Consider the following 245984-nt stretch of genomic DNA (forward strand, 5'->3'; position numbering starts at 1 on the left):
TAGTACACCAGGTGTGCATATATACGCTTATGAATGAATTGCAGGGCAGCACAGAGCAGCATGGGGATGTAAAAGGCTGAAATATTGGCCTTTTAACTCAAGAATTTATATTCTTAAATGATGACAGAATTTAATACCAATGTCCAGCAGGTTAAATGTATCAAGACCTTTTACCTTCTAATGGTGAAAGGTCAACTTCACCAATAAGTGATAACACTGTCATTAATTTTACAATAAACAAATTATTTATTTTAAGCTTGTCCCACATGACACAACAAGATAAAATGTTCCTGTGTTCATTATGAGGTAAAGGACATGACGTTTTACTTTACTCTTTTAGTTTACTTTTTAGTTTCTGGAGAAACCAACCTTGCAGATTGCAAGGCAGGCAAAAACTTAATAAAAACCTCCCCTTCTCTGGGGTTTAAAAACACTTTAAAATAGATAGCTGTGCAGCAGATTTAACCCTCAGGGAGGAGCTGAGAAAGACTGTTGTTCCCAAACAAACTCAGCTATTTAACGCTCATTCTCACAGCTCTGTGATCTCTATTCAGAATTATAAATTGTATCTCTGTGTGTGTCCCTCACATCACAATGTCATGTTTAAAGCATAGATTCTGTAAGGGGGGGGGGCCCAAGGACAGACCACTCACACAAATATTGCATCACCCGCAATGTTGTAACACACCTTCTAGGTGTTTTTGTTGAGGATGCTGTTTTAGTCTGAAACCCGAGGTCATGCAGGGTCAAGCAGAATATTCTGTTATCCAGTCATTTGCATTATACGTCATTATCTCATTCACTTACACTAAGAGAGAGCCTGCTGTTATTCCTTCCTTCCCGTCTTTCCCTCTGTGTAACCGCACACTTTAAGCAGTTAACGGTCGCTGTAAGTGTGTGTGTATTTGTGTGCACATACACATGTGTTTAATATAAACAGACTTAGAGACATCCATCTGTCAACACAAAAACCTTGTCTGCACAGAGGCAAACTGTAAATTATGCTCACACATATAATTTGTTGTTCTGTGTGTGTGTGTGTGTGTTGACGTCTTCACACTGTCTTGCTGATTGCCAAGACAGAGGTAATGGTTTGTAACTGGGTGTCAGGATTACTAAGCCCACCAGCTATTCTCGCCGTAATGAGAAATCATTAGCTGAATCTCTTCGATGACATTTCCAGAGGCTTCCCTTGCTAAGGACACAATTTTTGTGTTTGTTGTTAAATATCACCTTGCAAGCACACAGACACACACAGAAAGTCAGACCAGTATGGTTTCCTGTCACAAGCTATCAGGTGTTCACACATGTGGAGATATAGGGAAGAGTCGGGTGCATACCTGGCCCTCTCCCCGCAGGTTAGCCGTCAATCAGCATGTCACCACTCACAGCGGCTGCCCTTGCCACTGTTGAGTAAACTCTCAGTCACTACAGTGGCATCATGTACCAACAAAAAGTAGTCACCTACAACTATTTTATTTTATTTTATTTTAGCAGTTCAAAAAATGTATGGGGTCGCTATCTGTATCTATACCTGTCAATTGAAAACCATTTGTTTTTGTACTCAGTAATAATAATAATAATAATAATAATAATAATAATAATAATAATAATAATAATAATAAAAAGAAGAAGAAGAAGAAGAAGACGAATTTTACATTGATAGTTTTAGTAGTATAGTAGCGGTGATAATTTATAAGTCATTAGGATTGCATAACCGCGGATATGTGTTACCTGTCAGTGGTCTCTGGGCCACTGTCTGTTCGATTGAAGTTTTTTCAGTTCACACTTGGCCTGAAGCCATAGAGAAGAAGTTAAAAGGTCAGAGACGTAGAGAAGACGACACTGTTATCTGTCATACTTCCAAGCTGAAGTATACTTGGTGGGAAAATAGAAGAATAACTGCCTGAAGAGTCACTTAATTATCACATACCTGCCTTCTCATTTTCCCTCTTACTGATTTTAGTCCACTTATCATCAGTCATGTATACATTTGGCACTTTCTGTTGTTTGTTTTACTGTTTCTTCAACTGTGTGCATTTTAGAATCTAAGTCTTGTGAATTGGTTTATACAAATTCCTTCATACTGTGAAACTGACTGTGAGGATAGTATTTTTCATCATGCTTATGTGTTTTACTAATTATTTAATGTTAACTTGCACCCCATAAAACCTAAATGGGGGAGTTTAGGTATAAACTGTTACCCTCACTCTAACACATATGTATAGGCACACAGTTATTGCCAGGATCTGTATGAAATAATGCATGCTTTCGGCTATCTTCCTCCATTGGCTTGCTATGAAACTATCTGATACTCGGTCTCAACCTGCCCCTGTGATCTTGTTTTCTTATGTTGGGAAAAAAAAGTGGAATGAGAGACAGAAAAACACATATCTAAACTATAATAAAGGAACAAAACACTTATGAGCATGTGTTGGCACACAGTAAATGCATGAATGCATGTGTGTGTGTCCACATGCTTCTCAGAGTGTGAACAGGGTGGGGGTACCCAGCAGCATCACAGAGAGCCAGAAGCCATTTCTTGTGCTTGACAGAGCTGTCAGAATGCATCGGCATGTCCCCGCTCTTTTAGGAGCACAGGGCATGTACTCCTCCATCAGAGTATGGAAGGATGAGACCTAGAAGGAGTCTTCATCCATGAGGATTCTGAACAAAGAAAGGTGCGGTAGACGTGCAAACATACAGAATCTGACAGAGCCAGTCAGTGGACAGAGATGCAGTCAGAAGCCTCTGAGCTATTCCTTCTGCTGGTCACGCTAATGCACCTCAGATTCAAACACAAGGTCATAAAACCTCAGAAAAAATTCTAAAGTTTGGTACCTCAAACAATGACAATAAAAACACTGTTCATGCCTGATGTTTTCTCCCTGAACTTTCTACTGACACCGACACACATGCTTAAAGAGTCAAATCCATCTTTGCTCGAGGCTACTCTCATTCTCTGCTATGTGCTGAGACAAGAGCAGACCTGCCTGTCATATCCAACCCCAAATTAAAGTAGGAAAAAATGCCCTCAACTGCCAGTTAACTTGATATGTGTTTATGTATAAGTAACTGTAAAGAACAGCTTGTTTATATTTGTTAGTGTTTACAGTCAGTTGATCTTTTTTCTACATGAAAACAACATTTTTGTAAAGTTCAGACAGCGGCTCATACACAGTATTATATAACAACAAGTCAACCCAGTGCCAAAGGGTCACATTCATTAAGCGCGCCTTATAACTTTACATTCCTTGAAGTTCAATCACTTTCCATAAGAGTGACATATAAAACCCATAACTCTTACAAAGACTGACTACATGTGATTTATTGCAGGTTTTTGAAGACACAATCAATTAGCTTGTTGTGCTTTCATCATGTGCTCATGTTTGTTGTGAACAATGATGTGTGTGCTCTTTCATTCTTCCTTGATAACAAGATGTGATAAGAGATAAGGCTCATACCAGGTTAGAAGATGGAAGAGATGTTTTATAGCACAGTGTAAGTAACACCAACATACATGGTGTTCCTGGTTATTCAAAACCACAAAGCAGCTTGAAGAATAAATCGTCGGTGAGTGGTCCTATAAAATGGGAAGTTGTAACACAAACTGAACTTTGAACTAGAACTTGTGAAGTGTGAACTTGCACAACACTGATAGGGATCTCCTGTTCTGCTCCACCACAAGTTCAGCAGTCCAATGTCGTTGCTGAATTCCTGTTGATTTGCCACTCCTGAACCATCACTGATGGCGTGTCACAACACACTATAATCTGATTCCTTCAAAATAGCTGATGTAAACATAAAACAGTGCATGGCAGGTTGCCCTGGCAGCTTCAGTGTTGTGAGTGCACTTACAAGCTTCCCTCAGACGGACGGAGCAGTTGGCCCACACTTTGATCGTCCACTGCTAACGCCTTGTCTGTTTGTTTACTGTACGATGAGATAAGCAAAACCCAAAACATGATGAAGGCCCAGCATGCTCATCCTTTTCACTGGAATGCCACTCAGGTTCTCAGAAAGACAGACGAGCAGTGGAGCAGGTTGGCATGTTTGATGCACAGACACCCGATGAGTTGGACTGCCAAGGCTAAAAGTATAATTCTGTGTCGTTTCATCAATGAAAAAACATGTTTTGCAAAGTTTTTGTTCTACTGTAAATAATACACAGGTAGAAGTACCTCAAGCAAATCTTACAATACACCTGCACATAACATTATCACTGTTTCTGTGATTAACAAAAACAATATAGCCTAATGCAATGTTGACTTTTAACTTCTGACTTGTCCTTATGCATTAATTATTGATTTCAACAATGACTTTTAATAGTTACAGGTCATGTCTGTTCTGATGGGCTCAAAATTATGGCTCATCATAATTTTATAGGTAACTAAACATGATATACTTCTTTGGAATACAAATGGTTAATACAAATGTATCCTGTCCTGTACAGATTTTTGACCATTTTCCAGACTATGTCCACTTTTTCCTTGGTGATTATGCTCATTTATGATTTAAAAAAAATGTTTAAAAAAACAACTTTACGTAGAGGGAGAGCAGGAGCAGAGCAGCAGAGGAGCTTGTGTAAATCCTTCCAGCATAAACACAGACACTCACACACCCACATGCTCTCACAAATGCACCGCACAATCCTGTATCTTTTGTTGCTTTTTTTTTTTATTTTTAAATTGTGCGTTCCTGCATCTCGCCTGGTGTATTTACAGAAAGCGTAACAAGGCCATTGGAGCCAATTATACAAAGAACGGTCTCCAAACCCATCGTTCAGGCGGAGGAATCACAGAAATATTTATCCTGTTTAAAAGTTTAGGAAGGAGAGAAAGGGCCTTGGCACTAAACCCTTTAGTGAGGCAAGGGGAATGAAAACCTCCAGTGTAAAAGGACCTATTAGTCTCAGGACATGGGCATTAGCATGATAGTAGACTTATCCTCAGGGTTGAAGGGGAGGGACGCTGTCTCTGCGCTTTCAGCTAGAAAGGAGGGGGTTCCTATACATAGACACACACACATACACAGAAGCTCAGGGAAATGCAAAGTGGGGCCCTATACAGAGTATGAGGCACACCAGCGACCCAGTAAATAAGGAGGAGGAGGAGGCGGGGAGGAGAGAAGGCGGGTCGGTGAGTGAGGGAGGGCGATGAAGAGAGAGAAGAATTAAACTCACTCACAACAGACCAAGAAGAAGAGAACCATTAAAACATATAAGGAGCAATTTGTAAAACTGCAAAGGACAACAAAGCTGTGGAAGCATGAAAAGGGAGTTTATACCTTTTTTTGTTCGTCAGTCTTTGTTGTGCTTTCACAGGTGAACAGTATCACATGACAACCCACTGTAATAGACAGCCTGGATTTTAGACTGCCAACAGATCCCAAAGATGCTTTTTTGTGCACTGAAGAAGAAAAAAATGAAAGAATAAAGGGAAGGACAGATAACAGGCAAATAAGAAAAGGCTGGGAGGTTTAACCTGCGCAGAACAAGCTGACCAACACTTCACGGCAAGTTTAGGGGGGGGAAATCAGACATCACTTTTCCATACACACAAAAACAAACACAGTCACACAAACACAAGCTCCATCATGTGCAGTCATAATCATGCAAATGTGAGCGTGGGTGTGTGGGCGGCAGATGAAGGGAGTTTCCTCCGTCTGGGGTCACAGAGGCCAGTTATGTACAAAGCATTTGTTGATGTAGTGTAAAGATGGAGGACACACAAGCAACTCATGCAGCAAGAGGGCAACAAGTGGAGAGAATGAACCTCATTGTATGACCGTTACAGAGATGCCGAGCATGCTGGGGTGGTTTGGTGGGAGGGGAGGCAGGAGGGAGGGTGGCGTGTATAAAACTAAACAACAAACCTCAAAGTGCACGCTGGCATTGAACTGTGCAGTGATAAAACAATCAGTATGCAGAGGCAGCAGGGAGCGAAGGTTATAGAGAGGAGACACCTCCAGTGAGTCTCTGAAAATATGATAAATGGGCTGCTTAATGACAGCATTCAGAGTTTTGAGACAAGGCAAGACATTGAAGGATTAGACTGCGAGAGTCAATATTAGTGTTGGTGGCATTAGGAAAGACCATGTCTGGTCAAACAGAGCTGGAAATAAAGCGTTTCCAGCTGATGTCAGTGTTTGAACAATGATTTTAATCATTTGCACAGAGATGAGGTCTTTGGTAAGAGCTGCTGAATGGAAGAAGTCTACTGAATGGACCACAGGGGTTAAAAAAACTGAAAAGATATCCTGCTGACGTAGAATCTATTTTCCTTAGTTGAAACTCTAAAGTTATCATAGTTGCATAGTGGCTGTTTTAAAAAAATGCACAATAAAAGAAACATAAACACAGATAGACAAAACATGCACAAAATAGTGAAATAAAAATTATTCATTCATTCATTCATTCATTCAAAAATTATTCATTCATTCAAATATGAGAACTGAAACAGTATAATGAATAAAATCTATAAAGGATGATGGGTTTGAGTCTTGATTTAAAATCTAGATGTGAGTTAATATTGCAGAGGTCAGGAGAGTAATAGTATAATTATTAGCGGTGTAACAGCCATTTAACTGATGGCTGCTGCACTGTTCTCTGTGTATCTGGTGCTCAGCATCAAAATTGAACCATTGTCATCATTGGTTCTACTCAAAGTCAGTTACTTCCTGTACAGCAAATTATGTTTCCATGTGCCAAAAAGGTATCTACTAATGAGCACAGAGGATTTTATACAGGTCTTTTTCTCATTTTTTCTTCAGCAGTGAGAGGCTGAATCTACAGCTGCCTTAACCATGTAGGAGGACACAGTCAGCGGGGAAGCCACAAGCTTTCACATGGGCTGTTTTGTCACTGATGCTCTGAGTGTCCTGTGCAATGCAACCTGGTACATAGGAAATACAGTAACAACTCAGAAAACACGGCTTACTCTTAAAAAAACAGCAACAACAGAAGAATTGAATTCTTCAGTTAAGACTACACTGACAAGCACAAATGAAAAGGTGACATACCATGTTGTCCAATTCTGGTCATAAATCATATCATATATAGAGATGGCCATCCTCCTAGAGTCCCTTCATCCCAATGACAACAAAGTTGGCGTGTTGGTCTGGATATTATAACAGAAAGTGTTGATTAGATGACCCAACAAGCACTGAGATGACATCCAATCTGATGCAGTTAGAGAGCAAAACCAAGAGGTAGCAGTCAAGTTTTCTCTGGACAGTTTTTTCCACCTCTTCACCACTGTTCAATAAAGCTGGATGAGCCTGTTTAAATGATTATAAGCTGTGTTACAGTGATTCAAAAATCTTAAGGCAAGACACAATTCATACTTAACTGATTGTACAGTTCAGACAGCGAATTCCTTTACAGCTGCAGCATAATATGAAAACATCCTCAACCAAATGAGAAAGCGTGATGAGATGAATGTACAGCATTCACATCAGACTGCACGTGGATACAATGCACTCGTGTAGCCCAGCAGAGAGAATGACATGGCAAGTGTGGAAACATTTGATTCCATGACAGGCAATTCAGGGCTCTTATTATGTGACATCATAGAAGTGATTTGAATGACGTCTTAAAATGTATGGTCAGCAGCTGTCAGCTAAGTGACAGTGAGAGTTAGCTGGAGGCTCTGCTAAGAAAAAAACAGTGAAATGAAAACAAATGTCAAGTATACTTACATTGCAACTTAAAACGAAGACCTTGTTTTTCAAGGGGAATTTTGGGTCTCATGTTTCTACAGTTTATCCAAATGATGAGCAGGTCTCCCTGCTACAGCATGAGCCAAAGGTCGTAACTGTGAATTCAAAACAGCCCCACTCTAACTGGCAGGACAGTTGCTACTGCAGCCCTACAGGTAAATGAGCCAGAACAGCCCATCAGCATATGTCAGATAACATGCAAATTGAAACCATAGAAAAGATCACATTGATAATATGTGAGTATGTAAAAGAAAGTGTGGGCTGTTCCTCAGAATAACGGTTCTACAAGTGTTTGCATATATGCACTACAAGACAATACAAAACTGGAAACATACAGTTACATGGAGAGAGAGAGAGAGAGAGAGAGAGAGAGAGAGAGTGCGTGTGTGTGTGTGTGTGTGCAGAGGTATCCCTATAAGACAGAGGGAATATGCTTGGCCCGCCTACAGCTGTGATGAATGGGTCTGAGGCTTTGTACCACAATGCCCCTCACTTCATTACTGTCACATGGAACAGATGGTGCCTTTCACCTCAGCATCATGCATACGTACATGCACGCACACACACACACACACACTTTCTCTTTCTGGGGATGCCGTCGTTATGTGATGTGCGTGTGCACACAAATGCACGAGCAGGGGACAAGCAGGCTTAATGAATTCTACACCACATGCAGTTTCTGCGCTCAGCTGAGGCATTAATTTACAGATCTGAAGAGCAACCAAATAAAAAATTAGATCATGAGTAGGAAATGTTAAACAAACCAAAGAGGGGCTAATTGAATGAAGCGGGAAATAAACAAAGAACTGTGTTCCAGCTTCCAAACGGAAAATTGTTTTGATACTTGGGAATTTTAATTTGCCAGCACAGCACCACCAAATCCCAAGATGTTTGAGGGGAAAACAACGATGTGTTTGCGTGTGTGCATATGTGTGTTTGTGCACAGGGGACATAGGGACGCAGCAGGTTACACACACCCTCTTCGTTTTCTCAACTGGTGTTCAGCTCAATCTTGGACCAAGTTAAAAAGTTTGAGCAAGCGCTTTTTTTTATTATGCATGCTAACACATTTACTAAACCAAACAGAAAATATGCCAAGAATGACATTTAATATTGCATTTGTTTTCACAGTTAAGTAGGATCAGCTGCTCGCAGATTATGAGCTGAGAATAAAAATCTTCTTCATTCACCCTGCAGCATGTTAAGCCTGTGGATGTGTGTCACATTTGTGAAGGCCCACTGACCCACTGATCCCTCCAGACACGAGCCACATTTCTCCATCAAACCAGGCTGTTATGCTTCCACATCTTCTACAGGGGTCAAAAACTAACAACTTGAGGATCCCCGGAGCATGAATGTGGAAAGGAAGTGGAGCAAGGGTGATGAGATGTGGGGCGGAGAAGTGTGAAGAAGTAGGGTGGCAGTGGGTGGCCTCTGGTGATATGATTGTATGTACAGTAAGTTTTACTCTCTGTGTCTACCACTGTTTGCTAACAGCCTCGTTTCACCATCTTCCATTTATCTTAGTCCGCTCCTCACTCTTCATCTGTCTTCTGGTCCAAACTGTGTCTCACCTGTCCCAAGAAAATGAAAGAGAAAACTGGACAAACACTCTGAGGAGCAAAGTTCACAGGGTGAACACTCTGCTTTAAAGACCCACCTGCCAATGGCTGTAAACACTATCTCTTACCTGAGCCTGCACACACACACACACACACAGACACACGTCTTGGCTCCACTATCTAACTGAAAATCAGAGCCTACTGATACAGGGACAGAGACCACACGCCGCACAGTGCTCGGTCCAACCTCTATCTCTACATGGAGCGAGTCCAGTCTACATGGTCCCTGTATTATCTTATTGGTTTAACATTAAGCAAACTGTGGCAGCACACCAGACCACCAGCCATTGGTTCCTCTTTGCTTTATCATATTTCTGTTTGCTCTCCTGTCCTTCTGCTATCTTTAAGGGAGCTATTAAAGTTGCATCTCTGTTATTTACAAGTGAGCCAAGATTCTGTCTGTCAGGAGGAGAATTATCATAAAGTAAGAGATTTCATGATTTAAAGCTCATTTAACTCCTTTATTTCAAACAGGCACACATCACTTTCTGTGTATACCTGAATGAATGGACTTCTTTTTTGGAATATTAGTGGAGTAACGGGTCCCAGTGGGCAGCAGATGCAGGACAACCTCCCTGTTGTGTAACAATAGCTCCAAATCCATGCTGTCCATCCATCTGTATTTGTCCAATACTGTAAAGAATCCCTGCAGGAAAACCAACTGGCATTCTTTTGTTGTCTATTGTGATGAAACTATCACAGGAATGGATCACTGTGAAGACAATCCAACCTAATTCTCTGATGCCAAACCATAAAAGAAGGCCAGGAATGGACTGTGATTGATCAGGGAACAAATGAAGCAGATTCTCTCCGCCTGGCTTCCTCTGCACATGCTAGCATCTGAATAGCTAACTTAGTTAATTTCCAGGGCCTGTGGCTTTATCCCTGTCAGAGTCTGATGGAGTGGTCGGCTTCAGTAGGTGGCTCTCGTAATGACAGGGGGGGTGCAAACATGCTACCGCTGCTGGTGTAGGTCTGTGTTGCTGTGTTTAAGGTGAATGTGGACCCCCCAGAAGAGGTGAAAGCACATCACACATTCCTGAGTCTACAAGGAGATTACTTATCAGTGCAGTGGCACTGGACGTCTTCAGGTCAAACACACAAACGTATGCACCAACAACCCTGTAATCTTCTGTAGATTGAACTAAGAAGACATTGCCTCAACATACAGAGCAAGGCAGATCACCATCTCAACATTTAAATCATTGGATATGTCACATGATTATAGCTGAATGATGTGATGAACCTGTCACAGCATGAAAAAATAGTACATGCTTCTGGGCTCCTTTGAGGCATCACACACTCACAACGCCTGCACAAGTTTTATGAGCTAATTAGTCTAAAACAGTGGAGCACTGATTTTGCTCTCTTTGGTGGCAACTGGCAGTAATAGGTTATCACAGGTGTGATTGCGAACCTCTGAACACTGGCTATGCCTGCGGATTGTTACCAAAACTCCACTGGGCGATAGAAGATGAATCCCTGCATGCAGTGTTTGATTTGTGTGGGAATGTCACCTCAGGTGTCCATTTCTTTACACTGGCCTTTCATATAATTTCATCAGTGGGTCATAAAGACACCACTGTGTTACATCAGCTGGTGAGAGACAGTGTCCTGACTTCTGTTTTATTGAGGTTGCCACTCTAAAATGAAAAAAATATTCTAAATTTTTTATTGATGTTGGTAGCAATGCCATATGATAGTCTGCATACTTTACCTTTCATCTAAAACTTCCTGGGCATCAGTATATGAGAGGAGAGGAAGAACAAATGTAGATGAAGGTATGGCGGGAAGAAGGAGGTTATCCTTTATTGCCCACAGGGCTCTGGTAGCGGACCCACTTGTGTGCAGTTAAAAAACAAGGCGCTCCACACCTGCTGGGATGTTGACTTAAAATCTTTATCACCAATATCTAATCGCAGAGCTTCTCTTCCTGATAAATGGACTCATGTTGGAATTTTCCCCCTCTAACTAAAAGACATGCTAAACCCAGGTGTGTGTGTGGTGTGTGTGTGGTGTGTGTGTGTGTGTGTGTGTGTGTGTGTGTGTGTGTGTGTGTGTGTGTGTGTAAAGGATATGCAAGGACCTGTGCATTTATTCACTTATGGTTAACGTGGTTAATGCTTAAGCAGCTGTAGGTGTGTGTCACTGATGCCTTTGTGTTGTGTTTACTTGTGAATCCTCTATAGCTGAGGAGGCTGTGAACCTTGGCAGGACATAAAGGACAGGGTTAGAATCAAGTTGTAATATAACAATCCTCTATTGGTGGTGAACAAAGCAGACCTGTTGCTACATGTCTTCAAAAATTAACTGAATACCCAACAGACTAAAATAATGATGGTGTTTATGCTTATTATAAGGTGGATAATTAAAATGAATGAATGTGGTGAGTCATTTTTTCTCTCTCTTTGTAATTCTCCAAGAACTCACTCAGACATTCCTCGTATTGAGTGAAAAGCAGAAAAGAAAATCAAGTCATGTTCAAAGCCGAAAGTTGGCTGACGGTTTCTTTAGATCAATAACAATGATAGGGCGCTCTGTCTGTGTGATGTGAGATGTAAGATCTTACGCACTTTAAAGTGTTAGGATTACAGTCTTTGCTTAAGTTAATCCCAGGAGTCAAATGACAAGAGCTGCCCGTCCTGTTCATTCACAATGCCGCCATGGGCCAAAAACTGTTACCGGCAGGAACAAAAACACAGTGGAGAGAGCTCATACTGGCTCTGAGGTCTATCACTAGAAACCGTTTGTGTTTCTATGTGTTGTACAACAACAAGCTTTAAGACAAAAACTGTTTCCATGATAATAAATCATATGTGTATAACATATATACAGGCATGTATACAGACCATAAATCCAACCTCTTGTCATCATGGTGACAGTTTATCAGTCAATAGATCAGTAGGAACAATAAATGTAACAATAGAATAAGCTCTTGGTAAGATATCACTAGAAACCAGCATCAATGGAAGAGATGCCCGGCCAGTGGTTATTTTTAACCAGTGCACACCTGTGGCTACAGCTGCCCACTGGCACAAGGTGGCGACACACAGTCCGTCTTTTCAGTCAAATTGTACCTCTAAGGTTAAACCATTAGCCTCTGTGTGCAGGTACAGGCAAACTGGTCAGGTCTGAGGAGTGACAGTAATTGTGATGTGTTATGTCTGCACCACAGGAGCAACATGATGTGGTTCAAAGTCCTCAGGACAACCTGAAGGTGTGTGTGTGTGTCAGTGGTCTGATCCTGTAAACAGTCACACTGTCAGTAGAACTAAAGTCTCACCACACCCAGAGGTGCATGTTATAGCGGTTCAAAGACAATGTGAATAGACTCAATGCACCGAAACACACAAAATACACAGGATGATAGATGCACACACAAGGGCAATATGTGATGTCTGAAGCAAGTGAGTGAAATATAACACAGCACTGCTACTTACTAAATCACTGCTTAATAGATGACTGAAGCATATGAAGCTGAGGTTCTGGAATTGTTCCTTGAAGATGTTACGTTGCTCCTCCAAGCTTCATCAGAGGAGCTGTTGAGGAGACGCAGCAGAGGGTCTTCAAGTAGTCTAGTCCAGTTGCTCTTCTTCATGCACTTTAATGAAACATGACCTGGATGACTGAAAATCTTCATCAACGTACTTACTTCACTTACCTCAATTTTGACTTTTAAATATAAATGAGGATAAAATAGTTCACCTTTTTTACACCGCATGTATCTATCTGAAAATACTACTGAGGATGTTATTCTGCATTCAGAAGACATTTTGATGAAAAATTATGATCTCTGCTAACATTGGTGATTATTACAGGCATTGACACTAGATCATACAAACATTGATTTCTGTAAATCAAAGGCAAACTTATTCCAATGTAAGAATGTCACTGTGTACAGAGAGGTATTACACAAAATCCTAAAAAAGTAAAGTATCAACAATGTGTATTGCTGATCTTAGAGAAGCAAAGCTATGTATTGTGCCTGACACTGACACTTCATCCCTTATCTGCAGGCTTATTACCCAACTAATCATTCATTTTATTATAGGCCTGTGGAAAATAAATAACTCTCCCACAAATTACCACTTTACATTGTTTGACAGAAATGTATCTTTGATGAGTTTACGGTGCTCTTTAATTGCAGTGCACATGTGACACTTTGGCCTCATTACCTGTACTTAAGTAGGTTTAACTTGCTTACCTGAAAGAAATGGAATAAGGGAGAATCTAAAAATAAACTGAACTGTATGAAGCAAGCCACCCATAAAATGGCAGGTGAGCACACACACATCTAAAAGCTGGTCAGCAGATAGGAGCTGTCACTGAACAATGGAAGTAAGGTCATAGCTCTAACTGCAGAGGTGCACAGTGGGAGCAGCAGACACACACTGATAGCAGAAAATGAGAGACAGAGGGGAGCAGAGACCTCCTACAAACGAGGCCACACAGGTTCAGCCACATTTTACTAATTTATCTGACTGGCTTTAACTGTGAACTGACCCTTTGCTCTCTGCTGGAAGATTGTTTGATTTCACCCAGCACACAAAATGTTTCAGTTCCCTGGCATCAGTGAATAAGTCTAAAATGGGATTACACAGTGACTTGTCTATGTCTCAGTCATCCACTCTATTCTGGACCCTGTCTCACAGGTCTATAAAGCCACGCTGATGAGCCTGACTGGCCCTGGCTTTTAGGGCCAGTAATAATCTCTCTTTAGGAGGCTGAGAGGGTGAAGTGAGCCATAAGAACCCTCTCTGTCAGCTTTAACCTGCCAGCAGAAAGAAAAAGTCATAATTATAGTACTCTCTCTAGCTGGATTTAAATAAAGCTTTCTGGCTGGACCCCTATAGACACACACTTTCCATTGCTCACACATACACACACGCACACACACACTTCAATAAAGAGGCACTAATCAATCAGGGGTACCCCTTCCACGGCTTCATTGGAGCCGCTGTCTGAAAGAGGGACTGACAGCCCTCAACCTCCCAGCATTGTCTGATGAGACTGATTAGGCTTCTGACGGGCTACCTCAGCCACCAGCTAGAAAAGCACGAAGGTTAAAGGGTCTTCATTTGAAATCGACAAGCACTGAAAAGTTCTAGACACCTGCTTTTTAAAGTGATGCTTGTCTCTGCGGTTCTATCCTCCTTTTTTGTTATTTGCAATTTGAGGGCAGAGGGAGAGAGTTGTTTGAGAGAGTAAAAAGGGGTGAGTGGGGTGCTGTGTGTGTGTGTGTGTGTGCATGAGAGTGCATGTGTGTGTGGCTTAAGTTTTAAAGGGGGGAGCTTGGCTGAGCGCCCAAGGCTGGAACAAAGAGGGGACACTCTTTACATGCATAGCCAGACAGAGTAAACTGGCCAGCAGCGCTGCCAGCAAATACAAGGCACAAAAACAGACTTAGAGGACGGAAAGAAGGAGGGAAAAAATGAAATATCACAGCAACCCAGCCATCAGCATGCTCCACCTCCAAAACTTTTCATCCTTCATGTTTGGATAAAATGAGAAATGTACTGGGTGGCATGCTTATAAGGCATTAAAAAGCACAAGCTGCTTAGATTTTATTGTGTTTGCATTCAATATGGAGCTGTGTGGCCATGGATAAACGGAAGCTATCCCTTTGCAAACAGCCACAGGATGAACAAATACAGGCAATTAGTGCAGCACAGCAACAGGGAGACAGGTGGACTGAGGAGAGGAGAGGAGAGGAGAGGAGAGGAGAGGAGAGGAGAGGAGAGGAGAGGAGAGGAGAGGAGAGGAGCTTAACTCTTTAAACAAATTAAACATAGTAAGGGGCACTGATACATAATAATAGATTTTTATGTGCCAGTCATGAGTTTTACCTCTGCTGAGTAACCTCTGAAATGCCCAAATTAAAAAATTCCACTGTGCCACAACACCTTTTTTATGAAGGATTGCTTTTTAACAAGGAGGTGCGGTGGATTCTCTTTCTTTTATTCTCTCTTTTAGAATCAGCATAAAGCTCTGCAGCGATTATGCACTTTAAAAAAAGGAGAGCCACTCCATCAATGAGGGACAATAGTATATTCTGACAAATAAAAAAAAGGTCTGAGGGCGTTACACCACCCTGCCATCCACAGGTTCCCCTCCATACAGCCTCTGCTGGTGACTGGTAAATGCCACTTTCAATCTTATCCCTTTTCTTGCCTCTTTCCTTTTCACTCCTACTATTCCTTGCCCTCAATGGGTGTGTTAAGTATTGTGCATTTTGATGGGGGCGGTGAGTCAGTCAGGATCATCAAAAGCAGGCCAAGCCTTTGGCCAGATCAAAATAATTAACTGGAGAGGTCACAAGCTAATGAAATGAAATGGAGGGCTGAAAGGAGCCCCCTAAATGGTGCGCACTAATCCTCCCTCTACCTTGTTTTAGGGGAGGGGGCAGGACTCTAAGCCTGGGCATCTCTGCTGATAATAGTGTGAGGGGTGCAGGGAGGACCTGGGACTATAGATTAAAATGTGAATGTATGTATATGTGTGTGTGTGTGTGTGTGTGTGTGTGTGTGTGTGTGTGTGTGTGTGTGTGTGGGTGTGTGTGGGTGTGTGTGTGTGTGTGTATTCATGGAACATTTGAGAAGAAGAAAAAAAGTGAACTGGTAAAAACTAGCCTAATTAGAACAAAAATAAAACACGTTACTGTCATATTATGCTTATTATTGCATTTAGTAGTAGGTTAACATTGTGCCAGCTAAAATAAGGGCCTCTCATCATAGTAGATCCTGCATTTAATATTTCATGTAATACACAGACAGCATTTTTTTAAAAATACTGGCTGTATAAATCATTTTCCAAGAAGACAAACCCATGTTTCACAGTCTTAAATCTATAAAGGTATGTGTACTAGTTATACAATGAAGTACTTGCAGTGTAATCTAAAGTGTTATCAGGATAGATAATATCCAAATATAGATGGTAAGTCATATTAAAATATGGAATTAAGGCCATAAAACCAGACAAATAGACAAATCAGACAAAAACCTAACTGTGTTTTAACATTACTGAACCACCTGTAGTTCATCTCCTTTCATCCTAATCCTGCATGTGCTTTCATGTTTCTATTCAGAGTCCTCACACACAAGCCATTCATGACCAGGAGCAAGTGTACACTATGCTCCGACACCATAAAGAAGGTGCATCTATTGTGTCAAGCAGAGATATTCACGAGACATATAAAGGAAAATATCTAAGTGTCCTACTGTCTGTCTGAATCCAACAATAGAAGAATGAAGCATGTGATCTAAAGGCTGAGGGCAAGACATGTCAGAGACTGATGAAGCCGTGTTGTGTCACTGTGAACGAGATCTCCAGGGGCAGGCTCCAACCTGCTGAGGACCCTGGGACATGACTGTGTGTGTATGAGTGAGTGTTTGTGTGTGCAGGGAGGGGACAGAAGTTGTTTAAAGAAGAGAGTTTAAAAAAGTGTTTTTCTAAGGTTTGAGGTGCAACCTTTGACATGCAGACAATCACATAACCCACATGCACACAAATACTAAGACACTACAACATATTGTTAAGTGAAGGAATGCACCTGATCTGAGCCGAAGCATTGACAAAAGCTCTTTAAACACACACACACACACACAAAGACATAGGCACATGGCAAGCCCACACATAACATGTTTTCTGACAGTTGTGGAAAAGCTGTGATGACTTAACATCTCAAGTCAGCACAGAACACAACAGTATGGGCTCAGCAGCAGCACGGGAGACTTGTGACACAGAAGTTTTGGCACATCTTAGCACAGTGACACTATAAAATTATAACCGAGCAAAAAAAAAAGGCTACAAGTGCAGTTCATGGTGAAGAAGTGGGCTGAGCCTGGCAGATGACCTCCAACCAGGAAGTAAAGGTCACCACACAGACCAGTGTCAAGATCCATGACATGATCCTTACTAACATTAGAAATAGACTCATGCACTTTTCCACAACAGAGTCCTGAAACTTAGTGGACCTGATGAGATTGTAGTGCTACAAGATTGAACACAACATATCAATGGACACACATTTTACACACTGTTGTCTCCAGCGACATCAAGTTTATCCCACACTTTAAGTTTATCACTCTATGCCACAGCACAGTAGCAGCACCTGATCAGAGTTCCCTCATCTACCCTCAGCATCAGACCCAGCTCTGCTCGTCTTTTCCAATCAGCCCATACAAATAAAAAGAAAAAACCTTCTCCCTCTCAACCCTTACACAAGCAGCCCACTCCAGGCTGCAGGCTGCAGTCTCTCAGAACCATCATTACAGTCATTAGGCAAGAATAAGCTCTGTATCACAGGAGTCCACCAGCATCCAGTTTAACCCAGCACAATTAGCACATCCGTTGGAGTAGAATTACCCTGTAAAATGAGAATGCTCTGGACAAAAGAGGCAGGAGAGTTGGGGTTGGAAAAAAAGAGGGTAAGTGTGAGGGAGAGGGGGAGAGTGGAGGAGAGGAGGAATAAGGGAGGACAGGGAGAGATTAAAATTGTTTGAATTGAGTCCACGCTCGCCCCATTCATTTGGTATTCTGCTCAAATCAGGGCTTTTGTTCGGCCTGGCGTAAAGTAGTGTCAATCATCTCGACCCGGTTTTGTAGAATGGGGAAATTTATTATGAATTTGCTCCTGCAAATAATGAGGACTACCCCCTGCCTGCTCTCCCCTTTTCCCTCCTACTCCCCCCCCCCCCCCCCCCCCCCCCAAGCTACCTCTCCTCTCTCCACCCCATATCAATGCTGCAGAATAGGCAATAGAGAGTGAAGTTAGCAATCTCAGGGCCACTCGCACTCTGGACCCACATCAAAGTGACAGAGACGTCCAATCAGATTTGTCTTACAGGCATTACATGATGAATATGGTGCGGCCGTAGCACAAAAGCGCCTTTGTGTCTCCTCCAAGCAGAGACTATTCACAGCTCGCCACAGCCAGCCAGAGTGGAAGTAAATGGCCAAAAGGGCCCAAGCCAAAAAAAAAGCACCCAAACTTGTGCAGCACAATGGCCCATGCAAATCACAGCCCCGCCACCTCCACCCAACCACACATCCCCACCTCTTCCATCCCTCCAACCTTCAGGCCTGAGCTTGGTTCTTCCTCCACTGGGTCGTCTGAAGTTTAGGGCCTATTCACTCACATACAGAGGTGTCAGTTAAATGTGCTGAGCTGCGTGCATTCAAGCTCCGTTTTTTATTGTTCAGTTGAAGAGAAAAAGATTTCTTTCATTTGAAAGACAGAAGAAAAACACGAGTCGAATGACTGACTTTTTTGTCAGAAAGTGAAAGTTACTTGGCATCTGAGCCAGATGCACATTTGGGAAGAGTGAGGGAGGAGGATCTCCTACACTCGAGTGAAGCTACTTCTGTGGTATTATAAATTGAGAGAATTCAGACAATGAAGTGTGATGGGGCCATTTTGGCAGAGAAAATGATTTTACTGGGCTGTACAAGCAGGATTCGAACTGGAACACATCTTCAGCAGATATTCAAACACTTTTCCAACTTCCCTCTCGGTCTGCATTCCACTGCCAGGCAGAGGAATTTTTCTCCTCATGGAGGTGGAAGGTTTGGGATCATTTTTATGACCTGATGCCCCTTGTGGACACCATAGGTGCTAAATATCTGAGCATCTATAGAGGATGAACTACAGACAGATCAGTCAGGTGGGAAATCCCAGCATTGTATCACATTAGAGGCTTTCAGCTGCAGAAGTGAGCTCTAAATTTTAAGTATCTGTTGCTCCACAATATAGGATGTTTACAGTATTTATTTCTGTAAAACGGGTAGCACAATAAAAACGTGGTGTTTGTGCATTTTGCATATAACATTACAATGCTAAGGAGAACTCCGTATATATTAAATTACTTATTGTAAAAGCGAACTAGAAACTTAATTGTGGCCCTGTACCTCACTGTGTCCACAGCCAGGGTCAAACATTGTGTAAATGACTCCACTCCATTTCAGTTCAGCATGTTTTCTGTCTGTGTTAAATATAAACGACGCATCTATGACTCTGCTTAAACATTAACACCTCTGTAAGCATTGCTCAAGGTTGCACACCATCTATTCATCTGTCTACATCAATGTCCACATTTAATCAGATCATCCTTTTTTTTGTCTGACACTATATGTGTTATTATATGGTGTCTCTCAGAGGTTTTGTATGATCTTTCCTAAAATGCAAATATAAACAGACTAATGGTGCAGTTGCTGTATCTGTCAAATTATTTGTAATGGACTGTGTGCTGTATGTTGTCACTTGAGATATATATGGTAACTGTGAGGTATTAAAGAATCTGAGGTGTGTGTTTTTGTAGTCTAAGTTCAAGCATATCCTTTTCAAATGCACCTGTTGCTTTGTATTGCTCTGACTGGACAACCCACACACTCATGATCTGTTCTTCAGTCTCCTCTTTGGCTGCAGTGACTTCAGCAGTTGCATTCCTTTCTTCCACCAGCCAATTAAAAATAGTATCTTTAATTATTTTAATGAATAAAAAAAATTATAAGACCACCATAAAATTTTAGGTAGCACTGAAGGGTTCGTGTTTGTCCTGAGGTGAAAATGTGGTAAAGACAACAGTTTTGTAAATAGCGGCAGTTAGACTGTAATCATGTAAAATTCGCCTGCCTCTACAATAATTTATGTTGTGGGATATACACTGAGAAACGGTATCTCTTTTTTGCCCACGGGGTCAAAACATAAAAGCAATTAAGTTTGGAGACCCAGCGCGCAATTTACGCACGCATCAGATCATCTCCTGGTCTCCAAACTGAACTAAAAAAATCTGATATCTGTCTTCAGAGCGACAGATGACCCATCATTACTCTACTCTTGGACAATTTAGCCCTATATTACTGGCGCTTTTGGCGTTTCCATGGTTTACGCATACATCATGGCTTTGCTGGAGAAAATGCTTTCATAAATGAGCCGCATGTGATTGATATTCAGCAGTGACTACGCCAAAATTAACATCACCCCTATGTATTGTCAAAGTGAAAATGACCCATGGACAAAATGACATGAATAAATCTACTCTCACCCCTGCTCCTCCCTGTATGGCAAGGGAGAAAATTGCATATCCATCTTAGCAGGACAAGAGACAAGCGCTTATTTTCACTTAGAGCCCTGGCCTCTGCCTGACACTGAAGGACATTAGAAACACCATTTCAGCCGAATAATAATAGATCAGCGGGGCATTTAGCACCCAACATTCATTTGTCTTTCTGAGTTTCGGTGACGTAGGAGGTTATAACGCGCAACGTAATTAATGTCATTTATCACTTGTTTGATTTTGTCACTGCCTCTGCCGGCAGGGCGCACATACGCGAGCCATTAACCAATAGGAGCGCCGGGAGCCTTTGTCACCGAGTACAGGCACGTGGCTCACACCTGCCTGCAGGCGGCACCGAGTGTGTGCGTGGAAACGTGCGCGTGCGTGCGTGAGTTTATGTGTAAAAAAAAAAAAACATCACATCTTTCAGTCTGCTCCTTGAGTCCAGGAGTAGACTTTATATTGTGTTGTCACTTTTCCTCATCTTCTCCTTCTTTTTTGATTTTCATTCTAAAATACCAGGTGCAGCTAAGAGCAGCTTTAATCAGCCTCTCTTGTTTCCATGTTCCACTCCCACAGAGAGCACCAGGTGAAATTAAACTCGTTATTTCCCGTTCTGCCTCGCCGAATTTGGCATCAGTGTTTATTTACAATAGAAGATCTTCCATAATTCGCATAATGAGGCGCAAAGGCGCACACAATAGTGCTCACAATGGGGTGTTGTGCTCCTCATTTTGAAGGAGATGGGCTTTTTGATTGGCCTGTGTGCGCCATGAAAAACACAGTTGGGGATACAACTAGTCTACAACCCCAGGTTTTATTTAGATTGATCTGAAACGGGCAATAAGAATTTTGACCCTTTTCATTGTCTTGCTGACTTTCCCCAGGCTGTATTTCAAAGTGTCTATACCCTTTGAGTGAAGTGAATTGCTCCCCCCTCCTTCTCTCCCTCTGCTCCAGGCGCTATGGGCTATTGGGTAAAGGCAGAGTATGCAAAAGAGACAATGCAATGCATGAAACGTAATATTAATCTCCCCGCCCTGAATGCAGACAAAGCGCTGTAGAAGGTGCACGTCTATAATGGTTATTGAGTGCTCACCCAGCTGCGCAATTTTCCCCCGTGTGCCCAACCAAGTCGGGAAAAGGTCATGTAGGGGCTTTGAATAGAAGTAAAGCTCCCCTAGTTTGCTCAATTACCGCCACCACTAACACCAGCCCCTGCTTCTCCTACACACACACAGTAGACATCAGCTGAAGAACCAAACAAATGCAAAAACGTATAATATAAATAGAGATCTTTATTTATAAAACTTGTTTTACACAAAATATATCTGTTAAAATCAAATATTTACATTTTAGGCTACTGGAAGTTGAGAACAAGTGCATACAATATTAAATGTCTCGTTACCACCTATTAAAAAACTACAATCTGTCACAGGTAGTAGCCTTGATATTGATATTGCTGTCCAGTCACACAACTCATACATGCGGACTCACTGCCTCTCTGACAGTCAATTCTCAAAACACTGTCAGAAAAGTGGCAGTGAACGTTGATCAAGAACGTTGTTTGACTCAATGTACAAAAATACATCTTCGTGTTAAAACAGTTGGTTGTATGATACAGTTTCTTTTTATAAAAGGGAGGAAATGTCCATCACAAAGTCTGTTGACGCATCATCTGTGTTGCATCTTCCTACAGACGTGGCAGCTGAGGAAGGCAGTCCTGGTCTGTGGAAACGCTCATCAAACAAACCCTGTGGAATACAGCAGCGTCTCCGCAGAGCCTGCCGTGTCACTTATTAATTGCACTTAATCAAACATTTTTAACTCCACGCGTCAACCTGTCACTGAGTCCAACTCCCTCCTTCTTGTGGAGACTTCTTGGGGGGGGGGGGCTATTTACGCACTATGCAACATGATGCTCCCTCTCTCTCACGCGCAAACTCTCACTATTGCTCTGCCCCTGTAGAAGTAACCTGGTGAGGGAGGGAGGCGACAGACCACTTTGAAGCACGTAGGGCAAGACTGATCTGATGCCTTTATCAAGTTTTTGTCAGCAGTTCTGAAAGAAGTCAGCCGCTTTTACGCACAGGTGCCGCTCTGTTGTTTGGATGCTGACAGCCTCAGTACCTGTCAAACCAAGTAGTGAAGTCCAACAGCTCCTGTTCCTCTGAGCTCAGTGGCTCATAGCTGCCTTCATCTGATGAGTAGGTGGAGTGAGGGGACTCTGGGTCTGCAGAGTAACTGTTGGAGAGTGTTGGGGATGGCAGCCCGCACTGAAAAGCAGCCGAAACAGCGTCATGTTCATCAAGAAGTTGTTGTAAAGCCCTGATGTACTCCACCGCTGACCTCAGGGTCTCGACTTTGCTCATTTTCTTGTTGGCGGCTCCGTTCGGCACGTGCTGACGCAGCGTCTGGAACCCCATGTTGACTTGCTTGACCCGGTTCCTCTCTCTTTCGTTGCGCCTGGCCACAGCCACAGGCTGCTGCTGGGGGATAGAGTAACCTAGACCGTTGAAGCTCAGGCGCCGCTTGCAGCGCAGAAGCTCCGGCGAGCTGGAGCGCTGTCTCTTCAGCACCTTGGTTTTGCTTTGGAAGCCAGCAGCGCTGGCTGTGTTGGGGTGCGCAGCGGGGACTGTGCAGTCCTGGGCCGGGCCATGCAGCGTGATGCTGGCGCGTCTTTCATTAAGTCCAAAGGTGAATGCAGTCTGCGTGGTGGTGATGGTCGCAGTTTCCATCTCGCTGACAGTTCTTCTAAAGTGATGGATGCAGAGAGCGAGTGCAGCCTCAGACAGAGGGACGAGAAGAGAAGGATGAACAGGAAGGGTTGGCAGTGTACAGCTCTCGTGTCCTTCGCGTGGGGACCGTGTGGCTAACTCTAGTCCAAGTCTCTCTTGACTGCTTACTCCACGAGCCGATCTGACCCAAACTTTGGCAGCACTCCTCTTTTTCAACACGCGCCCCAACACACACCCCACCCACCCCTTTTTGGAGACGCACGCTTCGTCGCGAGGCCCCGCCCCCGCTGTGTGATTCTTCTGCACGCCGACTCCCCCGGGCCAGGCGCGTGGCTCCGGGAGCTCAATAAACAATCCCGAGCTTTCACTGCGCCGGGAGCACGCGCTGGGCTCATTTACATTCCAATGTCTCTAACTTGAAGGCCTATTGGTCGATTCAAACGGCCTGCAACCGTGCGAAAAAAAAGAAAGAAAGGAGAAAAAAGACAGCGAAAGAAGGAAAAAAAAGAGGAGAGAATGAAAAAGTGAATGTGCTTCTTTGAAATGCCTTTTGAATTTGACAATGTACCCCTGGCAAGTCTTCAAATTATCAGTCTTCCCCCCTTGGCCATCTTTCTCCTTCAGCTCTTTACACCCACAAATACCAAGGACGCTCCCTGCTGTATCCAGGCTACAGTTTTACAGAGCAAAATACACTGCGAGCGTGTCCCTGAGCACAATAACTTGCAATTATACAGCTCGCGTAGGGGCGCAGTTCATGCAAAGTAAACACCATGTTTATGACATCTCTCCTCAAGGCTCTGCATTCCCACTTCACACCAGGTTATCTCTTGTTTAATCTTTTATATGATCGACCAGTCGGCTTCACGGACGCAGATTTCAGCACCACATCTGACTGGACAGCTGGACGGCACAAGTATGGACAGCGTATGTGTGTGTTGCAGACTTTTTTGTTTCCATCAATCAAACCGTTTTTGTTTTATTAGACTTTTCGTACTTTCAGCTCCATCACGGATCTTAGAAATCGCGTACACATCTCCTCACCCGCAAACTGTCAGAAAGAAGTCAGAAAATAAGCGCCATCGGCCCTGTAACAGAAAATTAGACAGTTGCGACCTCTGGCGGTAGAAAGTAGCAATTACTTCCAATTGACCTCATGCGGTTTTACACCTGTTGTGTTTTGTCTAACCGAAAGTGAGATGGGGAATTCCATCATATTTGCTCATTTTCAGCCCCCACACAGCAAGACACTAAGAGAGAGAGAGACTAAAAACACACAAGAACAAGGAAACTGTTAGAGATTACCATCAAATCTCTAACAAACACACAGCAATAGCACCAAGAAGACCAGGCACACTATAACTAAGTTTTGCCCCCCTCTTCACATCTTAATAAAAAGTATGTGTTTGCTCAAACCATAACCAAGGGATAGAATTGTTATATGACACAGATGAGGTGCAAAACCTGCCTGCTGCCTTTATCTCTTTACTCTTTGATTGTTATTGAGACAGAACTACAATAACCTGTTCCTTTGTATGGCAATCCCCACTTTCAGCTGTCGAGGATTTCCCCCTCTCCTTCCGCCTGTCCTTCATCTATCAACAGCAGGGGGCGCTAAGTGAAAACACACGTTAATATCGTATGAGCCGGTCAGCACATTGGGAATATGTTTGAATGGGACCTGGCCTTGTGCAACATCTGAGTCCAGACAACGTCATACTATGTGCTGCATTGTTGTTTTTATGTACAATCATCAATACATTTAAACACTCACAGGATTGACTTGTTGTGTTTTCATCTTTAGGTGATTGTTACTGTATCAAGCAGTATATTTTCATTTTTAATGACATATTTGTTTCAGTATGACTATGACAATCCTTGCAGGTTGTTATTAGCTATCAGGCTCCTCTTCTGCACCCAGTTTTTTGTTTGGGAGGCACCAGCTCTAAAGTCGGGCAGCTTGGTGCTTGTTCTGATGGTTTAAGACTATAATAAAGTTTATAAACCATAACATCAAAACACCACGTTGTTCAAAGGAAAGTGTCAGACTGCTATTAGTTGACAACAATGAGAATCCCGTCCACAAATGGGAAGTCTGTGGTTGGTGAAACAAATCTGAAACAGAGCAGAAAAACAAAGTACAGCCTGTCCAAGACTTTGTATAGAACTAAAACATAAAACATATATTATTTACACCCCAGTCTCGCCCTTACACAAAAAAAACACCTTCCAGTCAGGTAAGGGCGTGGTTGATTATGACCAGACTATCCGTAACTGCTCACCAGTGGCGCAACACTCATCATTTGCCATTTTTCAACAGTGCCTCATCAGAGCTCCTTTATGAGACACAGGGAGCACAAGACAGAACAAGTGTGTGTGTGTGTGTGTGTGTGGGAGACTGGAAGAGAGATAAAGACTGTGAGATAAAAGTAGCAAAATGTTACTCCTATTGTGCCTGCTACATCACAGGTTTGTCTTCCAAGGACTTGTACACTGTGTCTTCACAGCATGCTTCTGTTACCTGGCTTTACATTAACATTTTTAATATTGCTCTTGCACTATGAATAAATTGGTGAAATAGGATGTGAATCTTCTTTGTGGTCTTTCAATGACCACTTTAGATCCTTCCTCAATGGCTGCAGGCAGACGTGATTTTATTTTTTTTCTACAGGGGCCGTCCGGAAGGAGAGCAAAGTGCTTCCAATGTGCAGGAAAAGGGAAGTGCTCCATCAGTACATGTTTCGCTTCCCTATTTCTGACACATGCTGGGGTACATATGTGTCAGCCATATCCCTTACTATTGTGCCTGAAACACTTACGGAGACTGAGGTGGGGACATGGCCTGACAAAAGCGTCATCTACCTGAGGTGAAATGTAAATAAAGAGAAGTAGTGACTTTGAGCATGCACGGTCATGATCACAATTGAAAAAGGTAAGTAGTGAAACTAGGTACAAAGAAGAAAATGTTAAAGACCCTTGAAGAGGAGTAAAACTAATATTTCACAGTTTTTTGCACAGTAAAGTAATAAAATACCGAATAGAAAGAGGAAACAAACAAGAACAGTAGCAGTTGTTTTAGTCATACTGACTCCCACAAACTGGTTAAAAATACTCTTTCTCAGTCATGACAGCGACTTGAAGACATGAAGTCAACACCTGCAGGAAATCTGATACTAAAAGTGGCACAAAAACACAAAAATACACACTGTGGGGCATTCACTGGTAGGGGATCTATTGGTCTAAATATACTGGAACTGGGTGGTTTCGTGTGATGGTAAAAGTACATTTTAAAAGTCAGAACAGGTGGAGGCAGACTACATGGGACCTTAAATCTTCTCTGCTTCACACTTGTATTGTGCAACCAAGTCAAAGCAGTGACATGGCTGAAGTCATTTAGCTGGATTTTTTGTTGTCTTTGTTTTCAGGAGGTGAATTACCGTAATCCCTCCAATAAAGGTGTGAAACTTTTACTCACTGTTTGGATCTAGAATGCTAGAGATGGCTGCTTATAGTAAACCTGAACATACTACAAATCACTTGCACATGGGCTCAATGTTTAGTGATTATCTCACAGTGAAGCTGCCATTACGACAAATGTAGTCCTATATAATTCAGCATCACATGTCATGAAAATGTGATGATATTGAAATACAACTTTGCAGCTGATGACTCTGGCCTGGTTCAACCGGTTTCTAACAATGCAAAACAAGCAGCAGGCTTGGCAGCACTGACCAAGAAAAAACAAGTTCAAGTTTACAAGAATATTCAGTCTGTCAGAGTTTGTGCTTAGCGTAAGCAAACAATCAGTTAATATTGTTTCGAATTTGTAAAAGCTCACCGTGTAGACCAACAGGTTCAGTGTGGATAATTTTGCATGTTAAGGTTTAAAGCATAGTTATCTAACTAACCAACTACAGCAGGGAAGCTATAGCAAGGCCTTGCTTCAATCGTCTCTACGTATGATGACCTGGATGACTGAGAATCTTCAGAGAATCTTCAGAGAATCTTCATCAACATCATCACTATCCAATGACCCATTTCAGTTTTACATGATATCAGATATGTTGGGACAACATACACAGCTGTGTTTATTCAAATTAGGAGAATTATCTGGTTTTAGAAAAAAAAAATCACCAAACATGAGGGGTACTAAAAATGGTAATCTAAAATGTAACTAAAGCTCTAAGACAAGTCATGTGACTATATTTGTCCCTTAAGTAAAATCAATGGAAACCCCAAATCTAATGTGGTAGCCTACTCCAATGTAAAAGAAAAGATTACCATGGAAGTTTCGTTCAGTTTCTGATAAAGGGTCTGATGCAGCTGGGCTGTAGACACCTGACGTCACATTGTGTTTTGTGTGTGGAAAAAAGCAGTGATGCAATTGAAATGAATGATGAAACACAATCCTCGAATCTACTTTCACTTTCTATGCCTATCCAAAAGAAATCTCCAACCGAGCGCAGTTCGATTGCCTTTTTAATGCGTTGTGTATTACGGTAGAGTCTTCCTACTCCTTAAATCGAACTCGCCCACTTCCGTTACAGAGTTTTGCCCTCCCACCGAGGAGGAGACTTTAATAACACCTCATGTGATGTGATCTGTCCGATCTCCGCTCCGCTCAGAGAAACGGAGACTGCGCGAAGACAAGCAACTACACTGAGCCATGCAAAGGTAGGAGCAGCGTGGCAGCCCTGCACACATTGAGACATGACTTTCACTGTGCTGGCTGTAGATTGTTGTTAGTTATTTGTTTCCTGCTGCCTGCGCTACACAAGCAGCACAATTATAGACAGAGCACATAAGGAGTCGTGTCTTTTTAAAAGTCTACAGGACAAAAACACAGCACTGTGGGCCTTTGGCCAGAGCACTGTGTGTGTGTGTGTGTGTGTGGGTATGTGGTAAAGTTGCTTGTTTCCTCTTTCTTCCGGTGTGTGAAGCTTTTCATGACAAAACAAACTAACCTTGATCCATCATGCTCTCATATTTCTCTCAGCCCTCCAAAGCCCCAGTTTGCCAGCTGGCTGATAGAGCAGGTGGAGACGGGCCAGTATGCCGGCCTGTGCTATGTGGGCACAGGACAGACCAAGTTCAGAGTCCCATGGAAGCACAACTCCAGAAAGGATTGCAATGATGAGGACAGTAAAATATTCCGGGTAGGTCAACTAAAAGTTTTATCTGATCAAATGTTGACTTTTGTACTTTACCTATATGAAAAGTGTGTTTGTGCCACAGCAGGAAGTTTCTGAAGAAAATGGAAACTCCCAAGTTATTCCTTCACTTCATTATTGTAAGACTGCTGATGTTGGGGGAGTGCCAGGTGTTAGCATGCCAGCTCTTGTGGTAATGCTTCCCTTTTTAAGTTGTAGCAGCGAAAAAGTTACAAGATAAAAAGTTAAAAAGTTCCAGTCTAAAGAATTCGTAATAACAAAGGTGGAGGAGGTTGCAGGAAATGTAATTTTCTTCCATGTGAGACCTTTGTTGGGCTTTTGGTAATAGAAACCTTACTACATAATTTATTATAGTAACATAATTACTTCTGTAGTAATGTTTGGAACCAGAAGAGGGGGGTGATAATTGTCCCCTTATGATGTCAAAATGGGTGTATTGCCCCAGGCTGTAAATAAAGGATGCTAATTCATTCAGCTGTTATAAAGAGAGAATTATTTGTAGCCTAACTTTTTGTTCCAGGTAGTAATTTATGCTCTGAAGCTACATTTTCTGCGCTGTAAAGCTATTTTAATTTTCATTTGTTTATGGGCTGCAGCCCACCTGTGACCCTGTACAGGTCAAGTGGGCTCAGAAAATGGGATAGATGGATTTGTTTGTGATTTTGTGTGTCCCTTTTCAGTGTGTAATATGAACATATTAATGTTAAGAAGGTAGGAAATTTGAAGTGTTATAAAAATAAATGACCTATATTATAAGTTCCACCTTTAGCTAAAACACTAACCGTCAATCTGTTTTGTTTTTTTGATCCACAGGCATGGGCTGTGGCAAGTGGAAAGATCAATGAGTTCCCTAATGACAAGGCGAGGTGGAAAACCAACTTCCGCTGCGCTCTAAACAACCTCTCTGTACGCTTCAAGATGGTCCGAGATAACTCCAAGAACTCTGACGACCCTCATAAAATCTATGAGATTATCAACACTGACAGTAAGATGGCTATCGCTTCATCCTGGCTTTCTGAGGGGGCGGACCAATTTGAATTAAAAGGCAAACTAATGAAAATCTGTTCCATTTACTGCAGATAAGCAAGCAGCTCTGCACAGTCAGGGCTCCCAGGAGGATTCTAATATGATTCCTATTCCTGGACTACCTTACTTCCCTTCCAATGAGGTGCAGTATTGCCTGGAGTACACCACTGACGCATAATTTCTTTGTTTCCCTTTAATACCTTTTACTAATTTTTTTTTCCTCAAACAGCCCAATCTAATTAACAATTTAAGGGACATGAATCTTGACAACCAAACAACAGGTACAATGTGAGCACAAAGGGTAATAGTACAGTCTTAGAATATAAAATATCCCCATCCCTGATTTATGGTGTATATATTATTTTGTTGAAAACAGAGGAACATCAATGGCCGGAGAGCTATGTTCAGCCAAATCCAGCTGTCCCAGAAGGCTACCCTGCTGTAGCCGAGAACCTCCCACAGCTTTTACCAGAGCAGTCAGCCTACTACACTGGTATGTTCAGTTCAGTTAAATAAGATATAAGATTAATTTACCCAGATGGAATTCTTTCCTAGAGAAAAAAAATGTTTGATGTCTTTACAGCAACGCCTGTTCCAGTCCTCAGCCCACCTCAGCCTCCAAGTATGTACGACCTGGAGATCTCCATCCATTACAGGAAAAAAGAAATGCTGAAGCTCACGCTGTCTGCAAACCGTCTCCAGCTGCACTACCACCATGAGGCCCCTGAGTTTAACGCGTATCATATCTGCTTTCCCTCTACTGAGGGTCTTCTGGATCACAAACAGGTACATCAGTGCACTAACTGGACATGTGGTGATACATAGAGCTCCTTTCACTTGCTCAGTTCTGTTCTGTGTATTTTCTGTTCTACGGAAAAGTAACAATGGTGCATGTGAAGGTGTGGCACTTTTGAGGGTGGACTTCAGTCAAAATCTGAACATACTTACTACTGCTTTTTCTAATCGCATTGTTCTTCACACCAGATTGATTACACCAACCGTATACTGAGCAGCATCCAGAAAGGTCTACTCCTGGAAGTACGAGACACTGGGATCTATGCCTGGAGGCAGGATAGATGCCACGTGTTTGCCAGTACTAGTGACCCCAGTGTGGCTCATCCAAACCCAACAAAGTTGCCACAGAACACCACTGTGGAGCTCCTGAATTTTGATAAGTATGTGAATGGTGAGTGTGGCTTTCTTACTCTTACTCCTTTATATGTATTACACTACCACCTGCATTAAGTTTACTCTGAAATAAATGATTGCCTGCATGTCTGTTCCAGAGCTGAAGCAGTTCAAGGAAAACAATGGTCGATCACCTGAATATACCATAAACATGTGCTTTGGAGAGAAATTTCCTGATGGAAAACCCTTAGAGAAGAAGCTAATTGTAGTGAAGGTAGCTGTCGTCCTTTTTTCTACATATAGCATTAAGGGTTAGCTCCTGCCACTTATTCAACATTCGTGTGTTGTTAATCATCTTTGTCTTCATGCAGGTGGTGCCTCTCATCTGTCGACATTTTCATGAGATGGCCCAGATGGAGGGGGCTTCATCATTGCACAGTACTAATGTCAGCCTGCAGATCTCACACAACAGCCTCATCGATCTGATAAACTCCGTCTTTGCTCCACCAACCACAGAAGTGCCAATGGCTGCTGCTGAACATTTCCTCTGACCTCTCACTATGGAGTGATGCACCACATCCTTCTCTGATCTACCCCAAGCTGGAAAATAGCCAATCAAGTGACTTGTTGAATGTCTTATAGTAGGTAAAGCAGGATTGAACAGGTTAAAGATTGGCTGCCCAGAATATGCTATTATTGATCCACTGTAACTTCACTGTCCTGCTTTTCTTTAAACTTTATGTTCACATTAGTCACATAGTGACGTTTGTTTTTACACTACGCTGTGTATGAATCAGCTGTTAAATACTGACCTCGCTTAAACGTTGCTTAAGAACAAACTATTATACGATATCCACATGAGTATGTATAACTTTCTGACATTAATTTTGTAAACTTAGATTCATGCCTATTGATCAAATATTTAAATGTAAATATATATATGAGAGTTTGGTAATAAGTTGGGTATATATTATCCTGGTAGTGTTGGACTTTATGAATAAACTTAAGTGGAATTATTTTTGCTTATCTTCAATGGTGTTTCCATTCTTTACCACTGTGCTGAGAAGTAGTATACAGAGATCAATTTTAAATAACATCTGTAGTCAAACATTTCTTTGAACTATCACCGACAAACACAGATACCTAAGATAAGGCTATTTTCAGTCTGCAGTAGCTCATTTTGAGCCATGTGAGGTGATCATGGGGAGAGAGAAAGGGAAGGGAATGTAGGGTCAGCTGGGATAGAACACAGTTTGGGCAAATACATGAATTAAACTGAGACAAACCCCGGTTTGTCAACAGTAGTTTATTTTTTGGGTTTCCTCTTAGAGACGTCTGGCCTGTTTGTTCAAGTAAATACAGAAAAAAAACACTTTGAGCACCTCTCGTTTTAGGTTCTTCCATTTCACATCCTTGGCTCCAATAAAGCCCACTTTAACATCATGACAACACACAAGGCATCTCCAACTCAACTACATGGTCTTTACAGCCGGCAAACTAACTAGAAAACAAAGAGTGAACAAGCAGGAAGTAGTTTGAAGATTGTTAGAGAAGGCAAAGCAGTTACCTAGTGTAAAGACTATAACATTGACTTCAATAACATATTTGGCAGAAGATAAAATGTTCCCAACTGAATGCATGTGTTTGCTTATATTGGAGAATGTCATGGCTAATAACATGTACAGTATATGGCATATTACCTGACCTCACTAAGCCATTATATTATCCCAATGAAGTTACCTTAATATTAATCAACTTTACATACAAAACACACCTTGGAAGTTAAAATGAAATTCGACCCTGTCAGTAATAATAATAATCAGTTGCTTATTTGATGACCAGTCTTGCTTCAAAGTAAAATCTGTGGCATTATAATCTCCACTGACTAAAACAGAATAAATATCATGTATTCAGGAAAAATGCTGCACATTATGCATTTTACTCCTGTCACAAAAAAACTTCCATTTTCTATACTGGTGTTACGAGTTGAAATAAGAATACTAATTTTTTAGGGAAAATAATTGATCTCACTGAATAGAATTAGTTCACACTCCATTATTCACTTCCACCTCCAGAGCTAGAATTCACATCTAACATGCTGGACTAGTGTGAGCCCAATAGGCAAGGATGTTAAGAGTTGTAGAAGACCGAAAACAAAAGGCTTTCAAACACAAAACATAAACCCAATTTATGTAAGTCATATGCAACAGGCAACACAGATGAAAGGAACATACAGGTGGATATATCAAATCTATATTATTTACATCCAAATCTAAAAGTGATCCTTTACTCATAAAGTTTCTACAAAAATTGCATAATAGTGTCTCTTTCAATGTGACAAACCCTTTAAATATGCATACCCTGCATACTTTCCCCACATACGTTTTGCCACTGATAAATACCCCTTCCATCCCACTAATCCAAAAGAAAAAAAAAATCCATAGAAAAGTCCACTCCACACTGCATGTTTCCAGTGATATGCATGTGGAGAAATCTACCTGGTTTATTCCTGTAATGAGGTGTCTTTGAGATTTGCCTCTTTAAGGCATAGCCTCAAAGTCTCCCATCAAGTTTCTGAGCTGTACTACACAAAAAGACCAGTTCTTGGCAGTGACAGTACGAGCAGAAGACACCAGCTGGTGCAGTTCAAGTCATCAATATTTGGAACATTCTTTGTAATGTGCGAATTCCTGCCTTCATAATACTTTAATATCTTAAAAGTACTATGAAGGTAGAAATTCACACATTACAAACAATGTTCCACCTCAAACCTGGGAGAAAAAGTAATCCTAATGTTGGCACTGGGTGGGTTACAGATTGAGATTACACCCAGTAGAAGGATAAAGTAAAACATAGTTGTATGGAAGAGTGTTTTCTGTGGGTTTGACTGTCCTTGCCTGTAGTTCCTGCCTCCTCATATATTGTCAAGTCTTCATTGCCTCATTCTGTGTCTCTGACACTTTACCCAAGTTCTCTTCTTTTTTATGTTTCCTAGCATGTTTGTATTTGTCCACATATGCCTTGACCAGATTTCCCACTTTGACTGGGTTGATTTCCCCGCTCTTGCTGTGGCACACCTGATGACCAGGAACACAATATTATTACATACGATCCAAGGACAACTTAAGATTAGGAGAAATGTCTGAGTGACTCATCTGTATTACTGAGGGGCTTCATGTTGTTGGTAAAAAAAAAAAAAAAAAGGATACCTGTGATGTGATTTTTTTAAACCCACCTTCTGGACGGCTTTGCGTAGAATTTCCTTATATTCATCTTTGTTGATGTCTCTCCTTTGGTAAAAAGGCTTGATAGCAAGCTTCACCTCCTCTATAGCTCGCTCCTGCATATGCAGCTTTTTCAAATACTGTTGGTAAAAAAAAATGTCATTTACACACTTTGAAAGAAAGCTGAAACTATATCAATCATGTATTGTATGTATAAGATGTGTAATTTCAAAATTTAAAAATCACTATTATTTTACCTTATCTTTCCCTGACGAATCTCCTTCTTCTGACTCTCCTTGTGCAGTGGTTGATAACTCCCCAGGATGGAATCCATCTACTTTAGAGGATGTACTAGCCTGACCATGAAGACCCTTCAGGGAGGGGTCACCAAGGGGTCCAGGGATGTCTCGCTACAGCCAAGAAGGGTTAAACATCAACAAGCGTCCAAAGACCAATAGATAACACATGTGACAAAACGTCAGGCAGGTCATTTAGACAGTATGGTTATAAAATTTGCAAAGAGAGTTTGCACTCATAGTCTTTATATATACGCTGTATGCTGGTGTGCATGATTTATAATAAAGTCCAATGTGATATAATGCAGGGTTAGTTCACAATTGTTGGGGACATTGCTGGGCCAACAGTTCTACTTTCGTTTAGCCTGAAATCTGCCAGTATCAGTTTCAGTTTCTGTCATGTGGCATACAACACACAGAACTGCTCTGCATGGATAAACATTGCCCCCTCCTTGTCATTATAGACATTACATGCTCTTAAAAACCAAGTTAATGATGCTCAATGTTACCTGACTACAGGTCTGGCCTGCAAAAGAAGGTCTGCGAGCCCCTTCCTGCTTCAGCTTCAATTTATACAGTGCCAACTCTGCATAAAAAAATATGAATGCGTGTAAGCACATGAACTTTGATCTGTTAGATGCAAACAATCCAGTAAATCATAACACTCACTGCTTGCAGATTTCTCTGGCTGAGGCCCCTCATGCTCCTGTATATTCCAGGTCACCCTCTTCACTTGAGTTTTGGATTTTGCCCCAGCTAAAGTTGAAACCGTCTCTGGCTCTTCCTGTCCCTCCAATAGATCCTGTTTAACAGCGGCCTCAATCCCCTCTGTGAGTTTGGACTTCTCATAATCTAGGTTGTCCAGCATCACATCAACATTAAAGTCATCTTCCGAGTCTGAGGGAGGCTCCTGTTTTATAGAGACAGTGTTCTGTTTGAGAGAGGCCACTGATGCAGGATGAGCCTCAGAGACTGTGTCTTGGAGGCTGTCTGTTGTGACAGCAGTGGTCACTGTGGAAAATGAGGTGACAAGGGGTACGTGGGATACCTCTAAAGGGCTTGGCTCAGATTTAAATATGGTGACTTCACTACTTTCAGTCTTAATGGAGACTTTGATGTCTTCATCTTTGTTTAGGCTTACTGCCAAAGAGGGATCGTCTGTTTCTTCCTTTTTTATTGGTTTAATAATGGGAGAATCTTCAAACATATCAAGGGTTTGTTTTTCTTTTTTAATTTCTTTCTTTAATTTCTCCTTTGCTATTTCTGTTACTGTGTGCTGGCTCCCCTCTTCTTCCTTTTTGACTTTAGAGGTGAGAAAAGAAGAGAGCAGCTCCTGTTTTTTTACTTTAGCGACTGCCTCTGGGGTTAAACTTCGAGTAATATCAGTCTCTTTTTTCTTGTTCTGTAACCTCTTTGTGTCCTTGGAGGAAACACCTGACCCTGAAGTTTTTTGTGAACTTTTAGAAAACCTGTCTTCTTTCATTCTCTCTCTTGAGCTGGATCTAGACTTGTGTCTGCTTTTGTCTTTAGATTGTGACTCTACTTTGTCTCTGTGAGAGAGCGATAAATGTGGTGGTTTGGTTTGGTCTCTTTTCCTTTCCCTGGACCTGGACCGTGATTTTGAGCAAGATGAATCCCGCTTGCGGTCCTTTGATCTAGATCTGGTTCTGGACCTGGAGCGTGACTTGGACTGAGATTTTGAGTGAGACCGTCCATGTCTCTTGTCCTTGGACACTAGCTTTCTTTCCTTGTCTCTCGCTCTGTCATCACTTCTCTCAATGCTCCTTCTTTTATTGTTCTTCCTCCTTGTTCGCTCTCTGCTGCTAGATCTGGAACCAGACCTAAAACATTCACAATGACAGACAAAATTCTTAACTGATAAAATCTCGTAATTACTGCATACCGTTACAGAATTCATTTGAGAAAATGTTGCATATTCACCTAGATCGCCGCTTCCTTTTCCCGCCTTTGGATTGTGACCTGGGCCTTCGTCTGTGAGTTCTGTCAGGTGAACTGGACAGAGAGCTGTCTGAGGTTGAATTTGCCCTCCTTTGCCTCTCTCTGGACGACGATCGCCTGGAACTTCTTTCTTTGTCTCTCTTGTCCTTTTCTTTCTGGCCTGAAGTGTGGTAATCTCCCCTGCCTCTGTCTTTCTCCGAATTGCTAGATTGTTGCTCCGTCAAAGCTTTGGAGGTTTTCTTCTTTTGGCCCAAATCTCTTAATGGCGATTTGGGGCAGGATGCGGACTCTGACTTTGATTCTATTATTTGTTTCTTCATACTGCTAGCAGAGCTAGATGGTGATGGGTCGTCCTTATAATTGCAGAAAGATCTGTTGGGTGTTCTAGAACAGTGGCCACCCTCTTCTGCTTGAAACTTTCTCTTAGTCTTTGAGGGATCCAGGCTGAGATTCAAACTATTTCCTAACCTGTCATCACTCCTTTCAGACTCCTCTGTGTCATCTAAATCTGACTCCTTCTTAACTTTAACATCATGTAATAAAGTTTGTTTCTCAATCTTTATGTCCACTCCGCTAGAATCCTTTTCAACCTTTACATAGCGCTCTGAGCATTTTGCCTCCTGTGCCTCCTGTTTAATTTCCTGTGTTTCAGTTTTCAACTGAACCACATTCAAGCCCTCTGTGCCTTGTGAACTAGGAGGCTTTCTCTCATGTTTGTCATGTTGAGAGCTGCTTTCGAGGCTTGTCCTTTCAGCTTCCTCATCTGAGCTGCTTGAATCGGACAGAGTAGGATTAAAGGGATCATACATGTTATTACTGTCTTGCTCCTTACTGGCTAGTGAACGTGATGTCAGCAGCATTTGTTTATTCCTGTGCAACTGTCTCTTTCTTGCTTCGTCCTCCTTTTCTTTCCAGCGTTTCTGCATGCTGCCTTCACTGACAGAGGATGATGCAATGCTTAGCCGCCTCGAATGCCACGAGTTCCCACTGGAGTTGATGCGGAAGCTCACAGCTGATGAAGATGACGAACACTGTGGCTGACTAGCAGGGGAGCTACTAGAGGAGGAAGAAGAAGAGGCAAATGAAGTGGAGAAAGCTGCTGATGAGTTTGGTCTATCAGGCCTGGGCCTCTGGGCTTGACCGTTACCCTGGCCCTTTTGCTTGTCCACACTTTGTTGCCGTCCTCTGCCCCCAGAAAGGGTGTTGATGCCCATATTAGGCAAGCTGTAACTACTACCTCTTCTATTATTGCTATTTCTATTACTGCCACCTTGACTAGCGTCATTATTTGTGACACTGTCAATGTCCCTTTTCACTTTTGGTATCCTAGGAAGCACTGATACATCAACCCACATGGGCTTTGTAGGTGCTTTTATAGGTTGGGTTTGCACTGAAGCCAGACCCATCCTCTTGGAACTCAAGTCTGGGGTTTGGTGGACAAATATGGAAGCAGTGTCCTTTAGGACTCCAATGCCATTAGCTCCCCGGTGACCAAGAGAGGGGTTGGGCCTGTGTGGACGAGAAGGCAGCAGACTTGGACGCTCTCTAGGTAGCACATCCGAATGGGGAGACAGTTGGAAATGGCTGGCTGAAGAGTCCATGAAGGGTGGTGCATGAGATGAGCTCTGGGACAAAAGTCTGTTTCTAGAGCTGTGGGAGGATCCTGCAAGATCATTGTAGTGAAAAGATATGGTACTGTCTCCTGGGCTAGGGGACATCCCTGGGCTGTTGAGTGAGCTGCCATCTCCTGAGCTTGTGCTTGTGTTGGTGCCTGCCATTAGCACAGATGGTGTCACTGTAACTGAAGAAATGTACACAGACGAAGCATAGATACAGAAGTTGAGTATTTCAGGTTTTTAGTAGTTTGTTGGCCTTTTGTATTGCCATACTGATACAATTGTCAGCATGGCAGAAATGCATCTGTTTCAATAGAAATCTCAAACAGACTTACTTGGCTTTGTAGCCTTGAGTGAACCATCTCGATTAATAACAACATCAGAGCTGTCCATCATGAGGATACTCTGTCCTGACAGGATGCTGCCAAGCAAATCTGGTATGGGGGCTGACTCCACAACACCATTTGCATGGGGGACATCCATTCCCCTGCTGGTATAGCAGAACAAACTTTTAATAACATTCAAGTGTTTAAGTTTTACCTCACAGGTGTAATATTTCAGAGTAGCACACACAATAAGTCACCTTCACACATTAAAATGTAAATGTTCTCAATACTATATCCTACACAGCAGGAAAAAACAAGACATTACCTAGAAAGGCTTGCAGTAACTGGCCGAGCAACAGGTTGGTGAGAGCGAAGGGCAGACTGAGAAATCCCTCGTCTCTTGGCTTCCAACTGTGACGTAGCATGGGCTTGCTGGTCATCATCTACACTGTTCAAGGTGCAGTAAAATTTATTTCATAATTAATGCCGGATTTATAAACAGTTAAATACAAACAATCGGAACAAACTGGTTCATAAGTTACACACTATATATATATCATGTTCTGTGTCAGATTACGGTAATTAAACCTGCATCATTTCACATTCCAGAAGATGCTCCAATAAAAGTACAATAAAAAATAAAAAAAATAACCAGGGTGAAAATCATCCAAATTTTTTTCATGCACTGACGATCTACTATCAGTGCAGTCATAGTTAATTTTAGCTTTATTACAAAAAGCAATGTCCAACCCACATCCATATTGCACAGCACACACTACGCCTCCACAAAACATTTTAAGCTTACCGATCCACAAATGGATCCAAGTCAAATGGGTCTCCATAGATAGAGAGTGATGCAGCTCCTATATCAGCACGCATGTTGCTTAATGTGTGCTCTGCTGGCCGGTACACTGTAGGAAGCGAGGAGCTTTTCTTGCCCTTTACTATTCCAAGATTATTAGCTATGCGGCTTCGAGGAGTGGCTGTCTTTTTCAATATCTAGTGGAAAAATCACAGACATAGAATTAGTCAACAAGATCTACTGCAAGAAAATTTGTGTTAGAAGCAAATAATGAAGAGTTGAAATCAATTTATTAAAATCTCAAATACTGATGAAAAACACACCATCTTTTTCCTGGATTTAGTCCTTCTTACTTTCCGTTTCTTCCTCCTTACTCCTGTACTTGCCCCATTACCTGTTTTGCCGTTCGCAGAAGATGTCTTTTTACGTTTCACCTTTCTGCGCCTACCTATTTAATCAATTATAAAAAGACCAACTTAAAAAAACACATCACCATTTATGCTTGTGTTCATGCTAACCCTTCTTTGAAATTTCCTGTGTGTATCTTTACATACCAGTCTTTCGTCTACGACTAGTTGGGATGCGAGGTATGAAATCCCGTACATACACTGCTGTGTTAAGCCCAGCAACCACAGCGTTAATAGTTTCATCGAGCCAAGTGGACTGCATCATGTATGTGGGAGCCAACTAGTGAGAGAAAGTTTGCATTACTCCACTGATACGCTTTAACAAACTGTGCAGACACAAATCTGTAAACATATACTGTTCCTTAACACAAACATTCAAGTTAGCAGTTCAACAGAACAAATTGAATATTTTCTATCATCCAGGTCACGGTAAAAATAAAGTCCCATGGGAGTTTTTGAAATATCTCAAGAAAGTCCAGCCAACCTAATCTTAGTTCTTAAATATTGCAAAACAAATTTCAAACACACATGCTGATAGTAATGTTAATAAACAATGTTAATAAGCAATAAAGACACATTAGGGGAAAAACTAGTATACAAATCAACATTCATCTCCAAAATGCAACCTTGCATATGTGTTCTGAAGGTGAGTTCAAAAATTAGCCAAGACAGAAACATCACGCCTCATGCCAAACCTGTGATGTGCGTGCCTGTGTGATGCGATGGCGGTTGACATTAGCCCGGACCCTCTCACTCTGCTGGGTACGGGCAATGGCTCTAGTGGGACCTGCACCATGGGGCTGTGATCTACGGGTGGCAGAACGGGCAGTAGAAGGTACGTTGTCTGTATCGCTAACTTCCTCAGCTGACCTTCCTGAGAGAGCAAAAATTACACAAGACATCAAATTAAAAAATGCTCAAACACAATACACAAAAATGTGTAAGACTAAATGTCTGTCATTTAGAGTTAAGACCTTTCCCAGTGTTACTATGTTCAAAATAATTAAAATGGCAAATGACTGAAAAGCTCACTTGATTGGTGACTGTTGGGTTCACACTCAGGACAAAACCATTCCTCTACAGGAACAGAGTGCAGAGGTGGTGTAAGGCATTCCATGTGATACCTATTGGAGAAAAATGCTTAACAACTGACAGGTTTTCAGGCAGTGTATACATTCTTTCAACATACTAATAAAGTACAATCTCACCCTGCATCACAGCCATCACAGAGCAAGAGGCGGTCCTCCCGGTCACTACCCCCACACACTTCACAGTTGGTCTGCTCCAGGTCCAAATCTACAGTTTCCTCTTGACCTTCCTTTACAGGCTTTTGCACTGTTATCTAAATTAAGCAAATGCACAAAAATCAACTAGTAAATGTGGTAAACAAAAGTGTTAATGCAAGAATAAATATACTTACTATTTTCTTCACTTTGCCTCCATAGCTTTTCCTTAGGTATACGCTGTTAAAGGTAAGACGGTCTACAGGACATGAGTTTGCATTCTAAACGGTGGAGAACAAACATGTTACCACACAGCAATACATTCTCTCTGCCACTGGTGGTTAAAACACAGAAAAAAAAAATCAAGAAAATGATCACCAGAAGGATTTACCTCATCAATCAAAATTCAGACCCACCTTGGCCCATTCAAGGATGCAGTCAAAACAGAAGTAGTGTTCACAGTTCTCTGGCGTTGCAACAGGTTGGCTGTTGAATGAGTTCAGGCAGATAGGACACTTCTCTGAGTCCTCATCTGAGCTCATCCCTGCAAGGTCCGCAGAGGTTCCTACACATGCTTCGTCCTCTGCCTTTACGTCTTCCTCCTCTTCCTCATCTAATAATGTGTAGAAATTTACCAAAAACTTTACCAAAAAGGAACTCTGTGCACCAGCCACTTTATCCTGTGCATTCTCTTGCACCTTAGTCATGTCATACCAGTCTCATATAAGCTGCTATAACTTAAACTATTCCTGGACTGTTTACATTATGCCAACTGCACTGTCTTGCACTATACATCTTTTGCACTCTTACTGCATTGTATTTTGTGCCTTGTATTTTGTGTGTGCCTCGTAGGTACATTTTTTTACACTTTATATTTATCTTTAGTTTTTAGTTATATGTTATATGTTGCGGAGTGAAGAGTAACGCAATTTCGATTCTCTGTTTGTCCAGCACATATAGCAGATTTGACAATAAAGCTGACTTTGACTTGACTTTTTTTTTTTAATCAATTTTGCACTGTACAAAGTGTATCCGTCTTAGGTCAAAACAAAAAAGTCTGCCTAATTACATAGCTCCTTGTTCAAAGAATCAAATGAGTTCTTCCTACCATCCTCCTCTTCATTCCCTTCTTCTTCCTCCTCCTCCTCTTCATCCTCTCCATCATCATCTTCTCCTTCTTGACCACTATCAGATTCACCCTCCTCAGACTCCTCTTCAATGTCATCTGAGTCATCTAGACAGGAATATACATATGAATCTGAAAGTAGCTGTGATAGTTCTCGTATGACTGTATGTAATTGTGTCAAACAACACATATTTGACCATTAGTCTTTACTGAAGAAAAGTTACCTGAGATGGCCCACAATGCAGCTCTTTTTCCTTTGCTGTGGGATGTACTGCGGTTGATCGGCTCCTCTTGGCTGTCATCTTCATCCATGGCTGACCATTAGAACATCAGCAGAGAAACGTCTCCAGCAGTTTTTCTCTAAAATAATACTAAGTATATAAATATAAATATAACAGCATGCAAGTAGTGTTTAAAGGCAGGCGATGTCTGATCCTTTGAGCTTCAGGGATTGTAACAACTATGTTTTGCTGATTGATGATAACTAAAGGTTGCCGGTAACAAGTAAGCCATCCCGAGTCGCTGTTTAAAAGACTGCATAGACCCTAGTCCTTCAGTAGAGCGGGGACATAGGATCCAAGCAACTACAGTGAATTACAAAGCCTACCCATGTGACACTGGAGCGTATGCTCCCGCAGTCTTACTTTGCCAAATTTGGCAACTTATCTTCAGCATTTTGGAAACAAATAAGTAGTAAGTAGTAAGTAGTAGTAAGAACTGTCCCCTGGCTAGCTAACCAACATAAGCTCGTGCACTGTGCAGGGGCTCCATTTGTAAACAAAGAAGAACACTCAGCAGCAAACAGAGCTTCCTCTATACCCTAAATGAAATATGCAGACAGCGACAAAGTACAAGCATTATTCACGCACACTCTAATAAGATTAATAAAGTATTTTTCAACGCCACTCGTTCTAAACAAATGACGCTGGCTACTAACATTAGCCTCTGTGTAGCCTGTTAGCTAGCTTCAGAATAGCTAAAATTAGCGTCAACTACAACCTCGTTTAGGCTGTCTGACAAAATCACTGTGTGTGGGAGTGTAGTTAAAAGAATATCTACTCCAATCCTTCCAACTACTGTGTGCTGTTCAAAAACTTGACAATATTCAAACCTACCCTATTCAAAAGTGTGAGGTATGTTTGGAGTGATTTGAAGTCTCCACGGTTGTTGATGAGTGACACCACCGGCTGGCTACAGACGGAAATGGCCGAGTGCAGATGAAAGTGACTCTTAAAGAGACAGTGCTGATTTATTTGAGATCAGCCACAGCACACAGCATGTGTGTGTCAATTATGTCTGTTGTATGTTTGTCCAGTCAAACCGAGTCAAAAAAAGAGGACAAATAATGTTTATTCTCATTCGAAGCAGTACAAACGCACACAAAATTATGTTTTTATTTCCTGAGTTTGATTGTTGAATCTGAAGGATTATAAAATGTTGAAGAATCTTAAAAAAAGACTAGAAAATGGCATTTCCTGAAGAAAATGCAAGTTTGATTGCTGCAGCTGAAGCATTGCTTTGAATGCTGATGTGAAGGATTGAGTTTTGTATGCCTCTGTGTATGCCTCTGTGTGTCAGCCTGTCACCATGGTAACAGCAGAGGAGACCTCAAAAACCACTCCAACTTTGAGAGCCTGGCGTGCGGAAACGATTCAGAATTAGAAAATTCTGAATACAAGTTTGATAGAGCAGTATCTAATGTGCGTTTTAAGACTAAAATGGAGTCTGTAGCTTGAAATTTGTAGGAGAAGATACATTTGGCAGATGACGCTGAAATTGCTTAATATTTGAAAAACTATAATTTTTTGAAAAAAACTACTACTACTAGGCTGACGCTAGTCAGCTAACAGAAGCTAATCTGGCCTCATTATAATAAGGGTTAATGCCAGCAGGTTTTGAGGCCTCCATGATGCTTCTCTGGTGATTCTGCTGACGACTGGAGAGAGCAGACTGGCCCAGCGGCAGTTCACAACAACTCACCTCAACACACAAACCTGAACATATGAATGTGCTTGTAGTCCCAGGTGTCGGTGTCAAATCACATCATCACGTCACATCACATCCCCCTGCTCTACTGTCGTGTTGCTCACTGTCCCTGCTAACAGCGGCAACAACAGGCCGAGTAATCGTGGCTGTGCCTGCATTAGGTCGTCCTACGCTTACAGGGGGATCTTACCTGTCTTTGGTCAACAGCCTGCCATGCTTGACCCTTTGTGAAGCCCAATTGAACAGGTTTTAGTTTCTCAGATGAGGACAGTAGAGCTCTGAGATGCAACCTAATTGATGCAAAATGTACACTGATGGGACTGCCTCATTCAGTGTTAGGTGAATGTGAGAGAATGTGAATGTGTTGTGGTCAGGATTGTGGTGTCTTAGTGTGATCGTCACTTCTGGCCTCTGTGTCTCTCTGTCCACTCCAGTTTTCAGATCTAACTCTCTCAGCTTTGTCTGAAATGAAAATCAGACAAAAGTCTAAGGTTGTTGTGGCCGAGTGGTTAAGGCGATGGACTAGAAATCCATTGGGGTCTCCCCGCGCAGGTTCGAATCCTGCCAACAACGGCAGCTTTTACCTTAGTAAGACAGAAGTTATCGTTCATCTGGCAAAAACAAATACAGATGTGGGCTCTGTCCGAAATCACTCCCTAATCACTATATATGGCCCTATGTAGCGCTGTCTGAATTTCTTAGCGAGAAATTGTAGCCCACATATAGGGCCCTTAATGTATCTCACAATGCAATGCATCATGAAAAGTTGTGTCCATCCGATTTTCGCTAGAATTAGCTTTTATCTTAGTAAGACAGAAGTTATCAGGCTCTTTGTTCATCGTTATCTGACAAAAACAAATACAGATGTGGGCTGTCTCCGAAATCACTCCCTAATCACAATATATGGCCCTTTATACTACCTCAGCTATTTTATAGTGCTGTCCCAATTCTTAGTATGAAATTGTAGACCGCATATAGGGGACTTAATGTATCCCACAATGCAATGCATCATGAAAAGTTGTGTTCGTCCAATATAGCACACAATCTCTACTTTCTGCTGACAGCTTTTAAGAGTCTGTCTGCAAAACAGCGTCAACAGTTTAATATAGAAATTGCTTGCTTGGATTTCACAGACGAAAGTCACCCTGTGTCACTCTCATACTTCTACATAGACAACAGGTTAATGAGTTTAACTCTTTGAGGTTCCACAGAGCTGGTTGCTATGACAGTTGTCAGATGTAGTCAGTTACCAGGTGGGAATCAGAAAAGTGAGACAGTCTACTCAGCTGTTGCTTCCCACTGTGATTACTGTTGTGTCTGTGATCACTGACCTCCACGTGCTTTGCATGTATGAGGCCCCGGGTTCAATCCCCGGCATCTCCAGCTGACCTTATGCCGAAATCCTGTTTCACTCCTGCTGCACAAATACACACACATTTTTACATTTAAATAACATGAGGAATGGCTTCTGACAGCATGTCACCTTTGATCTGAATGACATTTAGACATTTTTGAAAAAACTCTTTCAAAGACTACAAGCTAACTCTGCTAAAGTCACTTTAATACAAACACTCTGATGTTGTTAGTGATGGCTGTTTTCCTCTGACTGTCTGTTTAGTTCAGTGATGTGAAGAGCTGATGGACAAAGTGTCCACCTCCATCTGAAGGACCAGGGACTCATCAATGTGCACATTTATTCAGAGAAGAGAGAAGCTTTGAAGCAGTCCTGACGTCTGTCCTCTTAGAGTTTCTGCATGAACACACTGTGGCACCAGCACTCTTAAAAATTCTCAGATTTTGAACTCCTCCTCCATCATGGTTGGAGTTTTACATTCAAAACAATCATCTCATACAGTGAGTGTGTGACTCACATCATTTTAACATTCACTGAAACATCCATTGTTTCCTCTGTAGAAACATCTGCATGTCACCTAATCATGTCTACATCCATGAAGAAGAAAGCAGCAGTGGAACAATAAAGTTTACAGTTTATAATGTTTATTCTAATTCTATTTCATTTTGTTGTTATTGTGAAACCCTTTAATGCCTGACCCCCAAGCAAGCACTTTAGGCAACAGTGGCAAGGAAAAACTCCCTTCTAACAGAAAGAAACCTTGAACAGGACCAGGCTCATGTGTGTGTGTGTGTGGGGGGGGGGGGGGGGGGGGGGGTTCTGCTGACGGCTGGAGAGAGCAGACTGGCCCAGAGGCAGTTCACAACAACTCACCTCAACACACAAACCTGAACTGTACTGAACATGTGCTTGTAGTCCCAGGTGTCAGTGTCAAATAACATCATCTGTCTTGTTGCTCACTGTCCCTGCTAACAGCGGCAACAACAGGTCGAGTAATCGTGGCTGTGCCTGCATTAGGTTGTCCTACGCTTACAGGGGGATCTTACCCGTCTTTGGTTAACAGTCTGCCATGCTTGACCCTTTGTGAAGCCCAATTGAACAGGTTTTAGTTTCTCAGATGAGGACAGTAGAGCTCTGAGATGCAACCTGATTGATGCAAAATGTACACTGATGGGACTGCCTCACTCAGCGTTAGGTGAATGTGAGGCTGTTGTGGTCAGGATTGTGGTGTCTTAGTGTGATCATTACTTCGGGCCTCTGTGTCTCTCTTTCCACTCCAGTTTTCAGCTCTATCTCTCTCAGCTTTGTCGGAAATGAAAATCAGAAGAAAATGCAAGGTTGTTGAAATTTTAAAGTTGTTGTGGCCGAGTGGTTAAGGCGATGGACTAGAAATCCATTGGGGTCTCCCCGCGCAGGTTCGAATCCTGCCAACAACGGCAGCTTTTACCTTAGTAAGACAGAAGTTATCGTTCATCTGGCAAAAACAAATACAGATGTGGGCTCTGTCCGAAATCACTCCCTAATCACTATATATGGCCCTATGTAGCGCTGTCTGAATTTCTTAGCGAGAAATTGTAGCCCACATATAGGGCCCTTAATGTATCTCACAATGCAATGCATCATGAAAAGTTGTGTCCATCCGATTTTCGCTAGAATTAGCACTATGTGCCTTCATGCATTGCACAGACTGGTGAAAAGAACATGAACGGAACGGTTTGCATTTGGGTTCTTCAGCTCTTTGCTTTTCATGACCACTATACTTCACACTTAACGATAAAGCATGTACTCAACTAAAAAGAACCCACTTTACAAGCACACAATCTCTACTTTCTGCTGACAGCTTCCAAGAGTCTGTCTGCAAAACAGCGTCAACAGTTTAATATAAAATTGCTTGCTTGGATTTCACAGACAAAAGTCACCCTGTGTCACTCTCATACTTCTACATAGACAACAGGTTAATGAGTTTAACTCTTTGAGGTTCCACAGAGGTGGTTGCTATGACAGTTGTCAGATGTAGTCAGTTACCAGGTGGGAATCAGAAAAGTGTGACACAGTTTACCCAGCTGTTGCGTCCTGCTGTGATTACTGTTGTGTCTGTGATCACTGACCTCCACAACATTACACAGGGGGATGTAGCTCAGTGGTAGAGCGCATGCTTTGCATGTATGAGGCCCCGGGTTCAATCCCCGGCATCTCCAGCTGACCTTATGCCACTGCAAGATTATTACAACAAACAAAGCAGTCTGAATATGGACGATAACAGGTTAAGGAGACTATTGTTCTGTTATTGTTTTTTATCACTTTACATTGATAAAAAAACATCCTTTTCCTTATTTTTCTTTTACTTCCCTCTTTCTCTTATGTTTATTATATCAATCATGTCAGATACAGAAGCCTCTATCCATCTCCATGTATCCATCCATCCATAAATGTACATAAAAAACAAGCACCTGAGCTCCTGCAGTGCTGCACTTAAAAGGCGGTAAGAGGCAGTTCACAACAACTCACCTCAACACACAAACCTGAACATATGAATGTGCTTGTAGTCCCAGGTGTCAGTGTCAAATCACATCCTTACGTCACATCACATCCCCCTGCTCTACTGTCTTGTTGCTCATTGTCCCTGCTAACAGCGGCAACAACAGGCCAAGTAATCGTGGCTGTGCCTGCATTAGGTCGACCTAAGCTTACAGGGGGAGTATGGAACGGCTTTTATAGGGGGATCTTTCCCGTCTTTGGTTAACAATCTGCCATGCTTGACCCTTGTGAAGCCCAATTGAACAGGTTTTAGTTTCTCAGATGAGGACAGTAGAGCTCTGAGATGCAACCTGATTGATGCCTGCCTTTGTCTGAAGTGAAAATCATAAGAAATTTTAAAGTTGTTGTGGCCGAGTGGTTAAGGCGATGGACTAGAAATCCATTGGGGTCTCCCCGCGCAGGTTCGAATCCTGCCAACAACGGCAGCTTTTATCTTAGTAAGACAGAAGTTATCAGGCTCTTTGTTCATCATTATCTGCCAAAAACAAATACAGATGTGGGCTGTGTCTGAAATCACTCCCTAATCACTATATATGGCCCTATGTAGTGCTGTCTGAATTCTTAGTGAGAAATTGTAGCCCACATATAGGGCCCTTAATGTATCCCACAATGCAATGCATCATGAAAAGTTGTGTCCGTCCGATATTCGCTAGAATTAGCAATATGTGCCGTCATGCATTGCACAGACTGGTGAAAAGAACGTCCATCCATAAATGTACATATAAAACAAGCACTAAAGCACTACAAACAATTTGTTTAGTAAAATAGTTTGTTATGGTTAATGGTTCAGCTGTGACTTGTTTGCATCACAGGGCAATTGTGTTGTAATAGAATGGGGTCTACAACCTGGATAGTTAACAGGCCACACATGTCTCAACACAAAATCCCCTGTCGCCCCCTAGTGACAACTTCATAACACCATCTGTTACATAATAGAATGTAATCCCGATTTACTTCATGTCATGGGGTTATGTGTATCCAGGCTATGAATTATAAAAGGACTTTGACCCTTAAAACATGGTCAGAAGCAAACTGAAAAACAAAAGATATGTGTTGATAAAATGTCAGAAAAGAACACAATGTTCCAAGTGAGTTCTGGGAGACATAAAATAACATTATAAAAAATAAAATGTGAACTGTTGTGTTAATTCTAACACTGTTTTCACACATAGATTTTATTTAATACAATATAATGGGTGATCTTTAACTAAGGCTAAACATGTATATTTAAATGATGGTTTAAAAATGACATGATGTCAGGGAGTCCTCAACTCTCACTCCGTAAATAATTGAGCGTTCATCATCGCCCTCCTCCTCTTCCTCCTCCTCCTCCTCCTCCTCCTCGTCATCATCAGATCACACTGTCATGCAGCATCCTTGGTACGTGCACAGCCACACTCTGCTCATGGCAACACTGTACACAAGTAAGCCGAGTTCAACCACTTCACACTGTAGGGGTAGAAGCGTTCTTTGTCAAAGCGCCTTAAAGTGCACTTCAGTCACCTCCAGTGGCAGCTGGCGTCTATTTATGGGCAAAGAAATCCATGTCGCATTGATGTTTGCAATAAATAATCAACCAGGACAGGAAACTGTTAACAAGATAATGGTTCATTCCTAATGTACGACGTGCAGAACTGAACGCGCCGCACCCCAACTATAACTCTAAAAATCAACCTAACATGCTGCTCAAACAAAGCCCGCCCTCCCGGGCTCCTCATTTGCCATTTAGTCACGATAGGCGGGACATTTAACTCTACCTCGGTATCCCATTGGCTGCGCTTCATGACAATTTCGTTCTCATTTGCATAACCAGGTCGGGTTGCAGATGCAGGGGAGTGGGCAGGGTAGGGGCAAGTGAACTGAACTTCTCCGTCGGTGTAGGCTACACTATATTCTAACATGCACCTAACTTTAACCATACACAGTTTTCTTCTAGGAAAAAAAAACTACTGACATGTTTTGGATATGTGGTAGACAGGAATGTATGAGCGAAACTGAAAGACTGCTGCTTTATAAAAATATCCGTAAAAGAAAACTTGGGACTGGTAAGTAGCGCCCTTTATCTGCCACCGTGCTTTATTCTGTCAATATGGGTTTTGTTTGTGGTATAGAGGCCCTATGCATTCTGTTTTTGCTGTAAATTGTCTGTTTTTCTGTTGTACTCATCTCTTATTTTGGAACTTTATATGTTATTTGAAAGAAAAAAAACATTTAAGGTATGTGCTGGTGGTCTAATCCATACATTACAGACAGGAAGCCAACTGTGGTTATTCTGTGATAATGTGTCAGTGTTGGAACAGGGGTTAATTTCTGAAATCTGTACATTTCATTAATTGTCATATCCTTATATGCTGTATAGATGCAGTGAATGGTCCGTTTGTGTTAAGTGTTTAATGTTTTGTTTAATTACACAGCACTTCTCTGTGTTACTCTACAGATTGTGCGTGCTTTAAGGTTGTCAGTATCTAAAAGCAGGTAAGCCACTGACTAACGCACATTGTGCCAGTTGCCAGTTCCACTGTGCGTGTGACAGCGGCTAACCTGGTTTTGGGAATACCTCTCTTTTTGTTTGGGCTCGTCCACCAAGACCAGCCACAGCCGGACCAGACAGACACCCAACCACATGCAGGCCCTGGTCTTGTCCCTGTGACAGGCCTTCCTCAGCATGACTGCCCTCCCAGTGGTCTCCATGTGTACTGTAGCCCACTTCCTACTATGTTCTCATACTACCTTATTTAGGAGCAGTAGCTTTTTGCATTGCCTCCTATGGAGCTGACCTCTCTAATGACATCAGAGAGTTGGTGAGTGTTTTGTTTCAGTTTCTATTTCATCTAGGTGTGCTGAGCTCATCTTCATGTTGACTGGTTGCACAGTTTAAGGTTCTTGAAGAGGGCCCTCCAGCTAAAATACAGCAGCACGAACTTGAGATTTATATAAGACTTCCGTATTAATTGCATATTTACCACATGTACAATGTGTATTCACAGAAAGTGTTTGTAGAGATAAGTAAAGTTTATATTTACACCATCTGTGACATCATCTTTCTGTCATTATTTGCCGTGCGAGTCATTCCTTTCTCACAGTAAGAATGTATCATTCCCATCAGAGCACAATGACTCATAGTGACACAAATGTAGATAAGTGCAGTGTGTCAGAATCATTAGCTTGTAGTGCCATTCATCATCATAATGCAGACGTGCAGATGCTCACTCCCATCCACATCAAGCAAGTAGCTTTCTTTCCCTGTGTCTCTAATAAATATGTATTGTTTTGTTCTAGATCTGAAAATTGTCAGATGTTAAGCTTTGTTCCAAAGTAGATAGGTTGTATGAGCCAAAATAATTCCGTCAGCGTGGCATCCTGAAAACATCATCATAATCTGTTAATGTGCCCTTATGAAGATTGGAGTCCTCTGGGTTTAGATGTGTAATCAGTGAGGCTGGATAAGTTGCATGTGGAGTGTCTGGATAAAGCAAAAATCGGTCTGTAATAATGCAGGGATATTTATAAATAAAGGGGCAATTAGATAAGTGTGTTTTCTGATAATAAATATGATCAAAGTGAATATATCAATACGTGGGAAGACTGAGTTCAGCCAGGGGTGCATGTGTAGTACCACTGTTGTCCACAGGTAGGTGTAAGTGTTACAGACCAGACTTCAGACTCATCCAGACAGTGAGACCCAAACAAGGATTTGAAGCTAATCTAACCCTGCAAAGCCAGACATGTCTAAATCTTCTCAGTATAATCCAATTCTGAATAATTAATCATAATATCGCAACAGACAGCCTCCTGTAGCACTTCTTAATTCTAACACATGGTCAGAAGTTAACAATGCTGGCATTAAAATATTGTTTGTTTTTGTTTTACCTGCCAAATGTGAGTAGATTGGAGTATTTATAGATGTCCACGGGGTTTCTGTGTGGGGTTAAGCAGAGCGCAGAGCTCACGTCACTCAGTGTGTGTGACAGCCAGCATATTTACTCTCCAGGGTAAACAAACAGGAAAGGGGTGGAGGACAAAAGTGTTGCGCACAAGCTGCATGTTTATGCATGCTTATCCTATACGAGGATTATTTCGATCACATATTCTGACATATCAACTTGTACCTTATATAGCATTCATGGACTCAAAGGTGATAAAACAACATACAACATTTAAAAAAACTTAGTGACAGCAAGAACATGATAAAAGAGTGTGGCAGTCAGCTGTCTTAAATGTTAATAAGTCCACAATGTTGCAGTGCCTATACCTTCTTGTAGATGTGCTATTATGATCCATAACAGCAGCAGCAGCTGTGGGCTGTGGTGTCGGGATGTTTGCCACATTTCCCACTGCAAGGATGCACTTTGTGAACTTATAATCAGCCACCTGTCACTACCAGCTTTAAATGCAGATTAATGGTTGTGTGGCATCACAGAGCCACAAGCAATGAGGAAAGCATGCATATTTCAATACCCATAATAAATTCATAATGCATTTCACATATGAGCTTCATGCCACTGTAATTTTTAGCAAGTGTACTCTTGTGAGTTAATTATTTACTGGAGTGTCATTCACTGCATAGCTCCCAGTTACTGTAACAGTGGTATGAGTGTATTAAGAAAAACAAATCAACAAACAAGTATCTAAAACACAATGCACATTTTTATTATATTTAAATACATAGTAATAATTTCTCTAGGTCAAAGGATCCTAAATTATTTTACATTTCATACAGATACTTTGCAGTGTTTACAGTAGCAAAACTCTGTAAATATATTTGTCTTATGTACATACATTATGTATATCATGGTAGATTGAATAATGAATAAAAGTGTTACATTGGGTTAAATAAGAGATGACGGTGTCAGAACAGTGAACAACTTTCCCTTGGCCCTGCGGTCCATGTTTTATCTCCATGACGATTCTCGGGATGTCAGGACTGCAAGACACACAGAAATAAGTGGGGATGATGATCCCTTTGTTTTGGAAAGAAAACACTTTTTTAAGCTAAATAACAACACCAGAGACCAGGCTCAAATACAGGAGGGACACAAGACTCGCCCAACCCACAGAGTCTGTGGACTATTACTCAAGTCTTGTTGTCAGAGTAGCAAATTGGAACAGAAGTAGTATCTATAACAAGCACTCGTGCTGTCATGTTTCCAAAGCAAGGAGAATTTCTATAACCCCACAAAGAAAACAGTGCACGGCAGGCGGTCAGACACACGTTACTTTGACCTGTCTGTGAATAGAACAAATGTTGCGTGCTACAGTACAGTAAATATTGATTTAGGTGGTTTAGCGGGTCATTTATGAATAACAGTGATGAGGATGGCCTACACAGCACTGCTTCCCCTTGCATGACTAATATTTCTAATTAGGTAAGTAAGCTTATCTCAAATCTCCGGTGCACAGAGGCACAATGCAAGTTATGACAGGTCAAATGTTTGGTGTGAAGACAGCAGAAGAACTAGTCACAATCCATCCCTGTGGAGCATGTAAGAAAAGCGTCTTAACAAACCACAGGCTTGTGGCTCTACTTCTGAAATGTATCCGTTCTCTTAATGTGAAGCTTTGGGCTCAGATTTGCAAAAGCCCCATAGCTCCCAAAATAAGTTGTGCCGCCTTCAAGCAGAGCAATGAGCAAGCAGAAAGATACATTTCTCTGTAGGCACACAAGGGCCAGTGCTTCACACAGGAAGAGAATGGGACAGTGCAATACATTTTGCAGAGCCCTTCCATGAAAGGCTCTTGCTCTTTGGAAGTCAAGAGTCACCAAAGTACAAGGCATTGTATAGATACACCATCCCCCCCATATATAAGTAGTATCCATACATAGAAGGCAAACTAAAATGGCATTTGTTTTATATCATATAAAAACACGTGATCAAGAAGTCTGCCACAGTAATTCCCAGTGTGATCAATGCCTAACATAAGAGATACACTGAAAAGCAGCAAGTCGATTATTGACACAAGAGAGGAAAGGCCACTCTGTATTACAGAGAGGGAGGACCAGAAGCAAATCCCCAGATGCTGTAAAGAATGGCACAAGCATCTAGTGTTAGTCCAGAAGCAACGAGTGAGAGAGGAAGAAGACGGGGAGTAGAGAGAACATAACGTGATAAATATACCCAGAGACTTAAAGCATCCAGGGAAATGTGAGAAAAATGGAAGGAGGAGAATGGAGGATTAGATCAACTGTAAAAAGCCAGGAGCAGGAGATGAGAGTTAGGGACAGGAGAAAAGTCTTTCAGCCTTTAAAGGTTGCTGAGAAGTAGAAGGGACCTCCACCATACAGATGCTTCCACTACCCAACACCAAAAACAGCAGCCGTAGCTTTACACCCAATTACACCCAAGCTGGGGGGAGGGGGGGGGGGGCTCTGGGACCAGAAGGATGGCCAAAGCAGGGCAGGATGGACTTGGGAAGCAGCAGGGTCTCACACATACACACCCTCAGGGTTGAGACTGGACACAAGAGGGTTTTGCAGGTTGCGTGGATGTCCCAGGAACTGCTTGGCAGTAGGGCGTGGCGGGGATTCCACTGGAGTCACACTGCGGACTGCAGGAAAAAAAAAAATATTTTTAGAGTATAAGCCATCAGTCTTCACACAACCAGTACTAGTGTTTATTTTTGGTTCCGTACTTCCATTCATGTATCCATCTTGCAGAAACTGTGCCAGTTCTAACTGCTCCAGTTGATCCTGAAGCTCTGTGTGTGAGTGGGAGTGCGCTGGCAGGACACCTGTCTGTTGGATAAACTGCTGCAGGTTACACTGCCGCAGCTCCTTATTCAGCTCCTCCAGCTCGTCCTGTTTGGCCTGAGATGGAAGAGAACACATATCAGCAAGGAAAGCAGGGGATGGCTTAAAGCCCCAAACTGACTTAAATATATCTGTTAGACACAGATATGACTGTGTGTGTGATCTTAATGCCAATTTGATTGTCTCGATAAGCAACATTTTCTTTCATTCACCACATGGGGGCAGCATGGTCTGCAAGTCCAATGTCAACGATGGACACTTGGCTTTCAGGTCATTGCCACTTTCACAATGAATCATCTAAGCCTCTAGACTGCAAAAAGCATTTCCATCAGATGTGAGCAGGCTGAGGAAATGTTGGAAACACGACAATGCTCATTTTCAAATTAACTGATAGGAGAGATATTCATCAGCTGCAACATACACATGTCCATTTCAATAATGGTCATATCCTTATATGCTGTATAGATGCAGTGAATGGTCCATACACAGATTTAAAACCCCGATGTACACAAACAGGCCAATCAATCAGTCTTAATCGACCCTTTGTGCTTAATCAGCGTGTCTGCACACAGTACAGAGAGCAGCAGCAGTATGTTATGTATGTGTGTGTGTGTGTCTATATACATGTGGGTAATTGACGTTGGACTGACACAGACCGCTTAGGCAGTTCACACCTGCAGGTCTGCCTCCATTAGCCTGATGACAGAAACGCTGTGCTCATCACCACCAACACTTCAAACACCCGGCTGGCTGCCTTGACCCACAGGCTGACTGATGACTGACACAGACTCCTTCCCCTTACTAAGGACTGAGCTTTACTATGCTGTCATTTTGAGTGTTAACATTTCATTTACAGGAAGTCAACTTTTTTTATTTCCTCCATGCAATTATTGTCTGGGTGGCAAAATGCCTTGGGGTTATGTTTTATATTATAAGCTCTTACATGTATGTATTTCACGCTGGCATGTATAATAAAAAAAAAAAACAATACCGCTGTTCTGCAGCAGGGGATTATGGGGCAACAGTGGCGCAAAGGGATAGCAGGGTTGTCCAATAACCGGAAGGTTGGTGGTTCAATCCCAACTCCTCCCTAGTCACTGTTGTGTGTTCTTCACTTCACCCTAGCCTGTGGCGCGCCTTGCTAGTCATTGTATGACACTGCTTGTGCAGCAGCCGTAACGAATTAATACAGTATCTAAAATAAAAAAAAAAATAAAAAAATAACCTCAAAAATACTTGGTTGATTACTGTTATTGTCTATGGTACACAATCCCTGCTTGTTCCATCAACAAAGCACAAAATCTGTTGGGTTCACCCTCAGTGTCAGACACATTCCCGTAAGGACAACTGGCTGAACATCCAATGAGCTTATCATTACGTTTTAATCAGTCTTACAGCCAGTTTGCTAGTACCTAGGGGTCTACTGGATTAGGTAGGGGCCTTCCCTGATGGAACTGAACTGCTGAATTACAGTGTAATTCTATTTCAGTGTAACAAAAAATAACCTGCCACTCTATCATGCAGGGGGACTTTAATGTTCATTAGTCCTCTGAATGAAACTAGGTCCATGAAAATGACACCAGAGTCTTAGGTTTCATGAGGATTATGAGGAAACTCAAGTTTCACTTCAAACTGGGCTAGGCTTTTATTGATACAACCGCATCTATGACAACCACCAAAAGTAAACAATGATACCACAAACTCCAATTTGTTGAGGTCAAGTAGATCCAATAAAAGCAGTTCAAAGCAGTCCTTTTAATCTTTGTATACACTGTACAACAATATGTCCGTATCTAAACACCATTAGTGACATGTTAAAAAAAAACAAGGCTTACAAGGTGATACCTGCCAAACCAGTTTAGCTAGTCTGTAAATAGCTTGTCAGGAAATAAAACATATTTAAACATGGTAGGAATAGGAGAATACAACATTAATGTCATTGTAAGAATTTAAAATATTTAAGAATATATAAAAATGTCACAATAAAGCATGTTTCTTTTTAATTCATTTTCTTTGTTTCTACTGCATTCTGCAGGTAGGAGAGGGATACAGTTCACACTAAGGCAAAAGAGGGTGTATACTGCACCCCTCAAATGAGAACACAAGCGCTTATGTGGATTTAAAGTCCTTTTTCCAAAACTGTGACCTCTCTCCTTACCTGCAACAGAGACTCTGTCTTCCCCAGAGCCTTGTCAATGTCAGACAGCTGCTCCTCCATCTCTGTCCCGTGCCTCTCTTGGCTCCGTAGCTCAACCTTCACAACATCAAGCGACTCCTCGGGCCCATTGGCTTTCCGTTCTGCCTGGCTCTCCCGCTGGATCTCTTGCTCTAGCTGAGTAGAGCGAACAGAGAACTCATGGAGCTGCCGCCCACAGTCATCTAGCTTGGCGTGGAGATCCCCCAGCTTCCTCCTCATTACCCGCTCCCTTTCTACCTCTGCTTGAAGTTCCTCTTCCCAGTACTGCTCATGGGCAAGCTCAGCCTGGTTCCTTCGTAAAGCTTGCTCCAAGCTGTCTATTTCTTCTTGCAAGCGAGTGTCAGAAACAGGTGAAGGACATGGAGATGGATATGGACGCTCCCAGGAATGTGACTCCCTCTCCAAAGCTTCCAGCTGGGCTTCAATGGCCCTCAGTCTCTCTTGCTGCTGGAGAACTTTTCTAAATACCTCCTCTTTTGCAGGACCTACAGGAGGTGAGGGAGAAGGGGACAGCACATGAGGGGATACAGGGCTCGGTGAAGGGGAAGGGGAGGCTTGTTGCTCTGGAGAGTCCCGAGGAGACCTCTTAAACTGTTTGGCCTTTGTTTTAGGGGATGTGCTCGGCCCCAAGTTAAAGGTGAGGGCTTTCTTAGGCTGGCTACGTTTCGAAGGCTCTAGCTCAGGCTGCTTGGGTAGCGGAAGTGGAGTTGTTCTGTCTTGTTTTAAGCTGGGTCCATCGCTGCTACTGGGGCCTGTACGGCGCAGGAAGAACTGAACTTCACTGCCATGTTGGCCTAACTTCGCCAGAGACTCCAGAGGTTTCTCTGTGGCCAGCAGCTGTCTTTCTGTATCCCTTAGACGCTGGATTAGAACGTACCGGCCTGTCTGACCTGTAGACAAACACACATATACACATAGTGAGTATATATATATATAGATATATATATATATTAATCCATGTTCCCAGACATGCGTCCATGTCTCAAAAATTGCATATTAGTTAAGTATTAACTGAAGTATTTGTCACTTCTCAAAGACCTATTTCCCCTTCACTGTAAACAGTGATTCTGCGCAGATTCTACACAAGTGACACAGACTGAACAAAGGACATCAGAGGCAATATGATGTCGGTACCTCTAAATCTCTGCTTCTGATGATAGGAATAAAAGGCAGTTGCGTAAGCCTCACACAACAAGTGAAAAACGTTCAAATACACTGAAGTTTCCACAAGGACCACAAAATTAGGACAAACCCTCCCTTATGACTTGGCAGTCAGCTCACTCACGGAAGAAGGAGAGTGCTAAATCAGGAGTTATGTTGTTCAATGCTGCTACAGCATATGGCTTTAAGAAAAGCCGGAGGATACAGGCACAGAGAGCCAGCTCAAATCCAAACTGACTTACTGGCAATCCAGCAGCGCTCAATTTGGGTCAAGGGAGAACATACAGGTGAAGGCAGAGCAGGAAAGGGCTGCCGCAACTTTGCCATGTTTTAGTACACAGTTTTGAGTTAATGAAAATACTGTCGGCCAATAAGTTAGGACTTTTAAATACATGATTAGAGATTTAGTCTTATTTACTCACCTATGGCCTGTGCCAGAGCAATGACAACATCCTGGCAGGATGTCTCCTCAGAAAGGCCGCATACCACCCGCACCACTCCATCCACCCACACTTTAAGCTCCATCTCGGACCACGCAGGGCCGGGTGAGGGGTAAATGGTCTATGAGTCAGATCACTTCAGCTCGGCTTGACTCAGCTTACGGCTGCATGGCTCTGTAAAAGATGAACGGGATAGGCAGAGGTAAGAGGTGTGTTAATATGGTTGATAATCAATTCAGAAATGATACACACGATCTCTATGAAAGAACGTTTGTGCATGAAGAAACAATGGTGTTATATTTTGTGTGTGTGACTTCACTCAGTTGTAGATCATGATGTAATCTTACTCTAACATTACAAAACTTGATAGTATGTCAACTATATGCATTGACAGCTGTCATGTATACAGGGTCCACCATTATTCACAGTGTTGAAAAAATATCAGTTTATACACCAAACGTTAATGACAACGTTAATGTCAAAAATAAGCTTCATTGAATTGTACATTTCAAGACCATCAGCTGATGGGTAAAGCATTGTAGTGTTTTGTTAAATTCCTAGTGGTTAGTTAAGAGCCCCAGCAGTATCTTGCGGACCTGGGAGCATAAATGCCAATCTGTAACCCAATTAAACGCTCTGCTGCCCTCCTTCAAAGCCGTTATGATAGCTTATTGCCGAGGGGAACAGACAGAGAAAGTGGAGCAACTCAAGTGCGTCTATGTTGGGAAGAGGATGTTTGTGGGAATGGAAATACATAGAAACACAACAGCAGAGAGACAGAACAACTGTGTGCATGTTTGTCAAATCTGACCGGGCTCAGCAGGACCAGAACTGGGTTTTATCAAACTTCACAGAGCAGATAACAGCAGGTAGTCTTACACTATTTTGCAGTAGGTATGAGCTCAACAAATATCATTAAGTTCAAGCCCTCCTCCCTCAAGTCTGTACTTTTACAGCTGAACTTCAAAACAAGGTAATAAAATACTGTAGTGCACATATAAAGTGAACCGCCTCAGGCATAGGAAGATTTATCTGTAGAACTTGGCACGGTAAATGAAATTTTGTAGCCTAGGTGAGTAAAAGACAACTCTCCACCCAGAGACAGACAGATGGTGTTCTCGTTCTGTTTGTCTCTCCAGTTCTCAATGGGAGGTGTTTAATTCTGAGCCCCACCATTATCTTGCCCTTCATTCAGTGCAGGGCTGTGCTCCACTGGCTGACTATAGAGAGCTGCTTTGGAGGAATGCACTGACTTCATCTGCCAGCCGGAAGAATTCCTGCTTTTCTTAACAAAGCCCTCACCACACCCCTGCTCTGCTGCTGCTGACCTGGCTGCCCCACATGACCATTACTTCTCTGCTGTTTAGATGCCAAACACAAACTCTACTGACAAGCAACAGCTAGTCTGATGTGGCAACAACATGGCAGAACAGCACATGACACCACATACAGAGGGACTGATGGCAGAGCAGACACTGACCAAACATACACAATTACCTCATAGGAAACAAGGAAAAGATTGTGATGGATGATCACATGTAGTAAAAATTATTTTCAGTGACCTGAGAGAGGTGATTTCATCGAGAGAAGAAATAGAGTAGAGCAGAGTGTGCTTATCAAAATGAAAAAGCAGAGAAGTCCATATTTTGTCTTGAGAGTACATTGTGTTGCAAGACATAACTAAGACAGTAGATAATAATTTACCTGTGAGGCATTAAAAAACACAGAAGTAAAGAGGAAGTCACATTTTAATTCTTTTGGCCTAGTGAGGAGAACCTACCTTTTAGGCCTAAACCAATATTTCCTTTATGCAAAACCATATTCATACCATGAAATAACACTGTTTGTTTGTTTTCTGAGAGAGGTTACAGTCCTGACATTGTCTGTCAAATGCACACATGCACAAACAAAAAAAACAGGGTCTACCTAACTGGACTGTAATGTCATTTACAATGAGCTTAAAGAGAGTGTCTAACCTAATTCTAATTTCTATATCAGTCCAAGATGTTCATGTACCATAACAATCCCATTAAAAGAGAACACACAAACATCTCCCAGCTAAGAATGTCACTCTCCCATGATGCTTAGCTCTTGTACCTCCTGGCTGGTGAAATGTGATAATCTGCACTAACAGGAAACAAACAGGCCTGTGCCTCTCAGGTTGCTCTATTCTTTTTATCACAGGCACAACAACACTGAGAACCAGTCATCCACAGGAGCACAGCTCCATAGTCCTGTGTTAAGTCTCATGGAAATACAGATGAGTGAGAGGTACCTTTTTGAAAAATAGAAAAATGACCCTTACTGTAATGGTCCAGAATCCAAGCAGTCTATCAAACAAAACACACACCATCACTAACGCAAGATGAGCAAAATGTTTGGTTTCTGAGTCAACATACAGATGTTGTCCACAAACACAGACTGCAGACCTCTTTGCTCAAGTCACTGCACATACACGCCCATTTTCTATTCCAGGCCACTGAAGTTCTCCAAAACTCATAATTTCACCCACATGACAACACTCCACACCTCCCAACTCCACCCCCTTACCACAAGTCGCCCCCACCCAGCCCCCGACAAAGGATAAAACAAAAAAAAAGACAGCTCAAGCCCACCTCTACTTTCACCACACCCTGTACACCAAGACAAACAACACACAGTTTCAGTTGAAACTCTGACCTCTGGCCTGTCACATAATATCTCCGGTAGAAATGAGGGCACTGCACAATCAGCAATCAAGTCTCTCAAAACAAAAACACATCCATACCCATAAAGACACACTTGAGGAGCTTGTCTTCTGAATTTAATAAAGAAAACGACTAGTCAGACTATGTGATGAAAGTAAGAGAAAGACAGGAAGAAGACTGACAGTGAGAAAACAAAAAAGGCAGAGAATAAATAAGAAAAAAATGCTGACAGATAAAGGAGAACAAGTGGTAGAGCAGTGATTGGAGCCATGTGCCATCCCCTACCTCCCTTCTCATCATCACTCACCCATCTAACTAACCCGCTTTGTGTCTTTCATCACCCTGTCTGTGCCTTTGTCTGTCTCTCTTCAATAACAGCCTCCCAGTTCCTCTGTGAATTCAACTCAAGGCAGAAGCCGTTAGCGTCACAAGCCGGCAGACACACGGGGCATGATTTGGCTCGTCCGAGTGCCACTTGCATGCGCAACAGGGCTAAGCTGGGAATTGAGTGGCTTTTTGGACAAAGCTGGGCGACAACAAAACGCTTTTATTGACTAAAAATACATGACAGCTCATGAGAACACTTGATAGACCCTCTTACTGGATGTCCACTTTGTGGTGTGATATTTTCAGTTTAAAAATAACCACAAGAATTTATCTCAGGCAAGATATACACACACTCTCCAACTATTTTTATTTCCTTCTTACACATGCAGAAATGCATGTCCAGGCAAAAATACACACCCTTAACCTTCACTTTGCTTTCTGATGGTTTGAACGATTAATATCTGTTAGTCATACATAATATTGAGAAACATGCAGGTGCAAAAGCTTTTCAGAAAGGAATTTCAAGCAAAGTTATTATTGCCTTAGGCTACAGGAAGAGCATGCTTACTGTGTGTCTGTGTGTAAGTGTGTGTACAGCTCCCTGAGGAATGGTAGTGCAATGGTCAAAGATTGTGTATGCATGTATGCCCATGTACAATTATGTATGTGTGCGTGTGTGTGTGTGTGTTTCCAAGCACACATTTAGGCCTATCTTCATGAGAGGTGGCTCCAGCTCAGAGTAATTACTGTGCTATCTCTGCAGCAGCAGCAGTCTGAGGAACAATGGCAAGAGTAAAAGGACAGTATACATCACACACTGTCTCAGATCTCAGCAACAGATGGAAACACAAACACAACAAGTGTAGACAAATAGTTATCCCTATCAGCATCCACAGAGAAAATAAGACCCTGGTCCAGGCTGGTTTAAGTGCACATAATAGGATAAATATTGCTGTTGGAGGACAATGAACAGTGCTGAGAGAAGCTGTGCCCTCTGTGCCACTCTGCTCCAGGTTGGCAGAGAGATGCACTCAAAGAGCCAGTAACACGCTGGCACCAAACAGCCTGGTCTCATCTGTACTGTAGAGACACTATTGTTGTTCTAGTTCCACACTCAGCAGACAGTGTTGCCTCTTCTGTAACCCCTGGCAGCACTGAGTTCTCTGCCACGCCAGGCTGTACTGCCATTCTGGCGTGTCCACTGATAAAACTATTAAAAATGGGAAACAAATGTTTTTGTTTGTCCTCCCTCACCTCCCCCCTTTGCATTCCTTATTCCACTTCCTCCTCCTTTATCCTACACTGTTTCAGTTTATCAAGGGAGCACAATCAGTGTAAAAAAAAAAAAGCAAAGACAGAAAATCGCTGTGGCATGACCACGTCATAATAATTGTTCACAATGGTAGAAAATCTTACTTTTGATGTTCCTCAACAATAAGAAGGATTTCTCTTTGATGAATCACACAGGTATTCTCTGTCACATCTACTTTACGCAGCCTCTTGCTATACCTTAGGTTGTGACAATGCTTAAATTAGAACAGAGGTTTCCTGATGGTGCTGTGAGTTTTCATAAAACTATATTATGTCTAATTTCACAAAATCAGGACATAAAGTATTCCCCAAAATAAAAGTTGCCTCTAGGACTGAATTGTGCTAATCCCTGTATAAAACATCTGTGCAACCTAGGATCAACTTAGTCCTCAGGCACATTCAGAAGACATTTGGGAAAATACTTTACATTACATAATAGCACTGACAGACCTAGCTTCATGTATTTTTCCTCTCATGATTTTATCTCTGACAGAGCTTACAGATCTGTCATGAAGAAAGCAACATCTTCAAATTCTGTAAGATTCACTGGTAGCGCTCAAAACACCATCAACTCCCATGCAGGAGTCATCATCAGTAGCGCTCCAGTGCACTCAGAAACTAGATCTAAGATAAAAAGTTCTTCCACTGGACAACATTAAAACTTGATAACCTTCCATGGAAGACATCATCTGCTAGATGACAGTTTGTCAGGAAGGTGTTAACAACACATCAAACACTAGTGTGTTCACTTTTTTTGATCAAAACTTCTGTAGCTCTGCTTGTGCACTGTTAGGCATCAGTGCAGTCTTATGTATAAAATTCAAAATGACTGTGACTGTGATGTGTCTTCCTCACAGCAGAAGGCCAGGCTGCAACAGGCTCTTCAGATACACTGCTTGTTAATTAGACTGAACGGTTGCCTGGTTCTCTGTTAACAGGGCTACATTGAAGCTTTAGCACACCTGATGAATAATGCATTTGTTCACAGCACATTAATTTGGCAAATATTTCTCAGAACAAAGTCCAAATGCTTGTTACCGACTAGCTCTTTGAAAATGTCCCCCCGTCAGACGGTGTCTCTACTCTATTGACATGCTAATGACTCAGCGCAAAAAGAATCAGAAACGGCACTAATAAGCTTTAGTTGTCATACGTTCATACAGGGAGCTGTCTCTGCAGCCTTCAGCTACTATAATGATTGGCTCGTCCAAGTGTGAAATTTCAATGGGAGTAGATCAGTGGTTCATTAATACGGGGTCACCTCTGCCTCCAAATCAAAGCCTAACATGAACAGAGATACACAGCATTGACAACAAAGTTATAAGCACATATCCCAGATGTGCTGGAGTTAGTAACCTCTTATAAGTTAGATCATATGTGCTGCTGTTGTACAGGCTGTGTAAATGCATGCAATTGATGATTGGTGAGAGTTTAGGTTAAAGTCAAAAACTCCCTCACCTGTGGCTGTCACTACCACTGTAGTCACACTTTGTAAAACAGCATTTAGTGTGAAATCCCAGTCATCATGAATCACCAGCAGCACTCACACAGACAGATGGCAACTTGGCCTGAACCACAAGACAGAGGGAAAGCGAGGAGATGTGACAGAGAAAATATATATATATATATATATATATATATATATATATATATATATATATATATATATATATATATAGATAGATATAGATATAGATAGATATATTTCATTTCAATTCTTGAGAATACATACAAAATAAAAAAGAGGCAGTGTTTATATCGTTCTGCTTTGGAAATATAAAGCATCTCTGGCACGCTTCTGAGTTTTGTTAAAAAGTAATAGGGTATACCCATGAGGTCATGTGGCCACAATAGTTTATACAGTCCAAACCACATTAAAACACTACTATATTATTAATCTCACCCAGTGAAAGACTTACTCATACCTGATTTGGCTGTCATCATTCATTTGTTTGCTTCAACCCCGGAAACTGTGCAGAGGTGAGTACATTAGAGAGGAGGAATTTGTTTGCGCTGACTCATGGATCCACCCACTGAGCCAGCAGCTAATGGTGAGAATGATAATAAAGCACTGCACATAGCTTATAGAAGGCAGGGCAGAACAGAGCTGGCCTCCACTGAGAGCTCAGCTCTAGGATGAGAGGTTTGGCTGCCTGCAGGCTGAGCCCTGAGAGCACAGGAGTTTGTATTGTTAGGTGAGTCGGCGAAGAAGGGTTTTCAGACTGCTGATGGGCACCCATGTGTAATTATATACTCCTAATCTGACTCAGCAGTGCTTGCCAGGGAAGGAGGACATCACTCTGTTCCCAGCCAACTTGTACTGGATAAAACTCACATAACTCATATATAGGCCGTACAGCGAGTAGATGCATGCAAAAAGCAATATATTCAGTTAGCATGCTGGCAAAATAATATGTTACAAGGCGGTAAAAATAGAAGGCAGACTGGCTGACTCAAATAAAATTAACATGTAGCTGTAAAATTGAACCCCCTAATTTAAAGGATGCAATTTGCACAGTACATGAGTGGAAAATTTGTAGTCTTAAATTTACCAACATATCTTATTTATAGTTTTGTTTTTTTCCCCAGGTGTATGTGTGGGTGCTCCACTCTCACTTCCTGCATGAATGCATGCATGTGTCATTGAGGAGTCAGGAATGCCATGGTCTGCAGTGCCACTGGTTTAAGGCTAAACTCATGAGTAATTTAATGGTCGCTTCCATGTCTGTTGATATCAATTATTTACCCCTTTTTTGCTTTTCATGTTGTTTTTTTGTTTTTGTCATCTAAAATTCTCTAGCCCAGTCTGAAGTAAGAACTTTATTAACTTTGAAGAATACGTTTATTAGGGCCAAAGCATTCAAGTCTATAAATATTTTAAATTAAACACGCAATAATTTGATTTTACATATACAGGTGGTAAGCTTTGAGTATAAAGGTAACAGAAGGTAATGGAAGGCTAAATTGCTGGCGTTTGCAATACATGATGCAATACACTCTTCCCAGTCCTTTTCTTAGCTGAAGGGATTATTGCCATTAGCTTGCCTAGGGGAAAAATATGAATCTCAGGTCTCAATCTACACACAGCACCATCTATTTTAGGTAAGAGAGTTATTAATCCCAGACAGAGCAGGTGCACATTCTTGTGCACGGATGGAGTGGTGATATTACAAGAAAAACACATGACTTCAACAAAAAAAACAAGAACCTGTCTGTTGAATCCTTGTTTTGACAGATAAGAAGTGAAGAATTCCACCCAGCTTCCTCCCAAGACATCAATCTGAGGTCACGAACATTAGACACGCAGTTCACAAATGACTACTATGGCTAATTAAATCCATTCACTGCTGGTTTCGATTAGATTCGCCTTTGAAACTCTAAGCTAGAGGTTCCTGACAGTGACAAACCTGCCAGAGTTCAAAACAAAAGCCATCAGCTGTACGGATTAATATGTTAGTCTGCTAATGTCATTCTGCTATGCAAAACATCTCTTGTTACACATTCCCAATATTTACCTAGGGAGTTCCAACATACCTTGCCCTTAGAGACAGGGATACAGGTAAACACAGCACTTGGAGACAATTTTGATTATAAAAGGTGCTATATAAATAAAATTGAACTGAACTGAACTGAACTGAAACACCTCAGTGAAGTGAGACAGCCAGCACGTGTAGACCTTCAAGAAACTTATCACAAGTTTGTCAGATAAGAAGATCTGCCTTAGTTACTATAAAGATGATTCACTTCACAAAAATGTTACTTGTGTGTGCTTAGATAAGGTTTCCGGGGGATTTGAACAGACAAGCCCTCTGGTATTTACAATATGTCATGAAACTACCAACAGTGTTCATCTGAATGGTGAGCCTTGCAGTCATCCACCAAATAAACAACTTATAGGTCAACATTTAGAACAGAGACTGAAAAAGAGCTAACAGGCCTCCTGTAAAAATAGACAGCGAGAACAAACATATCTAGGGAGTTCTACCAAAGGTGGTCAGGCAGAGTGCATCTTTTCCCCACTGGCATCAAAGAGATATTTTTTAACAATTTAAAAAAGCAGCCAACAGTAAACAATTCAAAATGTCCCACAGTCAACCAACAACTCAAACTTGTGGTTGGGGTGAAGGGTGTTTGGGCAGGAGAATAATCCACCGTCACACGGCAAGTTGTGTTTGACACCTGAGAATTAGATACCTTACTTTCCTTCATTTAGCAAAACAAGCTCTAAATCCATCCATCTTTTTTCTGAACCCATTTGTTCTGCTCAGGGTCAAGGGGGGTTGAGGAGGGGGCCTAGCCCAGCTTTTAACAGAGAAGAGGCACGGTCCACACCCTGGACAGGTCAACAGTCCATCGCAGGGCTGAGCCCTAAACCTCATGGATTATTATCATAATTAATTATGTAAAAACTGTTTGCTGCAACGACTTGTTGTCCTAATGATGGCAGCTCTGGCTAAGATACGTGCCTAAAATTATAAAGCTAAAATATTGTAGTATTAATAATATCATAAAATAAATAGTAATAAAAAATTTAAATATAAACAAGTAAACAACAAGGTTTTAAATCTGATGGGAAACTTGACGTTTGGTTGTGAAAGCTGACAGTTTCTGGTAGCCCCCCATTAGTGATACCCACTCCTAACTTCATCCACTTAGAACACACAGAAACTAAAGGTTGTGCTCTTGCCTCACATGGCCTGAATGGGCGCCTCAATAGATCAGATTTATAGTTTGAGGAGGAGGTGTCACACGTGTCTCTCTTTCCCTGTCATTACTCTCAGAAGGAGTAACGATCACGCCTATCAGAACAGTATGGATGGAGGATGTGCTGACAATCAAGATGACTGAGGGAAAAGGTAGGAGGGCCGGATGCAGATTTATAGTCGATTCCCAGTATCCTCCGAGCACCTTTGGGATCAAGATTGTATATCTGTGTGAGGATCCCCTTTGCTTCCAGGAAACTGCCTTTCAGCTCTCCCACACAAGATCACCCTGGTGATTTGGCATGGATACGCATGCATACATATACTGACAAGGACGCCACCCCTGAGTTTACATATGAGAGATATGTTGGCTACCCTCTGGGAGCAACAAATAGAAAAAGGGGGAGGGGGCTTAGTGTAGAAGAGACCGGGCAAGATGGCACAAAGGCACAAGGTGCTTGTAAAAGTAAGAATATTCAACACTGGGCAAAGAGACACAAACACTATATCTGAGATACGTCACAATTAATCTGACCAAACTATGACACGGAAGAGTCACTGTTTGAGGTTTTCACTGAGCCAACACACCCAGGCAACTCAGTAAACCTACATTTTGGAGCAGCGCCCAGAAGTCAAGTCAAACATTGCATCTAAAACCGCAAAGAAGAGGGTAATCTGACACAGAGAATATGGCTTATCTGTTTGTCTCTATGGATGGAAAAAAGTGTCCGCTTTGGTTTTTTTGTCAGCACGATATGGGAAACATGGTAGACTAAACAGTACAAGTAATAAGGATTCACCAGTGAAAGAGAAATGTGTGTGGCAGCTTCAGAGAGATGTGTAAAAAACATACAGCCACAGGATAATGTATTCTTTTAATAAGACCATACTATTCTAATTATAATAATACCAAAGAGACACATTAAAATTACATACTAGTGTCAATTACATATATAGAATTGTTGCAACCCTGATTAAGGCCCAGCCTTACTGCATATATGTGAGTTTCCGCTCATCACTGTGTTTCTGTACAGCACAAGTTTCCATACCCTGAGAAGCATTTGTAATGTGCTTGATCAAACACATCTACAGCAAATGACAGGTCTATCGCCAAGCCTCTCAGCGTGAGGGACGGGTCTGTCAGATCCACCTGCCTCTTTGCTCTCCTATCTGTTGATTTAGTATCTGTGAACCCTGAGGCAGACATTTTCTCTCTCTTGTTGGCGTCTTGACCCCCCTCCTGGCCCTGTCCAGGTCCCTTGGCTGAGGCACCATGTTATTTACTGCCCAGAGAGCTCTGTGTGCAAAGACTCAACACAGCATGGCTGGTTGAACAAGGGAACAACCTGCTGCTTACGTGCACACACACAAACATCTACAGATGCACGCACATGCAATCACATGACCATCCCAAGAGGCAGGGATGTTTACCACGCTACAATCACTTCACATGGTAGAACTGAGAGCAATGGACAGAGAGACAAACAGACACAGACATCCATATCCCTGGCAACAGTAACCTGCCACTAGTTTGAAAGTCTTACGACAGAACAGGAAATGTGGTGCTGTGGGTTTGATGATTTCGCACAGAAAGCACCCTTGAAGGCTGACAGGACACGACAGCATTCACTCAGGTGAACTTTACGGTCAGCTGGATTTACTTGGTAACAAGTCCTTAGGTGGACTTAAGCCCTGCATGGACATTCTGAGAGGGGATGGGTTAATGTAACCTCTGACATACACATGTTGGATAAATGAAGAGGTACTCAGACTAAGGATACAAGTGCTGCTCAAATGACCTCAAACTATTTCAACAGCATTCCCTAAGAAAAAGGACAACTGGAGACAAAAACAAGTACAATGCCAAGCAGTTGGCAACAAACTGCTCCCTGAGGGATTTGTCTCTCAAACTTCCAGCTGGGATCAAAAGACTTTCATACATTTTCAGGTGCTACTAAAAAGGTACATGTCTGAAAGATCTAAAAACAGAACCGCAGTGAAATTCCTTCTCCAAATCCCCTCCTTCCTCTCAGTAATTATAGCCTCTCAGCTGACAAACTACAGGTCTGTTGTGTTTGTCTCTGCCTCCTCAGATAAAACAGGTGAAGAAAGGCTGTGTGTGCTGGGCTGGCCGCCAGTCTCTTACTGGTTCTCCAAGCCAAGTACATATTACCCTTTCTGGTACAAGAACACTGAAGTAGGTAGTCTGAAAGAACTGTCCCAATTTAAAAAATGTTCTGCAAAGAAGAAAAATATGTTCTTTGCATCACTGAGATGTGTAACCTTGTACAAGGGGCGGAGTACAGCATCCTACGCAAGAACAACAGAATGTTCCTTTTTATGAAATCCTCTGGGAAAAAGTTTGCCATAGTAAACCTCAGTGACGATGATTTATTTAGAGGAGTACAGATGATTTGATAAATTGAAAACTGGGTTGACTTTGGATTTAAAACAGGGAAAGCAGGAGGAAGAGGGAGCCGGGTGTGAGGGATGCAAGGAGGACTGGATCAATCTTTTATCACTGCAGTGTGCTTTCATCCCTAATGGATACGACATGAGCAGAGCACAGCACTGCCTTCCGTCACATTGCACAGGCAGGGGAAGGACGCACGGAATGTACAAGAGAGAGCAAGAGTGGTGGAGAGAGGACATGAATGATCACATGAGGAAAAAGAGATGGAGAGAAAGTGATTCAAACCTTCCCAAAAATAATCACGACCCCAAACGTGTAAACATATTATTTCACCAATATTTTGTCATAGCGTTTCCAATTACCTCCGGCCCTGAGTGCATCTGCAGGAGAAGGGAGAAACTGCTGATAAGAACGGCGAGAAATTAAGTCACTCCGCAGCATGAAGAACGACTTAGAAAGTTCCCATCAAGAATCCCAAGAGATATCTTTTTCTGTGCACGGGCAGGCTTGCTTTTCCTTGCTATGCAAGCTGAGTGATAGACAGACACACAGCCAGAGATAGACAGACTATTCTAGAAGTGGTGAGGAGTCCATCTGTGTATTCAAGCAGTGAAAGAGCAGTAAAAATAACATCGCAGAGAACAAGGCACAACCACTCTCAGAGGACACTCTGCTCATTCCATGCTAAACAGGCTCATTCATGTGATAGAAAATAAGAAATATCTAGGTAGTGAGGAAGACACAAAGGGGAGGGAGAAAAGAAGTGGTATTCAAACAAGGCTGGGAAAGTTTTATTATGTATTCCCGCAACTTGAACATTGCTGGTTTTCACTCCAGGTGTAATATTTATGTGAACACTTAGCAGGATCAACTTTACTCTCTCTATTCTCTTTGTCAAGCATATATGGGCAAGCTCCTACATTCTACTGAAGGTAAATGAATATTATACCTGGTAAACATGGTAGTCTGTGGCCAGCAGAGCAAGTATTAGCAACAAATACTGTTAAAAAAGTCAGTGGGACTTTGACATGGAAGAAGCTAAAACTAGTTAAAGCAATGACATATGCTTGAGTCAGACTTTTCCAGTTGGGTCTCTTCCCTACAGTCATCTATTATGCTGACATTATCTCTCTGGAAGCAAGTTCACAGCGAGAAACACACAAACATAGATAACACATGAGGTTTAGCTGTGCAACTCTCACAGCCAGGGAAAAAAATAATCACCTCTTGGGGAGGGGGGGTGGGCAGGTGGAGGTTTCCAATCGATGACCCTGATTGGATAACAAACACAGCCTTCTAATGAGCTCCACTGTCTGACACACACCACGCTGGGGATTTTTAAATAAGATGCAACCCATGCATAACGATGAGTTAGTGTTTGGCCTGGCAGAGTGAGCATAAGCCTTGCATGGTATTGGTATTTGAGATGTGCAGCATGTTAATGGTTAAATGTGGTAGGAACATGCAGCAAGTAAAATGAACTCTGCCCATGTTCTCCATAAATTAATGTTTAATCCTACAAGGGTAAAAGGAGCAGCCTGTGTGACAGGAGACCTGTGTAAGAGATCACCCCTACTTCTCACATACTTGTCACTCAGTAACTGTTTGCACACACAAAACAACACATATAGAGGCTAGCTCTCTAATCACAGAGGGAGAAGCACCGAAAAAAGGAAAAACAGAAGTGCACAAAGAGTGAAGTTTAACCCAAACAGGTTTGAGTCCTTTTGTGCCATATAAGCATTTTTGGGTCTAGAGTCAACAGGTACATGTAAAGACATGGTTTAACTGCTAGAATAACATAATATATCCTTTGATTCCCTACCACTCACAAAATTATACACAGAAAAATCACACCTTTTTATGTGCATGCTGGAACAAACACCAAAACTACGGATTAGCTGACTTCAGAGAAACTTCTTGACTCTGGAATTCAAACAGTCAAGGATTTAACCCAAAGAAGCTGTTACACTCACCGAGAGGGGACAGGTCTTTTGCTTCTTGTTATTGATTTTCCCTTTATGTTTTAATTCTCCAATTCCCTCTGCCTCACTCTGGGAAATCCTTTACTTCTGACAAGGCAGCAAAGCCGGTTGTGCTGCTTGTCTGTGAGGCAGGTCTGTATGTGTGTGTGAGCAGCGTGCGAGTCCAGTGGAGGTCAGGAGCAGTCAGATGTGGTCATGAAGAGATTTAAAGGCTGTCGCGACTTCTCCTCCGCTCAATCCAGCTGCCTTTTTGTTGCTGCCTGCTTCACATATGCTCTTCTACTGGGTGTCTTCACCACAGCCAAGATCTGAGAGACTGCTGGAGTTCTCTCTCTCTCTCTCTCTCTGTCCACACCCCTCCTCCTCCTGCCTGCTGCTCTCACCCACACAGAAACACACCCTCCTAGTCACTCCTTTCTCTCTCTCTCTCCCCACCCTTTCTTGCTTGGCTGACAGCTAGATACCTCCCTTTTTCCAGGTAGATTAGTCTTTTTTTTTTTTTTTGCTCCGCTGTTTCTCAAATGACACAAAGGACTGCTTGTAAGAAATCTTTCATGAGAGCCGTATCAACTCAGAACTCTTTGCATGCGTGTGCATTTTGCATATCTGTCTCTACTATTTGTAAGAATCAATAACCCGAGGCATTAGACAGCCACACTCTGGCCTCCAGTAACATGAACAGCTGATTACGCAAATTAGCCTGTCAGGTGATTCTCTCTTCCTTTTCCTGGAATGAGGTCATAGTCCAGCAGACCAGGTGCTTCTGACAAGTGTATGTGTCTGTGTTTGCGTTAGCCAACGCCCTGTGGGTACTAAAATCGGACCACTCTAATAAATAGTGTACCCATCAACAAAACAAAACCCTAATAAACTGCAACAATAAATATATTTAAAAAAGCAGTCACTAAGTCCTGTACTGTGCTCCTATCTCCACAGCACCCTCCCACACACACAAAGAGCCAAGACATGCGTGACCAATGGATCAGGCAAAAATGTGTGGGAGCCCCTAAGCATGAGCTGGTCCCCTCTCTACCCACCACCAAACCCTAATAACCATATCTTGTTCTTTTATTGTTACTTTATTTTCATTTTCATTTAGATTAAAAACACACATGCAGGGAATGACTGCCTCAGACATCCCTATGGTGAGCTTGTAACTAATATATTAGTATGTATATAAATATCATAAATATTGCCATGTGACAGAAACCATCACTCAACCAAGGTCCCATTAATCTTTCTGGTGTTTGCTTTTGTGACCATGGCATGGAATAAAATATCTTCGTTACATTACATTAACAGTTATTTTTGGTGCCACTGCATCAGCCTTATTTTCAGGCTCAGGATTTGCAGCTTGGAATATTAGAATATATACACTTAAAAACTGCAATATCAGGAAATATGAAAAAGAATATTTTACATCCTCGCTGCATGAGACCATTGTAGTTATAGAACAGTGATCCAGCAGTAGCAGGCCATCAGCGATACCTTTTTCCAATTAAACATCAGATTGTATTCTGGACAAGCTAATGAGAACATGCAGCCACACTCCCTAATAACCAGTGTGCACATTGTATAAAGCAGATGTTCCAAAAATAGATGTCTGGGATTAATTGCATTAATTTGATGAATTAAATCATGCAAACAAAAGACCACTGTGAAGAACGCTGTAGCTTTTAGCTAGGCTGAGTCACACAGGCCCACCGAGAGTCAGTCCACATCAGTGTGAGCTGTTCCACTGTTCTGTCTATAAAGCAAAGCTTTTGGCACATCTAAAAGCTGTGTTGTCTAACAAATCACTTAAACCACACTCTTGAACAAAGGTGGGGGCAGAGCCTCCTGAGGCAGCGCTTAGGTACTAAAGGCCACAGTGAGAAAAGGCTGAGGTGCCAAGGAGGAGTGAAATTTTTAAGGCAGTACAGAAGTAACTACACTTTATGGATCCTGACAGGCTATTACCCTTCAGAGGGATCATATGCTTGTCCATGCTCAGACCCATGTGGAGGGTGAATTTAAGGGTGAGACTGTTGTATTGTGATGTGGAGGATTATCAGTCCAAAGCCTCCCAGACTTTGCTGACACCTTCCAGGCATTCCTCAGGGCACCTCCCACTGCTGTGCCCCCCTCCCTTATCCAACCCTCCCCTGTCAAACCCCACATATCATCCCTCTTTTCTGTGTGACTCAAACATTCTTGCAACCCCCTTCGCTTCTCCTCCTGCAGCCCTCCCTCTGCATTCAGCAAAGAAGCTGAAGAAAACTTTCAGGAGCAAAGCTTACCTAGTTTGTACTTTTTAATCTTTACCCAAAGTACAAAAACTGAGAAATCACTCAACCCTTTAATCAGTGCAGCTAGTTGACTGCTTTCTGTCACCACCGACAACTAAGTTAATACCCCAACAAGTGAGTGGGTATAAATCTGTCTAGAGAGTTTTGAGCCAGCGTATAACTCTGCTCAGGGGAGACAAGGAGATGGCTCAGAAACTGAAAAATAAGACTGGTCGGGTCTGGCAACCCTTCAATTGGTAATGTAGAGGGGAGCAGAGAGGGGAATTCATGCTGATAGCGTCTTTGTTGGCTATTATTCACCAAGAATAAGTAGCGTTAAGTTGCTGCTCAGACTCGCCCCTTCTCATCCTCCCTGCAAAACCCCCCACCCCTTCCTCTCTTTATTTATTCAGCCTTTCACTAAAAACAGCATTCAACAGGTGGCAAACAGGTCGGACGCAGGATAGGTTAAGAACACACTACAATAGCTCCTTTTTTTAAACGTCCAAACAAGTTACAAAATCCTGAACTCTTGTTGACATCGGTTTCCATACTCATGGCAAGAAATGCAAGGTAGTAATGCTCTGTTTGTGCCAAACATGCCTAAGTATAGCTTTGCTTTGTCATTATGGTCAGGCCAATGCATTCTAGCTATGTCTTCTGTATCATTATGACAGGCAAGATGGCTTTCACCAATGAAGGTAATTGCCCTGTTGAGATGTAAATATAGCATATCCTGCATCAAGAACTGACAAAGACCTTTGTTTTCTTCCCAGAATTTTGGCCAAGAAGGTGATTCATGGTTTGAAAGTATGTGCATGTCACTGTGTTATCACTACAAAAACACACGTTCAGAACAAAAAGATGGCAATGGAGTACAAAGCAAACCTGGCAACATGAGACATCAAGTGGATATATACATAGTTCAAAGACAAACTTTGTATTCATATAAACACAAGATAGGATAAGACATAAGCCACACACACAGTCACACACAAATATAACAAAACAGTTTTTTCCTTTTTTACCCTCGCTGAACACTCAATTCACACCACTCTAATGAAGCACCAGAGAATCTCTGTTGCCTTTAGCAGCTTCCAAGCTGTGAGGACTCTGGCACCCTTTTCTCCATCATCTCTTTACCTCCCTCTGTATACAGAACCAGTCCAGACTGGCTCCGCAACAAACTGACCACCATTCAAAAACACTGCTACCTCTCACATGGCCTCATGATGCATTTTTGAGGGGCTGTATGAAAACCTTTTTTTTCAGAAATGAGATAAATTTTGGACTGAGACCATAAGCTGCAGCATTGTCCTTCAATACTTTTAGGTGGTTGTAACAAATGAAGCTACCTCAACATGTTTTACCATCTTCCTTCATCCTCTCTACCAAAGCCAGTGTTTTTTCACCCTGCTTATAAATGTAAAGTTTCTCTTCATCTCTTGAGATAAAGCTGTACCATTAGTGTCACACTGTGCTGCATTGTGGTGTTCCTATCAGTAAATGGAAATAGGCTACAGCCAGCCTAAACAGCATTGGGCTGTCATAGGGCCCTTAACTTTACACACACAAGTTAGATGGGATCTTCATGGCAGGGCTAGTAGCCACTTTCATTCCTCACTGCAAAAAGTACCCGCTATAGTAAGAACAGCAAGTGGGCCAAGGGAACAAAGGAAAGTCAAAGTTAAGTCAACAAGATGTTTCTGCCAGCCTCAAGTCCTAGCTAAGCTGAGGATTTCTCGGGACAAAAGGGAGACCCCACACACAAACTACAACTATGGGCAATGCATACCATTCACCCTGAGAGCAAGACATCCAAGAGAAATTGGGACAAAATGAGATATTGGCCTGTGGGGGGAGGAGTTTTTCCTGCTGATTTGAGGATGAACTCAGGAACAACAAAAGCCCAGCAGCGAGGGCCACTAGATGAACAGGAAATCCAGGTTAGAGGGACAGGGGAGCTATCAGGTGGGTGCAGGTCAGGGTTCAGAGGTGAACAAAAGCTCTGTAAGCCTCAGACAGAGTGAGGGAGAGGCCCCCCCGGAACACAGTCACCAACGCCCGTCTATCTGTCTACACCTTTCTCTACAACCTCCAACAGTTTGGTGGCCTAAATGTTTTCTTACATCTGTTTACTGAGTCTAAATGCTTTTCCATATGTCTTCCACATACAACAAGATGTCACCTTCAATTTTCTGTCCCTTTGTTCTTAGTATTGTTTATAATACTGGTCCATTCCACAGAGCGTCTAGGGAAAAGAGCTATCCAAACACCTGCAAGAACAACAGCATTTAAAAGCTTTCACTGCACCAGGCCTGTCATCTCTTACCTTCTGTGGCTTTTCTGGATCAAAGGGAAGCTGTAGCTGTGTTACAGCAAGAAAGTCTTTTGTAGTTACAATCATGCACTATAAGCACATACACAAATAGAAATGAATGCACACGTACGCACACGCAAAGACCTGATGACACCGGTGCATAATGGAGCTGGATCTCTCTAATCATACCATTTTAACAACAGACATTTGAGCATGATGATTGGGATGAATGCAAAACTGATTCAACAGAACTTCAAGTGCGGACACTTAAAGACCTGTTGAATTTTAACGAGGCCGGTGAGACTGCCATCACCATCTTTGCTCAGGTTGTAGAGCTACCAGAGTATGTGCTGGAGTGGGCATGTGCGTGAGACCAAATTAATGACATATGTGTGTGTATGTATCAGTGGATATGCCAGATTACTAATCACCGCTTAGACAAAGACCATATGTGTGCACGTCTGTGGCATCTCTCCCACATCTCTCTCACACACTCGCCTCCATGTCTGCGTAAAACCCTAGCAGCAGGAATGCTAGGATTGTCGGGTCAGCAGTGGTGACATCATGGCAGCCAGTCAGAGGCAACAACAAGGCCTCAGCACCAGTTTCCTCCTGGTTGCATCAGCAATGCAATACCAGGCAATGGGATCAATGACACCCACTCCAGCCCTGCTCTCTGTTCACTTTATGAGTCTTCAAACACTCAGTTCAGACAAGCTACTGATATGATACACCTTAAAACATCATATTCACATAACATTGGTTTACTGTCGACATGACCCCACTGTGCAGAGTAAAATCAAACCTACTCGCCTGTCAGTATCAATATACGTGAAATCCTTAATGGCCCACTTCCTGACCAAACCACAAGTTGGCAAAATTATTTGAAGAAGCACTGATGAATGAGCTTATGTAACACATGGGCTTCAGAGTTATCTAGACTCTTCACCTACTTGAGGTCTAAGGACAATGGTCTGGCATAAATGGTTTGTTTTAAAAACAGAGCATAGCTTGAGCAAACCTTGCTTTCCTCATTAAACATGCAGTTGTTATATAATCACAAACTTGACAGATCAACTTGCATAACTGCATTATTCTTACCACAGGCAGTCATTTTTGGAAATTTGTCTTCCATGTGTCCCTCGTCCACATAAGTGTCAGCAAACAGATGCTAGTGTGTGTTTGTGTGTGCATGTGGAGAGGATCCTCCGGGTCATCAGATAAAGTGCACCTGAGGGAGGGGCAGGGAGCCAGTTTTCAATGTTTCCATAGTAACCAAACACAGACACGACCACCTGGTTGGTGTAGTCCCAGAAGGGGAGCTCAAAGGGCACCACTTCAGGATGGTAACCGTGCCAGAAAATCCTCTCAAAGTGGTCCAGTTCCTAAACACAACCCTTATTGTGTCTGTGCTATGATGAGTGGAACAGAGATCATGCACAGCTGTTGGCCCTTTCATGGAAAATAAAAACTAACTAAGCCTTACTGTACAGTTCTCATTACAAGGAAAGAAGAGGAATAACTGCAGCATTACAACTAATCTTGTCGATGGTATATCGTTCACATGGTTTGTTTGTTAGGACATTTTTATAGCCATGCTAAATATTGTTACTGTAGTGCCATACAATAACCAAGGGCCAACTACCAAGACTGCTGGATCCTGACTCCACAAACTCCATCCACATGACTCCTACTTAAAAACACACCAACTTGAAAGACGTCACTTAAAAGTAAATCACTCCTCAGGCAGTGCAATTGTGTAATTTGGAAATGATTACTGCTGAAATATGAAATATGGTGCTTGTCTACAGCTCTTGGCTCGTGAACTCAGAGATGAGGAGGTTTGTTTTTTCAAAACAGTGCAGTTAAGACATTAAAAATCCAAACTCTGACAGGGCATAAAACGTTCTGGCAAGCTTAAATTTTTTTTTTTTTTTTTTTTGTAAGTTTGCGATTGTTCAGTTTGGTTTGGGTTGGAACAGGCTGGCTTCAAATTGGCAAGATTGTGCAGACCCAAAGCTGCAAATACAAACCTTGCTACATCCATATTTATATAGAGTCTTTGACCATAAAGAACAGGTACCATTTGTCCCCCACATAATGACAGCACACAGCTGCACTTGCACAGAAAAATATGTCTCACTATCATCGTATTACAGTGCTAGACAAGCATTTTCACATGTCAAATGATGTTACCATGGTAACCAATGCTACCAATAACAGCTCTGTCAATTGCTTACATTAACTTTACATATGTGTTAACAATTTCTAACTGTTCCTGTTTGCTTTCACTAAAACAAGTTCAGCCATGTGTTCAGCTAGAAAACACACAGTAAGTAGAAACTTAAAAAACACTTACATCTCAACAAACAAGGCCATTTATTTCACTTACCTCCTGTCGTCTAATGGCCTCTGTGACTGCCTGCCTGATGAAAAAGGAGAAGAGTGAGAGGAGGAAGAGCGAGACAACCCTGTCACTGTCTGTGTGTGTCGTGCTCACAGGCTACCTGATCCGACACAGCCTGTGGAAGAGACAGAGCGACAGAGAGGGAGGGAGAGAGGGAGAGAGAGAGAGCCACTCAGAGCAGAGCAAGGCGGGGGGGCTGGGCTGGGCTGCAGAGAAAAGTGAAGTGGTGCCGCTATTCCCCATCACCCGGGAAACCAACACTCTTTCAAAGAAAATCGGCCAATGGCATACACCGGCAATTGTGTTCAGACAAAAAGTCACATGACTGTCCAAACACCACTCCCTGTGAGAAAAAAGTAGTTTGGGGTGGAGGGTCGATAAAGAAAGAGGCAAGGGCAGAGGAAGAGAGAAAAACAAAATAAGTGTAGTAGATAGTGATCCACAATTAGGGAAGAGTCACACACACAGAACCTAAGTAACAGAACAAAATATCTCTGCCTGAACTTTCTCACAATCCCATCTTCACGACAAATTGGCTGGCTTGCTGCTATTTCAGTTAGCGTAGAAGACCAACACAGCACAATGGGACAATAATGGAACAGCTCCGTCACTAGCTGGCACACTCAAAGGTTTCCTGTGTCTACGCCAACACTATAAAACATTCATTTACTCTCTACCTTGTATTACACCCATACAAGTCAGTTTTTACTGAATAATCTCTGGAATTAGACACTTTGCAGTTCTTAAAACATAAAGCACTGGCAATGTTGACATTACAATCAAGACTATCAACAACATAACTGATCACAATAAGGATGTTTGTCAAATCAAATATTTGAAAGATAGCATTCAAGTTTAAGAATCAGAATCTTTCTTAAAGCACTCTAAACCTACTTGAAATGAAAAGGCAGCTTTTTGGTCATGCTAGTTTCTAGCTTTTAATACATTATATAATTCATAACAAGGACCTTTATCTTCTTGTCACAAGGCATCTTATCCATTATTTTTAATTGCAAATGCAGCAGACCAAGGTGGTAATGTAGACTGGATCTACATTACAGTTGAAAAATCAGATCGATTGCTTGTGACAATTATAAAAATGTCAGATTTGAAATGGCTCCTCCATAAAGGTGGAACACACTACAGAGATTGTGCCAATTTTGTCTTGTGAAAGAGGAGATTAAGACTCATTGAATGACCACACTGAAATTTGAAATTTGCACACATAAAGACAGGGGCAAAGGAGCACAGACCCAGCTTATCCATGTGCAGAAAAGTAGTTTGTCGTCTTGGAGGTAAAGTGTGTCACTGTCAATTAAATGCTCCATCTTTCCATCTCTCATGACAGGACCCTAAGATACACTACCCAAGATATTTTATTTATGGCAGCACCTCTCTTACAACCCAAGGAGAGGCTGACCGTCATCCCAAATACTTCACACCCCCGCCTATGAGCAACCCCAGAGCACAGCAGATGTGTGAGTCCAGTGAAGCTAGCAGAGCTACATCATCTGCAAAAAGCACTGATGCAGAAATCCCTTTTAAGGTTGATGAATTTGATCCAGTACAGGCAGATGACTGTAGAGAGACCTGGAAATGAATTTGAAAAGGAGAAATTACTTCCTTATTTTATCCTGATCCTTTAGCTGGATCTTCTCAGTGTGTGAACTAATAGCTCTGCAGCATAAATAGGCAACTGTTATTCCTAAATGAAATGAAGACTGCTACACTCTGTATCCTAAGTCTCAAGTGAACAACATCCCAAACTAACTTTGATTTCAGCAACACTTTAAACTCTAAAACATAAAATAAAAATCTTTTACTACGCCCTTTGGCATCAGCCCAGGGAACAAAATAAATTCTGGGTTTCCAGCCCAGATTTCTAACAGAATTGTGAGGCATTGCAGTCTGTGAGTGTTAGCCCAATGGTTTATTACTGAGACAGAAATGTTCTCAGAAACGTATTGTACACTTGAACGCAATCATCTGCTTGTAATACATTGTCTCAGTCGCACAAAATTACCCTTCTTAAGCTGTGACAGACAGGTCTCATTCTCAGAAAAGCATTTACCAAGTGAAAATGGGCCCAATTACCTCTATACAGCATAAATTGTTCTAAGATACAGGAGATGAGCCTCAACAAAAGAAGGTCACAGAGCCAACAGTGGACACCAACACGTGGACAGCAGTGACAAGTCTAAGCCTAAGCTATTGATTTTGTTTTAAAAAAAAAAAAAAGGTAATGGACAGGACTACCTGAGGCTTAACAAGCATGTATCAGCTTGTCAGCAGATAATGGGAGCACAGTGGCTGCAAAGTTACCACAGAATCTCTGGATACTCTTGCCGATAGAACATGCAACCTGGAGATTAGACTTAACTATAAGATGACAACAAAATCAGTTTCCCAAGATTGCAGAATATTAAATCAGTATCTATCTATTAGGGATGTCCCGATCAGGTTTTTTTGCCCTCGAGTCCGAGTCCGAGTCATTTGATTTTGAGTATCTGCCGATACCGAGTCCCGATCCAATCCTAGCAAAACGTGTGTGCGTGTGTGTGTGTGTGTGTGTGTCCAGACCACCACGCTAAAATATTTTACACACGCAGCGGCTCATCGAGGTCTCGAACCAGGACCTCTCATGCCAATAGCGACTGTCATACCCCTACACTACAGGACACAGAGGCACCCTGCACAGAAGGGGTTAACTTTGAGAGTCCTAATAAATATATATTCGAGTCCTGATCGGGAGGTAATGTCCGATTCCGATCGAGTTTGAAATCACGTAATCGGGCCCGATTTCCGATCACGTGATTGGATCGGGACATCCCTACTATCTATCTATCTAACTATGTATCTATCTATCTATCTTTCCTAGGAAGACTATGCAAAACCACAATGGCTTCCATTTTTCAAAACAAACAGTACATAAAATATGTATGAAGTGCCACAACAACAAGGGTGAGCTCTTCCCTTACAGTAAATCAGTTATGAGAGAAAGATAAAGAAAAAGGAAGAAACCAACATAATATTAAATACAAGGAAGTAAGAGAAGAAGTGGAGGAAGTAAAACAAGAATAGGAAGAGAGATATGTCCTAAAAAGGTGGAACATTAGAGCAACTTGGCAAACAAGCAGGGGAATATATTTAGGTTAAACAAACACATAAGCCCTTTTGTAAATATGCATTCAGAAAATGCGTGTTAAATAAGAGGAAGAAATACATGAGCTAAGTCGAAACAGTACATCAGCTGATCCGTGAATCAACAATGCAGACACTTGTGAACATCTATTGTTTTCTCTCATGTGACGAATTTTCGATACTCAGCTACAGGAAGACAGAGTGACATCATGGTATTGGCAATAACTTTGACATTAAAAACTAAATTTGATATCATGTTAGAATCAACCACGTTTTTTCTTTTCATGCCCACTTTGACATAGTTTGCTGTAATGCTCCTAAAAGCCTGTTGCACTCTTCAAAAAAAGAGCTGCTGAGATTAATCATGTATGCGATGACTGATGAGAAGAAGACACTCTAACCACAAGTTAGAAGAAGTTATCTTTCCAGTGTGAGAGATTCTGTCCACCCAGCTTCACTTCTATCACCCTGCAGATTTCACCACAGCAGAGTTGTACAATAACAACAAAGTAAACAAAAAAATTTGACTGCTTGCATTAGAGAATATTGTAATCTTCAGTCACACAGCATTAATGCAGTGTGACTGTATAATGAGAGCCCTAGAAATTACATTTAAAGCTGCAAATGTTTAGAAATAGAATCTGCATTTTCTAACAAGTTTCACATTTCTCTATTATTTACAATTGATACACATGGATAATGATTCTACCTTTAAGAACCTAAGTGTGATATTTTAATATCATAATATCATAATAAAGCATATTTATCATTTTAACAGTGATTTCGAAAATGCAAATGCAAATGTTACATGATTAGTTAGTATATATATATATATAAACAAGCGTATCACGGTTATCGATTTTTAAGATTTGGCAGTTGCGGAATTATCATCACAGAGAGAATTAATCTCTCTTTGATAAAGATCATAAGAACAGCAAAACAAAACTAAAAACAATCCAGTTAAACAGCAGCGTCTTTTTCTAACTTATAGACACCACAGCGTGTAAAGTTTACTGTCCCTGTTTGTCGTTAGCTTGTTTTCATCCCGCAGGTGCTCGGAGCTCACTTGCCAACACTTGTTGCATCTTTTGCCAGCGTTCAAACCCACTTCAGTTTAACACTTTTCAAACAAAACATAAAGTACACAGCACAAATAACTTACAAACGACTTAGTAGTTGCCTGCAATCCGTTGTATAATCGATTGCTTCATTCTCTAGCTGCACCCCCGTAGTCAGAAGCCCGCTAGTGTCCAGCGAGCCCTCCCGGAAATACAAACAATAAGCAGTTTCCGGTAAGCCTTTCAAAATAAAATCCGACAATTACCTTTAAATGAGGTAAGGGAAAAAACAATATACCAGAAGATGCAAGCTACAAGCATTTATAAATTAAGCCAATACTTTCATTTTAAAGCTAGTTAACCGGTGTCAATACTTAGTTTTATACACACACACAACATAATGGCAGCAGGCCAACTTAGGTTCTACATATTTTATAGTGCAAGAAAATCTAAGGACATGGTTGCAGATAGATTACACAGGGTGACAATATTGGATTATATGTAACTAATTGCAATTTTCATTGAGTTTGATTCCAGAGGGATCAAACTTTGAAAATCACTTCTAGGCTTTACAGACTAAATCAGATTTTATCCTAGATTGAGGCAGTTGCTATCATTTATGAGGGCCGAGAGAAGAGTTAATTCTGAGAAATTAAAGTTTGTTTTAAGCTATGGTGAGAAAGAAATGATTAAAAGCAGAAGGTTTGAAGTTAATTACTTTTACAATAACATTTTCATCACATGAAAAAGGCCAAAATAACCCACCACTGAGCACAAATTGTATAGTCTTTATAAAACCTTCAATATGATTTTTATTTATTTATTTATTCTTAATGGTGGGTCAAACTTATGTAGAACAATAAAAAAGAGTGTGGGAAAAGAGTGTAGGAATTTATTTCCCTGTCACAACAAAATCCTGTAAAAAGTCTTGTCAGACCCCATATAAAGATAATTCAAAGAACTGAAAACACTATTTTCAATGCTACTTCAGATGTTTTTACATTACATTTACCTACTAAATCCTGTTTATGGAGTGACATGTGGCTTCCCAACAAATCCAGCACACAAATCACAACACTTGAAGAACTTTGTTTGTGAAAAAAATTTTGTTCCAGAGGAATTTCTTCTTCTTCGTTTTCTTCTTGTACAGCAGCTAAACCCCATTGCCTCTCACTGCTCATACTTATTAAACACATGACCTTGAACAGAGTGAGCAGGGAAAAAAATGCTTCTGACCTCCACCATATCAATTCAGCACCTGGAAATAATGAGTCAGATTCTGAATATATTTTCCTCCAGCAAGTGACACAAACTAGAATAATGCTGATGGTACTACTAACACAAAACTAGTTTCTATGCATTAAATGTATTCCTTTGATGTACCCGTTCATCACCTGATGTGACACAAAGACTAATTAAACTTAACTGTAAATAGTAATTCAGATCTTATTTACCATTATGTACTGTGTGGCTGAATTTAGTTGTAAAAGTGTCAACAGAAATTGACTTATGAGGTCTAAATATCTTTGCAGTGAATGGAATGTTCCTTCTAGCCGTATCCTGTGGTACAGTACAAACAGCGTCTCCTGGGCCTGTCTGAACTCATACTGTTGGTATTTCCAGTTACACCTGACAGAAAAGGTGACCCGTCTCAAGTCAAAACAAGATGATGGTATGACGATAAAACAATATCGAGTTCTGTCCATAGTTTCTCTGCATTTTATCCACACCTGTCCTGTTTGCTGCACACATGATCAAGAATTTAACTGAGTAATAATAACTAGATCTGGAATTTATTTCAGCGGTATTCATGGCATGTGCTGACAGTTTTCTTCACTTCAGTATGAGAGAAATGTAAACAGTTTGTTGATATGAGTGTATTCATTTTTGTAAAGGAAGCAGCTCATTAAATGTCACCTCATCTGTAATAGCAGGGGGAGTGAAGGAAAGCAACTCACAGGTCAGATGAGTTCAAGTTCAAAGTGATCCCTTTGAGAATGTAAAGGGTGGAGTAGGTGGGCAACTCACTTTCCCACCATAAAAGGTGTCTCCCTCACATTCTCCTCCATCATCATCTTAAGATGATATTGGGGGGGGCAGTATGAGTCCTTGTGTGCAGAGAAACACCTGATAGGCACCAAAGCAATCCCACGGATGAAGCAGATGTGTGAAAATGAAGGAAGGTGGAATAGCCACGTGATGGAAACTGTTACTAAAAGATAACAGATGCACTAACATGTTATTTAACAGGTGTTGCTATAGGCTCTGGTATGTGTAAACACATCATCCATTACTGTGTCAGCATCTTAATACAACACTGTGAGGAGTATTAGCAACACTATCAAGGATTAAACTGACTCATTTATTTACATTCTGTTTCTGAGGAAACGACAAAGAAAATTATACTAAAGGGAAATAGTGCATGTATAAGTGTGTTTTGGCTTGTGTGTGAGAGAGAGGTATTCAATTGAAAGTTTAGTGACCTGCTGGTTCCACCTTAAAATGCAGACAGGTTCAATAATAACCTGCCTCAACATTATCCTTAAGAACTGATTAGGTTTTAGACCTCTCTCTCTCTCTCTCTCATGTCCTCATTGACACAAATATAGTTCTGTAAGTGTGTCTCCAGGCTAATGAGTCGGAGATTGTCCTTCACAGTGAAATGAATGGGTAATTTTCCCACCCCTCTTGGAAAACAATGGGGTATGTCACAGTTACAACATATAAACTCTAAATAGACTTGATCTGTTCCACTCCATTACTCAGGCTGTGTCTCAGTAATACATCCTCAAATACTTTCCATTGTATTAGTATTGTACAAGGACTAATGCTGGGGAGCATCATATTCATAAATGTATATATTACACACAGTCACTTTAATCACACTGTGGCCTCAGATGGGACCAAACAGGCAAATAAAGCACTCAAACGTGTCTTTAAAAGTGGTAAGTGGATGTTGTGGATGAAGGCAACGGATGTATGATTTTATGTTTACAGATAGTGCCCCTAGGTGACAATATGAAACTATTACAACACCAGGACAACAACCATGGGTAACAGTAGGTAACTTCTGCATGTTTAATACAAGAGACGCGAAAACAGTTTTATTATTTTTTTATTATTTTTTTTACTCAAGGTGCATACTTTTTAGTGGAAAGGTGATGTTTTGCTAAGAACACACTCTAATACAAAGAAAGATCTTAAAATGTGTGCATAAAACAAGGAGAATGATTCCCTTGATTCCTGCAGGCCCACCAAGGCTGCCTGGTGTCAAACAGGGTGTGAGCTCCCTCTGCAGGGCCGGAGTGTGTGCACCACACACTCCGGCCCTGCAGAGGGAGCTCACACCCTGTTTGTGCACCACACACTCCGGCCCTGCAGAGGGAGCTCACACCCTGTTTGGTGATGTTTCTGTAGAGCTGCCAAGGCTGTGTGAGGGCGAGTAATCACTGATCTGGTGGGGAGTTTGGACATCTCATGCTTGTGACACGGCTGTATGTTAGGTAAATCCATCTCCACACTAAAAAATATACAGCACAGAACATCTAGTTTTAATATAACATTTTTAATATAACATTACTTATATAATATTGAAAGCATTCCAAATTCCAAATGATTATGTCATGAAGAAACATCCATCTATCTTCTGAACTTGCTTTGTGCTGTAGTAGTGGACAGGTCATCGCAGGCACACATACACAGACAAACGACCGTTCACACTCACACTCACACCTACGGGCAAGTAGAGTCACCTAATAAGCATGTCTTTAAAATGTGGGAGAAGGCCTGAGAAAAACACACATGGAGGCACAGGGAGAATATGCAAATTACCAGGAACCTTCTTGCTGTAAGGCGACAGCGCTAAGCACTGCACCACCGTGCCGCCCCATCAAGAAACATTAAAAGCTAAAATGCAGTAAAATTAATCATGATTATGCAATTTAAAAAAAATTAATAATGCCATACCCTGAGTCCAAGAGCTCTTCACCTAGAAGATTTCTTGGAGGTGGGCGCGGTATGTGTATGGACTTGGGCAACTGATGCACATTAATCCTCGTCTGTTGGTCCCTCTGGAGTGCTCTTTCTGCTGCAGATGTACTTGTACTTGTAGAGGCAGACGCTCTTCTGGGTGATTGTTTTGAGTTGGCCTGGCTGAGACGAAGCCTACGGATCCCTGAGAGCTTCCGACTACCAGCAGCTGCTGTGGCACTGGGAGGGGGTAAAGGAGACAGGGTGGTATCTGGGGACAGGGAGAGTCGAGCTAAGGCTTCTCTGTGATGCATGTCTGAAAACAAACACAAGTGGTTAGTTTAAACCAGACACTGCCATGACTGCATTCTATAATCAGAGGACTTTCATTCACAAACCTGGGGAAAGCGAATGGAAACAGGAATCTGGCGAAGAAGTATCTATGCTGTCACATTGTTTCTCTTCCTTGTGCTCTTCCTCCTCATTATCATCATCACTGCCGCCACTCCTCATAATGCCGAAACCTTCCTCTTCTTCCTCATCCACGTCTTCTTCATCACTGTGCTGAATAGTCAGGACTTGTGGTAATCTTTCCCTCTCTATGGCTTCAAGATGCCTGAAAAAAGAATGTTGTAAGATATTCATTCATCTAAAAAGTCTTCATACAATTTTGTGTGTTTGCAGTTTGAGGTTTATGTTCAGCATTTTTTACTTGCTGTGCTGCTCCCTCCAAGCTCTGAGTTCAGCAAACACGTCGACACGATCTCCAAGATCAGGCTCTTCGAGGTCATAGGGGTGCTCTGGTACATGAATGGGTCGTTCGCATGGGTTGAAAGTAGATTTTGAGGGTGCTGTCTATTAAACAGAAGAGACACCGAATTAGAGGTAGGAGGTTAGCTAACTAAAGGGTTAAAAAGAGACCTAAAAGCAAGCAAAGAGCCTCAATGAACAAGAAGGAAAATGTAGGAGGAGGCCACACAGTGACAGCAGTGAGGTGGATATACAGTATACCAGTTTGACAGAGTTCACGATGAGGCAGTGAGAACCCCACCTGTCAAGTCAAGCCACTGGCCTTCATGCACCTACCTGTGTACTCTCCTCACTGTGCTTGCCCTCTCAGGTTTCTGTCCTCTTGCTATATAAAAATTAGCTGCTTCTATTTATACTGACGTGACATTAAAGAGAGTGGCTGCTGGAGTCTGTCAAAGGCCATAAGAGTGACTGTTTCTCTCGGCTGATGCTAAAATCTTTTCTGGGACGACGAGCTGAAATTGATAAGACTGCTAGGAATACAAATGATTTTTTCCCAAAACATTTTACCCACTCACCCTTAACTTTTCTCGCCTTGCTCGAATAGCCTGGACTGGGTTTCCACAGAACAGAATCTTACCAGCTCCTTTAAAAATCAACAGACAAAAAGTGTTTTTAGAGTCCTCTTGGTGGCACTGCTGAGTAAAAATCAATCAGTGGAGAAATACCAATCAATGTTGTAAGTACCGGTATATTGCACTAGAACTAAGTGAAAAGAGATCAAGAAAAGTCTCTAACCGTGAGTCAGAGCACTGGTTTCTGATTCTACTACTGCTAGATCAGACTCTGCTGAACCAGGTCTGGATTCAGGAGGGGAGAGAACTCTGGTTGCTGACATGGGTCTGAGGCCAGTGTTTGGTCTGGAGTCTGCCGATAACAAGGGCCTGACACAGAAGAGGCTGGAGGCTGGCCGTCTGGCAATGCTGGGTCTGCTGCAGGAACTTGCGCTGTCTGCTGAATAGAGAAATGAGTTTTCCATTAGATATACATTGCATCCGGAAAGTATTCACAGCCCTTTACTTTTTCCACATTTTGTCATGTTACAGCCCTTTTTCCAAATTGTATTAAATTACCTCAAAATTCTACACACAATACCCCATTAGGACAGTGTTACAAAATTTTTTTTTGACATTTTTGAATTTATTCAAAATAGAAACCTAAGAAATCACATTTACATAAGTATTCACAGCCTTTGCTTAATACTTTGTTGATCCACCTTTGGCAGCAATAACAGCCTCAAGTCTTTTTGAATATGATGCCACAAGCTTAGCACACCTATCTTTAGGCAGTTTTGCCCATTCTTCTTTGCAGTAATTCTCAAGATTCATCAGGTTGGATGGGAGACGTCTGTGCACAGCCATTTTCAGGTTTCTCCAAAGAAATCGGATTCAATCAGATTCAAGTCTGGACTCTGGCTGGGCCACTCCAGGACATTCACAGAGTGGTTCTGAAGCCAATCCTTTGAGATCTTGGCTGTGTGCTTCGGGTCGTTGTCTTGCTGAAAAATGAACCTTCGCCCCAGTCTGAGGTCATAGGTGCTCTGGAGCAGGTTTTCATCCAGGATATCTCTGTATATTGCTAAATTAATTTTTCCTCCTCTCCTGACTAGTCTGCCAGTTCCTGCTGCTGAAAAACATCCCCATAGCATGATGCTGCCACCACTTTGCTCCACTGTAGGGATGGTATTGGCCTGGCGATGAGCGGTGCCTGGTTCCAAACATGACGCCTGGCATTCACACCAAAGAGTTTAATCTTTGTCTCATCAGACCAGAGAATTTTGTTTCTCTGCTCTGAGAGTCATTTAGGTGCCTTTTGGCAAATTCCAGATGGGCTGCCATGTTTGTTTTACTAAGGAGTGGCTTTCGTCTGGCCACCATACAGGCCTGATTGATGGATTGCTGCAGAGATGGGTGTCCTTCTAGAAGGCTGTCCTCTCTCCACAGAAGAACGCTGGAGCTCTGACAGAGTGACCATCGGGTTCTTGGTCACCTCCCTGACTACGGCCCTTCTCCCCCGATCACTCAGTTTAGATGGCCAGCCAGCTCTAGGAAGAGTCCTGGTGAGTCCAAACGTCTTCCATTTATGAATAATGGAGGCCACTGTGCTCATTGGGACCTTCAAAGCAGCAGAAATATTTCTGTATCCTTCCCCAGATTTGTGCCTCAAGACAATCCTGTCTTGCAGGTCTATAGACAATTCCTTTGACTTAATGCTTGGTGTTTGTGCTCTGCACGGTCAACTGTGGGACCTTAAATAGACAGGTGTGTGCCTTTCCAAATCATGTCCAATCAACTTAATTTACTGCAGGTGGACTCCAATTAAGCTGTAGAAACATCTCAAGGATGATCGGTGGAAAAAAGAATGCAGCTGAGCTCAATTTGAGCTTCATTGCAAAGGCTGTGAATACGTATGTAAATGTGATTTCCTAGTTTTCTATTTTTAATAAATTCAAAAAATGTAAAAAAAAAAAAAAAAAAAAAACTTTTTCCACATTGTCATAATGGTGTATTGTGTGTAGAATTTTGAGGTAAGAGATTAATTTAATACAATTTGGAATGAGGCTGTAACATGACAAAATGTGGAAAAAGTAAAGCGCTGTGAATACTTTCCGGATGCACTGTACACTGAAAGGCCCATGTGGACTAATTCAAGACAACATACGCACCATCTTCAAGATCAGCCTGAGAGACGGTGCAGGCTTGGAGCATGTCCCAGTGATCATCGAAGGTGATACAGCAGCTCAGCTTGTCCTCCTCCACCTTCACATCATCTAGGTAACGCAACTGAGGGACCAGCTCCCTTACTGCTGCCCGATAACTGTACTCTGCTATCTGGGTAGAGGAGAGGAAACGGACAAAGACAAGAATCAATGGACAGGAGAAAAAAAGAAAGGAAATACATAGAGTATAACAAGATGGGAAAGTCACCAGAAACAGTGACTTCAACATATGATCCACTGCTGTGCTAGCAGACATCTGAGCAGTTTCTTTGCTCAGACTGTGGGATTCCTGAATTCATCCTCAATACTTGTATTGATAATAATGCTGTGTTGCATAATTATAATTATATTGCATCTTGAATCTTTATAAGTATGTGGCCTCTTTGTGCACTACATGTATCCATCCATCCATCTTCTAAATCCACTTTGTCCTGTAGGGCCGTTATGTCTGCACTCTTCAGTTTTAGCTAGCCATTATGGTGTCTTTTACTTTTAGTTTTTATCTATCTTTATTACAACATTTTAATAAATAAAAAATGCATTTTTAATTGATCTGTGGAACTTTGTTTTTAAATGGAGGGCATAATGCATAAATCAATGCAATTTGATGACTAGTGCTACTAAAGTTTTACACTCAAGTTTAGATTTATATCAGCACAGAAGCAGAAAGAGAAGCAGAGCAAGCCAAGCACTGGGCTACTGAGCAATCAAATTAGAGCTCAGCACTCTTGGCCTTCACCAAACCGCACAGATGCAATGAATGAAAAAAACAAGTGAGAGGCTGGCAAGGAGGAAATAAAACAGAAAAGAGAAGGAGAATGAGGTCTAAATGAGAGGAAGTGAGCGGATGTGTGTGAGAGATGGAGAGAGAGAGAGAGAGGACTGATAGTTTGGCAAGAGAGTAAACCCAAGAACCCCTCAGTCACTACAAAGCGCAGGCCTAATGCATATTCAGCTCAGCATCTCCCCTCATTGCCCCAGTTTCCTAATTAATGCTCTGCTGGTGGGTGTAAATAAACACATTCACAGTGGCCAAAAAAACTCACTGTGGTGGAAATGCAGCTTCTACTGTGCACCCAGCTACTCTCAGTATCAGTGGATTGGCCTGTGGTGAGCTTCTTTATGCTCTGGACATTTACATCAAATTAATAATACATTGGCTTGTGTTCAAAAAGATCAAATATGCACTGTAATGTAATAATAAAACATTATGTCTGTGTCATGATGTCTCCACCGAGCAGTGTGTCATTTATGATGTGGCTGCCTGCCAGAGTCCTGTCTGCTGTATTGAAGATCCAGACTCAGAACAGTGAGATGACACAGATACTCTCATGTCTCTAATTACATTTTCATGATTATCTGACAACACCATGTAGGCTGACAGCCTGCTAGCACAGGAGAGACATCACTGAATGATCAGAACCACAAGTTGCATTTGCAAGTTGGCTTTTACAACATCGGCTGAATACAACACTTCCTTTTCAGGAACTCTGCCCAGCTCCTTGCTCAAGCTTTATTCAGCTCCAACCGTTCTCTGTTTTGCTTTATCTTTTGCCAAACTACTGTCAGCCTAAGCCTTGCAGCACTTGGTCGTCGTCGCTTCGGGCTGCATTGTTCCAACATGTTTAAAAGTCGTGCTCAAAGCATGTTGACCTAACAAGTAACACTGGTTAAATCCCTAAAGATAAATATGTACACAGAACATGCATCTTCATCAAGTGCTCTCCTTGTATCAATACACCATTACCCTACCCATACAGTGGGGAAAAAAAGTATTTAGTCAGCCACCAATTGTGCAAGTTCTCCCACTTAAAAAGATGAGAGAGGCCTGTAATTTTCATCATATGTATACCTGAACTATGAGAGACAAAATAAGAAAAGAAAATGTAGAAAATCACATTGTAGGATTTTTAATGAATTAATTGGTAAATTCCTCAGTAAAAGAAGTATTTGGTCACCTACAAACAAGCAAGATTTCTGGCTCTCACAGACCTGTAACTTTTTCTTTAAGAGGCTCCTCTGTCCTCCACTCGTTACCTGTATTAATGGCATCTGTTTGGAGTCGTTATCAGTATAAAAGACACCTGTCCACAACCTCAAACAGTCACACTCCAAACTCCACTATGGCCAAGACCAAAGAGCTGTCAAAGGACACCAGAAACAAAATTGTAGACCTGCACCAGGCTGGGAAGACTGAATCTGCAATAGGTAAGGAGCTTGGTGTGAAGAAATCAACTGTGGGAGCAATTATTAGAAAATGGAAGACATACAAGACCACTGATAATCTCCCTCGATCTGGGGCTCCACGCAAGATCTCACCCCGTGGGGTCAAAATGATCACCAGAACTGTGAGCAAATATCCCAGAACCACACGGGGGGACGTAGTGAATGACCTCCTGAGAGCTGGGACCAAAGTAAAAAAAGCTACCATCAGTAACACACTGCGCCGCCAGGGACTCAAATCCAGCAGTGCCAGACGTGTCCCCCTGCTTAAACCAGTACATATCCAGGCCCGTTTGAAGTTTGCTAGAGAGCATTTGGATGATCCAGAAGAGGATTGGGAGAATGTCATATGGTCAGATGAAACCAAAATAGAACTTTTTGGTAAAAACTCAACTTGTCGTGTTTGGAGGAGAAAGAATGCTGAGTTGCATCCGAAGAACACCATACCTACTGTGAAGCATGGGGGTGGAAACATCATGCTTTGGGGCTGTTTTTCTGCAAAGGGACCTGGACGACTGATCCGTGTAAATGAAAGAATGAATGGGGCCATGTATCGTGAGATTTTGAGTGAAAACCTCCTTCCATCAGCAAGAGCATTGAAGATGAAACGTGGCTGGGTCTTTCAACATGACAATGATCCCAAACACACCGCCCGGGCAACAAAGGAGTGGCTTCGTAAGAAGCATTTCAAGGTCCTGGAGTGGCCTAGCCAGTCTCCAGATCTCAACCCCATAGAAAATCTTTGGAGGGAGTTGAAAGTCCGTGTTACCCAGCGTCAGCCCCAAAACATTACTGCTCTAGAGGAGATCTGCATGGAGGAATGGGCCAAAATACCAGCAAAAGTGTGTGAAAACCTTGTGAAGACTTACAGAAAACGTTTGACCTCTGTCATTGCCAACAAAGGGTATATAACAAAGTATTGAGATGACATTTTGTTATTGACCAAATACTTATTTTCCACCATAATTTGCAAATAAATTCTTTAAAATTCCTACAATGTGATTTTCTGGATTTTTGTTTCTCATTTTGTCTCTCATAGTTGAGGTATACCTGTGATGAAAATTACAGGGCTCTCTCATCTTTTTAAATAGGAGAACTTGCACAATTGGTGGCTGACTAAATACTTTTTTTCCCCACTGTATGTGAGACAGCTGCCTGGAATTTACTAATGATCATTACATTTTACATGTTTACCAGGTGATCAGTGTAAAGTTTTTGTGTTTTTAAAGGAAAGGCATTTCCCTACCTGTGTGGAAGTGGGATTTGGACGCAAACACACAGGGTTTCCTTCCAAGGTCAATCTCTGGAGTTTGCTACATAAACCCAGATATTGAACCTGGACCAAGTTATCCACATTGTTCCCTTCCAGATCTAACAGCAGCAGGTTTTCCAGCATGCCAACCTGACTCAGGTCGGACACGTTGTTATAGGCCACATACAGCTCCTGCAAACAAGGCCAGAAATCAGAAGATAATAGAGTGAGGTGTTCAGAGAGACATATATATGGCAAATGTGAATTTTTCACTATTTTTTGTATAAAGATCCAATTGATTTGCTGATCATGAGTGTGCTACATCAAATGCAAGTCAAGCAAGAAAATTTATATTTTTTAGACTTTTTAAACAGTCTCCTCTAAGCCACCGGACGGCCATAAGAGACAACCTTAAGACAGGAAAACGTAGAAATCCCATCAAGATCTTGCAGACAGCAATGAGATATCCATAGCACCTGCAGGTGGGAGAAGGCGGTTCCCAGGTCTCTAGGGAAACAAAATAGTACAAACTTGCTTACACAACCCTGTGAATCATGGGAAAGGCTATCCTGTTACTTGGCTATTGAAGCTACCGAGATACTGCTTTCTATTTCCAAAAAGCACTCTGCTCCTCTGCTGTCCACATGTCTCTGAAGCAAACCTCGACTGAGACCCTTCCAGAAGAGTCTCAGACAGTGTATCTCTGACCCTGTTACACCCTCTCAGATGCAGTTCCCATAGCCCAGAGCAGGAAATTCTATCAGAGGCAGTGCACGTCCGGCTGGGTCTGATCTGCTGCTCTCAGGGAGGAGCAGACAGCTCCCTATCTTTCTGTTTGTACTTATTTACCCCTCAGCAGAAATGTTTTTTTTCCACCTGTCCTGCTATGAGGCTATGTGTGTATGCATGTATTTTATCATGAACGGTCATTGCTTTTTTCAGTCTGCTTTTTAAGACACAGCAGTAGCTTTATTCAGCCTGATAGGACAAACTGTGGATATTTCCTGCCTTTTTTCCAGGAACATCCAAATGGATAAATTTGAAAGCTGATACCTGTGTGTCATATGGTAAGGCAGGTGGTTGGACCTGTTTTCATCCTTCTAGCTATCTAAGACTGTCCATGACACTGCAGCATGCATCTTCCATACATATATATTGTATTATGTGTGCCAGTTAGAAGGCACAGCTGAGACCTACAGAGTGACTACTGTACATTCCTGTACATCTGCCAAGAGGGAGTGTTTTATCCCTATCCGTTAGAGGTGAAAGTGCAGATGTCTTCAAGGAGAAACATAGGTGTGTTTGCATTTTTTTAAGTACATGAAACAAGTCATATACTGACAAAAACCCACATATATGCATTTGACTTCATGTTTGGTTCTGGCATTTTCAGCTTCATGGAAAACTATGATATTCCATTAAGTAATCTGATTTCACGATAAGGAAGAAAATACAAATGTTGTCTAACTTACCTTACTGACATGATCACGCTGTTATTCATTTTCAGTTGCACTAACCTGGGCAAGTAAGCACCTACAAGATGATCAGATAAACAAAACAAATGATCTTTCTTTCATGGAACATTGATGAGGAACAATATCAGCCATTTTCATTTTGCCTGTCTGTCTGTCTGTCTGTCTGTACATGTGTATGTCATCATAATAAAATGTGTTCCTGGAGACAGTGTGAAGTGTCAACACCCACAAAGGCAAGTTTTACATTTGCAGGTGCTTTGTCTTTTTTCAGCATCTCCAGTACCTATATATGTAAAGTCACAAAACTTCACAGATGTGTAACTGATCAAAGTGCCAGAGTTCAAACACGGGAGTGGTCTGACAATAAAGACTGTCAGAACTAAGGGGGGGCAGCAATGGGCTGTTAAAGAAGATAACCGGGAAGGAGGTCTTCAGTTTAGTTTGGTTTCCATCTAGTCACCTAGTATGCTTGTTTACACATTCATTTATTTACATGTCCTAATTAGTAAAAAAGGAAAAGGGCCTAGAGTGGCTTGTTAAGCATGACTCACATGTACAGACAGTGTTCTGTCATGCCTGCACTCGTTGTGCAATCTAGGATTTTCTCAGGACAAAGGTAAGCACAGTGAACTTGTTCCTCCAACATTATCATCTCAGTCATCTGGCATAGTACTGGCTTGCTTGTCAGGAAATCAGGCACGCTTGTTTGGATCTTTATCAGTCTTTCTCTTTTAAATTCATAATTAAATCTGTTATCTGTAATAAGTATACAAACAGTTTACCTGAGTAATGTAAAGTATTATATTTTAGTGCATAATACCTTGATTTTCTCTATATCTTACCAAAGTTGGCCAGTGTGTTTTCTTGGGTGTCTATGCAGACCTCCAGTGAAGTCACATGAGAGAGGTCTGGAGTACCACACAGCAATTTCTGAGGGATGCAAAATAACAGAATACCAGCTGACACGCTGACCTTGTAACTTGTAACTTTCTTTGACATGGTTACATCTTTCGTAGAGAAGATTGAAGCAAGGCGTCTGGACTTGTAGAGTTTTCTTGAAGACGTTTCGCTGCGCATCCAAGCAGCTTCATCGGCTTCTTCTAGAAAACTCTACCAGTCCAGACGCCTTGCTTCAATCTTCTATACGTATTATGACCTGGATGACTGAGAATCTTCACCAACATGGTTACATCCGTTAAAACAATTCGTTCTGTGATGTGACATTATTTTGTCACCTTAAAAACAAAAAACTCTGCATAACCTTTTGTCATTTACTGTTTATAGGAGTTAAATAAGTGTAAGAGGGCATGTTTAGAAGATGCATACATAAGATGTTAAACCTCATACAGATGTAAACATGTGCAGTTCAATTCCTCAGCCCTAATCTTCAGAACCACTGCTGTAATCCACATGAGAAGGCACAGTGACTGTATTCTTACAGCCCTTCTGCAAATTTACCAGCTTCTCTTGAGAGAGGTAAAGCTCCACTGTTGTGTCAGAGTCCTCACAGGGTTTAGTGGCAGGAGTTGGGTTGATGTTGCTTGAACCACTCAGCTCCGTCACCAGGACCCGTGCTGTACCAGGCCGGACCTCCTGGGGCACAGACCCATGACAGCAACTCATCTCTAAAACAAACAATCACATTTTTCGGTTGGAAAACGAAGAAAAAACATTGAGACGTAGCTTAGCCATAGCGTCAAATAAGCTAAACAAAGCCAGTATTGACCGTGGTTAATGCAGACAAAATACGTAACACTAATTAATATTCCACTCTAAACTAGTTCTAACAAAACGTGCCTTAAGTGGCATATTATAGTTTTGCTGAATATTTGTTTTACCTGTTTCAGAACAGTCCATTCAACATAGAATAACTACTACAAAGTGAGATCCAACAAGCAAAAGTTTGCATAGCAACCGCAGGGGACTTCCTGGATACGGCACAGACCGGCCATTAGCACCCTGGGATATGTAGTTTTCACGACAATTGGCGTTGATCACGTACACGTACCTATTTCCGCCCGGTGCTGCATTCATATGCTGGTTGCAAATTGCAATTGTGATAATTAAAACAAATATGTCTGAAATAACCAATACTTTTCTTGATAGTTGTTTATCTAAATAACACAGAGCTGCATTTGAGGCAGTGCAGGTACGAGGAGGCCACTTGGAAAGGAGACTCTTTTTTATATTTGCACATTAAGTTCAGAGTTAAAATGAAAACATACTAGTACTAAGTTAAAAAGAATCTGTAGAATTATATAATGTGCTCAGCCTTTAGCAATCTGTGATCTAGGTTCCCATTCATTGGACTATTATTGACACTTTTCACCAATAAACCATTTAAGCATTTAATTAAAAATACGCTTTATATCTTGAGTAATCTTTTTTAAGTTACCTACATAATAATATTAATATTCACACAAACGGTTTTTTTAAACTGTAGTATAATTTAATGTTGGATGGTGTTTTGATGTGTTTCTTATTGCTCCTAAATTGTTACAGGTTTGTTAGCTTCGTATTTTAACTTTTAAATGCTGTATTTTGTAGTTGAATGGGATGAGGGGGCATGAACACCTCGGAGTTGTCGTATTTCCGACAGTCCGGGAATGCAACAGTAACATGCATGGTAACCGGGGCGGTTCTATGTTTGATAGAGCTGGGCGTGGGCTCTCCACTCCTCATCCCCTCTGCTCTCTGTGGAAGCACATTGTTCAACGCGGGCTCATTATATCCAGGACCAATGAATGCCTGTGTACATTTCAGCTGCTGAAGAATTAAACCACTTTCTAACAGAGAATAGGACGCAGATAGCTGAAGTCGTCCGGGAGGAGAAGACGAGGAACATTTTGTTTTCTTCTTCTTCTACAGCTGAGAGCCAACAGAATTGAAAGATTTTTTTTCTTCCTCTCCCGGTAGACGAAACGTCGCTCTCTTGTCGCTAATTAGACCTCTGCTTGTCGTAAGTATGCAGCGCACATTCCTGTGTCAGAAATATGTCGGCAGTGACTGTTTTATTTGTCCTCTTTTATATGATTTTCAATGTGGTGGACACCGCTGGGGGACTGCGGTCCACAGTTGTTAGCTAGCTATCATTACATTTTTAATTCACGCCCCGCCAAGCCTATATATCCAGCTCAACAACACATGCTCTTAAACCCTGCCTGCATAAAATGTAGATTTGCGTAGACATCAGTTTCCTAAAACGACTAGCTATTTTACTAAGCAGTCTTAAGTTCGGGTTTAAAACTTGGTTATGAATGGATGACACCGCGGATTTCCCCCTGATCTCACTTTGACAGAGAAAGCGAAGGTATAAATGGACAAAGCGACAAAGAGAACACTTTCTCTGTCCTGCATATGTGTCCAGTGTATAGACAGAATCAATTATGAGGTTGCTGGTGCCGACAGTGGCCACACAGACAAGTAGGGTGACGCCCCGTCACACTGAGTGAAAACTGAATGTATCACTGCGGAAGTGAGATTCCATTACAAGACGTCTACAGAGATGACAAGGGATCATTTCTGCTCTAAATATCTGTTAACACTGTTTATTGAGCTGAAAGACGGGGACACTAATTTAATTTTAGACGTCTCTTAAAAGTAGTAACTGTTCATCCACCTCAAGCTTACTTAAATCCATGTCAGGCCTCATTGTAGCCATCAGTCAAAGTCAATATTTGTGCTGGCATTTGGCAGATAATTTTAATACATGTTTTTCAATCACCACTGCTGCTGAAATAAGGATTTAACATGGAGAACATGTAGAAATGTCAGGGTATGCTGGCAGTGGTGCTGGCTTTGTTTAGTATTGAAATATTAATATTATGGCAACAGTACACACGTAAGAAGACAGAATAATAACAGATGGTTAAAAAGTTATTGTATCATGAAAAGACAAGGTGACTTGTTTTCAGTCTGGGAAATCTTCAGTTGCCACCATAGTCTGTCTTCATCACACCCAAAACACACCTAAAGCTGTCATGGCACCTCACAAGAGTTTAAACATTCGATTGTATTAATAAGGTATCTGTCCTCTGAATTTGTCTTTAGCATTCAGAGTTGAGTCAAGTATGCAGGCAGCTGGAAAACAGCTGGAGGTGGTCCAGTGGTGGAGGTGTGATGTTAATGTGTTGTCCCACTGAACAGCTGTAGCCTGGATTCTGCCATGCTGCGTGCCAAAATAAGTGTGACTCTGCTGCTTTCATTGCTTTGATAATGCATATATATGAGGCTGAAGATGGTTGGTTTGCCTTTTGTGTATGGTTTTAAGATTCTGAGTCATACTCTTGGTGTGATTGATTTATTGTATTAATAATTTAAATGAGGTTGAGAGGCATGTTTTTTTTTCTTTGGAAACCTAAGGTTGACCAGCAACCTTCTTTACTCTCACAGTGTCTCAACAACCTAAAATAGCAAGACAAGATTCATCCATTTCTCCAGTTGGGGGGAAAAAATGACCACTTCTGACTTTGAGGGTGTTTTGTGTCTCATGGTAAGCCTCATGGCTCCTCAGACTGGCAGGCCTTTGTGTGGAGGTCAGATGGCCTTTTCATCTCTACTGCTGCCTCCACCGTCTCACCCTGCCCGACAAGCTAAAAGGATGACCCAGTAGGGAAAAGGTCACTTGCTTTCCAGTACCCGTAAGAGCAGCTTGTTAACACACACACACACACACACACTATATAAAATATTGTGAGAAAGCAATTTGAAGTAAGCTTTAGAAAAAACTATAGTTTCATTCATATTTTGGCATTTTGGCCTCTAGCTTCAGAGGAGGATAGTCCTGCTTTTCAAATAGTTGCAGTCAACTACATTAATCCTAGAAGTAACAAACTTCAGTTAAATCCTCACTTGGCTTAGGAGAGCAGAATAGTGATTCTTCAGCTGCTGGTCAACACCTATGTTTGGATGCTGTTTAGGGGGATGATGTCATTGGACAGCAGTGGGAGGTTGTGGTGGGCTATGGAGTCTTCAGAATGGGTCTTGGAGTCTCAGTGTTCGACTGTGATACCTCCCTAGAGAGGGTCTCCTTACCATCATTGCTCCATTAAAAATCTATTATCTCTGCAGTGGGCTTGTGGCTCTGCCAGTATGGATTCTTTAACCAATTAAGCACTTAAATGGAGAACAGAATGCATGTTGAGGATGATGGTTGTTCATTCACCATACTTCTTTGCACCATGCGTATTCAAATAATAAAAATTATTTCCAGGTATTGCAAAAGCTTGCAAAGTTTACAGACTTTATAATAGAGCCAACAGTTTCAGCTGGACAAAGAGTTAAGCTTGGACAGTTTTTATTATTAATATCTTTGTATAGTTTCCAACAGGTCAATGCTTTATACCTGTGTTTGTTATGCTCTTTCCCTCCCTCGCCGTTAGCTACTCTTCTTCTACCACCCCTATTGCTCCTCTTTGCTTGCACCCTCCGTAAGCTGTCATGTAAGATTATCCTCTCCATCCATGCAAGGCTCTAAGGTTTCAAAACGAACTGTTAATTTCCCAGGCTGGAGGTGGTGTGCTATAAATAACCTTAAACGCAAACATGCTGTGTAGTAGTCCTTGATCAGATAGGGGTGCAGCTCTAGACAGATTTCGGGGACTTTGGAGTGGAATAGTTCACCAGACAACACTAACTATTACACAAGCAAATCAGGACTGCAGAGTATACGGCTAAAAGGACAGGTTACCCATCTGTGTGTACAGAACAGAAACACATAAAAAAGTCCTTAGCTTGTCCCTAACTACACGTGGATGAAATATGTAAAACAGACTGATGCATAAACTGATGATTGTGACCTCCAGAGCTTGTGTCCTCATCCCTCTTCTCGATCTACACAAAGACCAGCCCAGTATGACCCCCTCCTGTCAACAAGTGGCTCTCAGAACACGCCAGCGTCTCTATCAATGATTAATTTTGCTATTCATCTCCATATGTATGTGTGGATTATTAATCAGACACTGACATGGCCCAGTTTAAGAGAAGATGGCAGGGCTGTTTGCTTTCCTTTCTCTTGTCTCCCGGTAGCGGGCGTGGATGTGTTCAATTTGCATTTTAGGCTATAAATTTCAGTATTTTGGCAGGTGTACACTTGAGATGTAAGAGGAAATGCTGTCACTGTTACAGTTTGAAAAGCTGCGTATATGTGTGAGGGTGTAGATTAGGGTTGGGCGATATTGGCAAAAAAAATAATCACGATTAATTGTGGCATTTAGCCGATAACGATTAATTTGACGATTAATTGATGACAATTGCATGTTTTTGACTCTAAATTGGCACAGTGTTCTAGCATGATACCGACAAATCATCAGTCAAGTTAACTACTTCATTCTAACAGGTTAAGCTGGTGATTAGGCACCAACCAGCCATGGAAATATGTATTGATAATATTGAGGCACAAACTGCTTCAAAATAATAATGAAGCAAACATTTAAAGTAACTTTGTGCTTCAAATGTTTTTATCTTAAGGTCACAAAGCATGTCAACATTAAAATTAAACAGACAAATAGACAAATAAGTTCAGAAAAGTCACATCAGTGATTATGTCAAGTTAAAAAATGTGTCTGCGCAAATGAACCTGTGACTGGAATATGTCACACACTAGAGCATGTTTTCACTCAGACTGTAGAACAGCAGCAGAAAAAACAAACAAATAAACAAACCGGACAATTTCACATTTAAATGTGTGTCTGTGAAAATCAACCTGCGTTACGTTCTTCCAGCGCTGAGTTTGGTCGTAAGCAGCACGATGACTAAACGTATCGCGGATTCTCGGCCGAGTGGAATTCTTTCCAATATCTGCTGGAGGAGACTTCGCTGTTGTAATGTTTCCTATGTTGCTATGGAGTCCGTAAATAAAGATCGGAGTTCATTCATTTGATACGAGGAAAAATTCAGTTACTATAGCAACAACCAACGCTACACGCGTCACCTAATGCATGTCGCGGCACTATATACAGCTGTAGTGTAGTGTAGTGTTGTGTCCTCGTTGCGCTTTCTTCGTGCTCGGGCTTATGGTGACAGACGTTGAATTTATGTTAGGAACGTGCTGCTCCGCATTATTTAACTGAACACCACTGCCTTCCGCCATTATTGTTATTGTGGACTCACATGTGCGCGGGTGATGGTGAGACTACGCCGCACACAAAAATGCGTCATCATGACGAGGCACTAATCGCCGTAATCGATAAGTGGCAAATATTAATCGATGACAGTTTTTCTGACGATTAATTGCACACGACACGATTTTGCACAAGCCTAGTTCATATCTCCGCTAAGGTTTAAATCAGGTCAGCTAAGCATGCTAATGGATGGTGATGAAAATAATTGTAGATTAATGCAGGATGGCACTCTCAGGTGTCGAAATAAATTTGGAAAAAAATCCACTGTTGTTAATCTGCTCACCCTTTTCCAGTACACTATACCTGAAGTAGTTGGTGATGTTAGCTGTAGTTGGCTTTTAGTGACCAAGGTGTGCCTGCCTGCCCTGCCCTCTCTTGCACAAGTCTCTCTTCTTCGCACAGCTGCTGTTTATTTAGTTAGAGGATGCTCTGAGGAGCGAGGTTGGCTCTGCGTCTCCACCACAGTCTCTGTACTCCTGCCAGGGCAAGCTGCACTGTGTACCAGGTTGATTTATTTACAGTGAGGGAAAAGGAAGCTAAATGTTTGGCCACCAGATTGAGGGGTCAGTATAATTCTCTTCCTGTTGTGCTTCAGAATTATAGCAGTGAGTGTGTTTTTACAAGGACATCATTGTTGATAGTAGTGGTATCACTACTATCAGAGCTACCTTTTCCCATTTAACCAAGCTGTGGATTATAGGATCAAGGATGTGATACAGGAACACATGTGTGTGTCTTTGTGATTGAATGAGAGCAGAAAAATGTTTCCTCACTTAAAATCCCTGCTTTTCTGTCAGTCATTAACATTATTCCAGTTAAAGTCTTTCTAATTTTAGTCTGCCCCCACAACTCAGACAGAAATAACACAAACAGGATTTTTTTTTTTTACAGAGGTTCATGCCACGTCTATTAATATACCGCCACACCCAGATACAATACAGTAGGAGGATGTTTATGTCTCACTATCTGCAACTACATCAGGCTTTATACCTTTCTTTTGATGCTCTGTGTTGTCCTTTTTATTAAGCTGTCCAGAGGCGGTGTTCATGTCATGTCTGTCTCCTCATGTACGAGGTTAAGATTTGCTCCAGCTGTGTGTTCTCTCTTGGGAGTTTAAAGCACAAGAGAGAGGGTGTGTGTGTGTGTTTTCTGCTCAAAGCACTCATGTTTAGCACTCTTCACTGAGTGAGGTGTTTGTGTAGCAGATATAACACAGAGTGCATTTTGTGTTGAGAGGTGGCATTTGGTCCCCAGAGGAAGGTAAAATAGTGTACACTGTGTGACCTGTGCTGCTCATGAAATCCAAATGGACTGATTACACACTGTAGCAGGTGGTGCAGGTTAATGATTTTCTTCTTTAGCCCCTCTTAAGGAACATTCTGCAAAGTGTGACGCTGTTGATGCTGAAAGAGTTTACTATAAATGGCTTTTTTCTGAACTGAGACACTTTTGAGGAAGAGAGAATTCCAAGGCTGCACTGGGTGTTTGTTGGTGGTAAAAGAACTTAACATATGGCAAATGATGCGGAAACTTTGTTCATCTTACAAAGATATTAAATTCTTCTGTCAAACCGACAGTGAAGCTAAGCTGCCACTTTGAGCTGTTACAATTACATGCATTCTCAGTTATTTTCCTCTGAGCTCTTTTTGTGAAAGGTGACGTTACTGTAGCATCACCCAATCACTCATTATCCCTATGATGTCACACTAACTTTGTAATCACTGAGGATTGCTGTGGTTGCTATGGGTCTCCATCCGACCATACTTGTGGTTAGCCACAGATTTGTACTTGACTTAAGCTTACAAAATCTTTACAACAGATCCGTGCACCTCTAAACATGACTCATTATGCTTGGTGTCAGGTCATTTTCAGGTTGTCGATTGACTGAGTCACACTTTGCCAACGAGCGCAGTGGAAACACCCATATGACTACTTTCTTTTTTACTCAACATGCCCGGAATTTCACTGATTAGCAGTGTGTGGCATTGGCGGACCTGTGTGTATTTGTATTAGCTTGTGTCTCTGCGTGGATACAGAGTTCTGTACGTGTCTGGATCCAGCAGAATCTTAGGCTGATGCTCTAATAGCATAATTGACACAAACTTTTCAAGATCTTTAATTGCCAGCCCTCTAGGCTCATAGCTCAGTTGTTATGTTACCCATCCAATAACATGCTTTGATTAATAGCCGCTGCATCCCTGTTATGTAGATCCTCTCAACCTTTTAGAATTATATTATTCAACAGATTTTGTCCCTCCATTTTTAGCATTGGTAACCATGGGGTCAAAGGTGGACATTAGTAATGTAAGCCTAAGTGATGATTATCTGTCTCCCAGTGTCATACTCCTCTTTTCTCTCTCTCACTGCCTCCCTAGCTCTCCCTCTCATGCACACACACTCTGCTGCTAACACACTGAGCGGGAGAGGATTGGAACATTGAGTACCTTCAGCACATTTTTCACATTCCCCTTTGAGGGTCTCAACCTCAGCACCCACTGCACATACACACACAAACCATTAATGTTTCTCACCAGTGGGTAGTAAAGGTATTGTCATATGTTGTCTCTGTACCACAGGTTGTGGACCACATCATGGCCGTCCAGTGGTTTGAGGATAGTTTCTCAGAACTCTGTGTTATGTTTTGTCAGCATACTAACCTGCACCTTTTTGCTCCCTCCCCTCTCTCGTCTTTCCAGCAGTGGTGTGTGTGTGCGTGGTGAACAGCAGCGGCAAAGATGACGGAGTATAAGCTGGTGGTGGTAGGAGCTGGAGGCGTGGGCAAGAGTGCACTCACCATCCAGCTCATCCAGAACCACTTTGTGGATGAATATGACCCCACCATAGAGGTATGACTCTATTCTTCATGCATTATTCCTCTGAGAGTCATTTGGAGATGATCATATTGGTAAAAAATGAACTCTTTTCCAATGTGTTGTGGTTGTTTTGCTGTTACACTTAAATGGTAGAGGTGCAACAAGCACAGCAGTCACTGCTGAAGAATATTTTGTGGACCCTTTTGAGATGATAGCTCAGTCTAAACCAGGTTAAATTAATTAACTGAATGCTGTGGCAGTCCTCCAAATGTTGAGGACCATAAGAAAAAAATCCTAATTTTGCTTTAAGGAGAGAAATTTACTTCACCTCCTTGCACTATGTTTTTGATAAGACACTGAAAGACATTGCATTGAAAAGAGGGAAGCCAGTGTGAATATTTCTCCCTTGTCCCTCTTTTTCTCCCTCTCTATCGCCACTCTTTCCCTCTCTTTCTCACCACGCCTGCCTCTGGCCAGACAATGTCCTTTTTGTGTATTTGCATTCCTGGCCCCTATGCTCTAACAAACAAAGGGACAGCACTCCATGTTTTTGTGACTGCATGTTAAAAGGCTAAACATTGGCTCCGATACCCTGCTCCTCTGATCTCTTCATTTGACCTGAAAGTGGGCGGGGAATTAATAGCAGAAGTTAAACAGGGTTGGTCCCTTTTATGTTCAACATCTGTGTCCTTGTAAGTATACATGCTGCTTATCTATGAGTAGCCAACATTTACAGTGTGTTGTCACACTGTGATGTCACGTGTTTGTTTCTGAAGAGCTGTTGGGAGGCTCGGTGGGCCGGCTCCGTCCCCCTGTCACTCAAAGCAGTAACACCCATAATTATGCATATTTTACACTCAGAATATAAACAAAACAAGTGAGTGAACACTTTTTTGCAACAGGCTGTAAACATGTTTATTTCTGTTGTAAAGTTGGCCATTTTAATATGGGTCTAATGAGATTGACTTTTGGAGCTAGCCCCTAGCAACTGCAGCGTTGACAGCAATTTTTAACACTTCCGACTTCACGTCTGAGCAGTGATATGACACTAGTTACCTCAGTCTCACCTAAATTGTCACTGTTTGTGTCTTTAACGCCTCTCTTTTTTTCTTTTTTTTGCAGGATTCGTACAGGAAGCAAGTGGTGATTGACGGGGAGACATGCCTGCTGGACATCCTGGACACTGCAGGTCAGGAGGAGTACAGCGCCATGAGAGATCAGTACATGAGAACAGGGGAAGGCTTCCTTTGTGTCTTCGCCATCAACAACACCAAGTCTTTCGAGGACATACATCAGTACAGGTGTGTTTAAGATTGAGGCAAAGAAACAGATCAGTGCCATCACAAACCATAACCTGTATGTATTGTGGACTGTGTTGTTGTATGTGTGTGTTGCCAAAATACAGACCAATTTGGGGTGAATTCAGACAAAAGGTGTCTGCTCTCTTTTCATCTTCCCTGCATGTGTATTTGTATATGCAGTGTGTGTTACAGGGACTCCCATGAGGTCTAAAGAGAGAGAGGTGTGTATATGTGTGTGTGTGCCAGCTCTCTGCAGTACTTGGGTGATGTCATGCTGTAGCATTTAACACGGCTAAAGAAAGCTTAGCCCCCAACTGGAGGCTTACAGCTCGATGCCAATGAAATCGATCCTGACTCAATTAGAGGAGCAGGGAGAGGTAGCGCTCCCAAGGACAGGGAAGGAGAAAGGGAGGGGAAAGAGTTTCAGCTGGAGATGACAGTGTTCTTTACCACATTTTGTCTTTCTCATCACATTAGACACTCTTCTGTCTCACATGTGACAAGTAAAAGAGGCTAAATATTAACTATGCCTACAGTGTTGACAACCCTACAGTGTTGTAGGGTTGTCAAGTGTGCATACATTCATCTGGCTTGTTGCCATTGCGTTGCAGCCCTTTTTTGGGCCCATCTTTAACATTACTGGTGTTTTGTGCAACTTGTGAAAGCATGCATGGATCTTGGGGGTGGTGCTGCATAGGTGGAGTTATTTTACAGATGTCATACAGGCAGTCATAATCAATGGAATTGTTAAAAAACGTTTTCAAATTTGACACCTACTGGCGCTGCATTGCATGTGTTACTGATTAAGATGTTATGGGGTTTTTTTTGCTGGCACTTTTCATCAGTTTTTTAGCTGAAATAAGTACCTGATCAGCACATAACATGTCTGCTGTCACAAAACTCAGAGCTAGTGTGCTCATAAACTCTATCAGCAGTGTTCACTGCAGATGGGCTGAGCTGATGGTAGTGGAGGCATCCTGCTGCACTGGGGCTGACAGAGGAGGAGGGCTGAGCTGATAGAGAGGTCTGACCCACTCCTCTCACTCAGTCCCCCCTGGCTGTATGGCGTTTGGCACTTGCTGCTGTAGTGATGAGGTAATGCTGTTTGCCGCCTGCCTGTTGTCCATCCCTCCCCCTCCCTCTCTTCCTCTCCGCCTCCCTCCTTCAGCAGTGCAGCACAGCCCAGCACCGGCAAGCTCTGGCTCTTCCTCTGGGTCCTAGAGTTCCCAGGGTGGTTGGTTCTCCAGTGGTGGAGCTGCTGTTGTTTGTGAAGCTGGGAGGATCTCAGACCAGAGACACCACCCCGTCTGTGTCTGAATGAAGTGCTTGGATGTACTGGGGGAAAAAGGCAAAGTTTAAAATGCATTTTTTTGCCTTACTATTTACAGAGAACAAATTAAACGTGTGAAGGACTCAGATGATGTTCCCATGGTGCTTGTGGGAAACAAGTGTGACCTCCCAGCACGCACAGTGGACACAAGGCAAGCTCAAGAACTAGCCCGTTCTTACGGCATCCCTTACATTGAGACCTCTGCCAAAACACGACAGGTAGGCATTGAAAATACATCAAACACCTGCATGCTTCAATGTCCACATAAGATCTTTCTGTCCCTCTTTCTATGGTAAATTTACCTTCCACTTTATATCCTAATTATTTCCTCACATCACTGCAATCTACAAAACTCAGATTTAAGCTTCAAGTCCTCTCATGCTGCATAATGTAATCCTCAACTTATGGGATCAATTAAGGCTGTATTACATTTTCCACAAGCATATATATTCTTATATTAGGAGCAGTGCATGGCCTGCGGTATGATGTGAAATGTGTTGCTGGGAACATTTTATTATGCCGCAGGCAATGACTCATCGCCAGGTTACCTTGGCTTGAGAACAGAACTACAGTATTTGAGAGGCCTTGTAAGGACTAGTGGCTGCAGAGCTCCCACTGTCTGTGACTCACTGTCACACATTATGTAGGTACATGTAGGCTCACATTCATTAGCGAACCTATAGAATGTCTGTCACTCAAAGAAAAATGCAAAGAATTAAGCAATGAGTTCTTTTTAATCATCATGATTTCTCGATTAGTGTTTTCTCACATGATCAGCATTGCCATGGTGATGTTAAGGCACATACACCTGAGAGGTTTACCTTTAGGTATAATCGGTGCATCCAGTGTACTCCACTTATTGACCACTGTAGCTCTACAGATTCTTTTGGTAACCTTTCTGTGTGTGTGTGTCTACAGGGAGTAGAGGATGCCTTCTACACACTGGTGAGGGAGATCAGACAGCATAAACTGAGGAAGCTGAATCCACCCGACGAGAGTGGCCAGGACTGTATGAGCTGTCGCTGTGTGGTATCGTGATGCAGGTGAGGAGTGATTTACCAAATGGGTCTGTAATGCTGTAATGTCTGGAGTTTGTGTACCAAGACACTAACATCTATCTTGTGGGTTATTTTGTTTTCAGCTTACCATTGCACCTTGAGGAGAAATGCTACAGCCCGAAATGGCAGCATGGACTTGAAGACAGAAAGATAAAACAACACGATGATGAAATTCAGACTTTTTGAAAAAGAAGATGATTGAAGCAAAAGCTTTCAGTGAAACCACCAGGGCTGACTGAACCATGAACTTTTATGGAAAAGAGGATTTTGGACTTTTGCCTAAACGGCTAGCTGATCTAGCCTGGTCCAGTCCCTTCTTTTTTTGTTGGCTCACATCAACAACGTGAGCAACACCACTAATGACTCTTTGTCAACTCCAGTGTGATCTCGCTGGGTAGCTCCACATTTTCCCTGCTAACTTATTGTTTTCAGTCTCAACACTGGTCATAAAGGGGGCTGTCTCTCACCTCCTCTTTATCTTGAAAGCCTAATGCCACTCCCCCTGCTTACCAGCTGGAAGGACTGACTGTTTTAAAATGGAAAAGGACTGTAATGGACATTTATCCCACATAAATAACTCATCTCCCCCCTTCCCTCTACCTGCCTTTGGTTTCCTTTGACTGGCTGTGTAGTCCCTTTGTTATACTGGAGTCAAGGTATGGAGGCTGATATGGGAAGATTGTAATTTCCTTTTGTTTAACAATTAGCCTAGCTGTAAAAAAAGTTGTTTTTGATATTGAACATTTTGTTGTGATTAGAAAAATCTGAAAGTCACTGAGCACTATAAGTGAGCGAAGGCTGCATATGGCGTGTGACGTTTATATTGACCTGCCTGGGGTAGCTGAAGTTCCTTTTTTGGAATAGATATGTTGAACTGGGATTATATAGACGATAAATTTCCAGACTGCAGCTGCCTTTGCTCTTTACTGATGTTTCCTTGCGAGTTGTCTTTGTGGATTAATAATGATAGTAATGGATAGAGTACGTAGGTTGTGGTGCAATAGAGGTCTTTACTTTTCAAATCAGACAAAGTATTGGGAATAAACCATCTGTCATGGCTACTTATTTTTCTGTTTTACTTTTAGTATAAGGAGAGGTACCGCGCATGAAAATGTAGTAGTTGTCATCTTTGCAGTTGCTAAAGCAGAGGAATCTGGCTGTAGAATGGGCTGAATTTCAGCAACTGTATGTGTGTACAACTGTTGTTTACTACAAGGTGATAATGGCTATTTTTAGATTGTGAGAATCACTCCTTGTGAATAATAAGGCTCAGGAATCAGGGTCCAGGAAAATCTCATCTCGCAGTCCTGGAAACCAGACTAAGGGATGTTAGTTTTAAAGAGTGTAACGCACAAAGTCCTGCCTCAGAGTCAAACGTCAGATTTTCCACACACATACTATCCTCAGTTGCTCCTCTTTCTCTGCCACTTCAGCTCTTCAAAGAATCAATAATAAGACAGGTGCTAGTCACGTCTTTTTACTGTGTATGTGCGACTGTTGTGTGTAACAGGTGATGGATAGCGGGTTATGGGAGTGCATTGCTTTGTTTCTTAACACAGACAGGCTTGTGCTCTCAGTAACTATTAATTTGCTGCCTAAAATAAATGACTGATCTATGTTTACTTTGCCTTCTTTTAGCTAGTTTGTACCTCACATATGGAGCGAGATGACTCTCTTCTGTTTGCTGTATTGTTGGTTATGTTCCAATATGTGTGCAACAAAAAAAAACATATAAAAGTGTGTTGACAAGCGCTGTACAGAATTAGAAAGACAAGTCTCTGAAAACACTACACTGATTTTTGGCTTTTTCTGCCATAGAAAGCCCATAATAAGCCAAGTTGTCTTAATCAAATATTCATACAATGTTCATTCCCTTTCCACTGAAACCTGAAATGGTAACCTGCAATCCTTAAAGATGCATCACATATTACTTGTAGTTGGTTGAATGGGTGGTGTATATAGGCGTAGTTCTACACACTACAGGCGGACTTTGGCAACATGCATGGAAGTTTCAGACGTCTTCTGTGAAAGATGTTCAATATATTATTTTGCCAATTTTTCAACAGAAACAGCATTTTCTTTTAGGCCTAAACAATATTGTACTGCTGAATAACACATAATGGCTCACAGTCTAGTTACTGTGTGGATGATGGTGGTCAAGTTGTTCATTTCTATGCTTGGAGGAAAGATGAAATGTGAATGTTTGAGTCTTTTAGGTATTGTTTAAAAGAAAGTCTTGTGTCTGTTACTAAAATCATGCAGGGGATGATCCTTGGCACCATCTTTGGCTGTGTTGTCCCCATTATTTTTGTTTGTTTTTAACCCAATGTACTGAAACATTTTGATGGGGGGGGTGGAGAGTGTAGATTTTGTTACATGTTTAACTGCAGTGCTGATGGAATGCTTGTCCTCTCCCTGTCAGTCTGTAATCCTATGACGATATCAGAAAATTCCAGAAATCTATGCATTCAAATTCCCATTTCATTAGAATAGCAGCACCATGTTGTCGCAATACTCCAGCCAGCAAGTCACCAGTATACATGTTTGGGGGTGGGGATGTGGACCTGGACCTGGCAAGCATGACAAAGGCTGTACGGACCATTGGGGGTTTTGCACAAGGCTACAGTGGGCGCGAGGGCTTTATTTTGCCTCTTGCAAACTGTGGAATGAAAATGTCAACTGTTTAGCTATTTAAGGTGTATTTACTCTTTGAAAATGTGGCAGATGTATTGCAGGACAGGAATAAAGATGTCAAGATGAAACTTAGTCTCTCAAACCATTGAATTTGCTCCCACCTACAGGCTGGTTTGTGTATCATGTTTGAGAAGAGGCTGGGAAAATGCTGATTTTCCAAAACATAAGGAAAAAATTAGAATAGTTTAACTACATAAAAAAATATTCTTAACTAATATTTGATATATTTCCTGCTTTGGTGGTGCAATATTCATTTACAAGCATCATGCAACAAGGAAAGTAGAGCTCTGGTTCAAAGGACAGTCATAAATCCTGTGTTTACAGCAAAGTGTTATGGTCAGCTGTGTCACACACAAATCATTTCAGGTTGTGTAAATAAACAGGACAGACATTTTGTTTTTTTAAAACTAAAAGAAGCAAATTTCTACTAAATGGGGCAGGCAAAGAGTTCAGGTCTGGAGGAAGTAAACAAAATACATATTTTCTAATGGTCTCTGACTAAACATTAGTTCTAAAATGTTACATTTGAAGTACATTTACAAGCTCTTTGGATTTTGTAACTGCTGTTATTATGATTTTCATGTTAACTACACAATAACCCTGACTTGAATGAATGGCCTGACAGTTTCTGTAGGTCAATTTAATAATTACCAAAAACATTTGTACAATAGTAGTTTAGGGTTAGAGACGGTACATAGTCCTGTCTTGTTTGTTAGCCTGCGTACTGCTGATAAGGTCATATCATTTGCATAATTGTGAAGTTGTGCACTGCCTGGGCTCCAAAGATCATAAAAGGCAGGAGCTTTCCCAGAGAACAATCAGAACACTGAGGGTTGGAAAGTGTTGATGATCGAAAAGCTACAAACGTCTCCGTCTTTCCAGAGGAACCTTAAACATGACATACTCCGTGGATACTATTAGGAAAATGCTTCCTAAGGTAAAGATAAGAATTTAATGTTTGTATTTTCACTGGATCAAACATGAACAACAATCAGTGTCTTGATTCATTCTTCTCCGTTTTGAAGGCATATCTCCGCAAGCATGTAGCCCATGAAATACATACTGCTCTAACTTACTTCAAAGACCTTGTGCCAATGATGGATAAATACGGTAAGAGTAAAAATAAAAACTTCATCATGTAGAAAACATTAGTCAACACTCTAAATGATTCGGTCATTGTTGTATTTTGTACAGTTTACAGTGATGGAACCATAAAGAATATGATGAGTCTATCTGGAACCATTCCTGTCAAGATTAAAGGTAGATGGCGAGAATCTGATCATAAATAAAATTCAAAGAGTTTTTCTGAATTTATTGATATAATAAAAAAATCTTTTTATACTAGATGCTATCTACAAAACACCTATATGCCTGTGGATTGAGGAGAACTACCCTCTAACTGCTCCCATCTGCTATGTCAGACCCACACATGAGATGATGGTGCTCAGAGGAAAGTATGTTTCCACTAATGGTGAAGTCCTGCTGCCTTACCTAGAAGAATGGAGGAATGTAAGGATTAAAACATCACCGTGTTTTCTGCATGTTTATCAGACAGGAAGTGATGCCTGTTGATGTTTCCTGGCAGTGACAAATCATTTTAAATGTTCTCCTCTCAGGCTGAGTGTGACCTGGTGAGCCTGCTGCAAGTGATGACTGTCGTGTTTGAAGAGATCCCTCCTCTGTGTATGAAGCCTGCTGCTGAACCTGAACAGGCGTCTTGTAAGTAACAATCTCACAAACAAAAAACATCTTTGACCCAGATATCAGCTGACTCTGATAAGACAAAAGTCATATGTGAAGTGAAGCAAAGCGCGGGTTGAAAGTACTTTTCCCTGTCAACAATATTGCAATATTTCCTTTTATAGGTTGGCTGCAGTTCCAAAAACAGTCAGGTGCAGATGGGAGTTCCTATCTGTCTTTAGTCAAAGATGGTCAACCTATCCTGCAAGGAAATGAAACCAACTGTTAGTCTTGTGTGAAATGTATGTAAAGAACTGCTAGCGTGTTGTATAAGATGTTATCCATTGATTGAGCATTAATTGATTAATACTGAAGTCAAACGTGCTGTTTTTTGTTTGTTTTGTTTAAAATACAGAGTAAACAGTGGACAAATACTGCACTTATATATATATAATACTATACTATAATACTATATAATACTACTTCATACCAGTGCTTGTGTGTTGTGTGTTTACAGACATGTTTTACAATCAGCTCATTAAACTGTGTAACCGCTCTGATCAGGACTTTTGACCACAGAGGACACACACATTAGAGTTTGGTGTATTCTAAAAGAATGTGGCTTGTTGTTGATTGATATGTCAGTTGTAAGTTTTTATTGTTTGTTTTGTAAAAAGCTTTGTATGTATGAAAAGTTAAATGTGAAGAGGGGCGGTTTTATATTGTCATTGTAAATAAATACACTACTTAGTAGATATGTTTGCTTAGTGTAAGAACTACTTTTAATAGAATTTGTTTGTTAGTAACTTGATCAAATGATGGCTCCTTCAACATATGTATGTAGCCTATGAATGAAAGGCAACTACAGCTAATAAATATAAAGGTTAACAAATTATTGTCTCTTTAATAATATGACAAAATTTGCCGATGTAAAGTTGTGTAGCAATGAGATGCAAATAGGCCTATGCGACTTTTGTAGTCCCTTTTCAGAACGTTGTAGTTTCACCCTGACTGCTCACGTCACAAACATCCGACGTCGCATAGGTGACGTAGCAAAGTGACGGCGCGGCTGCTGCCTTTTTCCTGTTTCTCCTTTTCGTCTTCATTTGACCTAATGTCCACTGAGGTCAATATTAGTAGATGGGAATGGATCAGGCTGGTATTTCACAATTAATACCAAGCGCTGGTGTTGAGTGACACTGTTGCGCATGCGTGGTACAGCCAGGAGTTGCGTTTACGTGCGTTGTAATTTGCGCATAACTGCGCTGCGCCGGCCGTTCAGCAGCGTTTCCACGAACCAAAACAGCAGAACAGGTGAAGCTGTGTCAGATGCGCTGGTTCGGATTTGGCTTCAACGCGTTTGGACAGATATGTGTCCAGGAGGAAGCAGAAAGTAGCAGCAATGCTGCCAATGAAGTGAAAGTTATCTCTCCCACAGAGCTGAGCAGCCATGGGGACAGAAGTGGCTGCCGCGGGAGGATCTGTCGAATCAGAGCGAGTTGGAGCAGTAGAGCATGCTTACATTTGGACGGTAAGTGGATTAAACTATGTAAAAACCTTCTCTGTTCTTTGTCTTTAATTGTGTTTGTACCCATTAACTGGTGTGCTGCTGTGCCCTGTCTGTCAGAGGAGAGCTGTGCGTGTTTGGCAGGTTTCGCCACATTCATCTCCAGTGAGTTCCGAGGCTGCAAAGATGCATTCATCACTGAATCATTCCTGACCCTCGCCTTCCCGGACAGGGTGGAATCCTGGGATCTCCAGAAGAAAGAGAAGACACCATCCTGGACCATGGAAATAAAAACCCAATCAGAGAGCTCTGGTAATCCTCACAGATAGGAACCCTCTGTAGTAACATGTTCCACCACAGAATCTTAATAGTACACTTTTTGCTGCAGATGTCAATTTACCATTGGTCCCAGGAGGTTATGTGGCCTTAAAACCTCCCATCTATCACTCCTTGTCACCTCGACTGAAAGCAAAGAGCTTGGCGCTGGGTGCAGAGCACAGCATCCTTCTTACCGCCACCGGAGTTGTGTTCACTTGGGGAATGGGCAGGTGCACTCTTATGCAGTTTTTAAGATGAGCTGTGAGGCACCCTTGTGCATACCTTAAGCTCTTGTGTGTGTTCCCATCACAGCCATGGTCAGCTGGGGCATGGAGACCTCACCTCTGAAGAGGAGCCTAGAGCAGTGGAGGCACTGTGGGGGATGCCCATGAGCTCTGTGGCTTCAGGAGGGTGGCACTCTGTCTGCATCAGTGGTAAGTGTCCAATAAGATATAAGGGCTACATTCACAAAAAATAATATGTCTCAAAGGACAGTTTCTACACAGATGGGGGTGACCTGTATGTGTGGGGTTGGAATGAGCGAGGCCAGCTTGGACTTCCTTCACGAGGACTGAGGAAAACAGCACAACAACAACAACAGAACAGCAGCCAACAAGCAGGTTTGTCATTATACTTTAGGGTTATAAGTTAATCATGACACAGCAGTGTTCAGGGGTTTATGTGGCACATATAGGCATTTTCCCAGCACCATAAACAATGCTGTGTTTCACACTATATTGTCCGTTAATATTCGCTGAAACCATTTAGAAAGTGAAGTCTTGCTTACAGTCGATTTATTGTATTGATCAGGAGCGTCGTGCCAAGAAGCCAGCACATCTTCTTGTGAAGGTCTACAGGAGGAACAGAAACATGAAGAGGTATTTATATCCATCCAGGCATTCCCAGCCCTGTTAGATGTTGCTCCATCCTGTGAAATCCAGACAGTCAGCTGTGGCTCCAGACACACTGCTGCAGTAACAAGTAAGACATTTTTCTTAAATTGCCCATATTTTGGCTAATCGGTGTCAGTCACCTCAAATGCTCTTATTTCAGCCGTAGGTGACCTCTACACTTGGGGATGGGGTAAGTCAATAAATAGTATTAGCGGTAAAAACTCGGATTAATGTAAATATACATACTGTTTAAATACTTGCCTTTTACTTGTGTTTCAGGGGATTACGGCCAACTTGGACACCAAACATTAGCCAGTTTAGACGAACCCCAGCGAGTAGAGTTTTTCAAGACTGAGCAGATGCGTGTGGTTGACGTAGTATGTGGGACATGGAACACATTTGCTGCTGCTGTCAAGGAGGAAGTAGCTTGCACTTAAAAATATTCACTTCTCCTCCACATAAACATGGACAGTGAACCTTGGACAACAGGCCAGGCAGTATAACAATCCAAAATATACATGGACATTTTGGATTACATATTTGTGTAACATTACTCGTTCGTAATAAAAAAAAATGTGTTTTTTTTTTTGGAAAGGTGTTTAATTTGTATTTTTTACAGATGCTAAAAAGGGGTTTAAACTTCACAAGAGATACATAAAACAGTTAAGGCAGTAAAATCCACAGCTAAATATAATTTAAGGCAAGTATGTAAAATTCTTGTGAATGAAAATTGAGACACTGAAATATAAAGATTAAAGGGGCGACGTATCCACAGCCCACCAGGGGTCTTCACAGCACAATCTTGAAAGAACTATGGAGAAATCAAATCATAAAAAAGTTAGAGTGTACATAATTGTGCAGTGAAACACAACACATACTGGTGAAGACTGTAATCACCTGACAAAATCGGGTGATCTTGAGATGACGTGCTGAAACTCAGAGAGGTTCACAGTTCCATCTTTGTCAATGTCAGACTCTTCCAGAATCTAAAAACATGCAAAAGAAACAAGCCCCCCAGCATATCAATATCCTGTTGATATAGAGTTTGGATCACCCCAGACATGCACATACTCTAATTTGTTTCAACTGTTAAAGAAAGCTCAGATGACTTCTGATTTTGTCAGTACTGTGGCTCTCTGTGACAAATATAAACCTGTCCTTTCTCTAAATGGCAGCTTGTAATAAATACTATACTGTTCCACACCTGTTAATCTGAAAGGGAGTAAAGAAAAAATGCCTTAGAACTCACATTGTTAATCAGTTGTCTCATTTCATCAGGGGTAAGCTGTGTGTCATCTGTCTCACCAGTCAGGCAGTTAACCAGTTTCTCCAGATCGCCACGGTCAAGGGTTCCATCATCATCAAAGTCTGAAGTATATCAAACTTGTTTAATAAACTTACAAGACACACAGTTAACAAGCTCTTGCTTTATGAACTTATTTACCAAATATACGGAAGGCATAGTGGGATTTGATTTCCAGAGTAGCAGAGTCACTGAAGGCACTCAAAAGATCCAGGAAGTCTTCAAAGGTGAGGCTTCCATCTTTCTGCTCAGATGTTGAGAAGACATAGCAGATTCTCTTCCTGAAAGGGTTGGACTGTAGCAAGAGTACAAGGGTCAGAACAGCTTACCAGCTCCTCTCTAACTGTACTGTAAAATGTTTACCTTAAGCTCAGGCAGGGTAAGAATCCTGGCCATGGGTACCCTGGTATTCAGATTAAGGTCTCTCTCCTCTCTCGTGAGAAGTTCAGTGAATCTCTTGTGAGCACTGAAAAACAAAGGTTAGAGTGTAATATTTAATATAAAAAGCAGTGATTAAAGACTGGTTTCTGTCTTTTTGTAAGTTGTACTAATGCCTAAAACTTGTCACTTACAGAAGAATTTCTTGTTTTGTCAGGAAGGTCAGCTCCTATAATTATATGAAAACATCATTAGCAAGGCAATACGTTTATACCAACCCAAGCTAGCTCCTAAAACAACACCAGCTTTCATTATTTTTATACACACGATGCTTTCAAAGAAGTCCACATCCGACTTAGGTAATACAAGTTTAACCAGCGTTAACGAACGGTTCTTCTAATGACAAGGCCGCCATAGTTTTATTTTGTAGGAAACTTTACGCTAAAATAGCAATTACGATGTTCTTCGGGGCGTAAAATCGATTCTCAACTTTGCCACTCGCTTAACGTCCGACTCGACGCTGTTAGAAACTTGTCTTTCCGCACTTACTTGGTATTCTGACAACAGGTCCTTTCCAAGCTGACTCGCAGTCGCTCCCATGTCGAACTTTCTGATTTTAAAAAACGTATTTTTCTTGTAAATAGTTGCCCCCGAACTAGTATACTGCTGAAATGTTTTGCATGGCTTACTTCCGGTTTCTGACGTGCGCGTTCCCTTTGGGTTTCTATAGTGACGTCGTACAAACAGTACTGCAAGCGATACAGGTGATAATAATGCTGCGGTGGGTTTTAAGAGGTTACAGCCTGATGGTGAAGCTCTAATATGAAAATAGTACAGTCAGAGATAATATTTAAATACATTCTCACTATTCATGTTTTCAGCCTATTTAAAAAAGTCGTCTAACATGCTCACCAAAAGGTCCCAGAGGGTTACCTATCACTGCCACCCGAGTGTGCATGATATCAATAAACAAAATTTAATGAGTCAGTTTCTACTGAGATAATTATTTACTACTTCAAATGTGGTGTGCCTATAATCATTGTTTATTAGAAGTATAATAGTCCAGAATTAGGACTGATAAACATGTTCCAGCTAAAAAATATTTCTCAGATCTGAGAAGCAGATCTTTATGATAGAGTTTCAAAACACCATTATACAGAAAGTGCAAGGTTTGCCACTACTGTTAAAGCATGTTTAACCCTTTTAATTTACCTGCAATATTTGACAAAACGCCTGTCAAAGGCATACCCAAATTAAACTACAAGCTGTTTGTCAGCCCTTAGGAGTATTGTGAAGGTAACACTCTGAAATTCTTATTTTAGCTGTGTGATTTACTGTAATTGCAAATGGTAAACAGCGAGAGAAGTCTAAACACAGAGAAATAAAAAGATTTTGTAGCTCACCTAATTTTTTTTTTGTAACCGGAGCATGGAGATGTTGATTAAATGACAATAAAGTGAAACAGGCTGAAGTCTTACCTATTCCCAGTTAAAATTAGATACTAATTGTACAAGAAATTACCATTTTGAACAGGTTTTTCTGTAGGTATTCCCAGGTGCTCTTTAAAAAGTGGCACCACTTTTTATTTATGTTTCTATGTTTCACTTTGGCACCAAAGTGAGTACATTGTACAGACACCTCATCTCTGTGCCAGAGATAACACAGACTCACTGATTTTGCACAAGGTTTAGGTTTTTAACTCTTAAACTGCACACTTGTTCTTGTATATCATATCATACCAAATTGCAGTGAAAAATCCCAGCTTGGGATGAATAAAGTATTTTCTATTCTATTCTATTCTATTCTATTCTATTCTATTCTATTCTATTCTATTCTATTCTATTCTATAACTCTAGAATGCTTCAACATACAGACATCAATGAGAACTCTAATGAAAGGTGACACTTCAGATTCAGATTCACTATTAGCATTATTGAAATAATGTTAGTGAAGCAAAAACACATTGAATGCTCATTATTCTATTGAAACTGAAATTGTGCATCAAAAGAAAGAGTCAGAACAAGAGATATGGTCAAAAACAACACCTTTATCTAAACAAATACCCAAACTACTTACAGCAAACTGTTTACATATTTACAATTCCACAGGTTTCACAGTCACATGTTGTTCTCAGTATGCCACTGTGCTTTGTAACAGTCACGGGCTGCTACAAAGCACAGTGAAATATTACAGCTAGAACACTTGATGGGTGTCTTAGTGTGACACTTCCTGCACCTCAGCCTACCAACTGTACTGTCACCAGAGATGCCGACTGGCTTGTGATGTGCTGCACTGGGAGTAGGAGGCTGCTCTGCTGTGCTCTGATGTGTGGAGCCCACCTCTAACAGCTCCTCAACGAGTGTCTCCCTGAAAGCCTTTTGATGCATTGGATCCTCACCATTTGCCCTTGCATGCTCTTTATGGAGGAGGAATGCATTGACTATAGCAATGTCCAAAAAATGATAAAAGAATGTCTTGTACCATTTCTTTGTTTTATGCAAGACTTGGCGATGAGAGCGTCCGAGAGGTCCACCCACACACCTGAATAAATGACAAACACACAAATACGTTAGAAAAAACAAACAAATCACATTTCAAACTCATTTGCATAAACCCGCTTGTCCTGCAGTGCAGGGTCACGAGGGGCTGGAGCCTATCCCAGCTAGCTTTGGGTGAGAGGCGGGGTACACCAGTTTTTTTGTTTTTTTTTTGGTTTCTACATCTGTCTCTCTAGCTGCCAAATGTTCCATATGTTCACCAGGCAGTTGCCAATGTTGTCTGTCAGCTCCTGCTGTTTGGTGCTGAGTAGGTAAAAAGGGGGGGGGGGGGGGGTTTAGAGCCAAGTCTCTGAAAGCAGCCACCTCCTGTGGTTCAAAATAACTCGATGAAATCAGCAAGAGTAAATGAAAACTGTAAAGTGGTACACTGTTATTTTAAAAAAATGTCTACCATAGCTGCTTGATGTGAGCGACCATTAGGTAAAAAATAAACTTAGCCTGTCAAACTTTGAGAATTGTTTCATCATGTTCAGTCAGATATGACATAAATAGTAGTGTTTTAATGGTACACTCCTTTTACCAAGGAGAAAGTGCTTCATTTTATAATTCAAAGGTAATTGACACTGAGTGAGAGAGAGCTCATTGTCCCAAACAGTACCATACTGTATGGTGGATAGGACAAGTCTAGTAATCCAGATGTGTACAGCATAACTGCAAGCCTAAAACATACATGCAGACTGCATAAGAGATTGTATAAACAAATGATATACATTTACAGACAGGAACTGTGACGGTATTGTTACATCACTTTTTATGTGCTTTAAACTCTTAAATGGAAATATTATAGCTCAAGAAATATCCAAGTCTACAGCAGTAATAAAATAATTTATTCTAAATCCATATCTTCGCTGTTTGGTCACGAGGGATGGTGTAGTCGGCCATGTTGGGAAGACCAGAAAGCACACAGCAGCTCAGAGCGTAGCGGCCGCCGTCCATGTCGCGGGCCTGAGACCACTCATTCGTCTTACTGTCATAGTATTCAACATCAGAGATGTCGAGGCCAGTGAAGCCCCCGACAACAAAGAGCCGGTCCTCAACTACTTCGATGCCAAAGCTGCTGCGGGGGGTCATCATGGAGGAAACGTTGCACCAGGTGTTGGTGTGAGGGGTGTAGACCTCAGCGGTCTTCAGATAGTCTGTTCCATCGAAGCCACCAACCTTTGGAGTCGAAGATGAGAAGAAGATGCATCACTTACCAATTCAATTGTCACATAAAAAACTAGCCGCTTTAAACTGCTGATGAAAGCTGGTCACACATTTCTTTCATGCACTTACTGCATAAACATGGTTGTCGTATGCAATGACTCCTACTCCACTGCGCCGGCTGCTCATGGGAGAGATCAGGGTCCACTGGTTGGTCTCTGGGTTGTAGCACTCTGCTGTTTGCAGTTCCTCATTCCCGTCATATCCACCACATATGTAGATCTGAATACAAAAAGGGGGGTGGGGGGTGGGGGGGACAATAAGAAATTGTCATTTTTGTTGGCTCAAACTGGCAGCAGTGTTTTGTAAACAAATCTTTCTGTTCTATGTTATGTTCCATTGCGTTCCACCCACCTTGCCGTTGAGTGCTGTGCAGCTGGCGTCGCTCCGCCGCTCATGCATGGGTGCAATTTCAAGCCACTGGTTGGTTTCTGGCTGGTAGAACTCAGCACTGCTGAGACTTGTGTGCCCATCATAGCCTCCCATGGCGTAGATACACCCGTTCAGCACAGTCACGCTCACATTACCACGCCGATAGTGCATCGGTGCCACCTCTTGCCATGTCCGTGTGCTCAGGTCAAACTTGCGCAAACTATTGGTGTCTACCAACATCTGGTCAATGCCACCAACACAGTAGACATACCCACCGAGGTAGGCTGCACCATGAAACGCACAAGGACGCTCAGAAAGATTTGTTATGTCCATCCAGTGATTTGCACGGACGTCATATGCCTCTATTACATTAGTTAGATTTGTGCTGCTGTTCAAGCCTCCAATGACCAATAGGATGGCAGAAGGCAGACGAGGCCGACCGAGGATTCTGTCTTTGCATTGGATGACCTCAGAGACCATGGCCTGGCACCTCAAGTTGTCCGTCACCAGCTTATTGGACAGCACATGACTCTGTATGTACTCTGTAGGCATCATGCTCAGCCTGACCTACAACAATACAGAGAATAAAGAGGATATAACTTAACAGTCTGTGTCAGAATAAATAAAAATACATTAAAAAAAAGAACATCACAATAAATATTATCAGCTTATTGATCGTCTGAGTTGCATTAACCTGCACACAAAGCTTATGCAAATAGACAGCATTACATGTATATGTTCCTTATGTACTTGTACTAATAATAATAAATTATTATAAATGCTTGTGCCAGTGCCCAGCTTTAATCGGAGGTTTAGTAACTTATGTTTCGTTTTCTTATATTTTCATTTTTTGCACACCACAAATGCTTGGTAAGGTTTTGGAAAAGATGATGATTTGCATAAATTCTCCTCCATTTTCAGAGTTACCCAGAAGACCAGGTAGTCTGTGTTGCTTTCTAATTATCACTCATCAGAATAGATGATATTGCACCTTCTGGCCTATAAAAGGGTAAAGGATGGCTGTACTGGCCATCATCATGACATGGAGCACATCTAATAACTGATAACCCCTCTATTGGGCTGAGGTTGGCTTCAGCCACTGTCTTGAAATAGATTAACCTATAAAGTGAAAATTATAATGTATAATATAAGTATACAAGTATATAAGTACCTCTGACAAGAGAAAAGCTGCGTATCCTTCTCGTTCCTCAGGTTCATGTGTGATCCACCGAATGATGGCCTCAAACACAGCTGCCTCCTGTCTCACATTGAGCTCGTCACTGCTGATGATGTCACTGACATCCTGGGCTGAGAGCTGCAGGAACTCTTCACCGAAAACCACTTCCTCAAAGTGACTGAGGACATAGTGGAAAGCCTTGAGGTGCAGTTCAGGGACGTGGTAGTTTTTTGTGAACTGCCAGATGCCAACGCAGTTGTCTGGGCAGAGCAGCTTTTCAAAAAAGTCGCAGCATATTTGCACCAGCTTCACTATATTGAGGTAATCAGCTGCCATGAAAAGCCTCAGTGCATTGGACTCTGTCACGTTAACAGAGCCGGTGTATGCAAACTCAATAATGAGCTCCATCATGTCTGAGGATAAGTCAGGGATACTGAAGACATTCTTGTCAAGTTCAGACGAGCATGTGAAGAGAGCTCTGAAAGACACAGAAAAATTTCCACAACATTATACACCACTTTTATGCATTTCAGTTTTTAAAACAGATTAGTAGTAGTAGTAGTAACTGACTATAGTCACTGGTGTATTTATGGGTAACTTTACTCAACAGTCTAGTTAAACGTCTAAATCTGACCGTTGTAACATTATGTAATTCACTTATGACTTCTAAACTATACATCAAGTTTAAGATAACATACGTTTGAGCCAATAATAGAGGGAGAAATCACTATTCGATGCTTTAATGTCAACATGTCAAACCTGGGGCCAGCAGATTAACCCCGGATTTATACCAAACGCAATAACTGCCGCGCAGCGTCAAGCGCTGTGAAACGCTTCCATTATAGTCAATGAGAGCGCGTTTTTTGAAGCGTCCCAGAAGCGCTGCTGCGCACTGCTCCGCGAGTGATACGCTATTTTGGAGCTGTGTCGCGCCCAAGACGCGTCTATTTGCACCAACTACATCGATAACACAGGAAGTCAGTCACCAGAATAAAAGAGTTTCCGGTGGATTTTCAAAATAAAACGCTATCTGGTTGTTTTTATCATGTTAAAATATTAAGGACTGCTGCTGCTTTCTTTATGAGGTCAGGCTGACAACATTTTCCCCAGCAGTTGACTAGTCATCAATCAACAATATTAGCAAACACACTGAAACACTGTAAGCTATAAAAACAAGTTGCAGTGAATAATCTCCAACACTCACATCATAAACTACAACAAATCCTTGTTTTTGTCTCCCTGTGTAAAGGTTACTGACACATTTATTTAAAATTGAGATAATCAGTTCACCTGAAGTAAGGGGTGCAGTTCACCATGATGACTTTGTGGACCGTAAAGTCAACATCCTCCACCTTGATGACAGCATCACAGAAAAGCCCCTGCTCGAGGAGATTCTTGTAAACTAATTCCTCGTCTTTTTGAATCATGTTGACTTTGCAGACTTTATATTGTCTCTGTGTTTCTTGCCTGTCTCCTCTCACAGAAGTTCAAAGACACACTGTCAATGGAACCTTTGTCATCAAAGCACTTCACATCGCCACAGAGACCACTATGTACATGTTTACATTTAAAAACTACTCATCCTGGCATTGCATTTGTGTTTTTAGTTAGTAATTTATTTTTTAGTAATTTTTAAATATTGCCCACCACTACTATGACAACAACTACAACTCCAATACATCCCTATAGCCTTCCATCCTCTTTCATAACATGGCTGTATTATTAGTAATCCATGGCTGAGCTGTTGCATTTGATTTTTCGGTGTGCCAAACAAAGTTATTCTCCGTAAAGGGGGGTTGTTGAAAACAGGCCAGGGGTCACCAGGTCTTTCTAAAATTTTCAAATGCCACAAAAGGCCAAAACAAAAACTGGTGGGCCAAATTTGGCCTGCAGGCCCACCAGTTGAGCAGTCCTGCTGTAGAAGCCCTGGCACAGCTGTTAACAGTGACGAGCTGTGTGTATCTCAGAGTGCAGTAGGCCAATTGCACAATAGTGTCAATCAGACCACAAACACGAATCTTGTAAATTACAATAATCTGTTCTATCTCAAAATTCCAACTAATTGAATACTGATAAAACATTTCTTTGACCAACCTGACTTGCACTATGTTTTTGGTCCCCTCACCTACAAGTGATAACAAGAGTTAACAAAGCAGTGATGCTAATTTGATTTATTGTATTATTTTGACACTGACACTGAGGTAAGATGAACATTTTTCCGACCCGTGCATCTTAATAGGCCTATACACACACATACGCCTTATGTGTCATTCAGGAGCAATCATGACTTGTTACTTCAAAGTGATTTGACAGTGCTTTATCATTTCATTTCATTTGTAACATTAAAATGAAGCTCTTAGTGCAAGTTCAATCAGGAAGACTATCCTCACATTTTTATCATTCTTCCAACCGCCTCTCCCTTTGCATCCTCCTCACACCTTATCTCTCCTTCTCCCTCACCCCTTTTCTCTCTCTCTGCCTCCCACTTTAATCAGGTGGTTAATATAGAGAAACTCCCCCTCCAATCAGCGGAGCTGTCCCTCTCCTGTCCAATCACAGCTTAGCAAAAAATTATTTAAAAGTTTTCCGTCTCCTCTCCAGCTGTCTTTCAGATCGATTTCGGCAACCCTCCTCCACCCCAAGCTCCACCAGTTCCGCAACAGCCCAAGGCCTCTTATCCCCTGCTCTCCAGCACCTTCACCACCACCAGGTCTAGACCCGGAGGGATTCCTGTTTAAGCGGCCTCATCTCCTGTCCTTTTCTTCCCTTTTGGATATTGGTCATGACGTCGGGGTCTAGAACACCAAAGCACATTTCATTCATTCATTGTACTTCAATAAATATTTTTCTCATCTCATCATCTTTGTCTCTCCTGATTGAAATAGATTTGAAGATTCAAGCCACTCAAAACGGAGCATGATAACATTGTACTAACACATATATAGAACACCTAAAGAAAACAGCTACACAGATATGTACAAATACATACAAATAGGCATGCAAACATGCACATTAGTGCAATAAAATTGTAACATTGTAGTACATCTGAAACAGGAACATCAGAAGGAACACCTGTAAAACAAAACAGCTCCAATTTAACCAAACCAAACCAAACCAAAGTGGTAATGATAATTCAAAATTAACTGATCATGCTTGAGGTGATTTCTGAGACAAACATTTATTATGACTGGAAATGGCCTTTAAACTTCAAACAGATGTTTCTGTTTGCAGTGGGACGCTTGCTCTATTTTTCGAGGAAAGCGGGGAGGTAAAAGGTAAAAAAGAAACTGTCAATTTATTCTTTGATTTTTTTCTGTGGTCTCCTTATCTCTGGGTATCCTCTGAACGAAAAGGTCTTCCTGTGCATAGACCACAAAGTCACACCAGTCAAGTCCACAAATCAACATTTGACCCTGGATCTACCAAAATTAAGGATGAGATTTCCTTAGTGTTTCTGTGCCATCATGGATCTTGTATGGGCAATCTACATAACTTGTCACATTTGAGCATTTAACCTCTACAAGGCCAAACGCTGATCCCCCGTGGATCAAACACAATGCCATCAGGTGAAGAGCCCATCCATGGTGCATCGGGATGGATAAGGAAACCACACAGATAGTGGTTAACCTCCATTAGTCTGCAGTATTCCTCCACTGCAGCAGGTTCCTTGTACAGCCCACACTTCTGTCTCTCCCCTGTAATGACAGACCTCCCTAAATTTGGTAGAAGTGACACTTAACTCATGGCAGGAACTCTGCTGTTTGGTACAGTATTCAATGGTATGTGCTTGTTGGAAGGATGTTTGCAAGGTGCTCATGTGCAATTGCTAATGCTCAGTAAAGACAAAAGACACCTGAGAGGGTGCCAGTCTATAATTAGAAAGAGGCAGCTGTGGTCCAAATCCAGTTTGGACATTTTTTGATTGATTGACAGATAAAATGCATATAATATATAAGATGAAAAACATTTAGCCTTTCATTTAGCAGATTAGTGTTTTATTATCTTACTGATGTTATTAACTTATTCTATTCAACAATACTAACCTGATGCCCTCTCCCACTCTTCTTTCTTTTGGTCTTGCTGAGCGAATGACCATGTCATTTACCAGACCAGGTTAACACCCTGCAATATTTCTTTTTTACTTTACCCAATCTACAGGGGGGGATAATATTCTGAGATTAAAGTAACAAAAAAAACAGAACAGAACCCTTAGATATTATCTGACATTAGGCTGTAAATTCGCAAATCTGGAGAGACGTTGCTTGCTAAGACCCTGACAGGAGGGTCACGAGATCATTTCCAAAAATCGAATTAAACTTGAACAATTTCATGAAGGTTTTACTTAAATTAAAGTAAGTACAGAAACAGAAACGCTGCCATCCAAAAGAAAGATATTTGTGTTATGAGTTATTTATATATGAATGCTCCCTGTACTTACCAATGATAAGGCAACACTAATTCAAAGGGTCCTGTAAAATGAACATTAGTAAACACTGTACTTTGTGTGCCACTTGTTATTCTGCAGTTTAACCTCTCCACATTTCTTTCCCTCACGTTAGGTTTCATAAGATGAATCTGTAGTCAACCGGGTAATGTAAATAATATTTCATATGTCATTCCCAGAGGTGGGTTAGTGACTTATGGCATAAACATTGGAATATCACAAGAGACTCTTCAGGAAGTTTTTATCTTTATATAATATGCACCATCACAATGCTTAATGACATAGGTATTACCTTTGATTGTTGTGGCTGCAAATACCACCACCTAGTGTTGGGTAACTAGTAACAAGTAACTAAACACTGTATATCTGTGGATGCTCTCATTCATCCAGGTCATAGTCATTTCCAAGAGTTTAAATCGAGGCAACTGGACTCGAGGGTTGTTTTTTGAAGACGTTTCGTCACTCCCCCAAGTGGCTTCTTCAGTTTGGATGAGACCAAACAGCCATACAAGCTACAGACACTCGCCGATGCGGCCTTAAGGCTCCGTGCGCGCTCCCGTGACGATCACTTTTTGGCACAGCACCGGCTCTGTGTATTGATAAGGACATAGCTGTGCCTAAGCAGTTTTACGGCCATAATCACAGCACAGCTAAACTCTGTAAAGCGGTCTGAGTCAGTGGTCAGGACCAGGTGTCAGGATAGCCGAGTGGCGGCGGTGACTCCGGTGAACCGGTAGGAGGAGTCTGTTTTCCGCCTTCCGTGTTTCCCCACTTCTCCTCCACACTCCTAATTGCACCGCACGGTGATAACTTTGTGCACGTTTGTGTGCCTCGCCCTCCTTTCTCATTAATATTTGGGGGAAAGGAGACTGCTGTGCAGCATTTAGCCCATTCCGTGGTTCCCTGACAAGCCCACCCTTCTAACACAGCGATATCTGGGAGTATTCCACGGCTTCATCCATGCATTGGAGTCCTGGGCCCCGGCGCACCGGGTCCGGCTCCAGCCATGTCGGCCTGGAATGCAGCGACTGGCGGCGGTGACAGAGCGGGAGGCGAACCGGCAGGTAATTAGACACCACTAAGCGAGTTTATTGCTGTTTGACGTTAACACAGGATGGCTACAGGCATCGATATTGATCAGAAACAGAGCAGTGTAGCCGTGTTTTTGGCCGTTTCTCACCGACTGCCTGTACGTTTGCGCTATTCCAAAACTAGGTCAGTAGATCAGTAGAGCAAGCTCGCCCTCTAACTCTACGCCATTTATGTAACACTGCACGTTGTTTTTCAAACCCTCTGTGTACTGCACGGAATAATATTGATTATGTACATTCCTCGTCGACCAGAATAATATCACCTACATTTAAACTGTATGTTTCACGCCTGCTGGTGTTGACCTAAACGACCAGACACCGAAATGTGGGCTCAGCAGTGCGGCAAGGCCTGTTTACCAGCGTAATGGTCTTAACGGAGACGAGTCTATTAAAAGGTGATTTTATAACCTAGGACAGCTTGTGGCGGTGGATATGGTGAGACTTCGATAGACAGTGTTATCCGAGAAAAGTGCTGCTCAACTAGCATAAATGTTTGTTGCTGTTTGGGCCTCACTATGGTCGCTAGCCTCAGCTCAGCCGTCTGCTGCTAGCCGGGACGGATGTAGCAGCATTACTGTATGTAATCTGTACTCTTTAACCAGCGCTTACACTCTGCATTAGGATTCAGCATCCCTCTATTTTGAACTAAAGTAAAGGCAGTAGTGCTGTTATAAAGCGAGACAGACTGACCTCAGAATTCCCCTAACACATGAAATCATGTAAGCCTGGCACACACACATATATTAACAATGTCTTATAATAAATGTCAAGATATTCTTCCTGCCTAAAAAGGTAATATATTGCATCTCAGATCAATAAAAATTCTTGTGTCAAACAGGATCTAAACTTTTGTTAAATGGTTATTGTGTAATATTACGGTAAACAAATAAACACTATAAATAAATAATGTAAAGTTTATGAAAGGTGTATAGTTTTGTATGAGAATACATGTTTTGTTGGTTTTGTGCGTGATTTGGTTGTAAGACGTTTGCATTATTAAGTTATCCATAAAAAATAATATAGTGCATGGAAATAACTTGACATCTTATTTAATTTAAACACATGATTAGAAAAAATGTTTATTTATCAGGGGTTAAGAATCAGAATCAGAAATACTTTATTAATCCCAGAGGGGCTTACAGTCAGGCTGCTTTTAAATGTGTATGGTCAGGCCATGTAAACTACAGCCAGTTTTGGGTGGTAGTTCTTTGACTTAGGATCAAATACAGTATTAATAATAACTCATCAATATTAGCAAAAGTGTCTTATTTTATTACATTTATCAGTACTGTCTGCATGTATTATTCTTTCTGAGCCAGGTAGTTATGGCACCAAATGTGTGCAAGGCTTAGCTGGCACAGGGGAACTGTATGCAAGAGGAATGAAAGAAATATGTGCAGAAAAAGAAAAACTGCTCTGACTTCACTGCATCTCCCTTAACTAAGATAGTGGGGCACTGTAACTACTGTGCATGCCACATAGCTGATCAATTGCCTCTCTGTTACCAGCTGGAAATCAATTTATTCAGTATTTACTGAAGTTTAGAGCAACCACTATAACAACTTCCCTGCTGTCTGCTGCTTATTAACATTATATACTACAGCCTGGGTTCTATGAGTAAGGCTGCAGGTATTCGAGTGATGCATTTACAACAGTGGGAGTGACACACCAGAAAGAAAACAAAATGCAGATTCATATGCTTGAGTTGGAAAAGTAAGCAAAAGCACCAATACATGCCACTTTTAGTGTCAAAGGGATGTTTTTTTTAGCCTTTTCCATTTTTTCTGAACATGTTGCTGTTGCCCTGGTTTCTGCTATCGTTTCCACTGTTCCCTTCTGAGTGTTTTTCAAATGAATGAAATTCTGTCAATCCATCCCATATGAGTCCCATATAAGTGCAGCAGATGCTCAGGTAGGTATTGTGTGAAGGAACAAAGTGAACATATGGGTTTGGGGGGGGGGGGGGGGGGCGGTAGCGGCGGCACAGTGGTGTGCATTGGATCTGATTTCTAACAGATCTTGAAAGGGAGTGCAGCATTAAAAGTCACACCACTGGTGTGACTGTGTGTCACAGGGTCTATGGAACATAGGTATAAGTAAGGAGGCAGTAGGTTTAGTCTCTCAACAGTTCCACTGCAGCAGTTTTAGTCTCTAACACATTTAGATACATTAAATTGAATACACCATGTCTTTGGGTAAATACCTGTATGTCTCTATATTCAGGCACTTTTGACCATAGGATGCAAGTTTAAAAACATTTTGATCAAGTCTTCATCTCTCAGTTTTAGTGATCATGTGCATGTGACCAGGTGCTGTCTGATTTATAGCCTAAAAATCAGTAAATCGTGGGATATCTTAATGTACTTGCAAATGAAATCAAGTCCACACCATTTATGACTGCATTTCTGTGTGTTGTGTGTGGCAGAGGATGTGCTGGTTGAGGAAAAACAAAGCAGTTCTGTGTCTCTGCCGGTCATGATGACCCCATCCTCAGCTTCTGGTATGTCCTTGAGCATGGACATGCCTCGAAAGCGCAAGGGCAGCATGGACAACCAGTAAGTATGAGAGCAACTGCAGTAGTTTAGCCTAGCAAAACTCTAACTAAGCACAACCTCATCACCTGTGTTGATACTCGCTGTTATTGATGGTCATTTTCTTTCCTAGGGATTCAAAATCAACTTCAGTCAATGATGCAGATATGGAAGATGACCAAATCAGGTACTGTGTGCCAGGCTGATTCTGTTGTTTTTTTTTATTATTATATCTTTCTTACTGTTAATAAATCCCATAAATCATAATCTATTTTGCACATCAACAGAGCTCCTTAACAAAAATGCCTAGTCTTGCATTGCTTCAACTTCTCAACACTTGTTATTCTACAGGTCAGATGAAGAGGACCAACATGTCAAAATTAAATGCTTCAGGTATTTTTTTTTATTTGTAAATCACTCCCATGTTTTTGTAACATTATCGTCCACTTGTCGGTTTAGAATATTGCTGCATGCCACTGAAGGTCTGGAAAAGTCAAAGCAGAAACATCACTGAAAGATCACACTTATGTCTTTGCAGGGAACCACACAGCCAAATTGAGAAGAGAAGACGGGACAAAATGAACAATCTTATTGACAAGCTATCTGCCATGATTCCAACCTGTAACCCCATGTCCCGAAAGCTGGACAAGCTCACTGTGCTCAGAATGGCTGTGCAACACCTCAAATCTCTCAAAGGTTTGGCTCTGTGTTATTTTATTTGATTGTGAGTATATTTTTTCCCACTGTGAATTGGTGATAAATGAACTCCTCTATATGTAGTATTCAAGTTGTAATCTTTGTGCTCTTTGTGTAGCCAGTCTGTTAGAAAGCATGCGAGCAGAGCAGTGAAATTTTTCTGCTTCTTGCTTACAGCTTCTTGCTGTTGTGTTCATTATTTTCAGGTTCAGCCAGCTCTTTCTCTGAAGCAAACTACAAACCGTCATTCCTTCCTGATGAGGAGCTTAAACACCTTGTTCTCAAGGTAAACAAACTCATTCCTATCTTAGTAACAACCCTAGGCATGTCCTAAATGTCCCATTACAGGGATGCAAAATGGACTAATAATGGCATTATAATAGACACATAATATTTATCAAATACTTTAAGGTCTCTTACTTTTTCCCTCTCCCTGTGTTCTCCCTGTTGTTTTTTTTGTTGTGCAGGCTGCAGATGGATTCCTGTTTGTTGTGGGCTGTGATCGAGGAAAAATAGTTTTTGTCTCAGAGTCGGTCACGAAGATATTAAATTATAGCCGGGTAACACTTAACGTTTGTTGCTCTCACACACCAGAGGGGCTATATTGTCTTTGCACTAATATCACTAGATCAGAATCCACATGAGTAGTTGGTAAGATGCAGACACAGTTTGTTGTATTACACTTTTGAAATTCAAAATAAATCACTTTTTATACAAAACTATTTAACTACAATAGTGTTTCTGCAAATGAGACGCTTGTTGTCTTCATGGATTGTTTGTGATTTATTGTTAGAAAAAGAGGGTTATTGACTCTTAATTAGACTGTGCTTCACACAGGCTCTAGTGTGCCTCCTGGGGCAACAGTCCACTTTGTTAAAAGTCTTGTCAGCAGGAAATACTCTACATGGTTTGGTGTTTCTTTTATCAGCAGAGTAGTCTTGTTTAGGTCACTTTGATAAGCTGTTTGTTTTCCTCCAGGCGGAGCTGATTGGGCAGAGCCTGTTTGATTACATACACCCTAAGGACATGGGAAAAGTGAAGGAGCAGCTGTCGGCATCTGAGTTATATCCTCGGGAACGGCTAATAGATGCTAAAAGTAAAGCGGCTATATATGTCTCTGTGTGTCTGACTCTTTGTGTAAAAGTAAATTAAACATCTTTTCCTGTCTTTAGCCGGTCTACAGGTCCAAGCCGACCTCCCAGTCAGTGCAGCACGATTGTGTTCAGGTGCACGACGTTCTTTCTTCTGCCGAATGAAGTACAACAAAATATCTGTCAAAATTGAAGAGAAGGAGTCGCACGCCAACACCTCCAAAAAGAAAGGTATGGATATTGTACAGCAGGTTGTGTACATGCAGGTTTGAATTTGTCATTGATTTCTTTGGAAGTGCAAATGAACTACTTTTGTTTGTGCCTGCATTCAGAGTCGCAGAAATACTGCACAGTCCACTGTACAGGCTACATGCGCAGCTGGCCTACAAGTCAGATGGGAGCCGAGGGGGAGGGGGAAGCAGACAAGCAGGATAGCTCCCACTTCAGCTGCCTAGTAGCAGTGGGACGTGTCCACTCCCACTCGTCTCCCCAGGTCAATGGAGAAGTCCGGGTCAAACCCACAGAGTTCGTCACACGCTATGCCATGGATGGCAAATTCACTTTTGTTGATCAAAGGTAGAATTTTATTTCAATAAAGGGGTGGTGGAGGGATTGTGTGTATTTTCCTTTTTTTGTGACCATTCAGTTTAGAAATCCGCATGGGCCTTGCATAGTGAGCAGATAATGCTTGTCACATCACAGTAGATGTAACTGGGAATTATTTCATTCTCTTGCCCAGAGCGACAACTATCCTTGGTTATCTACCCCAAGAATTGCTGGGGACATCATGCTATGAGTACTTCCATCAGGACGACCTACCACATTTAGCAGATAGACATCGAAAAGGTAAATCACATATTAACTTTCCTTATTATATACACGGGCCAAAAATCATCCAGTGAACATTTTCTCTGCCAGAAAAAGTTTCCTTTTACGTATGCAGGCTACCTGTTCTGAGTGCTTTCTTCATCTCCTCCTCTCACCGTCTTCCTCCCACAGTGCTGCGGAGTAAAGAGAAAATAGAGACAAACTGCTACAAGTTCAAAACAAAATATGGCTCGTTTGTCACTCTGCAAAGTCAGTGGTTTAGTTTTGTAAATCCCTGGACCAAAGAAGTAGAATACATAGTGTCAACTAACACCGTCATATCGTGAGTATTATGCTTCAGTGCTTATATGTATTTATTTATTATATATTTGCATTATGCTAATCTGTTTTCTCATCCCATTACCAGCCATGATCACAGTCGGACAAGTCGATCAGGAAACAAGTCTGAACAGTCTAGTAATTCCAAGGCTTCAGAAGGTCAGCTTAAATTAAAACCATTTTTTACCATGTTTAACAAAGTCAGATTGTGGAAGTGGCGGTCAGTTGTATTTTATCTTTTTTTTTTCCTTTTAGAAGATTGCAAAAAGTCACTTCCCATTATACCAGGCATCTCCACCACACCTGGAACTATGATATATGCTGGAAGCATTGGGACCCAGATTGCTAATGAGCTGCTGGATTTCAACAGGTGTGGGATTACAACCACACAGAGTGTTCTCTACACTTTGTGAAACAAGCAGTAATATTACAGCTACAGCTGTAGAGGCTAGTTGGTGCAGTTTGATGTTGACCTGTGTGGTTTTCTTTAGGTTGAACTCGTCACCTTCCAGTGGTACCGTCAGCCCGTTCAGTCTGCCGCAGGATAAGTCTCCACAAACTCACAATCAGATGAGCAACAATGTAAGTAGTGTCTTCATTTTTTTTTTTGGTCTTGCCCTTCTTATTAAACTTGTGCTGCTAGGGTTACAATGTGCTCCTGTTTTGGTCCCTAGGTGCCAAATGGAGAAACACCTGACATGGAGATGCCAGGGAAGTCCATCTCTGAGGATGAGCCCCAAGGAGCTGCATTCTCAGGAGGAGAAGCACTGATGGGTGGGCTGTCTGATCATGTTCATATGTTATTAGGCTGTTATGTTTATCTTTCTTTAATTATAACGGCATATTTTTTCGCCTCAGGAGAGAATTCCCAGCTGGATTTGGACAGTGTGGTCGGACCAGGCCTTAGTAGTCTTAGCAACGATGAAGCAGCCATTTCAGTGATCATGAGCCTCCTGGAAACTGACACAAATTTGGGCGAGGCTGTGGACTTTGAAGAGATGCACTGGTCTTTATAGACTCTGTATTTCAGTGTGACATGCTGGAGGACACTTGGACCATCATTTTGATGATGGCAACGACTCCTTAATGCTTACTCCAAGAAGCATTGTTCTTTTTTTTAAGATTTTAATTTATTAGTTACCCTTTTCTACACATTTCTATAAGCTGTTTGGGTGGCTGCTCTAACAGGAGCTGGCTCGAAGACCATAAGGAACACCTGCTTTCCCTCTTCAGAAAGAGGATGTGTCTCTGAAGCCTTACTGAGGTCTGCCTGCCCCAAAACACTGTTCCTCACCACGTTCCTCCAACTTGCTGTCGGCCTCATAAGGCTGAAGAACACATCGTATGACAGTGCTATGATGTACATCATGATGGCTCAGAATTCCTTCTTCTGTTTCTCTCCTCCACCTATATTCGTCCAGAGGTTGGGAGCGACGATGCAAAAAAAATTGCACTGAAATGATATCATGGTTTTTAGGTACTGTATGTTGAATTAAAATGCAAGGACGATACCTTGACAACCTGCCCCATCTCTGCAACTGCTCAGGATTCAAACCGTGTGTATCCACGGCAGACCACATTTCCATACCTTCTACTCACTTTGAGTCGCCTGACAGAGCGGCACACAGATTTTCTCTTGTCAGTATCTTAACCTTTTCACTGGAAACAGTCTTATATCCTCTTCTCTTGTTCACTGGGATACTGTGTGGAGTGGGTATCATTGTGAACGCCATGTCTTCAGGCCATACATGTCTTAAAGGGATAGTTTTCATAGGAAGTCCTGAGTGCTATTTGTTCTAGGTTGATAATTAGCAGTTCTATCTACCTTCATACATTATTGGCAGAGCTGCCAGCGCTGTTGGTTCAATATTTACTAAGTCCTGTGGGTTTGTCAACACTACAGTACAACCTCATACAAAGCAAAGCAGCACTTTATGAGGTGCTGAAAATGAGAATTGGTAGCAAAGGCTGAAAAGCAAACCTATTTCACATCTGTGACATTTAATCAAGTGATAACTCAGGGAGTTATCCAGTTTAAGGTTTTACACACTTCCCTGCATACTGTACATTGGTATGTGGCATATTGAGTCAGTGTTAAATCCATCTTCTGAGTTTTGCAGATAAGCCATACCTTGAGCTTTTTTCATGTACTGTGGATGCACTGACAGTCTTTCACAAGACATGATGACGTGCTTGATGAAGGCATGACAGCATGACGATCATGATTACATTTATTAAGGGATTGTGCTATGCAGAACTATCATTCCATGTTCCTTTATTGTTTTTTCTTTGTAGTTGTCATGTGCACAACTCTTTACCATATAAGAACTTTTGTTGACTTGTAGTGAGAACTCAAAGAGTCACTGAGCATTGTGGATGTTGTTGCCAATTACCTCTTCTAACGTTTCAACTTGCCCATGCTTACTATTGCACATTTTAGCTTTTACAAAAAAAAAAAAAAGAAAAGTAGACAGCCACTATACAATAATCTGTTTGTTAGTGATCCACAGCTCGTCTGTTTTATTTTTTATTTTTAATGGATTTACCAAAGTACGCAGTGGAATTAAAAACAAGATTAGCAGCTAGTCTTTCTGATGCCAGGTAAAATATAGAAAATGTGTTTTTGCTCATAATTTAGGAAAAAATAAGTTTTTATGAGATGTAAGCTGGTTCTTTCTCAATATCTAGTGAATTAAAAACGATTTAAGCAAATTAGAAGAAACTACCAAAACCTGAACAGTTATGATTTGGTACATGGTGCATTTACTCTGGGCCTATTTTATACCTTGGTGACTGGTGTTGTCACACCTATAAGGTTCATTTTAGTATGACGTACACTGGGTCTCGTAGGAGGTGCAATGAAAAAGCTAAATCAAGTGAATTATTTTTGTGGCGTATCTGTATGTAACCCTCAGTAATGAGTATGTGAACCACTCACACACCTTTCCTTCATGTGGAGCAGTGTAGATTTTATACCACTGTTCGTATTTGTGTCTGCCCATGATTTTCTTGAGGACTGTTAATGATTTTCTTTCAGTAAGAACTGTTGTCTCAAGGATGGAAAAGGTTGTGAATCATGAAGAATACTGTCTTTTCTCCAATGCTTGAATTATGAGGAGCCAGTTGGTGGAGGAGCTGAACTCACAAGGACCCTCCTGTGTGTGTCTGAAGTGCCTTTGGACATTGTTGCTCGGACACACAATGAAACTGTGTGGCTTTTGGAGACCCGCATTTCCACAGGGCACCTCTACAGACTTGAAAGGAGGGCTAAACTATAATTGGATCAACTTACTCGGGCACATGCAGCTGGAAATAGATACTTGTTTAGAAACAAAAAGCTGTACATGTTGGCTTCAGTACTCACTACCTAACCAACAAGCAGAGCTACGGAGCCCTGCCACCGACACAGGGTGGTCCTTTTTTCCCCCGTTGGTCTTGCCCAGTCATTGCACTGTTATGGCTGTCATTTCCCAGAAAGCTAAAATACTGCTCTCACAGCTTATTGGTGGCGACTGAGTGATAACCTTTTTTTAAAGGTCACGTATTTTGCTTCTGTCTCCATTTGAAATAAAATAGTTTTTGTAAGCTAGGGAACATTATGTTTTAATTTCATGCTTGTGTTTATGTTTAGTTGTGTGTTGGTTGGGTTTTAGTTTTTATAAACTGTTGCATTGTAAGACACAGACAGCAGTGCGCCCCAGGAAGGACCTTAAATTCAGGATCATTATTTGGCAACTGGTTGTTTGTTACTGCCTCTAATGTACCACTTTCTGCCACTTTTTGGGGGGGTCTCCAGAGGAAACAATTTGTGTATTTGTCAATTGCATTATTGCTGCTACTATCAACATGTCTGGGCCGTCTTCCCAGGGTATTATGTTGTCAATAAATATTAGTTTACTAAACCCTGAACAGAACCTTTGGAAGTGTTTTCAAATCCAAATTAAAAATGTTTCATCAAGCTTAGATTCAGGGTCTGAGTAATTACATTTGCTTTCTACTACCTTTCTCCCCCCCCACCCACCCTTTTAGAGGAGATTAGCTCGGAGTAATTTGTCAAATGTGATAAGGCAGTGGTTGGTGTAATTAAGAAAGGATGGCATGAGCTGGGATTTGCTGTGTATATAAAGTCAGTGATAAAGGAGGAGCTGTTGCTCCTTTACAGAATGGGCCAAGCTGCTACTCTGCCTTGTAGGAGAGGAGAGTCTTATGTGACAGAGCTATATGAGTGGTTCAGGTAAGACTTTTATTGACTTTTCCACAGGAACAACAGTGTGTATTGAGCTATATGAAGTCTGCTAGCAATGTAAATGGAATAAGAAAGGGAGTGGGGTGGTTACATTTGAGCTGTTTGAAGTTTCAAGCTATACAGTCACAGACAGTCCAGTCTTTAAGCTGTGCATACATTTTGTTCTATATACATCTGCAAAGCATCTCCACATTTTTATTATTGTTTTCAGCTTCACTCTATGTAGGCTTAAAATCATCGAATTATCTCAGCACTCGTGTCGCAGGGTGTAAACCAGCTTTCAAACGCATGTAATCTCCACAGATTGGGAATGGGTTGACCTTAATTCTCCCACGACATGGTCTCTCCTCCTTCACTGCCTCCTTGCTTGTTTGTTTTACACCTGGGACTGATATTCATTTTTTGTTTGTGATAGGAAGTTTATAAATGAGTGTCCCAGTGGGCTAATCACTCTTCATGAGTTTAAAAGGCATTTCTGTGATGGCACTGTGGGCAGTGAGTCTGCTGAGTATGCAGAGCAGATTTTCCGCACTTTGGACAATAATGGGGTAAGAAAATCACAGAATATTCTTTCACCACAACTCTAAAAAAAAAAGTATGCATGCACAATAATGGGTTTTGTGCAGATATGCCATGGCATTTGAGGAAAAGTATTAACATCACCTTTTTCTGGGCCAGGGCTAATATTTCCCTTATAGACATATATGGGACAATACTGATTAAGAAAATGATATCATTATGAAATGAAATGTACTCCTTTCCAGGACGGCGTGGTTGATTTTAGAGAATATGTCATGGCTATCAGCATGCTTATTGAAGGCTCAGCTGTGGAGAAGCTGCGCTGGTCATTCAAGCTCTATGACAAAGACAGAGATGGCGCTATTACAAAGGAGGAAATGCTAGAGATAATGCAGGTGTGTGTGCTCAGCTGTGTCATAAAAAAAATCAGAATGGGAGATATGGGAGGTCTCAGTTTAACTGGTGTCTGTGTGTGTTCATATTCACAGGCTGTTTATAAGATGAATGTAGCTGCAGCTTTAACCAAACCCAACCCGCTTACAGCTGAAGATTGTACCAACAGGATATTTGTGAGATTAGATAAGGACAATAACGGTGAGGAAATTATTTTTGCTGTTTGCTTCAAATTGTAGTACAGTGTTCCTTTTACATGGAGTGTGTCATTTTTCCTGACTTTATAGGGATAAAACCCCTTTTACCATAGAGGTCCCTGTGCTGGGAGCACACCAGCATCTGTAAGAAAAACACAACCAAGTGCCATGTTGTGATAAGTTCAGAGAATGACACCTTTACTGACAAGGCTGTACAATACTACTGCTTTGTATCTGCACATAAGAGGGCAAATAACAGAAACTATTATAGGTCTAAAGCTACCTAAGATAGGGGGAAGATTTATACAGATAATGTAAGTGTCGCTCAAGGAGCCAAGGAGAATCCAGTGATATTAATAAGAGTCTGTCTGCTGCTCTTCGTCTGTAATTACCGCCCGTTCCTGTTTGTCTGCAGCCATCATCAGTCTGGAGGAGTTTATAGAGGGAGCGCTGGATGATGACTGGATCAGAGAGATGCTGGAATGTGACCCCAGCACTGTGAAGGTGGAGCGGCCCCAGAAGAGAGATACAACTTTGGGGATGCACGGCTAATCTGAAGTGGGATATATTGTGCTCACTCCAAAAACAAGAACAAAAAAAAAACTCCAGGAATCCAACTGTGTCTAATTGTAGCTTTTAGCACACTTGAAAATGTATCTAGATTTTAAAGACTTAACTTTATTGGGTTGACACATAGGCGTGGACAAAATCTGAACCGTTCGGTACAGTGTCACAGTTCAGGGCGTATGTTTCCATACACTTTGTCATGTTAAATGAAGAGAGCAGGATATCAGAAAGGTGAGAAAACAACAGTATTGATAAGTGACATCTCATACCAAGTCCTGTCACTCATACACTGTTGTTGGAGTGATCCATATTGGTGGTGGGGGGTGGGGGGCTCTCCTGAGGCTGTGACAAAGCACAACATGTCTGTCATTATTACACAACAAGATCTTCTATTAAACCTTTTATGTTCATATTTAGTAACAGTAGTTTCTTCACTAAGGTTGCCACAGCCCTTTGTGCTACAATATGAGTGGCTGCAGTTTCAAAGACCTGACCTGGTGGTAGTATTTGCAGCCACAACAATCAAGTTAATACCTATGTTATTAACCCTCATGTGTTGTTCGGGACATTTTTGTCCTCTGAGAGAAATTTTTCTGTTTATTTTGGCCATAACTTTGTCAATATGTAACAAATTGAATCATTTTTCCTCAACAAGCTTAATTTTACATAAATTTTTGGTTTGAAATTTTTTCATAGGTCAACAGTACATGGTGGGCAAATTTTACCCCCTAATGTGTTGTTCGGGACAAAAACATCCCCTAACTTTAACGGTTTTAAAAATATATTAGATAAATATTTTTTTGAAATTTTTTTGCGTAGACCTTTTAATTAAATTCAGTTCTAATCAACAGTAGTGAAAAAATCATTTTCCCCCAGGATTTTAACCCTTTAAACACCAATTTTATAAGTGGTGGTGCTGAAAATTGAAAAAAAAACACAAAATGGCTCATTTTTAATAGAAAAGGTGAATGTGGACTGGATTCTTTTTAACCTTTATTACAGTCTTGGTCATGTCAAACATCAGTAAAGTGAGTAAGTGTGTTTATAATGTAAGTCTATGGGACAAAATGTGAGAAAAAAAGAAAATCCAGTGCTGTGCAAAAACTAATAATGCAATAAAGTCAATTTTTTACTGATGTTTGACATGACCAAGACTGTAATAAAGGTTAAAAAGAATCCAGTCCACATTCACCTTTTCTATTAAAAATGAGCCATTTTGTGTGTTTTTTTTTTTTTCAATTTTCAGCACCACCCCTTATAAAATTGGTGACTAAAGGGTTAAAATCCTGGGGGAAAATGATTTTTTCACTACTGTTGATTAGAACTGAAGTTAATTAAAAGGTCTATGCAAAAAAAATTCAAAAAAATATTTATCTAATATATTTTTAAAACCGTTAAAGTTAGGGGACGTTTTTGTCCCCGAACAACACATTAGGGTAGTGTTTGCGAACAGTCCATGAGGGTTAAGCATTGTGAAGGTGCATATTAGATACAAATAAAAACTTCCTCTTCTTGGGATATTCCCATGTTTATGCCAAAAGTCACCAACCCACTTCTGAGAATGACGTATGAAATATTATTTACATTACCCGGTTGACTACAGATTCATCTTTAGATTATGAAACCTAATGTGAGGGAAAGAAATGTGGAGAGGTTAAACTGCAGAATAACAAGTGGCACACAGAGCACAGTGTTTACTAATGTTAATTTTACAGGAAACTTTGAATTAGTGATGCCTTTTCATATCTATCTAATATCTTTCTTTTGGATGGCAGCATTTCTGTTGCTTTAATTGTACTTTAATTAAAGATTAAATTCAGGTAAAATTAATTAATTTAAATTTAATTCCCATATTTTTAGGTTACCACATACAATTTATTATAAAAATCAATCAATCAATCATTTTTTTAACGATTTCTGTAAATCATCTCGCGACCCTCCTGAAGGGTCTCACGACTCCCCGAGGGGCCTCGACCCCCGAATTGGGAACACCTCTAGTAGAGGGCCTCTATACTGACACATCCACTAGATGTCGCTTGTGCTTGGTTAAAGTAGAGCTGGTCACTTTAGAAACTTTAATGCTGCCTTCTTGTCCCGGTAAAAAAATGAAAAAAACAACACGTAGTTTCCTGCAGGGGCCCAGATCCTCAGTGTGTATCCCGGGATCTTAACAGATGATGATTGTTGAGTCTGTTCATTCTTAGTTACATAAAAACTTGGAGGAAACCTACAGATGAGGCGCACGGTTGGACTTAACAACAAACCCGTTTTTTGCTATGCTACAGTGAACGCACCAGTTCTCCCATTTTATAAGAAATTCCTGCTCCCGGGCCAATCCAGGCCGGAGCGGGGCGGGATTTTCCAGCCGTGACGTCCCAAGTTTTCCAGCGGGTCTGTCACTCCATCATGGCGTAGCGATGTGGACGCACAGCGGGTAGATCTGGTGGGCACGGAGAAGTTCTGAGAACAAACCCTGTGGACTTTTTACACTCGCCTCAGAAGAACTAAACTAACGGGGATACCGACATTTGATCCAGCGGAGTTTGGGTAAGTGAGGCCGGTGATGTTTTGATTTATCTTTAACGGAATAAAGCTGCTGCTGTGGCTCGCGCAGCTGAACGTGCACATTATCTAAATGTAGTAACAATTTAAACTTTTTAGCGGTTTTTCAAAGGTGTTATCGATAAAACCTTAAAGTCCCTACAGCTTTAGTAATTACTCTTCAATAGCGACATCCCACTACAAGTTACGGCACCATGTTGGGTGAACTTTGATTTTCTTCTATTGTCGGACAGCTAATAAGAAAAGTTAATCGGCCACAGATTTCTGGAAAGCTACATGTACCTGCTCATTTAGCGCGATGTCTCCGTAGGTGGTGTTATTGTTTCCAGTTGTAGCAGTAGCTTTAAAATCTGGCAGCTACTGAGACCTGAGACGTCTGTGATTGTGCCACATCTCCGCAGTCAGTCAGCAGCTGTAGGTGTTTGTGTCGGTGCCTGAGGCCACATCTTTAGCATAAACTCAACGTGCAGGAAACTAAATGTTAACGGAAGTGGAGACGGGCCATATATATATATACAAGTGTTTAGACTGTGTAAAAGTCACAATTTGATTTTAAAGTCAGAGTAACTTATCTGTGTGATGGATATTTGTTTTTTTAATGTTATCAATAAGTGTTTCGATAACATTAGAAACATACTGTACGCTGAGGATGTACCCTCTCACTCACAGCGGAGCTGTGACCCCCTGTGATGTCTGTCTTCACTGAGTGATGTGAATGCGAACACATTATAATGCAGCCTAACGTGTTGTCACAACAAAGCTGCAAAAAGCACCACAATGCTGTAACATGTAGAGCATCGTAACTCTTTAATGTAGCCAGCTTTGCTTATGTCTCTTATTGAAGAGGACACATGATTCAGAGCTGTATGTCTGAGACCTTTGATTCTAAGAAGAAAGTTGGGCGTCTGGGAAAAAGTCTGAACTTAAATACATTTACTACCCGTCCCCTGATCACTGATTCTAAGTTCTGGTACTGGCCCTGTTATCAATCGTGTACTGGTCCAGATAGTTTTGAGTGTTTTTTTGGTTTTACAGCTATGAAACTTGATCAGCTGTGGCATTACCCCCAATCTGACCTCTAAAACAATGTGGTCTCCATTTTCACATGCCTCTCAAAGCAACAGAATTAATCATAAAGACCAGATGCTTTCAGCACAATTACTTCTTGACAATACTACTACTAGAGAGATTTATTTTGAGGATCCTTTTTCTTGACTTAAGAATCATTTTTTTTCTTTTTCTTATTGGATATTGTTGTTTTTATGGAAACAATTCCCATGAGAGGATTTTACTTTGAAAGAATGCTAAAACATCTGTATGTAAACCTGCAGGATACCTAAACCCGTAGCACGTGCACTATTCACTGACACATTTCATTGCATTTCAATGAACTTTTTAGGGCACAAGTTGTTGCATTCCAAAAAGAATGTGTTGTGCTGTCCAATATAGAATCAATGCTCTGCATACACAAGCTACAAGCATCAGATTTTATCACATGACAGCTTTGTTCAGCTGTGTTTACATTGCATCATGCATTGCATGGATGCCTTTTTATTTTTATTTCTGGCCAGTCTAATGATAGAGAAAGGGCCCCTTACACTGCACTGAAGTCTCATTTTCAAACCAGCCATTTTATTTGGTGGTATAAAATTAGTGATGATGTATTCTGCCTGCTCACCCAGGTTAGAAATAGCTGCAGGTTATTTCAGAGCAGCGTCCTAGAGGCGGCGGGTGAACACCCCCCAACTGTGTCTACACCCAGTGAATCATTTGAGACTTCTTACCGCACTACTTCATTTCATGCATCCTTAAACTCAGAGTCAATAACACTGAGCTTGTCTTAAGATTAAATCACAGCAGACAGTTCGTACATTCTAGTTTTTGCCATCTTAGGTGTGGTACCTCGCTCCTCAGACACCTCATTCACTTCTAAAGAATCCTGTTGCTGAATAGACTGATGTGTTTGAGAGGGTTGGACAGCATGAGCTTTGCAAGCTCGAGGTTAGTGTTTTTCATGGAAAAACTTTGAGAAGGTTAAAAATGAGTCCAGGCCAAAACATAGAAAGTGTTACTATAGGAAGAGACATGCATCCTGTTTTGTCATGTCAATGGAAACATGAAGTTTCCTGGATAAAAACAGAAGAAGTAAAGCAAACAGCTGTGTGATTGATGTCTGGTTTGTAAATTCCTTTCCACCATAGCAACTCACCTCAGCTCAGGCTGTTAATGTCAGTTGCTTTGCAGCTGTAAACTCTCTCTCTCTCCCCGTAGAGACTAGTGACCCTCAGGCCTGTAGTTTGTTTACTGTTTCCTGTGCGTGCACAGAAGCACAGCTTGGTGGTCTTTCAGGATGGACAAATTACAAGATGTCTTTTTTTTATACCAGGAATACTTGAGCTAACTGTAGTGTGTTCACAGAGGATGGGTTAAAATGGCTCTCTTTGCCTAAGGGGACCATAGCTGAAGGATTTGAAAAGCAATGGATGGATTATATGGCTGTTTTCACCAAAGGGCAAGACTGCTTTCTGAATGCATTATTTTCTTTTGGTTAGTTTTGAGTCTGAGAGGAGTGTGCAGGCAGGTGTTGTTGTGAGCACCGTGTGTACTATAACACTGTGATGCAGTTTTTCTCTCTTTGTGTTCCTATGACTCTCAGTCAAAATACCCCACTATGAAGGACAATAGCCTTCTCTGTGTGTCTTATGGTTCGTGTAAGTGGTCTATAGAGAAAGACAGACAGTGAGACTTTGTTTTTGAGCAGGGAGCCTGCTTTTGAGATATCTCCTTTGATAGCAAGCATGCACGTGTGAACAGCGAGCATTACAGGTGCAGCTTTCTTTAAATCAACTCAGAAAAGACACTGGAGCTTGTTTGTCTATTACAGAAAAACACATGTCATTTTGAATGGTGACGTGTGTTTAGTTTTGCAGTTGTACCTTTGTAATAAATTCATAACTCACAAAGCTAAAAGACATTTTGTTTCAAAGCCTTTGTGCCTATGCTGTTTTTGTAAAACAGTTACCTTGTGAGCTGCTTGCTAGACGACTCTTGTGTTTACACAAGGCCACAGCAGCTTCCCAGGACTCAAGGACAGAGTGCACTTGTCTGTAATTACGCTTTTGGACTGTCCATCCTGGATACAGGCTGAAGAAGACAGAATGCACCGACATGTTTCTTTACACTTGTTTAGCGCTGCCTGACACATGGACAGCAGCTTTCAGAGCAGCATGTCTGGTCTTGACCTGGTTTGTTTGAAGTATGTTTGCTGAAAGCCATGTGTTAACCTTCCCCCTATTTGCTTTTCTGCTCTGAGGGGGAAAAAACTGACTCAGTTTTTAAGGGGATGCCCTACAGGCATTCATTCCAGTTTGAGTCATCCTGATGCAAACTAGCTGTAGTTCCTGGAGTGCAGTGAAAGGCATTCAGGCTGTGCTGTCAATTGAAGGCAACTCTACCTGCTTGTGTTTCTTGAAGACCTTTTTTCCTCTACTGGTGGGAGCCGCATGCCTTTCTCAATGTATATGAATTAGAGTTAATCTATTTGTCAAAACATTGTGTATTATCGGGTTAGACTCTGTTTTCTGCTCTGCCTTTTTCTGAATGTCATGGCATGCCTGTGTCTGTTTTGCAGAAAAGTGGGACAAGCAGCTTCTGTAGGCAGCCTTAAAGACACATTTTACCCATACTCAGAATTGTACTGTTAGAAACCGCTCAGCAGTTTAATGTGAAGCAACGGCATGCTGGCTCCTCTCATATCCTGTCAACCTGATGACGAATCCTATGTTTTAGGGCATGCTTATTTTACACATAATGGAAACTGTGACCACAGAAATGCTGAAATAACAGTGCTAGGTCTGTGGGTGGTTGCTATAAAGTTTGAAAAGGGTGCCATGTCCCAGCGTCAGGCACTCTTAGGATTTGAGGCAGCTGATTAAAGGAAGAGGCATGTCTGTATTAGCAGCAAATAAATGCCTCTATGTGCATGTTTAAATGTGCATGAATATGCAGTAGAAAAGGGGGGCCGCAGTGCTGTTTGGGCTGATGTCCAAGGCTGGGACACTAAAATGTATCAGCTCCAAACAAAGTGTCCAGTGTCTTACTGGCAAGGCGTTCATGGGGCCAATATTTTAAGTAAATGGCCTAATTGATATTCTGAAATGCGTTTTTCATTACTGTGCTCCAGTCCTGTCCTGCAGGGAGCACAGAAGAAAATAGAACAGCTCAACAATGCATATATCATCTTCTTTCACTTGTTTTTGTTAAAGCTGCCACAGAACAGAGCTGTAGTTATCATACAGCAGCCAAACATGTTTCTTCAATCCTTTTAGGGTTAAGAAGATGCATGCAGTTGCAGCCTAATTCATGGAAACATTTTTGTTTAATGTCAGTGTTAGTGCTGTGACTGAAAGCTGTTTTTTTAATATGGTTATGTCACTCCTTAAAGGTTTATCAGCGAGTGAGTAAAGATGATGTCTGATGCCAGCGACATGTTGGCCGCAGCCCTGGAGCAGATGGATGGCATTATAGCAGGTAAAGTTCCCAACATCTTACCTTGACTTTTAGTATTTGAATCAGACATGTTGTGATTTCTTTGTCTACAGCTGTGTCCAAGCATAAAGCAACATAGTCTCTGTTCCAGGTTGAGTCAACATTGATAAGGCTTATCTGGTGTCTTGTTATGGTTTGTTGCACAGCTGACATTTCAGATACATGTCATGTGATGTCTGGCATTGGGGGGTTTTGGCATTTATTCTGTGCCATATTAGACCAACTGGCTTTAAGTCATGTTCATCCAGTTACTGTGTAGTTGCATTATTACAAATACCACCTTGTCTTTTACATGATTAACAATTTAATCAGCAGTTAACAGGAAAAATGTGATTGAATTTTGTCCAGCCTGAATTGCTTGTAACAGATTAAAAGCCTTGTTCCCTGAAATATAAATTCATATCTCTTGTTTGCTTTAGGCTCCAAAGCGCTGGACTATTCCAATGGTTTGTTTGACTGCCAGTCGCCTACATCCCCTTTCATGGGTAGTTTACGAGCGCTTCACCTTTTAGAAGACCTGAGGAGCGTCCTGGAGATGATGGACACAGAGGAAAGGGAGAGTCTACGCTGCCAGATCCCCGACTCCACAGCCGACAACCTGGTTGAGTGGCTCCATGGTCATTTGGTGAGAACCTCACATGAAAGGAAAAAAAGCCTAACATGGTTGTGCCAGTTAAAACTGGGCCTGTTTTGATGATCATAAAATGTAGTCAGGCTGCCTTTGTTTGCTCTCAGTCAGTATAGTGTAGACTCAGGTCAGATCACTTTCACTGCTAATGTCACATAACTGGTTTATCTAGACATTTTACACAAAAGATGTCAAATATATCTTTATGTTATGAAGGCTTCAGGTTACTTTTAGAGATGAGATCAGTATGTTGTTGTCAGTATGTATGTAATCGTGCAAGAATTGTATTTATGGTGGGTTTCTCTTTGTGCTACTGTGTATGCCAAACTGTCCTGTGTGCAGTATACAGCTGACTTGTTTTGCTAAGTAAAAACATGATTGGCATGTTCGACTGTGAATGCACGATGAAGACAGTGGTGCAGCTAATGTGCAGCACCCTGACTTCCTGGGAATCAGAGTGTTACTTGGGAGAGTGATGGGCTGCAGGCCAGAGTGAGTTTTTGTGTAATGCTGTAACTCACTCTTTGTACAGCAGTCTGAATGTGAGCCATGTAAGGTTCTGTTTGTGCAGGGTGAAGCAGTGTGGCCTCAAATATACTGAAGTGAAGAAGTTAATCTAAAATAATTATAAGACAATAGGACTGTAAAGGTTTTTGTTAAAACATCTTCTTCTCTGTCCCATCCATACTTCTTTCACTGCAGTCAAATGGGCACATCTCTCTGGGTAGTGGTGACCACTACCAGGAAAGGCTTACCCGATTAGAGAGTGATAAAGAGTCTCTGGTTCTTCAGGTAATTTTACCAGTGCCCATCATTTTAAGATCGATATCCATGCCAGATAGACACAACAGAGTAACGGTGTCTTGTTTCTTTGCAGGTGAGTGTGCTCACAGACCAGGTGGAGGCTCAGGGAGAGAAGATTCGTGATCTGGACTTGTGTTTGGATGAGCACAGAGAGAAACTCAACGCCACTGAGGAAATGCTACAACAGGTGTGTATGTGTAAGGTCAAAGTGTTTTCAGCCAACCAGCAGTGAAAGCTGTTGTACTGTTTGTTTTTCCTAGAAGACCTGAGTTCACAGACTCTTCTTGTCAGTAAACCTGTACTGATAAATACAAATATATTTAAGTTTGCTGCCCTGTCTGCTCTGCAAGTTTATTAAATGAATCCCCTTGTACATCTGTGCATTTATTAAAAAATTGTTTACATGCAAAGAATATTCTGCTTTTAATGGTTATTCAGACAAAAGACAAGATACATATCCTCTTAAATTCCAAACATCTTTTCTAGAAAATGTTGTATTTGCAATACAGCAAATATTAACATAATGCAACTTGTATTATATAATAGTTAACATGTATAAGCTTCAATGTTGTCTACATAGCAGACACAACATTGTTTATATTGTCATCATTTGTCATTGCAGGAGCTTCTGTGCAGATCTTCTCTGGAGACGCAGAAACTTGAACTGATGTCTGAAGTGTCCAACCTCAAGTTGAAGCTGAACAACATGGAAAAGGAGAGACTGGACTTTGATGACAGATTTAGGGACAGTGAGGTATGTGAGCTAATCATTAGAACAGGAATCGTCTTTGTTTCTGCCTGTTTCCCTTCTGTCCCCCCACCCCCTCACCTAACACACACACCCTACAACAAATGCTCATTCATGCTGTCTAACACCTGTGTGAGAGAGAGTGTCATTACATTGTCAGTCTCAAAGCAGTTGTGTGTTAAGCTGCTGTAAAAGATTTGTCACATCTGAAGGAAGTGTTAGTGCTGCTGTAATATTAGCCTGTCGTTGTATTTGTAAATAAAAAATAAAACCATCAGTATATACAGTGATGTATCTTGGATAGGTTTTTCCACCCTCTGGTTAAAGGCTTTGTAAAGATACCAGCTGTTTGTTTACTAGAGACGAGGAGATATGTGCTCCCAGATGAACCATGCTGAATGCTCGAAAAGCTTTCAAGCACGTCATGTTGTTGTTGTAGCAGTGTGGCCGTCTCTTCCACCTCACTGGAACAAAAAGCTGCTGTCCATGTTCCGCCTCACAGCACATAAATCACTTCTTCTCCACAAAGCAGCTTCCACTCATTTTATCTCTGCTGCTGCTTTGAAGCCTTGCTCTGTAAGGAATTCCTCCCAAACTAGAATTTCTAGAGTGGTTGTATGCAGTTTGTTTTAGCTGTACGGAGCTAAACACATTTGCTCATATGAATGGTCTATTAAGTATAAAAAAACTGCGCTGTTTTTTGCTTTAAGTCTTAACTTGCAACAACCATAGAGCATTCATAGCCACTGGGAAGGACATTGAAATTGTTAGTTGTCTTTAGTGCCAGTTGTGTAAACCTGCTTTCACACTTTAATGCTCCTCATTTAAACAGTGTTTTATCTTTGGTCATTTATCAGTGAGTTTGAACAGTCTGAGGGGAAAGACAAAGAAAATCACCACCACAACATCAGTGTCACGATGTGTTTGTAACACATTTAATCGTGTTTTAAGATGTGTAAAATGTGCACTATATTCAATGTACATAATATCCACTTTTATTCTTTCAGGATTTGATCCTTGAAATTAATGAACTGCGGTACAGACTAACAGACCTGGAGAGTGAAAAATTACAGTATGAAAAGAAACTTAAATCCACAAAGGTGAGTTGTCACAGACTTTTTTGTTGGTGTAGTTTGCCAGTAAGTTGTGTTATTTTTTTTATTTTGAAATTGCTCAAAGATTCTGGTGGATGGTTTAAAAGCTTTGAATTTAGATTTTTTGTGACACTTTCCTTTTTCCTGGGATGCTCGTCTCAACTTGTTGAACACTGCAGTGTGCTTTATAATTAAAATATCTTTGCTTGAATCTCAGATATTCAACCTTCTTCTCGACTTCTTCATTTTACATCTTCTTGCTTCTCTATTTTCTTTTTCTTGGTTTGCCTCTCTACTGCTAGTCACTTATGGCTAAGGTTTCTAGCCAGAAAATCAAACTGGGCCAGATGCAGTATGAGAAACAGAGGAAGGAGTACAAACTCCAGGCTATGAAGGTTGGCTTTTCTCAGGATGATTGTTGTGCTTGGTGTATGATTATGGTTTTTACCTCTCCCTTTGGCTCCTCTTGTGTTTTTTCTGTTAATTTTAAAGGCAAAAACATAACCAAGTCTGTTTAGCTGACATTTTCCTTTTTTTGCTACTTATGCCAAATGATGTCATTTTTGCACACAGTGAAATCCCTAACTTTTCTTCTAACACAGTAAAATGTAGGAAGTGAAGTGCATTCAAAAATACTACTTCTTACAGCCTGCATCTAGTTTTAGCAAACACACACATTTTTTTGACCACAGGTATGCTTTAATTTGGAGTTTCTGTGGAGAGCTGGCAGAGCTCTGCCTTTCTGTGTTTTCTTTCTTTACACTTGTTACTTGATTTCCTCTTTTCTGCCTGTCTCCATGCTTGATATTCCTGCTCTGGTCACTCAAACGTGTTGTTTTTATAGTATATGTGTTATTACCTCAGCCCTCCCAGACATTGTTTACCACCTACCTCACACATGTTGCCCTTTGAGCAGGTGTGGCTTATGTGCCTGTATGCCACGTCAGCGTCTGTGAACCTTGTGTTGTGGTTTGCTTGTGGTTGTCGAGTTAGGGAGGTGTTGTGTGTTGGGTGGAAGAAAGGTTCTCACTGTTGTCCTCTGTTGGACAGGAGGAGCTTGCCATGCTGAGGAGGCAGCTGGAGGGCAAAGACGGAGAGATGAGGAGGCTTCAGGATGACACAAGCTTCAAAGCTATCGCCTCGAGCAGCACAGATCCCTCAGAGAAAGGTGTGGAAGCCAGTCAAGTTGCTGATCTTCAGCATGCAGGAACATTTATGAAATATAAATGAGTAGTCATACAATCAGCAACAGTTTGGGTTAAAGTTTTACCTCCAGCTTTTTTCATAATGTTTTGTCTTGTTTAGTCTCTCATCCAGATGAAACTCTTAGAAAGAGGCTGAAAGAAAAACGTAAGGGGGGTTCTCATGCTTGTGTTTTATATTGCTCTTATTGCACCCACCTCAATCCCTGTTTGCATGAACGAGCATGAGCCATTTGCACTCTGCTTGTCCGTTATAACCCTTTGGAGTGCTAATAATACCCGACCACAGAGCACCACACCACATTTAAACGTTTTTTTTTTTTGAGCCAATTCAAGGTCCTCCATATCCCTGTCACTGTGTTTTAATGCCCAACCTAAAACAGCAACCAGAACTGTTTACTTTGTGTTTTCAGCAGGAATGAGGAATGAACTGTTGTTTGTCATAACCATTCAGACTGCTCACTCATCCTTCTGACTCATGTCCTTCAACAATAATCACCTCCTGTACCCCTCCTCAAAGTCCTCTAAACATTCCCTGGTTCACACATACAGCCTGTGTGCACCCTGCTAACATGTATTATTGTTTCCCTGTTCCATGTTGTGTGGCGGTATCTTTGTTGTGAGCACAGTCTTCATAGTTTATCAGATGTAGAGTAGATATTCACATGTATAGGATCATTTCATTTCTTATACGCAGCACACACTTCCTCAGCATACACTCTGTTTGTACTCCATATAATCTACAATAAATATAAACCAAATATACCAATAAGATCTTATTTTCAGTATCTCAGGCATCTTTAAGCAAGTTAAACATTGAGGAGAGTTTGTTTCTGAACTAGCAAAGACTTAAATAACTGAGGATTGTTAATGCTGTTGATTGACCTCTCACAGAGCCTTATGTGCCTCATGTTAACATTTCTAGCACAGTTAACTATGTTGAAGGTCTGCTCACACAAGGATATTGTTTCAGTTTGAACAACCGATTAAAAAAAATACATCAGTAATTCTGCACCCTGTGTATTGCTGTTGATTATCTGTCCCTTTAAACACTCCAGTTCTTTGCCTGAAGTTATGTTCTGTCCTCGCTTAGATGTGGAAGTGCAGAGAATGAAAAAGGCAGTTGAGTCATTGATGGCAGCGAATGAAGAAAAGGTACAGCTGCTCTTTATTTTTCTTCACTCCAAGCAATCCAACCCTCTGCCTCAAAAAATGTCCTCTTTTTATGTTTTAATTGTATTTTTCTTTGCAGGATCGTAAGATTGAAGAGCTAAAGCAGTCGCTTCTGCGTTACAAGAAAGTTCAAGACATGGTGATGTCGGTGCAAGGAAAGAAAGGTTACCATTGCTCCTACAGAGTTAAATCTTAAATATGGTTGTTTGTGTTTTGTGTGAGCTAATATGAACAGTATTCATTAGATTTTTTTTATTGTTGTCTTGTAAAATCTGACCCCTGATGCAGTTGGTATGATGATTTTAAATTTTGCATGCCATGCCAAGTCATTGCAACTACTTTATTCTCCACTTCAGAAAAAACAAAAGACAACGAGCATGTGGAGAGTCCGGGTGATGGATCCATTGCTTTTGTTTCTGCCAATTTAATGTCTCTGGAGACAGAAAATATAGATGTTGAAGACATGAAAAGAAGAAGCCCGGATGAGGTTTGTACATCAGACGTGGTGTGGCAAGTGCTAAAGTAAAGACAGGATATCTTTTGTAAAAAGATATTTCCTCATTTATTGGTCATGAATACTAGACAAAGACAAACATGTATTCCCCTCAAGCAACTTCACATCTCATTACAGTTTGCAGTAAAACACTCTCATAAATACTTCACATTAATCTCACACTTTCTTAATGAGCGATGAAGAGCTTGACAGCCAATTAATTAAATAACATCAGGACAAATTTAGACTGCGTGAGTTCATATGTTGTGGTTTTTTTGCATTTTCAAAACCCCCTTTTTTATTTGTCATGTTAGCTGGTGAGCCCTAATGGAGAGATTGAAGAGCCTTCGCCCACACCGAGCCCTTCTGATCCAGAGCGAGTATCGGAGTCCTCACCAACAGATGTAGAAAGGTATCTTACATTCACTGTTTTACTCCAAATCAGCCGCCTGACCTGTAACTGATCTGTACAAGGTTCATGTGGGAAGAGAGCATAAATGTATGTTTGTGCTTTCTGTCCTTAGTCACAGCTTCATCAGTCACCTCCACATATGATGACACTGACTGGTTCATATGTATTTGTCTGGGGTGAATCATGGATGCATGTGCTGTTTAACCCCATGACATTGTTTCCTGTCATACTCCAGTGCAAATAGAATACAATAGTACCTTTTCATCAATATAAGGCATTGTATTGTGCACTCAAGTGACAGGAATTCAGACCACTTGGACTGCTCATCAGGAACTGTTACCACTAAAAATATTTGAGATCCTACATTTTTAGAAGCTTTAACATTTGGTTACAGAATTTTGCTGAGCTGAAAAATACACGTTTTCATTTAATTTTTATTTTAATTGGTAAATGCACACTTCAACATGTTGTAGGAAATAATACACATTACAATCATATTAATAAATACTGCTTTTTTGTTGTGTACGCAGGCTAACACATGTTTTGTCCATTAGCTGCAGTCATTAGTCAGAGGGAGGAAGTATTGCAACCAAGAACTTACACATAAGGAGAATATGTGTACCAGCAGCTCATCATCATATCCTGTCACCTCACCTTCCCATGTGAGACCAGCTCACACTGCCATGAGTAAAGTCTTCTTATCTGTTATTTCAGCAGCCAGGATACTGCCAAGACTGTGAGCCAGGAAAACCTAGATGGGAGTAATAATGAGAAGGTGAAAGATTATAGAGATTATATGCCTCCACACCACCACAGCTGTGGCTGGGAGAATTAGGTTTTCAAGAGTAATATTTTTGCTCCCTCAGAGTACCAGTGAAGACATCAATAAAGTGTGTGAAAAGCCTCCCGTGGCTCCCTCTGCCACCCTGCCTGCCACCACAGAGGACAGCTTTGGCTCTAGAAAGGCTCGTTCATCCTTTGGAAAGGGCTTCTTTAAGGTCCGCGGTGGCAAGAAGACAAACAGTACCCCTAACCTAGGTGAGAAAAAAATATGGCGTGATGTGGCACTTTATTGTGTGTGACAATAAGCTTGTACCTGAAATTGTTTACAAGAGGGTGAGACTTTCTTATAGGTTTTTCCTTCTTTTATGGACAACTTTATATTTTCCCAAGCCACACCCATGGAATATACTGTATGGACCAGGACCATAATTTGCAGCCCACACAAACTGTGGTTCTCCATTTAATTGTGGAAGTCTGTTTTTGTGCCGCTGTGTGCCCGCTGTATGTCCTGTGTATGTGTACCATATACATGTATGTCGGTGTTCCACCTCTCCATTTCTGTTATTATTTCAATCCTGATTTCTGCCCTCTTGTCTTGTTCTTTTTCTGTTGGACCCTGTCGTGTGTTGTGTGTGCTTTGTAACACATGAAGACCGCAGCAGGAGTGCGAGTGCGCCTATGCTAGGTACAGTATAGACTGCAAATCATAGCAGGGATGCAGTAGTTCTCCAAAGAAAACAAAGGAAACTACTGTCCTGCATCGTTGTACACCCGTCTTTTCTCATTGCATCCATACAGCTCGCGTCTTTTTAGAGTTTCTCATTAGCTTTAACATCTGCATCACTACTCTTTGTTCCCTTTTTGTTGTCTGTTCAACGTGTAGTCCATTGTGGATGCTGATTTGCCTGTGTGCCTGCATGTATTTGCTTAAACTTTTCTCAAAGCCCTTCAGGTCCAGAGTCATGGATCTCAAAAGTCACCCACTAAAAATCTAAAACAAAACTAATTAATGTTTTTTTTATTATTATTATTATACAGACATCAGCATGTCTGATGCATGCAAAGCTTTTAGTGCCCACGGTGACCTCCCAGTCTGTCTAGGAGTTGTCATGTGTCTGTCACAGTTTTTTTCTGGATCTCTTTACTCCGCTGATCAGTGTGTATCTGCAACACTGATGATGTTCTGTGGGCATTTCTTCATATAGCTGAAACTGAACGGCAGGGCACTGACCACCTGGATCTGGCTGGGCTGCCACAGAGGTCATCTAACAGTGACAGCACACACACTCTGCCCACCACACCAGAAAGCAGGAAAAAATCTAAAGGAATAAAGAAACTGTTTGGAAAGTAAGTATTGAATAAAATATATTTTACTTGTGTAAACATTTTGACATTGTGACACACAGACTGGAATGTTTGTTTGTTTTTTAAGGCTTAAAAGGAGCCAGTCTACCACTTTTAACCTGGACGACAACCTACCAGAGGGTGAGTTCAAGCGGGGAGGAGTCCGTGCCACAGCAGGACCCAGATTGGGCTGGTCTCGTGACCTCCAACGAGTCAACAAGTGAGTCTGTGTATTCAGCTTGAATAATGAAAGGCAGTATGGAGTTTTCTTGTTTTGACTCTTTTGTACAATGAAATTCAAAAATAATGAAAGGAGTTCAACAAAGCAATCTTTGTTAAATGAACAAAGAAATAAAAATGCATCTAGTGTATCAGCAGTGGGCATGCCTGCATGCTTATGGAAGTATTTTTTCCCTTTTCTTTTTTCTGTAGTGACGTGGACGCTCCCTTTGCACGCTGGTCAAAGGATCAGGTTTGTGAGTGGCTGCAGGAGCAGGGTCTTGGCCTTTATGTAAACATGGCTCGTGTGTGGATCTCCTCTGGACAGACACTGCTACAGGCTTCCCAGCAGGACCTGGAGCGGGTGAGACAAGGCAGAAAAATTTAATAAGTGAACTAACGCTGCCAGACATGCAAAGTGTTCGTGTCCTGGACTCACTCTTCAGCACCTGGGGGTTGTGAAATTCTCACTTGTCTTCTTGTGGTTGTTTAGGAGCTGGGCATCAAACACCCGCTGCACAGAAAGAAGCTTCAGCTGGCTCTGCAGGCTCTTGGCTCAGAGGAGGAGGATAATAAAGGAAAGCTGGACTATAATTGGGTAACAAGTGAGTACCAGCTGCCAGTCAAAGATAGAATGTGAAAACACACACACTTTTCTACAAGCTGATTTTGTTGTTACTGTGGAACTCATATTTGACTGTTCTCATCAGGATGGCTGGATGACATCGGTCTGCCTCAGTATAAAACCCAGTTTGATGAAGGGAGGGTTGATGGTCGCATGCTGCACTACATGACAGTGGTGAGTGTTGAAAACTCCAGATTCCTGTAGATATCATCACACGTTTTTTAACGAGCTCCTCTAGAGATGACCTGGTTTCACTGCGATGCCTCTGCCACTTTAATTTTATTGTAATAACGCTTTGATTGTTTTATCCCTCAGGATGACCTGCTCTCTCTGAAGGTCGGAAGTGTTCTGCATCACCTCAGCATTAAGAGAGCCATTCAAGTTCTCCGACTCAACAACTACGAGCCAAATTGTTTGCGTCGTAGGCCATCAGACGAGGTGCCATCATTTTAACAGAAAAATGATTATACAGCTTGTTTGTTATACTGTTTGACCCACAGTTTTACAACACAGGCTCACACAGTTGTGTGTAAACTTATCTGTACCTCTTTGTGTCACAGAACAACATTACCCCTGCAGAGATTTCACAGTGGACCAACCACAGGGTGATGGAGTGGCTGCGGTCTGTGGACCTCGCAGAATACGCTCCCAACCTGAGAGGCAGCGGCGTGCATGGAGGCTTAATGGTGAGAGCATACATGTCCAGTTCCCAGCAGAAACGTACTCTCAGGTGTATCCAGTCCCTCAACAGTACTTTGGCTTCTTGCTCAGGTGCTGGAACCACGGTTCAATGTGGAAACCATGGCTTTGCTGCTGAATATCCCACCCAACAAGACTCTGTTGCGTCGCCATCTCGCCACGCATTTCAACCTGCTGATTGGTTCAGAGGCTCAGCAGCTCAAACAGGAGTGTCTGGAAAACCCAGACTACACTTTGCTTACTGCAACCACCAAGGTCAAGGTAGTGCATGAGTCCCAAACTCCTTAGATACAGTACTCTGTAGCTGTTGGCTGCACTGAATGAGAAACTTTTGTGTGCTTCTCAACATGTACTTAAAGGTTGCAAAACTATATCCTCTTCTGTAAAAAAAAAAACATGAAAAAGTATGTTTTGTTTATAAATATACAGAAACTCTGTTTATATTGGGCATCAGTTTTAGCCATCCAGTTTCCTGCAGCCGTAGTTCCCCTCATACATTTTCAGGTTTCGATATTCTCCCACAATAAGCACACTGCTGTTATTGTACGCTGGTGATGTCCCATAGAAACAGTTATTGTAGGATGTTTTGTTCTGAGGGTTCTGTGGTAGTCAAATTTGGCTTTGCAAACTGTGCAGTAAACCTCGCCCAGTTTTATCCACATAAGCACGGGAAATAGACCAAATGCAGCTGTGCATTAGGTTTTCACATACTGTCATACTGTGTGTTTGCTTGTGTACTAATCTGTCCTTGTGTTGTGCCAGCCAAAGAAACTGTCATTCGGTAACTTTGGTAGTCTAAGGAAGAAAAAGCAGGACGAGAATGAAGAGTATGTGTGTCCAATGGATGTGGAGATGCCAAAGGGAAGAAGCTTCCAAAAAGGCTTCGAGCTTCAAATCTATGAAGACGACCTTGACAGACTAGAGCAGGTCAGCTTGTTCTTCAATGGAATGATCCTCCTATACATGAATATACCTACATACATTACTAAAATGTGCAGGACATGTGCCTCTTGAGTCAGCTACAGTTTTTGTGTTCTGTTGTGGGTCGTTTTATTGAGTAAATGTCTCTTCACAGATGGAAGACTCTGAGGGAACTGTGAGACAGATTGGAGCCTTCTCTGAGGGGATCCAGAATCTGACGGTAACAATCAAAGTAGCATATCATTGACAGTATAATAGATTATTGATTCTAGGGCTCTTGTTGTAATGACATTTTTCCTGTGCTGTCTTTTAACAGAGCATGCTTAAAGACGACGAGTTCTTCAAAGAGATTTCACATTCACCAAACCCCAGCTTAACAGACGACGACTCCAACGCCTGAGCCTGTCATATCAGACCTGATCCTGCTGCGAATGAAACTCTGTGCCAACTCCTCTCCACTTGCACACAGACTCGTTTCAACAAAACCCAGAGAACGATCCAACATATCTTAGTAGTGTTACATTCAAAGAAGAGCCAAAAGTATTACAGCGTCTGTCTTTATGTCCGATTTAAATCACGCCTGCAGTCCAGTGACCACTATTTACTCCTGAACTCTACTACTGTGGGAACATTTTAAACACCAGCTGGATTCTGGAGGTATTTTGTACTCATAACATTCTGTGTATGGCAGAGCTGACGTGTCAACCAGCAGAAGAATGCCAATATAGATTTAATATATGTTTTAATGGCCTTCTGACTGTAGAGATATTGGAAGAGATTTCATAGAAGTAGAAGACTTCATAGAAGTCATACGTTAAGAGCACGTTCCCATGTTTCACATGATGACTCCAAACAGCTGCTATGTCTTATAATGGTCTTATATTTTATCTTTTTTTTTCTAAAGAGTTCCAGTAGTACTCATGCATTTGCACATATACAGTACAAAGCCTAATGAATATCACTGCATGGTATTGAAATCTCACTTCATATAAGAGCTTGTCATTTGTGTTTTTTTTACCATAAAATGTTTTAAAATGGAAACCTGTTGGAGTTATTATTCTTCTGATGAATGAGACATGTTTTTTTTTAACTTATCCACATTGTGACCATCAATAAAATACATTTTCTCAAAAAGAAGAAGTCCACTGTCTGAGAGCTATGAAGAAAGAGTAAAAATATGATTAACATGCCCATTGAGTTGAATTCTTTAAGTGCAGATGGAGGCAGTGAGTGATGATGCAAATTTGACAGTAATTACAACTCAAAGTTTTGTAAGATAAGATTTCCTGTAGGGAAATTAAGTTGTTACAGCAGCAGAGCAAAAAAAACAAGACAAATACATCACACTCAGAGCATTGACATTGTCTTCAAATTTTAGCACTCAAGTTTAAAAACAAAAAAACAATTCTAGAGAGAAGACATTATACATCGTTTTATAAATGATGTGAGTACGAACTGACCTAAAAAAATAAGACACATGAAGCAAAAATGTCCACAAAATTAGTAATAGAGTTAACCAGACATACATTAAACACTCCAGGAAAACACGATTGTGGTTTGTGCTGTGTTAAAACATGTTACTTGTGTGGAAGTAGACAAACACAATTGAAACAGTTGAGTGTGTGCAAAATGGATCCTGAGACAAAGCGCCCTCTGTCGGCCACGCTGGGAGCTGAACCCCAGAGTTTTGTCCTCGTCCAGATATTCTTGCCCAGCCCCTGCAGGATACAAAATACTGGGTGGAGACAGGACCTTCTGCCAAACAAACATATGAGTGGCTTCTCTACTGTAGTCTGAGCTAAAGGAGTGGAGAGTTTTGACTGGCATCATGGCTGCAAGGTGTGTAGTTGTGTTTCTGTAAAGTTTGACCCCTGTGTAGCACAGCTCAGATTTATGCCTGTCATGATGTAATAATGTTAATGTTATTTGGTAGATTGGTTAATCTGTTTGAATGTGTCGTGTGAGGTGCAGGTTCTGTGGATTGCTGCTCTGTGCGGGGTTTCTCGGTGGACTGGATGCATCAAGGTAAAGTGGAATACATAAAATCTTCATGATGTTACCAGTGTGTGAATCAGTGTTTGTCATATTTGCTCTGCCTGTTTGTTTCTATAACAGACCAGCTGTAAACCAGGAACTGTCCAATATTTTCAATGAGCTGTGGAGTTTGGATGTGAATCGTATGAAACCTGGGGTCGACTACACAATCTCTGTTCAGGTAAAGATTCCTTCCTACCTCAAACAGCACTTGTGTGCTGTTTTTACAGAGGTACATTCTGTGACTCTGTTGCAGGGTAGAGCAGGTTTTGTGAACCAGGGAAGCCATGTTGTTCAGGATCACGCCTCCCAGCCTCTATTCTCCAGCGTTAATGAGAACAAACTGAAGAACACAACCACTTTCTCTTGTAAGTGTCTCTGGAGCAGACTGAAAAACATTTTCCCTTTGAAACTAAGCATTCAGGTTGTTTGCATTGACTTCACTTTACATAAATGGGACTTCTGTGCTTTTTAGGCTTCATGGCACTCCTTGACAACTATGAGCGGTCTACAGGCGTGACAGAACGAGTCACAACAGAGGAGCTGACTGAGGTTAATCTCTTCCTGGATGCCATCTTAGAGACACAAGTCATGAAGGTACATTTGACATGTCACACCTAATTGCACTGTATATGGTCTAGTGCATATGCAGCTTTATGTAGAGTGTAGAGTTAGTTTCCGCATTATAATAACAACTTTGTGCCATCACATTGTACAGGATGAGGTGGGTTAAAAGAATGGATGGATAGATAGTTTTGTGATTAAGCGTACTTCTATAGTACATTTCCCACCACTCAACATACATTCTAAGTTGTTTTGTTCCCCGCTGTTATTTTTGGGGCTGCAGCTGAACTCCAGAGGGAGGTTTTTCCCCCCTTTCTTCCTGTTGTACTTTTGCACTGAACACATCACTTCACAATGTTAGACAGAGAAAAAAAAACGGAAACATCTGCATGCAGCTGTGGAATGCTGCACTGGCTTTTTTTTCAGGGTCTCCCCGAGGAGGATCAGTGCAAGAATGTGGACATGGAGAACTTGTTGAATTTTTCATGTTATTATAAACAGAGTAATCTTCAATGTGCCCTTCACTCATCTTATTCATCAGATCTGTTGTTGGAATGAGACAATCCACAGCTGGGTTTGCATGAATAAATCTCATGGTGTTTTCACAGCGGGCTCACATGTACCTGGTGAGCAAAGGACAGTCCAGCTCCGACCTCAGGCTGTTTAAAAATCAGCTCAACCTCATCTGGTTCCACCTGTACCACAGGCAGAGAAACTCTGGGTGAGACGCCATAACATCCTGACTGTTGAACTCAACAGTAAGTGTTTGTGAGTCAAGTGAATTAGTGTCATTTTCTTCCGCCAAATTAAATCACCAGGCTGGACTCCTGTGGATTTGAACACGTGTTTGTTGGTGAGATGAAAGCCGGAACAGAAATCATAGGCTTTCACAACTGGCTCCAGTTCTACCTGCAAGAAAAAAACAGACACTTGGACTACAAAGGCTACAAGGCCAGGGAGTACGATTTAGTGAGTGTCATCAGTCAAAGGAGATGCATTTGAGGCTGTGTCAATTCTCAGTTAACTTTCATGTATTGTCTGCAGCCTGATCATGACGACCACGTTCTGAACCTCCAGTTCAGCTGGCATGGTCTGGTGAAGCCTGTCGGCGGCGCCTTCATTGGGACCAGCCCTGAGTTTGAGATGGCCCTCTTCACCATCATCTTCCTAATAAACACAGAGAGAAGCACCACAGTGCTGGTGAACATCGACCAGTGTCAGATGGAGCTGGTGGTCATCAGACACGGTCGCTCCCTCGGGACAGCATACCCCAAACTGCTCAGCAGCAACAGCAGACATGTCAGACAGCAGTCACACTGATGGGGAGGTTTTGTCATTGTACTCAGTGTCATAAGGCACAGACCTGTTTGATGTAGTAATTGATCAAACTATCAAAGAGTTGTTTTCATGCAGTTTTCAAAATAAAGAAAATTGGTTTAAATCAATTGTTATCATCTTTGAAATCACTAATAATCTGTGTGATGAAAATGATGTCTGTGTGCCCCAATATGTTTTGAATTATTATTATATCATTGGCCATAAGGGGTACTGAAATGTCATGTATGAAAATAAGTTTTAATTGTGAGGAAATATTTTTACTTCATCACAATAAAGGCAGTATAATACTACGACCTGTCCATACACCATTATAAAAGTATTTATAAGAAATTAACAAGAAAGCTGGCAGCTAACTGAACATTTTACTTATAAAGGAGGCTCGCAAAAATATGAAAATTAAAAACTACGGCAACCGGAACGCTCCACATGTTTCCCCGCACGGACATTTTATTGTGGAGCACACAGGAGAAACGCGTGCTGCAGGCACTTCCGACTCTGCACAAAAACACTGACAGCATTATCGAGTTTTATGTGTTTACTGCTCCACAGTCGGGTTAAGCATGGAGGTCCTCGGAGGAACCTTTTGTGACATGACGCCTCAGGAGCTGGCGGCTCCTGTCAGCACTGTAGAGGTGAGTTTGAAGAAATGAGGACTGAAAGTTTCGCACCACGAGAGCAGAAAAGAAGCTAGCATGGTGGCTATTAGCGCGACGATTTACAGTACAGGTTCCTATGACCTCAATTTGAAACTCATTCTGTGAAGTTTGAGTGCTGTCATGACAGAAAATATTCAAATATATGTATTCACTTGCTTAGGACTATGCTCAGAACGAACTATTTTAACTATTTAAACGACACCTGCAAAAGAAAACGTGTAAAGTGTCACTGATTTTAACAACAAACTGACGTGTGGTTTTAATGTTTTTTACAGGAAAAATGGAAATTGCTACCGGCTTTCCTGAAGGTAACAAAAACACTTAGCTTCCAAGCTTTTAGTAATTTCATATATTATATAACTATAAATGTAACTGCATTCACTGCCTGGTATTAAACATCACATTAATGACATAAATATAAATACTGCCATATGGCATTTTTGTTCATTGAATTCTTGCAGTTATTTTACTTATCAGTTAATTTGTCAATTAACTTTTTGTTATTCTTGTCAATATAGTCAATAACATGTAGGAAATGTGTGTGTTCTGAAATGTTTTGGCTGACAGTTCATATGTTCTGTGTTTTGTAGGTGAAAGGTTTGGTAAAGCAACACATCGACTCATTCAACTATTTCATCAATGTGGAGGTAAAATGTGACCGCACATGTGCAGTTTGTACACGGCTCAGTTGCATTTTGATAAAATTGCAAATTGCTGTGTTTTTCAGATTAAAAAAATTATGAAAGCAAATGAGAAAATCACCAGCGATGCTGATCCAATGTGGTACCTGAAGTGAGTTCACACTCACTGTGTCTCCTACAGATTAACACTGTTTACACATGAAGAGCAAATCTAAATGTGTTTTCTTTGCAGATACCTCAACATCTATGTTGGCATGCCAGATGTTGAAGAAAGCTTCAACGTAAGCAGACCAGTGTCTCCTCATGAGGTGAGCTCTGTCAAAGCAGGTGCAGTCTGAAAATCAATTAGGAAACAACAAAACATTGTTCCAGCTTGTGAGAATTTTCTCTGTTTTATTTTATTGTAAATTAAATATCCTGACAGTCAACAGGCAGTCAAAAGACAGAAAACAGCTTTACAGATGATGTTACTCATCCTTTATTTCTACAGTGTCGTCTCAGAGATATGACCTACTCAGCGCCCATCACAGTGGACATAGAGTACACTCGTGGCAGTCAGAGAATCATTCGCAATGCGCTGCCCATTGGAAGGTAACTCTTTCAGCTCTCCAGTGTTGTTTCTTGTGAAGGTTTCTAAGTATTCTCCAGATTTCATAACAGTTCACTTGTAACAATACAGTTCTTTATGAAACACAGAATGACGTTTGGTAACAGTTGTGCCTGCATGTTGGTGATATTATTAACACCTCTGCTCTTGTCAGGATGCCAATCATGCTGCGAAGCTCTAACTGTGTTCTCACAGGAAAGACTCCCATGGAGTTTTCAAAACTCAATGAATGTCCGCTAGACCCAGGTCTGTCCTCATACTGCAGCTGCCTTAAAATTGATCAAACACATGTTTTTATGAGTGTAATTGTATTTTTTATTTTTATCATAGGTGGGTATTTCATCGTCAAAGGTCAGGAGAAAGTCATCCTTATCCAAGAACAGCTGTCTAAGAATCGAATCATTGTGGAGCAGGACAGGAAGGGTGCAGTGGGAGCCTCAGTCACCAGGTACTGTATCAACATTTCCACTGTTCTCACAGAGTGGATCATGCACACCATTAACTAGGGCTAACTGCACAATGACAGGTCAGGTTTGAGCAGGTCTCCTCACTTTCCCCCCACTTGTCTGTTTTTTTTTACTCACCCTCATAATCTGAGCTTCTTGTGTCTTGTTTCAATAGCAGGAAAGGCAATTTTAACTTTTAAAGGTTTCACTGATCCTCCCCTAAAATGTGCCCGTTTCTTTTCTTCTCTTTTTATCCTTTTTATTTCAGCTCCACTCACGAGAAGAAGAGCAGAACTAATATGATTGTCAAACAGGGCCGATTCTACCTGAGACATAACACACTGTCAGAAGATGCTCCCATCGCCATTATATTCAAGGTATGAGACAAGCTGTGAACAAGCGTGTCCACCAGATGGTGCTACAACACAGCTTCAGGATTTTTTTTGTAATTGCATATTGTGCAGTCTGGGACTAGACTTGTATTTTATTCAAATGTTATATGTTAAAGTTTGTGTTTTAATGCCTCCTGCCTGTTGTAGGAGGCTTAGTTCATGTTAATGAGTCAGATTGAAATTGATGTTTTGCCCTTTGCTTGCAATGAAAATGTCATTAGGACATCTGGTATCATGAACTTGTCATTATCCTCAGTTTGACACGCTCACTCTTGTTTGCTGTGCACTTTTATATCCCGGGTCTCTCCCTGTGTTTGACGGTGCCTGCAAAGTCAACCTCAGATCCATTGTGGGACATACAGACCAGTTCCCACAGCTCCACATTTCCATAAGCAAATGTCAGACAACCTTATGACTCCCAGTTCACCTCTCCCTCACTGTAAACACGTTTTGATTCCTTATGTCTGCTTGGCTCAGCTCTTCTTCTTACCAGCTGTCAAATGTGTTACACAGGCTGAAAATTATCTTTTAAATTACACTTTAATGCAGACATTACACCATCTTGTGAAGTTTCCTCAGATCACATGAGTATCCATGTTGTCCATGCAGGGTATGGGTGTAGAGAGTGACCAGGAGATAGTGCAGATGATCGGTACAGAGGAGCACGTTATGGCCAGCTTTGCCCCGAGCCTGGAAGAGTGCCAGAAAGCCCAGATCTTCACACAGACTCAGGTACCGAAGAAATGTGCACAAATCTTAACACACAAAACCCAACGCTGATTTGAATACATGCTCTAAAAATGAAAATGTGATAATGTCAACATTACAGCAGTAATCATCACTGTAAACACACTTTTGTTTGTAAGTGTTCACTGTCTTAGTCTTAATACAAATGCTATTATCTAAAGTATGTATATAAACGAGGAGGGGGCTTTTAAAGTTTGAGAAAATAAAAACTAAATGTCTCATTTTTTGGTTTATGTGAAATGTGTGATCAACGTTTGTTAGAACTTAATCCATATACTGTCAACAGAAACAGTTCAGCGAGTTTGGCCCTGCACTCATGAACTTTCTTGCCATAGTTGAAAACGGTCAGTGTGAAGATGCTGCAGCTGGTTAGCTTAGCACTAAAGCTATAAAATGTTAGCCTCTCTCTATCAAGCCATCAAAAAAACACATCCACTTGCAATACTGTTGTCTATTAAGCTCACTAATTGGAGTCAGCTGGTCACTGGGCAACCTTGTGGTGACAGCAACACTCAGGATGTAACACACCCTGATAGAACCACATCTTGTTGTTTTTGTCTGTTGGTTTAAGCAAACTGGAGACTTTAGTACGATTTTGTTTACATTGTTTAGGCTGAGCTAAGCTATCTGCCATATTTAGGCTACAGTGGTTTACAGATTTTATAATCTTTATGTAAGCATTACATGAGACTACGTTTTGTAAAAGTAGTTGTTCATAGTAATTACTGGACAGAGATTTGCAGCTAGAAGTCTATAAACAACAGCAGTGAATTCATTAAATTATCAGCCAGCACTAATGTCACCCGTTATATTTGTCCTCAGAGGATGTTATTGTTGAAACACAGAAGGAAGCGGGTGCTGTCTGTTGTCAGAAGGTATTTCCTTTGTTGCTCTGTGATCAGATGACTAAGGTTTTGTCTTACCAGCCAGTTAAGTAACACTCTTCATGTGTTATTCAGGAGGCCCACGTGTTTTCTTTGACATCTACAGATGAATGCAATCGGCCAATTTGTTTTTCATAAAGATTATGTTGTTAGAGGAACCACTGATGCATTGATGAGGCCATATTTGCTTCCTAGCAACCAGTCACCGCAGCTCTCGTGTTCCTCTGTCTGCCAGCCTCCATGATGTCTTTTCATGGTATTCATTGGCTCATTGTATTGTGCACAATGAGGCCTAAATCTATATAATTAAAGGAAGATAAGGCTTAAGAAACATTGTTATCAGATTATGATAAGTAATCGGCCTGAAGCAAATTTCAGGATCATTTAGACACCATAATCTGAAAACAGGTGTTTTTTTTATTATTTCTGTGATGTATATTTTTCTGTGAATGAGTCTATCATTTATTTAGGTATATTTTCGCGCAGCTGTCCTTTAGTGTTTATGTGGACATATTTATATTTTTGCACTGTGGTTGGCAGACTGGGTGGTCCTGCGCAAAGTCTTCATCCTCATTAACCTTTGACCTTCCTATAGCTGTATAGAGGGGTCTAGCTGAACACTGTTTCAGGTGTGTGTGTGTGTGTGTGTGAGCACACACATGGTGATGCGTGCGTTATGCCCTTTAAGGTTCACTTGACCTACCACAAGCCTGATGCATCTGCTTCATTCAACATCAGTCTCATTGTGTAAATGCAGAAGGTGATGGATGCCTTTTTACTGGTGACCAGAATGGAAACACAGTTTCAACAAATGTGCCTGTAGCATTGATTATTGATCATTTAGGTTTCAGTCAAACTAGCCTGTGGTGGGATGTCTTAGTTTTTCAGCAAGAACTGAAGAACTAAGACATAAAGAGAATAGTCTTTGTCCCTAATCCAACTTGAAAGGTTTGAAACATGATTCCACTTGTAGGTGTAGAAATGTAGCAAATGTTCTTTTTATGCTCTTTATACCCAAATGTTGCCCTGATTTCAGGGTTTGAATGTTGTTAAACTACTTATAATTAAAGTATATTAAAGTCTTTAAATGTGGGTATAAAATCAGGTCTTTAAATGTGGGTATAAAATCAGGTCAGTTTTTGAAATGATTCAGAGGATCATATCTGACCTCGGCTGTATCTGCTGCTCTGTGTTTCAGGCTCTGAGGTATCTTGGGAATAAAGTGCGGAGACAGCGCATGTGGGGCGGCCCCAAGAAGACCAAGATGGAGGAAGCCAGAGAGCTGCTGGCATCCCTTATTCTCACACATGTTCCCGTATGTTTACACACAATACGGTTGTTATAACCTATAAGTTTACTCCACAGAAAAAAATATGATCGTGGATTTTTTCTGCAGGTCAAAGAGTTTAACTTTCGGGCCAAGTGTATTTACTTGGCTGTGATGGTTCGAAGAGTGATTCTGGCTCAGGGGGACAACAAGGTGGACGACAGAGATTACTATGGCAACAAACGACTTGAATTGGCTGGACAGGTAAAGCCCTACACACCTGTGGATGCATTGGCTGCTTCTGAAATGTTTAATCTTCCATTCAGTTTTTATTACAAAAACACCAGCCTCCTTGTGATCAGCAGCAAACCGTTAATGAGCAGAGTTCCTATTGATCTGGTTCAGCTTAAAGGTGTTTACTGCCTTTACTTAACCCACCAGAAAACAAAACATCTTGATTCTTGGTAATAATACGTCTGTAGAAATACACCAGTTGTGCTCACACACTTCAGTGTGAATGGATCATAGTGCCTCACCGGCTGACGGTGGCAGCTCGGGCCCCGATCTCTCACCTGCATCTTTGTTCCTGCCACCTTCATTTAATAAGACTCTCATTATTTTCCCTCAGCTTTGTTTTCTCCTGTTTTGTTGTCACCTCCCCTCCCACCTCCCCTCCCTGCATTTCAGCCGGGCTTTGTCAGGAGAGAGATATGCGGTAGCACCAAAATCCCGAGGCTGTGGAAGCATGGGGATTTTTCAGCACCGTGACAATAGAAACGCTGCCTTGACTGGAGCGATTGAGCTAATCCGCCGGCCCGGCTCTGATAATGTAATTACTGCTGTCTTAAGGCCTTTAATTTCCCCCCCAACCTGCTCTGTATAAGGAGCAGGAGATGTGGTGGGGGGGAGTGCTCAGAACGTTCTTTCAATAGGGGGCTTACACACTAACAACGCCAGCAATCTCCTCACTCTCCAATTATGGTTCCCTGACATTCAACTAATTGGCCTGGCTGCGCAACGGAAGCTTAATTTCTTTATTAATTTCAAGCAGCGCTGCCTGTTTGTTTTGATGTATGCTAATGCTCAGGGAGGGCGGGGGGCTGTGAGAGAGGTTGCCTCCTGTAGGCCTGTAGGCAGGGGAGGACAGGGACCTGGGACAGAGGCCAGGTCAGGCTTATTTGTAAGCTGGTACACCTGGTTATTAAATCTGACAGTAAACGCAGCTCAGTGCTGATTAGAGACATGAACAGATGAACAGCAGCATGCCAGGAGACCTGAGAGCCAGACTGTGTGAAGACACAATAACATCCAGTTTGAAGACTTGACAGCTCAATAATAACATTGAAAAAGTTCTCGCTGATGTGTGTGTGTTTTCTAGCTCCTGTCTCTGCTGTTTGAAGATCTATTCAAGAAGTTTAACTCTGAACTGAAGAAAATTGCTGATCAGATTATCCCGAAGCAAAGAGCAGCTCAGTTTGATGTGGTCAAGCACATGCGGCAGGATCAGATCACCAATGGCATGGTCAATGCCATATCCACGGTGAGTCGACCTCTGAGGACGCAGAAGTATTCTGTATCGACAAAGACGTTTGCAATGAACCTGACTAAATAACCTATTTTGGACATACTATATATGAAGTATAAAGATTTCATCAAATCTGAATTCAATTAGTCCGCTCTTTGAAATGCACCGCAGCAGTTCTTAGTTACAGCTCTGTGCTGGTACAGTAGTATCATGTTATTAGGTGTGGTAATTTTGAAGAATAAAAAAAAAATTTTTATGATATGATAATTAATGAATTAGGTGAAAGAACAGTGAATACAGATGTCATATTTTGTCCCCTTGCTGTCGACAGGGTAACTGGTCTCTGAAGAGATTCAAGATGGACCGCCAGGGCGTCACCCAGGTCCTGTCTCGTCTCTCCTATATTTCAGCTCTGGGCATGATGACCAGAATCTCCTCCCAGTTTGAGAAGACCAGGAAGGTCAGCGGGCCACGCTCCCTGCAGCCATCGCAGTGGGGCATGCTCTGTCCATCCGACACCCCTGAGGGAGAGGTGAGTGAAGTGCAGCAGCCACACCTGACCTGGTCTGAAGGTCACACAAAGTGCACGACTAGAAATTTAGCTGTTGTGCAGCTGATGCATGTCCATTAAATTTTTTCTTTGTTCTTGTGCATTTCATCGTGGGTAATACGGGGTTAAATTTGTGGATTCACAGGCCTGTGGTCTGGTGAAGAACTTGGCTCTGATGACACACATCACCACTGACATGGAGGATGGTCCCATCATCAAACTTGCCTTCAACCTCGGCGTAGAGGACGTTAACCTACTGTGTGGAGAGGAGCTCTCCTACCCAAGCGTCTTCCTCGTCTTCCTCAATGGTAAATCTCCTCTGCTGCAGTAAACACATACACACACGGATGCTGCTGCCTCAGATCACATGAAAAGGAAGTCTAATCCTTCCTTAAATACATTGCTTGTGAACATGAAGAGAAAATATTCTGTTTAGTTTACAGAAGGCAATTTTGCGTTTTGCAGGGAGGCTGATAAGGCATTAATTTCATGGCAGCAGTAGGTATTATTCTTGAGTGAAAACTTGGCCCCTTAATTACTGTATATGTTTGTCCCACCTCTGATAACTGTCAAATTATATTAGCTGCCATACCATTTAATTAGTTGGTAGCAGCAGGTGTCAAAGCCCTTCAGAGTGTGTTCAGTGCACATGTGCCCTCACACAGAGGCAGAGCACAGTGTCTCCTCTGTTCTCCAGTCATTTGTCTGTCAGACCTGATATGAACAAACCCCTGCAGGCAGTTTTAGCTCAGCTTTCTGCAGTCGTCGAGGTTTAGAAAACACTGCTGTGTATCAGAATGTCCCGATTCGCTTTGTGGAAGTTAATAAGTTAAAATTCAGAAATTAACTGTGAGACTTAAACGAAAAATGTATCATGAGGCTAAATAAAAAGCAGTGATTGATATGTTCACATGAGGTCTTGTTACATGCATGTGCAGCTGTTTGAGTGATTATGCAAAAAATTTGAAGGCATGTTACACCTGTGAGAGATGTAGGAGGAAACCACAAACGCACCTGTCTGTCTGCATTACTCCCACAGGAAACATTCTTGGTGTGATTAGAGACCATTATAAGCTGGTCAATACTTTCAGACTGATGCGCAGAGCAGGTTTCATCAATGAGTTTGTGTCCATCTCCACCAACCTCACCGACCGCTGCGTCTACATCTCATCTGACGGAGGACGACTCTGCAGGTGGGAAAACTAGAAAGACAAAAACAAAAGTCAAAGTAAATTTGTATAATATGTAACACACGGAGGATGTTGTCCAATACATCAAGGCACCTTTGACTTAAATGTAAAATTGTTCAGGTTTGGTTCTGTGTTTTTCTGTGCAGGCCGTACATTATTGTGAAGAAAGGACTGCCGATGGTGAAAAACAAACACATTGAAGATCTGTCTCAGGGCTACAGGTGGGAATGAAGTTGTGATAATCACTTAGAACAACTGCACGATACAGTAGATTTTTATTTTTTTTTTACATGTAAGACACAAGATAAAAATAAAATAAAATATTTTTACCACTTGAAAATGGACATTGCTATTTTTGTCTTTGTAAGTCCAGCCAGCAATCTTTCCTGAAACTTTTTTAAATTCAGAACCTTTGAGGATTTCCTGCATGAAGGCCTGGTGGAGTATCTGGACGTCAACGAGGAGAATGACTGTCAGGTCGCCCTTTATGAACACATGATTACCAAGTGAGTGGCACAGCTGACATTAAAAAAAGAAAAAAAATGTTGCTGGTTGACAACCTTTTTTTTTTTTTCTAGAGACACAACACACTTGGAGATCGAGCCTTTCACACTGCTTGGAGTGTGTGCTGGCCTCATTCCCTACCCCCACCACAACCAGTCGCCCAGGAACACATACCAGTGTGCTATGGGCAAGCAAGCCATGGGTAAGACTGAACAGATTACAGTACACGTATGTGTGCTCACACACACTACAACACTTACAGTCATTTAATCCTGCATGAAAACTGTTCTTAAGCATCCAAAATGTGCTGGTTCAGAGTTTAAAGTGTTATTTGCACAAGTTAAATTCGAACAAAAGGACATTAGAATAACAAACAGCAGAGATACAAGCAGCCTGAAACTCTGCTCCTGCTCGGCTTCTTGTCTCAATACATTTGTATGTGTGATTGTGTGTTTGTCTTATGTGTGTGTCTGTCAGGGTGTGTATTCGCATGGACATCAAACATGGGGCGCTTGCGTAGGTTCTCTATTGTGCTGTGTGTGCGGAGGCCCTTTCCCTGCCAGTCACCCAGAGTGTCATTAGCAATTCATTGTGTCTGCTCTGGCTGTGCTCAGGGGGTCAGTGTGCTCAGCTGCAAAAGACCACAGAGTGTGCACCCGTAGCTCCTTGGTAACCAAAACTTCCCCAAACGGCCCGGCTAATATTCGTAAGCGCCGCGGTCACCCCCCCAACCCACCACCCCCTGCTTTACCTCCGTCCATCCCTTCCTCCCCTCTCCCCCTTTTACAAAAACACAGACTGGAACTATATTTGGCCCAATATCCTCTGCCTTGTCTGTTTTGTGTGGATGGCCCTATACATGTGCAAATCTGGTTGTGTGGCCTGGGCCTATTATCACAGGCTCTGTGCTTGTAGCCTGATTGTGGAGTAATAGCATCTGACAAATGTCAAGGCTTCCAGGGAGGCCAGGCTACTTGCTATAACTCAGCCGTTCCTCCACAGTGCTAACCAGACCAGAGGATTTAACACCTACAACCAGTTTAACTACACCTAAAAAATATGTGTACAATGCAACACTGTAAATATTGTTACACACGTACATGAAAAATGAAGTTTTCTAAAATACTCTCTTTTTGTCCCATCTCTCCAGGAACTATTGGCTACAATCAGAGGAACCGGATCGACACTCTGATGTACTTGTTGGCATATCCACAGCGTCCAATGGTCAAAACAAAAACCATTGAGCTGATTGACTTTGAGAAGCTCCCAGCTGGTCAGAACGCCACAGTGGCTGTGATGAGCTACAGCGGCTACGACATTGAGGACGCTCTGATCCTCAACAAAGCCTCCCTTGACAGAGGTCAGACCTGCCGGTCTTAAAATGCAGTCATCAGAGAAGAAATCCTCAATAGTTTATCAAATTGGACCTTTGGGTGTCTGACGCTGAATATGTTTCCCTCCAGGATTTGGCCGCTGCCTTGTCTATAAAAATGCAAAGTGCACACTGCGGCGTTACACTAATCAGACCTTCGACAAGGTGATGGGTCCCATGCTGGATGCCACCACACGGAAACCTATCTGGAGGCACAGCATCCTGGATGCTGACGGTATCTGCTCCCCCGGTGAGTGTCAGCAGGACTGGAACAGGGACCAGCATGCTTTGCGGCTCCAATTAAAAGCATTGCAGTTTGAAGTTTGATTCAGGATTCTGGTTTTACTGTGTTACATAATGAGCTGCAGTTACTTTATATAAACATGGAAGGTGTAGATGTTAAAACACCATGGTAAACATGAATTCAGAGTTTTGAAAGGTGAAAGGAGAAACTGATATCTGCTGAACCCAAAACCTTCATTACTATGAATGATTTGGTGACATGAATGCCCCAAATATGTAACTGAGGATAGGGCTCCAGACTTAAGGTCTAAAAAAGTAAAGAGCTCAGTGTATGGGCTGGTTCGCACTCACACTTTCTGATGTGTGGCTCAGGTGAGCGGGTGGAGAACAAGCAGGTGTTGGTGAACAAATCTATGCCGACTGTCACCCAGACACCACTGGAGGGCAGTACCCAGCCAGGCCAGCCCCAGTACAGAGATGTGCCCATCAGGTGAGTCTAACACACACACACCCACCACAGCATCATCACTGTGACCTCAGAGTCTTTAAACTGCCTCTGTTCAGTTTCTGTGTGTAGAATAGAGAAATAAGATGCAGCACTTACAGCCATGTTGGTTGTGTTCTTCTTGTTTTCAGCTATAAGGGTTCCACAGACTCGTACATTGAAAAGGTCATGATCTCGTCCAACGCTGAGGATGCTTTCCTCATCAAGATCCTCCTCAGGCAGACCAGGAGACCAGAAATAGGCGACAAATTCAGCAGTCGACATGGACAGAAAGGTGCCAACCTCAGCGCGCTCACACCGCACACAGCTCAAAGCTGCGACCATCACGCACTGATATTCACGGCTGTGAAGCTGAATCTGTAGCAAATGTTTGTAAATGAATGAACAAAAATCGTTGGATGTCTCAGTGCAGGAGCATTTGTTGAGTCAAGTCCTGGTGGCTGTTGCTCCGTCACTGCCCCCCGTTCTCATCTTTCAAGGGCTCTTTTCAATTAATTGGCTCTTTGTCCTGTGCCAGACTATGCAAATTTATTACACCCCAGCAGTATTCTGCTGCTACTGGGGAAAAAGTGTTTACAACCTCTATTGTTTTGCAGCACCTCCCCTATAGAGGGCTTGTATGATGTTTTAATCAAAAAGCTAACTGGCGCCATGCATAATTTACTCTCTTCATTAACGCGGTGGGCACTGGGCGGTCAGCTCAGGATGGGACAATGTCCTCTGTCTCAGATAGTGACGAAGAGAGAGGGGTCGCCGTGGGGTTAGCTGGAGGAGATCTGTGTGGAAACGCCCAGATGTGCAGTGGCTGCAGGTTTTAATCACTGCTTTTTGAACTTACTTTAAGGTGCCCACAGGTTCTTTAAAGGAGAGAGAAGCTCTCTTAAACTATTTTTTGTTGCTTTACTGATGTTTATATTTTATATTTTAACTGAGGCCTAAATTATTTAATTAGAAGTGAATTTGGCTGCAGTGATAAGTTTCCCTACTACTCATGACTACTCTCATAAGTCCTGGTCAGCAGAGCAGAATAAGTTAATTATTTACCGGTCACACACACACACACACACAGCTGTGGAGGTGGGGGTGTTGTCAGTAGTAGGGGCCCATTGTGCGAGCTGCCTCTGTGGAGCTGTATGAGCTGTGATGGAGGGCTCTGGACCCTTGCTGTTGTCTTGCCTTTCTCTGCTGATTTCATGCCTCTTTTATCATTCACTTTCACACAAAACAAACAACACTGAGGATGTCTGCTGCTGGGACTAGTGTCTCTCTCTCCCTCTCTCTCTCTCTCTCTCTCTGGTTCTTTCTGTCTGACTTCTCCACCATGTTCCACTTCTTTCCTTCTCTTTCACCCTGATATTCAAACCTGTTTCTTTCTGGCTTTTCTTTCTTTTTACTTTCCACTGGCCCTGCCTTTCTCTCGCCTTTCCTCTTTTCTTTTCATCCTCTTCCTGCTGTTGGATGACTTTCCAGTAAATCTCTGCACTTGTTCCCAGTCAACATCCTGTTGCAACATCCTGTAAGGCATCAGCAGTCTGCCGTGTCGCGGACTGGTCGCCTAATAGTGAATTTTTCCCACGTGCACTGGTTCATTTTCTCCTCTCCAGTTGATCCCTCTACTTCCTCGGAGTTGAACTGAAAGTCATGGGTGTGTAATCCTGGTCCCCTGTCCAGCTAAGCACCTTTCCTCACTTCCTGCTCTCCTTCTCTTCACTTCTTCACTTTTTTCATTTGCAAATGGGCCTACAATCTGTTTACCCTGGCCAGGGAAGAGTGCTTCGGCCCCTCGGCAAACATTTGCACTCACACTTAAACTCCTGGCTACCAGGGGGCTTGTCCCCCACATCATGTGAGTCAAAAGAGGACCCTGTCTGTCCACATGAGTGTGAAAATGTCCTGCTCTGCCAGAGGTCCACACAGAGCCTCCGAGCACAAACACAGACAACAAAACTGTTTTACTAGAAGATTGTTGGTGTTTTAGCCCTCATTGCTTAGATAGGTTAGAGGACCAATCCTTAAGATATGGTTGGTGTTTGCTTACACTTTTATTATTTTTAACATTAAATATTTTTGTCTGCAAAATATGACAAAGGCAAATTCTGAGCCCAAAGTAATTAATTATTAATTAAAGTGAGTAATTATCTGCATTTTTTAGAAATTTACACACATTGCATTTTAGTTACCAAAAGTGGAGTTTACTGCCAGCTCTGCACTTTGACATCACTTAGATTTTTTTTTCTTCTGTGTCTGTATTTCAGGTGTTTGTGGTCTCATCGTCCCTCAGGAGGACATGCCGTTCTGCGACACTGGCATCTGTCCAGACATCATCATGAACCCTCATGGATATCCTTCCAGAATGACGGTACAACACACTGCAGGCCCACACTGCAGGCTGTCATCTACAGATTATTGTCTCAATAAATCATTCAATTTTCAAAAAAAAAATATAAAAGTTCCTCTCAAACAGGCTGACACATTCAGAATAAGGCTGCAGTCAGGTTTGTTTTCTCAAAGAAAAGGAGAATCTGTTTTACTGTGTGTGTGTTTTTGTCTGAAAATCCAGTTGATTATCAAAAGCTTACAAACATTCATTTTTTGCTGTTAATGAATCGACTAATAATTTCAGCTTTTATTTTGCTTGTGACGTTTATCACAGAGGTTACATTTTCTTTTGTTTTGAATTCCGAGTCCTGTCGCCAGTTTGTGATTTTTGGCTGTGATCTCTGTCTGAATCACCTCAGCTGCTGTGTTGACTGACGCTCTTCATAAGTTTGTGTCGGCTCTTCTGGGACAAAACCCTCATTATCCCCGCTCCTCTTCTCTCCGGGTTATCATTGGCTTCCAGAGCACACGTCTATTGACGCTGTTAAGCAGCAATCTTACTGTTCACAAACAGATATTTGTTGCTGCGGAGACGGCTGCCAGCGAAGCCGCTGGCTGTAGCAGTTGTGTGTGAAAGTTTTATCAAACATGCCCAGTACATCTGAACTGTAGGATGGTGCTGAATGTGAATGACATGAGACTTGGCTCAGTAAAAAGCCATAAAAACCTGAAGGATCTTTACAGCTGAAGTTGTCGGTGCCAGTGTGTTTGCTAGCAGCGGTTGCCGTGGAAAAGACTCAGAAATGTTTGGCTCGGGAGGATGTTTCTGTGGCCTAAGAGTGATATGAGAGTAGGTGTTTCCTTTTATGTGACGGGGTCAGGGGGTCCTCTGAGTGTGACCTCAGTGGAATTGTTGAAATCAGTCATCCTTAGACTGCTATCCCGACCCTGTGGCATACATGTTTAATCTAATCTCACCCACAATGTTAACAGTTGTTGCCGGGAGAGCGGTGTGTAAATCACTAAAGATTTGTGTTATGAGCAGAGCTGCTGTTCTGTTTCTGGACTTCATCAGGTGGGAAAGCTGATCGAGCTGCTGGCCGGGAAGGCGGGAGTCCTGGACGGACGGTTCCACTATGGTACGGCCTTCGGAGGCAGTAAGGTGAAGGACGTGTGTGAGGATCTCATCCGATATGGATACAACTATCAGGGCAAAGACTACGTCACCTCAGGAATCACTGGGTAATACAACATTTTAGCCAGACATTCATCCATTTATGCTCTTAACAGCTTTCATTTTTTGTGCTAAAAAAAATTATCCTGCATGTTGTAGATGTGGTTGTAGTTGACCTCTTTAATAGTACAAAAGTTTCCACAGTGAAGATTTTGGTCATGTGAGGAACCTGTGACATCTAGAACTACAAATGTCACCACAATTGTCTTTTTGGCTTTTTTTAAAACAACAAACACAGGATGTAAGATGTCTTATGAGAATGTGAGGACACCTGACCTGTTCAGTCATCCGTCATTTTGCTTGATAGTCTTATGTGTCCAAACTGTTTTCCCCAGAGAACCCCTTGAGGCGTACATCTACTTTGGACCGGTGTACTATCAGAAACTGAAGCACATGGTTCTTGACAAGATGCACGCCAGAGCCCGAGGCCCCAGAGCCGTTCTCACCAGGTGAGAAGTCTGACAGTGTTTTTGTCTCAAACAGCAATACGAGCTGTGTTTATTCCCTTTATATAATCTGAATCGACCTTCACTGTGAACAGGCAGCCTACAGAAGGTCGCTCCAGAGACGGAGGTCTGCGTCTAGGTGAGATGGAACGAGACTGTCTGATAGGCTATGGAGCGAGCATGCTGCTGCTGGAACGTCTCATGATCTCCAGTGACGCCTTCGAGGTGGACGTGTGTGGACTGTGTGGTCTGCTGGGATATTCAGGGTGGTAAGTGTTGTTGGGCCATTAAAAATAATGAACTTTAAATCATCAAATGATTTCATTGTTTCTGATAACCTTCTTTTGCCTCCTCTCACCACTCAGGTGTCACTACTGCAAATCCTCTTGCCACGTTTCCTCCCTGCGTATCCCGTACGCCTGCAAGCTGCTGTTCCAGGAGATGCAGTCCATGAATATCGTGCCTCGACTTAAACTGTCACGCTACAACGAGTGAGCAGCACAGGGACAGACACACACAAGTCTGTGTGAGTGAACGCTTTAGAGTCAGAGATATACGTTAAAAATCTGAGAAACATTTCATTTTCAAGAGATATATGAGCTCTGAGGGGAAAAAAAACGGAAGTGAATGATCACAGAAACACAGTGAGGTTTATTTCCTGTTTGTTATTTATGTTGATATTTTCTTTTTGTATGTGTACATAATAAACACAAAAACATTTCAGCTACAGTGTGTTCTCACATTTGTTTCCACAGTTTTGAAAAGAAAACCAATATTTTTGAGACCTGAAACTTCAACTGGCCTCGATGTGCTGTTTTCATCTAGCATTTTCACAGTGAATCAAAAGATTAATATTTGAGGCCCTAGTACACTGACTTATGATATGATATGGCGCAGCAGTGGCGCAGCGGTATAGCAGGGTTGTCCCGTAACCGGAAGGTTGGTGGTTCGATCCCAACTCCTCCCTAGTCACTGTTGTGTGGGGCAAGACACTTTACCTGCATAGCCTCCAGTGTACTCACTGGTGTATGGCGCTCTTTGCTGGGCTGCCTTGAGCAATTTCCCCATTGTGGGACTAATAAAGGTTTCAATTATTATTATTATTATTATGTACAACCCACAAATCCAACATTTAATGTTTAACAGTACCTGTAAAGTTACTGTGTTGTAATGAAAATAATGTCAAAAATGAAAATGTCTGACTGACAACAGGTCTGTTGTGTATTATGAATTCTATGGCAGCAAGATAATTATAATTGTTCAGAGCTGTGATCAATCATTTCCCTCCATCAATCTGATCAATGGAAAAATCAAGACACCTCAAAGCCTAAAATTGAGTCCTGCTCCTCTGTTGTTGACTGGAAAATAATTAGGTAACATGAGGAGTAAGCATGAACATTTCCTGAAGCCTGTGAATGTTGCAGGTAGTTTCTCATGACATCATCATGTTGTCTTTTATTATAAACTGACTGCATCAATCAGTTTTGTTCGTGGTGTTTTTCAATGTATTTTCAGCGTTAACTGACAGCTGAGGAGCACCATCATGTTTATTGTGACGATCGGTCAGTGTATAGAAACACATGCAGCCTAGCGGCCTACTTGAGGTCAGCAGGAAGACAAAGCTGCTCCAAGTCGTGGTTTTTGCATTCAACTGAAGCCTTTTAATGCCACCAATGTGTCGTATGTATGTAGCGTAACCATACCCCCCACTCGCACATACACACACAACTCAATTGGAGCCTTTTCACTGAACAAAAGCAGAACACATCCGATTGTGCGGGCCAAGTGTGTGAGAATAGGAAGGATGGAAGAGGCTCTTTTGGTTGCTGCACCTGTCCTTTTTTATGAGGCTGTAATAAGCAGATAACAGTGAAAAAAGATGTCTGCTGAGTGGGACTCCACCTTCTGCTTATTAGAGTGAAATTAATTAGATCCTCCTCTGAGGTCACGGCTGTGCATAAACCCTTTTGCATGTTGAGTCATTAATGTGCTGTTTGTGAAGCCTTGGACGCATGAAACATTATTTCCTGTTTGTTCTGACCTTTCACTCATTCCAGCAGGTTCTTTCTCTTAACAAAACATGACCCTGCGCACAGTGTCTCATGTGATGTAGCTGCCACCCTGTCCCGGCCATGCTCCCAGGTGGCTGCATGCTGAGTGTTGGTTGAGTGTCGGCAGTGGTGCCTACGCCTGCGCATTGGAAGAGAAAGTCCTCCTTTGCTGTCCATGGTGTGGTGAGTAATTCAGCCATAATCCGCCTTTCTCCTCTCCCCTCTTCTATTCCCTCTCCTCTCCCCCTCTCCTGCGGTTCCATTCATATTCTAATCACAGCTTTCCCTTCTCCAGCTCTCAGGCACTCCATCAGAGCCCTCCCAGCCTCGGGCTTTGCACTTTTACTTCCCCCCCTTTGTGACCGTTCCCTCTTCTCAGAGGCACACCAAAAATAAGGTTGCCACGCAAAAAAAGAGGTGAAAACTCCACCAAGAAAATGTACACTTGTTCAGTTTTTTAACATGTTTGGTTGCTTGATGAGCACATCATGTAAAAAAAAAACAAGTTATCAACAGTGGTGGTTTATTGGTGGATGGAAGTGTGATGCAGCCACAAATGCAGCAACAAGTGTCTATGGATGTGAAAAGAGAGTTATAAACAGGAGAAGGAAGGGAAGGCAGGAGTGGCGGCTGTGTAGGGATGTATGTTTATTTGGAGCTTGGGGGTGTATAAAAACGTATTAAATGCCATAATGGAAGACGGGGAGATCCACAGTGTTAGGACTTCGTAGATCTAAGCCTCTTTTTTTTCGTTGGGAGGGAGCTTTTCTTATTCAAAACAGCCCCACAAAAGACTTCCAGTGAGCCTTGCCACATCCCCATCTGACTTGGGGCCATTCATCAGCCTTCCAAGCCTATCAATGACATGTCCCCATCAGGGCTCCTATAAAATCAGCCCCTTTCCCATGAAACATCAGCAAACATTTTGACGGGTCTGGCTTTCCCCCCGCTGGATTTCTGGAGTCTCTACCCCCCTCTTTTCCACCCCTATTCCCACCTCCTCCTCCTCCTCCTCCTCCTCCTCCTCCTCCTCTCCTCCGCCAACACCACCCCTCTCTGGGCGAAGCTCAGATCCTCAACATCTCCTGACGGCCAGTGGTCACGGAAACGCAGAGCAAGACAAGGGGAGAGCTGCTGAGGAGGGGGAAACGTGCACTAAGCCATTTTCTTGGAGGACCCAGTGTCGTTGATGGGAAGAGGATGCATTGCGGGCTGCTGGAGGAGCCTGATATGGATTCCACAGGTCAGTCCTGCTAAACTCTGCTATGCTGGGAAATGTGTTGTATGAGCTGCTGCTGCGGCCGCTGCACTCCTGTAAGTCTGAAACTTTCTCTGTAGTCACTCAGAAGGACCGTCTGGATGCTCAGCTTTAGATTTTAGATTTCTGATGTTATTTATGAGAGTGATTGAGCACTTTTAGGAGAAGAGCTGATTTAATGATTATTTAAAATGCAGGAAATAGACTTTAAATTTTTCAACTCTGGGTTGACTGACCTGCTTCTTAGGTGCTTTTCAAAAAACCTTTTTTTCTGGTAAACTGTTGATCATTTGAAGAGAAGAAATAAAACCAGGATGGTGCACCTGCTCATTTCAGCCTAATTATAGGGGGAAAGGAGAATTAAATCATTTAACTTTTAAACTGATTTTTACTGATCATTTAGGCGAGTTATTTAAAACACACAACACACAATGTGTTTTTGTGTGTTGTGTGTTTTTTAATTTATAATTTAGATTTAATTGTCATTCAGTGTATTTCTTGTTGTAGTTTAGTCCTGAATCTGTGTTGATAAATGAGTGAACATCCGTTTCACTTGTTGACCAAATTTAATCCAATTATTTAGATCCCCTAACTTATCTGTTCTGGTGGCAAATGAAGCTTGAGATCTGAGCCTCTGTGGAGCATTAGCTCCACCTCGGTGGATTCACTTTTTTCAGGGTTTGTATTTATTTCTTTTTTAAGTAGAAACAAGCAATAACTGACAGGGAAATGATAAGTAGGTGGCTCTCAATGACACTGGTGGGGTTTATTTTAAAATTCAAGTGCTGATTTTAATTGAGAAAAATCCTAATTTCATGTTGCATGGTGGAGTTTAGTGTAGTTAAGAGAAAAGTTAAAAGATGAAAAGAAAGAAAGGTGAAAAGAAACTTTTCATGATAAAAGTTGTGACATTCTCTTGTGTTCAGAGTGCCGTCAATTTTCTGACATTTCTCTCAGCACGTGCTGAACATCGAAGTGTAGATTCTTTATCGAATGTAAACTTCTAAAAACTTTTGAGTATCTGTGACCTCCACTGGAGGAGCGGTCCCTCCTCCTCCTCCTCCTCCTCCCCCTCTGAGGGCTGCACCAACAGGTCGTCCTGCCAACAGTCTGTCCCAGCAACAGCTGCTATCATGAAAGTTGTCACTTTACTGAAAAACATGTAAAGTTGTCTTGGTTTTAAATGTCATAAGTTAGCAGTTGAATTTGACATTTTATTTCACTAGAGCTGCTCATTTCACATTTAGTTTGGGTCATAGTTTAATTGTCATTAATTTCTCCACTGATAAATAAAAGTCGTGGCTCATGGTCTTAGAAAACTCAGAAAATACTTTTGTTTACTTGCTCAAATCAGAATGTATATTTACTATATAAATATATACTCCTCATTGCATTTATTTGATGAACAAGTAAAACAAATATAAAATTGGTTTCAGGCTGTTTCTGCATCAAAGACCTGCAGCTCCTAGCCCACAGAAAGCACACCAGTTGAGCTATTTCGAAGTAGAAATTAAAATGGGACAATGGCCTCTATTCCAGCAGACTGCTTCAGTAATGTGCACAGGCTCTTTTGGGCGAGTGTGGATGCTTGTAGTCTCCCGGGAACAATGCTGGATTCCTGCCGTCTTGGTGAAAACATCTCAAATAGAGCCGTGGCTGCACTGCTGCCCGTACAATCGATTGTTGTCAGCTCGCCCTGTCACATTAGTGACATTTAAAGTGCCCTGTATAGGCAGTCATTTGCACTGTTTATGTAAATATGGGCTTTGATTCATTCTGATAATGAAAAAGTAAACAGTTAAAATTAGTTAAAGAAAAAAAGCACTTTAAAGTGAAACTTCGGCCTCAAGGCAAAATGTGTATTTTTTTTTTAAATAATATAAATACCTTAATAAAAGCTGTTATCTGCAGGTGTAACCTTTGGCCCTTCGTGTGTCTTTTTAGAGAGCTGGATTGAAAGATGCCTCAATGAAAGTGAGAGCAAGCGCTACTCCAGTCACACGTCTCTGGGGAACATGTCCAACGATGAGCGTAAGCAGGACCATTACCTATTAACTGTGGCTTTAAATCTTACAGTTTAGACACAAAATGTCATGTAATCATACATGTGTTGAAGAGACTCACATGATAGAGAGTGTCACTTTGTCTCCACATGTGTTTATAGATGAAGAAAAAGAAAATAACAGGGCCTCTAAACCACATTCGACACCGGCTACTCTGGAATGGTAAGTCATTAAAAACATTTGTTTTCCTTCATTTTATCCTGTGACATCATTAAAAATTAATCTGAAGCACTGAGGCTTCCAGTCAACACAAACATAACACAAACAGTAGAATTTTATTATTATTATTATTAGTGTCCCAAATGTGATCACCTTCATCATTTAAACACACTGATGAACACTGACTTCTCTGTGTGTAGAATTATTGTTTAAATATTAAACATATTTACACAAGAGAACACATCTGAAAATATTGAATATTTGAACCAAAACTTACTAATAACAATTGTCCTTGTAAAATTGTTATTGATAAGTAAATTATTGATTAACAATGCACTAAAAGAAGTTGAAATTAATTCTCAGAAAACAATTGAAATTTTTTTCCTATCATACATTTGCTCTTGCTGTACTGTTTCTATAGAAATGTTATAATTTGATGTCCATATTCATATTGATATTTAATACAGATTTTTTCAGTATTTTTTTTAATTCAGATTTTTTTTAGATTGCAATAAAAGTATATTGACCTCTATTTTACAACCATACTGATTGTTTTTATATAATTTTCAGTTTAATCAGAAAAACTGTGATCACATGTTTGAAACGTATTAATGCAGCTGAAAGTTCAGAATAATAATACAAAACATGTTCTAAAATGAAACGTCATCATGCAGGTGAGGTAAGGAAGGTCAAATTGACTTCTTAGTAATCCATCTGCTGTTTCCAAGAGTTTAAATCGAGGCAACTGGACTCAAGGATTGTTTTTTGAAGACGTTTCGCCACTCCCCCAAGTGGCTTCTTCAGTTCTGCTTGAGTCCAGTTGCCTCGATTTAAAATCTTGGAAATGACTATGACCTGGATGAATGAGAGCATCCACAGATAAATCCATCTGCTGCTGATTCAGAATCTGCTGTGATAATTCTTTGTGAGTTGTTCCACATTTTTGGAAAACTGTAGTTTCCATAATGTATCATTCATTTTTACAGGCTGTTGTTGTACATAATTTAATAAGCATACACTGAAGATATTATAGGTGTATTGTAATAACAACGTTCAATCCTCTTAAATTACATAAATTACAAACCTTTTGTAATGTGTGTGTGCTGCAAAAAAACTTGTAAAATCATGGACAAACAAATATAGAACGGATGACCATGGTGTACCTCAAAGCTCCATTTTGGGTCCACTCTGTTTGTTACATGTAAAAAATGTCACAGCATTATATTATTTTCAAAAGATGTGACGGAATAGTCCATAAAATTCTGAAGTACAATGTAAAGGTTTAGTTTAGGACGAGGCACGATTGGGGAATTGAATCATTCAAGTTAATCTAATATGATTTAGGTTGAGTGTTGATATGTATATATAAAAGACTGCTTTATGGAGAAAAATACCCCCCAATGGTCAGCAAAAAACAATCTGAAAGTACAGAATAATAATTAAATAATGATGTCCACTGCTACTCAGATGATGATCAGGCAATATAAGGGGAAAAATACTCTACTTATGAGAGTAGCTGCTGTCAGCTGCTTGTAATCGTGTATGTTAGGGATGTTTCAGATCCTCGTAGGAATGTACCTACATCACATTTTCATGTCATCCCTGATCTTCATTCACAGGCTGGAAGAAAACTACGAGATAGCCGAAGGTGTGTGTATCCCTCGAAGTGCCCTCTACATGCATTACCTTGACTTCAGTGAGAAGCACGACACACAACCTGTGAATGCAGCCAGCTTTGGAAAGGTGAGCGTCAAACTTCAGTGACACCGTCTGACCCTTTACACCTACACCTGCAGAACCCAGAATGACCCATACTTTTCAGTTTTTAGGCTTTCGGTACACATTTAAACATGAAACTCTTCAAAGGGAATCACACACAAAACAGTAGTGGGATGTTGTATCCATAATCTCATCCTCTCAATCAGCATTAGCTGGACCATTTCATGCCTGGGTTGTTTTTTTTTAAAGTGCAGCTCTGGCTGCTGTGTTGAAGCGCTGCAGTCGCTCACTGAACACATAATCTAGAGCCAAAGGAGATGTGCTTTCATCTGTTCCCACAACCCCAACAAGTTCCTCAGCTTTTCTACCCCCAGCCATCCCCTGTACCCTGGACTCCGGCCCCAACCCCCAACCCGGACCCAAACCCCCCTCCTCCCTCCTGTCCCTCCACAGCTCCTGTCGGAAGATATTGAAAAAGAGAAGGGGCCTGGATTAATGTGTAATTAAAGGAAATTTGGAAGGGTGAGATGTTGCGGAATGTTAGATCAGTGGCTGGAGCAGTGTGGGGTGTCCTTTAGGAAGGCTTCATTGATTCAGGACAAAAAAACGAGAGAGGGCCCGGACTGCCTCCCTGTCTGCTCATTTATCAAGCGGGGCCTGACAGAAACTTCACAGCTTGGCCTCTTTTTTCATCCCACACAATGGAGAGCTACACTGTTTGCTAAAGTTTCTGCACCGGGAGCCGGACCGAGGAGCCAATCTCTTTGGACAAAAAGAGAGAGGGAGAGGGAGAGGGAGAATGACTGTTGATAAAGAAAAAAGGAAAAGTAATACCGCTGGATGTCATAAATGGATGGTTCTCAAAGCTTTTCGTCTTCACGGCCCTCCCTGTGGATACAAACTTTATTAAACAGCTTCTCACAAAGAGATAAAGATGCTGAGAGCAGAGCAGGGTTATCTCATGTAAACTGCATTCACATAAACTGTTTCCTTCTGTACAGTATTTTGCCCTAACTTCCTTAATTTTGGAAAAATTGGCATGAAATGCTGATATGAATATACATTTCAGCAATTAACAATAAAATCCATGTCTGCATGCTGACAGCTTCTCATTTCTACTATAAACAGATCATAAGACAACAGTTTCCAGCACTCACAACCAGAAGACTGGGGACACGAGGGCAGTCTAAGTAAGTGGGTCACACTGCATTGTTTTATCTGTGTTATCAAAGACTTTTTAACTGTAATTACAGCATAATACATTGTTTTGCAAATTAAATAACAAAATCAGAAGAGCGCATGTATGCCTGTTTTATTGAATTTTTACCAAAAGCATTGTAAAAGATTCATATAGGCCTTAATAGTCTTTCTTCATGCGCTCTCCATCTCTGCTCAGGTATCACTACTATGGCATCGCGGTGAAGGAGACCTCCCAGTACTACGATGTGATGTACTCTAAGAAGGGAGCGGCGTGGGTGAACGAGACGGGAAAGAAGGAGGTCACGAAGCAGACAGTGGCGTATTCACCGCGCTCCAAACTGGGGACGCTCCTGCCAGAATTTCCAAATGTCAAAGACCTAAATTTGCCTGCCAGCCTTCCAGAAGAGAGGGTAAACAGCAGTTTTAAAAGTCCATCTTTACAACCCCTCCTCCCTCTTCACCTCTCCTCACCATCATCTCGCCATCTCTGCGCCCCCCTCTGGCTCTTTTATCTGCTCTGGGACCTTCACTGGGTTCGCGTTTAGAGGAGGACCTTAAGGATTTATATGCTGGCTCCTCACTAACTCTTAATCTTTTGGGGGAGATAATAAGATCTAGCAGTGGACAAAGGACGGGCACTAGCTGTCCGGCTTTTAAAAAGGGGGCCATGATTTTAAATGGTTTGTGTTTTGCTGATCTCTAAAGCTCATTTTATATTACTCCAGCTCCAGTCTGGACCTGTAACATGTGTTTACTGGTTCAGATTTATTTTCTTGTTTTTGCAACACTCCTCTCCCCAGAAAACGAAGAAAAGTTTGTGATGTAATTAGATTAATACTGTGTTTGTTGCCCACAGGTGTCGACCTTCATCATGATGTACAGAACGCACTGTCAGAGGATACTAGACACTGTTATACGAGCCAACTTTGACGAGGCAGGTTTTCTTCTGTTTTGTTTCTGCTTCATCAGAATAAGTATCTGTGGGTGAATATCTTGTTAAAATGGGAACACCACTGTGTGTGCAGGTCCAGAGCTTCCTGCTGCACTTCTGGCAGGGCATGCCGCCCCACATGCTCCCTGTCCTCGGCTCCCCCACAGTGGTGAACATAGTTGGTGTGTGTGACTCCATCCTCTACAAGGCCATCTCTGGGGTGCTGATGCCCACCGTCCTGCAAGCTCTGCCTGATAGGTCAGCACATGATGTGACCTTCACTCCTAATACATGTTAAATCATCTGCTGTTGCTAGTCTGCTTACTGCTCTTTGAACTATTCTTTCTTCTGTGCTGGTCCGTGTCATGGCCAAAAAGCCGCCAGCACATCAAGTTTGTTCATTTGAAGTGACCGTTTTCTATCAGCTTTTCTCTGCACAGCAGTGGTTTACAGTAATGTTTGGAGAGTTTACAGTCTGTCAAGTTAAATTTTGAGTCTGACCACTGCTTCTTAGATGTGTTTCCTCTGTTTTAACATGCATATTACTACCAAGGTTTAGCTATCTGTGAGAATCATGACAAACTTGTTTGGTATACTTTATAATTTTTAGTTTTCTCATCATCTGTCATGTCTCACAAGCTGTTCACACAGAACATTAAGAGGACAGTAGTGTATCTGTAGCAGTCCTCTCCAGACTTTTCTGCATTTATAGACAAAGTAATTTACTTGTTGTGTGAGAGAACAGATTAGACTATAGAGATTGATGAGAGTTTATTAATCTGTTCTCTTGTTCTCATCTCAACAGTTTGACTCAGGTTATTCGTAAATTTGCCAAACAGCTTGATGAGTGGCTTAAAATAGCACTTCATGACCTCCCTGAAAACCTGAGAAATATCAAATTTGAATGTAAGTATTCAGTACAGCAGATGTGTGTGTGTGTATATATATTTCGTACATTTTTTACCTTCTTTTTCTTTTGCTTTTTTATTTCCAGTATCAAGGAGATTTTCACAGATTTTAAAGCGGCAAACGTCATTGAACCATCTCTGTCAGGTGCTTATCATCTCTGACTGTTTTTAATAAAATCTAAATGAAAAAAGATAAGAGACACACTCCGGGTACATCATATTGTGGATTTATCTGTCCCCAGGCCTCACGGACTGTGATAAACAGCGCCGACATCACCTTTCAAATGCTGGAGGACTGGAGGAATGTGGACTTGAACAGCATCACTAAGCAGACACTTTACACCATGGAGGACTCGCAGGAGGAGCACAGGCAGCTCATTATCCACCGTGAGTCCGATCCCACTCAGCTTCCACGTAAACACGACACGCTGAGGGACAATCATTCCCACGACCAGCAGAGTCAATGCATTAATGATGGAGACCAAAAGGTTAAACAAGTTCTCTCTGCTCTGAAACACCCTGCGGAGCATCTCCAATTCAACCCCTCTGAATCAATCTTGACAGGATCAGAGGTCACAGATACGAGGCTGCTTCAAAATGTTTGTTTTCTTTAGTCAAGTGTTGGTAAAACAGTGACGTTCTCCTGTCACAGTGTACCAGGAGTTTGACCGACTACTGGAGGAGCAGTCTCCAATCGAGGCTTACATTGAATGGCTGGACTCAATGGTGGACCGCTGCGTCGTCAAGGTCAGACACTTTTTTTTAATCATTAACCTCTCTAAACTCTGAGTCAGCACATGTGTGTTTAGTCCAAGCTGAACATTTTGGAGTGTTTGCAGAACTTTGATAAGTCCCCTTTCAAAGACACCTGTGGCTCTTGCGGCCACTCGTCTCACACAGTGCACATCCTTCTTACACAGGGGCACTTACGTTGCAATCCTCCCAGTTAATGATGTCTTCAAGCTTTCCATTTGCTTCTATTATGTGCCAGATATGGGCTTGTAAAATTTGGTTGCCCCAGCAACGTCTTGGACCGCCCAGACAATAGTTCAATAGGAAAGGCGTGTCCCTGGGGGCAAATTAAATAGTTGACTTGTTGACATGTTTTTCGTTCCTGAGGGTTAAGCTCCAATACGGACCTGGGGGTTAATTCTACCCCAGCATCCTCCCCCCCTTCTTCTTTTCTCATGGAAATGTTCTCTCTAGGTGGCGGGGAAGAGGCCTGGGTGCCTGAAGAAGGTGGCCCAACAGTTCCTGCTGATGTGGTCATGTTTTGGTACCAGAGTCATCCGGGATATGACCCTCCACAGTGCACCCAGCTTCGGTGAGCTGCTACTGCTTTGTCGTCATTCCTGCATGACTGTGTGCTTTGTCAATTTAGAATATTGACCCTGCGTGTCATCTAAACACAACTAATACTGGTGCATTTAAATAAAATGATGCGATATGTGCAAGGTAAAAAATCCCAAACTATGATGTGTGACTAAAATAAGGACAGTCAAACATCCCATACTAGCGTCCTTTGGGTCTGTCTGTGAATATAATAGCTGGTTGCAGTGTTTTGATAAAGCAGGTCTCTGTGCACAAACAGCTAATTAACAAAAGCTGCCCCTCCCCTCTCTCCAGCGTCTTTTCCATTTTACGACCAGTCAGTATTACACCCTGCACCCCTGAATAGCCGCAAGTGTTTATTATGCGCACGGCGGCCACAGCGAGCGGCACAATGACACAATTGTGACACTCCCTCACATGCCACGGTCTCATCTTCCGTGCGACCCCGGGGGGTCAGCTGACATACTTCTGGCACTGAGTCGGTACACGGAAAAACAGGCATGCTGGCTTTTTTTTTTAAGTAACAGCGGCCCTCCTGTCAGTCTGCAGGATGTGATGTCATCACACGCTTTAACGGCCATAAAGGAAAAGACACTTGTTGTGGTTCATTTGTTCATCACTTTTTCAAAAAACCATTTTTTTTCCATATTTTATGAAACAGATAACATGTTATCTTGCTTGTTTGTCTGCAGGCTCCTTCCACCTGATCCATCTCATGTTTGATGATTATGTTCTTTACCTGCTGGAGTCTCTGCACTGCCAGGAGAGAGCCAACGACCTCATGAGGGCCATGAAAGGAGAGGGCAGCACAGGTGAGACAGCTACCTGCAGCTCCAGGTGTCTTTTTTGTGACTAGGAAATTATTGTGATATATCTCTTTAATAGCTCCATATCTACTGCTGCTATACTATAATTTACAATATTACGGTGTATGTACTTAAAAAGAAAAACAAACAATGATCACAGTATATTGCATCCTCACATCGCAGCCTTTAAGAACATAATAAGTTGCTCGATCAGTTCAGGCATCACTTGAAATTTCCAATAACTGTGTTAGTGGGTCATTAGTTTATGTTTCAATAAATATTAGGATGGCAAGCAGCAGACTCACCAGCTCATCACTTAGGAGGATTTTCTGGAGTCCTTTAGATCAGTCTGATAAATCAGGAAAACTGGGACCTGTGTGTTGGTCTGTTTAATCTAAGATCCCGATAAAGCGAGTGAAAAAGAAAAAGAGTCAGCAGTTCATGTAGTGTTTATATTTATATATTATATAATGATTTTTCAGCACATAAACTTCAGCTTAGATTTGCTTGCTAAACACCAAACCTTCACTCTTTTCTGTAACCTAATAATATTTTGTTTTCTGACACTTTCAGCAGAGAGAGAGGAGGAATTTACACTGACAGAAACCACCCCCACCTCCCCGTCTCCGGGTTCCTACTCTCCTGCCCGGTCAGTCCATTCTGTGGGCGTCTCGTCAGCCAGCTCCCCTATAGCCGCCGTGTCCCCAGAGTACAGTGGAGTCGCTGCTACCACAGGTAAGATGTGACGTACACACAGAGAGCTTAAACAAGCAGAGCTCAACACATAGTTCCTCTGCGCCAAAACATTTGTCTCTGTGTCCGTCTATGTGTCTACCAGGCGGTGTTCAGTCATATACCTGGTCCCTTACATACACAGTGACAACAGCAGGCGGCTCCACCCCAGAGGCTGGGCAGCAGCTATCCTGTATGAGGAACAGCGCTCCGGTCCCACCTCCATCTTCAGCCCACAGAATGCCAGTCTACACCCACCGGGAGGAGCACGGGTAATTATCACTATTCAACAGCGACAGTTGTTTTTACGCGCTTGTTTTGTCACACATGTAATGTACTTTGGCTTATAGGTATACTGGAAGCTACAACTATGGTAGCTATGCCAACCAGCATCCTCATTCCATCCAGAGCCAGTACCCAGGTCTGGCTCATGAGCCAGCAATTCCAGCCCCCCTCCACTACTCCGCCTACCACCGCTCATCTGCACAGGTCAGTCCCAGTTAGACCCAGTTATTTATTTATTTTAAATGTCATTTAAGTAACACATTTTCAAAAATCTCTTAATCATACAGTATGTCACCTGTGTGTAGCTCAGTACGTGGTAAAATATATGAACATAGGTTAAAAGGACTTTTATCTGTGTCAGACATTAAATTTAATATCATAACAAACATGTAGATAAGCAGTGTCTGCATCTAGAGTGCAGAGCTGTGATTATTAGAACAATCTACACTGCAGTAAATAAAGACTGTAGCCTTTTGTGCTTAGAAGAAATATACAAAGACACAACAAACAGGCTGTTCATGGGATGGGAAGCGTTCCTTGGTATAGGACATGTGAATATGAATACAAACATCTGAAGACTGAATTAAATGTGAGGAAAAAAAGGTTATTTAGTGGTGTGAGTTTACTCTTTTGGTGGTAATATCCTGTCAAGGGTCCTCCAGCCTCCGCTGCCTTTATGGTGGGAGGGGATCAGCTGGGCCTCAGCCTCTCCACACAGCGGAAGCAGACAGTGAAAGGTGGCTCGGCTGGGGCCAAGAGAGGGGCCCTGCTCTGTTGCTCCTCTTTCCAGCTCTCAATAGTCTCTTCATATGTTTGAGCCAGTGGCCGCAGAGCAGGGCAAGGGGGCGTTTATTAAAATATTGTTATTCAATGGTCTCTTTTCTGCTTGTGAACAAGAGGCAGCTGAGCCGTCTGTTCTGCGCTGACTGTCTTTTTCCATGCCGTGATCCCTCATAATGGAGTCGACTGTCGTGTTTATATTTAGTGAGAAAAGGGAAAAGGGTCCTGCTTCCACTTTTTTTTTTAGATTCGTCTGAGCTTAAATTCGGCACAATGCCTGCACTTTGTCAGCGTGAGAGTTTGGAGCTGAAAGAAACAGAAAACTTTGTCCGATTCACATCTGTCTGAAATATTCAGACAGCAAACAGATTCAGTCAGAGCTGTTTGTGATCAGTCACTACAGGCAACACAAACAACACAGGAAAAAAACATTTTTTTGGATATAATATCTTAATTTCTTAAGTGGATTAATTTTCTATTTTGACCACTATGGTACAATTTCCCCTAACAGGAAATTACCCTGGGCAGGGTCAGCACTGCATGCCTAATACAGCATCAAATATGATATCAGCAGCGCCAGAGCTACGACTGTGAGCACTGAGGTCATGTCCTCTGTGCAGCAGTTCATTCAGTGATGCCGTGATTCTTTCATAAGAGGCCAAAAAGGTGGAAAATAGAGAATGTTCTGGTTCATAGTAGAGATGTTATTTCCAAACAGTCAGTGTACACCTTTTTTATTTGATAGTTGAGTCATTAGCAGTTTAATGAGCATTATTGTCAGTGGCAGTGCTGATCTCTTCTCCTCTCCTCTCCGTAGTACCAGCTCAACAGCCAGATGTCTCGGATGGAGCCCTGTTTAATGGGCAGCACTCCTCGGTTGCACCCCACACCTGTCACTCCCCGGTGGCCGGATGTGTCACCTGCTAACACCTGTTACACCAGCCCACCTATGCATTCCTCCCGCTATGCCACCTCCGGGGACATGTACTCTCCACTGGGCCCACGCAGAAACTCAGAGTACGAACATTCGCAGCATTTTCCCGGCTTCGCCTACATCAACGGAGAGGCCACCACGGGCTGGGCCAAATAGCCTTTACATGTCACTTTGGATGTCTGCGTACAAACTCCAGGTCCATCGAATGGGTGGATGCAAAGTCTCTGAACACTTCCAATCAAGAGCATCAAAAAAAAGGGAGCAGGGAGTAAGTACCATTGTGAGGTTACTGGAATCACAGCACTGACAATTTAAAAAGACGTGTCCGCCACTCTGATGATTGAGGTGTAATCTGAGGGTTATTAAAAAAACTGATGGCAGAAAAAAAAAATCATAGATTGTCAAAACTTGCAGCAAAATCATTTAAAGAGTGCAATGCTGCTGCCAAGCTGTGCCTTTGTTTTAAGGAATGTACACCTCTGCCAGAGTTTCCCTCATCGGCCTCACAGTCGGCACACAGACGGTCCCGCCAACAGTAGGCTCTGAATGCTGGAAGATGTCACTGACACCAGTACGATGTCAGTCACACCACTGTCTCCTGTGTTAATCAGCACTGTGCAGCATCCTGTTGGATGATGATGATGATGATGATGAACTGCCTTAACCCTCTCCTGGGACTTATGAAGACATTGATAGCTGTGTTAAAGTGTCTCCATCTTTTTTAATGATTGAGCGTTGTGACTCCAAAACAACAACAAGTGTGTCCTGTTGCAAGCTTTCCTGCTGTTTTCTGTGACTGTATGTACATATACATATATATTACATATGTATATGTACATATAGATATATATATATATATATACACACACATATATATTTGTAACTTTGTAACATGGTGTATCATTTATTTTCTATGTTACAACTGGTACTCTGTTCTTTGTTTTGTATGGTTAGGGACGCATTAACCTAGGGTTGTGTGTTTTATAATGCACTCAAAGCTTCTGAGGACCTATTACCCTATGGGTATTTATAAAAAGGGAAAATATCAAAGTGTACAGTAACATGAAGTCTAGTCACTTTTGTGTAAATAAAAGCACTGGAAGCCATCTGTGGTGACTGATCACACGTGTGTGTGTGTGTGAGTGTGTGTGGGGAGAAAGGAGGCGCTACGATGTACCAAGTAATTCATTAAATTAATAATAGTGTCCTATTGATTTTACTCATTTCATAATGGTCTTTTCCTAATATAACATATTTTTTAGATGTATAATTTTTTAATGTTTTTTTTTTAAATCCTTCATTCCACCCCATCAGTCCTTGAGCTGATCTTTCCTCCTCTTTCCTTGATGTGACAACACAGCGGGGGGTTGGGTCAGCGGCAGAAAGAATTACATTTCCATGGAGAGAATGTCATGCTGTGCTGGGGTCATTGGACCTCAGTACGGTGACCTTTGACCTATGACCCCTGCCAAGGTTTGTATTTATTAGAATGTAGATCCTCTCTGTTATACCTCTGAAATCCTGCTGTCAACTATACAGAAAACCTGTTCAAAGAAAGAAAACGTCACCTGACCCATGTGTCAATATCAATATCCGCTGAAGATTTCAGAGGAAGATCAGCGGCGAGATACGTGATGGCGCCGCAGAATGTTATTATCAACATAACACCACTTATACACACACACCCAGCTTTAAAATGAGCTGGCATCACATGAAATCTTTCCTATAGTCAGTCATACACTGTACGGAAAAATAAAAACATAAAAATATAGACGTGTATCTGAAGAAGGAACAACTTAATCACTAACTAATATTTAATAATGCGATTTTATATATTAGTGGATGAATAAACACACTTTTGTTTGCAAACTGTCATGTAGAGAGTAAAATATACATATGCTGTATTTCACTATTGGTCACTGCGAATTGACCCTCTCTGTTGAGAGGCTCCATCTGTGATATATGAAAAAAGATATATATTATCTCTGCGGCTCTATAAATTCTAAAAAGATTATCTAATCTCGTAAAACCTTGCAAAAGTGATGTATTTCTTTTCATTGAAATATGCAAAGCTGTGGTAGCAGCAGGTTGAACAGCAGAGGGCCTTCACAATAAGAGTTTCTCAGTATGCAAACATCTAAACTCTCACCAAACCCCCGACCTCTTACTTATTGTTTAATAAAGCTTAGCTTTTGAATGAAAAACTACCTGGATGACTGAGAATCCTCTTCGACCTACAGGTTTGTTTGTACGTGAATATTAATAAAGAGGCTCTCAGTAACACTTGCTGAAAGGTACGTTTAATTGTGATGCAGCTTATTTACAATACACAGAGCTTCACTGAGGTATGTGAGTGAATACATAATACTTTAGCTTTATGTATGTGGGCTACTGTGGTCAATGAACTTAGCACGCACACACGCACACACGCACACATACACACAGAGAGACAAGAAACAGAGCCCCGCTGGTGATGGAGACGGTCGGGGGTGTTTCCCTGTTGACAGCAGCAGACCTGACTGTCACATCAAGTTAGCCTGCCAGCTAGCTAGTTAGCTAGCTGCACAACACTCATCGGTAACGTCAAAAGTGAGCTAACTGTCGGTGTTGTGCAGATATCCATCATGGATTTGAATAACATCCTATTGCAGCTTGAAGCTTCGAACGAAGAGGAAATACAGAAGCTCCTGGAGCAGTATAATCGGGAGGTGAGTCGATCTTTTTTTTCTCCAATCAAAACAAACGACGGTGCTAACGTTAGCTAGCTGTCTAGCTAGGCAGCTAGTCCTGAGTTAGCTGTTTATCCATAAAAATAAACCAAACTACGATGTTGATACTGTTAACTGATATTTCATGCTGCGTTATGTATATACTGTATATACTAAATCTGGGAGCGAACTGAACTGGGCGTGTATGGTGTTGTGTTAGAGCACCTTACAGAGATGATAATGCTAATGCTGCATGCTCACCGAGCCTTTTTGCTAGTCATACAGAAACATTAGCAAACTTTAGAGTTCTGTTCACGTCCGTCACATCACAGAAGCTGGAGTATATTTGCAGTAGTACGTTAAATATGTGTGTGTTCCTGTGAAATGATATGCAGACTTGTTCGGTGACCACAATGAGCATCTTTTCTGTTTCAGAACATCCACACCTTCACTTTTGACCAGAATGAAGAAACCCTGCGGACCGTGAGTAGCGCACAGCCAAGCAGCTTGTAATTAGCTGATGTCAGGTGTTCTAATGACAGTCCTTTCACTGTGTGCCTTTTCAGAAGCTCTGTCAGAGTGTGTTGACAGTACTGGGGAGGCAGGTGCCGCCCAGCTGTCAGAAGACATGTCTGGAGACACTCCGCATCCTGTCCAGAGACAAGTGTGTCCTGGCACCTGTAGCCACAAAGGAGGGCATGCTGATCCTGGCAACAATGGCGAGGCTGTGTGGTGGAGGGAAAGAAGCTGAAAACCAGAAAAGCTCTCAGGAACACACACAGTTAGAGGTGGAGGAGGAGAAGGTAGTGGTGGAGGCCTTAAAGTGCCTTTGCAATGTGGTATTCAACAGTCCTGCAGCTCAGCAGGCCAGTGTAGATGTGGAGCTGGCTCCTGGTTTGTGTACCAGCCTTCGCACAGCCCACACATGGCACCATGAGGTGGGCCTGTTCACACTGCGCCTTCTCTTCCTGCTGTCTGCCCTCCGACAAGATGTGAGAGGGATTCTGAGAAGAGAGTGGCACGCTGTGAGACTGCTCACAGACGTGTTGAAGCACACCCTGGATGTGCGCTGGGTTGGCACCTATGAAGTTGCCTGTCCAGACCCACAAACCCTGCTCATACCTGCGGAAGATAACGAGCGGGCGATGGAAGCACTCAAAGCCATGTTCAACCTTACGCTGTCTAAGGCTATTGGTGAGGTGAGTGTGTTGTGGTTATATGTGGTGTAAAAAGTTTTTTAGTTATTTTATAGCCATGATATTTTAACGGGCATATACAACACCAGGACACTAAAACTGACTCACACTGAAACTCACAACACAATATAGGTTACTCACAGATTTCTGGAAGACGTTATTGCTGTGGCCCCTCCCGTCCCCATACTTGCAGTGTTTGACCGCACTTCCCAAAAACAGGCAAAGAGGTGGAGCACGAGTGACGCCAAGGCAGCTAGTGCCCTGTGGTAGCCCCCACCTGTCACTCAAGGCAGTCATGCCATTAAAGGTATACCTTAACAGTCATGCCATTAAAGGTATACCTTCGGCCATTATGCACGTACCTCTCTGGTGCGCGCAGAGCAGGAAGAGAGCAGCCAACCAGCCAACTCTACGTGCAGGGGCGCCTCGCGGGATTGGCTGATGTTTTTAGCGTTTTATAGCTTCCACAGATGATTAATATTCTTTGTTTTAAAGCGATACTGCCGAACTAATCGGTTGCTATCGGATTGTAAAGTTACACTAATTTAACAAAAAGTGCATCAGAATGAAATCTCCTACCCTACCTTTAATTATGCATAACTTTAAACATCATTAGAAACCCATTTTGAACAGAGAATGAAAACTATTAAATATGGGTGTACTTTTGAATGTGTTTGCATGCATTTACTTCATTGTTATTAAATATATTGAACATAATTTGTAATTATTTAAGAAGGGGTTGCACAGTTCAAGCTGTAGTCATCTTGTCTGAGGATATATTCCAACCATGCTTGTGATCTTGCATGCATTTTTGGCCTGAAAGGACACACAGTCAACACAATGTAAGTTCTAATGACATCAGATGTAGTTGCTGTTTGTTCCTGCTCTCCTTTTAGATGTTCAAAGTCACTATTCCCCAGTTTCCACAGCCGACTGTCTCTGCTCACATGGCTCTTTAGACTCCTGTGGTTCAGGTTTTGTAGTTAGCATGTAGCATTCTGTATTTGTTGCTTAAGGAGTGTATATACCTAGTTTGGTTTGAAAAGGAAATGTTTAATATCTTTGTTTTTGCTTGGTTTAACAGGAGGATGACCACCAGTTCCGACTTATTGCTGCCATCCTGCGTCACCTGTTGATGATGAAGACGGAGACTGAAGATAAAACAGAGGAAGCACACAGGTTGGGAGCTGCTTTACAATGTTATTTGTATATCACACTGAGTCGGCTACCGCAGCAAACCAGTGTTAATTTTGGCAACAATTTCTGATTTAGTTTTTATTTTAGTCTTGTGACTAAAATGTCATTTGATTTTATTCACATTTTAGTCATCAACATTTTTTAACTTTGAGTCTAGTTTTAGTCGACTAAATATCAAAGAAAAAATTCTATGATATATATTTTTTCATGAAATAATTTAGGTTTGAAGTGCAATAAAAACAGGCACAGCTTTAACTTGTGTTATTTGAAACAAACACCTCTCTATTTAATTGCTATTACCTTTTCACAAAAGAACAGTGAGCTGCTCTCCCTGAATACTGTTCAGTCATGACCTTCCTGATGAATACTCCATAACTACAGCAAAATACTTCAGTGACAGCTTAGAAACAGGTCGCATGCTGTAAAACCATCAGCAGCAGTGTCTTAATTTATAGATTTTGTCACGTGTATCTTTGAATGGAAGTTAAGATGACTCGTCTGCAAACGTCGCTTCAGGTTTGTTGTGTTTTTACCGCTGATAGTCGCTATGCACGGTTTGCAAACTGTCTTGTTTGTCTTGACATCAAACGTGTCCGTGTGTCTGTTCTTCTCCTGTTTTGTGTTACCATGCATGAGTACTCCTTCTTCCAGCATCGCAGGGTTACGTCCTTACGCAGAGAGATCGCTTCTGATTGGCTCTCTGACGCCGTCTCCTGATTCGTCCCTCCCTTCCACAAACAAAATTTGCTCTGATTGGATCTCGTCTCCATCAATAATTTCATCTCGTTTTTATTCGTTGACGAAAGTGTCAGTACATTTAGTCTTCGTTTTTGGCACCGTGCGTTAGTTTTTATTTAGTTATCGTCTCATTTTTATCAGCAAAAAAAGGTTGTTAACGAAAACTATGACGAAAATGATTCGTCAACAAAATTAACACTGCAGCAAACACACATAAAACGTGAATAGAGGTCCTCACTTAAACAGTACTGCACAGGATAGCATACAGACTGAAGAAGTGCATCTAACCACATCCACTGGAAGAAATGGCTGCTATAATTTGCTTGCAGTGCTAAGTGCAGACTGATATTTTGTGGGAAACATACACTTCACAATTGAATGGGTGTTGGCTGTTCATCCTCTGAATGCTCTGAGCTGTCCTGATTTGGCAGCAGTATCTATGGTAATCTAATGCAGGAATGCAAAGAATGTGTGACTGCAGCCTGAAATTTAAATGGCAACCTGCAAAAGGCTGGTGGTGGCTGAACTACTCGTACGAGTTTGACCTATTGACCAACACAATTGTTGTTTGTTTGAATGTGAGTCTGGACCAGAACAAGTCTGAAAAGGGGCTGATGGAGGATACAGGTTCTTTATTTAACAGATGGCTGAGTTACAAAATTTCAACACTGGAGTTAATAAAAAACACAAACCCATCATCTTATGTTTACATCTGCTTCCCCAGTTGATCATGTGAGGTTTTATCCCATATTGTGTGGGTGCCATTATTTTCTAAAATGCATATTAAAAAGAAGAAAATGTGCATCTCATTCTGACCTCAACCCTTCAGTCCCTGTTACACTTCCATCTCTGCATTTATTGTCATGTGAAGCAAAAGGTTTACATCATTTGAACATACATATATGTGTGTGTATGTTATCCCCAGTCATGCTGTCAACCTGCTAAACAACCTGCCTGTGTCCTGCCTGGATGTGTTAATTGACGTGCCCAACCAGGAAGGACTAGAGAACTATGGTGGGAAAAACATGGACGCCATCCAGGTTTTAGTCGACTTCATGGAAAAAAGAATCGACAAGGTAAAGGCTCACACTCTTTTACTGTTATTTTATCAACATCTGTCCAGCACTCCAGCTAAGTGCAGAGAGTGAAGTGTGTTTGTGGTGGGTGTCACACCAAGCAGGGCTCCAACTACAAAGAGGGTCTGACGCCGGTGCTCAGCCTTTTAACTGAAGCATCTAGATACCACAGGGAGATCCGCAGATACCTCAAAGCTCAGGTAAGAGCAGCTGCTGCCACCATATCAATAAAAGCATGTGACATTTTTGTTTGTTGTATCAACAGTTATTCAGGTGACTATGAAATAACCATGTTTATGACGTTCTAATGATAAATGCCTTCCTTTAAGATTGAGAGCTTTAACCATGATACTTTTTCTAATACCTACTGTATGCTTCTAGGTACTTCCTCCACTAAAAGATGTAAAGGTCAGGCCAGAGGTTGGCACCACTACAAGGAACAAGTTAGTTCGCCTCATGACACATGTAGACATGGGCGTGAAGCAGACGTCTGCAGAGTTCCTTTTCGTCCTGTGCAAAGAAAGTGGTGAGTGGAGATGTTTGGGCCATAGCTCCAAACAATAAAGAGACACCTGCTGATAGTAGATTGGCTCATTCTTCATCATTCTACATCAGTATTTTTATGTAACATCACACCCATGTGTCTGTTGTAGTGGACAACCTGTTGAAGTACACAGGTTATGGGAATGCAGCTGGACTCCTTGTGGCTCGAGGACTTCTCGCAGGTGGAAGAGGAGAGACCCAGTACTCGGAAGATGAAGATTCTGACACAGAGGAGTACAAGTCTGCCAAACATATGTGAGTGCTCTACTCAGTACTTGGAATAAATATTTTATCATTCACACACACACTCTCAATTTGGAGTTGAACATTGAGCTTTTTTTTATCTGCTCTCATCCAGCTTCAACCCAATCACTGGTCATGTGGAGGAACCAATGCCCAACCCTATTGAAGAGATGACTGAGGAGCAGAAGGAGTATGAAGCTGAGAAACTGGCCAATATGTTTGACAAATTAACAAGGTAATACACTAGATTAGAAGAATGAGATGACACCTCACAGTCCTTCATTTTAAATGTATAAAATGTTCAGAAATGTGTGGAAGGCAGTACTCGAGAATCCAAACTGGTTTTGTGCCAGGTGTGTTTATTTATGCTGTTAAGTGGGCCATTTTAATATGGTGGCCTCACTTTTGGAACCAGCCTCAAGTGTCCATTTAGAGGAACTGCACCTTTTAGCACCTACATTGACCTTATTTCTCAGTCCTTGAGGGTGCTGCTAGTTGCTGTTGCTTGTTTGTGAACTTTGTTATAGTGGAGTTATGTTCACATTTATATCACAGTGGTTATTTCATGCAGTATGTTGTCTGGCTGAACATGGCTGGGGTTGCTATGTGCAGTAAAAACAGGCAACAACATACTGTGAGTTTTTGAAAAATAATGAACTGTGCTTCCTTTGTAATGGTGATTAACTTCTGGTACACCTGCAGAAATTATTCATATTATTTACTGTTTCCTTAGAAAAGGGTCCTGCTATATTTGTGTTGACCTTTTCTTAGTGAACAACACTGGTAGAAAGGTAACAGTGAGCTTTCTCCCTGCCAACCGATTCATCATAGGAAGAATCTCTCACCGTTAGTCGCGACTTCAATTAGGACCGGACTTCCAGCGCGCCGCAGCATTCAGCTGCATTAAATGGGAGCTGCCGGCACGCTGCTGCAGCATCATTACCACAGCACCATTAATTATCACCTAATTGGCACACAGAGTTGACTTGTTGGTCCTGGTTCCTTTATTGTGCCACATTCAGGTTTTTTTAATAACACACATCTGACTTTATTCTTTTCGTATTTGAGGAGCCAATCATTGACCAGAAAGGAGTGGAGTGAGACAGAGGCACAACTAGACAAAGCAATTTGGGTGGAACGTAGATGAAGAGGAAGAGACAGGGGTGAATAAATGTGCAGATATAAGAAAGCCGACTTTGTCATTGTTGCCCCAAAGAGGGCACTGAGCTTTAATGAGGCACGTGTGCCTGGAAGAGGAAGATTCCTTCTTGAGGCTGCTTGCTCTTTCTTCTCCTCCTCGGTTAAGGAGATACAGTCATGACAGAGAGGTGCTTCCTCAGTACAGGCTCTAAGGAGATCATACAGAGCCCTGCAAGAATGTGCTCCCCTAACTGCTTAACTGGTCTTCCAATTAGCACATAGTCTACACCCCCTACACCCTTTACACCTGCCAAACCCCCAGTCCTCTTTCACTGCTGTGGAGGAGAGACTTTTTTCTCTAATTGGGAGAGATGATGCTACAGATTTGTTTTGTCATCCTGGTCCTTATTGTTGGTGGATTTTGCCCAGAGATATGCAGCTAAACAGGTGTCAAAAATACCAAAACACAGAGTTACAATGTCACCACTCTCCTTTATGTCCTTTTACAAAGCTACAACCTGTAGGTATCCCTGGATGAAACACATTTGACTAGTAGTCAGAAGGAATTACATGACCACTTGTATTTGAATCTGCCAAATGAATGCAAATGGGCCCTTCTTAAATCTTTGATGGATAATTCTCTGATGAATCATCTTAGAAGAAGTGGTGACACACAGTGCAGGTATAATTGGATCAGGGTGAAGGGGCAGTTGTGGCTTTGAGGAGATTAGTCTGAGCACTGATCCTGTAATTAAACTGCCACAGGAACGGAGGGGAGGGGAGCAGCAGCGAGGGGAAAAAAGAGAGGATGGCCAGACAAGGGCGAGTGTCTGTGAAAAAGATGGGGGAAGGGGGTTGTTGAGTAAGGGTCCTTGAGTTGTGTATGTAAGAGTCTAAAGTTGTAGAAGTGAAAGCCCTAGTTAAGACTGTCTTTAAATACAAAGGATCCTGAGCAGAGTTTTGTCTATATTTTATCTAAAAAAACAAGTATGATGTTTGCAGTTCTGCCTGTCAGCAGTTCTAATAAACTACACGTTCAAAAATATAATAAATAATAGGGTGTAATATGAAAGTAATGCTCACTGACCCCCTGCATTAAAACATTTTTTGTCTTAATATCTCCCGTCATGAAGACTGTATTCTATAACTGTAGTCCTATCCACTTATATACATATATTACAGCTTATTGATGTGCATAATAAAGAACTTAACTGCTTTGAGTGAGAGATAGGTGCTGTCACAGGCCAATTCTTGCCAGGTGTCGACACCTGGAGTAAATTTTAACACTACTGTTCAGGACACCTTTGAGTGATTCTTTGAGTCAGGATTTATCCATCTTTATTTACAGTCTGCTGTAACATCACAGCTTCACAACCTCATAGTTCAGCCAAAGCCTGAAAATCAACATGCTGATTCGATCACCTCGTCGAGGTAGAATTCTTCACGACTGCGCCTCAACACATCTTAGAAAAACTTTTTGTGTCTTTGTGTCCATAGGCAGAACGTGATTCGACCCATGGGTGTCAGGCCGGATGGGACGTTAGCACCACTTGAAGAAACTCTCCGGGATCCACGTGAGGACAATTCAGGATCGGACTCGGATTAGCACACTGCACATCTAGACCACACTTTCCAGTCTAAGCCCAAAGGGCCCTTTGTCCCACCGTGTTTAGAGCTGTGTCCCATTTCATTCTGCATCCACACAGGTACGTTCTGCCTGGACCCAATCTGGGCCTCTATCCTAAATGAGACAGTCTGCTGTTTTTAAACAAAATTTAAACAAAACCAAAAAAACACACAAACTGAACGCAGTGGTCACACTGTACAGTGATATGCTAAATTACTTTTCCTGACGCTCAACCCTATGTAGGACATAACCCTTGCCATTTGGTGTCTATTTCTCTTTAAATTGATGTTTCACAGGGTAATTTTTTGTAGTTAAAGTGATGACCACCTCAATGCGTCTTATTAGACATGGTTAAGTGATACTTGACTAGATTTAAAAGTGCCATTAAACAGTTGAGCATTAGATTGTGGCTAAAAATGAGCAAAATAGGTGAAGCGAACAGTGGACAGGTTTTATTAGACTGTCTGATGAAACCTCTGGTGATCCAGTCCTGAGGTGGAACACAGCCGACATTGTACAGGAGTCCCACCTGTAAGTCATTCTCTAATATGGAAGCGGACATGATGTTTGGCAGAAGACTGTCGAGGCATCCGAGGCCTTTGTGGTTACTGTTTTTTCACTGCTCCCTAAATTGAGAGAATAGGGGCGTGATTATATATTTTTGCTGGATTATGTGTTTTTCACTGAAACTCTTATGGTTTGTTTTATTTGTCTAATTAATCATTCCTTCACCTGTCATTTTTTTTACCTTTTTCAAAGTTTCCAGATAAAGTGCACATTATATAAACTAATCAAAATCATAGTAAACAATGTAACAATGAAGAAAACCTGCTGCTCGCAGCTAGTCTTTATTTGGTTGTGTGTTGCACACCATTTAGTCGCCAAGGAAACTGTCTGGCTCACTGACTTTATAGTGTTTTGAACAAAAGAAAAAAAAAGACCTCTTCATTAAAAAAATGTAATACTTTAAATTGAGAAATGAGGAGTAAACTGAATGCTTCACCGGCTGTGGACTCATAAATAAACAGCATGATTGTTTTCCAATTTCTTTTGCCAAATCTGCATATTAAATCAAGAAATGTGATTTTTTTTTTCATTTGTAGATTGAAAATGTTGCTTATTTCATATAAATGCACATTATTAGTATATGTATATATATTTTCTTTATGCTGGTACAGTTTAATTTAAGACGTTCGCTGCATGGTTGGTCTCTAATACATATTCTTGCTTTGAATACTTTAGTTGTAAAAATGTCATTTTTGCCGATTATAATCCAAAAACTATTGCTAAACCAGATAATGTGTCAATATGACTGTATATGGGCATACAAACTTTCAGAATACTTTTTTTCTGAGTGGTGGAAGGTCAATCATACTGATGTGACAGATTTAAAGATAACATCTTTATCCGCCAAGCTGCAAATTTCACATTTCCTATAATTTGTCGTTTTTCTTCTGTGCTCACCATTAAATGCGTCCATGTTCTACAACAATCAGAGGGATACATCGCATGTTGATTGTTTCTCTACATTTTGACAGAATGTTATAAAAAATAGTTTTGTTATTTTTGCACACAGTCTTAAATGCTGTAAACGACACCACTCTTACTGAAGCTTTCACTGAAACGTTAATAAACTGCAGAAAAAAAAACGATTGCGTTTTTTTTGGTTCCACACTACATAAACTTTATTAATAACATAGGAAGTGCAAATTACACAGTACTTTATTAAATACTGTTTGTAAAACAGTGTTGTACTGATAAAACATTAACAAGTCTTTTAACCTTTGACATAAAAAAAAACATCTAAAGAAACGTTTTTGTTGCTAGGAACAAACGTCTACTGTTCTTAGCTCTGTACATATGAACATTAACACTATGTGCTCTGACTGAAATAACTTGACAAAAGACACTTGTGTGCATACTTAACAGTGAAACATGCAGTTGATGTAAGTGAATGCAGCATCAGGTGCTTAAGCTGGATGATGCAGAGCTTTTGCTGTCCGTCTCTGAGTCTGTCTCCTCGCCACCACTGCTTGCTGATGCTACTCTGTTCTGTGTGCTTTGTGAAGGAGGGCTGCTAATCAAAGCAGGGATGTTCTGCAACAGAAGGCAAATTTAAATTTTCTCCAATAATTTAGAAAAAAATGTGTAACATGTAAGAGGTCCTAAAATATTCCATTTTGTATTTAAACCCACCAGTGTTTCCTGACTCCTCATCAGTTCTTCAATCTCATCATTCCACCCAAGCATTTCAGCAAACCTCTGCACCGTGTCTGCCAGGTTGCCCAGCTCCATGTGGTCTCCCCTCCGCAGTGGGACCTTCTCAAAGGCGCCCACAGTATGTCGGTTCAAGAGCAGACGTGGCACATTGGAACGCACCGTGTTCACCAAGCTGGCAAATGGCTCTATCTGAAACCACAGGCGTTTGCATGGATTTAGATTTAAAAAAAAAAAAACAAGTCTGAAAATACCACCTATTAAAAAGTGTGTACCTGTAGGGATGTGCCCATAATGATCAGCAGGTCTGCTTTTGGAAAGTCTTCAGTGTGGAGGAAATATTTCTGTGGCAGGTCCTCTCCAAAAAACACAACATCTGGTTTGACTGTTGCAGCGCAGAATGTGCAGATGGGGACCTTGTCATTCATTATGGCAAACTGTGAAGCACATGAATACAGGGGGAATCATTAGGGAACCCAATGTAATGAATGAAACGTGTTTAGGATAACGGAGCTGAACACACCTTAGCCTCATCAGCAGGATATGGAGTGTAGCACAGGTGACAGGATGCTGTGGCAAAACTGCCATGAGCTTCCACAAGTTTGTCATCTGGGATGCCACACACTAAAGAAGGATTATATTATCAGGGATCAATGATGCAATAAGATCAATGTATTACATCAAGCTGCAATAAAAAGCAGCATTTAAAAAATACACAGTCTCAGAAACATTTTCTCACATTTCTCTAGGCCATCAATGTTCTGGGTGTACATCCGTAGCAGCAGGCCTTTGTGGTGCAGCATGCGGATGAAGTAGTGTATATAATTGGGACGATGGCTGCCAGGATACAGGGCCTTGGCCAAGGAGAAGAATGGCTGAGGGTCGTTGGAAAAGTAATCAATGTTGAAAATGGCTTCTGGGTATGGGATGTTATACTTCTCCAAGTTGGCGTAAAGGCCTGTTCCAGGAGTCCTGAAAACAAGGAAGTACAGATCTGTCAGTCTTTTTGATTACTTGTAAAAAAAAAAAAGCTTAAACAAAGAGGCAGGAATAAAGCTGCCGTTATACACTAGCAAACAGACCACAGAGCACCAACCTGAAGTCTGGGATGCCGCTGGCTGTGCTGATACCTGCTCCAGCCACAACCACTATGTTCTTACAGCGTCCAAGCTTCACCAGCCGAGCCACAGAAGCCAGGCCGCTCCGAGAGGAAGACTTTACAGTAAATGTAGCCGCACTGCCCCGATCAGAGGTCTGACCCACCTGCGCAGGGTCTCTGTTAGCTTTGGACACCTCTTCTTTACTGAAGATTAAAAACAAACACATACGATAAGTGTCTATTTATTTATTCTGGGCTTTGAACAATCTAACGCCATGTGTTTTAAGACATTTTAAGACACAATGGTTTCAAATTAAATCGTTTCTGGCACTTTAGATGACAATGAACATGCAACATGCCAAAAGTGCTGTGAGCCCAGCAACAGGTGGTGTGGTTTCCATGGAACCCAGATCAATTCTGTAGTCAGTCTGAAGACGACAGCCTAAACCTACAGAATAACTGGCAGGTTATTCATCAATCTGGCTTTCAGACCACCCGAGACATACAATCCCTGCAGCGTGTCCTGGGTCTGCCCCAAGACCTCCTACCAGTTGGACCTGCCCTAAACACCTCACCAGGGAGGAATCCAGGGGGCATCCAAGCCGAACCACCTTAACTGGCTTCTCTCAACACAGGAGAGGAGCAACTCTGCTCTGAGCCCCTCCCAGATGACGGACACTCTGCAGAGAAAACTCATTTCTGCCATGTGTATCCATTATCTCGTGCTTAATATTTATCTGATTTATTGATCAACACAGGGGTGTTCTCATTCACACTTTACTATTAGTATGCACCTACAAACACTGTCCCTCTCCTCACCTTGTTGGTGTGGCATCCTGTCCACTCACACTCATCTGGCTTAGGTCCTGGGCCAGAGCAGAGTCTGCTTGCTTCCTTCGTTGTTTTCCATATGGGCCTGGTGCAGACTCATGGGGCTCCGCGGGCTCTGTGTGCCTGGTCTGGGAGCTGGAGCTGCGAGTTATCCTAGTGACTGCAGGCTGGGTTTTCTTTTTATCCCAGCTCGCCCTGGACCTGTTCATTCCCACACCTGTTGACTTCAAGGGGAAATGTCACATCATTATATGAAACATCCATTAGTGTCTAAATGTAACTTTATAATAATGATTTTATTTTGTTAACATGGCATGCAAATGTTTCTTGTGGTTCTGTTTTTTCTGATTGTTTTACACGCTCTCCCTCTGTCCTCTGTGCCCCATGTTTAAAAAGCTGTTACACTGAAATCATCAGGGCATCCCTTTCTCTTCAGTCCCTTTGCACAGAGAGAAGCTGAAATGTTTTAAAACTGTCAACTGTTAAACAAAGGGTAATGGCTGCAATATATTTAGCCCCCCTCCTGATTTTCAGCAGCTATGCTAATACAGTCCACAGCTGTGGCAGCTTTACTGTTCAGGCAAAGCAGAGCTGAGAGGTGGTGGTGGGGGGGGGGGGTTAAAAGAGGGGTAGCAGAGGTGAAAGAGAAGCATAGATTGACTGTGTGTCAACAAACCCAGCTGGGAGAGAAAAGAGGATGCCCCCTAACGGCCCCGCAAACTGAGAGAAACAGGGAACGGGAGGAGGCCCAGAGATAAATGATATGGAGGCGGGATTCAATAAAGGGAGCAGAGGAAAGGGAGAAGAAGAAGAGAGGAGGAGGGGGGAGTGGACTCTTCTAAAGCTATTCTAGGCCTTCCAACAACTTTCATGAGGAATGAGTGTGAGTGATCAGGGAGAAGCTGTGAACAAGGGAACAAAAGAGCTACAACCCATAAAACATGACTGCTTCAGAGGACAGCAGGGAGATAAGACAAGCTGCTCCAGAAGCACCTTATCGCCCTCCGGAGGAGGCAGGAGAGGAGGAGAGGCGTGGCATAGATCAGGTTTTCAAAGCATTATTTTAAAATAGCTTCTGCTTAAAAGAAAATAAGGCGGGCAAGCTTGAAAAGCTAAATTTCACTGTCAAGATGGTGACGACTGAGCTCCTTCATTATCTTGGGAAAGACGTTGTCGTCTGACTGATGAATCAACTGCTGTTGGAACTCCAAAAAAGTGGTGTTTCCAAAGTCCTTCAAAGGCCTGAGCTGCAATTGTGCACAGGGAGATCATGTAACTTTTGTAGACAACCATCCAAAATGTCTAAACTGCTTTCATTTTAGGTACTCAATCTTCTTTTATTTCCCGTCCCTAAGGTTTGAAGCCCCCACATTACTACAGGTTTTTCTCCCTTGCACATCCTAAAGAACTATTAAAACCAGCAGGAGGCTGAAGGTCTTGGCTTTTGTCTGGATTCTGAAAAAGACGCTGCTGAGTACAGGCAATAAATCACCAGCCTGGTTATTAAGGTCTCACACAGATGGTGCAGCAAAGTAGCACACAACACTCCAATGTGATCACAACAACTAATCCTGAAAATACTGGTACATCCTGTAGTGGATGGGATGACTCTACAGACTCAAACAAAACATTTTGTACTTTTTTTTTTAAGAACTCCATCTATGTGTGTTTTAAATGTTAACTTTTTATCTAATAAAAGTCTTAAATTTGCCACAGATGTTATTTTTCTTTACAAATAAATCCCTGTATAAATAACAAAAGGCTTAAGAAGGATTTGAGAGCCCCCTTACTTGGCCTTTCACACTACTTGTCCTTGCAGCTTTCCCTCCGACAATCTGAGCCCAGTGTGTCCCAACTGGACCACCAGCACTGTAGCTGCTCATATGAGGGTTACAGTTATCTAATTAGGGATCTCCCACAGCCAAAACACCCTGGTGATCACCATTAGTCCACTCCCCCCCAAGTCTGGCTGACACCAAAGGCCAGAAACAGCAGAGACGGTGAGATATTTGTATAAACGACAGCGTCAGGTTTAATTTTTCATGATTCTCTGCAACTTGTGAGGCATGTTGTATACGGCTCACTAGCGTGTCACATGCTACAGGCGGCTGAACTGGGAGAGCTGGTTAAAACATGACGTCTCTGAGAAACGTGTCAGCTCTGTCTTTAAGGAGATTTGGTTCAGTTTAATGAGGGGCTCTTCCCCTGCAGCCCCGGCATTTAACTCTCCACTTACAGCAGAGTTCAGAACAGACAACTTTGATCTCTGCTGCCCCTCCTCCCCCAATGCACCGATTGACTGCAACCCCGGTCGCCATGGAAACCTCTTCTTTACTTAGTTGGAGAGGCAGCAGCTCTATGTTCTCCCTCCCCACCTGCTCACTAATGACATATCACTCTGTGTAGCATCTTTGTTGAGCTCTCAATTGACACAAAGCAGCGAGCCCTAATTTGTGTTAGTATATTGTTTGCTCACACAGAGAGGAAGGTGGGTGGTGGAGAGCTAAATTTGCCCAGTGGGTCGATGGCTAAGTAATGACTCCTGTCTTGTTAGTTCTCCAAAGATGTGCTAAATTAAGAGGCACCGATAGGAACTCTGAAGCAGTGCAGAATACATGAAATAAACACTCAGGTTTCATGTCCTATTTAAATATTTGCAGGGAGGATCTTGGAAAATTCATGCCAATAAGACATGAAGTTTGTCAGGCTTAAGGACTTAAGAGTCATCATCTGACAGTATCATAATATATTTTAGATTTATTTTATACTGAAACACGTAGTGTAGTAAAACACAGACCCCCTAAAAAAGGCCACAAATTCTTCAAATTCACATTCAAGGACTGACTTTTGTTCTGTATTAAAAACAATATACTTAAAATGATAAATAAGTCCTATGCAAATAATTTGCCGATGTTTTTAATGTAAGTAACTATTTTCCAAATTCTGTTTTAGATAGCTGCCAAGAACCCACAGCCTAAAGGTATGTGATTACAGTGTTTGTTTGGTCTGTCTGTCCACAACAAAGACATAACACAGAACCCATGATAAATACAAACTTTTTCAAAACCATGCTGACCGTTTTGTTTATTAGTGATTAATAGTTGCTCATAAGTTTAGCACCTAAACAGTAAAAATAAATTAGTGATATAGTTATCAAGTCTTGATGTTAGGGGACAGACGTATTATGTTTTAGGATTAATGACAGGCCTGTAAATAAAGCATGTTGTTAAGAACACACCTGATCAACCTGTGTGCTTTGAAGGCCACTGTCAGATGTGAACAAGTCTTTCACTGTTAAACAAGTCCTGAAACCAAGTGGACACTGTGCTTTCACTGTAACAGAGGAAATACTCACAGTGAGGCTACACTGCCATCTGCTGGAGCCTGGAGCTCATTACACCTGACTGCCATCATCCCATAGAGGGTACACAACACACACTGAGACTGACAGATACACTCTACAGTATTGAGTGAGCTTGTTGCTGTATCAGCTTTGTTAATATCAGCATGTTGATTTTCTCTGAGTATATCGTTTCCAAACAGACTGATAATTATATTTTACACAGGTGTCAAACTTAGATTTAAGGTGAGCAGCTGATGGTGAATCTCTGCTCAACATGGAGCCAAAAACATTTTGACATACCACATCATCTTTTCCTTCACATCAAGGAGTAAACAGGCCTGTTTTCACACACTGAGAAGAAGTAGCACCAAAGGATGACCTCAGGAAGATTTAAACATGAAGGTTTCAATTTCATTGCTTTGGGGGTGAAATGTGTCAAAAAGAATGTGGCATTTAGGCTCAATGAGCTCCGGAAGTCATCCCCATAGCTATGAGGAGACTGAGGTGACTTTGATTTGGAGGCTACCTGTCTCTGATCTCTCTCTCCGGGCGGCAGAGCTTCTGGATGATGACCAGGCGGCGACGACAGACTGCAGACTTTGATGGGCCAACTAAGGTCGTTTCACATCCAAAAGGAAACTTGCCGAGCTTCTTTAGCGCTAAAATCTGAGTTTTCAATCCACTGGCTGCTGCAGTCAGATCAACAACATCTGATTTAAATGAATTAAATGTGTTTCCTTCTTCCTCAGACTCCGTATCTGCATGCAGCCTCAAGTTTTCCAGAACAGAGCTATCACTCTGTTGGTGTTTTCGGGTACGAAAAAAAGTCATTACGAATACAGGCGGGAAATAGAACCAGAGTCACATGATGCTGTGTTTCCGGTTTCTAAAGTTCTAATTAAAAGGGTCAAATGTAGCATTAATGTGAACATGTTGACACTTATGCTAATGCTAGGCTAAATATAACAGATTCTTCTGTGCACTGGTTGCTGTTTGTGGCATAGCTCTGTAGTGTTTTCTACGGCTGTAGGTCCTCCCCTTTATATATTTGTACACAACTTAACCCGTAGAAAAGACCACACTGCCCATGATTGCAGTAACTTGTATTTAGTTTAACTTAGAATTAAATTAAATACAAGTTATTTTTGATTAATACGAACCATGCACAGATCGTGTATAGTGGAGGAATTAATAACCAGTCATAACACGGACATCAGTGTATCTAATGTCGACTTACCCTGTTCAGGTGCTTTAACATTACTTCACAAAAATCAACCACAAAACGAGTAATAAACGCACATCCGCTGAGAGGAGCGTAGCTGTGGCACATTTGTCGGAAATAGACGATCTTTGATTTAGAACGTAAACCCGTTACATCACTTCCGCCGGAAGGAGGTCCTGAGGCCGTTTGTAGCTGTGTCCTCTCTCCCGCCAAAGAGACGCTGCAGCCGGGGGCCCAACGCAGGGGCCCAGCTCAGGGGCCCAGTCCGTCCCAGTCCCACACGGCCGATGATCCTGATTAAACGTCTTTTTTTTTTCCAACACATGCAGTTCTACACCTCATGTCCCGCTAGCAAACAAACGTATACAGCTATTTAACTTAATATTTAATCCTAAAAGAAAAAAAGAGAACTAAAATGTTGAACGATTTGAATCATATGTTTTTTTTAATATATTTATTTTGGTAATTTATGGATTTTGTAAACTCGGCAGGCGCAGCTCCAGTGTGTGTACAGTGTGTGTTTTTGTGGGTGGAGACTGAGGTCCTCCTCCCAAAAAACAGACAACACACAAACCAGCTTCACCATCAGCAGCTAGCCTGGCTACCACGGCCCCGGGAAGCTGAAGCTTACGGTCATTATAAAGTCTACATTACTGCATCGGATCCGTTTGCTAGCTAACATTTAAACAAGGTAAGTGCTACATTAGCAGCTCAGGTTTCCGCTTGTTTAATGAAACTCCGCCATGAAAACTTGTGCAGGACATCAAGCGTCAGTTAAAAAGGCTGAGCCGCAGTACCTTCATAAAAACAGATGTCTTCAAGCTTTTAATTTCAGCGGGATTCAGAGTTAGATAGATGGTTGCTGGGCAACCAAACTAAATATTGGCAAATGTCGACCATTAGCGGAGAAAACCTTTTCGAAAGTTGTGTTTATGTCAGTGACGTGACGGTCGAAGGTTCAACAGAACAAGCAGCGAGTGGCGCTCAGGGTGAAGACACAACACATCACAACCAGGATTTAACAGTCTGTACAATTATCTACATTTAACAGCAATTCAACAAATTCTGACAAGCGAGCAGTCGCGGCTGTCTGTTGTTTGTGTTACCCTTAGCTTCAGTAGCGTAACTTTTGCCCACATCAACAAGCTAAACTCAATATAATCCTTTGTTTAATTTAAACATTACGCTTGTTTAACAGTTTAACGTTTATATTCAGTTTTCACGACATTACAGTGTGAATAGTTATTCAAATAGGCCCAAACATTAGTTAAAAGCGTTTGAAACTCCTCCTGCTGCTGTTTTTAGTTTCCAGATATGAGGCCTGTTAGCAATATGTGCTCTTGTAGTTTTGCATTAACCTGTTGTTCAGCTCTGTGAAGGGTTCTGAACCTGTCTGCCTTGTTTGAGAACCATTCACACCCAAAGCAAGCTTCTTTATTGTCTTTACACACTGTGCGCCCTGTTTCCTAACACTGACAGTCACTCCTTTCTGTCCACATACAAGATGCCATCTGTGTGAAGTACTAATAATAACAAATATAGCCATACAGCTTGTGCATGGCAGAAACTCTTCTGTCACTTGTAAAATCAGGTAAAAACACCCCAAAATGTCTGCTGCTCCCAACATAACAAGACACATGCAAACACAAAAAAAATTGTGCCAGAACAAGCACAGACACAGGCTGAGCGTGACCGAAATACTTCAAGAAAATCGTTTAGGATTGCGTCATTTTACATTTGACAGAATTGATTTTTTGCATGTAGTCCCCACCACTGTATTCATCCTGTTATTTTATTTGTTTAATCTTGTCACCCATTTTCTCCAGAGCGATGAGTGAGGCGGAGCAGGTGCCTGAGGACATGCCTGCATACCTCAAAGATGAGCCAGCATCTACAGGTACGCTTAGCAGTCGGATGTCTCTGTTTACTCACCACAATGTCTTCACAGTGCTTAGGTAAAGAAGTAGATATGGGACAAGCTATTCAAATAAGGTTTACACATTACACATTTACACTATAATTCAGATTAAAAGAGGCAGATTTGAAAAGCTAGTGTTTGTATGAATTAACACTGTCTCCTCTCTCTACCAAAATCCTTTAACTGTGGCAGATCTGCTCTTTGTTTTGACACATGGTGGCTGTTGTTATGTGTAAATGTCCTTTGTGTGACAGGGTGCATACACACACCTGAGACTCTCGGAAGACAGCGTTGAGGGCCGTGTGCCACAGACAATGCATGTTTAGACCAAAAACACAGCAGATAGACAACAAATATATTATTTTTCTGATGTAAAAAGTCAGCTGGGTGATTAAAAGTCAGATAACTCTCCAGCCTATTGTTAATACCTATATAATAATACTTAAATTAAGTTGACATAGAATAGAAATTGTGGCTGGGATGGCAGAGAATCAGGGACGTCACTGACAGTTACAACAACAGTAAAATGCAGACAAAAGCCAAATATTAGTGTTTGTAAAGTTTAATTGTTACTGCGTGTTTTTGATATTTCATAGACTCGTAAAGAGAATAACAATGAGTGCAGAGAGAGCAGTGAAAATAAAATACACCACAGGTGTACCATACAGTGGGTTACATAGGACAAAGTATTTTCACTGTTTAGTATAATGTAATCCAAACATAAACCTGTAAGAAGTGTTATCTGCAGTTTAACCAATGATTTATACAGGAGTGTCCATGATCTTGATGCTTGCTGCAAAAATACAGAATTTGCAGAGTTGCTAAGAGCACCTTGGATTTTCAGGTTTCTCTAGCAAAGCCGACAACGCTCACTCACTGGCATACCTACTCCACTGCAGGCCAGTTTAGATGTCTTCTGGTGATACTGGTCTAGGTGTCTTATCACATCACATTGAGACACACAGAATAAACTCAGAGACCAGAATAATTCTTTATATGAATTAAAATGGCTGGCCAGGTTAGTCGATTACTTAATCTGCAGAAGATTAATCAGCTTCTATCTTGAATTTGTTTTATTATAGCTTAAATGACACACTCATGGTTCTAGGCCATTTGATTGAACTTTGTGCCTTTTTCTGATGCCTGTAGATTAGACAATCTATTAACTTGTTGAATAAGTTTCAAGCATATTATAGCTTTAGTTTGTATCATTTTCTACTGAAATTTTGCATTTGTTGGTTTAAATCAGAAAACAAGGACCATCCAGAAACACAGCCGGGCATGTTTGGCAGGTTGGCGGGTGGCCTGTATGGAGCCACCAAGGGAGCCTTGGGAGCGACAGTGGGTGGTGTGACCTGGATTGGAGGAAAGAGTTTGGACCTCACCAAGACTGCGGTCAGCTCCGTAGCTGCTGTGCCTGTGATGGGAGTCGGCCTTGTTAAAGGAGGAGTGTGCGCTGTAGCTGGAGGAGTGACTGCTGTCGGCTCGGCAGTGGTCAGCAAAGTGCCCATAGGGGGAGGCAAAAAGAAGGACAAGTCTGACTGAAAGGAGGAGCAGAGTGAAGACACGCATGGCTCAGCTGTACGGCTCACACTGCGTTTGCCTGTTTCAGCATCCATGAGCAGGAGGAGAGAGACAGTGTACACGTTTTGGTGTTGGTTTTTTTTTTTTTGGATTCTGGTTTTTGTGTTATCGTTGGTAACACCGTGCTCAATGTGTGGCAAAGATTTACAAAGACACTAGAAAACACATCAGACCACCTGTGTTTGAAATTACTTAAATAAAACATTCATATGATTCTTGAAGCCACAACATCAGTTTATTATTAGCTGAACAGCACAGGAACAGAAGTTGCATTTCACTTGCAAGACAATCAGTGATGACTTATAACTGACAATGATGTGGGGAGTGGAAATGTTTCACTGGCAACCGTGATAATAATGGACACGTTTAAAGTCATTAATCCCTTCTTATATATAAAACAAAAGTCCCTGTTATTCAAAATTCAGACAAGGATAAGTTCTCAGCCATAACCTTTCACATCTGGTCACTGTGTTTACTGGTGTAGCAGGACTCTGATGGCTGGATTTCTTGACATTATATTATGAATTTCATGTGTTAAGTATATTTTTAAGCTGTACACCTGTAAAAATGCAGTGAATAAAAATGTTTGTTACTCGCAAGCTATAAAATACAGCCTAAGCCTTGTAGCAGGCTGAGCTGAGGTTTTGTAGCTTTTGTTTTATCAGTGTTGAAAAGTTTGCAACATTATTGTATTTTGTAATATTAAAAACTTTAATAAATAAAACAACTGAGGGTTGTGTGAAGCTTTGTGCTTCCTTTGTTTCAAACTAACAGCTGAACATTTATGCTACAAGTGTTTTCATTAAAATGCAGAAAATCCTCGAGAGAGTTTGTATATTTGGATTGTACAGGTAGCTGGACTCAGCTACAGGACATGTGGGCCCAGAGGCCCTATAAGTGCGGTGAATGTGATTGGCAACATGCGGTGAATGTGCTGAGGCAAGGCAAGGCAAGCTTTATTTATATAGCACCATTCATACACAAGGCAATTCAGAGTGCTTTACATAAGATGAAATCACAGAATAAAAACATTTTAAAACATTAAATTTAGAAGGAAATTAAAATAAAAAAAAGAATAAAATCATAAAAATCATCAAATAAAATCAGGATGATTAAATGAGAAGAGTGCAGTCAAGAAATTAGGAGAATGCTGCACTAAACAAATGAGTTTTCAGGCCTGACTTAAATAAACTGACTGAGCAGACCTCAGGTGTTCAGGAAGGCTGTTCCACAGGTGAGGGGCAAAATAACTGAATCCTGCTTCACTCTGTTTGGTCCTGACCCTGGGTACACACAGTATGCCTGTCCCTGATGATCTCAAGCGTCTGGATGGTTCATAGGGAACCAATAAGTCCAGGATGTATTTTGGTCAAAGACCATTCAGTGCTTTGTAAACCAGGAGTAAAGTTTTGAAATGTATCCTTTGACTCACAGGAAGCCAGTGCAGTGATTTGAGGAAGGGTGTGATGTGGTCCATTTTCCTGGTGTTACTCAGAACTCTAGCAGCAGCATTTTGGACCAGCTGCAGCTGCCTGACGGACCTGTGAGGACGCCGTTACAATAATCTAGCCTACTGAAAATAAATGCATGAATACGTTTTTCTGTGTCTTCTTTGGACAGAAAGCCCTTGATCCTAGCAATGTTTTTCAGGTGGTAATAGGCAGACTTAGTAATGGTTCTTACATGGGTGTTAAAATTCAGGTCTGAGTCGAGTATTACACCAAGATTTCTGGCTTGGTTTGTGACCTTCAGTGACATGGAGTCAAGGTAAGCACTGATCTTAGCTCTTTCATTTTTGGGGCCAAAAACAATCATCTCTGTTTTGTCAGCATTGAGCTGGAGAAAGTTCTGGCTCATCCACTCATTGATTTGTTGAGTACTTAGTGAGTGTAAGGGACTGTAGTCATGTGATGACACTGATATATAAAGCTGTGTGTCGTCTGCATAGGTGTGATAGGAGATGTTGTGCTGTTCTATGATCTGAGCTAGGGGCAGCATGTAGATGTTGAACAGAAGTGGTCCAAGAATGGACCCTTGAGGAACCCCGCATGTGATCTTAGTTCGTTCAGACTCATAGTTACCAATTGACACAAAGTAGTACCTATCATGTAAGTAAGATTTGAACCAGTTTAACACAGTGCCAGTAAATCCCACCCACTGCTCCAGCCTGTCGAGCAGTATGTTGTGATCAGCTGTATCGAATGCAGCACTAAGGTCCAGCAGTACTAAGACGGAGACTTTGGATGCATCATTATTCTGGTGTATGTCATTTAAGACCTTAATAAGTGCAGTCTCAGTGCTGGGGTGCGCTCGAAATCCAGAATGAAATTCATTAAAAAGATTGTTTTGCACCAAAAATGCATGAATTTGTTGAAAAACAGCCTTTTCATGCCCTTTCCCAGAAAAGGAAGGTTAGATATTGGCCTGTAGTTATTTATTGCTGAAGCATCCAGATTAGATTTTTTGAGTAGAGGTTTGATTACTGCACTTTTCAGGGCCTGGGGAAACTGCCCTGACTGAAGAGAATTGTTAACTATCTGCAACACATCTGACGATATGCAGTTAAAAACGTTTTTAAGAAAATGTGTAGGCAGATTGTCAAGTGAGCATGTTGTGGGTTTTAACTGTTTAACAGTTTCTGTCAGTGCTGTATTATCTAGAAGGTTAAAAGTGACATTATGGTTTTGCCAGGGCTAGAGCTACAGACTGTTTGTCTTATTTTTAACACTTTATCTGTGAAAAAAGATGCAAAGTCATTGCATGACTTTTTAGACAGCAGTTCAGGTGGGACTGACACTCCTGGGTTTGTTAGTCTGTCTATAACAGAGAACAATGTGCAAGCATTGTTGCTGTTCCTATCGATGATCTCTGAAAAATAGGATTGACTTGCATTTTTTAGTTCCTGGTTGTAGTTCTGTAGGCTCTCTTTGTAAATGTTATAATGAACCTGGAGTTTAGTTTTTCTCCATCTGCGTTCTGCCTGTCTGCAGACTCTTTTTTGAGCTTTAACCAGTGTGGCATTTCTCCAAGGTGACTTTTTCCTTCCTGGCAGAACTTTGGTTCTGATTGGGGCAATTGAATCAATAACAGTCATAACTTTGGAACTGAAACTGTTTACAAGGTCATCAACAGGAGCTGTGGGCAGGGTTGGTGATGGTACAAAAGCCTGTGTGAACAGTGCACAGGTGTTATCATTAATGTGACGCTTTCTGATCACCTTTCCTTCTACCTTGTTGGGATTAGCAGGGGTGGTCGTTTTAAACGCAACACAGTAATGATCAGAAAGAGCAACATCGGTCACCACAACCTCAGAGATGTTCAGACCTTTGGAAATAACTAGATCCAGTATGTGTCCCTTGTCATGTGTTGAGTCTGTTACATGCTGTGACAGCCCAAAGCTATCTAGGATGTTAAAGAGTTCTTTGGCACCTCCATCATTAGGATTATCAACATGAATGTTAAAGTCACCCACTAAGACAACACAATCAAAGTCAATGCACATAATAGACAATAGTTTGGCAAACTCATCAAAGAACTTTGCATTGTATTTAGGGGTTTTGTAAATAACTGCAAAGGTTGCTTGACAGGAGGATTTTAGCTGAAGAGCAACATATTCAAAAGAGTCAAACTTTCCATAGGATACCTTTTTGCACTGGAGGCAGTTATTAAACAAGATGACGACTCCTCCACCTTTCTTGTGCAATCTTGCTTCACTCATGAAACCAAAGTTAGGAGGAGTAGACTCAATAAGAACTGCTGCACTATTGTCTTGCCCCAACCAAGTTTCAGTTAAAAACATAAAATCCAGATGGTTCTTTTGAATAAAATCATTAATTAAGAACGATTTGCCTGCCAAAGACCTAACATTTAAGAGAGCTAAATTTAATGTATTAAAACCTGTGTCCTGTTTATGTTCGGGGACAGACTGTGGCTGACATTGAATAGATTTTAAATTTAATAGTACATTTCTTGGATGATGGGGCTTTCTTTTCCTTTTACTTATCAAAACATGAATTGATGACTGTGCTGTGGGAGAGTGCTCTCTCCCTGGGCCTCAGGTTGGTAGTGGGATTATTATGGGTACAAGTCCTCAAACAGCAGAAGCCCTGGGTGTCCTAGTCCCTGATTGCAGTCTTGGTGCTGTTAAAGGCCTTAGAGGCCAGTGCTCTGGGTGGTGGCTGGGGAGGCTTAGATGGTGTGCTTAGGGGAGTGGAAGAGGGAGGGGTGGGTTGGGTTGACCTCAGCTGCATAATCTGAGAGTATTGTTTACAATGGAGTCAGAGTGTGTGGGCAGGATGAGTTGTGTGATTGCACTCTATCTAAAATGCAGCTATGTGTACAGTATGTGCGTCACGAATATTGGAAAGTCTTTACAGCAGCACAACAGGGCTTACACTGATTCTAAACCTAAGTCTAAATATAGTATCCTGATTTTCAGAGTATCAGCATCTTCATTTCCTATGGCTAATATAAATAATATTCTGCTGCTGCCAATTATTCTTTCTCTCTTTTGTAGAAAATGTATCTCATATTTCCTGAAGCACGAAGGGCTCTTCAGTTCTTTGGTCACAGGATCGTCAGCCTCTGTGTAGAAATAGCTACAGGCCACATCCATGGTGAGAGCATAGCATCCAGCCTTATGAATCTATAAACCCTGCTAGGCTCACATACAGATGCGCTTCATTACATGGCCTTTGTGGGTATTGAGGAGCTTTCAGCAGTGTCAGAGGCTGCACTCTTGGTGTCTGAGGATATTGAGGAGCTTTTGGAGGAGGCTGAACAAGTGGCTGTGCTTCGGACATTCCTGGGGCTGGAATCTGCTGCAGCCTTCTTCTCTTTAGCAGACTAGTGGAGCTACTGCCACAAATGTGGTGACAGTCCAGCACTTTTCTGTGTGTGTAAATACATTTAAGGGTTGCTTTAAGGCTTGATGTTTTGAAAAGCCTACCTCCAGGGCCATACAAGCACCAATCAGGCTGGTAAATCTTTTCGTTATGTAAAGCATTGACATTGTTAGGTGACATTGGCCAACATAAGTTGTAACAGGTTAGATGTGTCCTATCAGGTCATTGTGTGCAATGACAGTCTGACACACTGGGGTCACAAAAACCATTTTGAAAGTCTGTCACCAAATGTTTATTTTTCTGATAGGACATCGATCTTTTCTGTGACTTGGCAGCAGGTCCGCCTGTTCATCTCAGTCTAGGCCTGTCCACATTTTTTGCTTCACCTTGTTGCTTATTATTGCTCATTAAAACCATTTTCATTAATGCAGGCATGCTGCAGTTAATTTGTGATTTAACAGGTTTTTTGTTCGAGATACACGAAGACTGTGTCAGACAGAAGTTATTTTCTAACACTCAGTCATTTTTAATATTCAGATTTTATAATGAACATCTTTAATACAAAGCAATTTTAGCTCACAATACATATAGATATTAAGCAAATCAGCAGCCTGCTGAGAAGCACAGCATCTAAACATTGCAGACTTCAAATATGATTTATTGGGGATGATAGTGATAGTATTACATTGCATCTAGTAACTGGTTTTTAGGCACATCAGTTTGAATACAATCTTGACAAACATTACAAATATGTAGAGTGTATTGACATTTTTGATTTCATACCACTAAAAGCCATGTTCATATTACAATGTTTTTTTTAATGTTCAAGCTCGACTCACATTGGAAAGTATGTTAGATTTTACAACTGCAACTACACAGCTCCATTCATATTTACAGCACTCTGAATAAAGTACATGTGTTTGGTAAGTTGTTGTAAAGCTAAACGATAGTCAGCTGTTGCAGCAACTGCTCCACAATTGTTTGTTTTCTAACCATAAAATGGTTTTACCTGTAGAAAGATAGCGTGGGGGTGGAAACGGTGGAAGTTTAATTTTTTTTTTTTTGTTATAATTTTAGATACTTTAGTAATCCCAGAGGGAAATTGTTTAAGGCTGCTGCCAAGCAGTGTCATACAATGACTAGCAAGGCGCACCACAGGCAGGGTGAAGACACAAAACAATGACATAAGGGAGGAGTTGGGATCGACAACAAATAAATCCCAATAAGTAAAATTCATTCTTTTACTCAAAACCCAAAAATGTATTGAATTGAACTAAGTCTGATATTAAACTGCACAGACTCTTTTGTATGGATTGCTAATAGGTATTTATTAAATACTACTTAAATCCAATCCCTCTTTTTTACAGTGTAGGTGCTTTTTACGGCCCGTGTGCAGCCATGATCACAGGTCCAGAAGAAACTACAACCTTTGGTTCTTCCCCGTTCTGCTTCACAGCATCGATATCTCTCTCTGAATACAGACACAAACATCATCGTCAGGTTTAAGAACAAAGCACTATTGAATTTTATAGATAGGAAATTCAGCTCTTACTTCTCCTCAAGCATGATGGCTCACAGTTCCGGCCCGGTGCAGCAGCACACACAGCTGTGCTACAGTGAATGTACACCTGATCGAGAAAAACAGTGTTTGAAAAGAAATACTAACACTCTGATAAAAGCCCTGTTTCATTAATTAACATTTACTGCACAATATATTACCAATTCCTTCAGGGGTTCCATTGATTTGGGGTCCACAAAGGTAAACATTTTTAAGAAGAAACGTCTGTAGTGACTGGGGAACTGCAGACCAGAGGAAGCACCAACAGGTACCAGTGAGGACAAGTAACGATCATCCCTGTATGGACACCTGGAAGAAGAACAAACAAAGTTGTAAGTCTGTGTTAGCATAGCATTGTGTGCTTGATCACTACATGTAACCAGATCTGATAGAAGAATGATCTGAAACGATACTGAAACAAAACCTCTTATTTTAGTATATTTTAGTTACCCATCTATCAGAATGTCCCACTGGGGCAGGCTGTGTGGGTTGGGGCTTTTGGTTGTCCAGCAGCGACCAAGAGTCAGGACAAGCAGGGGATCTGTCCTTTCAAGGAGCTGAACCTCCACATACACAGGGTCCCTCAGTACTTTGGTCACAGGATAGTCAGCCGCCGTGTAGAAAGAGGTATAGGCCACATCCACTGTGAGAGCAGAGGCATCATGCTTTATGGTGTGATTTATAAACAAATGGACACTGACAAGGCTCACATACACTTACCTTCATTACAACCCTTTGTAGTGCATTGTCCACTGGCCAACCTGAGTTGTACTCTGATGGGTCCCAGAGCAATAGCAAGAGGAGGATCTTGTAGTGGGAATACTTCTGCAACCAAAGCTTCAACAGAGACGCCACTGTACTTACACTGGAAAAGCAAACTGAAAAAGAGAACTGGTATTATTTTGCTTGTTTGGAACCTTTATTTTAAAACAGAAACACTCCAAAAATGATCACCTACTCAAAGTGGCTGTCTCTGGTAATGGCTCCAAGAGGTCCAATTGCCACTTCATATGAGGAAGACATCCTGTTCTCGTAGATTATAAGACCAGGTTGCTCCTGCAAATGGATAAAAGATACAGGATTTTTGTTTATTGTTTTTGGTAAAACTTTGGTACATTTGTTAAAGAACAAGAAATAAAGTTCTTACCTTGACAATGGAGCCACAACCAGTAACAGGAAACTGGTAGATGGCAAATACTGAATTAGAGTCAACCTGTGTACAGCCTTGTCCAGCTCCCAACAGTGAGATTGCCTCAAGGTCGATGTTAGGTAGAGTGGCATCTTTAGCCACCACAACGATGAACTCTCCGCTCTTGGTGCACTGGACTGTCACTAGTGGAATAAAAAAAGCACTGATAATCTAAAGAACTACATTTTTCTGACATAAGGCAACACTGCATGGCATACCGACAACTGATTCATTTTTACCAGTCTTATTTAACAATGTTAACAATTTTTAATCATGACACAATGCAGTTAAATAACCTGCAGAAACTCACCTGCCTTTCCAAAGTAACACTTTTGGCCATCAAAGCAACAGCTAATGGCTTGACAAGCAGCAGCAGAAATACCAGGACCACCACACGGGACTCTCTGACCTTCTCCTACATCACAGGTCAGCAAAGTAGGCTGCTGTGGCTGTTGTGGTTGTTGTGGTTGCTTTGGTTGTTGTGGCTGTTGTGGTTGCTGTGGTGGCTGTGGCTGCTGTGGTCTTTGTGGTGGCTGTGGTTGCTGTGGTGGCTGTGGTGGCTGTGGTTGCTGTGGTGGCTGTGGTTGCTGTGGTGGCTGTGGCTGCTGTGGTCTTTGTGGCTGTGGTGGTGGCTGTGGTGGCTGTGGCTGCTGTGGTTGCTGTGGTGGCTGTGGTTGCTGTGGTGGCTGTGGCTGCTGTGGTTGCTGTGGTGGCTGTGGTTGCTGTGGTGGCTGTGGTTGCTGTGGTGGCTGTGGTTGCTGTGGTCTTTGTGGCTGCTGTGGTTGCTGTGGCTGTTGTGGCTGCTGCGGCTGCTGTGGTTGTTGTGGCTGCTGTGGCTGTTGTGGCTGCTGCGGCTGCTGTGGTTGTTGTGGCTGCTGTGGTCTCTGTTGCTGTTGTTGTTGGTAATACTGACCACTAGTCGTGGTCCCGTAAGCAATAATAGGAACCCTTGATGGGGTATTGGGCTGAACCTGCGGCTGTTGGGGGTATTGAGGCTGAGCAGGAGGCTGAACCTGCGGCTGTTGAGGGTATTGAGGCTGACCAGGAGGCCGAACCAGCAGCTGTTGAGGGTATTGAGGCTGAGCAGGAGGCTGAGCAGGAGGCTGAACCTGCGGCTGTTGGGGGTATTGAGGCTGAGCAGGAGGCTGAACCTGTGGCTGGTGAGGGTATATTGACTGGAAAGGAGGCTGTACCTGTGGCATTTGAGGAACCATTGGTGGTGAAATGGGTTCCAGTGGCCTCTGTGGGTATGGGGGAGGTTTTGGCGGTAAAAGAGGTTCCCATGGCCTCTGTGGGTATTGCAAAGCTGGTGGTGCCTGAGGTGGTGGAGCGCCCTTGGTCATCCCTGGAGGCACCTGCCACAAAGATTCCTGAGCCTTTACTCCTAAACACAGTAGTAGAGCTAGTGTCCAAATGATTGCACTCCAGCACTTGGCCATGGTTCCAACAGTCTGACCCAGACAGTCCCCAAGTGTACAATATCTGTGTGTTTCTACTTTTATAGGTTGCTCAGCATGAAGTTCCTCCACCTCCAGATCCAAATCACCACCAATCAAGGCTTCCCCTTCTTTCAATGAAAACCTTTTGTTTATATCAGATTACATCAGGTCAATGTGTTGGATGTCGAATGTTCAAGTTTTATTTACAAGTCCAACTTGGGTCATACAAACCTTTTGAAGGTCTTTGTGGTCTCATGTTTTATTTGCCCACAAACGTTTATCTTGGTAAAAAAAACCATGACCTAGTCAGCCATTCTACTCTCATAACAGTGAAATGTTTAGATGATATGCATAAAGATAAGACCTAGATGGGAAACATGTGGATCCTCAGCCAAGCCATGCCAAACTGCGCTTCAGCATACTTGCTATGATAGACTAACAACTGCAGCAGCAGAAAATATTATTTTTGCAAGTACTGTGTAATTAAAAATAAAGGCTTTGAGTTATTGTCAAAGGCGTTGTAGGTGCTGTATATAATAATTTAATGTAAACAAAAACACAATAAACGGGAGCTGAACAATCAGACCATCAACAAAGCAATAGCATGAAAATTTGATCCATTTATTTCCAATATCCCAACCTGATATCGTGAGTTATAATAACTGCAACATAACTGTAGGGACCACAGTTTGGTTTAAATGGTTTGTGGCCTGTGTTTTTTGTTGATTCTGCCAGTAGAGGGCACCTTTGTTTTACCTTTAAAGCCACACCTTTTCCGGTCATCCTGGTCTTAGTTGGTAGGAAGGCACACAGTTTTTCTACCATAGCCGTAGCCGCCACCGCAGAAGTTTTAGTTTCATTAATAGTTTAGTTACTTTGACCGTGCTACTTGGTTTATTTCAGCACCTTTGGAAATAAAGCAACAAAAACTCAATGGACACTGGATTTATTTTCTGCACTACACGGCACGCGTAGATCAATATTCCAACTAAGCATAGAGACAAAGACCATTCAATAACATTAGGTGTTCATCTGTATTATAATGACCATATTCATGCCACATCGTGCTGAGATATGTGAGATCGTGTGGAACAAATATGAAGAAGCTGGACTACTGTCAACATGGTCAAATATGGCTTTGAATATAGCACATTTTTGAAAAAAGGGTAAAAGACGACACAGGAAAACACTACATACTACTGCAAGATATAAATATACTGGTGGTAATAACTAATTCTGTGCTGACAGTTGCAATAAAGTCATAACAGAATACTGTGGAACTCTTTGCAGGAACACAAATCTAACATGCTGGAAGACTCACATGTTATGCAACATACTGATTCAGTTATGGGTCAATATGTTCCTGAAAAACTGACAATTGTTGTGGAAACTTTTCTGCTCTGGTGAAAAATGAAATAGAGACTTCTGCCGGCCGACAAGGATTTATTCTATGCAAAGAAGGTCAATCAAAAACACTCTAGCAGTCAGAATGAATGACAGAGAGAATGAGTAGCCCCCCCCCCTAATCAAGTCACACCCTCTTCTAGCCGGTCATTGACCCATCTGTCTCCTGATTATACTTTAAAGTTCTGAGGTTGACTTCCTGGAGTGTGGGATGCTAGCTCATACCTAATGAAATTTTCCTGGAGTCCAGCAGGTAACAGAGCCATTTGTCTCCCGATCACTCCCGGAGCTAGCCCCCTGGAGCGTGGGACACAGCCCAGGACTCTCTCCACATCAGAGTCTCTTGTATCTTGGGAAGGTCCCAGACATCAATGTTGAATGGCAAAAGGCAACAGGATTTGTTACTTTGATGAGAAACAGGAGATCGGGTGTCCCAGGGACGATGATTAAAGTAGAGGCTGCATATACAGATATTAAAATTTCCATCACAATCCCTCCCTTTTGATTATTCAATAATCACCAAACAATAATAACAAAAGTAGAAATGTAAATAAAGAAACAAAAAAAAGAAAAAGGAAAAAAGAATCTCAACTCAGCACATTCATTCACAGAGTAAAATGTATCATCACAGCAGTTGTCTAGGGGAAGTAAGGATAAGGATTATCTGCAAAATGTCATCATCAGAGTCAGTATCTGAACTGGTTGGGATCAGGGACATGACATGGAGCCAGCTTTTGATTGGCGCTGTCAACATTCACATGGACATATGTGGAGGATTGGATTATCTTATTAGTGTGCACATTAGTCAGCCGTTTCAATATGCATGGAATTAGGATGCTACGTAAAAAGAAAATAACAACTGGGATAGTTACTGTAAAAAAAAACATGAGGGCCATTCCTGGCCCCAAGACTTTAGCCAGGAGAACCGCGAATCATTTGCTGCAAGCGGAGTTCGAACAGCATCTTGCATATGTTTGATGATGTCAGTGATGTTATCATATTCATCAGGGATGTAAAAACAACAAGCCTGGGAATAAAGGTGTGCGCCCCGGTGAGTCATCACAAAGGGCACAGACAAAAGGGGTCAGTCTTTTCAGCAACCTAAGAAGGGTTTGAGAGTCATTACAAGTCACAAACACATTCATTTTAGGATGCTCACTGCAGAGATAGCAGGTCTGTTGGTCTGACATTTGCTTCAGAACACAACAGTCAGGGCATTGTTTACAGATTTCTGAACTAGATAAGATCCCTTCTTAGAGGGAACACAGTGTTTCATTCACTGACATTAACTACAATAAACTGGCAGCAGGCATATAACATTACACTGAACAACTCAGATGAACTTTATTGCTCATAAATTGAGTTTTATAGTTATAACCAGACAATTCTTCTACTTGTCTCAACACTTGAGTAGCATTGTTTTTAATGAGAAGATCTGATCCATGAGAAACACTGTACAAATGACAGGAATGTTGTTTAAAAATGTTGAAGTCCAAATAACTCAATAATAGCTTGATTGTGACTTCCCATATTATTTCCCAAACTTTTGTTTTTTTCTGTTTTGAATTTAAACTATTTCATAGTCATGTGACTACTCTGCCAAATGTCCTTTGACCTGTCTCTCTGCTTTCTTCTTGTCTTAAAAAACAAACTTGAACCCTTGAAATAAAGTATATAATATATATAATGCACAATGTATTTGGATCTTATCACAGTAATTCCATGCTGTAGGAATACATAGTAATAGTTTTCTTTTTTGGTGATCAATCACCAGTTTTGTTCACACATTGTTTATCAATTTTTATTTAGTGTTGGTGCTGTGGGGGGGGGGGGGGGGGGGGGGGTGAGCTCATTTTTACCAGACAAGACATCCTTATTAAAATGGCTTATAGTTCAGCTTTGTGATTCATTTATTCACTTACATGCAATAATGTAATTACCCACTATTAACTTTTTAAGTATTGCTAAATTCAGATCTTAAAGTTTGTACTACTTTGCTCCCCTGCTGTTTGACAACATAAATAGTCATACTTATGTTTGACCATATTGTGGAGCTGTTTAGCCATTTATTTTCAATCTACCGGTACTCCTCTTTTTCTAGTCAGCTGAGGTTATGTGGCTAACAAGTTACACATTCTAATTTGAAAAACATTTTTTCCTGACATTTGATGATTAACATAGAAATATAAAGCAATAATTTATTAATTCTGTCCTAAATGAGATGGTGTTCTGAGGACAGATAGTGCTTAAGTAAACCTAAAGTCATATTAAAGAGAACATATTTGATTATTTTACAGGTTTTTTGTATCCTCCACCCTCCCTCTTCACTCTGGCTGAATCCTGCCTGTAGACTATGTACTGCCTCACTGCTGGTCCTGTCAGGGTGAGTTCAGGGACCCAAACGCAGACTACAAAAAAAATATTCAACAAAAGGTGAGGTTTATTAAAAATAAAAGAAGTGCAATAACCCAAGTACAAACAGAAGAGCTCAAGGAAAAAAAAGTGAAACCAACTTTCCTTGTTTTAGCACAAAATAATTAATATATTAGAAGCACGATGCCTACGTTTCCCACAATTCCTAGCGGCGCTATACACCGTCAATCAGTGCGTCTACTTCGCAGAGACTGAGCGACAGAGGCGTCCGAGGAGATGAACGGGTCGTGCTGGAGGTAAAAGTGAGTGAACGGCGCAGTGTTGTTACCGGCGGAGATGTCTGTGTCGTCCTCACAGAGCTCAGACCCGAGCAGCCGGAGGAGGAGGCCGGCCGAACATACGCAAGGTGAGCGGCCTAAGTTCAACATTAAGCTTTTGAAAAGGTAAAAGTGACAACTTTACATCTAGCAGTCGACTCAGCAGTGCTGTAAATACAATCTCCATTTTAATTCTGTGACGGTGTTGTTCACTGTGACAGCTAAAGCTACTAGAGGGACGGCAGCTCGCTAGGGACAAAAGTGTCGCACATACTTGTAGTGGACAGTCACGTCGTACTGATTAACGAGTGATCACAGTGTGAGTGTGTGTGAGAGAGAGATGTCAGTTTACACACACATGGACAGCCTGGCTTATTATTTAGAAGTTGACTTACAATTAATTTTATTTACAAATAATGAAATGAAGTGCTTTAGCATGGCAGAAACAGAAAGTAGCATTCTTAAAGATGCATCAATGCAGTGAATATTACTATTATTACTAACATAACGATCAGATGTGGATGAAACTAATTCTGCCCTCTGAGATTACGTTCACCAGCAACACCTGGCTTTTATATTTTTGTAGTCTCCAGGAAGCCACGACAGAGTGAAATAGAGGAAACAAAACAAGACTGGGAAAAATGATTAGCTGTAGAAAATGGAGAAGTCCTGTTGTTGTGTTTGCTTGTTTGCTTGTCACATGATGCCAATTGTTTCTTTTAAGTTTTAAGCAGTATAATCAAGGCTGCACCTTCTGTCTCCGTCTCATTGAGACATTGAGGCATTTTTACCCTTTTACCTAATTGCAGTCATGCCTCTGGTCTTTCCTGTAGAACAAATCCAGCAGTTGTTAGGCTGTAAATTAGGTCAAACGTAGATGGATAGGGGACCATTTGTTTCTTCAGTGTACTGTACATGCCTTCAGACGTGATAACACATATATCCAATGAGTTCACATGCATCGCAGGAGTAATGGATAAAGTTGGGATATGAATGATATGACTGGTTTTGTTACTGTGAAGAGTTGATTGAAAATTGTGCTCTGCACATCATGGGAAGAGTCAGAATTTAGAAGCAGTCTTTGTGATATGTTGGTGCATGTGAGCACAGGCACTCCTCATTATGAAGGATCATTCTACATGTTTGTGGACAGGACTGCAGTGCAAGTCGGTGCTAGACCGATCTCAAGGCTAAGACATATTTGACAGCAGCTTACATCTGTTACTTCCCTATAGATGAAAAGTGTTTATGAAAATAAAACAACTGTCATGTAGATGAAACCATTTAGTTTAAACACACCAGGAATGTGCAGGGGATGCTGGTGTATAGTGCTGTGGCTCTGTTAAAGTTATGTCAAAATAAATAAATGTGTTTAAAACATGATGATACACACATGCAAATGATGCAAATTCTCCTTACATGCTACTGCAGCCATTTCTAACCCTGCCCTCTGCGGAGGTTGCACTTCCTCTTGTTAAATGGTGGCCTCCCTTTGCTTGTTAAGACTGTACAAAAAATAAAGACCCTTAATTCAGGATGGCAAAACATCCTAACTGAAGCAGTTCAACAAATAGTGTTAAATACAAAACAAAGACCAAAGCACAAGGCACAGTGAAACACATGGAGTATACTCTGTCAGGTAACATGGACTGACAGAGATGGAGAACAAGGACTAACTCCACAACAAGGCTAACAATGTGTCTACAATGATTCAATCACAAAGGTAAGTAAAACAAAGAAACACAAGGAAAAACCTACCAAAGAGGAAACACAACAGAAACTAACAACAAGAAACTCAAACATGTCTCTCACCACTTCTCATTAAAAGGCATACATGTTTCGGAGGTTATGCTCTTTGTAATAGTGTACAACCACCAGTGTGTGTTCTGGTGCTGCAATAAAGTCACCTTTGAAGCTAGTAAAGTGTAAATCTGCTAGACAATCGTCTCACTCATCTGCTTTTTAGTAATCAGTTTCTTGCTCTGTTGCAGATTCTTCATGCGAGCATGCTCCTCAGGCAGGTTACAATCATGACCACGTCCATGACCGACCGTGCAGCACTCTTCCGTTTAATACAACACACTCCCCTCCTCCGTCCTCACTTCACTCCTTATGTCCTGCAACAAAATGTGTGTCTGCACATGCTTGTGAGTACCGTACTCTGCCAGCATATGTTTGACCAGCAATACTGACTTGTGCAGACATTTATGTGTTGTCTTGCTGTGTTTTAGGCCCGAGCCTTCTTGCCTGTGAAGACAGCTGGGAGGAGATCCAAAGCAAGAGAACCATCCGAGCAGAGAATGAGGTGGAAGCCAACAAACTGGTCAACAACTACAGAGTAAGACATCTTTTTTTTTTTTTTTTTTTTTTACAGCAGATGAACGTAGCTTCAGGTCAAGACACTGTGTACTTAGTGTGAGGTGTGTTTGTGTGTCAGTTTGGTTTTAGAAAATGGAAGAGTCACGTGACAGAGCGGCCGCTGGAAGACCGATCCGATGTTGTGAAAGAGCTCTACTCTGAACTGAACGTCGTTAAACCATACTCGGGTCCAGGTACGCAGGACTGTGCTTGTCTTTGTGAAGGTTGTGTTGATGAGTTGCAGAGAAAATAGTTGTTTTGGGGTCAGAGCAATATTTTAATTGTAACTCACTCCCGTGGTAAAGCATCAGCAATGTAACGACAGCTGATGTTGTCTTGTGCCGTTAAAAATAGAAAGAAAACTAACCAAGAAGTTTAACCCAGGTTTTATTGAACCAATAGGCAAAGATATAGCATGCAGAACTAAGCGGTGCTGCTACACCAACCATCAGCCATTTGTTACATCATTTCCGTGTGTTTCCATTGGCAGTGCAAATGCAAACCCTTCGAGGGCCATGTCACAAATGATCTCTGACTTATGAAAAAAACTGCTTGTGCACACAAACAGGGAAGGATTTGCTAACTATGTCTGGTAAATAGCGTATTTTACTGATGTTTTCTTTGTCCTACTGATTTCAGGTCAGCTCATCACATGTGGAAATGTGGCGTATGTGTTCCTCTTTGGTTGGTGGGTTTCCCTGGCATACTTCCTGGTTGGCATACTGATGTTCATCACTGTTACTGGGATACCATATGGTATGTAAACCAATCAGTGGAGGAGAATGTTAGTTACTGATCATCAGCTCATCTTTTCTTCTTGTCTGTCTTCAGGTAGGCTTTGCTGGAAGTTGAGCTGCTACTTCCTGTGGCCCTTTGGCAACTCGATCCATGAGGTATGTTTTGGATACATCCATTATCCTATATTCTATAATAACAACACTCACAGTAAATCATGTTGTTTCCTCATAGTCTCTCGCTGACTTGTGGTCACAAAAGCAGAAGTTGTTTTTTCTGAATAACAACAAAGTCTGCAACAAATCATTATTGCAAGGTGTAGCAGGTTAGGTTAACACTTAAAACATCACGGCTCAAAATTTGTATGCATTTGTATTTCCTTATTGTTTTTGACAGTGCACAGTACATGTCTGATTGAGAAAGTGATTGATTTTCAGTAAATTAATGAATACCTTCAACAACCGTCAGACATCCTGATGTGTGCCACAGATCACCTAATGTTCTTGATTCTGATAATCAAGCACCCATACCTTCATTGTTACTCTTCAAGCTTACAGTGAAAGATGCAAGGTTTGTCCCCTTTATGTAGTAGAGTTTAAAGAGAAATGTTTATTTATATATGACTATAGCTGTAGATAACTAAAATGTATAATATTATGTATATATGTATCTTCAGTGTCCCTCAGATTTAATGTTTAAACTGTTCTTTGGCGTTTAATGTTCTTTGGCTGTGTGTCTTCAGATAGGAAATACATTGAGACGATGTTGTGAACAAGCACCAGACTGTGAGTGCAATGCAGAGGCGGAGGATAACTCACCAGTTCTGCTGCCTTCACCCACAGAAGTGCCAATCCCCGACATACCCGGACGACCTGCACTCACTCCTTACTGGGTAACATTGCACACTTACAGAAGTATGAAATAAATGTAGAGAACACATCTGACTGTTGTAAAGTCTTTCTGAGTTCGTGATCTCCCAGATCAATCTTAAAACCATCTGTCATGTCAGGTCAGGTATGTCAGCTATGATTCTATATCTGCTATACAATCCTCCTTGATGTTGTGCAGCGTCGTTTCTCCACCTATGTGTGGCTGCTGCTGGGGTATCCTCTTCTAGTGGTTATTCACTTCCTGGCGTGCTTCATCTCCTGGATCCTCGTCTTCACCATCCCAGTGTCAAAGATGAATGCACAGACTCTGGGTGTCATTCTCCTCCTGCCTCCTGAGGATGTATCTGTCTCCACCGTCTCACAGAGGAAGGTAAAGAAGAAAATAAGTATCATTTGCAGGACATCATCCTGAAGAGATGCTAATGCACCTGTTCTTTTATTGATGTTTAGCATCAAGGCTATGAGACCAGAGCACTGCTGTGCTGCTACCACGCCGCCAACTGGTACTACTACAAGTACACTGTCGATGGCATCAATGTGTTTGCTGTCAGTATCCTCTTATAATGTGTGTGTGTGCCTGTGCGCGTGTGTTACATGAAGACCTGTTTTTGTCTTTGACCCCCCCCATCTCAGACCTCCTCCCTCTGGTTATAGTTGCCATGGTAATTGGATACATAGACAGAGAAAACCAATATGCCAGCTCTGACGTCAAGTTTGCCATTGCTATTGGTTCCATCATACCTCTGTCCTATTACATTGGTATGGGCATTGCCAGGTGAGTGGTTTACCTATAAACCCCGCGACCCAGCCCCGGATAAGCGGTAGAAGATGGATGGATGAAAAGAAATAAACTGACATCCTTTTATAGAAGATTTTCTGCTTTTTATCTGCAGTATCTCAGCCCAAAGTAACTTCGCGGTGGGTGCAGTGGTCAATGCCACCTTTGGCTCCATCACTGAGTTGACATTCTACATCACAGCCCTCATCAGAGGTCACCAGGCAGCCAACCCCTGCCTGCAGGAGGTTGTTAAGGCAGCGCTGACAGGCACACTGCTCGGATGCATTCTCTTCATCCCTGTAAGACAACCATCACAAAAACAATCAATGGCAAGGGCAATGCAAAATCCCTCAAGTTCCTGTTTACCTATTTTGATCAGTGAAACCAGAATTCATGTTTGTGTAAACACAAAACAAACTTTATTTATTCATTTATTAAGCTTGCCACAATTAAGATGGAATGACAGAAAAAAGGACAGATTGCGTGACATTAGACAGAGTTTACTGAGCCATTTTTATTTGCATTGTTCACATTCATTTGAAGTGTAACATGCTGTATATCTGTAGACTTGATGAGGTGTTTCAGCACATTAATAAGACTTTGTTTTTCTCAGGGTATCTGCATGATCATTGGAGGCTTAAAGCACAGCGAGCAAAGATTTAACAGTCGTTCTACTGGAGTGAGCTCTGCACTGCTCTTCATTTCTGTAGGAGGTTAGTATATTCAGCACATTCTGTGTGGCATCAGTTTTCACAGGAACTGGCTGTAACCTTTCCCACAAGTGATTTAACCCCACTAGGTGGAGCTGTTTAGTTTATTTCCTTTAACATCTGTGACATTTTAAGTCATTAAAAGAAAAGATTCAACATCACTGTGTCTATGTTAGATTACAAATGGTGCCTGTAACACAGCAAGTTCAGGCTTCTTCAAAGCTCAATTTGAAAATGATTTTACTCACTGAATTCTGTGTTGATAGTTGACTGTTTTTACAGACGTACCCATGCCTTCTTACTGTCATCGCCAGGTGTGTTTGCCCCCACGCTTTTCTCCAAGGCTTATGGGAACCTGGTGTGTGACGCCTGCACCAACAACACAGGGAACAACAGCGGACAGTTTGTCTGCCACAGCTGCCACTATGACCTGGTCATTACCTTATAAACCTGTCTAAACATGCTCAGACTGACACACTGCAAGGTTTATATTTGTTCTTTGTTTTGATTTAACAGAACAATGGCACACTGTTCCAGAACCATGTTGAGTAAGAATTTTTAATTTATAGATTGACCATAAACTTACAGTATATTATAGTATTAAATTCACTTAAAATTGAAACATTTGCATATTCTGTTCATGTAAATTAATGGTGGAAACAAACAAAAGGCAACTCCCAACAAGTCACTGACTTTAGTGTACTTTGCCCTTTTTTTTCCCAGGCCTCTGGTGTACACTGTGTCTGCACTCTTGCCTGTTGCCTACCTCATTGGTTTGATATTTACACTGAAGACACACTCGCATATTTATGACATCCATGTTGGAGAAGAACAGGGTATGGGTCCCCCTCAGTTTGTGCCACATTGCTGATTTACGGTGAGCAGTCTAGATTCAGTAATGACCTCCTGTGTGTTTGTCCATGCAGTGATGGGACACCATGGGACAGTGGTCCACTGGTCACGGTGGAGGTCACTGGTCATCCTCATCATGGCCACTGTGCTTATGTCTGCTTGTGCTGATCTCGCCACTGAGCATATCCAGCCCATTTTAAACCAGCCTAACATTTCTCAGGTGGGAGTGTGTATCTGAGCATGCTCAGGCAGTCTGTACTTTCTCCAGCTGTGCTCACATTTTATCTTCCATCCTCCAGTATTTCATAGGAGTGACAGTCCTGGCTATGGTTCCAGAGATCCCGGAGATCGTTAACGGGATCCAGTTTGCACTCCAGAACAACATCAGTCTCAGGTAAATTCTATTTTTTTAGCTTCTTGGATCTATAAGAACTGTTATGTGCATCTAAATCAATTATTTTTTACAGCTTGGAGGTGGGAAGCTGTATCGCTGTCCAGGTCTGCATGCTGCAGATCCCAATACTGGTCCTATTTAATTCTTTTTATGTAAGACACTCTTCTTCTTTTTCAGTATTAAACGTATTCATATAAATACTATATGAACTGATTTTCTCATCAGACGTAATCTCTGTTTGTTTCAGGATGTGGGTTTTGTGCTGGTATTCAGTGACCAGCACCTGTGGGCCAGCATCTTCAGCGTGATTCTTGTCAACTACATCTTCATGGACGGCAAGTCTGATTATTTTCAGGGTAAGTTTTAAACATGCAAAAGTTGTGGAAGTTAAATCAGTGATAACTGATTACTTTTTGGGAAGTGGATTTATATATTTAAATGAATATAAAAAACTGTTTATTTCATAATATGCTGCCCCCTAATGAAATATATAATGTAGAATTCGAAAGGATAATTAAACACAAATGACATATTTTCTACATATTTGAATGTATTTCTTTAAACCTGTATGATAAATAATGAGATAATTATAATGTTTTAATCATGTCAAGCTGTGATGAAAAAGTGATACATCTTCTTGTACTTTAAGATCTTACCTTTAAATTTGTTTATTGTTTGTTTTTGCAGGCACAGCTCTGGTGGTGGTCTACCTTATCCTCCTCGCTCTGTATTACTTTGCTCCATCTCCAGTTGGCTGCTGAATGGGACCATGAGTTCCAGCCCTAAGGTTCTGTTACACTTCTGTTTCCTGCTTATCAGAAATAATGATTACAAGTTGATGGTGGGCCCTGGGAGGAACCTTGTTAATATTTTGCTTGTTTTCTAAATCTAATCTCAGGTAGGTTGCACATTTTTTGACTACAAATATGTAAATCCTATTGTTGAAGGGTTTATAAGCTAACATGGTCTAACAATGTGTGTTAAGATCGATAACTTTGTAAACTGTGAAGGAAAGTAAAGCAGTGTTTTTGACTTCAGGTGGACATTATGATCCAAAGTGTGTGCACTGATGTTCTCAAAGGTATATTGAGATAAAAAAAATGTGTATCAAGGACCACTGTATGGGATGTCCTGCAGGTTACTGTCATAGGTAACGTGTTGTAATGGTTCACTTCTCTCTTGCTCTGTCCTATCTTTTTTAACATGTCTTTGCTGCTGCGTCACTTTAGCATTTTGGCTACATCACTCAAACGCATGCATGCCATCAACTCTACTTTCCCCTGGAATTGTGTTTGGATACCATTTCTCCAGGGAGAGTAGTGTGGACTTAGTGGCTGACAAAAGGGTGAGGCTTAGATAAGGATGCATTAAAGTTGTAGTAGTTTAGCTTTTAGTTGATTGTTGAGATTGGCTCTAGAGAAAGACTCTCAGCCTCTGTAGGGTCCACGTTTACAAGCTTGGTACGATATCCACTCAGTTGAAATTTGCAATCTCTTTTCTTGATGTGATGACTTAAGTTCTACAGACTGGTCCTTTAATTTCAGTATTATGCGATGGTACTTCTGTACTCTGTGACATTTTCAAATAAAAGTTTTACCCCCATTACAATCAGTCTATGTTAAAGAGCAGAAGCAGCATGTCTGCAACATTTTGAAAAAAGCAGCTGCCTGTTTTTATTGTTTGACCAGACAGAGAATACAAAACCATGTACATTGCAGCCATATTTACCTTTGAGGAGACATTCAACTCATCTCCCAAGAGTTTACGTAAAGTGACATGCACACCATACTGACATGCAAAAGGTCAATTCATTAACATCAAAAAAAGATGCAAATATAAACATGTCAATCTTTAGCAAGGCAGTACATTTCCACAGTGAAGCAGATGGCATCAGAATAAGATAAATATGGCCATGACATGTCAAAAGTAACTGCAGTGGAAAGAATAACAAAATGGCAACAGTTACAATTAACATGAAATAATTAATGAAAGGCTCATGTAACAGGCAAAAAAGGCAAATGGGTGTCTTCATACAAGCAGCAGTCTACAGGAACTGCTGGCGTACCTTGAGCTGGTTTCACACAAGTGTCTGATTCTGCTGACATTTTGATGATAAGTGTCAGCGGACTAGTCACAGTATTTTACATCCAAGTGTGCCTTACAAACCATTAAAAAAACAGATCATACGTTACTGGTTAAAAGGGTTTTGAGACATATGAGATTTACAAGTGACAAAAAATGTGATGGAGAAACAGAACAGAGCTACATGTTCATTTACTATTCAAAGATCTGTAATGAAAAACAGCACAGTGATTAAAATAAATAGGTAAAAAAAAAGGGGTTTAAGTAAATGTAAAATCTCCTGATCACACAAAGCAGGAAACATAAATAAAAAAAAAGTCTCACATGGACAGCACCGGTTAGACAGCTACATGAACACAGTTCATAGTGATGAACGGTGTGCAGAAGGCACTGATTAAATAAATGATCTTGAGAATCATTGTGGAGCTATGGGTATATAAATATGAGATTATGTTATTTTCCAAAGAAAGAATCAGAGGCACATGAAAATTCACAGTGAAGTCATGTTTTAAAGAGGCTTCTGGGTTTCATCTGATCGAAAAGCTTAATGTGACCAGTGAGGGGAACAGTTTTCAGTTTGAGTTACAATCAGCAAAAAAAAACCTTTGAGGCTTGACATCTGAAGTAGTTAACCTTATCCATGCTTTATCAGCAGTGTTCCGAAATGTCAGGGTTTAGTGATAAGTGTTTGAAATTACACTGTTTGATCTAAGAATGGACGTAGCAGCAGCTGACTGAAACTGTGTCAACGATGTGCAATGCATTTACTTCAGCAACAGTGAAACAAGTGTTTGTCTGCCTCTAAACAAACTATAAAACTATAAATGGCAGAGGCAACATTCATTTAACTTTCAACAAGCAGTCAACCCGTTAGCCCCCTCTCTCATGCGCCAAAGGTTTCTATGACTGCATTAAAAAAAACTACGATACACAGGGATAAGCAAAGCACAAAAACATCAGAAGTATGTAGAAGTTGAAATCAGTGTCAATTTTGCCATCCACAGCATGGATTCTGATGGATCTGTGCATCTAGATACCTTTTTAAAAAAAATGCACTTAAAAAAAAAAAAGAAAAAAGTAAAGCACACATTTACATAAGACTAAAGTAAAAAGGCATTCAAAGTTTTCATCTGACATCATCTGGATTTCTCTGTCCTTTCCAGACCTTTCAGTGCCGTTCCATCTTTTCAGTCTCTGTGTTCCGTCTATTTCAGCCGCTGGATTAATGTGTGCGTCAGTCCCAGGCTGAGCAGCTGAAGGGTGGACAGCTGGGCTAAGTGAGGGAACGTTTTCAACAGTTTTTCCCAGGTCAGTTCCAGCAGGCTGGGTACCACCAACCACACTTTGTACAAAGAGCCGGTCCTACGGTTCCCACACATGTTGACTACTCCACCATGGACATACATGCAGCCAGCCTGAGGGAGAGAAACAGACAAGAAGAGTGAGAGTAAATATAGAGGTTTTGTGTTTGTCGTTTTTTTCTGACATGTGATGCACTTAAGGACGTTTGGAAAGTTCGAAGACTGACAGAATGTGGCTGAATTTTGGCGATTCTTTTCCAGAAGGTTGAAATATACGTTACTGACCGGAGTAACCGCAGCACAGTGAAAGTAGGCTGGCTCTGGCATGATGGCAGGGAGTTTGGTCCACTGAAATGTCTGCAGGTTGATTTTCCACAGATCTGACAGGATAACCTCTCCATTATAACCCCCACATATAAACACCTCTGCGAAACAAACACAGCATGGCAGAAGGTTTAAAAACAAACATTTTACACCGTTTTGTCCAGTTATTGCTGAGAAATCCTCCTTACCATTCTTGACCTGAACACAGCTGTGACACCGGCGGGCAGCGGGATATCCTGTGATGATGATTAAAAAAAAGTCAATTCAGTTAGTTGTTTAAAAATGTATTATTTTCCAAAAATAAATAAACAAATGTATCACAAACCAATTTTTTCTTGGGGTTTAGTGACGATTTCCTCCCAGTAATTTGTCTCCAGGTTATATGCATGAATCTGATGAAGGCAGATGGGACTGAGTTAACAAAATGCATAAACACCTCTCATCTCCATGTCAATGTTGTGTTCCAATTCTTCTCACCTTGTCCAGTGGGTACGATGTCCAAGACGTCCCACCCCCTAAAATGTAGATTCTCTGTCCATCATGAGCGAGCTCATGTCTGTATCTGTGAAATCATGGACATATCTTCAAACAATCTGCATAAATATACAGTAAATTCCCCAGAGGTTAGTCCAAAAATCATCTTTTCAAACCAACCTCTCCTCAGGAAGATCTGAGGGTGCATTGTTAGGTTTGAGGTGGGTCCACTCTCTGCTGGTCAGGTCCAGCCTGTGCAGGTCGGTGCTGTAAAGGTAGCCTGTTGTCCCTCCAAACACATAGAGGAAGCCATTGATGATGACCATTGCCTGGAAATGGAGAATTCACATAATTGTTTGTTGATGCAGCTAGATGTTATAGTAACAGAGACATGCTGGCTCAGATCAACACTACACACCTGCCCATAGATCTTGTTGGGTTTCCTCCCTCTGCAGTTGAGCAGGTTCCATCTTTTGTACTGAACATTACAGACATGGACCTCGTTGCCATTGTTTTCACCAAATGGAATCCCAGTGCCACCAAACACAAGCAGGTTGTTTCCATGCAAGACAGCTGAGAGAGGAAATAAAAATGTTACGTAAATGTTTTCTCAAGCACAGATCACATCCAGAGTCACCTAAGCAAACTAAACAGCTTACCGCAAAGTGATTATTGTAATGTGTTAATGATGTTGGCGTTTGCATTGTATGAAGTGGTTTACAAAGAATGCAGAAAAGGAGTTTAAGGAGGCAATGATGAAAAACAAACCCTTTTTTGGAAAAGTGACTAAAATCTGCTGCTGGATAAAAAAAAATAGTTTAAGCCTGTTTTGGGGAGACATTTCATTGAATGCAGAGTATCAGTCTGTACCTCCTCACCTGACATAGAAGCCAGCTCTGTGGGCATGTAACCCTCAGTGCGGACCTGCTGCCAAGTGGCTGTGGCAAAATGAAACCGCCAAAGCTCCCTAAAAAGAGGATAGTCTTCATTCTCTGACCCGCCTGCCTCCTCAAAGTCTGGGTTGTAGCCTCCAAACACGTAGAGGTTGGTGCTGTCTGCAACACAGCGATGTCCGCTGCGTGCAGGAGGAACACAGTGACCTGTGAGAGGAACGATTCTGTGAGTAAACCACATCTTTAAGCATTACGAATAACCCTACAAAGTCTTCACTAAATACTGCCCTCTCTACGACTTCGAAACATTAAGAGAAAACTCTATTAAAACAACATTTTTGGCACTCGCCCCAAACCCCAAAGCTAAGGCAACACATGCAGTTACCTTCTCTCAGAAATCTGTTGGGGATCCTCAGGTTGGGGCAGGATGGGGAGAAGATGCGCCGAGCCTGGAGCCAGCGCGCTCGCTTTTTGCAGCCTGAAAGTCAGCCACCAAACGACACATGGGAAGACACATTTGTTTGCAATTAATATTTGTATTTATATATAGATAGAATAATGATCAATTAACTAAAAGATTGTGTGGAAAATGAATCAATCTAGGGATAATTTGGTATAAATGTATTACAGTCAGCTGCAGCTCATGCTGATGTTAATGGAACATGTATTTAAATATGTGCAAATATTTCCTGGCTGGAAGACAAGGGACAGAGCAAACATGATGACTTTAGAAATCAACCTAGTTTTGAGGTGATGAACGGGTTATTTGTGAGTTGTACTCGGCCTCTTCTGTCCTTTCACCAGTCTCTCATATGTTAATCTCTGTTTAAAGAAATATTAAAACAGTAGCTGTTTAAACGCCTCCCGGGTATTTATTCACTCACTGATTTCTGCTAGCTTCCGTAGCACCGTTAGCTAACGTTGGCCTGTGTGCTGTAGCGGAGATGCAACAAAGCTAGCGTCGCTAACTCACAGAGCTCATTGTTATTGTTATTGAGTATCCGGGTCTACACAAATTCAAAAACCAACGCGGACGTTCTTCTCCTGCAATACTAACATTTAGCTCAGTGTGTACTTTGGTAGTTGCGTGAAGATGCTTTCTTTTACAGTGCAATTGGTTTTGTTTACAAACCTGAGTCGCGGATGGAGGGCCTCCACGACAGTTTCTCAAACTTATTGAGCTGACTTAAGGTTCTGTCCTGTTCGGGAGAGGACATCTTAACAGGACACGCTGACAGACAGGGTTCACACCCGGACCTTAACAAGACCCCGCTTCGGCCTGACGAAATAACGCCGTGGCATTGGGCTCCAGGCTCCAGCTTCACAGCAAAATAAAGGAATAACCCTGCCGACCGTCCACAACTGCTGCTGCCTGCAGCGTCACGACCAGCTGGTCCTAATTGACCAATCAGAGGGGAGGGACCGCTCACGGTGCGTTCAAGATCACATCATGTTTACAGTTTTACAACAAAGTGAAGTGGTACGAGTATGCATTTATAATACAGATAGAACATTAACAACACACTAAAATACACCAGTACCAATCTTTACAGGGTATTAAGGGGATTAACCCTCATGCATTGTTCGCAAACACTACCCTAATGTGTTGTTCGGGGACAAAAACGTCCCCTAACTTTAACGGTTTTAAAAATATATTAGATAAATATATTTTTGAATTTTTTTTGCATAGACCTTTTAATTAACTTCAGTTCTAATCAACAGTAGTGAAAAAATCATTTTCCCCCAGGATTTTAACCCTTTAATCACCAATTTTATGAGGGGTGGTGCTGAAAATTGAAAAAAAAAAACACAAAATGGCTCATTTTTAATAGAAAAGGTGAATGTGGACTGGATTCTTTTGAACCTTTATTACAGTCTTGGTCATGTCAAACATCAGTAAAAAAATTGACTTGATTGCATTATTAGTTTTTGCACAGCACTGGATTTTCTTTTTTTCTCCCTAATGTGTTGTTCGGGGACAAAAACGTCCCCTAACTTTAACGGTTTTAAAAATATATTAGATAAATATATTTTTGAATTTTTTTTGCATAGACCTTTTCATTAACTTCAGTTCTAATCAACAGTAGTGAAAAAATCATTTTCCCCCAGGATTTTAACCCTTTAATCACCAATTTTATAAGGGGTGGTGCTGAAAATTGAAAAAAAAACACACAAAATGGCTCATTTTTAATAGAAAAGGTGAATGTGGACTGGATTCTTTTGAACCTTTATTACAGTCTTGGTCATGTCAAACATCAGTAAAAAAATTGACTTGATTGCATTATTAGTTTTTGCACAGCACTGGATTTTCTTTTTTTCTCCCTAATGTGTTGTTCGGGGACAAAAACGTCCCCTAACTTTAACGGTTTTAAAAATATATTAGATAAATATTTTTTTGAAATTTTTTTGCATAGACCTTTTAATTAACTTCAGTTCTAATCAACAGTAGTGAAAAAATCATTTTCCCCCAGGATTTTAACCCTTTAATCACCAATTTTATAAGGGGTGGTGCTGAAAATTGAAAAAAAAACACACAAAATGGCTCATTTTTAATAGAAAAGGTGAATGTGGACTGGATTCTTTTGAACCTTTATTACAGTCTTGGTCATGTCAAACATCAGTAAAAAAATTGACTTTATTGCATTATTAGTTTTTGCACAGCACTGGATTTTCTTTTTTTCTCCCATTTTGTCCCATAGACTTACATTATAAACACACTTTTTTTGACTGCACAGCCATGGCACTACATAATCATGCATTCTTGATTGTTGGTGGTTTACCCTGTTGGTAGGAGGTAAAATTTGTGATTTTTACAGTTAACAACTTAATTACCATATTAACCCTTTACCTGCAGGCCTGTGCTCATGTAGTGTAGTTTCTGGCTTGTATATGGAGTTATAGGGAGTATTTTAGCACATAATTGTGTGTCTACACACTGTGTGTGTATGTTAGAGAGGAAGAGAGCCATTTGCACACTGATCTTGTTGTCTGTGAGTACACACAACCACAGAGTCTTCATAGTAAACAAAAACAAAGAAAGTGTTGCTATGCATGTGTGGCCCTTTGATGTCTACAGGTGCAGACTAAACAAAACAAAAAGGCAAGTGGTCTTACATGTGACCTTGTGGTCATTTGATGGTGAGAAGAGCAGAAAGCAACATGAAGAGAGGATTCACTTGTGCACAATCTCTGGAAATGATTGTGCAGCCTGGCTCTATGAAGGGCCAGGCTGTGAAGCTGTGAAGGCTACACAAGTAGATCCGTCACTTGTTCACAAGCGAATCCTTCATTCGTTCACAAGTGAATCCTTCACTCATGCACAGGTGAATCCTCTCTTCATGCTGCTTGCTGCTCTTGTCACCATTAAATGACCAGGAGGATGCATGCAAGTCCACTAGTGTTTTTGTTTTGTTTAGTCTGAACCTCTCAGCATCAAAGGGCCCGGCACTTACTTTTAGGGCTGCAACAAATTTACTTTACTTTACTTTACTAAACTACTTTTAATACTAATTTTAGTAGGGGACTAAACTGTAGATTAGATTTGGTTAGTCAATGATTATTTATTATGTTATCAAGTTATCTATCTATGGTGTCTATTTAGTAACATGCACATGTACGTATGGTCGTGTGGAGCGCAACACACCATGGAAAAGGGGCACTTAGACCTCACTTAGACTAATTCAGTGATCTCAACTGAGACACTAACCTAAAAGTAAAGTCACTCTACTGGAGGACGTGTTTTCCGAAAGCTAAAAAAAAAAAAAAAACAGCTATTTTACCCATCCACAACTTCAGACGCCAGAACTCCTGGATGTTTTCATTTTACATGCTTATGCATTGCCGTTGTACGTCTGAATTAGGTACACTTCACTTACTTAGTAACTTTATTTTCCTGACTTTCCTTCCCTGACAGTGTGCAAATGGCTCTCTTCCTCTCTAACATACACACACAGTGTGTAGACACACAATTATGTGCTAAAATACTCCCTATAACTCCATATACTTAAGCCAGAAACTACAGTACATGAGCACAGGCCTGCAGGTAAAGGGTTAATATGGTAATTAAGTTGTTAACTGTAAAAATCACAAATGTTACCTCCTACCAACAGGGTAAACCACCAACAATCAAGAATGCATGATTATTTAGTGCCATGGCTGTGCAGTCAAAAAAAGTGTGTTTATAATGTAAGTCTATGGGACAAAATGGAAGAAAAAAAGAAAATCCAGTGCTGTGCAAAAACTAATAATGCAATAAAGTCAATTTTTTTACTGATGTTTGACATGACCAAGACTATAATAAAGGTTAAAAAGAATCCAGTCCACATTCACCTTTTCTATTAAAAATGAGCCATTTTGTGTGTTTTTTTTTCAATTTTCAGCACCACCCCTTATAAAATTGGTGATTAAAGGGTTAAAATCCTGGGGGAAAATGATTTTTTCACTACTGTTGATTAGAACTGAAGTTAATTAAAAGGTCTATGCAAAAAAATTTCAAAAAAATATTTATCTAATATATTTTTAAAACCGTTAAAGTTAGGGGACGTTTTTGTCCCCGAACAACACATTAGGGGGTAAAATTTGCCCACAGTGTACCGTTGACCTATGAAAAATTTTAAAATCATATTAACAAAATTTATGTAAAATTAAGCTTATTGAGGAAAAATGATTCAATTTGTCCACATATTGACAAAGTTATGGCCAAAATAAACAGAAAAATTTCTCTCAGAGGACAAAAATGTCCCGAACAACGCATGAGGGTTAAGGGGAAGGGGACAAAAACCCTTAATACACCACAATTAATCATAAAAATTAAGCAATTAAGCAATATCACCGACTAAATGTGTAAACATTTAAAGATCACTTTTTATTGTATAGTACTAGTTAAACCGTTTTACTTTATTGACAAATGATAAATGCAGTGGAAATAATAATGTTTAAAATAATTTTCATAAAAAACTTGAATATCAAGTCAATATATACATTAAATTGTTAACCATGTACAATGTACTGTAGACGGTGATGGACTTCTTACAGAATTTACAGTAAATAAGTCTTGGAGTACATTGTTGGTGAACTCAACTAAGAGTCAACCTTTCCCCCAGATCTTCAGGAGCTGCATTGCCGACATGGTGCAATCTGGATTTTAAGCTTGCAGGGAGGAGCTGAAGGTGCAAAACACATCAATCCTGTGAAAGGTCCTGTTTGGCTTGTTCGTGTAGATTTATGTTTAAAAAATATAGATGATTTAGAGTTGTAAAACACATCACTGCAGGCCTGTCCAGCCCCTGCAGTCTGGATTATATCCATTTGTTGATAAACACATAAACATTTAACCTGTTCTGATCCTTCAAACCACAACGAGCCAATCAAGTTTCTGCTGTTTTTCAGGGTTCACATATTCATTCGAGTCCTCTCTGCACTGTAACTTCATCTGATCATGTGGCTAGAGGGTTAACAATGTTTACACAGATCATCTATCAGCTGAAAGAATCTCAGCCACACTTGGTCTGCTAATATAACACTGCCTCTCCAAACAGTTCTTCAGTAGACTGACAGTGGGCAGGAGTGAAGACATCCCTTCAAATATCACTGAATTCCTAAACAATGAGCTACAACTGAGATAATAGGATTACATATATCAGACTGTGAGACACCCTTTGTTTGTTCACGCATGAAAACATTGAAAGCCATGATGTTGTCAACGCCCTTTCTAATCTTCTCTGTCCAAAGGGACTAAAAGAAAATTAGCATATCACTTTAAGAAAGAATCAAAGGACGCATGCAAGATTTAGAAAAAGAGGAGCCATGTGTATTCAACTTTAATCATGGCAGGATGAATCTCTGTAGCTGATGGCACTGCCCTTTACATTTTGCAACAGCCACAGCCAATCTGGAGTATATGTTTTAAATAAATTCACACTAAAATAGTTCTGTACAATTTTCAGCCTGGTGGTG

General features: G+C 41.5%; 22 protein-coding genes, 1 long non-coding RNA gene and 4 other non-coding genes across 50 annotated transcripts; 18 read left to right on the top strand and 9 right to left on the bottom strand.

Annotated features, from left to right (window-relative positions):
• Positions 1–21765: 21765 nt before the first annotated feature.
• Positions 21766–23298, bottom strand: ascl1b (achaete-scute family bHLH transcription factor 1b). Its single transcript, XM_028408365.1, has one exon. The coding sequence runs from the start codon at positions 23131–23133 to the stop codon at positions 22519–22521; it is 615 nt and encodes a 204-aa protein (XP_028264166.1). The 5' UTR covers positions 23134–23298; the 3' UTR covers positions 21766–22518.
• Positions 23299–27577: 4279 nt separating this feature from the next.
• Positions 27578–31474, top strand: irf7 (interferon regulatory factor 7). Its single transcript, XM_028408552.1, has 10 exons — positions 27578–27807; positions 28130–28289; positions 29118–29289; positions 29384–29472; positions 29560–29611; positions 29707–29823; positions 29914–30116; positions 30315–30516; positions 30617–30732; positions 30830–31474. Exons 1-10 carry the CDS (start codon positions 27800–27802, stop codon positions 31007–31009), a joined length of 1299 nt encoding a protein of 432 aa, XP_028264353.1. The 5' UTR covers positions 27578–27799; the 3' UTR covers positions 31010–31474.
• Positions 31475–31745: 271 nt separating this feature from the next.
• phrf1 (PHD and ring finger domains 1) lies at positions 31746–42649 on the bottom strand. 3 transcript variants are annotated; one of them, XM_028408034.1, is made up of 19 exons: positions 42553–42649; positions 41662–41797; positions 41420–41545; positions 40728–40924; positions 40509–40592; positions 40297–40430; positions 40121–40212; positions 39799–39962; positions 39236–39368; positions 39005–39129; positions 38685–38878; positions 38205–38327; positions 37889–38043; positions 35920–37738; positions 34648–35819; positions 34488–34564; positions 33940–34092; positions 33694–33822; positions 31746–33535 (listed from the first exon to the last, which is right to left on the bottom strand). In XM_028408034.1, exons 2-19 carry the CDS (start codon positions 41747–41749, stop codon positions 33383–33385), a joined length of 5118 nt encoding a protein of 1705 aa, XP_028263835.1. In that variant the 5' UTR covers positions 41750–41797; positions 42553–42649; the 3' UTR covers positions 31746–33382. The 3 variants fall into 3 exon arrangements, with proteins under 3 accessions (XP_028263835.1, XP_028263833.1, XP_028263834.1); XM_028408032.1 differs by having other exon boundaries at positions 39784–39962; XM_028408033.1 differs by having other exon boundaries at positions 39784–39962; positions 41662–41808; positions 42553–42642.
• A 1265-nt stretch (positions 42650–43914) lies between these two features.
• Positions 43915–43996, top strand: trnas-aga (transfer RNA serine (anticodon AGA)). Its single transcript has one exon. It is a non-coding gene; the product is annotated as a tRNA-Ser (tRNA).
• A 2135-nt stretch (positions 43997–46131) lies between these two features.
• Positions 46132–46213, top strand: trnas-aga (transfer RNA serine (anticodon AGA)). Its single transcript has one exon. It is a non-coding gene; the product is annotated as a tRNA-Ser (tRNA).
• A 690-nt stretch (positions 46214–46903) lies between these two features.
• trnaa-ugc (transfer RNA alanine (anticodon UGC)) lies at positions 46904–46975 on the top strand. The gene has a single exon. It is a non-coding gene; the product is annotated as a tRNA-Ala (tRNA).
• Positions 46976–47655: 680 nt separating this feature from the next.
• trnas-aga (transfer RNA serine (anticodon AGA)) lies at positions 47656–47737 on the top strand. The gene has a single exon. It is a non-coding gene; the product is annotated as a tRNA-Ser (tRNA).
• A 1464-nt stretch (positions 47738–49201) lies between these two features.
• Positions 49202–50344, top strand: LOC114437274 (uncharacterized). Its single transcript, XR_003670896.1, has 3 exons — positions 49202–49360; positions 49753–49790; positions 49908–50344. It is a non-coding gene; the product is annotated as an uncharacterized LOC114437274 (long non-coding RNA).
• Positions 50345–51940: 1596 nt separating this feature from the next.
• rassf7a (Ras association domain family member 7a) lies at positions 51941–82683 on the bottom strand. Of its 8 annotated transcripts, XM_028407873.1 has the most exons (8): positions 82585–82681; positions 78267–78396; positions 68040–68045; positions 57844–58035; positions 56222–57150; positions 53946–54120; positions 53754–53861; positions 51941–52239 (listed from the first exon to the last, which is right to left on the bottom strand). In XM_028407873.1, exons 4-8 carry the CDS (start codon positions 57944–57946, stop codon positions 52208–52210), a joined length of 1347 nt encoding a protein of 448 aa, XP_028263674.1. In that variant the 5' UTR covers positions 57947–58035; positions 68040–68045; positions 78267–78396; positions 82585–82681; the 3' UTR covers positions 51941–52207. The 8 variants fall into 8 exon arrangements, with proteins under 8 accessions (XP_028263674.1, XP_028263673.1, XP_028263670.1 ...); XM_028407872.1 differs by lacking the exon at positions 68040–68045 and having other exon boundaries at positions 78267–78300; positions 82585–82683; XM_028407869.1 differs by lacking the exon at positions 68040–68045.
• Positions 82684–85822: 3139 nt separating this feature from the next.
• Positions 85823–96814, bottom strand: lrrc56 (leucine rich repeat containing 56). Its single transcript, XM_028408758.1, has 13 exons — positions 96767–96814; positions 96387–96553; positions 95771–95858; positions 94926–94986; positions 93864–93960; positions 93448–93645; positions 89925–90090; positions 87998–88213; positions 87778–87845; positions 87162–87304; positions 86848–87065; positions 86447–86765; positions 85823–86000 (listed from the first exon to the last, which is right to left on the bottom strand). Exons 1-13 carry the CDS (start codon positions 96783–96785, stop codon positions 85823–85825), a joined length of 1938 nt encoding a protein of 645 aa, XP_028264559.1. The 5' UTR covers positions 96786–96814.
• A 789-nt stretch (positions 96815–97603) lies between these two features.
• Positions 97604–111313, top strand: hrasa (HRas proto-oncogene, GTPase a). Of its 2 annotated transcripts, none has more exons than XM_028407666.1 (6): positions 97604–97887; positions 104746–104895; positions 105985–106163; positions 107552–107711; positions 108412–108536; positions 108635–111313. In XM_028407666.1, the coding sequence occupies exons 2-5, from the start codon at positions 104785–104787 to the stop codon at positions 108529–108531; spliced, it is 570 nt and encodes a 189-aa protein (XP_028263467.1). In that variant the 5' UTR covers positions 97604–97887; positions 104746–104784; the 3' UTR covers positions 108532–108536; positions 108635–111313. The 2 variants fall into 2 exon arrangements, with proteins under 2 accessions (XP_028263467.1, XP_028263469.1); XM_028407668.1 differs by having other exon boundaries at positions 104749–104895.
• A 730-nt stretch (positions 111314–112043) lies between these two features.
• LOC114437658 (tumor susceptibility gene 101 protein) lies at positions 112044–113732 on the top strand. The gene is made up of 6 exons (XM_028408480.1): positions 112044–112182; positions 112271–112355; positions 112440–112505; positions 112591–112754; positions 112862–112964; positions 113111–113732. Exons 1-6 carry the CDS (start codon positions 112141–112143, stop codon positions 113212–113214), a joined length of 564 nt encoding a protein of 187 aa, XP_028264281.1. The 5' UTR covers positions 112044–112140; the 3' UTR covers positions 113215–113732.
• A 250-nt stretch (positions 113733–113982) lies between these two features.
• Positions 113983–116206, top strand: rccd1 (RCC1 domain containing 1). Of its 2 annotated transcripts, XM_028408595.1 has the most exons (9): positions 114304–114456; positions 114553–114597; positions 114665–114744; positions 114821–114980; positions 115063–115184; positions 115257–115370; positions 115561–115731; positions 115804–115833; positions 115923–116206. In XM_028408595.1, the coding sequence occupies exons 1-9, from the start codon at positions 114440–114442 to the stop codon at positions 116078–116080; spliced, it is 897 nt and encodes a 298-aa protein (XP_028264396.1). In that variant the 5' UTR covers positions 114304–114439; the 3' UTR covers positions 116081–116206. The 2 variants fall into 2 exon arrangements, with proteins under 2 accessions (XP_028264395.1, XP_028264396.1); XM_028408594.1 differs by having other exon boundaries at positions 113983–114456; positions 114553–114744.
• Positions 116207–116264: 58 nt separating this feature from the next.
• cib1 (calcium and integrin binding 1 (calmyrin)) lies at positions 116265–118036 on the bottom strand. Its single transcript, XM_028408596.1, has 7 exons — positions 117874–118036; positions 117519–117553; positions 117310–117412; positions 117088–117241; positions 116893–117011; positions 116541–116629; positions 116265–116454 (listed from the first exon to the last, which is right to left on the bottom strand). The coding sequence occupies exons 1-7, from the start codon at positions 117922–117924 to the stop codon at positions 116433–116435; spliced, it is 573 nt and encodes a 190-aa protein (XP_028264397.1). The 5' UTR covers positions 117925–118036; the 3' UTR covers positions 116265–116432.
• Positions 118037–120713: 2677 nt separating this feature from the next.
• LOC114437829 (kelch-like protein 10) lies at positions 120714–124061 on the bottom strand. The gene is made up of 5 exons (XM_028408759.1): positions 123925–124061; positions 122629–123112; positions 121440–122024; positions 121158–121307; positions 120714–121040 (listed from the first exon to the last, which is right to left on the bottom strand). Exons 1-5 carry the CDS (start codon positions 124059–124061, stop codon positions 120714–120716), a joined length of 1683 nt encoding a protein of 560 aa, XP_028264560.1.
• A 4023-nt stretch (positions 124062–128084) lies between these two features.
• Positions 128085–137222, top strand: bmal2 (basic helix-loop-helix ARNT like 2). 2 transcript variants are annotated; one of them, XM_028407884.1, is made up of 17 exons: positions 128085–128142; positions 130595–130724; positions 130834–130887; positions 131052–131093; positions 131239–131396; positions 131603–131682; positions 131864–131956; positions 132375–132492; positions 132569–132718; positions 132820–133063; positions 133227–133333; positions 133487–133637; positions 133722–133792; positions 133889–134003; positions 134125–134215; positions 134308–134407; positions 134492–137222. In XM_028407884.1, the coding sequence occupies exons 1-17, from the start codon at positions 128085–128087 to the stop codon at positions 134647–134649; spliced, it is 1920 nt and encodes a 639-aa protein (XP_028263685.1). In that variant the 3' UTR covers positions 134650–137222. The 2 variants fall into 2 exon arrangements, with proteins under 2 accessions (XP_028263685.1, XP_028263686.1); XM_028407885.1 differs by having other exon boundaries at positions 133892–134003; positions 134492–134649.
• A 574-nt stretch (positions 137223–137796) lies between these two features.
• LOC114437830 (guanylyl cyclase inhibitory protein) lies at positions 137797–139540 on the top strand. The gene is made up of 5 exons (XM_028408761.1): positions 137797–137867; positions 138295–138427; positions 138644–138793; positions 138887–138992; positions 139404–139540. The coding sequence occupies exons 1-5, from the start codon at positions 137797–137799 to the stop codon at positions 139538–139540; spliced, it is 597 nt and encodes a 198-aa protein (XP_028264562.1).
• A 2392-nt stretch (positions 139541–141932) lies between these two features.
• On the top strand, positions 141933–158931 carry ppfibp1b (PPFIA binding protein 1b). 10 transcript variants are annotated; one of them, XM_028407813.1, is made up of 28 exons: positions 141933–142102; positions 146562–146647; positions 147085–147290; positions 147996–148085; positions 148171–148284; positions 148720–148851; positions 149853–149945; positions 150242–150334; positions 150990–151107; positions 151245–151289; positions 152235–152296; positions 152394–152478; positions 152671–152801; positions 153122–153219; positions 153937–153994; positions 154086–154257; positions 154655–154687; positions 155208–155349; positions 155435–155566; positions 155779–155929; positions 156059–156170; positions 156276–156364; positions 156506–156628; positions 156751–156876; positions 156962–157150; positions 157652–157816; positions 157965–158030; positions 158127–158931. In XM_028407813.1, the coding sequence occupies exons 2-28, from the start codon at positions 146584–146586 to the stop codon at positions 158208–158210; spliced, it is 2973 nt and encodes a 990-aa protein (XP_028263614.1). In that variant the 5' UTR covers positions 141933–142102; positions 146562–146583; the 3' UTR covers positions 158211–158931. The 10 variants fall into 10 exon arrangements, with proteins under 10 accessions (XP_028263614.1, XP_028263615.1, XP_028263617.1 ...); XM_028407814.1 differs by having other exon boundaries at positions 152394–152469; positions 153934–153994; XM_028407812.1 differs by having other exon boundaries at positions 141934–142102; positions 153934–153994; positions 158127–158930.
• A 577-nt stretch (positions 158932–159508) lies between these two features.
• endouc (endonuclease, polyU-specific C) lies at positions 159509–161849 on the top strand. Its single transcript, XM_028408134.1, has 8 exons — positions 159509–159649; positions 159782–159835; positions 159926–160025; positions 160101–160212; positions 160320–160441; positions 161017–161129; positions 161227–161377; positions 161453–161849. The coding sequence occupies exons 1-8, from the start codon at positions 159639–159641 to the stop codon at positions 161726–161728; spliced, it is 939 nt and encodes a 312-aa protein (XP_028263935.1). The 5' UTR covers positions 159509–159638; the 3' UTR covers positions 161729–161849.
• Positions 161850–162212: 363 nt separating this feature from the next.
• polr3b (polymerase (RNA) III (DNA directed) polypeptide B) lies at positions 162213–178151 on the top strand. Its single transcript, XM_028408464.1, has 28 exons — positions 162213–162378; positions 162678–162710; positions 162993–163049; positions 163130–163194; positions 163276–163351; positions 163534–163634; positions 163805–163896; positions 163981–164098; positions 164365–164473; positions 165098–165220; positions 167318–167434; positions 167516–167650; positions 168765–168926; positions 169243–169443; positions 169607–169769; positions 170501–170654; positions 170798–170872; positions 171059–171157; positions 171230–171357; positions 172306–172515; positions 172619–172777; positions 173143–173260; positions 173407–173549; positions 175531–175634; positions 176670–176836; positions 177164–177277; positions 177370–177543; positions 177640–178151. The coding sequence occupies exons 1-28, from the start codon at positions 162307–162309 to the stop codon at positions 177767–177769; spliced, it is 3399 nt and encodes a 1132-aa protein (XP_028264265.1). The 5' UTR covers positions 162213–162306; the 3' UTR covers positions 177770–178151.
• Positions 178152–180089: 1938 nt separating this feature from the next.
• Positions 180090–193480, top strand: rfx4 (regulatory factor X, 4). 2 transcript variants are annotated; one of them, XM_028407956.1, is made up of 18 exons: positions 180090–180568; positions 182528–182614; positions 182748–182808; positions 184425–184548; positions 185653–185714; positions 185921–186134; positions 186581–186658; positions 186750–186913; positions 187461–187561; positions 187650–187708; positions 187806–187950; positions 188216–188310; positions 188770–188887; positions 189588–189707; positions 190275–190436; positions 190540–190705; positions 190784–190922; positions 192316–193480. In XM_028407956.1, the coding sequence occupies exons 1-18, from the start codon at positions 180526–180528 to the stop codon at positions 192586–192588; spliced, it is 2211 nt and encodes a 736-aa protein (XP_028263757.1). In that variant the 5' UTR covers positions 180090–180525; the 3' UTR covers positions 192589–193480. The 2 variants fall into 2 exon arrangements, with proteins under 2 accessions (XP_028263757.1, XP_028263758.1); XM_028407957.1 differs by having other exon boundaries at positions 190579–190705.
• A 1423-nt stretch (positions 193481–194903) lies between these two features.
• Positions 194904–203401, top strand: ric8b (RIC8 guanine nucleotide exchange factor B). 2 transcript variants are annotated; one of them, XM_028408532.1, is made up of 10 exons: positions 194904–195140; positions 195576–195623; positions 195707–196339; positions 197421–197515; positions 199197–199347; positions 199449–199547; positions 199729–199873; positions 200001–200145; positions 200249–200368; positions 202771–203401. In XM_028408532.1, the coding sequence occupies exons 1-10, from the start codon at positions 195057–195059 to the stop codon at positions 202877–202879; spliced, it is 1629 nt and encodes a 542-aa protein (XP_028264333.1). In that variant the 5' UTR covers positions 194904–195056; the 3' UTR covers positions 202880–203401. The 2 variants fall into 2 exon arrangements, with proteins under 2 accessions (XP_028264333.1, XP_028264334.1); XM_028408533.1 differs by having other exon boundaries at positions 199452–199547.
• Positions 203402–204755: 1354 nt separating this feature from the next.
• Positions 204756–211165, bottom strand: LOC114437398 (NAD-dependent protein deacetylase sirtuin-3). Its single transcript, XM_028408054.1, has 8 exons — positions 210917–211165; positions 207036–207271; positions 206214–206420; positions 205857–206089; positions 205641–205741; positions 205393–205554; positions 205097–205309; positions 204756–204997 (listed from the first exon to the last, which is right to left on the bottom strand). The coding sequence occupies exons 2-8, from the start codon at positions 207254–207256 to the stop codon at positions 204863–204865; spliced, it is 1272 nt and encodes a 423-aa protein (XP_028263855.1). The 5' UTR covers positions 207257–207271; positions 210917–211165; the 3' UTR covers positions 204756–204862.
• Positions 211166–212141: 976 nt separating this feature from the next.
• On the top strand, positions 212142–215857 carry tmem263 (transmembrane protein 263). Its single transcript, XM_028408806.1, has 3 exons — positions 212142–212303; positions 213439–213509; positions 214780–215857. The coding sequence occupies exons 2-3, from the start codon at positions 213443–213445 to the stop codon at positions 215073–215075; spliced, it is 363 nt and encodes a 120-aa protein (XP_028264607.1). The 5' UTR covers positions 212142–212303; positions 213439–213442; the 3' UTR covers positions 215076–215857.
• A 5473-nt stretch (positions 215858–221330) lies between these two features.
• LOC114437202 (zona pellucida sperm-binding protein 4-like) lies at positions 221331–223929 on the bottom strand. The gene is made up of 8 exons (XM_028407729.1): positions 223016–223929; positions 222664–222848; positions 222475–222572; positions 222237–222394; positions 221967–222159; positions 221678–221825; positions 221511–221586; positions 221331–221429 (listed from the first exon to the last, which is right to left on the bottom strand). Exons 1-8 carry the CDS (start codon positions 223917–223919, stop codon positions 221338–221340), a joined length of 1854 nt encoding a protein of 617 aa, XP_028263530.1. The 5' UTR covers positions 223920–223929; the 3' UTR covers positions 221331–221337.
• A 4237-nt stretch (positions 223930–228166) lies between these two features.
• On the top strand, positions 228167–236560 carry LOC114437778 (putative cation exchanger C521.04c). Its single transcript, XM_028408695.1, has 20 exons — positions 228167–228327; positions 230230–230385; positions 230470–230576; positions 230676–230790; positions 231236–231352; positions 231428–231489; positions 232074–232223; positions 232400–232591; positions 232672–232771; positions 232855–232996; positions 233115–233298; positions 233613–233712; positions 234024–234142; positions 234226–234257; positions 234433–234545; positions 234636–234781; positions 234861–234955; positions 235029–235107; positions 235203–235311; positions 235643–236560. The coding sequence occupies exons 1-20, from the start codon at positions 228258–228260 to the stop codon at positions 235714–235716; spliced, it is 2262 nt and encodes a 753-aa protein (XP_028264496.1). The 5' UTR covers positions 228167–228257; the 3' UTR covers positions 235717–236560.
• A 43-nt stretch (positions 236561–236603) lies between these two features.
• Positions 236604–241390, bottom strand: LOC114437779 (kelch domain-containing protein 10-like). Its single transcript, XM_028408696.1, has 10 exons — positions 241162–241390; positions 240415–240507; positions 240015–240236; positions 239555–239709; positions 239317–239465; positions 239140–239224; positions 238988–239054; positions 238851–238898; positions 238624–238763; positions 236604–238452 (listed from the first exon to the last, which is right to left on the bottom strand). Exons 1-10 carry the CDS (start codon positions 241244–241246, stop codon positions 238243–238245), a joined length of 1254 nt encoding a protein of 417 aa, XP_028264497.1. The 5' UTR covers positions 241247–241390; the 3' UTR covers positions 236604–238242.
• Between the last annotated feature and the right edge of the window lie 4594 nt (positions 241391–245984).

Source organism: Parambassis ranga, chromosome 6 (assembly GCF_900634625.1).
Source record: "Parambassis ranga chromosome 6, fParRan2.1, whole genome shotgun sequence".
NCBI classification, from domain to species: Eukaryota; Metazoa; Chordata; class Actinopteri; family Ambassidae; genus Parambassis; species Parambassis ranga.

Coding starts and splice junctions, on each gene's coding strand:
- ascl1b (XM_028408365.1), bottom strand. CDS start 23,133: ATGGAAACTGCGACCATCACCACCACGCAGACTGCATTCACCTTTGGA.
- irf7 (XM_028408552.1), top strand. Junction 29,290..29,383: donor TGAGATTATCAACACTGACA/GTAAGATGGCTA, acceptor CATTTACTGCAG/ATAAGCAAGCAGCTCTGCAC. Junction 30,517..30,616: donor TTTTGATAAGTATGTGAATG/GTGAGTGTGGCT, acceptor TGTCTGTTCCAG/AGCTGAAGCAGTTCAAGGAA.
- phrf1 (XM_028408032.1), bottom strand. CDS start 41,749: ATGGATGAAGATGACAGCCAAGAGGAGCCGATCAACCGCAGTACATCC. Junction 40,213..40,296: donor TGTGATGGCTGTGATGCAGG/GTGAGATTGTAC, acceptor TTTCTCCAATAG/GTATCACATGGAATGCCTTA. Junction 34,093..34,487: donor CAGGCCAGACCTGTAGTCAG/GTAACATTGAGC, acceptor TCTTGGCTGTAG/CGAGACATCCCTGGACCCCT.
- rassf7a (XM_028407872.1), bottom strand. CDS start 57,946: ATGGAGCTTAAAGTGTGGGTGGATGGAGTGGTGCGGGTGGTATGCGGC. Junction 57,151..57,843: donor TGCTCTGGCACAGGCCATAG/GTGAGTAAATAA, acceptor GTTTGTCTACAG/GTCAGACAGGCCGGTACGTT. Junction 52,240..53,753: donor GTCCAGTCTCAACCCTGAGG/GTGTGTATGTGT, acceptor TGTGTCTTGCAG/TCCTGACATCCCGAGAATCG.
- lrrc56 (XM_028408758.1), bottom strand. Junction 93,961..94,925: donor AGCGTGATCATGTCAGTAAG/GTAAGTTAGACA, acceptor TTGTTTCCCTAG/AGACCTGGGAACCGCCTTCT. Junction 90,091..93,447: donor CAAATCCCACTTCCACACAG/GTAGGGAAATGC, acceptor TCCTCTACCCAG/ATAGCAGAGTACAGTTATCG.
- hrasa (XM_028407666.1), top strand. CDS start 104,785: ATGACGGAGTATAAGCTGGTGGTGGTAGGAGCTGGAGGCGTGGGCAAG. Junction 104,896..105,984: donor AATATGACCCCACCATAGAG/GTATGACTCTAT, acceptor TTTTTTTTGCAG/GATTCGTACAGGAAGCAAGT. Junction 106,164..107,551: donor GAGGACATACATCAGTACAG/GTGTGTTTAAGA, acceptor TACTATTTACAG/AGAACAAATTAAACGTGTGA.
- LOC114437658 (XM_028408480.1), top strand. CDS start 112,141: ATGACATACTCCGTGGATACTATTAGGAAAATGCTTCCTAAG. Junction 112,356..112,439: donor GCCAATGATGGATAAATACG/GTAAGAGTAAAA, acceptor TATTTTGTACAG/TTTACAGTGATGGAACCATA. Junction 112,755..112,861: donor ACCTAGAAGAATGGAGGAAT/GTAAGGATTAAA, acceptor TTCTCCTCTCAG/GCTGAGTGTGACCTGGTGAG.
- rccd1 (XM_028408594.1), top strand. CDS start 114,255: ATGCGCTGGTTCGGATTTGGCTTCAACGCGTTTGGACAGATATGTGTC. Junction 114,745..114,820: donor AACCCAATCAGAGAGCTCTG/GTAATCCTCACA, acceptor TTTTTGCTGCAG/ATGTCAATTTACCATTGGTC. Junction 114,981..115,062: donor TTCACTTGGGGAATGGGCAG/GTGCACTCTTAT, acceptor TTCCCATCACAG/CCATGGTCAGCTGGGGCATG.
- cib1 (XM_028408596.1), bottom strand. CDS start 117,924: ATGGGAGCGACTGCGAGTCAGCTTGGAAAGGACCTGTTGTCAGAATAC. Junction 117,413..117,518: donor ACAAAACAAGAAATTCTTCT/GTAAGTGACAAG, acceptor TTTGTTTTTCAG/TGCTCACAAGAGATTCACTG. Junction 117,242..117,309: donor TTACCCTGCCTGAGCTTAAG/GTAAACATTTTA, acceptor CTCTTGCTACAG/TCCAACCCTTTCAGGAAGAG.
- LOC114437829 (XM_028408759.1), bottom strand. CDS start 124,061: ATGATTCAAAAAGACGAGGAATTAGTTTACAAGAATCTCCTCGAGCAG. Junction 122,025..122,628: donor CAGCTTTTCTCTTGTCAGAG/GTACTTATATAC, acceptor GTATTGTTGTAG/GTCAGGCTGAGCATGATGCC. Junction 121,308..121,439: donor GCACAGCACTCAACGGCAAG/GTGGGTGGAACG, acceptor TTTTGTATTCAG/ATCTACATATGTGGTGGATA.
- bmal2 (XM_028407884.1), top strand. CDS start 128,085: ATGTCGGCCTGGAATGCAGCGACTGGCGGCGGTGACAGAGCGGGAGGC. Junction 128,143..130,594: donor AGCGGGAGGCGAACCGGCAG/GTAATTAGACAC, acceptor TGTGTGTGGCAG/AGGATGTGCTGGTTGAGGAA. Junction 131,397..131,602: donor ACACCTCAAATCTCTCAAAG/GTTTGGCTCTGT, acceptor CATTATTTTCAG/GTTCAGCCAGCTCTTTCTCT.
- LOC114437830 (XM_028408761.1), top strand. CDS start 137,797: ATGGGCCAAGCTGCTACTCTGCCTTGTAGGAGAGGAGAGTCTTATGTG. Junction 137,868..138,294: donor GAGCTATATGAGTGGTTCAG/GTAAGACTTTTA, acceptor TGTTTGTGATAG/GAAGTTTATAAATGAGTGTC. Junction 138,794..138,886: donor AAATGCTAGAGATAATGCAG/GTGTGTGTGCTC, acceptor TCATATTCACAG/GCTGTTTATAAGATGAATGT.
- ppfibp1b (XM_028407812.1), top strand. CDS start 146,584: ATGATGTCTGATGCCAGCGACATGTTGGCCGCAGCCCTGGAGCAGATG. Junction 152,479..152,670: donor GTCGGTGCAAGGAAAGAAAG/GTTACCATTGCT, acceptor TCTCCACTTCAG/AAAAAACAAAAGACAACGAG. Junction 155,350..155,434: donor ATAAAGAAACTGTTTGGAAA/GTAAGTATTGAA, acceptor TTGTTTTTTAAG/GCTTAAAAGGAGCCAGTCTA.
- endouc (XM_028408134.1), top strand. Junction 159,836..159,925: donor GGTGGACTGGATGCATCAAG/GTAAAGTGGAAT, acceptor TTTCTATAACAG/ACCAGCTGTAAACCAGGAAC. Junction 160,026..160,100: donor ACTACACAATCTCTGTTCAG/GTAAAGATTCCT, acceptor ACTCTGTTGCAG/GGTAGAGCAGGTTTTGTGAA.
- polr3b (XM_028408464.1), top strand. CDS start 162,307: ATGGAGGTCCTCGGAGGAACCTTTTGTGACATGACGCCTCAGGAGCTG. Junction 169,770..170,500: donor CTTCCTCGTCTTCCTCAATG/GTAAATCTCCTC, acceptor TTACTCCCACAG/GAAACATTCTTGGTGTGATT. Junction 173,550..175,530: donor CAGTCGACATGGACAGAAAG/GTGCCAACCTCA, acceptor TCTGTATTTCAG/GTGTTTGTGGTCTCATCGTC.
- rfx4 (XM_028407956.1), top strand. CDS start 180,526: ATGCATTGCGGGCTGCTGGAGGAGCCTGATATGGATTCCACAG. Junction 186,135..186,580: donor CCAGCCTTCCAGAAGAGAGG/GTAAACAGCAGT, acceptor TGTTGCCCACAG/GTGTCGACCTTCATCATGAT. Junction 186,659..186,749: donor TACGAGCCAACTTTGACGAG/GCAGGTTTTCTT, acceptor CTGTGTGTGCAG/GTCCAGAGCTTCCTGCTGCA.
- ric8b (XM_028408532.1), top strand. CDS start 195,057: ATGGATTTGAATAACATCCTATTGCAGCTTGAAGCTTCGAACGAAGAG. Junction 197,516..199,196: donor AAAACAGAGGAAGCACACAG/GTTGGGAGCTGC, acceptor TGTTATCCCCAG/TCATGCTGTCAACCTGCTAA. Junction 200,369..202,770: donor ATGTTTGACAAATTAACAAG/GTAATACACTAG, acceptor TTGTGTCCATAG/GCAGAACGTGATTCGACCCA.
- LOC114437398 (XM_028408054.1), bottom strand. CDS start 207,256: ATGAACAGGTCCAGGGCGAGCTGGGATAAAAAGAAAACCCAGCCTGCA. Junction 206,421..207,035: donor CAGGATGCCACACCAACAAG/GTGAGGAGAGGG, acceptor TTTAATCTTCAG/TAAAGAAGAGGTGTCCAAAG. Junction 205,310..205,392: donor TTATGGGCACATCCCTACAG/GTACACACTTTT, acceptor CTGTGGTTTCAG/ATAGAGCCATTTGCCAGCTT.
- tmem263 (XM_028408806.1), top strand. CDS start 213,443: ATGAGTGAGGCGGAGCAGGTGCCTGAGGACATGCCTGCATACCTCAAA. Junction 213,510..214,779: donor AGATGAGCCAGCATCTACAG/GTACGCTTAGCA, acceptor GGTTTAAATCAG/AAAACAAGGACCATCCAGAA.
- LOC114437202 (XM_028407729.1), bottom strand. CDS start 223,919: ATGGTTCCTCAAATGCCACAGGTACAGCCTCCTTTCCAGTCAATATAC. Junction 222,573..222,663: donor GTTGTGGCTCCATTGTCAAG/GTAAGAACTTTA, acceptor ATCCATTTGCAG/GAGCAACCTGGTCTTATAAT. Junction 221,826..221,966: donor TGGGACATTCTGATAGATGG/GTAACTAAAATA, acceptor TTCTTCTTCCAG/GTGTCCATACAGGGATGATC.
- LOC114437778 (XM_028408695.1), top strand. CDS start 228,258: ATGTCTGTGTCGTCCTCACAGAGCTCAGACCCGAGCAGCCGGAGGAGG. Junction 230,791..231,235: donor TAAACCATACTCGGGTCCAG/GTACGCAGGACT, acceptor TACTGATTTCAG/GTCAGCTCATCACATGTGGA. Junction 231,353..231,427: donor TGTTACTGGGATACCATATG/GTATGTAAACCA, acceptor GTCTGTCTTCAG/GTAGGCTTTGCTGGAAGTTG.
- LOC114437779 (XM_028408696.1), bottom strand. CDS start 241,246: ATGTCCTCTCCCGAACAGGACAGAACCTTAAGTCAGCTCAATAAGTTT. Junction 239,710..240,014: donor AGAGCTGGCTTCTATGTCAG/GTGAGGAGGTAC, acceptor TTCCTCTCTCAG/CTGTCTTGCATGGAAACAAC. Junction 238,764..238,850: donor CTGTGTTCAGGTCAAGAATG/GTAAGGAGGATT, acceptor TTTGTTTCGCAG/AGGTGTTTATATGTGGGGGT.